Source organism: Haemaphysalis longicornis, unplaced genomic scaffold, assembly GCF_048455015.1.
Source record: "Haemaphysalis longicornis isolate Haplotype H1 unplaced genomic scaffold, Haemaphysalis longicornis Haplotype H1 scaffold_7, whole genome shotgun sequence".
NCBI classification, from domain to species: domain Eukaryota; kingdom Metazoa; phylum Arthropoda; class Arachnida; order Ixodida; family Ixodidae; genus Haemaphysalis; species Haemaphysalis longicornis.
This window is the reverse complement of record NW_027526422.1, coordinates 73,538,444-73,826,801: the sequence shown is the minus strand read 5'-3', so window position 1 is coordinate 73,826,801 and position 288,358 is coordinate 73,538,444. Positions and strand designations below refer to the sequence as shown.

Genomic DNA, 288,358 nt, shown 5'->3' with positions numbered 1-288,358 from the left:
TAATTCCATAACGCGTCGGCAGCACGTATCAATTTTCGGTACTAATCGGTTTATACGAATCTAGAAGGGCACGGCGGCGCACACAAACCCAAACGTGTCATTTCAGCAGCCGTCAAGATTTCCCTTATCGCTCTTATCGGACTGCTTCCAATCGCTGCTCAATGATGCAGGAGCTCAATAGATCGACATTTCCCGAATGATACGTTCCTAAAAGACCCGGCGCAGGGTTTCGCACTTTGCTGTGGTTGTCTTTCCGTCAATAATTTATAGACCGAATTCGTGTTTGTAAAGAGGAGATCCATTTAGTGACGTCACCTGAAAAAAAAAAACATTTTTGCAGTTACCGTGTTCTTTTTATTCTAGTTACAGGCGATACCAGCGCCACCCCATCATTTAAACACCACAGCGTGATATAGGTTGCACACGTTTCATTCCACACGAAATATAGGTTGCACGACGTATGTCATCCATGCGAAAGGCGGGTTTCGGGTGCACCAATTTTTTTTCCGTAACCCATAGAACATTCCTATTTTGTTATTGTGCTCTTCTGGATCAAGAGAGTCAGAGGGACGACAAACTGGCCCCTACACTATACCTTACTTGAGACTTTCACTGCATTGTAATAAATGGCCAAAAAGAAACCATCCATGTAACACAATGTTTTTTTGAAAGAAGGAAGTACATGTCGACTCAAGACAACTCAATGGGGGTTTAGCCTAAAAAATTAGGGAGAAACGAATAGATTCTGACAACGGAGGACAGGATAGGTAGGAAGCCCAAGGGGGGGTCTTCTCTCTGCAGTAGACATAAACAGGACAATGATGATGATAGTGCACTGCAGCAAAGCTACACGTTAATGACGGCACCAAAAATTTGCAGATCCACCGGTGCCTCTTAAAGCGCCTACGAAATGTCCGACATGCGGAAAAGTTGTGCGCGTTTCGACCAAAAAACCCCTGATGAGCGCCCTACTGCCAGTAAACCCTGCCCTTGAACATCCCGATGTGGCGGCTGGCATAGCTGAAAGGTCAGGCGCCGAAGGGGAGATCATCTTGGGGACGACGCAGAACGTGCCGACTGAAACCCGTGGCACAACTCCTGGTCCTACCCTTGTTCGGAATACAACCCCGACAATCAAGACTACAACGACAGGTAATCACTCGCTACGCTTTTTGCGCTCTTAAATTTTCACGTCAACGAGTGTCCTTATATCTGAATCAGTACGCCCTTCCTTTAAAGATTTCGATACAAACGCCGGCATAGCTGAGACGCCAGCCACCAAAGAAGTGTCGATCATTACCCCAAGGACCAAGCAGAGTGTACGGGCTAAGATCCGGGACAAAACCCTTCGTCCTTCCCTTGTTCCCGATATACCTCCAGCCACGAGGTCTACAACGACAAGTATGCAGTCGCTACACCCATTACGCTCGTATATTGTGTCAAGTATATTTTTTTCATATGTGAAGCATCTCTTCGCGGACCCTGGTGGGAGTTTTCGCACCGTTTTTTTTTTTTTAGCGTCGCTTTTTTGAAGTCGATTACAACTGGGGGGGAACCATTGGCTTGAAAAACCAGAAACAAACAAATGTTGCAACAACAGTGCACATGAACACAGTGCATGTATCGGTGCACAACCTTCCCTACTATAGCAAGTGCAAGCTTGTGCTAGTTAGTAGACTTTAAACTAAAGAAAACCAGACAGCGTCGTACCTCCCTCCTGAAACGTTTCGTATACATGAAATTACGGGAATACAATTTTTTTTCTTGCTAACACACCACCGGAATGAATAGTGGAACGTGTGTCCGTAACACATTGTAATATAGTACGCTATTACCATAAAAAAGTTTGACACTGGCTTCATCTCTGTACGACCGCCATAAACGCGACGTCATGGTCCGTACGAATTCGGTATATGCGGAGTATTCGGGATACATACCTTAAACATATAGTGGCATATTTCACGTTTATGTATACATAATACAGCCCCGCCATTCTTTTGCAGGCGCTCTTTGTCTCTCGTTGAAGGGGGCGTGGGGCACCAATGGTTCATTCGAACCGCGCAAAGCACAAGGAGCCAAGGAGCGAAGTGCATGCCTTCAATGGCTCTGACTCTCACTCTGAATGCCATAATGGCCGGGCGCCAACTTTAAGGGGGGGGGGGGGGGGGGGGGGGGGCTGAATGCAATGTTTATACTGAGCTTGCCGCCTAGTCTTCTCTTTCATTGGCTCCGTTGCAGATGGCTGCGCATGAATGGACAGGCGGGTTCCGCTATAGCCATTTACTTTAGAGTAGAATAGTTCACTTGGAGGAGTACAGCCGCCGCGCACCTTGGAATGGGCGTGCAATCAGCGGCAGACTTACAGCAAAAACATAAAATAAAATAAACGGAGGTCGCTGTGACTGCTACGAAAACCAGTAGCAACTCTCATTTCATTGCACTTTCTCTTTGGCATGAAATGTCATGGCCTGTCGGCAAGGTGGTTTTGTCAAGGTGCAAATTTCCCTTCACCTCTCTGCCTCAAAAATTTGTTTACTCGCATGCAGTTCTCAAAAGCGTGTTTCACTAGTTGGCGCCGACATTTTGTATGGGCATTCTCATTCGAAACAGCAGCGCGAGCTCGCAGGCTTCCGGAATTGAGTTACGGCTGTTCCCACCATACAGATTCACCATGTTCAAAGCAATAAAAGCATATGATTCCTCATAGGGGGCATTGAGTATCCGTGATTGAGCAAATCGATGCGTTCCATCCCTTCAGCAGCACTCAAACTCACACTGAACCTTTAAGCTAAGTGCTGGGTAACGTACAACTTGAGAATATAACTCATGGCCACCAATAAATGTTGGGAAACCAAGTTGTCAGGCAACCTCAACTAAGTTTTCCCGACCATCAGCTTAGCCTCATCATTGACGCACTGATGCGATTGGGCAGGGTGGTATACGTGCATTTAGACTATTGTACACAACGGACCTGCGATCACACTCAACCTCAGGCACATTAAGAGGTTATATCTTGCGTTCGAGTCATTTAAAACAATTCACTACATGCGTGCAAGACGCACAGCAACTGCTAAGAGCTACAAAAGGCAATTGTCTTTCAGCGGATGAATGTCGGATGGCGAAAATTTGCGACAAGTAGCTTTCCGCATCTTGCTCTCTGTATCAGAGGTTTGTGCGCAAGGTGCGAAATTTTTGTTTCCGAGTAACTTAATCCGCGGGTGACTCTTAGAAGTTAGACACTACACCACGTGTTTTTATGCCGCAGAGGCGTCGATCTTTCGGCCAATGGGAAAGCACCCGCTGTTCTGCACATTCGGGAACTTCAAGGAGGACTTCGACAAGATCGACGTGGACGGCGTCTGCGACTACGTCTTTGTGCCGTTTTACGTGCGGGGCGAGAGGGATACGTTCGCCGAGGACAGCCACCCTGTAACCAGGAAGATGCTCGCCAAGGCGGCCGGTGCTCAGCGGACATCGTACGCCATCAATGTGCCCCACAAGCAAGTGGCTCATCTGCTCGCAACTTTAAAACCAACTTCGGAAGGTCACTTATGGTTTCTCAATATATGAAGAGTGCCGTTTCCGCCGCCTTCGGGTTTTTGATTGGAGGTTATCCTAGCACGTTTGCGGTGTTGAGGAACAACTTCTCTTTTGATGGCCATTACCTACTTAATTTCTAGGAGGAACTGAGCGTGGGGTAAGACAGATATCTCCATAGAGGTATAAGAAAATTCAGGGAACAGAGTTTATACCCACAGCGTAGGCAAGGTGCGGTTGAAATCAAATGGGACAGCGTTTCTGCTGCAGTGGATATAAATTGGATCATGATGATTTCGCTTTTTTTGCTTCTGCTCTTGATCATAGTATGGACTCACCGCGTCTTATATGACGGTTTTCTTTCTGCGGAAACACCCGCCGCTTTGACTCAGTAGTAAAGGTGTTGAGCAGATCAGAACAAGGTCTTAAATGCCGGCCAGTGCAAAAAGCCAAATTTGCCATCTGTAAGACATTTAGAGGCACGTCGAGAGGGCGTAGGTACGTCTCTGGTGAGTAAAAGTCCTATTGCAGTTGGATTTCTTTGAAAAACACAGCACTGCTTTATTAAATATTATTATTCTGGCGAGTTCTTAATGGCATGTTCTGAAAGCCATCATGCGATAAAATTATACTGGTGGACCAGTTTTCAAGAAAGCCAGGATGTGGAGGTGATGTTATTTGAGGAACACGCTTGCTTCCTTGCCATAGCTGAAGTAAGTTGACGTAGGAACGCGGATTATCATAAACAGGCTGTCAGGCCCTCCCGTTTATTTAGGTAGCTGCGAACCTTACAATGATTGGGGTTTTACGCGCCGATGCTCCTCCCGGGCTATGAGACGCGCCGTGTACGGATTAATTCGCGCCAACTGGGCAACTAGAGCCTCTAGACCATACGAGAAAATTGCGAGACACCGGTGCTTCTGTTTTCCGCCTCCACAAATAAAACTGCGGAGAGTAAAACAAGCCCATAGTCCATGCGCCATCACACCGGGTAGCAGCGAAAGTTACCATTCCGGGTTACCATTATAAGAGTTCGTGAGCTGGTATCATTCCTTCGCCGTGTCACAGAAGATGCCCGCACGTGCTTGAAGACCTCCGCTCACGTGAAGGCCAGCGCAAGATGCGAGAGTACTGGACTACGAAGAGGCTCTTCCACTACGGCGTCCTCGATCTGGAAGTCAGGCCTGGAAGCAATAACATGACGGCCGCGGTGTCACAGGTCTTCGATGTGCTCAAGGTAGGTTGCCTGGAAGCAATTGGCATGTGTGTCAGAGGTGTAATATGAACGAGAATTTCAGCTCAAGCCTTGCATCAGGTGACTCAAGGCTTTTCGCCAAATTCTGAGAAAACACTTATGAAATTAAGCTAGATGCCTCCAGTGCTAACCCTCGCGAACGTTTATGAGCGTTTTTGGTGGGATAGATTTCTTGGCTAACAAACCACGCGTTAATTGCAGAAATGCCTGCTTCCTAGGTTACCGGCTCCAACTTTAGGGGGGTTTGTGTGTAGAAACAAGGCACTATTCACTGTCTGTAAACCAAGAATACTCAGTATATCGGCACAGTAATTTGGGCCTACACATGTACACTAAACGCTTTTCACCGGAAAAAGCCTCGGCACTTGAGATTTTCGCAGAGCCATGCAGGGCAAAAGGTGTGTGTACGCAGGAAACGGTATGCTGCCCCAGAATACCTTCTGGTTACCCTTGAAGTGTAACCCAGAGAGATGTTGTTTGCACTGCATCTCGCCCCAGAAACAGCGTTCTGGCTAGGGTTCGGAATTGACTGTGGTGTGTGTGTTGACTTTTGCGCGCAGACATTAACAGCGCACAACGCCACGACGCGGAATGGTACTGTTCCGCAGAGCAGCAGTAATTTGAGGCGAAGACCACTTCTAGGACTTAACCGTGCACGTCGGTAGTCTGCAGCACTCATGCGACATCGAAAATGCGGAGCGGCCACAGCCCTCCAACGCATGCACGAGGGTGCGGCGGCGGCTATTATCGGCATCTCACTCATGGCGTCTCCAACTCTGCAAGAGTGTTTTTGCTTGTGCGTGTTTCACTACTTGGCCAGCGCTTGTCTTGATCGTAATTTTGGAGAATATAAATCGGCTCTTTCTGAGGAGCCCCAGTCCGTCTTTCGCCTCCCCAGAGAACGTTTCTGTGCCAAATAGAGTTGTCATGTTTTAAGCACGCAAGTGTGCTGGCTTCTGTAGCGTCACCTTTCTCTGCCCGCCATGCATTAAACAAGTTGGATTTGGCTTCGGATGGAACGAACGAAGTTGGAACGAAGGCAACTCTTCTGCAAGCTGCTCGCCAACAATGCTACCTCGACATGACCGAGGGACGTACTCGTGTGCTTTCGTCCATGTGACACCAGTCGGTCAGCGGTAGTGGTTTGGCCTGTTGGGTAAAAATGGAAACAGAATGCTTTCAGTCAGTTGGCAGAGTGGCCAGTCTTGGTTTTCATCCAAGCAGCCAAACCGCTTCCGCTCACTTCCTCGCCAAAAATACTGTTGTGGGGGCGAGATAAAAAAAAAAAGACCTCTCCCAGTAAAAATACAAAGGCCAGTTTGAATATTGTACCGCAAATATTTTTCCACCCTGGTGTGATTGTAAGAAAAACGAGTACCTTCATTGCATTCAAAGAATTGGTCTGTCCACGTTGTAATGGCTTTTAATATTCTAGTAAATTCTTTTTTTTCTTGTGTGTGTAATAAACCTTGGTAAAACGTTGATCTGTCACTTGACGTTATTCAGTTCTAAGGGTGTCTACTGCGACTGCGCAGGCATTTAGGAGGTCGCAGCGGAAACTCCAGAGAAGACGAACATCGTCTTCGAAACCCCAGCGCGGCTTCGTCGTCTTGGGATTCCGTATGTGGCCGCGGAACATGATGGCTCTGCTGTGGGAGATCGGCAAGCGGCTCAAGTGAGTGGGTAAACGGGAGTACGCGAGGGGGATCGCTGCGCCCGCGTTAACACTCCTCCTACCATTACAGTCTCGACGAAGACTAGCTTCGCTGTTAAAAATAGCGCCTCCGATGACGTCATATGGATGTCATTAACGTGTGTAATATTTGTCCCACTCCCAATTATACTCATACACCGCTATGCTCCGTGCGGGGAATCGACTATCCTTTCTACATCTCCTTATGGCGCATACAACCTTGGCAGATTGGATTCCCAAGAAATTCGTCTTATGAACGCTTTCACTGTTTACGTCTTTCCTGGAAGCAGGTCGAAGGATTTGGGTGCGGTTCTATTAAATCCGTTAATCGCTGAAACTAAATCACTGCACCGCGCAAAATGAGCAGAGTCTGTTTCAAGTGCCTTAAAACATGCTTCAGGCGCTACTACTCGGAAATGGCTCCTTCAGTGTTCGAAACAGATTGTAAGGTTTTGCCGCGTTAATATTACGTAGGGGTGGTCAACATATACATTGACGTCGAGTATTTCTATTAACCGCCGTAACAACCGCGGGCGTAAAAATGGATGAAGCTCACACTAATACATAAGACTTGAAGGTAGCGAAACTGTATGCAACCTTCATGACCATCACGACGGTTTACGTCCACGATTGCAGCCGATTTGCTTTTTGTTCTCTGCTGCAACTAAATTCATCACATCATTGTTTTTATGGGTGTGAGCTTCTTCATTTTTTGGAAGTCATAATGATCAGACATCACCTTGGTGGGGCGTACGCCATGACGTGTTTTTCTCGTTCCGAGCAAGTATTGCCACGATTACGACGAACGGTGGAATTTTTTTTTTGCCACTTTTGGCCAATCTCCTTGCGTGGGTGTGCTTGGTTCGCAAGCGTGCGCCGGAGACGCTAGGCGGTCACCGCGAGGCACGCACACATGAGCGCTAGGTATTTTCTTGGTTTTACACTGCCGTGCGATTGCTGCAGTCTTGCCCCATCTCCCTAAGTTGGTATGCTTCGCTTAACATGCGCCGGGGACGCTGGGAGGTCGTCGCGAGGCACGCGCAACCAAGCGCTCGGCATTTTCTTTCTTTTGCTAAGTGCCGAGCGGTCGCCGCGAGGAACGCGGTAACGCGCACGCGTTCAGCAATTTCTTGGTATTTTTAACTGCGGATTCGGAAAATTACAATTTGCTAAACAGCTTCGCTGCTAATAAAGGGCCGATTTTTTTCTTGGCTTGCAAACAACGGCTTCCCTTGAATGCGCGGTAGCCTGTCTTTTATTATAAGGGGGATGTTAGGATTGCTCCGCTAATTTCTTCATGACAGATTGTGCCCTTCCTGAAGCTTATGGTCATTGGCAATTAGTGATATTATGTTTCAAATTTAGAAATTTTTACGTAAGCATTAACGGTTTTTTTCCCTTCGCCCTCAGAAATCTTGGGTAGGAACAGGCAGCGCAAGGTGAAAACTTTAAAACAGGAAGTTAAGGGAGCATCACTACGGCTAAAACCCTCATTTGCAAATTGATGGACTTTGTAGAATCCGTAGGAATTTTTGTTAATTTTTGATAGCACTGGCGGTGTCATTTAAATTTATCGTTAAAACCATTTTCCAGGTTTTCCTGTTCGAACCACTATCGCATTACCACATATACAGTCAAACCCGGCTATAACGAACCCGGATAGAGCGAATCATGCTATATATCGAACAAAAAAAAATTCAGTTACGGAAATACACGGGAAACATATTCCTTATAACGAAGTTCACATCCGATATATCGAACTCCGCGTGCCTAGAATAGCCGCGAAATGCATGGTCTCGGAGCGGCGATTGAGATGTGGATTGGCCGCGACCACGGAGCAAGAGCCGCGACTGGGACATTGCGCCTCGCACGGAGCGACGTGACGGCCGACACTTTTTGTAACTATTTCTGACGCGTGGGACTTACGACGGAACCCGCCCAGTCAGCGAGTCCTGACCAAGACAGCAGCATCGGTGAACTGTGGGAAGAGCTGGCCAACGTTGCCGATGATGTCGCGAGGGAAACCCGTTCGATGCTTATAGTGAAGCGCTTTCGGCAGTCGATGTGCTCCGCCAATGCTTCTTCGATTTTGGAGGACGCATATTTGTACTGCTGCAAACAATGTTTCGTGTAGAGAATGCTATGATAGTTGCCCCCGCCAAAACGAAAGTGAAAACAAAAATCAACGCTTTTTTTGCAAAGTAGGCAGTTAAGGCGGAAAGAAGTGTTATTAATTGCAATAAATGGCTTATTTTGAGTATGGTTAATGGCTACTTTACTGTGTTCGTTTCTGCATGCGGGGATGGTGGAGTTGAGGAGGGGGGCTACCGCGCAATGAGAACTCGTAATAATAAGCTCGTTATAGGCGGGTTCGGCTATATCGAACTATTGGATATATCGAACAAATCGCGGTGCATATTGCAGTTCGCTATAAACGGGTTTGACTGTATGCCCTTAGAGGCCGAACTGAGTGTGCAAGCTGAGTCGCGCCCCCTTTGTATAGCAAGAGGCTGTTTGTGAAAGACAATAGTCTTGGGCTACTTAAACGAGAAAATTTTGGCCGTTCCACCTATCCGGTGCGTCGGTCTGTCGGTCCTTCCGTGGGTCCGTCCGGTCCGTCCGGTCCGTCGATTCCGCCATCCGGGCACACTGCTGAGCAAAAGCAAAACCTTAGGCATATTTGCGGCAAGACCTTTTGGGAGACTGGTATTCTCAGTATTTTTGTAATGAAAAACAAGTATGTGATTCATTGACATATAAGATTAGATGCACATTGAACACAGTATTTTTACTCAATAACGCAAAAATAGCTCACGCGAGCCTGGACCTCATGGCAGTGTTCCAAGCTTAACAGGAACAAAACGTTCCTATAAATAGCGCGAGCAATGATACGCGGGAAATATAAGCTGACTTTAACAAACCTCATCCGTGCTTATTGAGAGAGGAACTAAAGGAAGGGGGAGAGCATGAAAGTGGGGAGGGAGAGAGAAGACAGGCATTTACGTGGCAGATCCGGCAGAAGATTTCGAAGTTAGTTGCCGCGATGTGAGAAGATGGACACGCGGCCGTATTTTGCTGCAGGACATTCATGGTGGACGGCCTGATCCCGCTGACGCACATATCGGACGACGAGTTCACCGCTGGCTTCCCCAAGTGCTTGATTACGGGACCGGCACCCTTCGAGGTCACGCAACGTCGTTCTGGGTTTCCACTGGTGGGCATGGTGAGTTGTTTTTGTTCTTTTCGGACGGCCGGGGTCCCAGAGTCACGAACCGGGAGCCTGTTCAGAACGTGCGCAAATGGTACATGTGTGTGGTCTGCGTTTTTTCGGCAGAGTATTAGATTCTGTCGAGGGAAAGCAATGATGAGCACTGCGAGGAAAATTACACTTTGAAAGGATCGACATTGTTCGATTTAGCTTTTTCATTCACCTGCAACGCTGTTAGAGTGCCTTCATGAAAGTGTTGGCACGTTCACAATGGGAACCTTTGTTCATTGATTATAATCAAGGCATCAGAGCTGCTGCTTCTTGTGCCCCTTTTATGGCTTCGGAGGCGCCACTGGTTGTAACAAAGTATTCCTTATAACCAATTGTTCAGCGTCTCCATTAACCTGTTCTAATAGAAGTTTGCTACCTAGCACGTGCTAACCATGTAATGTTTACCCTAAGTTCTACCTAATTGGAGAAGAACCATGTCTTTGCGATTTCTGAGGCTTGAAATATTTTGTAGAAAATAAAAAAGTGTACTGGTTAACACACTTTTAAGGTACGGCCAAGTGCGAGTTCTACTGTTCTACCTCTTTCTGCAGTTCTTATTCAATTTCTGATGTTTTTAGGTTGAGCTTCCTATACATGCGCTTGATTTTCAATGAGACAGCTCTGGAATAATTTCGTGGCAATGAGGAGTATTTCTTTTAACATGCGCTTACTTATTTCCTCCCCGCGGTTGCGATTAGACTCCGCGGTGATTCGTATAACTATATTATCGTTACAGTCAGTACCTAAGCACCCGCTTGGGACGCTGTTCTGTTTTGAGTCAGTTATTGTGTCAACATCGGATCCGATAACATTTTAATTGAAGTACTGTCATCACCAGAGTGGCCGATGTAGAGACGATATCTCCCATTCACCGACAACTTGAAGTTCTTCGCAGGTTAGGAGGAACCTGCCTGACAAAGGGTTGTCAGCTATGGCAGAGCGAAGGGTGGGTAACCTGTGGCGGAGTTGGTAAGCCGTCTGTAACGCTATGATTCTCCGAGTGATCGCCCGTAGGCTCTCACAAGAAAAAATACACGCATAACAACCGCGTGTACTCCGATGCGGTCTGCATAAATAGTTACGTACGGGGTCCGTCCTTTTAACAGCAGAGCTGTTTACGCTTGAGCTTGGTCCGGTGGCGTTAGCAAAAAATACAAAAAAACTGCGCGACCTGTAAAGGGGGCATCACCGGAGATATGGTATTGTAGCAGTGAAGTTAGCTTTCGCGCCTACTTGAGTATGAGCAGAAAGGACATATGCTTATGCGCTCCCCTTACTATACCATTCTATAGGAGCTAATCCTTCTTAGGCTACTAAACCCCAAAAATTCGCGCAGCCTGCACCGATGGTGCAAGGCTGGATGAACAGTGGAGCTGGGGGTCGACCTAGCTTCTGTCTTTGTGACCCGCTGTCAGCATGGGGAACCGACCACAACGGCCTTGTAGAATCCGGCTAAACTTTTGTTTACCCCTCCAAACTTAGCCTATTCTAACAAGAACATCGCAAACCCTGACAACCTAGGGAAACCTATAGCAAAAGTTAGCGAAACGTGAAGAAGCGAACTCGACCCCCAGCTCCGCGGCATCTTCAGCCTTGCACCAATTGTGCAATCTGCGCCAATTTTTCTTAAAATAATCCTGCACTCATATCTCGGCGCAGAATAGGGTAGAGTTAAGGTTTACATGCCACTTTTAACCATGTCACGTCCATGTTCTGCCCGCTGGCTCTGCCTTGCCCTGCACTGTGTACCAAATGGTATGGCAGTGCCAACAGCAAGTTCCTATCCCCTCATCCGAACCCAGCTTACGAGCATTTTGCGAGCCAGCTTATCAGCTCCGATTTTGGTGGTGAGGACCGGGAAGGCCAGTGAAGATACTTAGACGAGCAGGCTCCTCACCAGGCAGGCGCCCCAACACTAGCGCTTACTCTTAATAGGGATTTATTCTTTTTCTCTCCTCAGATAGCGTAGATGGGTGACCTAGTTGACTGATCATAAAAAAGTGTAAACCCCGCACCATGTTCCAGCGCCGCCGACTCAGCCAAACGGGATAAGTGAAGACATTTGTTGGCAAAATTACGACGCAAGCGTTCATAGTGCTGAGATAAATAAACTCGTCGCTTCCCCTAAGGCAGATGGCCTAAGCCCGTTCCCTCCAAAGCATGCTTGGAAAATCTGCACCGAAGAAAGTCGAGCCTGCGTCCCAGAGTGCACTAGAGTCCAATTTAAATGGAAAAATAAAGAAAATAAAAAATACTAACAAATTATAATAACTGCAGCTCGGCCGGTAGCTTCGTTTCGGTAGTAGGGGTTATAAAATTTTTGTAATACTTTCATTCCAAATACCTCAAGACGTGTTTTTGCAAAAGTCGAAGTCACGTCCAATTAAAATTTCCGTTTCGGGGCTCTGCACGCATGTGTGTGTGCTGAGTGAGTGGAACAGTTTATTAAACGAGATGCCATCAGGCCCTAAGCGGAGCAAGGATGATGGGAAAAGGGGAAGGTCACAGCTCACACAATGAACACAGTTGCAGTCTTGTGGTCATAGTCACAAAATTGACACATTTAAGTCAGTCAGTGGCATCTCTCGCCTTCCGTAGCCAGAAGGCCCAGGCCTGGTACAAAGCTTTATTCATAATCGGCCGATCCGTCTTGACGCTCAAAAACACCAGCCCATTACTATCTACCTCGATTGAGGAGTCCCACAGGGGTCCATTTTGGTCCTCTCCCCGTTAATTTGCCACGGAACCGCGTGGCCCGAACTCTTGAGCAGGACAGCACCGCTCGATTCGCGCTTTATGCAGACGATATTGTGGTACGGACAGAAGCCCAGGATTACGACTGGAAAGAAACTATGCAAACAGAGTTGCAGGAAGCAGCCCTGAGCTTGGAAAATACGCTGTCCCAGTTCCGCTACAGCTATGCACAACCAAGACAGAACTGCTCAGCCTAGATAGTAAATGTTGCACAAGTAAGAAACAAATTATCTCTCTTCAAAAACGGGGGCAGGCTAATCCCACAATGGCACCATTCGACTGTTGGGCGCTCCCTTCAGCAGCTGTAATAGCCCAAAACAGTAGATAGCCTCACTTAGGAAGGCCTGGCGTTCCACCTTACACCCGGATATCATATAAATAAGGCGGGGCGCACCCAGCTGCCCGTGCTGTGGCGCATGGGCGCTTCACCTACGGCTTCCCCGTTTATGAATTACGTCGGTCGCATGTAAGTTCTCTCGACCAAATGAATCGGCACTTTCTCTGAGCGATCAGCGGTCTCCCTCCTTCACCCAGGCCGATACTCTCCACGAAACATTTCCCTTTCCCCCTGTGACTAACCTGAGAGAAGAGGCCAAAACTATATGTATACGCCTACAATACCATCTGGACCATTCTTCACAAGAAAGACTCCAAAAATGTGACCACGTAAGTAGTAGCTCTGCCACCCCTCACCTGCCGCCAACATTCCCTCTGTGGGAACGCCCTTCCATCAAAATTCTACGTCGGCGGCCTATCCGCAAGAATAAAAGAAAAGTACGCAAACAATATGTTCACACTCGCTAATGACAAGGCAGGTGACGAAGTTGACATCTACACCCACGCAACTCTGAATGGAGCGATGGCGGCCACTTCCGGGACATGTACGGACCTGCCGGAATTGAATGGATCCAGGCACATTTCTTACACATAGGGCCTCGTAGAAGCGATGGAACTTAATTCTGGGAGCCGCACGGCAAATTTGACCATTCTGGACATCTCCCTGCGTAGAAATTTCGAATTATCGTGCATTCCTATTTTGCTGTCCGAGAGTTGAATCGTCCGTCTTCACCGAACACTGCGGCAACCAATATCCTTACCATGATAAGAGACCTACAAATTGAAGTCTCCAAAGTTCGCAATCTTTGAACTCCTGGACATACTACCCGCGCACAAGACAAGACAACGACTCTCCCAGGGAGAGGCTACAATCACCTCCAGCGGTGCCCGCCATGCCCGTCCCCCCTCTCCAAGCAGACGGCCAACTCTAGCTTCGCTACCTCAAAAAGGAAAGTAGCAAGCTCTTACGGGCAGGAGATCCGGTTGGCATCGTTGTCCCCCTCAAGCACTTCTCGCGTCCAGGGGGAGTGTTCGCCAATATGGGGTATGCGAACGCAGCTTGCACTCCCACCTTTATTCATACGTCGACAGCTATAGTAGGATTCAAATTGCACCGATGCCCCCCTGTAGTCCTAAAGGCACAACAAATCTTTACCACCTAATTTGGCTTTGTACATTATTCGGCCGTAATAGCCACCAGCTTTTAACTATGCCCCGCTCCTGCCACTAAACAGGGGCATATTAGTCGGGTACCTTACAATTCCACCACATGGAAGCAATCACCCAGTACGCCGCTGAGTCCTTAAAAATTGGTGTTATGGTCTGATCCACTTCCCCGTTCTGTCTATATTTTGAACTGCCTGCAACGTTAACGGTCTACAGTGTGAACCGGATTGCGTGTGTGCCTGTGTGCGTGTTTTTGTTGTAGACGTGGTGGCTGAATGTTCCTCTTTTTCCGGCCCCTTTCCCACCCCAGAGGAAGACGATGGCCGAGATCAGCGTCCTGACAGAATGGAACCGATTCCCTTCGTTGGCCGTATCCGTGACAATGTGCACCCGCCTCTACATGGCCCCTTCTCAGGGACACCTATACGCACCGTGCATGGACCACCGGCAGCCCCCCAGCGCCACATCCGTGGTACGTACATGGATGTGCAACAGGCTTTCATCATGTTTTTATCGCTGTTTCACCATGCATCGTGGCGACGTTTACATTTGTTGTTGCTGCCGTAATCTTCGCGGATACATCTTTCGCGGGAGCGAGGCATTCAATCAGGTCCGCGAACCGCCTAGACTATTGAACTTTAATAGAGAAAGTAGTCGATTACTTGTGCGTCTACAAAAGGATTGCACTGAATTGCGATGCCGGCCAGCCACACACCGTGGCACTTCATTATCCGGCCGTTTCGGCTATTGATCTTTCGCCGTCTGCTTCGTTTCAGTTTATTAAGATGAAAGACTGCGCTCTGTATGTTTCATTGAGTTCGTAAGGGACAAAAAATCGTCGTGAGGTACCTAAAATCCCCCCCCTCCCCCCGAAGAAAGTTGAACTTTTGCAAGCCTGGAAGTGTGAGCCGGGCATCGTGCGCCAGGAAAGACCATAAGTTGGGAAGTGTGAGCTCTGGACCGCGATCCAGGGATGATAAAAAGGAGGAGGGTAGGAGGAGGACTTTGAGAACGGGCGATGCAGCACAGAGCGGTAAAGGGAAACAGCAGCGCCGAATGAGGGTAGGCCGCTACCGCACGTGCAAGCGAGCCTCCCTGAAAGGAGAAAATAACGACAGGAGTGAAGAGGATGCTTCTGGCGCTGGCTAGCGAACGGAACGAGCTTCGGAGGGCGCTGTCCAGGAGACTCCTCAAGAGTAGGGATGGGCGAATATTCGGTGTTGTCGAATATCCGATAGGATGGTTTTCTATTGGTTATTCGCTTCGATACGAATGCAGGCATTCGTAATTTTCACATTATTCGGCACTCCGGAGTAGGCAGCCACAAGACAATCTTTTCGGTCAAGCCTTCCGAGATGTCATCCCATGTTTTTCGCAAGACCCCGGCATGGTGTACATTTCTATCATCAGTGCGACGTTGCTGCCTTGCCTAGAGGTTCGACGCGCTCTGGGCCGCCATCACGCTTTCCGTTCAAAGGCGGCATTGAAACGGTACCGCTGCCAACTTAGCGGCACCAAGCAGGTGCACTTTTAGTGCCTATTCGATGCGGAATTAGCTCAACACCGTTAAAAATGGCGGCCTCTAACTTGTGCTTTCGTTGGCTACGGCCGCGGGTACTAGTGGCTACAATACGTTTTTAGGGCATGGCCCTTTGGCGGCCGTCTCTGGGCTGAGCCGGTTGTCGGCGTAACCGAGGGAACGACAGCCTGGCTCGACCTGTGAAAGAAAAAGCGAAAGGTGAAAGAAAGCCAAGGAGAAGAGTGTCGCGAAATTGCGAGGCGAGGGCGTTTCGCCGTGGCGATGCCCGCCAGCGCTCTCCAAAAGTATGCGGGGGCGGAGGGAAGGGAGCAGTATGCTGTGCCCGCACGCTCGTCGACGCGACGCTTGGGCGAAAACGTGAGGGGGCCGGGCGCGTGACTATAATGTGCGCTCGCTTAAGACGCAGTGCGCGGTCCCTTCCTGAGACGCACTTCGCGCCGCAGCCGCAGCTAGAAGCTCACCATAGCTGCCGTCGAGAGAACCCACGAGTGAATGCTGCCTCAGCTCACTGCTGCTGCGCCTGAATATCGCATTAGGGAGTAAAGTAATCGCCAGTTTCTCTTTTAATGGTGTTTCTAGGTAGCACTAAAACCTCTGGAGCAACACACCAACCCAGAACCAAACCGCTCGCTTACCAACTAGCCCAAAATCACCGTTCTAACGCTCACTTACGCGGGACAGCTGACAGGGCGCATTGAAGCGGGCGAGAGAGAGAGATAATGTACTTTTTATTAGCAAAAAAATGTAAAGTGATGTTCTCTTTTCAGGACCCCGTTCGGGGTCTTAGCTCTGACGGCTCTTTCAAACAACCGCGGCCGGCCTTCCGGACTGGAACTGGACCGCACGCTCTCCCACTGCTCATAAGACGGACAAGGAAATATGTCTAACTTGGGTTTTTTAAATGCAGAGCATTTCAGTTACTCACGATGTCACCCGCGTTGACGTCCGTAGTCGTAGTCCGCACCCCTCCCCCTACACAATATAAAAAAAAAATACTATCCGGCGCCTGGTTTCGATCCCTCGACCCTGCGGGCGGAATGCAATGTACATGGTGCTCTACCCACTGCGCCACAAAGCCGACACAGAATGGGAGGCTACGAACGCGCCTTATATCCTTGACTCATTCAAACTACTTCAAGAAGCTGCTGATACAACGCATTCACTACCACCAACTCCCCAAACACTAAACGTTAACGCAATACACCCACCCCCTATGCGACGCATTTACTCGAGTCCCCCTCGCGGGGAGATGGGCCCAATTTTTGTGGCGCCCCCACACTATAAGATAGAGCCTGCCAGGCTCGCTATAAAGCTGACAAAGAGCAAATGACACGTGCCCATCCGAGCAATCCGGTTTGCGGCGCGGCGCCGCAAATAATCTAGCAGGTTGGATGCGGGCGGGATCGGTAGAGGCGGGCGGGTATCCGGCAGCCGAAGCGCGACTCGGGGCGGAGGCGCGTGCGGGGACGCGTGCTTTTTCGCTCATGTGTTCTACCCTTGAGCCAACAGTCTTAAACGTTCAAATCTCCCACCAACACAACGGCGATGTCATTAGTAGCGGCACCAAGCACAGCTGTGCTTGCACGCTCCCCCCCCCCCCCTTCCACCCCCAAGACGTGTACGCAAAAATCGGCAACCGGTGATGGGAGCATACCGAGGCGTGACATACACCGAGGAAAATGCCCCTCGGAAAGCCTTTCAATCTGCAAATTGCTCTTCAACCGGAAGTGATTCGCAACTACTCGTCGCAAGGAAAATTGAGACGACGCTGCTGGCGGCGGATTTCGGTTGTTTTTACACCAATTCGCGCTTTTCTTGGTTCTCCGAAATAATCTGATAACGGTGATACTGCCGTTGTCAGCCGATAGCCCCACTTGCTAAACAGACATCGGTGGTGGCGGGGGAATGGTAGGAACAAAGGCAGTGACGGGGAGGAGCCCCGGAGCTCCACCTAATAAAGCGGCTTCGCGGAAATGAAAACGGAAGGCGAGGAGGGGAGGTTAGACATATACGGCTTCGCAGTAAAACAGTATGTCGCATCTTGCGTCCTTCGCAGCCACCCAGCTATGATAATGCGCTACGCTAAGCCTTGGAGACATTTTCAAGCTATTGCCACACTCACAAATCAATCAAAATGCAGCCCACAGCATCGTCATCTTCCGTTTCAAGGTAGATAAGTGCCTTTAGGCAGGCAAAAAGGGGAAAGTTTGGCACTTTTATTCCGTCCAAGCCACAGATGACAAGTCGCGCCGGTGTACCTACATGACTCCGACACATCTCGGCCCGCTCCTCCCCTTAACTTGCCCTTATTCTTTCAACAAACAGTGAAAAAACATTACATTACCTTATTTCGTGCTGACGTACGCATCACTCTCTTGCACTGTACGGAAGCTCAGCGTGAGGAGCCCCGAAAACCGAGCCTATGCAAACGGCTAGTGCAAACACCAATGGTTTATAACGCTTCCTGCAGTACGGTCAGCAAGTTTCAGTTTGCAAAGCCGCTATTGAACGATGAAGGCGTTCGTACAGCACGGCGTTCTTTGCCCCTAACAGCTACGCATGCCTAACTCGTTTCAGTTTTGCAATGACCCGTCGCACGTGTACGCTCATCCCGTCCTGGACGCCGAGCAGCTCACCATGGTCTCAAGGCCCCCGGGAGCTAAACTCCTTTTGGCGACGTTTGAATCGTTCTTGACTATACGAAGAAAGGTGAGTCGCTTAGGGAAAACGTTAGGTTAGCAGACGCACTGGTCTTGGGAGGCGCGTAAGTTGTTTCGTGTGTCGGACGATATGTGTGTAGGGCTACGTGCACGCGACCGCCAACGAGAGGCGGTGTTTACAGAGCGCGGAACTTGCGCCACACTGGAGATGCGACCATTCCTTCTCTCGATCTCTTGCAGAGCAGACAACGCGCGTGTTCATTACATCTGAACAGTACTGACGCAAACCATTCGAACACGTGTTTAGTACTTTAGAGGTCGGCTCAGACTCAGAGTGCTGGAACAGTTTTTTTCGTAACAACTTTACGTCGATGGCGCAGAAATCCGGAAGTATACGAACAGCTGTGATTTAGACAAACGTGTAAGCCACTGTACTTTTCTGTGGGCGCATTGTCTGTGCCAGTGGCAATGCGCTGAATTCCTGCAGGCCTTTGTACGATTTTGACAGTCATATGGTGACGCAACCGACCGCCTAAACGCACCTTCACAATGTCTAACCATATATGATATTTTTCTTTTGTTTACTCGTCGCAGATATGCCTCATTATGAATGAGCATAGAGACATGGACATCGGCTTGGCCATGTTTGACATTGATTGCGAAGACTGGGATGGAGAGTGCGTCTCGGGAAGCGACTCGGCGAACGCTTCCGCCGGGAAACCCAGGGAACCCGCCGGGCACATTCGTTTCGACCGGACCGCTAAATACTTTCGTACATTAACAGCCGCTGCGCACAACGAAACCAAGCCCTGCATATGATGACCACATATCGGGTATATCGAAGCCCCCGGTTTTGTCAGCGAGAGCCGTGTTGGTGCGGTTTATTCGGGGCACTTTTGACGCCCTGAGGACTAATATAAATGCATATATTTAAATCGAATGGTTCCAATAACAAGGCAATGGTTATTTTGTATGCGGCTGGACCCACTAGCTGGCCGCCTCACGCCTAACGGGCATCTCACCTTTTAATCTTTTGAACGTAGTAGCAATTTCCCAACGTGCATTGTTAGATTTGTCACGTTTAGAATTGTTAGTTTCCATTATGCGTATGAATTGGAGCTTCCAGATATCCTTTAAAGCGTACATTGTACTTACTGTGCGGGCATGTGACCTATATGGCATGCGACCTATATGCCTATTAGAGAGGAAAAAATGAAAATTGCATGACCTGACTATTCTATACCCGCCGCAGTTTGCCGTTGTTCCAGGGTCATTACAGTTCAAGCATACCACTACATGTGCGTTAGAGTGACTCTCATATTTGACGCAAATAGACATTTATGTTGGTCATGCCTTCACTTCTTTAATTCGGAAGCACTGAATGACTATAAGCTTATTAATTGCCGTCAATAGCAGGAGCAGCGGCCGACCTTTCTTCTTTGTTTCTTGAATGACGGTTTCAAGATTTCACAGCTCCCCTTGACCCCGGTTCGCAAGCCCTTCCAAAAATAAAATTTCGTCGTAAACCTTTCTCCGCACTCTATACTTGATATCCTTTCTCTGCCTGCCCAGGTGTGGAGGGTGAACGAAGCCGAAGGGAAGCACCTAATCACGACAACAGAGACTTCCACAAAGCTCAGAGATATGCTTGGCTCTGGACTGATAAGAGCGAGCGCAGGGTTTTACATTCATTCCTTTGTAAGATTGACAGCGGTAACGCAGACGAGGACACTCGGTGCTGCGCTGTAGACGTGCCTATAGGAGTCCTCCTGGAAAAAAAAGTACGCTTTGCCAAGTAAAAACGCGAGGAGACTCTCCGTGTTCCGTACGTATATTCACGAACTGTCTGGCTAAGTCCGTTTGGATTCGAAAGCATAATTATACGATTCCAAAAGTTTTGCTAGGTGGCGTCTGTCTGTTTATTGCTAAGCCTCATCCGACCAGGCTGGATGAAGCTTAGCAATAGCATTGATTTATTGATTGTAGGGTTTAACGCGCCGATGCAAGGCAGGCGATGAGGCGCGCCGTAGTGGAGGGCTCCGGATTACTTCCGACCACCTGGGAATCTCTATCGTGCGCCGAAATCTCGTACACACGGGCGTTTTTGCTTTTCGCCTCCATCAGAAAAGTGGCCGCCGCGGCCGGAAATCGAACCCGCGACCTTGTGCTCAGCAGCGCAACACCTTAGCCACTGAGCCACCGCGGCGGGTCTCAGCAATAGGATGAGACGTCTGACGCCCTTTTAACGTCTAACGTCATAAGGACCGAGGTGCGGCTGTTAACGGTTCATGTTTCTTTCTCCTCTGCAACGAAATGACACACTGAGGCTGCGGGCCTGTGCGAATAGGCAGACGACATATTGCATTTGTTCTCTATTGAAACAATACAGACACAAAGAAGACTCCAACAACATCCATTCCACGTCATTTAAAAGGCCCTGCAACACTTTTTTTCAATTGTTTAAAAAATCTGAAAGGATTTTAGAACAGTCAACAAAAGCATACAGTACTTCGATTAGGTCAACACGCAGTTTCAACGCCGTGTTTTGCTACTACACGACCATTAGACAGCCGAGACGCTTACTGAAACCATTTTTCACTCTTTTTTGCATGGGAATTTTTCTCTTGCATAAAGGATATTATACAAGCGACGTCGTGGCTATTGGACAGCCTCCTCTTAGTCGCAGCAATACACCCATTCGGTAGTGTTTAAAACATTCGGAACAAAAGGAACACAGAAATTTCAATGAAAGCAGAACAAATAATCTTCGAAAAGCTTTTGTGAAGCGTGTTTCTTGAAACTTGATTCATGAAGCCTCTTTCATAAAACCACTCGTGTTTTACGGTTTATAACTTACCGGTGTTCTAGTTCGTGCCCGTCAGGAAAGGGCGGGGGGGGGGGCGCCACGGACATGCGACGGCCCAATTGTAGACCTAACGTCCCGCTTAGAGTAAGGATTGCCAACGCCTGCCCGCAGCTGGACGTATAACAAGTGAAATGTTGGTACGCAGGTCGCAAGATTGAACATTCACGTTGAAGTCACCGGTGACTATCACCTGAGAGTGTTTTGATGACATTTCGAAGGCATGCACACGCAGTTATCGATGTTACTTTTGGATGTGTCTGGTGATAGTATACGGGCAAGCTGAAAATTGAGTACTTCTTTCTGTACACCATATTCATCCACGCACTTTGCAGCAATATTCTCGCCACTCTAAAGTAATTAGGACTCAACTGTATGAACCGCTTCTTAGAACAGCTTATTCAAGGCTTAACGAATAAATACCTCCGAAGAGAGATCTATCCCCTCCGCCACCGTACTCTGGTACCCCAAACGCAGACCTCGACGGAGATTACCTATTTTTTTGAACTGGAAGCAGCCATGGCGGAATGTAAGAAAAGGCTTGCCCCGGGTACTGACCAAATAACCTATAAGCTGCTTCCCAGTTTATGTGCCGACGAACTTGCCGTTTTGCTTGAACACCTAAATGAATTTTGTACATCTGGCCGCCTACGTATTAAAAACCGCTGAAGTCCCTTCATTCTTAAAGCGGGCAAATCGCCGCACATAGACAATCTGCGGCCATACCTTGAAAAAGGCTGCTGCCATACCTTGAAGACACCAACCAACTTCCCAAAGCAATGTTCGGCTTTCGACAATGTTTAAGCACCCAGGATATTATGATGCGACTGAAAGAATAGGCAATTGCACTTGCCACTCACCACCCCCCTCGAGCCATTTTGGTCCTCGAACTAAAAATGGCCTTCGGCAATGTGGCGCACGCAGCGATTCTTTCCGATGCGTAAAGGTGGGCTAGTTGGTTCGAACTGTGAAACATGGTTAAGTAGCGCAGTAAGGACGGGACAAAAGTAGAGACCACACAGGACTAGCGCTAGTCCTGTGTGGTCTCTACTTTTGTCCCGTCCATACTGCGCTACTTAACCATGTTTCACGATTCTTTCCGGCCTTAATAATACTGGCTGAGGCAACCGTATTTATTACTGCTGCGTGTGTGTGTGTGTGTGAGTGTGCGTGCGTGTGCGTCCGCATGCGCGTGCGCATGCGTGTGCGTGTGCATGTTGTACGTAAATAAATTAGACTTTCGATTAATTTCTGTCAATCTATAGTACTACTGTTTTTTGTTTAGTTTAGTTGAAATAGTACCGCTTTTATGTTTCGTTCTCATTGCCTCCCAAAAAACTTGACCAAATTTGAAGGATAAGGACCTCTAAATAAAACACGAGACGTTCCCTTCTGAACGTGTTTGTGCCCATTAGCGGCATTGCAATTTTCCCCGCCTGCATATCCTGGAAACCCCACTGTCTTGAGGTCCAGTCTACGGCGTGGATTCAGTCGACCGTGATCAGCGAGTGGATCATCCTGCAGGAGAGGAAGAGAAGAAGAAGCCAGCGGTCCCTGACAGGCTTGCACAGAGTACCGGTACACGTTAATTTGGTAGGGAAGTGGTCACTACTATATGGGTGTGTGCCGACGTCCCAATCAACAGAAAGAAAGAGAGGCCTCGTATGAAATTATACCAAGCCAACATGAGATCGTCGACGCTTTCGCAAGGGAGTCCTCAGAAGGGATTTGGTTGGAGTAACAGATGGCACCGCCACGTAGGAACTCCTGGTTAACGATTTACGCCAGTTGTGCTGTCGTGATCGGTGCGTGTTGCATACGTTTCACTCATCCCACGCAATTGTCGCGTTTACTGGAGATTAGTGAAAGTGCAACGTTCACATATTTTCTTGAAAAATGTGGCGCATCGGTCACCGACAAGGCACTTGCGGGGACGCCGCAAAACCACTGTCCCGATATGCGTCGTAGCATTGGACAATTGGCGTCCAATGCTTTTCCCAGACCAACGCACTCGTTCCTTAATACCGATTTTTATCGCGGCCTGCGCGTCGAATTAATTTCTTCATAGCACTCGTCCTAGTCTTAACACGGTGCCTTTAACACTTCCGATGATTGAAATAATACGTGCAGTCATCATCATCAGCAGCAGCAGCCTATCTACGACCACTGCAGGGCAAAGGCCTCTCCCATTATTCTCCAATTGCCTCGGTCCTGTGCCAACTGTGACCAATTTATACCCGCAAACTTCTTGATCTCATCTGCCCATCTAACTTTCTGCCGCCCCCTGCAGCGCTTGCCTTCTCTAGGGATCCTCTCTGTTACCCTTAATGACCAATCTGTTACCCTTAATAAAGACAACATACGTGCAGTACCAGTATACATTTCCCGCTTGCATAGTCTGGTTATTCCGTTACTGAGCAGTCGTAAGTGCAGATACCCCTTCATCTCCTTTGGAAAAATAAACGCGATAAAAAAATACCCACCCGATCCTCCAGCGCACGTGCCTTGATATCAACCATGTACACAATTATGGTCATGGCCGAGCCATGTTAGGTTCCAAGCCGCAGCAGAACGGGAGTAAGTCTTTCCATGAGAAAGTTGCAGAGTGTAGCAAATGCTTGCCTCCCGATATAGCACACCAGGATACAAACTGACGATTAAGGGAATAAGCATACAAGTAAACAAGGAACGCAGCTGCACCCGTACAACTATACTTCGTGGGAGCGTTCACCCTGTCGATACGAAGAAGTGGTACCAAGCGGTGACAAACCGAAAAATAAGGTAAGCATTTGAGAAGAGCATTCTAGGGGCCCGAATTAATGTTAGTGCCAACGCCAGGCTGCTGCTTATGCCGGTCACTGACACCTTACCAGTCCTCCGAAACAAACAGCTTTCCCAAGCTACCGTTAACCGTTATGTGCGTCAGACGCATCTTCTGGTACTTTTCTCGTAACAGACAATGCTGAAAGACAACATATCGAAAAATAACGACTGCAATGCGTGGAAGCTAATTACACTACCGTAATGTTCAGGTTCCCCTTCACATTTCCAAGGGTTCATTTCGTTTTTAATGTTCAGTTTGGAACTTCATGCTATGCGTGACTTCGCCAAGGAAAGGCCAAGTTTTTCGTACTTTTTTCTTAGGCGAAAGCATTATATTTTCCTACTGGAAGGACGCGCGTTGTGAGGTACAGCAAATCGGTGGTACAAAAAGTATGAAAGCTTCACTGGCTTAACGTCGCGAACGCTGATGTTAACAGCGAAGCTGCCTGGCATTCCCAAATCGCAAGGCTGAGCTACCCCTGCTCGCGCCATCTAGTTGAAACTTTTGTTACTTTTGAACTTAAAACACGGCCACTAGGGGCGCTGTGAGCGTTTTGTTCTTTCATGCCGTATTTTTCTATTTGCTATCTCAAAAATCCAGCAGTCATGCGTCTTTAATTAAAGGTAGTGGTAGTAGTAGAGACTCCTTAATTGGGAACTGGTCACAATTGAAGAAAGGAAAGAACAAAGCAAATTTGACTTGTGTATTGATGGCTTGCTTCAAATATGCTTAATGTTTTCCATGGAGGAAAGAAAAGGTTAGGAGAGGCCCTGATGTCACATTTGTGAAGCCGAGTCCCGCCATGACTTGAGCTATAGTGCCTCTTGAGCCCACTGAGCCCAGCACTCTATCCCATCATCCTTTGCTATCTCCGGTTTGATTTGACTAACATGGCGTCGCCCTGCCCTCCCGCTTCGCAGCGAAAACAGCTTCGTCGCTAATTCCTCGGTGCGATGTCATGTTCTAAGCTGTTGATTTCGCCTTCAATTTGCCCATTCTAACACTCACCCAAAGTTTCAATCAAAAAAAGGCCTTCGTTTTTGAGATAGAAGGACGATTTTTCAGCTCTTAAGCCTGGCAAAGTAGCGTTTGTCGTCGTCATAGCAACAGGCTCGCGGGATGGCGAACGCAGACGAGTTAAGGCCGCCTCCGACGGCGGAGTTTTCAAACTGGCCTAATCTAAAAACGTTTGTCGTAGCGACTGTACTGGTTTGCAAGCGTTGCGAGGCAGCCACATACCAAGCGCCGTAAAAATTTGTCCGTTCTATTTGCCCAAATTTGGCCCCCGCAGTTGTAAACAAGTAAGCAACACTGTCCATGGGCTCAAGAAAAATGACGCCACTTCCTCCACACTTTTCGCAATGCATTGGGATGCTAGGGGTCTCTCCTGAGTTTCTTTCCTCCATGATGTTTTCGTTTTTCTCAAATATGTTGACAAGTATATGGATGGATGGACGCAACTTTATTTATAGCCTGCAGATCGAGGTCCTAGAGCACCGCGACGCGGGCCTCTACGTCATCCTGGTGGGGTCCTCTACTCGGCGTCGGCTTGTGCTACTCCCGCGGCTCGTCGCCCGTGAAGGCGCCTCCCCGTCGTTTTCGCTCGGCTTCTGCCTTTCGATAGCCTCCAGGACCCGCTGGACGGCCCATGATTGTTCTTCTTGGTCGTAGCTCGCCATCGCTGCTTCTAGCCTCGACGGCAGCCTTCCTGTTCTTGTTGACGCTCGCTCTGGGAACTTGACGCAGTCCCACAACACTTGCATGAAGTCCGGCCTCCCCCGCTGGCATACCTGGCATGTGTCGGTCTGGTAGGCTTATGGATATATGTGCTTCATCAGGACCGGGGTGGGTAGCGACCCTGTCTGCTGCTGTCGTAACAACACTGCCTCTGCACGGCTCAGCCCCGGGTGAGGGGGCGGGAGAGTCCTTCGAGCCAGGCAGTGGAACTTTGTTACCTCGTTATATAGTCTGTCATGCGGTCCTTGACTCCACACCATTCCAGACGGTCGGTTGCGGTGGCGCGGTTAGTTAGCGGTCGCGCCGTCGCGTGGGCCGTCTCGTTGTGGTTGTCGTTCGTTGCTGAAGCGTCTTCGCCTGCGTGTGCCGGAGGTTGAGAAGTATAAAAATTCCCACCAGACTTAGTAGTTTACAAAAGCTCTGCTTATATAGGCGTCTCCGTCAAGCATTCCTTTAACTTGCTGCTTGTGTGCTCGGCGCTTGCTCTCCTCCTCTCTAGGCAATCCCTTTCCACATCATTGCGACCGCGTTACCACATTTCGTCCCATGAAAGCCTCAACCATTAAAATGTTGGAGTGGTGGTCACAGCTGGCGCTGTCCGGGGATCGCACGCCCGGAAAGGAAAACAGTACGCTGGAGCAGACTCGGACGAGTTCTCTGAGGAAGGACGCGGTAGTGAAGGCCCGGAAATGGAAACAGAAGCGCCAAAACAGGGTAGGCTGCGGCCGCACATGCAACGACATGCCTTAAAGGTGGGGGTACCATCGGGGCTGAGCAGGAGACTCCTTCCTGGTCGTGGCTGCGAGGAGGAGGAGGAGGAGAAATGGAATGGATGACTTTATTAGGAGAAGGCCAAAAGGCCCTCTTGTGGGACATGGGAAAAGGGGTAGGGGAAGAGGGTTCATATCAATCTTTTTACTGCACTGTGAACGTTCAAGTTATGTCTGGTTACCCCCATAGGGGTACCATAGGCACAGTTGTAGAAGTGGACGCTCTAATACGGCGATCATCCGGGTGTCCAAAAAGAGCCGTTCGGGGACCACAAAGGGTGTGTTTTGGGGATCATCTAGACAGGGGTGACGATCCGCTATCATACTACTTTATAGAGACCAGTTTTTGGACCGAATTCTGTAATTTTCTGTAACATTTGGGGTTGGTTTCGGACATGTTGGACGTGTTCTTCAGAAGTCCTCGACCGTACGTGGGATGTAAGGAACTGGCCGCGGTCAGTCGAGTAGCCCAGATGAGGTGGAAAAGGTTCGATGTATTGTTGCTGCCGCAGTACAGGCGCAGAGGATTAGCAGGGTGCCTGGGCGTTGTCCATTTGGAGATGACGTCTGGAGTGTAGGCCGAGTTCAGGAGGAGGAGGAAAAACTTTATGGTGAGCCGGGTGATATGGGAGTGGTTTGTTCAGGAGGCCATAGGACGACCATGCTGTCCCAGCCCTGGACACCAGGAGTTGCTGTTCATCCAAGCCGGCGCTGGTCGTCAGGTTCTCCCACAGATTCGGAGGGGGCTTTACGGGGGGCCGATGAAGTGTTGAAGGGCGCGGCCGCAACGTTCAACAGAAAGTTGAGCCGCAGATGAAAAACTACAACTAGGCTTTTGCCATCACATTCTCAGAAAGTTCTACCCATCTACCGTAATTTTTTCCCATGCATTAAATACTGATTCTTCTCATCACCAAATGAGTGATTTACGTCCGCTTACATCGTCATTTCTGTCTCTTACATCCATAAGCAAGGTTATAGAGCCACCTAGAGGGCACTCTATTGGGTAACTAGCAGCACCTTTTTCTCTATTATTGCTCCTTCCCTTCGCCGGTGCAAGCACGCGAAGCCCTGGCGCTCATAAACAAAGCGAGCGTCAAAGGTGAAGGCGAAACTTGCCATCCTGGGGTCACGTACTTACTGCGAAAGCGACTTCGCTTAGCGAACAACAAAATCGGTGTGCCACGCACGTCACATGTGGGTGCTTCGGGCTGTGTCTACTAGGAAGCGTGACCATGACAGCCTGGATATATTCCGCGAATGTAGCCATAAAACATCTGTAGAAAAAGAAGGGCTGGTACAATCGATTTTCCCGCGTGCCGTATATGAGTCACTACATGTAGCAATCGGCTCACGTTGAGCTGCGCCTGAACGTAACACCCGACTGGGCACACGGGCTCGAGAGCCTGCGTTTGGAGATTAGGGCCGCCAGGCGATCCATTGTACCAGCCTCTGCGCGTGTAAATCTTGTAGCTAAGTTTCAATAGTTGTGGTCACTGAAGAGGCTAAAAGTAAAGAGTGAATTAACCGAAGTCTAGCAAAGTGTAAGTGAAGTTAAGAAAGCAGTTTATTATCTTGTGGGCAGTAGATGGGGCATGCCAGTAAAATTTAAGCGCCGATCCACGCCCTTTTGTTTCAGGACAAAAGAGATCACAGAAGAAAATACAGTGGAGAGAGCACAACGAAAACGGCGATGTTCCCAAGGGGACTTTATTCTAAGCGAGTTTCCAGTGGTTTTTTGTTCCTGCCCTGCAACACCTAGCCTTACCGTTGTCAGATGGGGCGGGGTTTGCCGTAGCGGCTTGCCCCAAACCAACAAAACTAATCTACCTATGATCATCCAGCTGCTAGCCTTTCATCGTCCCTTCAACTGCTAGCCCTTCAACTGCTAGCCTTCGTCGTATTTAAGAGTGTCCATTTGGCAGCGACGGTTTGAGGAAAGAAATGATTTGCACAGTAACCTGCCGACACGACCGCCTGCTCGCGCCACATTGCGGATGGGCGGTGATTAAGGCGCTCCTACCGATGCCATAGGAAATCGTTTGACGCATCAGGTGCTTTAGCTTAGCGCATTACCGTGTTACCGCACCATTTAGGGTGTATCTGACTCGCAATATGCTTTTTTTTTTTCAGATGAAAAACGGCGATTACAGGAGTGCACACATGCTCGAACGCCGTCACAGCCACCTGGGCCTCCCGTTACCCCGAGCAACGCCACCTGAATAACATTACACAGTTTTTGCTGAGCCTGCCACCGTACCATTCCCGTTGTACCGAGACCGCACTGCGCATGCACGCGCGGCCACGGCGAGGATGGCCACCCCTCACCGCAACGAATGCTCGGGCAAAATGAGGCGGGCCGCCCGTCACCGGAACGAAGTCACCTTACTGGAACGAATGAGCACATGCCCAGCCGGGTCCATGTCATCAGAATTGCCGTGAATCAACACGCTTTGCCGGCAATGATTAGCGATATAAACGCATAAAAACCTCAGTGGCGTCACACGTACTTTATTAGTATACGCAAAATGTGACGCCGACTGTCTCCTGCTTGTCCTGTTCGAACAATTCTCAACTCGTAGCATAACACCGACGCATGCATGAGGGCACTCGCATGATTGGAATATAGCAACGAGGCCAAGAGGAACGGTTGTGGTGTATCGGAACGAGGCTAGAGGGGAGTCGTTGAAATAAAAAATAAAGCAAAAAGGGTTGTGCCAAATATAATGGCACCATCATTAGTAAGTGCTGATAATCGCCAGAAATTGGATGTTTCGTAGGGTGGAGTGGTTTCGCTCGAAAGGTAGATGGTAAGAGGAAGCGTCAACAGCTTCGTTCTGAGCACGCCATTAATGGGAACTCAACTAATAACACTTTTCTGGGACTGACTACTTCATGACCCACTGCCTTAGAAGACATCGTGCACCAATAGAAATGCTTTTACGAATCTACAAAAATGTTCCTAAAGGCCTAGTTTGCTTGTTACAGAAACGCGTCCTTTCTGTACTAAAAATAAAATGTAAAACTGTTTGCTATACCGCTATCGTCGCCTAGTGCAAACTAGCTGAACTTAAATCAATTTATTGCGTATTTTTGGTTTACTACAGAAGCGAAATATTTTTCAAACAAGCAAACTAGGCCATTAGAAACTTTCTATGGATTTGTTAAGCGTTTGGTAAAGCACGATGGTTTTTAAGCCCATGTGTCATGAATTACTTATACTCCTGTTACACGGGAAATTCAACAGCCGTTAAGAAAAACGGCAGTTGGTCTTAACGGCCGTTAGGAGGAGTAACATGGCAGCGCGAGCGCCGTTGGAAACCCAAGGGCTATCGGCGCCGACGGAGCACGTCTCTCCACGTTCCGCCGCTGATTCTGTCCGTTAGGTCGGGATATAGGTCGTATTCACTGAGAAGAACTGCGAGTTGGGCGTGTTGGTGTAGGTTCATGATGGGTACAGCGCAAACAAAACTCGGACAAGAAAGGACACAGGACGGAGCAGTATTAGCAATTGACAAGTTTAATCGTGAACACTCATACATATATACATACACTCAAAGCTACCGTCATTCCATCGCGTACATTACAATCTACCATTCGGCAAGGTCGCAGGGAAGCAACAAACAAAACTCTGCATAAATCACACGACACATGCACAAAGCCAGAATAACGACAATCCACCAACCTTTTTCCAAAAAAGCCAACTCAGCATCTGATAACATGACATAGGGTTAGCTGACTCATGCATTTCCTTCTTTGTTGATGCGAAAAGCTTCAATTATCTCTGTTGTGACCCGTTTTCTGTGTTTGGGGCGAGGCAAGGATGCAGGCCCCCATGTGAGTGCGCGCCCTATTACGAATCGGTGAGCGCCGCCGTACTGTCCCGCATCACTCCTCGGCTGTGCGGCGAAGCCACTGCGAGCGCCTTTGAAATCAGGCGCCACCATGTCGGTGACAAGTTTCGACAAGCCGAGCCAAACGCTTCGCTTTCGGCGCATTTCAAAACTTCGGCGGCTGCCGGCGAGGCTCGTCTCAACGCTCTTCAAGGACACAGAGGCCCCGCGAATTCAGCGGAGTCCTCCTCTCTCCCCTCTCCCGGACTCAACGTGCGCCGAGGCTATGAACGGCCTACGAACTCTGGAAAGAGCGTTGTGTGTGACTGTGACGTTCGTGGCGTGTTGCAGCTTGTTGCGTTTTGACCGTTACCGCTTTTGGGTATAAATAGACCCCCGCAAGCGTTGTAAGCCATTCCTGTTTGAGCAGCGAATCCATGCTGTCACTCTGCTCGAGTCCTGTATTGTAACCTCGCCCGTCGGGGCATTGTTCTTTGGCTTCGGCTCACCACTCGCTATGAAGTAAACAGTTACGTTAGCCTACGGCTTCTGGACTTCTTCACGGCTGCAACAGCGGCTGGCCGCTCGCATCATACACGCTACCACTCGTATGTCGGAGGCCACGGAGTTCGGTTCGGGTGCCCCCACTCGGTCGCAACAGCCCATAGCCTCCGCGATCGGCTGCCGACGCCGCCGCGTCGCCGGCAGCCGATCGGGGAGGCCGCAGTGGTGCGCCGTTACTGGTTACGTTGGGCTCCACGGGATGGCGGTATTTCTCGGTGCGAAGCACATGATGTGTGTTGGATGTTCCAAACTCTATAGACCCCACCGAACGCAAAGTAATGCCACGATTACAATGTGAGCGTGATTAATAACGTTTCTGTTGACACCACCGTTGAGGATAGGGTTGAAACAGAGCAGACGACGCATGTCGGTGTTGTGTTTTCTGCGGCGTGCGGGCGCAGTGGCACAAGCCGCGCCATGCCCGTGGCGCTTCGGCCATGGTCATGGCCGTTTCTCGTATTGCCAAGCGAAGAAAATCAACAGCTAAACTTTTCAGTGAATACCATCTGTAGGCAAGATCGCTGCCCACAGCAACAACGTGTCCCGCTCCAGGTGACCGCGCTGCCGCAAAAATGCTTCGCGTGCACACCATTGCTGACGCATTTGTTAATTAACGTGTTGTAGGACAGTGGTGCTGCGGTGAGAACAAGGGATGGGTCGTGAAATAAGACGCTTCTTCAAGTCCAAACCCAAACAACGCAGCCATTTGTAACGCCACGCATCAGATTGTATCGGGTAAGTAAGGGTCTTCAGTACTGTTACAAAACGTTTTTGCGGAGAGTAAAAATGAAAAAAAAAGCGCACTGCCGATTACAATGCTCCCTAATTCGAAATTTGTGCGCAGCGCGAACTAAAGTCTTTTCGGTTACAGCGCGTATCGGCTGCGCCTCAGGAACTGACCTTGTGATCACCGAACGCACGGCGGCGCGCGCTGCTCTGCCGTTATCTCGCAGCGCTTCACCGCCGCCGAGCATGTTGTTGTAAATCTCCTCTTGACCTCCCCCACACATGTCATGTGGTTCGGGCGAGTTGCAAATGAGGGACAAACTCTGGCGGAAGCGTAAAGGGCACTGCGCCTCTCCGCGGCGACATATGGCAAAAGTGGGAAGGGGAGAGAGTAGAGAGTTTTAGCGCGCCGACCCTCTCCACGCGCGCATTCGTCACGGTGGGGTGCGCATCCTCGCCCTTCCCGCGCGCGCAGCCGTAGTCAGGCGGCGTCAACACGGTAACTACGTAACAAACAGATCATACGGAGTGCTAAAACTCTCTGCCGAGACATACTGAGCCATTGCGACGCGCTGGGATATGACGCCGTATCAGCGCGCGCCTTTCGCCAGACGCTGGTCCTGTTTCTTTCTGCGTGGGGCGTTTCGTTCGCTCGCTCAGTTACGCGTACATCGCTTTCGCTTCGCGCCGCCGCAAGAACCCTGTACCGGCTGCCAAGGTGCTGCGCACTATGAATTTTTCGAGTGAGCTAGGTAAAATTTTGTGAGTCATGTAATAATTCATCCAAACGGAACTGAACATGGAAAGTGCCGTGTGAGCTCATCCACTACCGCTCAGTTCTGACGACCGTTAAGCCACGTGCCCACTAGCGGCGAAATTGCCGTGCCGCCTTGCCGACGGTCGCCAGCGGTGTGGTGCCGCGCTGCCGGTGAAGGGTACACCTACTTGCCGTGGCGCCGGTCACGTGATTAACCAGTCTTGCGTGCGTGACATCGACCGAGACCGCCCCCACCTTTTCAGGCGAAATGCATCCCTGCCGAGACGGAGCGTGTGCGCGAAAGCGACGGTAGGGAATTGGATAGAGGCGGGCGCGACACGTCCCCAGCCGGCAGAACAACCGTCATCGCTCATTGGCCTGTGTACTCAGCGGCACGGCTAAAATGTGTATCGGTTCAATTCGCTCTGAGGCAAGGAAAACGCGCCATGCTCGGCGAAAAAAGGTTTCCGGCGGCTGCCGTCGTCGGGGACCGGCACGCGGCACGGCACGGTGACGCTAGTGTGCAGGTAGCTTCACGAATTTCGAGTGCCATTTGCGTTATGGCCGTTGCATGTGCCCCCGTAACAGGAGTATGAGTGGCATAAAAATGTGATCAGGTGAGTCCCCTTTAAAGGCCTAAATCTGGTGATACCTCCCAATATCGCAGTGCCAAAAATTAAGGTCTTCTCAATTCGCCACGTTGTAATGAACAGAACCATTCCATAGCAGTTCTGTATTTTGTTTACCGATAGACCACCTACTACAAAAACAGTAGATCCGGCCGCAAAATGGCAAGAACTATTCTGGACTGGAAAATCAATGAAACATGTAACCACGTGGTTTTCTTCGGGTTGTGCATACAGGTCCTCAATTTAGTAACCTAGACGGTGAAGAATAAGAAGAGGTTATACTTCGCAAATTTTCATTCATACAAGTGCTGTGAGTAGCATCTGGATCCGCAGCCAGAGGGCTAGTTTTGGATTCATACAAAAAATTTTACGTTTTTTTTTCACCCATGTCAAGAACTCTGCGGAAATAGGAAGAACATTTTAGGGGGTAACACGAAAACAAAAAATCTAACAAGAAAATGTATGCACATACAATGTCAAAATCAAATCCACTAGGAGAACAAAACAAAGGGACACACAGTTCAGAACTGTACAAGGTATAAGGGAAAAGTAGTTATAAGGAAAACATCTGTGATATAATAAAGTTTCAACTGGGTGAACTATATCTGCCAGACATTATGTAGGTTTCTATTGACTGTTCGTTTTGTGTGATACATTTTATTGTTGGTGGTAGGCCATTCCATATCTTCGTGCCAATGAGAGGAGAGACAGAGAGAGTTAGCCTTTATTGCAGCAGGAAGACAATAGGTCAAGGGGGAAAGGGATTAGAAGGTGGGGTGTGTGTGGCTTCGGACATCTTAACGTACAGTTCAAACCGAAACTATTGGAGAATTCGATGCCCATATACATTAGATATCTTCGGTAGGTTCAGGTTATTATTGTTAGCGTGCTTAGTATTTCTACTAGGAAATCTTAGGATAGATGAGTGGTACGGAGTGTTAGTACATATCACCCTCTTGGCCGGTATTGCTGTTTTGTAATCTCGAGTTTGATCGAAGTGCATGGACTTCAGCTCTTTAAAAATTATGGAAGATGGGGGAGTTTATAGTGCTGATGATATTATGCGTACGGCCCTTTTTAAATATTGATAGGTGTGCAATACCATGTGTAAGTGTAACCCCACGACTCCACGCAGTAGGTTAAATGCGAGTGAAAAATACTAAAGTAAATTAGGCGCAGTGTTGTCTCCGTAAAGTGGTTTTGTGCTTCGGTTGAACCAGGGTCAAGCACACAAAAGATAGGCTTTCGCAAATTGTTTCTATGTGGTGTGCCCGGCGCATTGGAGTGCGCAAAGTTGCACATAAATATTTATATGCATCTACATGGCGAAGTGTTCTGACATCCACGTGCAGGTTACACGCGTGGAATAATCGGTTTTGACGTGTAGAAAAAATAAGAAATTTTGTCTTTTTAATATTTAGAACTAATTTGTTGGCCTCGAACCACGGCCAACTTCTCGCGATATCTGCATTTGCCAGAGTATCAGCTTCCGCGGGCACAAAATTGCAGCTGATTAATGGCGAAGTGCATCGGCCTACAGGATTGTTTTCGCGTAAGGAAAGTCGCATAGCATTTTACAAATAAAGAAAATAAAGATACTGCAGTAGAATATGCTGTTGGGCTAGTTCGTGCGTATTTCTTCAAGAGAAAGAGCGCTATATACCACGACAGAAAAAAAACGAAGAACGACCACATATAACGCATCTATCTCGTCATTCTTCGTTTTTTCTGTGGTGGTATCTAGCGCTCTTTTTCTTGAAGGAATGAACAAAATTAGGACCCAGAATCGAGCCTTCTGGCACCCCAGATTTAACGTCTTCAAGTGTTGATTGCTTGCCAAATACATCCACAAATTGCTCACGGCTGGTTAAATAACTTTTGAAGAATGAAGTTGCCGGACTTCTAGTCCCAAAACCCTCTAGCCTATTCAGCAAAATCTCGTCGTTAACACAATCAAAGGCCTTTTCAATATCCAGAAATATGCCTTGGTGAATTATTTCGGTTGCAAAATGAACTGCGGTGCTCGTAGAAAACATTTTGCGAAAGCCATGCTGCTGGGATGCCAATATTTGGTATATATTTCAATAAATATGTCAATATTCTATCAATGTGCGAACTATCAATTTTTCAAATAGGATTTTAGTAGCTGGCAGAGTTGTAATTGTTAGATAATTTCCCAGTTTGTTGGGACCATCTCCTTTATAGATTGGAACAACTCTTCCAACTTTCAATTCGTCTCGGAAAACTCCACTCAAAAACCACTTATGAAATATTGTACGTAGTGGGTCGCTCAAGATATCGACGTTGGTCTTCAGTTACTAATAGATATCCATGATGCCCTTTGGCTTTATTTGAGGTCATTTGTTTTTTAATCAGAATAATCTCTTCTCTAGTTATTTTTTTTAAAGCAAAGCTGCTCTGTCAAGGACTGGGCAGAAGAATATACTCACTATGTCCAAGATTGGACCTAAAATTGTTGCTTATGTGAAAAAAAAGTCATTGAATATTTCTGCAAGAGCTGCCTGATTGCAATGAAAAATGCATACATAAGGCAATGCATGCCTGTGCGGTGATGATTCCGGGGCGGAATTAATAATATTCCATATACCTTCTGAGTTTCCTTTTGCTTTCAAGATGCAGTTGCCGTATTATGTCTTGTGTTTTTTTGTTTGCACATTAAGGCAAATGATAGGTTGCCTGTAACTTTGTATTGTTCTTTGTAATACAGTCGGCAGAACGCTTGTCTATAACGCTCGAGCGGCGTGCTCCGGACTGCGCGGATATGTTGCATTCAATCATCTATGTTACATTTAAAACTTTTAATGATCGGTTGCATATTCGTTACAGGTGTGTAACCGCGGCTTTGTTTTGACAACCTCCATTTTCTTATGGTAAGCGAACGTTCGTTTGCTTTAGACCCACCTTTAGATACACCGCTCCCTAAGGCGTTGCGCTGCTGAGCACGAGGTCGCGGGTTCGATTCCCGGCCGCGGCGGCCGCTTTTCTGATGGAGGCGAAAAGCAAAAACGCCCGATTTCGGCGCACGTTAAAGATCCCCAGGTGGTCTAAATTAATCCGGAGCCCTCCACTACGGCGCGCCTCATCGCCTGCGTTGCGTCGGCGCGTTAAACCCTACAATCAAATCAAATCAGATACACCGCTCCGTCGAGCGCGGGTTTCGTTTTGTGCACTTTCACTCTGCGCGCCTACCAAAGGAATAAGCACCATGCCAGGCGCGGCACACGTTGCCGCTCGTTAGCCCAGCTCACGCTTTTCCGCCGCTGACGTCACTCTGGCGGACTACGCAGGCGCTCTCTCTCGGCTCCGCCCTTTACGACAAAGAGATCCGATGGGCGTAAGCCTTCCAGTGCTTAAAAGCAGTGACAAATGCGCACACCATGTGAATTTCTATGGCGGTTCTTCAACATTCCCGGTTAGGATTGCACAGATTGTGGGCAAACATAAGAGCTGAGCCAAATTTGATAATTTTTTCCTTGACCTACGCATCACTTAAAAGGACCCTGCAACCCTTTCTACAAACGCTTTACTTTAACCCTTTACTTAGCTTCTGGAAGCACTGCTAAAGCTAGTAATCGCCAGCACGCAGCAGCAATGCGTGATTTGCTCGTCGCACCAGTAACGCCTTACATTTCTACTTTGTTTTTGTGCCTTTATTTTTAAAGTTTCTGCCGAAAAGCGTTCATTGCAGGAGCTGAAGGAAAACCGCCCAACAGCTGCTTCATGGCCTCAGTGACGTAATACGGGCCGTCGAACAACGTCAAGACCGGGAAAGAGAGAAAAATCCTTTGAGCGAGTTTCCAAGTTATCTCATGGGCATAGAGCAGTCATTTTTGACTGAGGTACTTTGCGACCCCCTAATCTAAGTATTGGGTGTGTTGGGTGACTACGTTCTAAAAACATTTAAGATTTTTAAAAAGTTGATAGAAGTGTTGCAGGGTCCATTTAAATGTCAGCAACATAAGTTTCGTGGTGACTACGAAATTCTCTTCTACGGTTTACGGTATCGTGCAGAAGAGGTGGTATTGTTTATTACACTGGGAAACACAGCTGCTTCCCTTGACTTTATGGGAAATGTAACCTCTCCAAGGGGACGTAGGAACTCAAGATCATAAGTGCGGCGCCTCTTTTCGTATTTTCGTCTGTGGGAAAAAAACGGGATCATCGGTAGGCTGTCACGGGGTCTTAGCATGACTTAACCGACTAAAGTTACCAAAGCACTCACTCACTCACTCACTCACTCACTCACTCACTCACTCACTCACTCACTCACTCACTCACTCACTCACTCACTCACTCACTCACTCACTCACTCACTCACTCACTCACTCACTCACTCACTCACTCACTCACTCACTCACTCACTCACTCACTCACTCACTCAACCAACCAAAACCTCCCTCCCTCAAGCACTAGGGAAAGATTGCATGGATAAGTCAGCAGGCCGCGTAAAAGAGATTCCAGAAAAAAGAACTTCTAACTTGAAATGCTTGCGAAAATTGAAGCGAAGGTTTCTTTGTCTCACTGATGGCGATCATGTACATCAAAACGCACTTCAGGAAAGCCAACTTTCTCTGACGATGGTGATGGTGATGATCGTGCGTGAAGTGAGAAATGCTTGAAACACGAAGGTTCCTCTAGCCGAAAGCCAGTGTCTTCAAAGTACAAAATCCAAAGCGTTACACCAATTCCAATTCTTTCCCGTGTTTGCCCCTCCGAAAACAAAACAAGTTAATGTGGGAAGCAAATACCGCACCAGCATAACTATGGGAGGATTGCAGCCAGATAACGTAAATGAACTGTATATTAAAGAAAAAGCTAACTAGTCAATTAATGAATAAAAAGAATTGATGGAAACCACAACACGAAAAGAGCGCAGGAGAAAAACACTGCACTCCTAAAAAGGTCCCAAATGCAAGACTCACGGCTTCCAGTGGCAATATCCCCATTCCAGAATGTACCTTTTTCCAGTAGCGTAGCCCTCTTGTGGCGGCCGCCTGAACCACCCTAGGGGGATTATAGAAAAACACGACCACTTTTTTTCCGCCTGCTCTGCGTAGTTCAGGAAACCATCCCAGGAGCCACGCATGGTTTTGGTTGCAGAGAAAGTTTTCAATGGCAGCCGTAGCGCCTACCTATCGGCCGCTTCCAGGGCTCAGAAAACGGAGCAGAACTTAGCTGGCTCGGCGTTCGCCACTGGCAAATCCAATATGGCGTTGTTTGGCGTGGTCCTGGAAGTGCGGGAGTTATGGGGCACATTTTTTCACATACCATTCCAGGCGCCTGGCAGAAGTGCTAGATACACAATCAAGACCAACCTCATACAGAAACCCCGTAAAAAATCCGCAATGGCTTGATCGTGGCACGTACCAGGACATCGTACACGTGGTATGGGACCACTCACAGTACCTCTCAGCCCCACGCCCCCAACTCAGACCCACCTCCCAAAGACACAGTAACAGGCAGTCCTCATTACCCACACGGAATAGGCCTTGGAATAAAGCTGAATTATTAATAGATCTGATTTACTCTGCCGGTTTACGATCACCCTAATAACAGAGTTGGCCACTAAAAATAACTTTTTTTTTTCGGCCTCAAGCCACGTTTTCGTTAAACAAAAAATAAAGAGGCTTGCGGGTATAATTTTTTCCAATTCGCATGAACCTCGCAGTATGACGAATACGATGTTGCGAGCGAAAATTACCGACCGGTGCAGAAACGGCGGTAATCAGCTCCGCAAAAAGACTAACCGAATTTTCCTACAACAGGCATAGGGAACATGGAGGGGATTCAGAGAAATGAATAGCCTTTGTGGACAGTGAATTGAGTCGGCGGTGATTGTGCCTTCACTTATTTTTTCGTTGGGACTCCCGTTTCTTTCCTCCGGACCGAAAAGGCACCTATCGCAGACCGCCGGATCCGACATTCGGGATCACATTTATTCTCTATTCCTTTATTATTCTTGTTCTTTTTAGTTTAACTCTGAGATTAGAACACTTCACCCCAAGAAGAAACGGCACCAACTCGGGCAATGTCTCCACAGACAACAGTATATGACTAGGACATGGTAGAAAAAGTAAACTGCCCGTGAAGATACTTCAGAAGCCCTAAGCGAAATCAAAATAAATAATGAAACACTTCGAGTGCAAGAGAAGAAAAAATACTGCTTCCTCTGCGGACGTATTTCGGCTGTTTTATCTGCCATTCATTCCAATCTGTCTTCTTTTTATCCCTGGTGAAGCGTAGGAAGGGTGTCAATTAAAGTTCGTTTGTTACCATTTCAAATTTCACGCTCCCTATTACGGCCTCTCCCGTCCAGCCCCTATCATGTCTCGTGGAAATGAGGTCAGCTCTCGGCCCCTTTCTCAGTACTGCCTTCCAAAACGTGATCCAGAAAGGTTGTCAGAGATGGGTCCCCAAGGCTTTCAGCCAGTACTGCCCCCTCCTCTCGCTCCCTCTTTTTTCTTTGGGGTAAGCCTGCTGCCTTATTTTTCATTTTTCTATTTGAATGGCTCAACGCTGCGGGGCAAGACAAATAAATTTACGTCTTTCGATGCTCTGCAGCTGTTTCATGTTGTGAAGACCGGGCATTCACCGCATCGAAGGAAATGGGGTAGTCTGTTAGAGTTTGTCTTCAAAGGCGACAACTCCTTTCATTTTACCGAAAGAACGTTCCTACTTGTCTGGTGCATGCCAAGACGTACCTATCAGTTAGACACATTTTCTACATAACTATTTCTGTGTGTCTATAGCCTCGCTTCGATAGAAGGGGCCTATCAGAAACACCTTTTCTTTTGTACGTGCGGCATGCTAAAATGAACATTCGCAGAAACAACAGAACTGCTGGTCTAATTCGGGAGCAAGAGGCGCGTTGCCAAAACACACTACTGTGATCGAGTTCTCCCTAACTGTTGGTTTGCACTGAAAATGTCGGCTAGCAATGAAAACTGAAATCGAAAGTATCAATAAACAAACCCACTTGTAGCCTCGGCCAACTATCCACTGGCGTTACCAAAAAGGGGAAATGGAGTTGGCTAGGTCACTACGACTACCGGGATGGAGACTTGGCAAACATAGAAGGGAAGTGGAATGGGCACGGCGCGCCGCCATGAATATACTTAGCGCGCCGCTAAGCAAATGCATTGGATCCGTGCGACACACAGTGGCTGGCATGACACAACGTTTTGAATGTTGCCAGGTGTGTTTTTGTTTACTAAAAACGGCAAAAGCGAAGGGTATTAATCTGGCAACGAGCTGCTGTTGCGTTTCCGCGTCCGGCTAACGACGCATGCCCGGATTAATTGTAACATGGCGACCCGCTGGCCAGGCGGGTTTTGTGTTGGCAGCGTCGGCAGCATTGCGTAGTTTATTTCCTGTGGGTAGGTAACCAACGTGTTTTCTGTTTTGCGTGTGACTTATAGGTAGTGAGACTATTTGAGCAAGAGGTAGCAACGTTCATACAACACTTGTGGGCAAGCTCGAATGCGACTGATCGCATGTGCGAGGACGCCAAGGAATCAGCTGATCCGCACTGGTGCACACAGAAAATGAATTTCCGTCATCATCTCCGTGAATTTTTGTGCCCTGTCGCTTTATTTTTCTTTCTGTGACATTTTGCGCGGCGCTCAATGCTTTTCAATCCAAGTGAAATGAACTGCGGCTTTACCTGGATGCTTTTTACGCACAAAATAAAAACGTTATCGCATGGGCCAACGCTGATTTTGCCGGTGAGTCTCTTTGAAGCACAGGAACAAAGGAGCACGGTCGATCGCTGGCCAACAGAGTGGCAGAATACATGCCAAGGGCAGTATGCGAAATACAGTCAGCGGCGTGTCCCGTTTTCTTTTCTCTCTGTATTCGTCAAGTTCTAGCTGCTTTCCACCACTTCCCAGGAAAAGCTTGCGGGACTGAAGGGGGGCAGTAATTTGCCACACAAACCGAGTACAGAACATTCACTTATTGTCGCTGATTAAAAAAAGAAACCGATTTTCGCTACTTATTTTTTCGTTGTACCTTCACCAAGGTTTGCGCGAACGTTCCAAGCACGGAGAGCTGTACGAAGTTCTATGAATAAAACAACTTAAATGGAACGATTATAAAAGCTGCTTTTATTTCTTTTCCAACGGCAACGATGGCTGGCTGCCGCTCCATAGCTTGTAGTGCACTTGCGGTAGTCAAGTTCAGATCGGAATCGCTGTTCCGGCGTCAGTTCAGGGGCAATAGGTAAGGTGCTTAGCGGGAAGTCACGAATGACGGCCTCGAAAGCGGCCGGAGAGGAAGTTGCTCAGCGCGCGCATCCGGCTTGCCCACGTTTGGCACGCACGCACATCTGAGGTGGAGGCTGTACGCACGCACTGCGCAAGTCAGGCGCAAGAGCTTCGCAACTTCCTAACGCACTTAAAGGAAATCAAAACCGAAACTGAACTACACATTTACTCTTGGTTGGATAATTTAGCTTAATTACACTGAATATTTTTAAAGAGATAGTAATAATTACTGAGGCAATTATATGTAACTATTGTGCTTCAGTTTTTTATTGTTTTAGTTAAATAATTACTGAACAACTATTTAGCAGGCGGAATACAATTACTTCTGCAACCATGGGAATTGTATCATGCAAGCGCCCACGATTCGTACGGTCTCGGAGCTCGCTTTAGCCCTTGCGCGCCGCGATGGCTTCATTGTTCCCAGTTCCTGTTCCTGTTCCTGTGCGGTTGCTGTGGTAACCGCCGAAAGCGCGCTCTCCGCGCGCCGGTGACACCAACGTGCGACATGTTCAGCGCCCTATCAGCTCAAAATTTTCAAGTTCCAGGATCTATCGAAGTGTCACGCTAAGGCCAAATGTTTTTAAACTCACGAACATCGAACTGCATGCGCTACGAAAGGCATACATTGTTCACTAGCATCCGAAGATGCAATAAGGTAGACACGCCTTTAAGATATTCGATGATATTGAAAAAAAAAAAAGGAGAATCACAGTAACCTTATGCGTTACCTCGCGCACAGTGAGAGCTGGGGTGGCAATGGAATTTTTGGCTCCCGAGAATTTCAGTGTTTCGTTTTCCTATTTACAAGCTATCTATTTTTTACCTTATCTCGCAGAACGCTCTACGTCGGATGCCCATCAACTGTCGTATTAATGCGATACACATTCTGGGCCAACTACACTCCCTTGGCGGTACGCCTGCCCTTTTCCAGTTTGTCACACTAAGAAATTGAACAGCCGAACAAAAAATGTTCAGCATGAGAGTCGAATACAAATATATGCGTTTAAAAAGGATGCGCTGTCGAATAATCCCCTCAGGGGAGATGCCCGAAGGGCGCTTGTGTTTAGCCTCATCCTTCCAAAGACACTGGCGTCACGACGGTTAATACTGTATGTGGTACGGGTGTGTATAACAGCGCGCATGCAGTGGTGAGCCCGTTGCGTAAGGTTCCCTCAGGGGCTCGCTCAGTGGGTAACCCGTTCTACTCTTGGGCTCGAGTTCGCTGGTTCCATCAATGCCCCGGAGGCCGCTTTTCTGGTAGATGCGAAAAAGGAAAAACCTGAATCTAGAGAGCTGGGTGCACGCCAACGCGGAGATCGCCAGGTTGGCTAAATAAATCCGCAGTACTTTACGGCTCTTCTCATTGCCCCGGTGGTAGCTGCGGCGCGCGCACCCTCCCTCCTTTGTCGATTTTGTTGATTGTTGATCCCTATTCTGAGCGTGTGTCTTTTTTCTGCCTCCCTCTCTCTTTGGACTTTCTTCCTTTTCAGCCTCTCCTAACAGAGTAGCATGAAGGCCATTTTGTACGCCGGCTAAACACTCTGTTTTCGAATAAGGAGTTTCTCTCCCTTCCTCTGTTTGTGAAACTTCTGCGGAAATTGAGGCGAGGATAGAGGTACGCTGAGTGTGCAGGAGGGGAGGAATGTAGTGAGAGACTAGTGGACGGTAGGGAAGGTGAATCCAGTTTTTTAACACGTATATTTGACACAACCGGAATCGCATTTCTGGCGGAGCCCTCACCGCTTGAATCTGAATGATGCTCCCCCCCTCCCCCCCCCCTTCCCCCCCCCCGCCCCCCACACACACACCAACCTCCGAGTATTACCGTACCTGAAGATGGTGAGTGGGCCACATACTAAGCGGGCACGTGCAATAAGTCCTGTGTGGTAGCGGCTATTTGTTACCCGTAGTTTTCATTAAAGTTATTCTCTCTCTCTCGTAGTGTCTCCCTGCATGTAGAGGGCTGGATAGCTTGAGTGAGTGAGTGAGTGAGTGAGTGAGTGAGTGAGTGAGTGAGTGAGTGAGTGAGTGAGTGAGTGAGTGAGTGAGTGAGTGAGTGAGTGAGTGAGTGAGTGAGTGAGTGAGAATGTCTGACGCCACCAAGCGCACAACACGTTGAAGACATGGGCGATTCAGCTCATGAAGCCGAGGTCAAATTCAGCGTATGAAGCCAAGCCGGCCGATGCTCAGGCTGAATTTGTCCGAATGCGGAACCGCAAATACGCCTCTGTTCTTTTCATTCCTTCAGCAACCCAAGGTTGGTACCGTGAACTGAAAAAGGAACTGAAATGTTCGGCAATCGCCGGTTTTAGAATGGGCCGCTTGTCTGGTGTCACTCTCAACAGTCGCATATGTGAAAGGGCTGCTCTGAACAACTTATCAGCGGCTTCATTTTCTCGAACACCGGCGTGGGAGGAAAGCCATTGGAAGCGAACAGTACGGCCGTTTTCTTGAGCAACTCAAGACGCAAGCGGAGCTGACGCGTTATGTATATCAGAACTCCATGGATCAAAAGTTGTAGGGCTGCTTTAGACTGTCTTAGAACTACTGCTTGCCGCACTTTAAGCGATTTAGCCTTCTTTAAGGCTGCCTCAATCGCAACACACTCGAGCGTTGTGTATGACGTCACGGGGTCGACACGAGACGATGAGCCAGGAGAGGATGCAATTCCCGGCACCCGCTTGAAGCGATATAACCATACCTGCGACCCGGTCGCTAGTATTTGAGCACTTGGACCCGACGTATAGAGACACGGTTCGTGCATTTCCAAGCGGCTCCTGCGACAGAGGACTGAGGATAAGCGTAGCTTGACTGGTCGAGTAGGTGTAACGACACAGATATCATTTTGAGCACCACGCATTGTGAATCGCATTTACGTAGACAAATAACAGCAAAATGGCGCTTAATGCATTAGTGTTTTTAAAGCAACGCTTTCTGCCTCTACCAGCCAACGGTTCTTTCTTGGCGTGCGGGACAAGAAACTCCCAACGCGGCTGCGGAGGGAAGGGCGGTTTTCACTCACGGAGCACCGTGTACCTGGCGTGGCGAATTTACCCAGCGTTCCCCGCATGCTCACGCCGGCAGGTGAATCGGCGGTACGGCTTTGTCGTCCGCTTTAGTGACGGTTGTTTTGGGCCTGTCCAGGAGCAGTTTCGCGTCCATTGCGCGCTTCCTTCGCACGGCTTGATTAACTTGTTCGACAGCACCTCCTGGGTAACCCAGACACGGTGGAATTGAGTGGTCTTATGGCAAAGAAACGGTAAAGATTGGTCTGCAGGGCGCGAAAACAAACTGTTGAGACCAGATACAGACATCTGGCCGCTAAACAAACACTACCTTTTGCGCCCTGCTTGCCACGAATGGGACTCCGCTTTCCAAATTAATGCCATTAATACCAACACCAATTCCAGATTACTACCAATTCGGTTGTGTTTTAACAGGTACTACAAAATTCGAAAGGAGAAACTGGTTCTCATGAATAGCGATTATAAGAGTTCCTTCAGCTTTCTCGCAATTCTCAAACTGAGTAAAGTAACTAGTTTAAATTTGTATAAATGGGAATCACTAAGCTCACATGCTGAATTGTGTAGGTGTCCGTGGTTGTGTCGCGCAGATGTAGCCAAGAGCTAGCACACCGCGATGGCTAGGTTCCGCTGTCTCACCCTTCGAATACGCTTCTCGCCGTTTTCTTTCTGCTGACGCACGTCCGGACTACAGCGGCGGCGGCCGCCGCTCTAGCCAGGCCGTGGACGACGCTTCTGCGTTCGGGACGCCGCCCGCCCCTCCCCCCCCCCCCCCCCGAATTCTAGGTAGCGGCAGGCAGAATCCCTGGTTTCACTCTTTGTAGGGCCCCGTGTGTGAATTCAAGTGACGTCGCATAAGGAATTGTTGTGGTCGTCGTTTACAGCTTTGCATTCCAACCACCTTCACAGCGTGGATTGGAGCCAATTTTTTTTCTTCCTTTTCAAAAAGGGCACAGAATGGCGATTGTGCTGTGATAGCACAAACTGTAACACACTCGCCGGCGCTGAAGGTATACAAAATACAGATTATTATGGCCTTATACCCGCTATAGGCGCACACAAATAGGGACGCTTAGGCCTCTTTTCGAGCATCGTTCGAGTAAGAGTTGAAGAGGAGAGCTCTTGCTGGGAACTTGAATGCACCCGCGAAAAAAAGCACGGACGGCTGAAGCGAAACTTGCGGCTTAATATGGTTCCGCAGGGAGGAGGTGCTTTTTGGAATTTTTATCTCTGCTCCGATGGCGTCAGTTATTTGTCCTTTTAGGCTCGGAAAAAGGCTGATTGCCCTATTCAGAGAAGTAAGATAAGTTCCTATTCGAACGCTGCTGTTGATAGGGATACATTTCTTAAGAGCTGCTTCTTCAAATGAGCCGAGAACAGTAAACGGGTTCTGCTGGTAAGACTGATAATACCTAATGCAAAAAAAAAACTGCAGATACGGCGTTTTATGCTCCAATCGATTATTCACGTATACTCAGATTCCTCGACACCAAAACGTGCTTCGGTTAAGCACGGACGCGAGCCGCCGCACCAAGCACAGGGTGCACCGTTAACTTTGCGAGATCAATAGACGTCGTTTTCGAGCCTTAAAGGCCTGTGCTGTGCGCCGAGCTCGTCGATAGCAATCAAGACCACGTCGCGTGCTCACTGTCGGAAACTTTCTTCGCGTACGATCAATGGGGCCGAGTCACCATGCACGCTCTCAAGCGGACGGACTCAGCGCTAGTCAATATACGCACGCCCCGACCGAATCGAACTGACTCCACAAGAACTGCGCGGAGGAACACGAAGGGTTGAATTTCTGGGAAGCTATAGCCATTAAGGCCCGTATAGTTTGTGGAAACGCTCTCACGACAACATAAGCCTTTGTTAAAAAACTTAACCACCAAAATATTACCAATCGTAAATTTACAACGCATTGAAAATTTCCGCCTTGATACAAATAGCGTTATCAATGTATAAAGATAACATTTGTGGACACCCGGACTCTTTACAAGAAACTGTTGGAATTCATTTCTGAAACTGGACTCTATAGTTTCTTGTAGTGCCCCGCATCCATGTGTTTTTTTTTCTTCCGTGTCGTACTTCTGTCCTGTTTTGTCCATTGTTTCCTTATTACTTATGCCCTGTGGCAAAATGACGCAATAATAAAAAAAATAACGGTAACTGTGTTTTTTGCATTGTTGTTACTATTCCTAAGAAAGCAGTTCGTTGCTCCCTTTGCATTTGGAACCTCCCTTTCGTATGTACTATACGAAAAAGAACAAAATACCGCTACAGAGGGTGTGTTACGACAGCACGCTATGGTGAGCGATTGTGGGCATAGCTCAAATTTACTTAGAAACTTAGCTGACGATTGATTGATTGATTGATTGATTGATTGATTGATTGATTGATTGATTGATTGATTGATTGATTGATTGATTGATTGTCTGATTGATTGATGGATTTATTTATTGTAGGGTTTAACGCGCCGAAGCAACGAAGGCGATGAGGCGCGACGTAATAGAGGGCTCCGGATTAATTTTGACCAGCTGGGGATCTTTAACGTGCGCCGAAATCTCGTGCACACGGGCGTTTTTTATTTTCGCCTCTTCTCAAAGCGGCCGCCGGGGCCAGGAATCGAACCCGCGTCCCGGTGCTCAGCAGCACAACGCTGTAGCCACTGAGCCACCGCGGCGAATGTAGCTGACAACCGATCTTCTCATTGTGACGCCGCGCCATACGACGTGCACAACGACGAAAGGGACGGTTTTTATAAAATTTTAGCTTCTTGGCCAATCTCCCATAGCCATCGAGTTTCATACTAACAATACGTACTAGAGGGACATCTGGCGCCACTGTAGACTAGCCGCGCTTCAGCAAGCTCTCTGTCATGTACCGGGCAGGTACGTTCCACTTTTCCTTGGTTTCGCTCATGAACAGTCTGAAAAGTTCGCTCTGGCTGCAAAAAAGCAACAACATTACTGTTGAAGCTTCATCAAATTTGTCCTGTTATTATAAAATTCAAGCTCCAAGAAGATATATTTGTTAGGGATCATTTAGAAGCTTCATGCAAGATGAACAGCAAAAATAGATGTTTCCCGTTTGGTTGATTTTGGCTTCGAGACAAAAAAATTACGCCCATCTCCCCTCGCGGGAACCCTGGTGTGATGCAACACATCTCATGGGGGGTTCCATTGACGTTTTCCATCGTATTGATTACGCTTATAGCAGGGATTCTCACGCGAAAGGGAGGTGGGCGTAATTTTCCATTTTCACCATGCAATGCACATGCAGTACACGTAGCTCAGGAACCGTCGCATCAAGCAATCGTCGAGTACTGCGAGAGAGTGCAAGCGTAACGCGGACGACCGTCGACTGAGACCGCCGGATTGCGGCATGCCGCTTCATATTCACAGCGCCCGAAGGAGAGGAGAGCGCGGAGAGAGAGAGAGTACTGCACATGCGCTGCGCGCGCAGCGCCGCCCACCGGCGCCTAGCAACGGAGTGAGAGCGCTCTGCGCCAACCCGCAGCTGTTTGGGAGAGAGTGTTCGCTATCGGAGAGAGGAGAGGAGAGGCGCAGCTGTGCGGACAACGCCGGACAGACGCAGGAGGGACAGAGGGGCGAGCATGAGATGCGTTGCATCTAAAAGAAGCCTTGTGGCTAGGCAAGCCAAGTAGGCGAGGATTGGATTGGAAAAACATTTATTGTGCCTGCGGTTGAAGTCCAAGTTAAGACTTCAGACTAAGTAGGCGAGGAATGTCCCTATAGCTGCAATGGCGGCGCCCACGACGGCCCACGACTGCAGCGACAGATTTCCCTCTAGTATATCTTGGCAAGAAATTTGATGCCCCTGGCAACGGAAACATCGATAAGGACGATGGCCATTGGTGACAGGTGTAATTGTGGATATTTACCTTTTTGTCCAATATCCTTCATCTCCAACAACGACTGTAGCAACTGGGTAAATTTTTAAGCGCGAGACGGCTGGGTACACCTCTCGCCATGAAATAGACCGGTGCATGGCGCCAACCGTGACCTTATGAGTGCCCAGCCAGCACGAAAGATGAGCGCGGGTATGAACGCCTGTGTATGCGCCTAACAGCTAGCCTGCTGAGCGGGAGAATCGCGAGCCGTCAGGAAAGAAGAAGGCGTCTCCGTTGCTAGGCAACGCCCGGGAAATTGCAGAACAGTTTGCCTGCTGACGGTATGAGCGCGGAGTCAGCAAAGAAATAGTAAGTTAGGTCTTTCGTACTGGCAAAAACTTTCTTCGCATCCGTGCCGCCTCGTTCGGCTCCCTCTGCTCGCGGCTGTACGCGCAGGGAATGCATAAAGCAAAAAAATATATTTCTTTCTTAATGTTGAATGTGTTTAGTAGCACAGGTGTAGAAATGAATGAAGAAGGACCATCAATAATAATTGTGCTGCGAAACACTGTGCAAAGCTCAGGTTAAATATGCATCGTTTCACGCCGCTTAACTTCAGCCATATTTATTTTCATTAATGGAATTTTTGTTTAAGTTAGGCGTCGTTAGCGTCATTTAACTTCTCATGCTAGTATACTCATGAGGAACTTCAGATAATATATGTGTAAAACCCTAACGTGGAACAACTTGTGTGCTGTGTGGATGTATTTTCAAGTCAGTATATACTCAACTAATTTTAAAGCAACTACGACATTTCTAAGCAATAAATACTCAAATTAGCACCCCGCTCACGCCATAGTCCTGAATTCACCCCGTCAAGCGAACCTGAATTTTGTTATGCCTGCCGACTGGCCGGCCGAGCGAGCCAAATAGTGACCTTCCGGTAGCGCGGGTAAACAGTTCCGCTGGAAAAATAAATTTTGCAGACCCAGTTACTCATACTAATTCGTTGTAGAGGCGAAGAAGGTCGTGCGTTAGATTATACGGCTTCAGTCAGGGCACGGTTTATTTGGTACGCGAACACGATTTGGGCGCCACACTCAGCAACTTGGACATGGTGTGACGTGGCCGCATCTCGGTTTTTTCTAGAACCGCAGCTGCACTTCTACGCTGGCTAGAATTCGGGGTGTAGGATCACCATTGGGGCCACACCGAGCTGTGCAAAAACCAAAAAAAGCAGTAATAAGGCAAGAAGGGCTGAGAAGGTGGCGGGGGGGGGGTATGGAGAAGAGGGAATAAAAGCAGAACGTGTTGTGAGAGGGTCTGCACGAATATTCGCTGCACAATCGTCATATTTGCAGTCGGGTATCGAAACGTACAACATTGCTGACCAATGAGGCCGTTGATGATGTACCCGATGTAGAAAGGTAGCGTTAACGCCTGCTGATGTCACCTATTTCGTATACATTTCATTGTCCTTTGCTTAATACTTTCACAGTTTTTTTTAAACATTTCTGATTGTATATTTCAGAATATTTCGAGGATGATGATCACGACGACGACGAAGATAGAGATGATTAGGATGGTGATGGCACCAAACCTGCTGCGTGCGGTAGGAGTGCGATTAGGACGTTGCAATTACGTGTCTCGCACTATTGGAGCTTTCCATGGAAGGCTACACAGTGAAAGCAGAATTATTTTTTGATCGCGGTTCTTGTGTATGTTGCCCTTATATGCGGATGAGGATGGAGTTTCCATGAAAAAATGTTTCTTTGTCACTCTGTGAAAAATTCTGTTCTGAAGAGATTTTACTTTTGGGGAAACTAAATCCAAGACGAATTGAACAACATTATTTTCCTCGCTGTTATGAACACTAATAAAGAACAATGCCGCTAACATGTACCGTTCTTATGGATACACTCTCGTGTTTAGGATAGCAAGGCAACGTAGTTGCGCCTGCAGCGTGGTTTCTTCTGTTAGAAGAGATCACATTATAACTCTAACAAAACTTAGTTATGCCATTCCAAATAGGATGATTAAAAGGCCATAGCTAACTCAAAAGAGAGATTTCTCCTTTCCGCATGACTTAATTCCAGTACCGGAATCAGGATGATGCTTTATTCGTCCTAATTTAGCACACATGTTTTTCCAAATACTGCCGACTGACTTCCGCACAACGATGCTATAAAAGATGTACGACGGTTGCTATACTCCCTAATGCAGTATTTTAGCTCAGCTGTTTAGCTATTTCGACTGTGCGAAATATGCTGGGGCAGAGAGTTTCAGACAGACATATATGCATGGTTACAGACCACTTCTATTCTTCACGTATTACTCCTTCTGTACTGTAGTGGCAGAAGCAGCATTTCTTTTGTCTCAAGCTGTGATCGCGTTATCAGCGGACGCATGAGGGCGCGTGCTACTTTGGCGTTATCTTGCAGCACGTCGCCACCGCCGAGCATGTGTCGCGTGGCCCCGGCATACCGCTTTCGCGCCACTTTCGCCATACTTTCCTCCTCCGTTTATCTCGTCTATCTTGGGTTTCCTTTCTGTTCGCTCGGTTACAGCGATGCCGACGGCGACGCGACACCACAGGAGCGGGCGCTCAAGAGCTGTGCTCTAAATCGAGTTACGAAATTTTATCGGCCACAAGAAAATTTTCTGGCCTATTAAGAGTTGCTTGTAACATCCGTCCCCACCGTACAAAAAGGGCCGGGCACCCGCTTGCGTCGCTGTAAACGTCGTCGAAAGACGATAATCGCATTCTGATGCTTCTGCGATGTAACTAACTACCTCTCCTGTCTCATCCGCCCACCTCACATGCTGCTCCACTCCTGCCTTGTTCCACCGATTGGAGGTCTGCCGAGTTCAATTTTGCCACCTTCACTCTGATGCTTCATCTGTTGAAACTGTGAGGACGTTGCGCTCCACCCACCAGAGCGAGGCCTGTTGTCAGCCTTATTTGTATTTCCCGGTTGAAACATTTTCGGCAGGTTTCTTTTCAATTTGTTCTTTGAAAATTGGAGCACATATCTACCTTTAATTAAAAGAACACTGCAAACACCAGTTATGTATTGGCATTCTTCCTCAAATAAGCCTGATATTATCTTGTTGATGGACTATGTGAAAAATATGGAGCATGTTTGTACATTTCTTGGATTGAAACTGTTTTGCCTATATGAAGGGGTCATTTAATAATTAAATTGAACTTTTATCCAGGCGCCTGCATCGATGTATAGGCAGACAGACAGACGGACGTAAATACAGAAAGACTGACAGACCAAAGTTTACGCATTTTTGTAGGCCGAGAAAGGCTGTCGTCCTTAAAAGCTTCCCCGTCCAAATCCCCCAACTCTGTCGCCTGTTTTCCAAAGTCTTATCTCGCGTAGACCAACTTTCCACGACAGCGCCTAAAACCAACAGTGATCAAACGAGTCTTTGCCCTCCACGCAAACTTTTCTTTTCTCCGTCAGCCTAGGAGACAAGTGGTGGATTCAAATCCTTGTTTCGGAAAAGCCCGCCACGCCCGAGCGTAAGTGGCTCGCGGAAGGAAGTGGGAGGGGGACGTCGAAGCAACTGTCTGAGGCCCACGGTCCTATAGCAACATCGATCGCGGCGACACGCTGGGCGCCCGCTTGGCGCCTACAACGTCGCGTCACTGAGGCACTTTGCCCTCGACTGACTGTCCTTGCCTTTGCGCCACTTCTTTTCCGAAAGGAAGCAGCACCCCTAAAAGCCTCGGTACAATGCCTGCCTGTTAGAGTAGGCAGTAATTAACTTCCATTAACGTGAATCCTTTCAAAAAGACAAATAAACAACCTCCACGTAATTCCGAAGCATAGCTTCACGATTTAAGCAGCGCCAGAAACTGTCATACATCTTGATCACTGTGGTGGCGTTAAAAGCTCGCAAAAACTGCAAGGCGGGAAGTGACAGGAAGCGACGTATAGATATGGCGGGAGACCGGAGCCGTCACGAGGCGCGATAAAGTAAAGGGAACCCACGGAAATGAAATTTCCGAGAAAAAGGAAGAGAGGAAGTGCCTGATGGACGGCCGCGTCGACAACTTCGCAGGCTGCCTCGATTGCTGTTTCGTTAAACTTTTGTGCCCGTTGTTATCCGTTGAACAACACACCTCCCTCCCCCTGTTCGCCCCCCCCCCCCCACCCCACACACACAAAAAGAATAAGGTCAGTGCGAGAAACGACATTGATAGCAGGCAGACACATAACACAGACGATGGAGAGTTTGGTGAGCTGGTTTTGATTCATGATGGGAAAGCCAGTGCGGCGTTGACGACGACACAGAATAGAAAACACGGGAGGACGCGCTGCTGGTTAGTATTACAACTTAATAAAACTTTGACACCCGCCAGGACGTTTTGCTGCTGAGAACGAGGATGAGGGTTCGATCTCATGTGTCTTATGCGGGCGAAAAACAAATTCACCAGTGGCATACCGGGTCGGTCACCTGTTGGTAGTCACACGTTGGTTACGCCGTACGAAATTTTCAGCATCAGCCACAAAGTCAGCAGAACTTGAACTTTCCCGAGTTGCGAGCGGGCGTTGTGGGGCTATTACACTTGTGTCCATTGTGGCAACAAGTTCGAACTCAATCTCGATTTTGAAATGCTCTTCTAAATATTAAGAAATTGGCAGGAGAATGAAAGAAAAGCGACGTCACATCCCAAAGGTGCCCGGAATGATGTGTTGTCTTGCAAACATTATTTCAAGAAAAAGAAGCGCATATCGAATAATTTTGTTTCTCTTTTTTGCCGAGACCAAAAAGATCGGAGTAAACAATAGGCGAATAGTGCTCAAGCAAGTGAAGCGGTTTCAGCGCAAAGCAACACCACAGAAAAGAAGAGACGGCAGGACAACCACCCTTGCTTGTCCAACCGTTTCTGCCCACCAGAGCGCTCATGCATACACGCTGAGCTCCCTCCCATCTCTCTCTCTGTTTTATACCCTTTCATCCCAACTACGTGGCCCAGCACTACAGTGCTTGTTTCGTGACGGCGACGGATTGGTCACCCAAGCAGGCGCGACCGTGACAGGCGTCCGCCGCGTAAGCCAGTATACGTTGACCATATCATGGTCAAGCGGCACCCGCTCCCAATCACAGTTTCAATCCTTCAAAGCAGGGTACGGGAATGCGCTGCCTTGTGCGATGCATTATTGACGGCCTACCAGTACATTCGTGTCCATACGTATTGATCGGAATTTTCCACCATTAAAGCCACGTTTGCAAATCGATAAAAGCCGCAGTGACTTGGAAAATATCTCCCGTCACCCTGGCGCCGAAGTATATAAAGTGGGATACTCGCACAACTACCCGGTCACTTCAGGGCATACAAGCACAGGCACTGGGAAGCTGTCTCGGCCTATCATGGTTTTCTTCCACAGCAGCGACCATTGACTATTGGGATTACCCTTTGTAAACTTTCGTGGCAACTGACGCACTCAGGACACATACACACACACACACACACACATATATATATATATATATATATATATATATATATATATATATATATATATATATATATATATATATATATATATATATATATATATATATATATATGTATATATATATATATATATATATATATACTACAGAAAATGGTTGAATCACGATTAAAAAAAACACAAACAGAGGTTTTCTGACAGGCGGGTGAGGGGCCTAATATGTGTCCTGAGTGCGTCAGTTGCCACGAAAGTTTACAAAGGGTCATCCCAATAGTCAATGGTCGCTGCTGTGGAAGACCACCATGATAGGCCGAGACAGCTTCCCAGTGCCTGTGCTTGTATGCCCTGAAGTGACCGAGTAGTTGTGCGTCACTCTCCGGAGTGTACAGGGGCACTGTACCACATACAGACGATGACAAATGCATTGTAGAGCTGCAAGATCCCATGTCTTGCCGCCGATGAATTTCAGCACATGGGCCATGGCAGACAGTGTCTTATTTTTGGTAGTTACGTGAGTCCTCCAAGAAAGGTCTCTGTCGATAACTATGCCAAGAAACTAGTTTCCCACACTGGATACCCTTTCGTCATCAATATACAAAATGTATGCGTACATGGGCTTTTGTGCAAACGCCAAACACTGCGAATTTGCTTCTCGATATTTCTAACCTCTGCCTATATAGGTAGGAGTTCGTCAACTGTGTAGCATATATCAGCCGTGAGCGCACAGGCCGATGGGTCACGCCATCTGCCCAAATACATATATCATTGGCGTATTGACATACCATTTTGTGTATGGTCGAACAGCATGGGGTTCAAGACGCCTCTTTGGGGGACACCATGGTGGGTATAACGTGCTGGTGTATAGTCAATAGAACACAGTGCATACACGACACCTCCCGGTCAAGGATGTCATGCGAAAAGGCCAATTTCTGCCTCTTGTTGCTCTCAGCCGCGAAATCTCGCCCCTGATTCTCAAGTACACTATCTTCGCGGTAGCGTTTGCGGGGCCATCAGTTGCAACAAGTGGTTTATAGGAATTGGGAGACGGTTTTAAAAAAAAACATTTGACTCAACGAAGTACCCGTTCTACCTTTAACGAGCACACTTGGGCACAGTGCCTTCGTAACCTCGTATCCTTTTTATTTCAGGAACACAAGTGGTTAGTTGCTGAAAAGCGGACTCCGACGCTCTCAATAGAAGTATAGGAAAAAGCACTTTAAATTAAGGATTTGTTTCACGTGGGATTCACTTGTAGTTCTTTTTGTCAGACAATAATTTTGCGGAATTTGTGCTCATGCTAACGGCATCATCGGGGATTGGGCAGTTTGTCCGACAGCAGAGCTTTTTTTTAGTGTGTGTGTGGGGGGGGGGGGGAAGAGGTTGAAGTAGACTATCACACGCTATCTATACAAATGAACCAAAAAAAGGTTGGTTGTTTATGGGGAACGAAATAAACCAGAGCATACTGGTACAGGCATCCACGCGGTAGTACGATGACTATCATGGTTTGAAGGCCTTCAAGCCATTTGCTGCAATAAAGGGAAATAAAGAGCTCCTTGGGGGTATCTCGGTAGTCGACCTTGACACAAACTAAACACGAAACCTCGCGAAATACCATAAAAGCCATTTTTAAAACGAACACCACTTTACTTCTAATTGAAAAGAAACAAGTGCAACCTCACGTCATCTAAGAAACAGCCTACACCCGCTGATCTCCTTCGTAGGCATTAATCTATAGAAAGGACAGTATGTGGTTAATATTTTACGGGGTTCACATCTACGCAGCACACATTTGATGGGATTCGAACACGCTGACTTCAAGCCGGCTGTAAGAAGCGGCCACATGATCTACACAGTATAAAGTCGACTCCAGTTAATACGAAGTCCACGGGGACCGCATAAAAGCTCGAATTAACCGAACTTCTAATTAAACAGAAGGCACATACGGCATTGTCACTAGTCCGCAACATACTTCCCTTCTCGATTTCATTCATAATATCGGCTTTTGTTGCCCATTCGAGTGTACGACACAGTTTGCAATGATAGCTCAGACTTATCATGAAATTCGAAGCCTCAAGAGTCCAGCGCGCAAACTGCTACGCGCAGCAAAGAAGGTTGAGGAGCTGAAAAGAGAGATGCGTACGCTGGCGCGGGAATCAACTGAACTGCCGCTTTATCGATTGCGCGCTGACTCAGTTGCGAAGGCGCCGACATAGTGCAGAGCGCGGCGGCATTGTAACACTTAAAATTTATGAATTTTATCGAGAACTATCGGTCATTTCCATGTTTTTACTCGAGATAACTTTCAATTAAACGATAAAATAGGTTTTAGCATCGAATTATTGATCAATTTCTTCAATTAATTAACACGAAATATTTTTAGGCAATGGTCTAACTAGTGTCCCACCAAGGCGGCCATGGGAGCAGTGATAGTTCATTTCACGCATTCTTCCGCTCACTGACTAGCCAGAGTCACTGTAATTGTTGATAGTGACGCTGGCTAGTCAGTGAGCGGAAGTGCTTTGGCCGGTTGGGGGAAAATCAAGACAGGCTGCTCCTATCCAGTACAGCAATCCTTGCTGGTGTCGTTTCGCGACGGCAAGTGATCAGTGTGCCTTGATTTTACCCAACCGAATAAACCGCTTCCGTTCACTGACTAGCGAGCGTCACTATCAATAATTAACAGCGACTCTGGCTAGTCACTGAGCGGAAGCGGTTGGTCCCGTTGGGTGAAACCAACTGTGACTGTTCCTACTGCGGCCATGATGCGACACTAATTAGACCACTGCAGTTTTATTCCCGGATACACGAAGATTTCGCTGACGTCATACCTGTCGCGGAAGTGACGCCAGTACAACGAAGCAAGCGGCCTGTAAAGGGTGCACCCCTGCATACAGTGTATTTCTGCGGGGAAGCAACCGTCCCCGCAGAAGGTTGCTTCCTCGCATCAGGGCCCTAGGATTTAAGGGTATCAGAGAGGAAGTTAACTTCAAGGCTGTCGAGGGGACGAAAAGAAGATTAGAATGCTGGTGGACGAAAAGCAGAGAGGGGAATATTGCCTAGGACAGTTACCACCTGTAACAGGGAAAAGAAAGTATTTCGGGCCTAATAAGCTTTAGTGCCTGCCCTAAGCAGCGCTAGTATTAAACCAAGAGTGTAAAACATGGTTATATTAGTCCTTTTTGGTAAGATGACATGTCATCACCCCACTTCAAAGCGGAAACCAATAGGAATCACCATCATCATCATCAGTACGTTATACTTAGGATTGTTCGTTTTCGGGTTTTATATTTTAACACGGAAGTTTGTTTATGCCGCCATACCTCAAGATTTCACTGAAGTTATATCCGTCACCGCAATTACGCCAGTACACCTTTGCCGAAGCGACCCACCAGCAGGACGTCGCTCGCCAAGCTCACCCACAATACAGCCGCCGACCTGCGGAATCATGCTCTGCTGCAGATTTCGCTGCACGTTTCACTTTCGTGTTTTATTGATTCCTATGACAGAGGAATCAACCACAGTTTCTGCATGTAAAATTGCCGGAATGAGAACATCACTTCCAATCTACCGAAAATTCCAATTAGGCGACTTCGAAATATCGAGAGTCGACTGTCGCCGTTCCCGCACAGCAATCCCCTCAAGGCCTCCACACGCACACGGCATGCTTCGCTAACGTCCTTGGGGCGCGACGCAGTTCGCGGGGCTTGTTTCAGGCGTACGAAATCCGAGCCATACCAGTACTATGTTTTTCTGTTGCTTCCTTTTCAACTCCGGATTTCAAAATTTTCCCCGCCTTTTTTCTTCGTTCGGATTGGTTAGTTTTATCCCCACTGACGAGCTAGCGCCTAATTTGTCATGTGCGCTAGCGCACAGCTGTGGTTATGGTTGTGTAAGGAAATCAATAAAGCCTGCTGTGGCGACCGGGAGGCAACCGTGATTACAGAAGCGTGCGCTGCATGCATAATGTTTCAGGCGTATACAATCTACGTAATAGCTTTTGTCCGCTGTACACAATTATTAATTTCCTTTTTCCGCAAAAGAAGTAGGCACGGATTTGCGCGTTCCCGCTCATTACGTGTTCCCTTATACTGAAACATATATAGGATGTTAGTGATTCGACTGTTGAATAAATGCAAACATAAACACGGTCGTTGACTCCATCAGTGTCAGCTGCTGATAGACATTTATATCCGTCTATTCATAGCCTCTCCGTTTAAAAAGAATGGATTTTTCCTATGTAGGGTACGTAAACCCATGGGCAATGTTCACGCTTAGGCTAAAGTAACAAAGAAAGCTGGGCGAATTAGTAAGGGTTCATGGTGAAACTAAGCGCGGAGAAACAACGCCTTCGTTCAGGGCCCAATGGAAGGGCTCTGAACACTGATAAGCTTTCATACCTATCTGCGCATTGCTTGTCGAGTCGATGCCATCCCCGGTTCAATAAAACCTCAATTTTATTTCGACACCGTGACCAAAAGATGCGCGCAATCGTGGAGGCAGCTCATATCGCGAAAATGAGTGACAGATGCATGTACGCCCTCCGTATCTGTGTCTAGCCTTGAAGTTGACTATCTAGATGTTACTTAAAAGAAAGTTTGCTTTTTCCTGGCCGGTATCTTATTTTGTGCGTTACCTCTTTTCTTCGTGCATATATTTTCGTGTTTCTTCAATAAAAGTTAGTTGATAGTAGCGCTACGTTCCGTTGTACTTGTTCGTCCTGTTTGTCGTTGTTTCTTTGCTTTCGTTTCACCTTGAACGCTTTACCTAGTTGGTTGGACAGTTGCAACGGAAATGGCTCACATGTGAGGCAACAAACGCTGCGCTAGAACTTAAGAGCGTTGTGCGTGAGGTTTCCTCTACAGACGGGTGCGCCGTTTGACCACATGTACTTCACATATACTGCAATTGCTCCGACGCATGCTAGTATACGTTCGGGACGATGACGGCGGACAGCACGCTCGACGAGACCTTTTTAAGCAGAACAAAAACAAAAAAAGGTACGTTATGGCTACGGCGTCTAGAGTGACCCTACCCGAGCCAAGCTGCAGCATCGCCGGGCATGCAGTGGTTTACGGGGAGCGCGCCAATGCTCTTGCGTCTACATAAACGTTGTGGCTGCTGGCTGATTACGTCTAGCGATATCAGCATTCACGCCATCGGTGCGCTAAATGCAAATATTCTGGGGGAAATCAACTCAAACTTTCTCAAATTATCACAACAGTCGGTTGATCACAAATAAAAAGTATTATATTATAAGGTCCGTTGAACCAGTCACAACGCTCGATTCAAGTGACGTAGTTAGCCGGACACTCCTGTCTGAGTACTGCTCCCGAACGAAAAAAGGGCCCATCTCCCCGCGAGGGGGACTCGAGTAAATGCGTCGCATAGGGGCTGGGTGTATTGCTTTAACGTTTAGTGTTTGGGGAGTTGGTGGTAGTGAATGCGTTGTATCAGCAGCTTCTTGACGTAGTTTGAATGAGTCAAGGATATAAGGCGCGTTCGTAGCCTCCCATACTGTGTCGGTTTTGTGGCGCAGTGGGTAGAGCACCATGTACCTTGCGTTCCGCCCGCAGGGTCGTGGGATCGAAACCAGGCGCCGGTAAGTATTATTTTTTTATATAGTGTAGGGGGAGGGGTGCGGACCTGTTGTTGAGAGCGAGGAGGGTAGCGTGATGCGGGAGAGGAGGAGTGGGGGAGAGGGCGCACCTGGAACGGCTGTTGTGGACGCCGAGGCACGCCGACAACGCCGGGTGACATCGTGAGTTAAAGAAATGCTCTGCATTTAAAAGAAAAAGGTACGACACGGCCCACTTGTTGGATGCAACATGTCGGACGAAAAAAGCAACAGTAGGACTCTGGTGAGACTTAGTTGTTTCATGTTCATTAAAAAAACCCAACGCGTGAACGAAACAGGACCGAGGAATAGAAACACGTAGAACAAAAACGGGCGCTGACTACCAACTGTTTATTTTTTCGAGCGTACAGGCAAATTTACACAACAAAAAACGGAACACGTTTCTAAGATAATATGGTAGTAGATAACAAAAGAAAAACATGCTCAGCAAGTTTTCGATTACACGAACCCGTCGCAGAATTCGATCTCTTTATCAAACAGCGACTAGGGTGGTGTTGTTATGCATTTGTCATTCACTTTTTTTTATGTATAGGCTTCTAATTACGTGTTTGTGTTGCTCGGTCCTGTTTCGTTGGCGCTGTTGGGTTTTTTTATGAAGACGACAGGCTTAATGGCCACAGAAAAAATTATTCCTAATGCGAAATTCGTGTGCAGCGCGAACTGGAGTCTTCTGGGTAACGGCGCATATATCTGCTGCTTGTCAGGAAGTGATCGCGTGAACTGCAAAGGTACGGCGGCGCGCGCTACTGTGTTGTCGCGCAGCGCGTCGCCTCCGGAGGCGACCATGTTCTTGCAAACCGTGTTTGAACCTCCTGCGCAAATATCTCGTGGTTCGGATGAGCCATGCACGTAGTAGTAGCATAGAGTCTATAGTAGTAGCGTCCGCCGAAAGTGTCACGGGAAGGCAGTGAGAGATGACGCCATAGCAGCGCGTGCCGTCCTCCCTTTTGCAATTTCGCCAGACGCTCACACGAGCATCTCGTGAGGGCTCGGCATACTTCCCTCCCCCGCACACTTTCCTCGCTTTTCACTCCGACGTTTTCCTCCTTCCTTCGTTCGGTCAGTTACGATGCCACCACCACCGCAGTAGCAGCTGCCAGTGTGCTCGTGCACTAAAAAGAGTCCACCGCCATCGACGCATGGTTCAACAAAAATGAGCACGCTTCATCACGATCATGAAATTGAAAACTTTGACTTATGACACTGCAGTCACCGCCTAGTGATTGCCCTATGCACGTGGATGTTCCCCGATCGCGTGCATCATAGCGTGAGGCGGTTCGGTTATAGGATATGAAATATTCGAGCAACGAAAGAAAGCGTCCGGAGATGCAAACAAAATGGATGGGCAAAAGAGGCACACGCAGGCGTTGCAGTTCGAACTATCAACTGCAACGGTGTATAGTTCATTCGAACAAGCAGCAACAGTTCATTGCGCATGTGCACATAACTGTTTCGCAATGAGTCAGAAATATTTTTTTTGTTTCCCATGTATAAAAAGAGCATCAGTGCCGCAGTTGTTTATTTTGTTTCTTTCTTATGCTGTTAAATACGCCCTCTCTCCATACTAGAAAAATAAAAAAGACTGCTGAAGTCTTCACCGTCAGCATACCGTCATCCCAGAGATTCCTTATCATAGATGAACCATAGACGGACGTCACCAATAAAGGGAGCCTTACACAAATGTTTTTTATGCGTGGAAGAGAGGAGGACGCCAGAGCACTTTTTTGTATTTGTTGGGACCAACGTTCAGTCACACTCGCTGGCTCTGCCTGAGAGAACAACCAATAGGAGTGCAGCAATGTTTTCTGCAAACCGCTATAAAGCGAGCCCCTTGCCCGCACTAAGCACATTCGTGGAAGCACCGTAGCAACAGGCAGGTACGGTGATGTTTTCAAGCTAGGAAATACCGCGCTAAGAAATGTTATTTGTATGACTGTGCGATTGTTTAACGTTTCTTTCGTTTTTTTAGTCTTAGCGCAGCCATTTTACCATGAAGTCAGTCCCGGTGATGTTGCTGGTCGCTTTCGCGGTCGGCGTCCAAGGCCAGGACCTGTCTCCACGGACGTTCGCGCTCTTCCCCAGCGGCCTTGCCGATCAACAGGGCCACCACAACGCCCACCAGCACCACCAAGGGAGCCACGCCGTCCAGGCACAGGGGCACCACAACCCCGTCCTGTCGGCCCACCAGTCGCACGTAGGGCACGTTCACCAGGTTCCCGCCAACGTCCATCCTGGCCATGTTGTTCCTGACCACCATAATGGTCACGAGCACGTGCACAAGCATCTGCCGTCTGCTGCGACGCCTGCCGTGGGCAACGCGAACACGGTTCCTGTGCTCGTCTGCCGCGTTGTCCACGTTCCAGCACCACCATCCCCTCCTGCCCCTTCGTCCACGGGTGCCGGTTCTGTTGTGCCACCCGCTGTCTTCGGCAACATCTCCAGTACGCTAGAAACCGTCGTCGGCAGGGTCGTGGACCCGGTCGTGGCCCTGCTGCACAACGCTTCGGTCTGGCTCAACCGCACCGCCCACCGCCACCCCGTTCACGGAAACCACGTGCACCAACACCAGCACCACTCCTCGGTGTCTGCGGTGGACGCCGTGCACCACAAGGTTCTGGCGCTCAAGATTCACAACCCCATTCATCCGGGCTCCGGTCACAGTCCGGTGACCCACGCCACTGCTCCAGGCGCTCCTGACCACTCTGTTACCACTACGGCCATCACCCCTTCCCGAGTTCCTGCCCAGGCCCTCACGAGCACGGTTGGCGCTCCCGCACCACGGCTCTTCACCGAGCCTTCACTTTCACCGACCCCTGAAACTACCAGTACGTGGACTGTTGCCACATTCGGAGCGTCTAATTCGTCTACTGACGGGTCAACGTTCAGCGACGTTCCTCCATCTGTCACTCCATCCGTCTCGGAAGCGACGTCGGTCAAGTCCACCCGCATCTTCGCAACCCAGCCTCCGACCACCGTTAGTTCAGCGCCCAGCTCCGCTCTGGCGGAAGCCCTGTTCGAGCTCACTCCCAGGGCGCAGAGCGCAGCTTCGACCCCAGAACTGTGCAGGCTAATCACGATACGGTGCGAACCAAGGTTCCGCCGGCGGCTTTGCCAGTTGTACGAAGAATGCTTGCTCAGCGGCGCTCGTGCAAGGCAATGTTTAAAGGCGTTGACCTCCGTAGTTTCCAGCGATGAGCGCTGCACTCGAGCGTAGGACTTCTGGTACCTTCGAAGAGTATTTACAGACGTTTTATATGTACACTCCCACAGTCTCCCAGTGGCCTTTTTTGCACTGCATGACGACCGGTGAACTTCATTCGTGGAAATAAAAGCGGGCTATTTTTATCCTAAACCCTGTCCCTATGCTCGTATTTACCTGAGGGTCTTTGCTCCTGGGATTTTTTTTCTACGTCACTGGCCTCGTCTGGGTATTGCAACCATCCGCTATTTAGAAATTCAAAATGGTTTTGGACCGCATTTTGACCCTGTGCTTTCTCTACCACTTAGCCGCAACGCTCACTGCAGGGTGCCGCGCAGCGTTTCTTGCATGCCTGCGCACATGATGAACCACGTTACAACTCTCAGTCATGGCTTTGTGGGTGCGCATGCTGAAAACACTTTTCTTCACAAGTGCCTACAGATAATCCGACTTCGCCGGTATACTTCTATACCTATCCATATTTCTTTAAGAATACTCCGATCGCAAACAGTGTAGTGGCTTGTACGAGCGCAAAAGATGCGGAAATTGCTCTTCGAAATTCCGTCGTTCCAACGGCGCACACGCAGGCCATTGTAAAGGAATACTAACAAATTGCGGAAACTAGTTCAAAAACTTGGCTATTGCTATCGGTCTTCCAAGCATCGTTCTTGGCATAAAATTACGAACGCAATAAAACTATTTGAACAAAGCAAAAAAATGGCGCTATCAGGGTTGCGTTTCAAAAAGTTGCAGACATCTACGTATGTAGCCTAAGATGTAAGGCGCGATTGCGATACGTCGACTCCAACGGAGTGTTTTCGCGGCCACTGGCTGCATTTCTGACATAGATATCGCTTCGATTGATTGTAGGGTTTAACGCCCCGACGCAACGCAGGCGATGAGGCGCGCCGTAGTGGAGGGCTCCGGATTAGTTTCGACCACCTGGGGATCTTTATCATGCGCCGAAATCTTGTACACACTGGCGTTTTTGCTTTTCGCCTCCATCAGAGAAGCGGCCGCCGCGGCCGGGAATCGAACCCGCTTTCTCGTGCTCAGCAGCACAACGCCTTAGCCACTGAGCAACCGCGGGTCCGCCCTACGCTTCACGATCGCACAGAGAATGACTACCAACGAGAGTTTTTAAATTCCCGTGGCCCAGGAAAGACGAAGGTTCTCTGCACATCCGTGGATTAAAATGTGAGCGTGTGAAGTTGCGGAGGGGAGTTGTTAAATTAAATTTCAAAATGGTTATTCTGTAATTTCTAGGCCGAGCTGCGCAATTGTGAAGTAACAATTGGTACATACTGCTTAAAAAATTAATCGGCACGAAAACAGGGACGAAGAAGAAACACGTAACACACAACACGGTGGCGAACTTGCAACTAGAATTTATTGAAAAAAGAGCTACTTATATACGCAAAACTAAAATACTAAAAATATTGTGACGTCAAAATGCATCACATTTATAAAAAAAGCCACTTCTTTATCTGTCAACGATATGGATGGAGTACTAACGCAGTTATCCCCTGCCTGTCTGATAAAAACAGCTTACAGAATTTCGCCCTCAAGCTTTCATTTTGCTTTCCGCAAAAACTTGTCCTATCTAGCAGGGGACTACACTTGCAACTTTTGCAGTGATCAGATAGATGGCCACCAGCTTTATTTGCAACTGTCCAGTTGTGCTCCCTTGCCCTCTCATTGAAGCACCTTCCAGTTTGCCCTATGTACACTTTTTTGCAGCTCAGGGCAATTTCATAAACTACACCCATGCTGCAGTCCGTGTAGCGAACAGCGTGGATTTTTGAACAGCATTCGGATTTCTTCTTCGGATTTTTGCTCATCAAAGAGCAAGCTTTTGATAGCTTTTCCGGGGCACTGAAAACGATATTTACCTCATCTTTTGTAGAAGAGCTTCACACACGCTCGAAATCAGAAAAAAAGGGAACGGGGCCCGGCTTAGCCTCAAAATCTGGTCGTGGAAACTAGCCTCTACTTTGTGAACGCACAATTTTTTCAAGGCTCCCTGAATACACGTCATCGCCACACCCCTTTTTACTAGTTTTGAGTGCGCACTATTGATTTCGATCTCGATTGAAATGATTTCGAGCGTGTGTGAAGCTCTTCTACACCGTGTTGTGTGTTACGTGTTTCTTCTTCGTCCCTGTTTTTGCGCCGATTAATTTTTTTATGCACAATTGTGCTTTTTGCGAAGAGAGACAGCGAGAAGACGGACAGACGGACGGACGGATGGAGGGAAGATATTTATTCAAGAATTGGGGTTTAGGAAAACCTGGTAGAGAGATGGCGGGCAGCCCAATGGTGGAACCTGAAGTATGGGGCACTTCATGCAGCAGCATCTTCCCTTGCCCTCACAATCATCTCGACCTGATGTTGAGGTAACAAGATGTTCCAAGCTGCCTTTCATGTTTCAAAGAAGTGGAACATGTAATGTTCAAGTTATTCTCCCCTGACCATACCTTTGGACATGGCAATGTTGCGTGCGAGAGGGTGGATATTTCCTCGCTTTTAGCAGAGTGTTAAGTTAATGTCTGATGTTCCCACCCAACACCTCAGCGCACATAGGTTCGCACATACTTGTGTTGGGTTTTCATCCACGGAGTTTTTTATTTTTAGCGTTGGGACCTCGTTGTAGCAAGGGGAAAGATCGCATTCCTAGGCATAAGATTAGGATTCGTTCTTAACGTTTTTTGAGGAGGGCAGTGTGGTAGTCGTGGTCGCAATGAAGGCGGTTTGCTAAACACGTCGTTCTCTTCCAGACCACTGTGCACGGGTGTCCAGGTGACGTTAACTTTTTTTGCGCTTTGGATGGGAATGTCTTATCGAAGTGCTATAGGTATTCTGCCTGCAGAAAACACTATAATTACCCTTCAGAGTACATAATGAAGTTTACGCTTCTTTTCGATGCTGCCGCTAATCGGATTGCCGAAACGATGTCTCCAAGTCCTGTTTGTTTTTGTTTGTAGGAGGGACATGCTGTCACAAAGATTGTAAGAGTAGTTAACTAGGACAGTTTGCGCCTTGTTCTTTCGTACATCCCGTAGTCGACGTATTTCTCATGATTCTCGAACTTTCCCCGAAAGAACTACCATATAGCCTTTTCTTGTGTAGCACTGAATCCATATTTTTGGTATTTTGGTAAACAGCTTTTATGCCGGGTTGGTGGGTTGGAGAAATGTTTGTCATGGCGTGCAGTAGTTTCTTTTCAAGGTGGGGGGTCTGGGGTGCCAGGCGTCTATACGATGGCCTCTCCCGATTTCCTTTTTGCAAACGGTTTCTTTGTGCTAGGAGGGTGGTTTATCCGATTTCTTGAAATACGTTAGGGAGACACAAGTTGAAGACATAATCATGGTCATCATCCCAAATCCTATTCAGGACGACTGTAGGGGGAAGGCCTCTCCCATTGACGTACACCCGCTCATGTCCTGTGCTTCCCGAGTCCATTCTTTGCCCCGAAAATTGTTATTTCTTCCCTCCAACGAATTAATGGCCTTCCGCTTCTTCTAGACCCGTGTACGCATGCGCATTGTGTTACCGTGGTAGTCCAACCATTGTTAGTTCGTCTCATGGTCAAAATTGCGAGGTTGAGGACTGCCTTTTATGCTGTCGTGATGATGTTGTTTCTTTCTCTTTCTTCAGTGCGGCCCAGTGCGGGTAAAGTTCCGGTAAAGACTCCGGTACAGACAGCTTTGAAAAAATCGGCTTCGTGATCCGTGGCTGCATCAGTCTTATCGTTTGTTCTTCTCTTTTTCTTGCTCTTCTCTTGGTTGGGTGTTCTATGTTGTGGACAATTGGTTAAAGATTTTCTTTTTTTCGTCGATTGTGAGTTTGCCACCACCGCATGTTTCTAGACTCTATACGCCGTCCGAGGAACTTCCGGACAGGATGCGGTAGGGTCCGTGAAGCTGTTCTCTTTTTAACGGAAATGTCCAACCCCCCCAACCCCGACTTCACCGACTATGACTCGAAAATATGTTTTCCTTGGTCAAATTGCAAGCCAGAATCGATGTAATTTATGATAGCAAACATGATAATTTGCAAGTATTCTCGAGCCTGAAGGGGCATTGCTTTGGAACAAACGCGTGCCTAATTTCCTTGTAATATTAGGGACAAAGCCCCTTAAGGGTTCGGGCTGTCGGCGTATCATGTCGTCCCGTAACCGTAGTGTCTTTAGTCACGGTACTAAAACACCGGAACACTCGTTTAGGCCTCGCGCTAGAACGCAACGCGTACTAAAAAAAAAAAAAAACACCGGGACACTCGTTTACGCCTCATGCTGGAACCATTCGTGCTTCAGAGACAAGAGACTTTTATAGCAAAGCTGTATACCACTATCCCCCGATGGTTTCATCTCCGTTGCAAAAACGTCGAGGCGACAAGAAAACACTGCTACACTGTTACTTCGCCCCTCACCAGGTTTCATGATAGTGGAGATGGCCCGGGATTTCTTTTTTTTAATCACAAATAGTGGGTACTGCCGTTCCAGGAAACAAAATATTCGAAATAAAAATTCTTATAACACTTTTATTTTCAGCGGCCTTCTCCTGCTTTCTTTCAAGCTGCCCAGTTGCTTTCGTGCGCGTGTATTTGTACTACCTACATCGACAGTACGACTTTAGAGCAGCACTTTCAGCTCAGAGAGGCCATGCGGTCGGGAAAAGGTTCCTACGCGTAGAGAACAACTGTGCAAAAATAGGGGAAAATCTGATGTAAGTTTGTTCTGGGAGAGCAAACACGTCTCATTTTGTTCAGTTGCGTTATCAAGCATGTCCAAATAGATCTTGCTTGGTGTATGTAACTTCTGCTCATCAGCCGCAGCGTTAATTTCTGATTACAAAGAGTTTGCCAACACACCTCTGGAAGTATATAATATGTGCTTGCTAAGCTTCCAATTCCGCACACAGGCATGAAAGCACGCTACAGATTTCTTTTCTTCGACCCTTTAAGTTCTTGTGCACTGTTGGCAATCAGCCATCCCCCGCCGCTCCCACCGCTGCCACCATTGTTGTTACTGGCCCTCCGGCCATGAGCCTCGGCTAAACTGGGCCCTCTCGCACGTGCGCTCGAAGTTGACAAAAAAAAGACCGATGTCTTCTCCTACCTTGTAGGGTAGCATTAGGTCACTCATTCGCAATGTAGGTCGCTTAGTCGCCGGAGACTGCACGGTGGCGCGCTGCTGTCACTCTTACGCCTAGATCGAGATGCCTCGATGTCTAGACGCTTCATGTCCAGCTCATGCTGTCGCTTTTCTCGATCGAGTAGGAGCTCATGCTCTCGTCTCTTTTCCTCCTGTTGTTCCTGCTTCTGCCTTTTGAGTTCCTGTTCTCGCTTTTTCTCCTAGCGTTCCTCACGCTCGCGCTCAGCCTCTGCCTCTGCAGCCTGACGTTTGGCGGTCTCCCTTCTACTGATCACTGATAATCTCAATGCACTCAGACAGCTCGTCATCGCCAGCCCCAGCAGCTAGTATAGCCTGTATCAGCTCTCGCTTTTTCAGCGCGTCCGAAACATCCAAGCGCAACTGTTTTGCAAGCTCCAACAACTGCGGTTTTTTCAACGCTTTCGAATTCTTGGCCGGTCTAGAGTACTGCTTTCCCACTGCTCTAAAAATGTATTGCGCGAATAACCCACGCTACAAAAGCACACGCCCTACCAGCTGTCCTCAGAAGCCTGCTAAAACTCAGTGAAGAAAAGTCCCGCACTCACCATTGACCGCCGTGAATTCTGCGAAGTTCTAAGCCGCCTCGACGTCCGTGATGTTGGATCTCTCGCGGCTGGCTCCAGGTGTTACGAAATTGCCATCCGACCTCTGCCAACCAGTTGTTTGGTATGGGAAGGCCGACTCGAGCCGAGCTCCGTCGCCTCCGACATACGTGTGGTAGCGTGGTGTGAAGCGAGCGGCCAGCCGCTGTTACAGCCGTGAAGAAGTCCAGAAGCCGTAGGCTAACGTAACTGTTTACTTCATAGCGAGAGGTGAGCAGAAGCCAAAGAACAATGCCCCGACGGGCGAGGTAACAGAGGGACAGCATTGATTGACACGGACAGAGGGACAGCATTGATTCACTGCTCAAACAGGAATAAAACTACAGCGCTTGGGCGGGGTCTATTTATACCCAAAGCGCTAACGGTCAAAACAAGCGTTACCTCTAGATTTTGCACACGCCACAAACGTCACATACACACACAACGCTCTTTCGAAAGTTCGTGAGGAGTCGGTAGTAGCGGTGCAAGCTGAGTCCGAGAGAGGGGAGAGAGGAGGACTCCGCTGCGGACGCGGAGCCTCCGTGTCCTTGGGACAGGTTTCTGCTTGTTGCGTCGGCACGCGATGGAGGCTTCGCTGCACAGACGGGGAGTGCTGCAGGAAAGTAGGGCGGTGAGCCGAATCGTAACACTCCAAAAAATGCCGCGCTCGTGTTGCTTTCGGGCGGGTTTTATATTCCCGGGAGTCCGTTGCAGCCACGAGAAGTTTGAATCGCTCCAATCAGGACTCTCGCTGGCCGAGAGAGAGAGAGAGAGATAGATAGATAGAGAGAGAAAGCTTCAATGAACACTGAAGAGGTTAGCCCCACAAGCGGCGGGGCTTGCTACTTCTGATGGGGGTGAACATTGTGAGGCGAAAAAAGAAAAGAAAAGGGGAAGAACTGCGCAGCAACAATGAATAAGAGTGAGAAGAAAATAAAATCAGTTCGGAACGTAAAAAATCTTTACAGCACTAGGAGAAAAAAATCTGAGGTTCCCAAGGTTAAAGAGCCTCGATTACTCCCGAGTCAGACAAAAAAGTTAAGAGAACCCTTGTCCCGCGCGCCGCGGCAGCGTGATTTTGCCACGCACCAAGAAAATGATGCAGCTCTAAAAAGTTTCCGCGTAACAGTCGCACAAGAGCTCTTTTCGCTGTTTCCCGATGAGTTGTTTGCTGCAGGCAGTACCAGAAGACATGCCGAAGTTTGAATCCGACGAATGTTTCCCTTTCCCCCGCCAAGAAAGGGAAGGCGACGCCGTCGTCGTTTCAGCGGCGCCGTCTCCAAGCATGTAGCGGCGTGTCTGTCGCGGGCGGTTTGGTCGAGGCGTGAATCGGCCCAGCGGTCGGGGCGTCGCCCCGTGCAGCGAATTTGCGATGGGTGCTCTGACACAACAGCACCCCCGCCGCCAGACAATGCGCCAGGAAGAGCTGTTTCCCCGTGGCTCGGATGCCGGGCGCGCTCATTCGCCAGGCTCATCCAGGTTCACATCCAGTGGTCCAGGAAAAGGGCGGTGCCACGAAGAGGTACCACTGGCCAAGTACAGATCACAGGTACATCGCCGTACTGCCCAGGTGCCTCCACCAGCTTCGCCCGGCTCTTCCGGGCTCGTTTCTCAGCACCGGTCACTCATCGTTCTGCAGAATGCAAAGAACCAACCTACAACAGGCAACACCGAGCGCAAGCAAGCACCCTCTGGCCTCCGTCAGAACACCAGACTCCAAACAACGTAATAAATTCTCCTAGCTAAGTGTCTATCCCCAATTTGGACCATCTACACCAAGAGGCCCATGCGGGACGCAAGACTCTTAAAATAATAACTCAAACTATGTCTCAAAGATAACACACGACATGGAATGATCATAACTAAGGTTGATTACTTGAAATCATGCGGTGCGGAAATAATCAACTGAGGCGGCAAATGAGGGCAATAATTTTGCTCCCATATACCTGCTCGGCTGAAAATTGTTTTCGGAGTGATGAAACCGACGACACGGGGAGGGCGAAGGCAGTATTACTTAGAACGCACGGCTTAGAGCGTCTGCCTTAGCGTTCAACTTTCCTTATAGCGAACGATAAGATTGTGCTGCTGGAGTATCATACTCCACCTTAGCAAACGACCGCTTTTAGACATGTTATTTAGCCAGATTAGCGGGCAATGGTCAGTTTCTACAACGAACTGGGAACCGGCTACATAGCACGCTAACTTCTGCACTGCCCACACGACGCAGGCACATTCCGTTTAGGGTGTACTGTAGTACGCCTCTTCCCTGCAAGTTAGCTTGCGGCTTAAGTACAAAACTGGTCGTCACCGGCCGTTCGCATCCTCTTGGCATACTACAGCGCCCATGCCACGCCAGCTCACATCGCACTGAATCACGAAACCCTTTGAAAAGTCGGGGGCCATTAGGACTGGCTCCTCGCTCAGTGCTCGTTTCACTTTTTGAAACGCGTCCTCCTTCTTTGTGTCCCATTCCATGCAGGACATTTACTGGCTCAGTATTTCTAAAACCGTCAGTTAAAGGACTAGCAAGTGTGGAGTAATATTTCACATAATCCTGGTAATATCCAGCCAAACCAAAAAAAGCTCTTATCTCGGACTTAGTGGTTGGTAGGCTGTAGTTCACGACCGTGGCTACATTGATTTCCGAAAGTCTGCGTCGGCCGCGCCCCGCTGTATACATGCCCTAGGTACGTCACTTCGGCGCAGCCTATAGATGACACTTCGACGGGTTGACTGTTAGGCCGGCTTCTTTGAGCTTGCCCAGCACGACTCGTAAGTGCTCGACATGCTCCTCCCATGTGTTGGAAAAGATGGCGACATCATCGAGGTAAGGGAGAGCGTACTCAGACAGGCCACAAAATACGTGATCCATTAGTTTCGAGAAGCAATACGGCGCGTTTTTGAGACCGAAGCTCAACAAGACGGGACGGAATGTTCTGAACGGTGCAACGAACGCAGCGTATCTACTGGCATGCTCAGAAAGGGGCTCTTGTTAATAGCCTCGCACGAGGTCTAGCGTGGAAATGTCATTCGCCTTTGATACGGTCTCTACCCTCTCCTCGAGGTTCGGAATCGGATACGTCTGGTTTCAGGTTATCGCGTTGAGGCGCCGGTAATCCACGCATGACCTGGGATCCTTTCCGGTTACTTGGGCTAGTATTAGAGGGGAGGTGCAATCGGTTTCACCCGGAACAATGACCCCAAGGTCACACATGCGCTTAACCTCGTCCGCCACAATCTCTTTCTGTGCGGTAGAACATCGCTACGGCTTGCTACGAATGGGCCCGTCCCGCGTTAACCAAATGTCATGCTTGATTGTTGTAGCCTTTCCGGACTGATCAGAGAAGGCATCTTCAAACTCGAAAATTACCTTCTCCAACTCCTCCTTTTGCGTGTCGCTTAAAAAGGGCTCTAATTTCACTTGCCCCCGCAGGAGATCCGAAGTACCTTCCTTCAGGTCCGCAGAGGTCGGAATATCTGCGCCTTCCTCTTCCTCGGCATTCAAAACTATGTTCACGTGATCACCGTAGGGTTTCATCAAATTGCTATGATAGATTTTGTTCTGCCGTTTGCCTAGTTATACTTCGTAGTTGGTGTCAGAAAGCCTCGACAATACTTTCGCTGGCCCCTCCCAACGAACTTCTAGCTTATTTTTCTTCGAAGGGCGCAGCAGCATCCCTGGGCAACCCACGTCGAACGTGCGCGTCTCACCAACTTGTCGTAGTACGCCTTTGACAATGCTTTTGCAGCCTTCATGTGGCTCTCGACAAGGTATTTAGTTTTTCCGAGCATCTGCAGTAGGTTAAGAACGTACTCGACCACGTTTGGATCTTCAATGTAACCTTCCCAAGACCCGCGCAGCATTCGCGGCGGGGTTCTGACACTGTACACCAGCTGCGCAAGGCTGAAGCCTGTACTTTCGTGTGGAGGAGACCTCAAAGCGAACATAGCGGCAGGTACGCATACTTCCCAATCGCGTTTGCGCTCAACGCAGAGGACTCTCAATATTCCTTTAACATTGAGTGCATTCGTTCCTGGAGCTGTGCACCACCTTGATACCGCGCCTTTAAAAAAAAAGTCGAGGTTAGGAAGACGCTACCGCTGTCGCACTGAATTTCAGCAGGAAATCCGACACGAGCGAATATTGAAAGGAGCGCATTAACGACTTGAGGAGAATTGAGCTTGCTTAGTGGCACTGCTTCCGAAAACTTAGTCGCGACACACAGGGCGGTTAGAATGTATCTACAGCCCTTATCGGACTCTGGAAGTGGCCCAGCAATGTCGATAACCAGCCGACGGAACGGTTCAGTTATGACTGGTACCAACTTCATAGGCGCCTTCCACTTATCTGTACTCTTGCCGACCGTTTTGCATGTGTCGCAAGAGCACAGAAAGCCTTCAATGCATTTCCAGCATTTAGGCCAGTAGTACTCTAGCGCCACTCGAGCATTCGTCTTCTTCAGTCCGAGGTGCCCTGCCCACTCGCTTTCGTGTGCGAGTTCCAGTAGCTGACGGCGATACTTCGTCGGGATCAAAAGCTGCTCGTACTTCTGTCCCCTGGCAACCATGTAACTGTGGTACTGCAAGCCGGACTTCTTATGAAATGAAACGTTCTTTTTCTTTGCGCCCAGTTTCAGGCTCTCTGGCAAAGATTTTATCGAGCTATCATCTCGCTCTTCTCGAATGAACGTCGCTATGTCCTCCTTTATTAACTCATGCCAGCTGACGGAGACTGGGGACAATGTATCGTTCGCCTCGCAAGGCGGCGCCGATTCGGTTTCTCCGCCAAAAGGTATGACGCATGGGGTGACGCAACCCGCTTCAGCCGCTGGCGGTTCGAATAACCTATCGCGAGAGTTTGCGGTCGGCTCGCAGCTCGGGCTCCATTTCTCCTCCGCCTTTACCGTTTCGTTCGCTGAGGTAGTGTCAAGTTCCTGGGAGAGCTTCCGCGCTTGCGATCTCCTGAGTGCCATGGATGCCAAGCTGGTAAACAACGATTTTCCTTGTTCTTTGTGCAGTTGCTCCGAGCTATTAGAGAAGACATAAGGAAAATGATCTGGGAGCGCTGCGGACACGGCGGCCTCGGTGTTAAGCTTACGAAAACCGCCTTCAATGACGACCCTTGCAGTCGGCAAGCAAACGCTCTGCTTTCGGCAACTTGCCTTATCCACGCACCTTCTCCTGTGCAGTCGTTCGGAGAAACTAGTGACGGGTGGACTACGTCCATAGTTGCTTCGGAGTCTCGGAGTGCTCTGCACTTCTCGCCGTTCAAGTTTATCTCCTGCATGTAGGGATCGAGCAACCGCATGTTATTTTTGGCTTTTGGGATCGTAGCGAAAGCAACCTTCTGTTTGCAGTTTGTCGCGATGTGCCCTTCCTTTTTGCCGTTGTAGCAGAATAGCTGCTTCCGCTACTCAAATGCACGGTCGGCATCCGCGCGCTGGTTGGCGTAGTTGTTCGATTTTCGTGACTCATCTATTCTTTCCCCAACATTTTATTCCGTAGGAATTGAGTCTTTTCGAAAACTGCGACGCGCTAGCTGTTTCCCTTCGTCAAGCTTAACGAAGGGAAAGACAGTGAAGACGCTTTTAGTAAGAATTCTTACTAAAAGCGTCTTTACTGTCCACATTTTCAACGCGCACCGCCTTATAATGCAACTTTCGCCGGGTGTAGTACTCCTCAGCTAACTGGATTGCCTTTTTGAGCTTTACTTCTTGAAGCTTATCCTGGAGCCACAACCTGACGTCGTGTTCGACGCAGGGGTAGAAGTGCTACAGTGCTATGCACTCTACCACGTTGTCGCAGTCGTCATAAGCTTCCTCGCCTTTGAGCCACTCAATTAGGTTAGCCTTGCGACGAAATGCAAGGGAAGGAAGGAATAGTACAGGAAAGGCAGGGAGGTTAACCAGAATACTGTCCGGTTGGCTACCCTACTCAGAAGGGAGGGGATACGGGAAATGAAAGGGAAATAAAGGACAGCGGTACATATTAAAAGAGAAAATGAGAGAAAGAAAAGTAGAAAAAACACAAGGCCTGACCAGGCAGCTAGAAAGGCGGTACAAACAACGCACGTGCACAACCAGAAAATGCACAAAACTAATACGGTCCACTGATAAAGTTGGCGAACTAAGGGCACTGCACTATAGTAATGTCCCTACAGGCCCGTGTCCTTCAAAAAGAGCAGTAAGGCTTCTATAGCCTTTTGGGCCTGTGACGGACAACGCCTATGGCACAAAATTGTCTGCGCTGTAAAGGGGTGGTCGTCGAGTCGGCGAAGTGTGGTGGAGAGTTGTTGCCTCGGCGTTATGAAGCGGTAACAATGGCACAGAAGGTGTTCAATCGTCTCGTCGGTGGCGCGCGCATCACAAGCAGGGCTGTTGGCCATTCCAATGGTGTAGGAGTAAGCACCGGTGAAGGCAACACCTAGCCACAGGCGACAAAGTAAGGTGACGTCCGAGCGTGGCACGTTATTAGGTAGGTGGCGCTGTAAACCTGGGTCGAGCGAGTAAAGACGAGCGTTGGAGAACTCAGGTGTATTCCACTTAGCGAGAGTGACTTCCCGGGCAATGGGCCGCAGTGACCTTGCTGCATCAGTGCGTGATAGAGGGATGCGGGTCAATCTTGCACTTGTGTGGGCGCCATGAGCCGCTCTATCCGCCTGTTCGTTGCCAGTAATGCCGCAGTGGCTTGGGAGCCACAGGACAACAATATCATGTCTATGCTTGACTAATGTGTCATATAAGCACCGGATTTCAGCCACAAGTTGTCCGTATGCGCCGCGGCGGAGGGCAGACTGGATGCACCGAAGACCGGACCTCGAGTCGCATAGCACAACCCATTTTTCTGGCGATTCCCGCTGGATGAATAGAAGGGCTTCCCGAATAGCTGCCAATTCAGAAGCGGTTGACGTCGTCGAGTTGGAAAGCTTAAAATGAATTTCGGTCGACTTTTGTGGTATCATAACAGCGCCGGCCGAACTGGACGTGGTGACCGACCCATCCGTGCAGACATGGACCCGGTCTCTGTATGCCTCATGTAGAAAGAGTAGGGATAGCTGTTGAAGACCGCTAGGTGGAAGGTCCGCTTTCTTTTTCATTCCCGGGATGTTTAAGCGCAGTTGTGGCTGTGACAGGCACCAAAGTGGCGACGAGGGCTGAGACGGAGGTGCATAGCTCGATGGCAAGCTCCCACTGTGAGCGGCAACCACCTTACAAAAAGATGCCTGCGGTCGTGTTGAAGGCAGGGATGCAAGGTGGTGATGGGGCAACCGGGTGAGTTGCCTAATGTGTGCCCTCAGTGTCTCCACTGTCATGTGGGGTGTGATCGGGTGATCCCTTGCAACGCAAATTGTGGCCGCAGTTGAGGCGCAACGCGGTAGACCGAGACATGTACGAAGACCCTGGGCCTGTATGGCCTGAATCGCTTGTAGGTTGGTTTTGCATGTGTTGGTTAATACAGGCAGGCTGTAACGCAAAACACCGAGAAAGAGGGCATCGTATAGGCGTAATATTGAATGCACGGAGACACCCCACGTCTTTCTGGCTAGAAACTTGAATAGCTGGACCACTGCAGTTAGCCTTTTTTTCAGATATGAAACTTGAGGTGTCCATGATAGATCCCGGTCAACGATAACTCCCAGAAAACGGTGGCTGTTGACGTAAGGAATATGTTGTCCATTTAAAGAAATCTTATACTGCGACATTTTTTTGCGGGTGAAAACAACCAGTGCACATTTCTCCGGAGATATTTCCAGGCCCTTTTTCGCTAAGCGCCACCTCTGCCGGAAAGCCTCAGGCGACGACCTGTATTTCCTCAAAAGAGCATCTGACCTCGTCGTAGCTCTCAAAGGCCTTCCTCGATAGGCACGTTATCACGTCCGATGCCGCTCCAGGAAGCAGGGCTAACAGGTTTTGTGCCCACAGAGACCATTCGATGTTGTTTCGCTCACAAACGTGCTCAAACTTGACGAGTTATTTCGCCATGTCCTCGCCAATAACGAACGGCCCAATGCTAGGCGCCGACGGACCCCGCCGGAGCTCCAACTCTAACCGCTTCAACTCAAGCTGTTCCTGCCTTTCGGCTGGCTCTCCCCGTTCCTGCCCTTCCGCCTCCTCGCGCTCACGGCGCTGTTTGATTTCAGCCCCGGCCTGATTGACTTCCTCAGCCGTTACGTTCTCCTTCCGCAAGACCTCAAGATTTGCCAGCTTCCGTTTCGCACGCCCTTAGTCAAAGCCCAGCTCCTCGCTAATTTTGACAAGTTCCTTCACTTTAAGGTCCTCCATCGTTTGCACGAGCCTCTTGCTGCTTGCCCACGTTAGAATTCCGTTGCCGTTCCTAAGCTATCGAGCTATTAGCTAAGCCACGCGCAAGTAATTCTCTACAGTGCTTTGTTTATACACTCTTGCGGCTAGCTGTGGTTTCAAAACAATCTTCCTAGGCTTGAAACACTCAAAGCTATACACAGTGCTTCACACAGCCCTTCTCTAAACTACGATAACATGTGCTGCAGAAGTCTGGTGAACTGAGAGCAAACATTGAGCGCTCACAACACTAGGTAGTAGCCGTTGCCGGTCGATCCACTGTTGGGAATCAGCCATCCCCCGCCGCTTCCACCACTGTTGCAACTGGCCATCCGAGCGCCGTCACCACTGTTGGAATTCAGCCTTACTCCGTCCGTTATCGACGCCGCGCAGTGTAGAGCGATGAAGTTCTCGAGCCGACGAAACGTTGAAGCAACATTTATATACAGTATGTACAAGGGCAACAAAAGCGTTGCATGGCTCGCAGAGAGATAACAGCACGTCTCCGGTGCCTCCGAAAAGTGCCGCGCTCGCTGTGCTTCCGGGCGGATTTTATACCCCCGCGAGTCCGTTGCAGCCGCGAGAAGTTTGAATCGCTCCAATAAGGGCTCTAGCTGGCCGAAGGTTGAATCCGACGAATGGACGCGAAGCGATTGCGTCAGCCGAGGCGCCACTTCGGAGAAAGTCAGTCAATTGGTTGATTATCTGACAGATTTAACGTGTTCACTGACTGAGAAGGCAGAGTTGATTATTCATTTTTAAAGCGTTGGTGCAGACACCTGTGGAGTATCGGCTAGGCTCTGTATGTAACCAGCTGTGCTAGGCTGCAGCAGAGCGCACAAAATCCTTAACTGCGTCTCTATAACACTCGATCACTGAAATACAGCGCGCAAGTTTATAATATAGTTGGTGATCTATTACAGCCTTCTAACAAGTGCCCCGGAACACAAGAACAACCCCGCCCTGTGAATTTGTTCAACATTTTATGCTATGCAAAATAAAAGTTCTTCCATTTACACTAGTTGCGAAACTCCGCTTCAGAATCCGGGTGGCGCAAGCCCCCATGCTTTGTGGAAGTTGAGGGGCTAGTGTACTGGCGCGGCATTTCGGGGACGAATACTGGACTTTGATTAACATCTGCTGTATCATGAAACTTAATAAAATAAAGCTCGATTTTTAAATCATAAAACATAACTCAGGTAACATTTACATTTCCTCGGTTTTTCTTTCTATTACTTGCGGCAGCAGCCGCAAGAACTTGAGCACTACCTCCACTTTCTACCGACAGACGACAGGCTTGTTAACTTGCCCTGCGCTTGCCCATGTTCGTCCCAGTGCAGGGGTGCTGACATCGGAACCCCTTTCGATACATGTGGTTCGGAACCGCGTCATGACTTTTTACTGCTCGTTAGGGGTCAAAAACATCTCTATGAGCCAGTTTTCTCTCGTTATTGGTTTGTTTCGTGGTATATCCTTGTTGATTTTGAGGAGAAAGGGATGCTGCCCTCAAATGAGATAAGTAGGTGAGAGCTTTGTAACCAGCGTACAAGCAGTTCGTATGAAGCAGTTCCTCTGCAGACACTGTTTGTGAATTATAGTTTGCAAATTCATAAATTCCGGCGTGTTTCCAGAGGCCTTTGTAGAACGCTTTATCCACCTGGTTGTTCATGATCCCCGCGAACGTCTGAATAAGCAAGCCGGATATCTACGGCTATTTGCATTTGTTTTTCTTTTAACGCTGCCATGAGGAAAACGGCGCTACGCACGTATCCTCGTTTTCTTTTTTGTGCTCTTCAAACAGCGTATACAAGGACAAGGCGGTGTAAAAGGCTTAACTTCAAGTAGTTTTTACCACGAGATGGTTACGACGGGAATGTAGCTTAGAATCATGTAGCGTAAAAGAGCGTGGGCGTGGAACGGGAAGAAGGGAAATCATCGCGAGAATTAAACTGGCAGACCGTGTCTCGCAAAAAAAGACCGAAATTGTGGTTGTGGCCTGGTGATGCAGCAACGCAAAGCGACTCTAAAAATTCTGATACGGTATTAAGAAATGCTAAGGGAGAAAATGTGGCGGCTGTACCATGTAAATATATAAGCGGTTAAAAAAAACATTGAACATTTTGGGAAGTAACAGGCTTCCTCGCTTTCTTCGACCAGGAAATAATTGAAGAAAAAATAAAACAAAACGCCATTCCGTAGAAACGACAACGACGTGGGAACGTGAAGCTTTCCAAAATCAAGTCCCACACCAAACGAACCAACACAGGAACCAGCGGCTATATAACGCCAGAGGCGCAGGTTCGATTCCGATCACGAAGGAGGAAGAGTAGAGAAAAGGCTCATATTTTTTTGAGTGGTTGGGCGGCAACTCCACCGGGGTCTTGTGCCACGTGCTACAGTTCCCGACGGAAAGCGTTTTAATTTTAAAGACGCTAGTCTTTCTTGGGCTACTTCAACGCAGAAATTTTGGTCTGTCTGTATGTCTGTTTGTCTGTGTGTCTGTGACTCGATTCAGCCACCCGGCCAAAGTGAAACGAAGTCTGCGCAATAGACTTATATACTCACAGCCAAATCTAAACGTCTAAGTCCGGTTTATATATCCATGCTTGTCAACATTGTTGAAGAAGAACAAGACAATACGCAAATGTAAGACAGAAAATTAACACACAAGAGACATTTAGAGGGCTCCTTTATAAAGAAATCCATAGACGCGTGGTTTTTGTGAAGTTAAATATTACATCTACCCCAGAAAAAATCATCACACTGTCACCTTCTGTCTCCCGCGCCACTATAGCTTCTGACGGCATTTTAAGAAATCAAGCGGCAACAGTTACGAAAGGTTCCAATAGATAGGTTCCACGTTCTGCTTGAAACGCACGTGGACTAGGGCAACGCGGTTCTATAATCGTTGAAGTAGGGAGCCTCGATTCACGCGCGTCTCCGCCGTACGCCAGCGCTGGCATCGAGGCACCCGGCCTGGAGCAGTGGAACGCGGTAAATTTAAATTGACTTGAACGAACTTTTCCGGTATTTACTTTGGGAGGAGCGCGACGCAAGAGGAACAGCATGAAAGGTGAGCAGGAAAGCGAAGGGAGGCATTTAATTGGCAAATGTCGACAAAGACTACCGGCTTTTGTCGACACTTGCAACGAAAGGAGCAGATACGCGGCCAATTTTTGTCTTCTCTTCACACAAGATCATCATCATCGTCAGAGAAAGTTGGCTTTCCTGCAGTGCGTTCTTGGTAGACTACCGACAACGTCAATGAGATGATAAAAGCTTTGCTTTAAAAAAACTATAGCTTCCTTACGCAATTCTGTGGTGATGCGACTCTCGTTAGACGTCAGGATACTCCTGTCTAGCGTGGCAGTATACAGAGACTGCAATTGAATTTGGTTGTAATAATGACTTTGGGAGACTTCGAAGACCTGGATCAGTCCACGGGGTGGCAGGGGCTTCGCTTCAACCAACCCTTGATTCCATCGCCGGCCACGTACTGAAAATTGCCCCTTTTTCTTCTACATGCGAAAGAAATTGGCCTCTGTTTCGAAACTTAGATTGCAAGCTTCGCAATAGGCTGGCGTCGGATTGCGTCCAAACCTTGTGTGCGTGCTATCCAACCTCAATGTTCGTAAGGCCTTGTAAGATGCGCAACTAAGCCTCGACGGGTCAAGCGAGAATTAATTGACATGAATTGGTATAAATGCTAGCTTTGACAATTTGCTGTGAAATCAATGCCTTGCCGTGAAAGCATGCTGAGATTTTGCAAGCGAAAACTCTCTTGGGACTTTTGTGTTGCAGTTATGTAATAAATATATCCTTTTTACTGTTAAAAACAAGAATGTATGGTGTTTTCTTCGAACCTTCCTGTACGAAAGAGAAAGAAGCGGCTTTTTTTCTATGCCCTCAAAATTTTATGAAATTTTACGTCTCTAGTTTCATGCCGTCAAGAAAACCGCCATAACAGTTTAGTGCTTTAAGGCGAAGACTTATCGCCTTAAAAGTGGCCCGTTGTGCCAAACCCGGCGTCGTCGTTGTTGTTGTTGTTGTTGTTTTCCTGTACAGAAAATTGCCTCCGCTTCAAAGAGTGAATAAAAACACATTTGAGTTCACATGGAATTTGAACCGGGGTCGCCCGATTTGGAGCTAAGTGGGTTATTACTCTTAACAACACATCGCAACAGAAACAAAGACTGAAGCTGAAGCACACAGGACGAGCGCTGTGGCCTGTTTCTAGTACATCGGGCTCTTTTCATTGTGTAACCTTACATCCGACTATGTTAGTAACACAGCGCTCGTCCTGTGTGCCTCAGCTTAAGTCTTTGTTTTTGTTGCACTCTATTGTTAAGATGAATCACCAACTAGCCCAATACTACACTCTGCGGGCACGGAGCAAGAATAAAATTCTTGCTCCTTGTTCTGCGGGTTATCACTGCTCGTTGTTACTGCTATCTCCACCCGTTGCTAGCGGAAAAGTTGGCCTACTTCTCCCTGCGTTACAGGTAAACGTAATGCCACGTGTGTAGAACAGGGACCCCCTAACCACGCAAAACTGTGAATCTGCTTAACATGTGGTGGGAAGTGTCATTGGCATACTGCCTTTTGAAGAAGTTTGCGTCAAAAGACGGCGGGAAGAAACCGAAGAAAGAGAGTTAAATATGACGAGAAAAACAAGTACTTGATAAGTATCTCCAGCATTTTGCACACTCATGCGCCCCCAGAAATTTTATTCATACTGGCCCTGAGTCTCGACATGGATTCTTCGGCTTAGTAAGGACAAATCCACCAGTGCAAGCAACCTTTTTGTTTTTTCGTCCGGCACAAAGCTTCTTGAAGCTTCTTGACAGAAAAGTATTTTATTAGCGACAATTTCGCGTTTATACAGAGACGTTAAATTGCGTTTTCCAGCAACACTATGTTTTTTGTAGTCACAGGCAACATTCGAGCTTGAAATAATTCCCGCCTATACACTGGCGCCAAACTGATTTCAAGGGTATATCAAAAAGGAACACTGAATGAAGGAAAACAATGGCGGTTTTAAAGGAAACGTAATAAATTGATACTTTCAGTGACAACTCAAAACTTCCAATCCCCCCATTGATCGGACTCCTCGCGTGGTGTTCAAGTTTAATTGGTGACAATCTGGCAGGGCCATCGGGAAGAACGTTTACTTTCGATGCATTTAAATCGGCTGAATGCAGAGATTTGCCGAGTTGTTTACCGTTGTCAATGAGTATGGCGGAAAGGTACAAAAGTGCCAGGCGAAACGTGATAAATGGACACTTTCAGTGACAGCTCACGACCGCGAAAATGAGCTGTTTCTTCGCCAGGTGTTGCAGTTGAATTGTCAATCTGGTAGGCTCATTTTACTGAAAAACGTCATTTCGATCCATTTAAATTAGCTAAATAGAGAAATATTCTGAATCGATTCGTTTGAGATTAGAAATCCAATGTGTGCAAAACAAGCCAGCATAATGTTGCAGGGTAGAAAATTTGGTTTTTTGAGTACGCAATAATTTGCTGTTTGGGGCATTCAAAATACGCTTTATCTAGTGCCGCTGTAGGGGATTGAGAGCCATATTCACGACATGTTTTCGTTCAAAAAGGACTGGTAGGGAGTGATCGTTTGTCTTGTTTTCTTTCTACGCCAGGACCCTCGCGCAGCGCTGCTGTGTGTTTGTAATGGAAGTGCGCGAAGCAGCCAAAATTCTGGGACGGCTCCTATTCACTTTCTAAAGTTTCGAGGATGTGTGTAATCGCTCGTAGGCATCAACCAGCTTACGAAGCGAAGAACCAGTCAAATAGCCTTCCCCTGCTCCGTAATAGTAGCGTGGGGGAAGAGAATTGCAGTAGGGCCCAACGTGAAAACTCATGTCGTACGTGCACTTTATAGCAACACTTATTGATATAGCCATTCGCGCAAATGTGAAATGCGTTGTATGCGAATGGCTCCGTACCCGCAATTTCCAGGTAGTTAAAACTGCAAAGAGGTACGTATGTCATATTAGTTCATTTCTCACTCCATCTTTTCCGTAAAACTTCTAACCATGCTCAAGTGTCTTAAATGTATTTTAGCAAGCTCTGCTGACAGTTGTGCAGGAAACACGAGCTCCAGAGATTAAAAGATTCAGCAGATTCTCCGCCTTTATTCAGTAGCTTCCTTTACGTAGCAAGCATAGAAAAATTTGTGTTCTCGCCCCCGCAGGATACGAAGAATTTGGTGCCTTCTGTCCATGATGGTGGTTTCGATCGAATTATGTGAACGTTGAACATGCACACTTTACTCAGCTCGTGTTGCGTCTGCTAATATTTTTTTCTGTTTTTTGCGTACTCCCGTGTTGCAATCCTTTTGCCACCATAGGTAGGAAGCGAATCTACCTGCTAGACTTACGTTTCTGTTTCACTTTTCTCGCTGTCTCTCAGAACTTGAAGTCGGGCTATCCAAATACCAGTGACGGAGCGAAGTGTGTGAGCCCAGGCAGACGCGCTGGGAACACTAGGGATATGGTAGATTTCGGGAATATGTCAACAAAAAAATACTGTACTCAGTCAGAGCTTCAAGACAGAGCAGGTATGGATACAGACAGAGGATAGAGACAGCGCTTGGGTAGTGTCGAAAATGCGCTATCTTTTGTGACAAGAACGTTTGTCTGAAGAGGCGGCTCGCAAGCTTTCTCAGGTATCAAGGGGGCGTTTGTTGGTGGTAACTGGCCCGCACGCGCGCACTGGCTGTATACACCGTACACGGTTGCACGCCCGGCTGGGGTCCTTGGCTACGGCCGGAGAAGACGACCACAATCCACCTATCACGACAGCGTTCGCACGCGCGGAACGCCACGCTAACCGCCGTTATTCTCCCTCGCTCTCCCTCTCGCCCCCCTCACGCCCAGGCTGGCTGTGGTGCCTTTCTTCTTCGCGGCCAGCCCTCTCATTCCTCATGGCTGCAACACCTCCCAGTAACGAGGCCACGGTGACCTGTCAGTACCACAGGAGCAACGTCCGACATCAACGCGTTCGAAATGCCTGTGCGAATAAACGTTGTCAATAAAAGAGCATCGGCGAGCTATTTGGCTCGATGATGGGGGCACGGAGTGCGGGGGAAGCCGGCACGGCTTTTCGGCCTGGTGCTGTTTGGGGACCAGATCGATTCAACGCCGCCGCTGCCGCCGGCGGCGTCGCCGGCCTGTCCGACCGGGCGAACCAGAAAGGAGAGCTGGGGTTAGAGCGAGGGCGCGGAGAAGGGAACGGAATTGAGGCGGTCTAGGACGGTGGTGCGAGTCCGCCGCCGCACGCTTGCCCTACTAGAGTGCGCAGCAGCCGGAGGCGCTAGGTCGCTAGCGCGCGCGCGCTGGGCGTGAGCGTCACTGGCGCCGCAGACGCCGCCGACGTTGGCAGAGCGGCTCGAGGGAGAGTGTACCGCGCGCCCGCGGCCATGCGCGCGTGCCGGTGTCGTCGCGTTGTTCCGCATGTCCGACTGTTTGGTCGCTAGCACCGTCCTCGAACATATCGTGTCTTCGGTGTGTGCCCGTCCTATTTGTGCCCGCAGTGACGGGGAGAAGAGTGAAATCGCTTTCAGGTTGCCCGACACGAGGACTGACTTTTCCTCCTTCCCGCTGCCACGGTAAGAGTTGAGTCTCTGGCATGCGAGGTCCGTGACAAAGTTCGTAGGGCTGAGTCAAATGAATGAATGAATGAATCGGGTAAGATCATGCCCGGCTGTTGTGCGTTCGAGGAAAATGGGCGATGTGAAACGACACAGGAATAGACCTTGTCCAATGCTCGAATTACGCTGCCGCTGGGATTATTTGGCCTCCTGCAGCTATCACCGCTGCTGCGGTCCACAACACGCGCCGCTGATGCAGCAGAACATCTAATCTTTACTGTGAATCGGAGAAAACATATATCACGTACTACTTGTACCTAATCTTTCTGAGCGAAATATTCTTTGCTGGTTTTGTGACACACCGATGACCATTTCACTCCTTTCATTCAACTGAAGATAGACAGCTCACTATGCGCCAGTTACGACGAAGTGAAAAAGCTTTTACGATCGTAACCAACATTAAAGTGCGTCTGATCAGACATGAGACGCCTGAACAATGCGAGCGCGTGTCGAATTTTCCATCAGCGTTGTGATAACCGGGGCTAAGGTTAAACGTGGCTGCGAAACTCCAGCAAAATATTACCGAGGTCGGCTTTTTCATGTTTACATTGTGCCGTAGCGCTGACATCTCTTCAGAGCCGTTGCGTACAATATTGCCCGAAAAGAGTTCAGTAACATCCCATCAATGTTTTTGTTTCCCATAAAAAGCAGGTAAAACCCCGCAGAAGTTTAGATGGTTTTTCATGGATAATCTCAGTGCTAATGATTTGTATTCTAATTTTCTGCTTTAAAGCGCCCATGGCTAGATAGCTTTGTATTATGAACGCTGACTTGCTTCTGGGAGAACCACTGTCTGCTGAAGGGTTCCACTTTCGCATAATTCTGCTTCTGCAGGGTGCTCTATCCCGTAGAGTGAGAGAACGAACAAATGTTTCTGCTTTTTAGAAGCTTACATAAAGGCAGTTGACATACGAGTGCCTCTAGCAGTTGCAGGATGGATGAAAGAACTTCTGGCAACCATGCGTGGACTTGTCTGTCTGTATTCAACTTCAAAGTGCAACTAACCTCGCTTTTGGCCGGTCGTACAAAAACATGAAATATATTTCCTGTGTAAACTGAGCGCTCAGTATACAGTTCAATGAAACTTCAACTGTTGGTGGTTGCAATAAAGCGATAAAATCAGTGCTGTGTTTTCCCACAGCAAAATTTACTCCATGATTGCTTATCCCAAAAGCCGACTGACAATTGAAGCCAAGAAACAGTGCTATTTTGAGCAGAGTTGGTTGTACACAGGGTGCCGATACTTTGCTTGCGGGGAACTTTCTCGATTACCTTCAGTGCACTGAGCTTTATACAGTATCGTATTGATACCCTTCGTTTGAGTTGTTCTCAGAGCGACTGTTAGCACAGCGACTTTAAGTTTTGTTTAATGACTATGCATGCTTCATTGGTTTTCTCTAAAATGTATTGTGGGTTTTATCATCACCCCAAAACAACCACCTGCCCATGACTAAAAAGAGCTCGGCGCTACGCCACACCAGTACAAAATGATGCATACAATGGGTTTGTTTGTAAATGCTGAAGAGAACGGAATCGTGGTTGATGCGAAAGGAAACAAGGAATGTGGGGCACTCGTTTGCTGGCTGGTTTGCGTAAAACTTTACGGGGAACTTACGTCGCGAATTGGGCTCCTATACCTTGAAATCAAGAAAACTGATTACACCAGAATTTGCGGTCAACAAATGGTCAATATTCTTTGTGTTGGTATGCCAATTTAACTGACTAAATGCCTAAAATAATTTCTCGGAACGAATGTATCCAACTGCAAGATGCAATTTGCAGGGATAACACAAGGAAAGAAGACTGACATAGTGAATATCCGTTTTATTGCAAATTCATGCGGCAGAAGCATTTCGCTTACCCTGCTCTCAAAACTCGCGTCCCATATTTTGGAACCAATCGAGAGATAGAGAAGGCTCTTTATGGAAGAAGCAGAAAGTTTTCCCGGAGTTTGCACTCGCCTACATGCTTCTCTGCTAGAGGTCGGGGATGTAGGCACAACAGGCGCTAGAAAGACGTGGACAGAAAAAAAAAAAAAAACACTGGTGTGGCTTGACGTGCTTGACGGACTATTTTGTAGATTTTGTCACAGACTTCACAATTTTGAAATGTGACAAATGTCCTCCAAAAAAGGAAACAAACTTTTTAGAGCCTTCCCTTTGAGGGCCAAGCCCATTGTCCTAGGATAGTCTTCAAAGTTACTGGCTCTTCATCTAGGCGTTCAATATCTTAAAAAATGGGATCTTGGTGTCAAGTAGGCCACACATTCTAATAAAATATGTTCAATGGTTTCTAGAGGAGAACAGTTATCGCAGTACGGGTTGGTCGTCAGTCCGAGGCGAAAAAGGTAACGGTTGGTGTAAGCCGAGTTCAGTCGTAGTCGATGATATAATGTCTCTAGCCTGTGAGGGAGCTGTATTGGAAGTCTTGATTTCAATTCAGGGCTCGTTGCACCATAGCCGGTTTCTTTCAGTTACTGCAAAGCGATGTGCCATGAGAGAATCCTCTGTTTTTGTAAAGAACACTTTACGGTATTGCCTATGATTAAGGCCCATACGGGGCGCTTCATCGGCTTTTTTTTATTTCCAATTATACCACAGTGGCGAGGTATACATTACCAGGTGATGCAGTGTCCAGCAATGCAAGCAAGGTCATCGAAGGCTGCGGTATGGTGGGTGGAGACCTGCTCCACCTTCACAAAACTTGCAGAGCTATCGAAGTGGCCGGGTGTGCGAATTCGGGGAATGACTAGGACCAGCGTTCTGTTTGGCTGAAAAAGGGCGTCTGGGTTGAGACATTGCGCAATGCGAAACCTCATGCGCGCTTGGATGTTGCCCCTGCGCACATCTATTTTGTGCTCGAATCCTTTAGATTAATCATTTGGAGGTCTCAGGTGAAGACGACCTACGATGACTTCTAATAAGATTCTATATGAAAATAACGCAAACCCTTTCTTTTCTCTTCCATCGATCTTTCAGACGAACACCTCGAAACGTTATAAGCACATTGTTGTAAGCACATACAAATTAAAGTTTGCTTCTGTTTTGGAATGTGTATTTTAAATCAACTGGCTTTAAAATGGGGTCACCTCCGCTTCATTGCGTACCTCATCTATTTCAGAGATGAACCTAAACCAAACTTTAGGCATGCCATTGACGAGCTCAACCAATTACAGATAAGAATGTTCGGGACCTTGATATGGGCAAACCAGTCCGCAGGGTAAATGGACGGGGACAGATCTAGCTGGAAACACACCAACCTCTTTTTTCGATAAGCAGAGGTGCAAAAAAGAAGAGCTTTTGACAATTCGAGAGCAGGAATCCCGTAATTAGGTGCGGTCACGGAAAGATTCAAACCCTTTACTTTCTGAATGATGTTTAAGCGTCCGAAGATCGCACTTGCTGTTTCATGAAGTTTATTCAGTCAATAAATATTGAATCCTAACCACTCTGTACAAACCTCACAAGTTGGAAAGTTTGCGCGTGATGACAGAATGCGTGTTAGGATTTCACCACAACCGTGGAGGATTTAGACTACACGTAGACATTGATTGACACTTGTCACTGAGCATGGTAATGCACCTTTTCAATTGCAACTACACGCTTCACGCTGCGCACGGAGGTGGTTTACGTTTAGCCTTATGACTAGTTTCCCGTGGCGTATAAAATGATGGCACGGTATACTGACGTGAGAGATATCGCTTTGGATTCCAATTGTATACACGTCTAAGAAAACGAAAGTGACTGTGTAACGGCTGCAGTCGACATTTAGGGTCATTAGACAGTCTCTCCCATTGTAGAAGACGACGATGACGATGAACGGTTTGGCTATTGATTGTCCACGCGTTAACGAACATAACGGTGGCAACTGATAAATGGCTGTTATCCCCTGAACAAGTACACTTTGTTAACACAGCCGATGGCTGCAAGGGTGACGATTGGTTGGGGCCTCACTGACCAACCGAGCGAGCTACACCACAACATCTGAAGAATGCCGCTTCCGCAGCTATACTAAATATTTTGAGCAGGCACTTATCCTGGTACTTAGCCTTGGGGTAATGGGGGGTGCTCGAACCATCCCCTTTCCTCTTTCCGATTAGTTTTCCGGGAGCGCGTAAGCGAGTGCTTGTGTTTCTTTCGGAAAATGTGCTCGCATAACTCGATATCGATGAGCCTTTAAGGGTTGCTGTTTGCTCGAGGGAAGCTGGCCGAACACAATGCACAGTAACCTCAGGGCGGATGACCATGTTGGGCTTAACATGACTTTTTTTAGCTCTCCGGCTCTACCTTTACGACCATATGAAAAGTGCTGTGCCAATGAGTAAACCAACTGCACGAGAAGATTCAAGATGTGAGGAACAGACAGCTCATTGTTTCAAAACATTATTTTATTGCATGCTAAAGTTTGCTGTTCAAAATATTACTTAAACCAGAGTCCTTCAATGCAATAAATCACTATTGTTAAACTTTTGTTTAATCACATTCAAATGTTACTGTTTTAGTTCAATATATAAGTGTATATTTTAAATCTTTGGTGCAGGTTAGCTTGCTGGTTAATGATTGACCCGTATGTACGATGAAACTACGAGAAGAATCAGAGAGCTGCGGAGGAGGAGAAAGAGGAGGAAGTCAAGGAGAATCTTTTTATTGAGAAAAAACGGGTGAACATAAGAGGATCATTGGCCTCGGTCGGTATTTTCATAAGCTTGAAAGCTTTAAATCTGAGTCGGGGATATGAGGGCGCAACGACAGAGTCAAAGGAAAATTTTGCCTGCGGCCAAGAAGTGCTTCCGCCTTTAATGCCATGCATGCACTAGCTATGGCGGTGGTTTCATACGCAAAAACTTAAAGTTAACCATTTCGCTACCTTGTTAGTGCCCTGTACATCTTGGGACGGGCTCGAGAATTGATGAAACACACTGCACTGCGTTAGCTCCGATCCATTCCCAAAACAATTTATTCTTACAACGCCCTCCGCCCACGCACGAATGAACGCGGACGTACACGGGTGTGGTCCCGTCCGCCTTTGTGTAGGAGCTCCGCAGTCTTATCGATGAAGCGCCCGTCCCTGCACGCCAACAAGCCGTCGGTTCCTTGTAGCACAGTGGGTCGCTGATCCACTTCCCCGTGAAGAGATGGCGTCCCTGAGGCGCCGAAGCCCGCCTGACGAGACGTAAAAAAGGGTTCGCCGCGCTTGCTTGACAAAGGCTGCTGGACCATCTTTCTCCCGTGACTTACACACCACATTGTCCACGAAACAACAACCCGTGGTTTATAGGATGTTTATCGATTGCCTTCCTGATGACTTCCAAAATTTCGGATGCCATGCCGTCCGCATGATCGCAAATGCGGTCATTTCGTAGGGTTTACCAGTCATGTGACGCCGAACACCTGTTTCAAGTACTTAGAGCGCATACTTGATTTTCACAAGAGCCAATAGGAGAATGTTACATCTCAAAACAGATGTCACTTGCTGACAGGTTTCATGAAACCTCGCTTTGTAACTTTTTTGTACCTGTCCAGAAAGGGTGACTTAAAGTCACAATCCGCCGTACCACTATCATCTCTGTTGCTCCGGACATAGATAATATTTCTCACGGATTAATCCCTTCGAATAGCTCAGTATATCTATTCGGGTACCTGTCTCCTATTACGTTCTTTTATCACAGGCAATGGAGTTGTGCTCAAGTGTACGTTACCCACCAAACAACCAAGCAAGATCGACCTTTATTGGTGCAACGCTTTGACGATACGCAACTGAGCAAGTGGCCACAAATCACGTTCACAACTTTGTATCCTGGTGTCTTATAGAGGGGAGAGAATGGGAAGAAAGAAAATAGCTTAATTTACACAATGCATCACAATAATAATCATCATCAGGCCAGTTATGCTTCCTGCACGACGAAAGTCATGCGCATAGCCTTCAAGCAACTCCCATCCGCGCAACTCAAATTTGTTGCTCACACCCGAACTCTTATCTCATACCTACATCAAACATTCTGCCTTCATTTACTTCTAGCGCTGTCTATGCTCAACTCCGCCGATTTCTCTTACTTTGAGTAAGGATGGCTCTCACCGGAGCTTGTTTCCTAGACGCTCGCCTTTTATCCATAAAGATACTCCTAACACCCTAAAGCTCGATGTTGGCCTAGTTTGGCGCCCACGAGTGGTTCAAGAACACCGCACGGGCTAGACCAGAGCTCGAGTAACTCGAGTGTGACGTGCCTGCTGTGTACGGTGTTTAGTTTGACATCGGGGTGGCGGCATAGGTAAAAGTGATAACTGGCATCCTTTCCGTCTTGGCTGACGTTATCGCAATCGGCAGTACTCGGAACCGCTATCGAAACACTGAACAAAAGGGAGGAGTTTTGCGCCGCTCGCTGTCTGGCATGCGTAATCATGCGAACGGCAATTAAACTTCGCAGATCAATATTTGGGAGTACGGATGCGCTAGTAGAATTCCGCCAAATGAAACTGCGCACAAACACGATTGCGTCTAACTTTTCAATGCAAACATGCCTGCTTACTGCAGCCACTAAAATGTTAATACATTTTAGTTAATTAAGCCACCGACACCAATAGTTACCACCTTATTTTATGCCCCCCTGGGCGCATAAGCTCACTGTAGAGGTGATCTTTAAGTATATCAAAGCACAAGAAGCTGCCGACTTAACTTTGATCACTCTGTAGATTTTTACTTAGCATGAAGCCGAGCTAATTTTCGCTTTACCATTAATACATGTCCGCGTTCATTACAATTTCTGTCATTTACGGAAGAATGTATTTATCACCGTTCTGCTAAAATTTCGCGCTTAAATAACTCATTGTGGTGTAGATTGACTGAGACTGCGTCCTATTACAATGTTGATGTAATATTTCGAATTAAAGCCGTCACATTTTTCTCCACTTTTATTAAAGGGGCCATGAGGCCAAAATCAACTTTCGGTTCATTCAAAAGATTGTCTCGTTAGAATAACACTGACAGCACTTTTAAAGCAAACTTTCCCGAAATAAGGTATATAATTAGGGAAAAGGAGAATGGCCATGTGACGCCTTAGCTCATTCTTCGCACTAGCTGTGCGATTCGCTGAGGCCGGAAAAATCAAACGCGAGTTACACCAGGCCCATCAGCTCGCAGAACAAGATCTTCGCGTTTAAACTCAGTTCATATTCGTTTTGTAGCAGCAAGATTGGTGGGGTGAACAATGAAAGATACGAAAGGAGTAGACCGGCGCTTTGGGCTTGTCTCACACGACACTGGCAAATTGGCATAAGCGAAATTGTCTTCTGTGACTTCATTTGTCGAGCGTTCCCAATTTTAACTAAACGATTACTATCAACCGTACGAAAAAAAAACCAGGTGTGAATATGATAAAAAAAAATAAACGAATGCGGTCAGCGAGCGTGAGCTGTATTGTAGCGCTGTACAGAACACCGGCAGTAAACGAAACAACGAAAGATGTTTTATCATCTACTGCAGCCCTAGTCCACATGCTAAACTTTCGCTTCAAGTACCTTACTGGATACGTCATCGCTGATGTCACAAAACACACAATTTAGCGAGAGAATTGAAATTTCGGATTAAACTGTGTAATTTTTAAGTGAATAAAGTATCGCTTGCTACCGGACAAGAGCTTTGGGCACTATAAAACACTGTTGAATAAAATCAACCTGCATTTTGTCTTCATTGCCTCTTTAAGGTGAATACTTAGTGAAAAATTCCGGAAATCTAAATCACATATATTACTCCGACATGGCTTGGGTGTCGAAGCCCACTGTAAAACATGCAGGTGACCACATGGATAGTTCTCGTTTATACAAGCCGAACAACAGCCGGACTTACCTGTGCGCCGGACTTCAGTAAAGCGCAGTTTATTTGAAAGGGCACCAGTGCGCATTTTGCTTACGTGTATGAGTGTTGAATTTGAATAGTTCTTTTATTCGTGAAGGAGTGCTCGTCCTGCTTATTTAGGACTCCCGCTCTGCCGTGCTTCGCGCTGTTTTCTATCACGAACTGCTACAAATTAGCCCTACAAGACTCTTACGGTGACAACAGGACTGCTCTCTTTTAAGTGGCTTGGACTGCTGTTTTATGGCCCGAGTGGAGTCACAGGCTTCCGTTCAGAGGCAGAAATAAGTGGACATGAAGTTTAAACAACTTTGAAGCCGGTGACACCAGTAGTTCCGCGTTTATGGTTTTACCGGGTCGTTCCATTTCACGGGAAACGTGATGTCCTCAAAAAGCCCACATACGTATACTTCTGCGTGTTGTTTGGCGTTTAAGACGTGGGGCATGAAAAGTATATACTGTTGACACTAGGCGCCCAGGTTGACGCTATAACTATATTTCTTGTTTACAAAAGTTGGCATGCAGTCATAAACGGCATTAGTGACAGTGATAACAAACTATGCCGGGAAGAAAGCCAGAACTCGGGCAAAGGGCGAGAAAGGGAAGAGCGCTTCAGGCTGGACGGCGCGAGGAAGGCTTTTAATTAAGACGCTCAGAACAAAAGGCTCGACACGTCTCACGCACAGGTCGTTCCGCGCCGCCGCTTGCGTGCTCGTGCAGCTTCGGTTTACGACGGGAGGTCTCACGCAAGCTGGAGCGAGAGCGCGGACCAACCCCAAGCACGCATGCGGCGTGCGTGCAAGCCGTTTTGGCAATCCGTCTCTGTAGAAGCCAACGCCAACAGATGAGAAAGCCTATCTACGACATAGTCATGCGCTTAAGTAGCCACGTGGCAATTATTGAGCTATGGCAAAGTCATCGGAACATCAGCAGGGACGGTGCGTACAAACCACTAATTTGATTGCTAAATATTCGGAGAAATGAGGGGCTCACAAGCTTTCTTACTTAGTGTTGCCAAAGCACCCTTGTTACAGCGGGCCTGCTGTTTTGTTGCTTCTGCTCTGCCGGTGCGTGCGGTACTCTTTCAGGCGGACCTTCCTGCCCAGTGCTGGCCTTTGTCGCGACGCGCTGCGTGCCGCTGCCTTCCGCGTTGGCTATGAAAGGGGCGGCGGCAAGGGATAACAAGCACCCCGAAGCCTTGCAGTTGCGAGCTCGCCAGTTTTTCTTTTTGATAGTGAGGTGACAATTAGATTGCCTGCCTCTTCCTTCCAGCTGCCAGCAACAGACCTGGCGACTGGCTGTCGCAGTGTGGGTGGACCCTGCGCCTGGAGGCGGCTAGAAGTCCTGGTGCCACATGGTGCCCTCACGTCCTCGGCCGTCTTGGACGTATGAAAGCGGAACTCCTGGCCGGATGCAGTTTTTGCTGACCCTGCGAAAGACGGGATGAGGCGAACGAATGGTGAGTTGCTCTGCGAGGGGCATGGAGAAAGATCCCGGCCGCGTGTTTCCAATCGCTTCAAGAAAATTTATTAATCGCCGATACAAAGACCCGCTGTGCTAAATACTACACGGGTCGCCTAAACCATACACACTGCATGTATCACTTTACTCACTACACCACTCACTACACACACAGTTCACTCCACAGTTCTCCATAGTTCACTAGTACACACACTATTACAAGCACAATTACTTTGAATCATCACTGGAGATCACATCATCGAAAGCTCACGACAATACGTCACGATCAATACAACAGTCAATAGGGTAGAATAGACACTTGTATTTGTTTGTTTACCACACGGATAAGCCGAGTGAACCACCATTGAAGGAACTGCTCTCCCCCAGCGCGGCGAGCTCAGCCTCCAGGTGATCGAATAGACGCGAGCGCATTTTTCGAAGCATTGGAAACATGCACTTTTGTGGCCGCGCTCTGAGAGCCGCAAAGCCGCGCCTTTTCCAGATGATCTGGGCACCAAGGCACAGTAAAAACAGAACAAGTGCATCGCGCGACTTTGTGCGTGCGTAGAATTTGTGTCCAAACATCCGAGATAACAATTTCCAGTAGGTCTTTGCAACCTGGCAATCGAACATCGCATGCCGCAGGGTTTTACGCTGCCCACACTGTGGGCACCTGTTGGAGGGTGCCACACCCCATTTTACGATGCTGCACAGAGCACCCACGTGACATGCGTGATGCCACTGCGCGCGCTATTCTTCTGAGCGCCTGCTAGAAGGAGCTCGGACCTGTGGCATCAATGTAGAATACTGAGTACTGGCGCTGACGGCTTGCGTTCTAGCTCCAGCAGGTCTAGCTCTTGGGTTTTTTCATTGCGTGACTCTTTTTTTTTTATTTTTTTCCAAACCAAAATGTATCTGTTGTGATTGTTAGTAATAGCGATTTGGTCTGTATTAGGTAGCTTTGGGTTTGGGGCGCAGCCAATGACGACGTTTAACTGCCGTTCTGCACCGCGCGAACAGATATGTCACGTGGGTGCTCTGTGCAGCGAAGCGTTTGGAAATACGCGTCCCGGCACGTATTGATTCCTCCAGCAAGCTTTGTGGCTATTCATTGATACCTACAGTTGTAAGATAGTCACTTTTCGCTGGGCCCAATCTGCTTCCCATATGTTGAAAGCTTGTATTGTGTCAAAACAAATCTAAAATCGGTTCAAGAAAGTTGCAACCGCGTAAGCTGCAAAAAAAAATAAATCATGCACCCCTTTGTTAACGACGACGATAGTTGAACGCAAAGATTTATATTGATGGATTCCTGGGTTACACAATCCCACACTAGGAGTATGTGCAACTCTGGAGGTACGCATCACTTTTCTAGAATGCACACAGCAACTCTCGGGCGTGCACTCCATAGGCCTAACGTTTGGCTTTGGGATGTACGGCGCGAATCGGTACCTGCTGCTTGGCGTTCGCTTGGAAATGGAGCAATCGGATGGACGGCGGCTTTATAAAGCGAGGGATCCAGATTCTATACCGGCCACGGGAAGCGTTTTTCTCTGTTTCCCTTCACGCGCGATCATTCATCATGATCGTCAGAGAACGTTGGCTTTCCTGGAGGCTCGTATTGGCGTACAACGGCATCAGTGAGGACATAAAAGCTGCGCTTTAATATTTACAATTGCTGTGTATGCGGCTACAAGCACTTCGTTTGCAAATAGGAGGTGAAAGATCTAGTATAACCAAAAAGTGTTTTTTTTTTATTATTCAATTACCACACTATATGCCAAACAGTATTTTTTGTTTTTTTGCTGAAGAGAGAAGGAGGTGTAAGGTTTCCTGTTGGGGACAAGGCAGGGTAAATGAGGTTGCACGAATTTTTCTTGTGTGTTTATGTATTTACGAAAGACATCATTAAGGGGCACTCACCTGTTGACACTCCCATGGAATTCAGTACTTGATGACCCACGGGCTTAAGAACCATCGTGCACCTATGCGAAAGGTTTTGAAGATCCACGGAAATGCTCCGAACGGGCTAGTTTGCCTATCTTGGAAATATGGCGCTTGTGTTTGAAAACTAGATCAGCCGAAATGTTTCTTGCTTACTTTTTGTTCCTGAAAGGAGATCATATATTTCGAAGCGAAGCAAACTTGGATTCTGGGAACATTTTCATGTATCTGTAATGTTTTTTTGGTATCCGTACACTATGCATTTTGAAGCTCGTGGGTCATGAATCATTAAGTCCCATATGTATGTTTTCAGGCGAGTCCCCCTTAAAGGACTATTTTGCGGCATATTGTCTTGTCTTGCGGACAAATGGAATGTATTCTCGGAATTACAGAAAAAAAAAACAATTACATTATGCCATCAAGTTTCTGCGGGGTGTTTAAACGCTGCCTTGGTGTGCGGTATTCAATTATTTTTTAAGTAATTACCTTATATAGTTAATGCGGGCGTGTGTTTTAGTTGAAAGCTCTGGGTAGCTATTGTTCTAGTTATAGCTGAATATGCAGTGTGTAAAAAATTTTTAACTGAGCACCTCCCACATGTATTCTTCAAAATAACTTTTTACAATGTGGTCGCTTTTCGCGATTTCCTGAAGTTTTCCCAGTGATCTTAATTCTTTGACCAGTTTATCAGCCACTGCCAGCATGTTGGGTTGTTTCTGTTTCGTGTAAGTGCGTGATTTTATTTAAGCCCACACCATTTTATTTGACATAACCAACGCAGTTTTTCAAAAAAGCATCATACTGGGCCGCTTGCAAAAACGCATCTATAAGAGCTGTTGTTCCGAAATACGAACGACATCTAGAGGATGTAATAACAACGCAAATCAACACCTTCTTTCTTCATATGGCCAATGTGATATCCCCATGTAAAGTGGATGTACTCTCTATGGCGGACATTATGCTTGATTTTTGCGACATGGCCTATTATGCTTAAGGTAATAGTAAGCATACATAATTATAGCATATATTGCGTTCGCTTCAGCTGAATAAGGAAGAAAAAAATAAGCAACTTCAAAATAACCAAGACACAAGTTTATGCCCCTGCAAAGAAATATGAGATGTTTTACGCTGAAGGATAGGGGAGCGTACCATGAATCAGAGAAGCAAACTACCGTTTAATTGAGGGCTTGGAAGTGTAATCACGAAGAATACTGAGTGCCTTCTAAGACAATCCGGTGGTTTAGATTCGCCCCAGTGCATTTTACTCACCAAATACATTCAGCCAATAAAAAATTTTTTGTCAATGACAAGGTCGAGTAAATTTTCTGTCACAAATGTATCTGCGCTTGGCGCCACGCAACAAATCACGGCGTCCTGCATTGCGTAGCGCCACAGCGCAGATCGGATTTTGAGTCAAATGATACAGACGGTGTTGTAATTCGTTGAATTCGCTCTGTTGGCGGCGTAGACATATCTCACGAGGGCGTAGTGGTGAAGCTGAACTATATAATTGCCTTCTCAGGCGGTGTAATGTCTAGTGTGACTAGCATACAGAAGGAAGGGAGCACCAGAAATAGGGTCCAGAGGGCGAGACGAAAAAGTGAGAGAAAGCAGAATTAAAGCTAGAAAAGGGCAAGTTCAATTGGGCGCTAAGGACTGGACAAGGTTCGAGGGGTATTGAGCAGGTAGAAATCACCGGGAGGTGTGTTCTTTGAATTGCACAATAACGGCAGATAATACCGATGCCACTTGTGCCGTGCATAACGAGCACTATTTTTCATACGCACATCCCGAGACTGGAATGACCAACCTGCTGCAGTTGCTACCATCATTGACCAATCTCGTTTCAAGCACGCCATTGAAGAAGTGCCGCCATAACTAGTGTACCCATTCTGTTGCTGTCGGTACGTTGTTGTAACCCTCCTTTCTAGTACTGTATCATATCCACCCCTTATATAGAAGTGCCGCCATAATTACTGTACATCGTCTGTTGCCGTTACCATGTTGTTACCCTTTTTTCAAGTGCCGTGTCATGCCCACCCCTCATGTAATGTCCCAATGGGACCTTTGAGGAATCAATAAATCAAACTATTATTTAACTTCAATAGCGCGCTTGGTTATCGCAATTACAGAAGAATCTAAGTTGTTGTACAGGCGATAGCTGACGCACATGGATTGAGCTATTTGCCATGAGTATTTCTGTCCGCTGCTGATTGAAAAATGGTGTGGTATTTGCAGCGCATGTGTGCAAAGTTGCTTTTGTAGAAACAGGGACGTTTCTTCCCTTCTTCTCCCTAACTCCTGCAACTCCGTGAAGTACTCTGATGGTGCTATAACGTTTGCCAAAAGCACTGAACCCTTACGTGGTTCAATGAATTTCATGATTTTTTTTGTCTTTTGATAGAGGCTTAGACAAACTGTTTGTTTGTGTGCAAGTAGGGTAAACATCCGAAAAACAGCCACCGCGGAGTCTTAAACACAGCAATGCGCAAAAATTTGCAAAGGTCTGTTATAGTTGCCAAAAAAAATTCGCGGAAGGGGTTTCAGAAAAAAAAAAAAAACATTGACCTCCCGGGCTACAGAGAACTTAGTTTCTATTTGGGAGAACTGCAAACTATTTCGCACCGATGTCAGTGTACGATCTGCAGGTGCGTCGGTATCGAGCATTACATAACTTTATTTTAGTGGTTAAAACGGCTTGTTTAGTGCTTAAAACGTAAGCTTGTTTCCTTACTGACATGAAAAATTTCTGCACGTATAGGCCAGACACCAATTTTTTGGCATCTTTGGCATAGCTAGCCAAATTGTCTTCAGTTGTGCTCCACAGGGACGCCAAGTGGTTAGCTGGTCTGTTTAGTAGAAGAGGAGCTGGCGTACGCACTAAATTCTGCTTCGCGTGTTCATGGAGCCAATTGTTCCCTGGAATATCCGAGGCTGTTCGGTATACCTAGTTTACTGCATGGAGTTATCGACGGTCTTCAACGCCAATGCCTATGCTTCTGCAAAGCTCTTAGTTTCGCATTGAAGCAAAATTAGGCGTTGACTTGAAGTGGTCGCACCACGCATTTGCTTGGGTTGCGCGCAGTGACTAATGATGCGCGCGGTGCTTCTTCAGTGAAACTCATGCCTGTTTGCTTTTGTTGTTTTTAAAAAATTCAATACTTTTATCCTGGTGATGTGGGAGTGGTGCCTCCTTCTACGAGACTGTTCCTAGTGAGCAAAGCTGAATGTACCTTCCGATCTGTTTCAGAAAACAAGATGTGCCGTGACTCCTCAACAAAAAGAAGAAATTTCCGGCAGATCGACAAATTATTGCAATCGACAATGATAATGCCGGTCCACGGGCAATAAAGATTAATTTGGCTCAGCCTAACATGACTTAGCATGAGTCAGCCACCACTACAAAAGGGTCCCAGACCGACAGCGGTGAGTAAGGATGATGATCACTTGGCTTTCTGTAAGGGACAGCAAAAAAAAAAGAGAGATGGAAAATAGTTCTCCCTGTAACCTTCAATTTGACATCCCCATGGGTAAACTTTCAACGCGTGGAATAAACTTAGTTCGGGATAGTAATAGTGTACCATATGGGCAGAATCGGAAGTATCAATCGTACCCGTACTAAAAGTAAAATTAGTATGAATAAGAGACAAGTAATTGACGGCAACAATATTTAGAGACAGAATGCGAACGCGGGATGGTCTTATTAAGTACCACATTTGCTTAGAATACCCGTAAGCTACCACTAGCCTCGCTATAAGAACTCAGAGAAATCATCGTGCTTCTGACAAGACTCCCTGCCTACTGGCACGAAACAGAGAACAGTAAACAAGTGAGCTGGTGTTTTCATTATTAACATGGACATCTAAGTAATACCATGTTGAAAGAGTTAACTGTTATTATAGTACGAGCGGGGTCTCGCCGTTTGCTTGTACTAACGAACGAGATAGATAGATAGAGAGATAGAGAGAGAGAGAGAGAGAGAGAGAGAGAGAGAGAGAGAGAGAGAGAGAGAGAGAGAGAGAGAGAGAGAGAGAGAGAGAGAGAGGGGGGAATTTAATAACAGTTGAAGCCAGCATTTTCGTTGTCAGGGCCTTCAGCCTGAAACTCCGCTGGTGCAGCCGACTGTCTTTACCCTTTCCCGTAGCAGTAACTGCGGTTCATAACACGAGCTGGCCAGCGTACTGTCCCGCTGTTCACGTAAGTGGTTGGGTGGTGAAGATCTGGGTTTTGTTGGCATTCCCTGACAGTATGGTACAGTGTGCCTGGGGATTGGCATTGAGTGCAGAGGGAATCATAGAGAGTAGTATGCATGACGTGTAGGCGTGTTGGGTGTGGGTATGTGTTCCTGTGCAGTATCCGGATGACTTACTGTACTATCGTGAACCGATCATTGATTAGCCGGATCAATTAAAATGATAGCATATCAAGAGTGAATGTTTTTGAGCCGCATCGTCATATCTTTGGTCGACAATCGTCCGTTTCTTGCTCACCCTTTCGTGAGCAAAGAATAAAAGGCACACTCACAAAGACGTTTTTTTTATTCGAAGTGAAAGCGTGTGTCAACACGCTGCGGTGGCTCACAGGCTAAGGCGTTGTGCTGCTGAGAACGACGACGCGTGTTCGATTCCCGGCCGTAGCAGCCGCTTTTCTGATGGAGGCAAAAAGCAAAAACGCCCATGTGTGCGAGATTTCGGCGTACGTAAAGGTCCCCAGGGGGTCAAAATTAAATCCCGAGCAGTCCACTACTGCGCGTCTCATCGCCTGCGTGCATTGGTGGGTTAAACCCCACAATCAAATCAATCAAAGCGTGTGTCATGTACATACGAGTAATTTCTTTAACCGGTTTGTTAAAAACATTTCGTTCTGGAAAATCTGCATTGCATTTTAAATGAGCAGGGTTCTGTATTTGGCATCGCATGACTTTCTCTAATCTTTTCAGGTATCCGCGAAGTCCGTGCGCAAGAAGAGCACTGCCCTTGTAGTCATCGGGACGGTCGGCGTAGCTTCTCTCTTTTTCTTCTGTTCACGACAAGACGACTCCTTCTGGCTGAAGCCGGTCATCATAGCTAAAGAGTTCGTCCATCGACATCCTGGGTATATAGTCCATACTAAAGGCTGCAAAATCCCTGCTTTTGACCCGTTCCACTGGACGGTTGCTGGAATGTACCACAAGCAGACCCTGTACGTGTGTCCAGGAAAGCCCAGCTTCATACGCTTCGCCGGAAACGTGCCTTCTATAAATGACAGGGTCCTCTGGGAATATTTTAAGCGCCTGCCTCGAGACGTGCTCTGCCAGTACCAGACCATAACGCGCGACGAAAATAGGACAGACCCTGATGTGGCCGTAGTGTACCACTCTAGCACAAGGCTCGTCTTCGGACGGCCCCTGTCCAGTGATTTCATCTTCGTAACGTGTTTCGCGTATGGTGTGAAGTTTCACGAGGAGTTTATCATGGTGCCGGTACTCAAGAAAAGTGTAGAAGAACGGTGCAAGCTCACCGAAGCGGCAACGAGGTCACAGCTCAATGCCACCAAGGAACGGCTGAACATTGTGATCGTGGGGTTGGACTCCGTCTCCAGGCTCAACTCCCTCCGACATCTAAAGAGAACTCGTGCTTTCCTCTTAGAGGAAATGAATGCCATCGAATTTTATGGTTACAATAAGGTGGGAGACAACTCTTTTCCGAACCAGGTCCCGCTGCTTACGGGAAAGTCGGCGGAGGAAGCCATGGCGCTGAGCCCTGACAAGTACTTTGATAACCAGGATTTTATTTGGGACAAGTATGCCGGCCTTGGCTACCGCACATTCTTCCTCGAGGAAAGCCCCAGATATGGATTGTTCAATTATCTTCTCAAAGGATTCCGAGCTGCTCCGACGGACTACTACTGCCGTCCCATGATTTTCGCGATCGACCACTCGAGGTTCAAAAAATTTATAGGGGACGGTAAAGGCTGTGTAGGTTCGAACGTCCAGACAGCCATGTACCTCGACTACTTCACTTCTCTAGTCACGTTTTTGGGTAACCGCAGCTACTTCACGTACACCTGGATCTCAGACGTAACGCACGACAACCTCAATTCCGCCGGCTTCGCCGATGAACCCTTTCTTCGCACTTTCCAAAGACTCAACAAAAGTGGCGTCATGGACAAGTCTCTGGTCGTATTCCTCAGCGACCACGGCATGCGCTACGGTCCCATCCGCCAAACACTCATAGGCAAGTACGAAGACCGCATGCCGTTCATGTTCCTAATCCTGCCACCAGAGTTTCGCCAAAAATACCCGGAGGCTGTCAAGAATCTCAGATTGAACCAGCATCGCCTAACCACTCACTACGACCTACACGCCACACTTATGGAACTTGCCGACTTCCCCAACGATATGCCGTCCTTCCAGACAGAGCACGGGCTCAGTCTCCTTAGAGAGGTTCCCGAGAACCGGACATGCAGAGAAGCGTTCATCGCTCCTCACTGGTGTTGTTGCCACGAAACCGGCCAGTTTCCCCTCAGCAACCCTCTGTCGAAGAAAATGGCTAATTTTGTCTTACGGACCATCAACGGTTGGCTCCAGAACGGTGCTCCGGGCAAGTGCGTTCGTCTGCAGCTTCGGAAGGTCGTAGACGTGTACGAAGTTACGGTGGACACAAGTGGTGATACCCGCTACTTCTGGGTCACAGTGAAATTCTTTCCTGGCGAGGGTCTCCTAGAGTCAACGGTGGCCGTCAACGGCACTGGGGCCATGAACGCAGAACGCGTGAGTCGTCTTGACTGGCACGGCGCCCAGTCGGCCTGCGTTAAAGATCACCATCTGGAACTGTACTGTGTTTGCAAACACCAGTGACATTTATTGCTGTGATGTGTGTTCAACATGCAAAGGCACCGACACTTCTATCAATCAGACGCCATCTTAGAGAAGCTTTTAATTTTGGCATTCCGGAAGCTGTCAACTATGCGCGTTTAAAGGGACGGACAACCGATTTTTGTCGCGTATATGTTCTCTAGCTCACATGAAAGCCGGCGTTTTATTTAGCCCAGTAACCGCAAGCAATTTCTAAACAAATTGACGCAAATAATTCTAATTTGGCAGCAAACTTCCTGAAATCAGAAGGGTGGCCGTTCGTAGTGTCGAAACTTGACACTACACTATGTGTCCCTGTCACGTGACCTGCAAACCTAGCAGCTACTGTAACTGTTGAAACGTTTATTTACGTATTGAAAACCTTTTAACACAAGTATTTGTACAAGGTTAAATTGTATATGTATTTTTAAGCATTATTTTGAAAATTTTAAAGACACGCCGCCCGCCTTCGCTGTGTTGCTCTCAGTGTGGCTAACTGAGCCTTCATGCCCAGAATCAATGGCAGCGTTCAGTAAACAGACCCCGTGAAGGAGCTTTGACGATTCTGCCTGAGTCAGGGGCGTTTGTTCTGCCAAAATATTTGATTTCAGTTTCCAAATACGCCAACGGCAGCTTAAAAAAAAACAAAAAAAAAACGTCGCGCCCGGGGAGAATCGAACTTCCCACCTCCACAACGTGAAGCCAGATTCTACCTATCGTCTGTCCCAACAGATGGCGCATTCGTGCAAAATAGACTGTTGAATTCGAACAAACACATAAAGGAATAATAAAGCCTGCGATTCGCAATTTTTTGTAGCTGGAAACAAGTTTTTAAATACCGGTTTTCATTTCGCATACAGACAAAACTATGTTGCCGAGCTACTCTCATGGTTGCTAGCATTATTTTTGGGAGGGACACATGCGGCTCGTAGATCTAAAAATTTTGATTTAAAAAGTTCTAGGGCGTTATCAGCAAAACCGTTTCTCGTCAGGGTGCTTTAAGTAATGCCCTTTCATTCGGGATAGATAATATACTCGACAAAAATCGGTTGACTGTCCCTTTAAGCTTTCTACGCCAAGTGCCTCAATGTTCATATGAAGTAGCATGCTTAAGTCATCAAAGTACAGATTTCGGTTTGAGAAATCCAAGCTGCGGAAAAGAAACTCCAGGCAGTTCTATATATTTGAAAATGTTTTGCAGGTTTTTTAATCTCGTAGGTATATTCAACAATTTAGATTCACAAGGACGTCATAGATCCATGCCCAGTTTCGTTAACAGAGCTATATTTCTTGTGCAAGATGCGAACTTCTGTTTATAGATGCTTATCAAGTGTCGGTATGAATGCGTATATGCAGTTTGATGCAACGGTTTTGTAAAAGTCCACTATAGCAGCCCCGTGACGCTTATAACGACAAACTGCTGCTTTTCATACAAATATTGTTGGATACTAATTCTATAGATGCAGACTGCACTTTTCAGATCGTATTTTAGGTCACTTCTTTGCGGCTCAACTTTTTTGCCGTAAGTCGCTCTCAGTGTGACTGAGCGCAAATGGTAAACACGTCGTGTGACGTGCTGCCCGTCCAGACGCATAGTTTACTTAAGGAAAGAAAGATCTTATACTGATGTCATACTTTCGCGTTTGATGCGCATCGGGTTAGAGAGCTATACGATTATCAGGATGCCATGCCGTTTCTTTAAGGTGCGCCGAAACTTCACAGCCCTCAGTCGTTGCAGTTTAGCACCTCCGTTAAAGCCAAATAGGGCATGTTGACACCGACAAACACCCCACATCTTTTTATGCACGAAATTATGAAATAAATCCGGATTTGTAACACGCCGTGGCTTCACGACTCTGTCACAAACGAGTTTAACGCATGCGTAGCAAATACAGTCTCTACTTTACATTCTGTCACACATCTGCTTCTCCTGGCAATGCGATGTTAATCTTGGCAAATTTAGTGCCATGGGTAAAGGACGTGTTGAAGTTGCAGGCTCTCTAAACGTATTTCGGCGTATACATGCCCCTCTATAGCTATTAAGCAGACTGAAAGCGGAAATTTTATATAGCCGTCACCTCATATTTTAGTGTATTTACTTGATTTCACATCGCACAGCAAAATGCTAAAGTATGAAATAACAAAAACTGTATGAGGGTTTTACAGAAGCAAAAAAAAAGTTGGCCGACGAATACGATACTCCCTAATGCGATATTTGGGCGCAGCAGCAATGCGCTGAGGCAGCACTCACTCGTGGGTTCTCTCGACGGCAGCAATGATGAGCCTCTGCGTCGGCGGCGCCAAGTGCGTCTGAGGAAGGGACCGTGAAGTGCGTCTTAAGCGAACGCACGTCATAGTCACGCACAGGCCCCCCTAACTTTATCGCCAAGCGTCGCGCCCTCGAGCGCCTCGTGTGGGCACAGCATAATGCTCTCCCCTCCCCCACCGCGCACTTTCGGAGAGCGCTGGCTACCACCGCCACGGCGAGCCGCCCTCCCCTCCCAATTTCGCGGCACTCTCCTCCTTTGATTTCTTTCATCGTTCGCTTTTTCTTTCTCTCGTCGGTCCAGGCCATCGTTCCCTCCGTTACGCTGACAACCTGCTCAGCACAGAGACGGCCGCCAAAGAGGTACGCCCTAAAACAGCCATGCGAATTCTTTTTTAAGAGAGAACGCTTTGAAGTGACATTAAGAGAAACAGCCGGCATCGATGGCGGATCTTAATGTCTGGAACTCGTTTCATAGGGCCAGCCTGTGTGTTACAAATTTTTAAAAATCTTTTCAGCCATTTCACTGTGTCAAGGTGGAGGGCCAGCGAAACTTTTGTAGCAGAACTGTCGGATCTAAAACTTCACCACAGGCGACACACAGACACCGTTCGGCACTGTCGGCTCGAACGCCCAGTAAATGCGAAGAGGGCGGAATGAAGCCGAATATTCTTTCAGTTTCGCTTCTTCCAGTGACTGAAGCGCGGTTTGTGGCGCCACCTTCGGCACCGCGAATCTGCTCGATCGGTGAGCGAAGCGTGGTCGGTGGTGCGTTCGTCGGCGTGGCGAAACCGTACGAGGTGTTTTCTTGGCGTTGGCTGAGATTAAAGGTCATACGAACGCTACCAATCGTTTCCTGTGTTCGTGCCTCGAGAATTCAGCTTCGCTTAACTAAAAAAACCACTGACGATTAATGTAATCCCTAATGCGAAATTGTGCGCAGCTCTAAGTGCAATCTTCTCGACCACGGTGCATATTTATTTATTTATTGTCTCAAGAAGTGTTCGCGTGATGAATGCATGGTGGTGCGTGCTACTCTGCATATATCTCGCACGGTGTCGCTGCCGCCGATAATGTTTTGTAAATCGCATTTGAACCCCCCGACAAAATGTCACGTGGTTCAGGTGACCACGCAACGAGGACGGCGACGAAGGACCCGAAGGACTGATGAACGGGCTGAACCCAGAACAGGGCGCTTTCTTGGATGGATGCCTCGTTTTGCGTTTGCTTTCTCGGGTGCCACGAGACGTCGAGGGCGGCTTTCACACGCGTGCCGACGTGGGCTCGGCAACTGCACTCCCCCTCACACTGTCTGAGGAGCGTCTCGCGCCGCCTAGGCAAACCGCCGTCCACCTGACAAGTTTGCGACACTCCTCCTGCGTTTTCTTTCTGTGTTCTTTCTCCCATCGTTCACTCGGTTTCAACGCCGCCGCCAAACATCATTAGCGGCCGTCACTAAAACGCAAGCACGTGCTTGTGTTGCTTATGCAGCGCCTGGAGCTTCTTGGGAGGATTTCAGCGGCGGTAGCGGCCTCCCTTTGTCACCCGCTGAAGGCGACACACAACTGCAGTGCTATGCTTGGTTGTCCCCGCTGCTGCACCGCGGACGAAGTACAGGGGCGTACGAGAGCAGCAAAAGTAGGGAAGAGTGAACGTTCCTTGTGGCGAAAAACTTGAAAGAGCATTCGGCTGCGTGTAAACGGAAATTAAACTTGTGGCATTCAGAACTCCCTGCAAGTTTTTAGCTGTTCTCATATTTCTAGATTCTGTCTTGCCGGTGGCAAATAGAAGTAGTCTGATTGCCGAGGTTTTGTTAGCTGACCGTTTGGGAAAGATCGCACCAGTGACAATATCGCCAGTGGAGCTGGAGGTCACGTCAACAGCCTGTCCATTGTCTGTCGGTCATTATTATTAGTATTATAACTCTTAAATCACGAAAGAAGTCATGCAGACAAAATGCAAGTTTTGTTGATTTGAAAGATTGCCTCGTTAGAATAACACTGACACCACTTGTAACGCTAACTTCACTCAAATAAGTTCTATAACTTGAGGAGTTGGCAAGCGATATCCTAACTACTTTCCGCGGCGAACTGATTACGTGATATGGGCAGTTCGTTGCGATCGGGTGATGCCAAAATATCCAGCGCAAATTTGGCAGCAATTATAAGCATTCAGAGCGAGCTATTCGCGCTTCAATTCAGTTGGCATTATTTTTATAAGAGTACAAATGGTGGGGTCAGCAATGGAATTTATGGACTAAGACGTAAACACAGAAACACAGGTGCGTACGGCGCGCACTACGCCGGTTGGCGCTGCACAGCCGTCGGGCGCGTTAGGCTTGTCTGTCACGACGCTTGTCAACTGACGTAAATGCGACTGCCACTTACATGATGCTTCCTGTCGAGCCAGACCTAAATACTTCACGGCACGATTACTATCGACCGTAGGAATGAGCAGGTAAAAGACCTGTCATAAAAAGAAACCGTTGGCGGACTATGCTACTTGAGCTGTATTCCACCGCATTCTATGAAGGTAGACGGTTACCAGACTAACAAAAATTTTGTTTCTGCCACTTACGGTTGCGTTTGTCAACATGCTAACGTATGTTTAAAGTACCCGCCCTGGATGAGCCAATGTAGACGTCACGAATCACACAATGTAGCGGGAAAATTGCAATTTCGCTTAACTAGTTAGATTTCTGAGTGAGTAAAGCTACCTGTGCTGCCGGGCAAAGGCTGAGGGCAATATAAAACACCAAATCTTTGGATTAAATACAATCGCGCACTTTGACTTCATGACCCCTTTATTAAGATACCCTGCTACGCTTTCTCACTCGATTATGCAGCGTGCAGTGGTAGTTGTGGCCCTACGTATATAGCATATGTTCCTTTTGAAGTGCTAACGGGACTGATAACAAATTTTCGTGTAGGCTTTGTCTTCTAGCTAAAAGCAAAGCCAGGTTTTATATAGTAGGGTAGCCACAATGAATTTCTAAAAAAATTGCGGAAACAATTTTAATTTGGCACCAAACGCTTATAAAATCTCCAAGGAGGCGCGATGAAGTGTCTACACGTGACACTATCGCACGTACATAACCAACAACGTCAATTCCGAGGCGTTATTAAAAAAATTACTTCCACCTCCCCTCGCGGGAACCCCTGTGTAGATGCGACGCATAGGGGGTTCCGTTGTTGTTTCCGTTAGGTTGATTCTCCCATTGCGTGAAACGTGCCGTGAAAAAGCCAAGCCAAGCCAATCCAATCGAATCCAATCCAATGACCTTCGCGAGAGAGTGTTCGCTATCGGAGAGGAGAAGGGGGTGAGCGGCGGAGAGCGCAGCTCGCGCGGCGAGGAGAATGGGGGAGGGGTGTGGTCGGACAACAACAACGTCGTATGGAGGGACAAGGCGAGTGAATGAGATGCAGTCGCATCTAAAAAAGCATAAACTAATAGGAAAGGCTGCATGATTATTACTTTAACTGAAGACATGTTTTCAATACCTTGGTTAATCCACGTTCCACTACAACAAGTACGCAGCTGCGCCGCGGGTCATTGTCATGGTTATCAGAATTCGTTTTAGCAGCATACTCAACCCTGTTCAATCTAAAAATTTCGCTTTCGAACGTTCTAGGGCCCTATAAGGAGAACCGTTTCCGTTTGAGGTGTTTCAATTGATTTTCCTTTCAGGTGGAATACAGATCGTATACTCCACAAAAATCTATTTTCTGTACCTTAGTCTACACAGCTACACTACGCCCGGCTGACTCACAGTTTTTAATGTGGCCGTGATACTGATTAACGAAAGCGTGTTTGCCATGGAAGATCCCATTTCTTTCCGCTAACGTTACAGCGAAATCTTGTGTTGTGTTTTGTATATAGCTGACAGGGTATCACATAAGGGAGAACGAGGCATGAGGGAACGTTGGCAAAGAAAGAGACAGAATATGCCAGTTAGTAATGAGAAAAAAGTACTAGCCTTTCACAATAACACGTTTGCTAATGCTAGACACCGAATAGTTTTCAACGCCTTCCTCGGACTCCATAACGACGCGGATATCTCCTGACATTCGTTTGCGAGTTTTGAGACTCACAGCTTTTTTTAAAGAAGTCGTACAATTAAAGAGGTGCGGGCTTCAGCCCGCTTGGCTCGGGTTAACAACTTCAGGGAGGCTCCAGGTGTTCCAGTCCTGCCGTGACCGATGCAGCTGCGTTTGCGGCGCCGCCCCGGTGAATCCCAGGTAACGGCTGGCAGAGTCTCTGAATTCACTCTTTGTAGAGCCACGTGTGTGAATTCTACTGACGCCGCATGGCTAATCATAGTGGGTGCCGTTTACAGCTTCGTACTTCAACCACCTTCACAGCGTAGATTGAGCCAATTTTTTTCCTGCGTTTTTTGACGCGTTCAACAAGGGTGGCCGGGTGGACGTCAATCAGTGGTGGCACCGGGTTTGCGGGAAGCGAATGGAGCGCAGACTTTTGCGCGCTAGCCATCGCGTGGCAACCTCGTTTCGAAGGCTGCCCACGTGTCCTGGCATCCATTCGATGCATACCTAGACGTTATGTTGTTTTTACAGCGCTCCGAATTCCTTCTTAATGAGGTGGCACACTGAACCATAGATTCTTGGTCCTCGGAGTCGTTTGATGGCTTCTGGTTTGTCGTACATTATGGTGATTTTTGTCGCGTGGTCCAAAGTTAGTACGCCACCTCCGTGCGTACCACAATTGTTGCCAGTCAGAAGGAATGTAGCAGTAGTTGTGTGGACGTAGCTCGTGATACTTGTAGGCCTGTCAGCCTCTGTACAACCCAAAGGGTGTGACCACGGCAAGGGTGTTCCTCCGTGCCTCCGCGTTCCAAGCGGCGTCTGTGTAAACAGTAGTTGCCTGAAGCTTGGAGTCATTGGTGCTGCGTGCACAAGCGTTCGTTTATGTCGTGTGGCGCTCCTTTGTTGCACATTATTGCGAGGCACCATATCATGGCTTATTCATCGTGGTCCCTATGTTCACGCTGTTTAATATTGTGTAAAGTTTTCAATGTTTTGTAATTCGGATGCATCCCTGCACCCTTGTGAAGGCCTTCAGGGACCTCAACTGCTGGGCTGTTGTAAGCTGGGCTAGTTGGTACTGTTCCTTCATGGCTAACAGAGCAAACACTGGGGGAAGACACAAAAGCAGAGGACACAAATAAGCGCTGTTCTAACTCTCAAATACTTATGCACTGCTCTTTATAGCCTGCTCACCGAACACACCTTCCGGTAAAACAACGCATTGGTCCCCTTCATTCGACAGGAGGAGGAGCAGGAATAAATGTTTATTCCACGAGCGCTGGTGCTGCTGTTAGGGCACCCGCCCGGTGGGGGGCCTCCCTAGTCCGGGATGCCCTGGCCTTGGCTGGCAGTCCAGGCCCTCTTCACCAGTATACGCTGGCTCACAGGGTCTGGACTTTTCAGGCAGGCCACCCACTGCTCGCAAGATGGGGAAGGGTTGGGGGGTAGGCCTGGGGTTTGTCCGCACACCCATACTTGGTGGTATAGCGTGCCCCGCAAGGGACAGAAATTGCAGGTGGCCGGGTATATGGTGGGGTAGATCGCGTGAAGAAGGGTGCGATGGGGATAGGAGTTTGTTTGTATCCTTCTCAGGCTGGTGGCTTCTTGTCTCGATAACTGGGGATCTGGAGCCGGGAATATTCTTCGGCCTTGGCGATAGTTGGCCAGAATGTCTCGATATTTGACAAGACGTTCTGTTTTGGGAGCAGCAGGCGATGTTTGCCCCTCGTAGATAATGGCCCGGTGTACGTGCGCGCGGGCAGCAGCATGGGCCGCCTCATTACCGGCGAGGGATGTGTGTCCGGGTACCCAGACGATTTCTATTTCAGGTAGCTGACCCTTGGTTTTGAGGATACGGAGGGCTGTTTTAGAGATGCGTCCCCGTAGATAGCTGCGGCACGCTGCTTGCGAATCCGTAAGCACTGTGATTGCGTCCTCGCTAGTCGTTGCGGCTAGAGCAATAGCCACTTCCTCTGCGCTTTCCGTCTGCGTTGTACGGTCGGTGAGGCAGGTCACTTCTTGCCCTGTTGAATTGGTGACGCATACCGCGTGCGCTGGTCGCTGCAGATAAGGAGACGCGTCAGTGTAGCTTGTGGTCGGGTTTCGCCCATACTTTATGTCCATGGCCCTGGCTTGTGCGATTCTGCGAGCTTGATTGTAAATTGGGTGCAAGTGGCGTGGTAGTGGCCTTACCCTGATATTCTGTCGAATAAGTAGGGGAATCCTAACCTTGTGGTCTTCTATTGGCGGCGTTTTATAGTGGAATCTTCTTAGGGTAGCGCGTCCTGTTGGCGTTAATTTGAGGCGTTCTATCTGAGAGGTATGATGGGCTTCCTCTATCTCTTCCCAGGTATTGTGTAATCCAAGTTGAAGCAATTTCTTTGTCGATGTCTTGCAGGGCAATCCTATGGCTGTCTTATATGCTTGGCGGATAAAGATATTCAATCTTGCCTTCTCATTCTTTTTGAGAGCCAAGTACGGCGCACCGTACGCCATCCGGCTGACTAGTATTGCCTGCACCATGGGCAAGGTGTCCGACTCTTGCAATCCAAATCGGCGATTTGATACGCGGTGTATTAAGTGAGCCAATTGACTGAGCGTCCTTTGTAGTGGGGCTATAGTGTGGAGGCCTGATCCATTTTGAGGGATTGTAAGTCCCAAAATGCGCAGATGGGATACCTTTGGGACTGGTTTTCCTGCGATGTGTATTTTCGGATCCGGAATGCACCGCTTCTTTGGTTGAGCCGTCCCACTACTGAGAGCAAGGAGTGCTGACTTTTCTGGTGCGTATTCGAGACCTCTAGCTCGCAGATAAAGATGCGCCTCTTCTATGGCTGTTTGCATAGCATCTTGCTGCTCACCTATAGATCCTGTGGGGGTCCAGAGGGTGAGGTCATCTGCGTACAGTGCGTGCCGGAGATGCGGGATGTCTTCCAGAAGAGGGGGAAGGTCCTTCATCGCTATGTTGAAAAGAAGCGGCAATATCAAGATCCTTGAGGGGTGCCCCTGGGTATTGTCCTGAATGTCGTCGAGCGAAGGGGACCGATTCCTATTGTTGCTGTGCGCCCAGTCAGGAAGTCTGCGACGCAGTCGTACATTCGTTGCTCACAGTTGATAGAAATCAGTCCTTGAAGGATGGCTTGGTGGCTGATATTATCAAAGGCGCCGTTGATGTCCATGATCGTGATGCACCTCTTGTGTGTATTAGAAAGCCGGTCAATGATCTCTTCCTTCAACTGCAAAAGGATGTCTTGTGTGGACAAGTGGGGGCGGAACCCGTACATGGTGTTGGGGAAGTGCCCATTATCTTCAATGTAGGGGGAGAGGCGATTTTGAACCATATGTTCTAGTACCTTTCCAACACAAGAAGTGAGGGAAATAGGTCGCAGGTTAGCAGGGGTTAGCGGTTTTCCAGGTTTCGGTATCAAGGTAATATCTGCATGCTTCCACTGAGGAGGGATATTGCCGGTTCCCCAATGTTCATTAATGTAGTCTAGAAGGGTCTCTAACGCTTCGGCATCCAGATTTCGAAGCAACTTGTTTGGAATCTTGTCTTTCCCGGGCATAGTATTTCTCGTTAAACCTCGTACCGCTGCTTCAATTTCCACTAGGGTGAAAGGGCTGTCCATTTCAGAGTTTGGAGCACCGGTGTATGGCTGAAGAGGGGACGGGGTCGGATTAGTTACGTCTTGCCATGGTTTCTTGATTTCCTCGAGGAGATCTTCTTCCGTGCCGTCGTAGTTGTGGATACGACGTTTTAGTTGGTGGGCTGTGACTGATTTACTTTCCTTAGTTCCCATTAGGCATCTAAGGAGATGCCACGTGCGTCGGGTGCCGAGTGTGCCTTGCAGTTTCGTGCAGAAATCAGACCAATTTTCTTGGCTGAGTTTACATGCATAGTCTGCAGCTTCTTGCGTTAGTCGAGCTATTCTGAGCCGTAATTTTCGATTTGTTCGTCGAGTTTTCCATCGTTTTGTTAGCCCTCGTCGGGCCTCCCAAAGGTGCAGTAGGTGGGCATCTACGGCGGGACAATCCTGGGTGAGCGGCAGTTCTTTAGTTTGCTTTTTTGCAGCTTCCAACATTTCTTCAGTCCACTTTTCAATGTCATCAAGGAGGTTCGTTGGAGCTGTTTCTCGGAATTTTCGCCAATCGGTGACGCGGGCAGTTCCTATTCTCTGTGGTGGGGTTTTGTGATGCGGAAGTTGCAGTTGAATGACATAATGGTCACTTCCGAGTGTTTCTTCTAGGCATTCCCAGATGGTATCTTTAATGCCGTATGTTAGAGCAAGGTCAGGGGAAGTGTCTCTGAAGACACTATTCTCTATTCTCGTAGGAGTGTCGCTTGCATTGCATAAATGCAGATTATTGTTCTGGATGGTGTCATGGAGTTGCCGGCCCTTTTTGTTATCACGCTGATAGCCCCAAGTGGTGTGATGGGCATCGAAATCACCGACAATAATCAAAGCGCGTTCTTTCGTGCGTTGCTTCGCGATTTCAAAGACGCGATGGATGTCTCCGAGTGATGATGATGGCTTCCTGTAAATGTTGAGAATAAACAGGCTGTTTTGCGTCTTCTTGTTCGGAATTAGCTCACCAAATGTGTAGTCCATTGTAGTGGGGAGGGTGTGTGCCTGCGCTGTTTCACTTGCACGTACTAGGGTTGCCGTCTTCAAATTTGTCTCTGCAGAGTAGGTGTTGTATCCCATCAGCGTTACTTTTTCGGTGCCTGTTTCTTGGAGAGCGATTACTGTGGGCGTATGTAGTGATGAAAAATGAGATAAGGAATTTCGCTTGCTTCTATACGGTCGGCAATTCCACTGCCAAATCACTGTTGGTTTTATAGGGGAGCTTTTAGAGTTCCCGGCTTTCACACGGTTCGAAATCATCGTCGGATGGTATTGTGCTAGGCGGGTTGCTGGGGCCTGGGGTCTTTTGTTTCCTACGATTGTTCCTCCTCACAGTTTCATTAGCTTCCTGTAGTTGTTCTATAGCAGTTATGCGACTTTCCAGTTGTTGTCCAATCTCTCGAATAAGTTTTGCTAGCCTTCCGATATCCGACGGTGTGGGTGGCACGCAAGGTTACTGCATTACTGCTGAAGCAGGCGTAACTTGTGATGTGCATCCGACAAAAGCAATTTGAGGTCATTGTTCACCAGGTAACCCACCATACATTTCCAGTTGAAGCTTTTTTGGGCCTAACTGTAGACCGCAAGACGGCATCAATGCACTCACCGATGCAGTGCTGCTTGTCACCCTCCAGAACATGACGAATGATGTAACGGGACCAACTACCTTTTTCCACTTTTGACAAATGGGTTTCAAAGGCTAACTTTGGGCCTAACTGCAGAACTTGGCGATGGGGCTCCGAAAGCGGCATGTCACCCAACGCGACCATATGTCCTTGCGTTGGAGTGGATTTTTCCCTGGTTACGAGAGTAGGCCGGAGGATGTTCCAAAGCGCTTCCGCTACTTGGCCAGCGGAAACTATAGGTACATCTGGTAAAACGCTTGTCTGTAACACAGCTTTGCTACTTTCAGCCTTATCCTGCCTCGCCCGAGCGGGGTTTGAAGAAAACTACTGCGGCGTTCTGAAGTTTTGGCCCATCCCTTTCCTCTCCAAAATTGTTTGTAAAGAGTAATTTCGGCAGCTTTTAGGTGTAGCTGGTTGAAGTTAAAATCGCTGTTATAGACAAGTATTTTACCGACTGTACATGAAAAGCGTATTAGCAGATCAAGCATTTTTTTCAATGCGAATTTTTCGCCTCATTGTGAGAAGATACGGGTGTGTGCGCGCGTGCTTGTGTAGGCATTTGATGTTATCAAATAAGATGGCGGTCGGGCAGGCTCTCTACTACCCAAAGAAGTCGTCAGCCCTGCCAAGCGAGTGCCCGCTTATTAGTAAACTACCTGTCTCCCCACCTTACTGCCAACAAGAAGATTCCGGCGAGGATGCGTGATTGGAGATGACGGGCAGCCAGTCACCATCCACCTAGGGGCGGGGGGACGCAATTATGAAACACGGCGAGAATAGATGGTACTGTGACGACTCCATCGCCATCGTCCCCATCAGCACCACGATCCTCATCAGTGGACTTGACTTGCAACTGAGCAGTTACACGTGAGACAGATGGAGAGAGAGAGAGAGAAATGACCTTTATTAATTCGTCCTGCGAGAAAGGTGCGGGTCAGGCCACGCAGGGCTTCGCCGCACCTCGTCTAACTACCTGCGCTAGGTAGCGGGCGGAGCCCGAGGCGTCGTGCCCGGCCGGCCGCGCGGGTTACTCGGATCGCCCGCGCCGTCGCCGTCCGCTCGACCCCCGCGGGGGCCGGGAGGCGAGGGGCGCTGGCTTTCCTTTCGCCGTTGCAGCGCCAGAACTGCCTCGAGCCGCTGGACGGCCCTGAGCTGGTTGCCGTGCTCCGGGGAGCCGATCAACTCGCGAATGTCCGGCGGGAGGCGGTCGCCTCCGTCGCGCGTACACTGTTCGTCGCACATCTACTCAACAGCTGGGCGGCCGCTCGTTCTGGCGGGGCCTACGCAACCTAAATAAATTTAGGAAGTCTCATCAGCACACCAACGGACTCTGCTTCCTACAGTACCAAAAAGCGATGGTGGATGGTCGCCTGCTTTGTGGACAGACGGGGTAATGGGTAGCCTGGAGGGAAGGTGCCTATTGCCAGAGCTTCAGGCGAGGAAGCCACAAGGGGGGAGACGGAGATGGTGTCAGCGGCACCGGGGCGCTGCCCATTGGCCAGGAGGCTGCAGGTCTGCTGGCCAGAAGACTGCGACGAGGATGCATTATTTGAAGACGAGGTGGTCGGTGAGTGGAGGGGAACAGAAGGCGGTACCGCGGCGGTTCCGTAGAGTCATGTTCTAGAGCGAAGCTCTTAGGCACCCGCTGCTCTCGTTTTGCATAGTCCCTCAGGGTCAGCCTCGGCAGGGGGAGGGCGGTATGCAGAAGCCACGCGAGCCATGCTCCCCGGTGGTACGCGCTACGAGATAGCGCCAGAATATAGTGCGAGCCATCGTGCGTTCGCTGATGGCGCGATCACTTCCTGTGACGCAGGAGCTGTGCGCCGTCGCCGAGAAGACAGCAGTTCGTGCTTCGCTCAACTTTCACCTTAGAGAGCGTCGTATTCGCCAGTAAATTTATTTTGTGTTTATGAAACTGCGGGTTTATGAGCCAAGAATAACATCACACCGAAATATATGAGTGACCTAAACTAAATTAATAAAGAGGAACTTGCGGCCATAAAGAGTAATTATTTCACATTTGCACATAAGCAGCCTTAAGTCTCCTTGTGATGCCTTTACATCGCTTCCGTCAATGTTTTAATCGTTGGCCTCCCGTGGAAAACATTTTGCAGTGGATTGTACAGTTAAAGGAAGTCTGCAAAACTTCTGGTAAACGCTTTCACTCTTTCCTTCGCCACTGGAAGCGTGGAGAAAGCTCTAGCTATCGCAGCACGGAACGTCATGGCCTGCTTTGCTCATCGCTGCAGATACGCGTTCCGTTTCTGAATTGCTTTTGTGGCTGTCTTTGAACAGCGGAGCTGTTTAATCTTGAGCTTGGTCTAGTGGCGTTAGCAAAAAAATACCAAGAAGAAAACCTGCCCTGCCTGTAAATGGTGTACCACCGCAGAAAATGTGTTATAGCAGTGAAGCTGGCTTTCGCGCCTGCTTGAGTGTGAGCGCAAGGGGCATATGCGTATGCGCACCCTTTACTATACCATTTTAACGGTGACAGCCTTTTTTAAGTGCGATGCACTTTATAAGCGACCCTGAATCCGCCGTCCGCATTGCTCCTCCTCCTCTCCCCTAGCAACGGCGCGAGGAGCGGAGAGGAGCGTCTGTAGCAACGGCGCAGCGACGTCACACCCCAAGTGACCCGCGCGCGCTCCGCCTCCCGCGCCGTGGTTGCGCGCGCCCGCGCCGGCTCCCACACCGCTCCTCGCGCCGTGACGTCACACTCCCACGTGACCGCGCGCTGGCGCCTTTGCGTCTGCTCCCCCTCTCCTCGCGCCGTGACGTCACATGCTCTGCAGCTAACGCGCCTCTCCCCCCGTTAGGTTTGCACTCACCCTCGGCGCGCGCCTCTCCCCTCGCCTGACAGCTCCCCCTCGCCGGTACTGCGCCTCTCAAGGCGATGGCAGAATTAATACGCCGTGTACTCTCGGCGCAAGAAATGCATTCGCACTTCCTCACGATTCCCTTCGGGGAGGTGGGGGCAATTTTTTGGCTACTGAACAGGAAAAACAAATTGGCGCAGCTATAAATAGTGGTGCAAGGCTGGAGAAACAGTACGGATGAGGGTCGCCCAAGCTTTTTTCCCCTGGGATCCGCTTTCGGTGTTTAAACCGGACCGACCGGAAGGGCCCTGTAAAATTTGACCTCACCCCTCAACACTTAGCCTAGCCTAGCAAGAACATCGTGAAACCTAAAAAACTTAGCGAAGACCAGCAAAACTTGTGTTGACGCCACCTAAGTTAACCCTCAGCTGCGCTGTTTTTCCAGCCTTGTGCCACTAGTCCAAGCTGCACCATTTTTAAAAGCGGACCTGTTGTTGCTGCCCGTAATGTGTGCGGCGTTATCAGAAAACCCTGGGCGCCCCCCGCGCCCCACGTGGAGCGCCCGGCGTCGTCCAAGCTTGCGCGTAGCGCTCGAAAAAAAAAATACAAAAAAACAGTTCACGTGCGTCCGTGCCTCAAGGGGTCAGTTGCACAAGACAGCTCACGATACAGACGGCCAGCTCGCCAAGCCGGTTGCCGCCGGTTCTAGCCCGTGCTGAAGCCTTTCACCACCACCACCACCACCACCATCACCACCACCACCACCACCACCACCACCATCATCATCATCATCATCATCATCATCATCATCCTATCTACGCCCACTGCAGGGCAAAGGCCTCTTCCATTATTCTCTAATTATCCCGGTCTTGCGCTAACTGCGACCAATTTATCCCCGCAAACTTCTTGATCTGCTCTGCCCATCTAACTTTCTACTGCCCCCTGCCAGGCTTGCCTTCTCTAGGGATCCACTCTGCTACCTTTAATGACCAACGGTTATCTTGCTTTCGCATTACATGTCCATCCCCTGTCCATTTCTTCTTTTTTATTTCTACAACTTTATTCTAACACTTGAAGCCTTCCACTGTAGGAAAAATCTGAAAGACTGCGGAGAAAACGATCCGGGCCCGCCAGTCATGAATGAGGAAGACGAGGATATAGATAGATATGACGATGAATACTACTACCACAGTGAAATGCGGCGACTGACCATGCAAATAAATAATTTCAAACCAATTCAAACAATTTCAATGCGTGGCGGTGTGCCCTTCAGTACTTACATAGAAAGAGATCCTCCAGCTTAGCTGTGGTTCAAACCTTATATAGAGCAAGCACCTTATATAGAGCAAGTATCTTAAGTAGTGCAAGCATTTTTAAGTGGCTATCGAATGCTTTCATTGCTGCAGCCGAAGGAAAGCCGGCCAACAGCCACTCCCCCGCTGAAATGACGTAATTCCGGCTCTCTATGAAGGGAAAGAGCGAAAACTTTTTTGAGAAAGTTTCTAAGTTACCTGATTGGCATAGAGCAGTAATGTTTGGCTGAGGTGCTTTGCGATCCTCTAATCTATGTACTGGATGTGTTGATTGACTACGTTCTGGTACCATTTAAGATTTTTATAAAGTTGAAAAAAGGGTTGCACGATCTTATTGATTTGCCCAAATGAGAAAATTTGCACAAAGAATCCACAATATGAATTTGTTTTTATACCAACGTTACATTGAAAAGAAAACGCAGCACTAAAAAATTATGCACAAAAACACTTCTGCTTTGTTTTCTCCGAACCCGCTTGAACCCGCTTGAACCGGTTAGCACCTGGTTCGAAGCAGAACGTAATGGGGCTCCGGAACCGAACCCGGAACTGAACCCGAAAGGCTTGAACCCGAACCTCAACCGAGCCCGAAAAAAATCCGTTTCGACAGCCTGATCCAAACATCGAAATTCTTCTTGCGGTTTACCGGCAATATTTACATTGAAACCGTTTTTAACGTCTCGGTTTATAGCAAGATGATTTGCTACTTTTCATCACACATATAAGCAACCTGGAAGCAGATTCAAAGAATTTAGATCCCTGTCTGTAGCCGCGTTATTGATGAACCTTACTTATGCGTAACGTTTGCCTTCTGACATTTTGCGGCGCCTTAACGCGGTTCTAGAACGAAACTTACGATGGAAGGGTGCCCTTTCGGGAACTTTTCGGCCGGAAAAGTAATCTCCGTTGAAGGGAGGCGTAAATAAAATTTTCAAACTTTTACACCTGTTCAGGTCTGTATCGCATAGTCCAGCTTAAAAACATACTTCTCATCGTTTACCTGTCCTCTAAAACGGTATTTTGTTTATAAAACCGCAAGAAACAAAAACACCGTGTGACGTCCACGGCATCCGCTACTAGAGCAATGACGTGAAATTGCACGCGATGATTTTGCAATGCAATTTGACGATATACAAGGTGTTTTTTTTTTCTTCAATTCACGCATGTGCACATGCATTTGCGTCAATGTTATTCTTTTATTTAAGGAAGAACTGTCGTTATTTTGCAACAGGCATATGTGCCGAGTGTAGTTCGATGCGCTACTACTGGTGGCGAGGAGTAGAAGAAATTTCGTTGCTGTTGTTGCTTTCTCCCTGGCACATACCCTCTTTGGGAATTGACCCCGAATCGGAAGCTGTGAGCGGCTCACGTGCTGGCTTCACAGAACTCTCGGAAATGTGAATTGGAAACACAATATGAGAACGGCGCGTGCCGCCTTAAATCTGAACGCGATGACACGTGAGTATAGAACAAATGAACAGGTGCTCGCCAGCCGCGCAGCACCTCGATTCTATGCATTCAGTGGAGTGCGTCGGTCTGCTCGCTGGCGAAAGCGACGAAAGAGACGCATACACCGTTTATCGGAAAAGAGGCTGGATGAAGTAATTATCGCTGGATCGAAGAAAGAGACTCAGCTACGTTGTTGCAGCAAAGAAGTTGTTGACGTGTATCACCGTCAAAGCACGCGGGCAGATTCAAGTTATCCGAGGAATTTTTTAAGAGTTGTCCACATCATCTTTGGTTTCGGTTACCTGCAACAACATGCTTGGTTTCCGAAGTTGTCTTTACAGAAGCATGCTGGCTACTTTGCGGATTGGCTTAGCATGCTTCTGCGTTGTTGTCGGCTGCAACATTGGCCGGGAAAGGCTGCGAGCTCAGACCACGACACTCAGGGCGAGCAAGTGTCGTACAACCCTTCCGTGCCAAAGGACTAGCCTCACAATGCCTCAACGCTTCCATGTCATCGGAACGCGCAACTCAGCTAACTGAAAATGTGTCAATAAAAAAGGTGTCAGTTTTTTATTAAACGGTCGTGTGGCTTTTATATGACACTGTTTAGTTCTTCACATGGGTTGCATTACTCAACCACGTCTAGGGACTTTGCTTTGTGGCTGCGTATTTTCTTACCCTAAATTTCCCGTAGATGAGTTGCACCTCTGGTTCTTTTACGAAAGTAGTCCAGAAAAAAAATACCACTTTGGGCGTTGTTTCGGAGCTACCTTGAATTTTCTACAAGTTCCTCTCCAATTAGGAATAATGTGGAGTTTTGTTGGGTGCTATGGTCTCACCTATATACCGGCTGTTGCCAAAAGGTGGTTCATGAGCCCGCCGGACCGCACTTCCTAGTAGGGGTTGTAAGGAGCGCTGGCCATCAGGGCAAGTGGAGTACACAGCGGCGGATCGTCTGCAAATGATTCCGAATTGGCGCAGTATGACCAAGTAGGTCCGAATGGTCCACGATGATACCGTAATAATCCCAGCCAAAGCCTATGGCTTTCTCTTGTGCACGGGGTGATAGAAATGTCGCCGTCTGTCTTGGCTGAAATATGGGAGTCGCTTCTTGCCAAATTGGTCACGCAACATTCGTCTGCGTCCTAAGCGACGCAAAAATGGGGCCCATTGTAACGCTAGGCATACGTGAGGCTGTGCAGAACCTAAGAAGCGTTCGCACTAGGCTGAATGCGGTAGCAGTTTTAAATCCTCCGCTTGATAATCACTTGAAGGTTCTCATCTTTAATCGTGCGGGAGGACTTCAACGAGATTAGAGGGGGGAAGAGCACGCGAATCGCGTTGTGCAAAATATGCGCAGTCGTAGTGGCATTGAGACACCACGTGCGCGCGGAGAGTCTTAAATTTATGAACCGGGCTCACCAAAAATATCCATGACCTGGCTCACACAAAAAAAAAAAGGAGAGTTTCACTCAACCGCCTTGACAACGCTGTTATCGCCTCCATTACACAGTTTCTATAGATAAAGCAATCAGAAAAAAGCCGAGAAAGTCTGGCCCGTAAATAATGGAAGGCATATTTTATAAAGTTGACACGACCTGACAGCGTTTGCGACAGCGCGCAACTCGTTCTCACGTCACGCCTTTCCGAAGACCGTAAGCGTCTTCCTGTTTAGCGCGCGCGTGCAAAACAGGAAGACACTTCCGTGTCTTGTGTACGTGTGCTGCGTGGTTCTTCCTAATAAAATTTGTTGACAGTAAGTGCCTGTCCCCCCTGTTGTTTTGTCACTCTGTTCGCAGTGTTGTGTTGTTGTTCGATTGTTAACAAAAGCGCTCAGCATCGCGTCGTACTCCTAGCATAACCACGTCCCATAGAAACTGTGAATGAAAGGTTTACGGTAATTCGCTTTTTATTTTCCAATACGCCTACGCAATGAAAAAAGCAGCACACTCGTTCCGGTATAGGCACTGGATCGCTTCCTTCTGTGCACGGGGCAAAGAATTTTCTTATCTCTTCCCTTTAGGGTAGTAAAAGAAGCGGAATTGACAGGAACATCTCATAACATTCTGATAAGACTACTCTTGAACGTTGGTTCCACCCTCTACTTTACCTGGGTGACGCCATTTTGTTAAGTCGGCTTTGCGTGTACACGATGACAACGGATGCTCCTAAATAACTTACGTAACAGTACCGTAAATGACGCTTTGATGGCTGTAAAGCACAACAGCTCACTGTTTATTGATCTCCAGAAACCAGAGCCCGTTTCTTAGAAGAATACATCGCAGTGCCCACAGAGCGGGGAATAGTTTGCACAATGTGCAGTGTAGACTGTTCTCTTGTTAAAGGAGTACTGACACAAACTTTTGAAGGCGAGGTAACTTGGGAGATGATTGGTGTGAACACATATTAACGTCATCTGCAACATATCAGCGGGAAATACAGCATAGAACATATTTAAAATCAATTTTAAAGCGTACTAACGCTACCGAGCAGCCAGCCGAGGTCCTCGCGAAATCGACGTCTACTTGGATGGGGAGTAAATAAAGAACATCCAAATACGTCACCAGTTAGTGTTCACCACTTCTGCACTGCCGGCGTTCCTCGTTGGCTCGCCGCTCCGAAGGTCGGAGCTTTTGCTCTTCGAGTTACAAACGATCCGATCATTGACGGCGGAGGCGCCGGGATTTCGTTGGCTCACCGGGCACCTGGCCGCGACCTAACTTCGACAGCGACTCCGGGAACTTTATTTTTATTGCTTTTTATTACACTAGACTCGAAAACGCGCCGGGCACACGACAGGCGCACTGAGAGAGCCGCATGTACCACCGTATATACCACGGTCGCTGTGCGGGCGGCGGCCACGGCTGCGAAGTGGCGCAGGCCGGCGCAAGTACCTCGAGTGAGCTTGTTACCGATCAACTAAATGGTACTCATGGCGCAAAAAAGGCTAGAGATACGAGGAAGAAGGTAATGATGCGATGACAAATTGCATTAAAAATTGCCATCTGCACCGCTTACGAGAGCGGCAATCGAATATGAGCCGCAGTGTTAAGCCTGACATGTGTAGGCGGATTTGTAGGTAGAGGCTGCTCCCAGCGCGCGTTTCCGTACCCACTGCCTCGAGCGTCACGCGTTCTTCTCTAGCCGCAGCACCAATTCGCACTCGCAGCTCCTGCATCACGTCCACGGTAGCGTTTTAATTAAGCGGCTGACGAGGTCAGTACGTACACTCTTAGGCAAAAAGGACTAAAATAGGGACTAAAATACAGCCGTTAGTCTTCGCGGGCGACCGTTCATCTTCAAGGGGAGTATCTGCGGCACAGTACGTGCCGTGTGCATAAATTTGGACTAACTGTTCGTCCCCGCCGATCTAAAAGGAGTAACGGGAAGACGAAACGCATGCAGTTAGTCTCTTTGCTGCGTCGTTAATCCCCTAATGGCGTCGTCGTTGCCCTTTCGCGCATATGTCTGCGAACTGTTTTATATTTCCAAAACACAAGGCATTGCAGTCACTGGGTGCTTTAGATGTGCCACGGGAGAAAATATTGATGTTCGTTATAAGAAAATCGCCCAGGGTTAGTAGAGCGGCGGGTAATGGCAAGGAGCGGCGAAGCGCGATTGTCATACGCTTCTCGGCGAGGTTATGTTGATACGCTGTGTTGCATACGATTCGTGCGAGATAATAACGACCAATGAAAGCTTTCAAGCGCCTTAACAGTAACTCTAAAATTAGTGACAATAGCAAAAGTTGATTCCTGAGCGTAATGAATATGTATATGCTTAACAGACTAGAAAAAACGCATGTTGCTGATGGCAACTGCAAAACGAAAATGCTCGCTACAGGTAAGCGTCTGGAAGTTATCTTTTACTCTCGGTACATAATTGCCTTAGGCACCAAAGCTATGACAATGCTGCAACTGCTGTAAAACCCGCTTGCATTTCACAGCCGCAATCGTCTAGCGACGCGAATTTGAAGAATTCAGGCTAAGCAACACCGAATTCGCTTTCGCCGATGCAGGAAAATATGGCATGTTTCCTTATTCTGACACTCACACAGACGACACCTTTCACATACGTTACATAGAGCACTTAACATATGTATCGAACACTAAGAAAGCACTTAGCTTGCGCTAAGTTGTGCGGAAACAAATGAGTCGTCCGATCGCCCAGCTACCTATCTCAGCTAGGCGACGACGAGTTGATTGTTATTTACGAAAAAACTATGGTTGTGAGGCTCTACTTCGAATCGAACTGAGAAATAGTCCATAAACCTAGCGAAGCGCTAAGCGCAAGGCGCAAAACGCGGTCACGTTCGCTTGCACAGATAGGAATTCGGGCACCAGTTGCAATGGATCTGTTGCGTTATGCACAGAACTACACGCTGTACACTGAAATATTATGTGCCGCACGAACCACCTGGCGGCGTGGTCTAGCGGATAGCGCGTCGGGTTCCTTGTGTATGATTCCGGGCGTCAGGGGTTCGATCCCTGCCGGTGCTGGAGTTTTTTTCTTTTTTCTGCCTCTACGCAGTTCGTCCTTGGGGAGTATCGGAACGGACCATCCGGGTGGGGGACTAACCGTTCGTCCCCTCGCAGTTAGTCCGCAAAGGGACTAATGATTGTGGCAGAGGCCGTTAGTCCCCGAAAGGACGAACTTTTAGTCCTTTTTGCCTAAGAGTGTACGGGTATCAGCAGAAACTGCCGCCGACGCGGGATCGACAGTCCTATACGGCAGCTCTTCTCAGTGCACCATTCCGGTAGTCCCATGGACAGCTTTGTTTATACAAAATGCACCCTTTCACGGCACCCGCTGAAACCGAAACTGTGACTGGCCGCATTGAAAACGGCTGTAAATAACCACCCTCGCGCACTGAAGCAAATGAGGTTTCAACCGTGATAAATAGGTCATTAGCTCCTTACGGCAACTAAAAAACAAAGCAAAATGCAAAATGTTTGCGTCAGTGACCCTTTATGGGTGAACCTGGTGCTCAAAAGATCCTTCTAGGTGGGATTAAATGAACGATATGACGCGTGATTTCCACCTCATCCCCATTCGGGCGGGATATTTTCGCCTCCCAAAGATCAAGTCATAAATCGCGCCAAAGACAGTAGAGAATGGAGTGCAGTTTTTACCCTTTCGAAGAAAAAAACCCCCTTGATATCCGCACCTGAACTTGCAGACAATACAGGCAAAACAAGCGGAAAGATGCACGGAACGGATGCTGTCCCCTCATCCCTTTTCGTTGTTTCGCTTACTTTAACGCTGCTTTATTTTCGGACGTGAAAACTTGCTGACTAGGCTGACTAGTGATTTTGCAACTATTGCCGTTCAGGAGTGCGCGTATCTTCAAAGCACAGCCGTCTCCTGCTGCAAGTAGAACACACATATTTTTTATACTTATTGTAGCACAGTATTTCGAAAGCTTCCGAATTTCAGTGAAAGGCGAGATGGCAGGTGTTAGGCAAAGGGAGAGTTATATGCACACGCACTTCTCGTCGGCAGTGGTTGTCAAAGTACGCGGTACTGGCCGCGGCTATGGCTATGGCTTGGGACTACGGCTATCAAAACAAAAGTACCCGTTAGTGATCGTGGTCTCAATGCAGTGGGTGCGCCTTAAATAGAACATATTTTTAATACAATAACGGATTACAGTCTGTAGTGAGCGGTACTCTATATATAGCCGAACAAGTAGTAGAGTAGCTAGGCAGTGTTCGCGCAGTTGCCGAAATCATTTATTTCTTCTTGCGCAACCAATTGGTTTCAAAAATTAAAGCAGTTCCACCCAGCGCCAAAGCGGTCGGACGTGCAGAGAAGTGACTAATCCGCCAGACGGGCTGCAGTGCTGTTGTCCGCTCATTGCTACCGCCTCTCACGACCTTCCCCTCTGCGTCTCACTCCTCTCTTGTTGAATAAAACAGATGTTTTCCCCAATGCAATTCAAATTTACAGCCTTCGAAGTGCTGGCGCGCTCTCTGCCATGAACAGCACGAGCGGGAGTTCTGTTTTTTTAAAGACGATCGTCTTTCTTGGGCTACTCAAACCCAGAAATTTTGGTCTGTCTGTATGTCTGTCTGTCTCTCCGTCTGTCTGTCTGCAACTCGACTCAGCCACCCGGCCGAAGTGAAATGCTTACTGCGCAATAGTCTTATATACTCACAGCCAAATATAAACGTCTAAGCCCGGTTTATATGTTCAAACTTGTCAACTTTGTTCAACAAGAACAAGACATTACGCAAATATAAGACAGGAAAGTAGTACACAAGGGATATTTACAGTGTTTCTTTATTAAAACATTCCTGGATGCTTGGTTTTTCGAAAGCAAATGATATTCTACATCCACTGCAGAACAACGCGTCCACCTGCTGTTGCCCGCGCCCCCTCCTGGTGGCTTATGAGAAATCACGCGGCTGCACCTCATTCACTCGCCTTGTCCCTCCAACGGCGTTGTTGTCCGTCCACACCCCTTCCCCTACACTATAAAAAGAAATAATAGTTAGCGGCGCCCGGTTTCGATCCCACGACCCTGTCGGCGGAACGCGAGGTACATGGTGCTCTTCCCACTGCGCCACAAAACCGAGACAGAATCAAATGCTACGAACGCACCTTATATCCTTGACTCATTCATACTACGTAAAGATGCTTCTGATACAACGAATGATGGGGCAATGATTAACACTTTAAATAAAAGAAAACAAGCTCCCACTTACAGCAACAATGATGGAGTAACGGTCGTGGCGACAGCGAAGCCCCAAGCATACCATTTAGAGAGATTGACCAAGATAGGCCAATAAAACATAATAATAATCATAAAACATAATAATCATACGCGTTCCCGACACATTTCACGTGATTTCAGAATCAATCCAACGGAAGCACCAAATGAACCCCACGATGCGTCGCATCTACACAGGGTTCCCCTCGCGGGGAGGTGGGCGCCATTTTTTGTGCTTGCTTTCATCTCGCACGTGCGGGAGCCTTACAGCGCAGTTTTGAACGCATCGTTTTTGGCGGCCACTATTTTTAAGTGCGAATGCACTTCTTAAGCGAGCCTGAATCGTCCGCCGCCGTCGTCCGCATAGCAACAGCTGCGGGTGCGCGCGCTCCTCGTCTTCCTCCTGGTCTTCCCTAGCAACGGTGGGAGATGGGCGCGCGCTACTCTCCTCCTCCTCTCTCCGCTCAGTGACTGCGGGTGTTGGGCGCCTCCTCTCCACTTCGGGCGGGTGAGCTCTCGCTCGCGTAGCGGGCGCTCCGCATTCCGACGCGTGAGGGCGGTCGTGTAGCCCTCGCCGTAACGGCGGGCGCTACTCTCCTCCTCCTCTCTCCGCTCAGTGACTGCGGGTGTTGGGCGCCTCCTCTCCACTCCAAGATCACGATATCCACCGTAAAGCGCAATCAACAACCGTGCATTCGCACTTACACACTCTCCCCCTCGGGGAAGTGCGAGGGAATTTTTGCTTGCTTCGGCAAAAACCAACCAAACGAGCGTTCCTAAATAAATGTACGCGGGGGTAGCCGGTTATTTACACAGGTTCTGCCTCAAAGTACCTGCAGTTTTCTTTGCGCTAAACAAGGGTGAGATGTATGACAAGCGCCAGCGGTTCCAGAGCTTAGAACGGTTATGACTATCAAGCGTTTGTTTTTAGAAGTCCCGGTTTGGGTCCGTTACACCGCACGCTACGCCATGGGGCCCTGCGTGGGTCCGTTACGTCCCTACGCCGCCTGATTGCGGGGGTGGCTCGACAGCATGACAGCGTTCGAGCAACGACGACAAGGCGGGACCCTACAGTGCTCTGCACTTAAAATCATTCACAGATAATAATCCACGATGCCTCGTTTTATGGACAGATGAGGGATCGGGTTTTGAGGCTTAGCTCCAGCGGTTTCATGACCGGCGCAATGCACGATTCTTTTAGGGGCGAAGCTCCTTAGGGCGTGGGTCTGTCCATCCTCGACGTATGTATGTAGCCACCTCTAGTTTAGTTCTTGGATTCTTTACTAGATGGCGTGGCTACCTCTAGTTTAGTTCTTGGATTGTTTACTAGATGGCGGTACTTGTATATGATGAAAAGATGCGCTTGGATTGTTTACTAGATGGCGTGGCTACCTCTAGTTTAGTTCTTGGATTGTTTACTAGATGGCGGGGAGCGTTGTAATAAAATCCGTTCGCTGTTGGCGCGCGCTCGGAGTCGCCCGATGGATAAGGCTGCAGATGTGCGAGCCCGCGAGGCAGAAGCGCTCCGTTAAGCTGCGCGACGCCGCCGCCAAGATCCTGCCGTACGAGAGCGGGAGGCCGAAGCGTGTCGTCTGGCTGCGCGACGACGCCGCCAAGATCCCAGCGTTCGAGAACGAGAGGCCCAAGCGTCACGGCAACGGCGCGAGGACCCTGCCGTACGCGAAGCGGCACGGCTGCGGCGCGAAGAGGATCTCCAAAACGTCAGAGAACGGGAAGCGGCGAGAAAGCGCGCGTATCGGCAGGCAGACCCCGATGCAGTGAGAGCTCGTGAGGCGTCTGCAAAACGCATCAGGCGAGCTCAGCCCCAAGGTGCCGACGCGCGGTTTAAGCGAGACTTTCTAGACGTTACGTTCGGACACAGATGTAGTGGGCGAACTTTCACTGAAGAGTCACGGTTTTACCGATGATTTCCCCTCAGGAGCTTCGCCCACTCATCTTCATTCACCCCGTGGATATGCTGTGAATTTTTTTTCAACCGACATACAGACAAACAGACGGAATAACTTTATTTGGCCACAGCCGGGCCGATTAGGCCGGTGACGTCTTCACCGTAATACGTCGGGCAGCAGTGCCCCTTTTGGGCAGGGGTCCGGTGCCATCGGCGAAGGGGGACCGGTCTTTTTGAAAGTGGGGGTTTGGGTCACACAGGTCGGCCTTCCAGAGCTCCTCGGTGGTGGTGGTAAGGATAATGGGGTGGGATCGGTGCCTGGATAGTAGGATGCCATCACAGGCCCATATGATGTGAGATAGCGATGCGTGACGGGCAGAACATTATCATGCATCTATGTAAATTCCGGGAAATATCGCAGACATGAAGGGAGCGGTGGGGAAGGAGCGGGTCTGGAGCTGGCGATAGATGACCGCCAAGGATAGGAATAGAGATGGGTGAGGAGGTGGGAAAATGGTAGGCCCCAAACGGTAATAGACGATGATGTCCCCGCATGGGTGCAGCCTGTCCCTTAGAGTGAATGTTTCACTATCATTGGCTGCGCCATCGAGCCCTCGGAAAACCAAAGCTCGAGCAGCTTCGGGGGCGCTAAGTTTCCAGGTAGCGCGGCATGAGCGGGGGCCAAGACGATAGTGAAGGAGCGGAATCAGATGTTCTGTGCCTTCAAAACGACAGATGAAGTTGCTGGGAAAACTCTTGCGTAAAGAAAACGTAGGATGTCCGATTTAAAGTCCCTGATAAGAGTTGTTTTAAGGTGGGGACTGTGGGTCATAGCCAACGAGATGGCGATCTCTTCTCCAACTGTGGGGGATGTCGTAAGTAAGGAGGCAGAAGCGAGCGGGGCTTGTGTCGAGTCAACCACCGTGGCCACAGCAGCCGCTCTTGTAGGGTAGGTTGCTTCATCGGTGTTGTAGTGTGGAGAAGCCTGGAGGGTACGAATTTTCAATTGCGTTCGCGCTAGCCAATCTGCGATCCTCATTGTGTACGGGGTGCATGTTTCGCGGAAGAGGTTTGATTCGGAGCGTCTAGCGCATGGACGGGGAATGTGTACCAATTGCTGATAGTTGGAGGTGGGTGGAACAAGGCCTAAGGAAGTAAGCAAGTGCCAAACCGTGTGACTCTTAGTCTTTTTAATTTGGTGGTGCGTTGAGCATCCACTATCGCGGCAAGATAGTTATGGGCACCCAGAGCAAGGAGGCTGTCCTTCGATGTTTTTGGAGGGCATCTGACGGCTACCCTGAAACATTTACGTATCATGCCGTCAGTTTTGCTTCGTTCAGTTAGTTTCATGACTAGAAAGGGGGTCGAGTGTGCTATTCGGGACAGGACAAATGCTTGTATGAGCCGAATGAGGTTGCCCTCCTTGACACCCTTATGCTTCGAAGTTATTCGAGATATTATTCTGGTACTTTCGTACACACCACGTTCGAGTTTTCGGACAATGTTCAGGTTGTGTCGCTACAGGCGCAAGCCAAGTACCCTGATGGTGTCGACGGTAGGTATAATGCTGCCTAATTAGGTGGTAATCAAGATTTTGTGGTGATCATGTGTGTTGGGTGGAAATAGGAAAATCTCGAACTTTTGTGGGAGCAGGAGAGACCGCGCTAGATGTGTATGTTTCATTTATTTGAGTAGCTGTTTGAAGGGTGTCCCGAATGTGTCCGTCCGCATCCTTGGAGATCCAAAGAGTGATGTAATCAGCATAAAGGGAATGGTGGAGGTCCCGTAGGGTCGATAATAAAGGAGGAAGGTTTTTCATGGCGATATTAAAAAGAAAGGGTGATAACTTCGAGCCGTGTGGAGTGCAAGTGCCTCCCAAACTGATAGGAGACGTTTTAATGGGACCCAAGCGCAGAGTAAGCGTTCTATCCGTAGAAAAGAATAAATACATTCGTAAGTGCGCTCTCCCAAATGGGAGTTGGTTATGCCCATGAGAAGTGCTGAATGGGAGATGGTGTCAAATGCTCGTGTAAGGTGGAATCGGAGTATATCCTTGGTTGTCCGCACAAGAGAAAAATTCGGGTCAATAATATGATGGTGGGGTTAAACCTGATTAAACAAGTTAACGCAAAAGCGAAAAATGTAGGGTGGAAAGAGATGTGTACGTTAGGCAAAAGTAGTCAGTGGGGAAAGGATAACATGTCCGAAGAGTTTACCCAAACATGACGTCAGGGAGATTGGACCAAGGTGATCTACGTGTGGACGTTTGCCGGGTTTAGAAATTAGGATCGTTTTGACAGTGTGGGATCCGTCGACCCCCAAGGACGAGACTCGAGCGTCAAGGGGGGAGAGAAGCGACCATGGAGGTCTGTCTTTAATGGAATGTCGAAGGGAACTAAGTGAAGAGGAAGAAACAGTGCGTGCGCTCATGTGGCCCGAGACATGACGATGATGCCAACACAGGGAGATTGACCTCTGTCCCTTCAAGACAATGGCTGGCCACACCAGGCCTATGGCGGTCGATGACGATGCGGCTGTAACCCCTTCAAAGAGATTCTACATCTTCCCGCCCGCCAAGGACGTGGATCCAACGTGCTTCTAAAGGGTAGATACGTTGAGCGGTCAGCCTGGTTCAATCGAGTAATGTTCACCGAATTCGAAGTCGATAGCTCAAAGGTGAAGTTCTGTGCACTAGCCTCCTCCGCTGTTTTCTCCGGCAGCATTCGAGGACTCTTTGGTTCCAGGAGCTCCCGATGCGAACAGATCCATGCAGGTTCTTCCCACCACGCCGGGGACTGTAGCAGCGACTGGGCTGCAATTTGTTTTGTTAGGGTATCAGTCAGGTTATCGCTTCCTGAGCAACACTGCCCCTTATCTGGGATCTTAACCAACTGGTCACGTCTTCGCTCTTCTACATCGAAGTTATCGGATAGGTCGATGTCCTGCTTCCGAGGAAGAGCGGGGTCGTATCTTGAGTCTACAAACCGTGTCTCGTTCATTGCGTGCACTGATACATGATCGTTTGTCAAAACATGTACCGGATCTTTACTGACTGTGGCCTCCGATTCTCCAAATCGTTCGAAGGTGGAAGGTGCACCAGGCAGGCTCGCGTGTAGAACCACGACGTTCTTACAGTGGACTGTTTTCGGTGTAGTCTGTACACGTCCTTGAACTGTCCAGCCCAGTCGTGTTTCTACAGCTTTCACGCTAGGCTCAACTGTTTTTACGTTCCCTGTCACTATGTCCCAGTAGAAGTCGGAACCAATCAAAATCGATATGCCCTTGTCCTTTCCTGATCCGTACAGTAGAGCTGTCGTGTCGATACAGTGCGACTTTAAAGCATTTATGATGTTCTGGTCGGGAACAGGAATCATCTGGTTGCAGATGGACGAAACCTCCAATGCTTCCACGCAGAGTGTCGTTAATCCCGTTGGGTCTTGCAGGTGTACTCTAACCTTCCTTAGGGTTTCATTTGTCTTTTTCCCTCCGAAGATTCCCAGGGTCAGGACCTCCTGACCGATGAACTCGCACCCTAGCTTCCGGGAGAATTTGGTAGTGATGAACGTTCGCTGACTACCTCCGTCTAAAAGCACTCTGCACCTTTCAGCGCTACGGGAACCAGAAGCCTGGACGGTCAGTGTCTGAAGGAGAACAACACATTCTGCTTGTCCGGAGGGAATTTCCACGGCGGCGGAAGACACTTGTCCATTTCGAAGACTTTCTAGGTGTTTGTTGCACATTGACGGAACGTGCCGTCGTTTGCAAAGCGGGCAAACGATCTTCCTCCTACAATACCGCGCGAGGTGTCCTGGCGTCAGGCAAAGGAAACAGCGTCCGCATGTTGTGAGAAGGAACTTCTTTTGTTCCAATGTGATGTTCTTATCTGAGCAAGATCCTGTATCATGAGTTCCGCAACAAAAAAGGCATTTTTGCGTTTCCGTAGTTGTGGAATACAGGGCTGCTGCAGAATGTAGATGTCTGAAAGTTCCTGTTCGACACTGTTCCTCTGGTTCGTCATTCGCCTTAAACTTCGTTCTCGGAGGCGAGTTCAGTATAGCTGTTTCCAGACACTCAAGTTCGTCTCCAAAAAAGTTAATTAAATCGTCGAACTGTTTCCTGTGGTCTGTTGGTTGGTGCTGACGCTCCACTCCGGTTGACGTTAACGCAGTAGACAACGTTTTCGAATGCCGGTAGTATCTGAGGACCATGTCTCGAGGGAGTGCCCTAAGAAGGATCTCGCGTAGCATGGCACAATAAGTATCTGGGCTCGTACCAAGTGCATTCAAGCTTCTGCAGTGTATCTGCACGTCGTCGTGGAGCTTCCGTAATTGAGTTACGTCAGTTGAGGACGATACAGGTGTTATGTCAAGCAGTGCCCACAGGTGGTATCGCGCAATAAGAGTCTGGTCGCCGAATCGCTTCTGAAGTATCTCGATCGCGTAGTTATAGCCTTGTTCGGTCACGGGCAGTCCAGACACCACTGTAGCCGCCGAGCTGGTCAGCAGGCTAGTCAAGTAATAAAATTTCTCCGTCGCCCGCAGTTCAGAATTGTTGTGTACTGCGGACTCAAAGAGGCTCCAAAATCTGGTCCAGTTCCGACGGTCTCCATCAAACTTAGTCAATTCTATTGTTGGAAGCTTCGTTCTAGTGGTTGCGGTTTCGCTAGGCGGCGGTCTCGTTAGAGAAGGCGAAACGAGAGACTCACCAGCCTGTAGGCTTCGAGATCTGTGTTGAAGCTCCGTTCTAATCTTCACCACCTTGTCGTTGTAGGACGTCGTGTTGGAAGTCTCTTCAGTGACCATTTCGTCCGTGATGTCCCCCAAAATGTCCTCGTCAAGCTTCAGGATGGGTCGATACATGGCCTCGATCCTCTCCAAGGATACCGCTGCGTCCATCGCCGTGGTCAGGATGCCACTTCGGAGGTCTTCTTCTATCTCGGACAAGGCGGCTGAAAGCTTGTCCCGAAGGGCGGTTCGTCGCAGCAGCTTCCGCTCGATCGAAGTCATCCTTGGTCCTTGGAGGTAGGTCCGCCGGTCAGTCAAGCAGAAGCCGTCGAAGAAAGGCTATCGGTCCTGCTTGTCGGTGTCGGTCTGGCAGACACGAGTCCCGGGTCGTTTCGGCACCAAGTTGTGGGATCCGTCGACCCCCAAGGACGAGACTCGAGCGTCAAGGGGGGAGAGAAGCGACCATGGAGGTCTGTCTTTAATGGAATGTCGAAGGGAACTAAGTGAAGAGGAAGAAACAGTGCGTGCGCTCATGTGGCCCGAGACATGACGATGATGCCAACACAGGGAGATTGACCTCTGTCCCTTCAAGACAATGGCTGGCCACACCAGGCCTATGGCGGTCGATGACGATGCGGCTGTAACCCCTTCAAAGAGATTCTACAGACAGTACTCTCCCGTTCTAGAATAGAATCAGACTCCCAGCACTCGCTGAAGGGTAGCGTGACTTCCTTCTGTGATAATTCGTCCAGGTTATATAAAATTTTATTGGTTACGAGATCTTGTCCAGGGGCCGATCTGGTGTTCAGCCTCTGTATGGCCGCCCTTACCTCGATCTCAGTTATGGGGGCATCCAATTCGTCGTTTGAGTTTCCCGTGCATGAGCGGTGCTGAATAGGTGGGCTCGGTTGCACATAATTCTTAGTAATGTAGTTCAGAAGGTCTTGCTCCGATCCTTCAAAGTTGTGAATAAGGAGTGCTATGGATTGTAAGTGAGCTGTTTTGGTGGTACTGGGGTCAATTAGATGGCGGGAGATGTCCACGTTTTCTTTTTTAAATTGAAAAATTAATAGTCTCGGGTGTGGCCTCCCAATTTTGAGCCGAAAGTTTTAAAAAATAATTTTGTAGTTCTCGATTGAGGCGAGCGATTGTTCTTGGGAGGTTCCGGTTGTGTATTTGTTGTGAGAGGCATTTTTGTATGCTAGTTTTAGCTTGCCACAGATGAGCGAGGCGTGAATGTGGCTGGGGGAGATTCGCATCCATTTATAATTCAAGTGTAGCCGATTTAATGGGATTGAGCAGACCGTGCTCCCACTCAGAAAGGGTGTCCCTAGTGAGACAAGGAGATTGTGAGGTATGTCTAAAGGCTTCCCAATCGACGATACGATGGTGGCAGATTTAACTTGCCGGGACATGTGTTTAAGGGGGACTGTGACGTGAAGCATTTTGTGGTCACTGCGTAGACCCTGTTGGGTGTTTACCCAAAGGGGTTGGGGGTTGACTTATCTGCTCAAGGTAAGCGGGGTAGTGCCGAGGCTAACTCTGTTGCCCAGCCTGCTTGGGTACGCCGGGCCCGTGAAGAGGGTAATTCGTTCCTGTTGTGCTGCTTCCCATAATGATCTGCGACAGTGAAAACGACGCCTATGAGAGCGATGGCTGCTGTAAACATTGAGAATGAAGACACTGAAAGCGTCTTTTCTGGACGGAAGATTTCCACAAAAACATGGTCTATCTGGCTTTCGAGAGTGTGTTGTACTACAGGGATATCGCGTTAAACCAAAATAGTCGTTTCTGTAGGATTGGGTTGTGAGTGGGGGAGGATTTATATAGCGATAGTTTGGCAACGACACCTGTCTCCTGAAGGCACACGACATCTAGGGGAGGACCTAGAATTTCATTATCGATGGTTTGTTGTAGGTGACCGCGGTTACATCGGTACCCACGACAATTTCATTCCCAACTGGTATAATTAGGAGTTACCATGATATGTGGTTTGGGATGTGGACGGCCTGTCGTAAGGCTTGTAAGCTTTTTTGGTTGTAGGCCGTGACTCTACTTTCAATAACCGCTCTTCTAATGCATCTACCTCGAAGCTCAGTTTCGTCACGAGATTGATAAATGGTTCATAATAGTGTTGAGGTAGGATGGAGCGGATAGTTTCTGTGATGTTTTGAATACTATGCTCTACTTCTTGCTTGGTGATGTAGGGTGTAGAAAAACTACTTGGGGGAGGGTTAATGCGGGTTATGACTGTCCACGACTGCTGAGTTATCGGATTCATGGGGTGGTGGAGGAGATGTTTTGAATTGTCTGATTTCGTATTTAGGTTTCTCATTTTCTTCGAGAACCTTATTGAGTAACTGCATTAACTCAACTAATTCATTTGATGGCGAAGATGACCTGGAGGCTGCCGCTGCTGCCCAGTTTATCGACTTGGATGGTCGGGAATGCCTTTTACTTCTCTTGAGCGGTATCCCCTGGTGTGGCTGCTGAAGAGCCTGCAGAGGGACGTCGCTCTTAGGAGGCACGTGGAGGCTGTTAATGGGAAGCAGGTGGAGTCTGAGTGGTGGCTTTTGGCAATGATGACAGTGCATCGCTATCTTCTCGCCATTGTTTGCGGAGACTGGTGGTCTTTCTACGGAGAGGTGTCGCCCTAAAGCGTTGATCGTATAAATTATATCCCAGAGGATATGCCCCGCCGCACAGGGTGCATCTTGGTTCACACGTGGAGGTGGGTAGTTTTCGACGAGATGGTCCTCACATCGTCTGCAGCGCGCAGGGTTGGAACGTGGGCAAACATCGGCGTGATGCCCTTTATCACAACAGGTGTGGCGTGCCTCCATCTTCTGACGATGGATGTAGCATCGGTATTCGGCACCATGGTAATGAATGTATGGAAGTACCTTGTAGCCGTCGAAGACGATTATGGCGGTGCTGGTTGAGCCTATGCGGTGCGCCTGGAGGGTTTTGGGGTTGGTTGGTGTGACGAGACTAGCTGTCATCGCTTCCGGCCTATCGCAGGCGGGTATGCCATGTACGTCTCCTTTGGAGGTACCTTCGGGGGTGGCAACATAAGGAGAAATCCCGCGAGTCGATTTGAATCGCCGTGGTAGCATTGTATTGGCCTGCCCTGGTTATATTGGGCGTACTGAACACGAGAATGCTCTCCTCGGAGTCAAGGCGGAAGATGTCTGCCGATGCTTGGGCCATTGAGATATTAACAGCGCTAAGATTAACGTCTCGGAGGTTGGCGGAGCCCGTTGCAACGTTCATGCCACCGTAGGGCCGAAAAATAATCTTGATGTGCAATAATCTCTCGTGCAAAATAATCTCTCGTGCAAGAGCAGGCAGGCGTGGTAGTGTGCGTGATAGAGGGCGACTAGAAGGCGTCTTGACCTGGTGGTTACTTGCGCGGCATCTCCACGAAAGGATTGCAGGGTCCGATTGCCGTGGTGCCGGGAGCACTCCAGCCAGCTCTTTTCGGGAGCAATGCCTCTAGGCGCGATGTCCTCACCTTTCTCTGCGACGGTGTCCATGGCTATCGAGAGGAACCGGGCCTTGGTTGCCCCGACAAGCTGACAGTGTCGCGGGGGGAAGTCGGTGAAATCGAACAGGTGGTAGGCTTAGCCGAGGCGCAGGGTCGATATAAACATTGGAGCGCTCCCAAGGTGCAACCGCTGGGGTGACGTAGTGGAGGCTTGATAGATCGTCGACGGGGAGTGCTATGAGATTTCACACATGGAAATTTAGGTGTAGAAGCTAAATACGCCACCAAGAAAGAATTTGGTGTGAAGCCCATGCGAGGCACGACTTACTCCCAGTGGCCCCCTGGAGGCCGATTCCATTTCAACCGAGAATGGAACGCAATAAAAATCCCGGGCGATCTCCACTAAGGTTAAACCTGAAGAGTGGCGAAGCATGCAGTGTATCATTCTATTCAAAGATTGTAAGTCTCTCTTTCCACACGGAGCGCGCTGACGCGCCGGAGAAGCGCCAGTGGGAGGAGGAATCACGCGCTTGCTGAGGCGGTGGCGCCCTCTCTTGCGTTGAACGGGATTCAAGCAATTTGGATGCCCCATCTTCCCCAGTTTAAGAGAGTGACAGGGGTCAACGCGAGCGCAGTGCAATGCCCGCCCTGGAGGCTCGTCCTCGGTGATCAACGATGCACCCCGACTCTCGGAGTGTCAGTGGCCTGGCGCCGCGGCCGCTGCCTGCACGCATCAGCAGGGACGCCCGCTGCCTGCTGCTTCGCATGCTGCTCGATGGCTACAATGTGGCGAAGCGCCTTCAACGACACGGGCGCGAGGACTCCCCTACATGTGCGGCCTGTTCGGATCCGGATACTCTGGAGCACCTAATTTGCTTCTGCCCTCACCACGTGGCGCCGAGAGCAGAACTCCATGAGCGCTGTAGCGTCGAGGCCTTTCCAGCGCCGGCGTGGAGGACCTTCTGTTTCATAAGGGGCCTGCGGCAACCCAACGGGATGTCTTCGCCCATCTGCTCCATTACCTGGAGACGACCGGCCTCACGCAGCGGCTGTAGCCCGGACTGGCAGCCGTATCTCTTATTCTTTATCCTCTGTCAATACCTTTCTCTCTCATTCTCTCTCTGTTTTATCCCTCTATTTCCCTTCCCCCGCACCGGGTTATATGCACGCGAGCTCCCTACCGATCTCAAAAATGCCCCAGTGCGCTTCCTTTCCTTTTCCTTTTCCGCAATCCACAACCACCCGAAAAGAGAATTTATGAAAAGTAGTTACAGCTATGACTCGCTGTAGTTAGCTACTACATGGGTTGACAGGGCGCAGGATATACGCAATTTGCTACAGAGGAAACGAAGTAAACATCACACAAGTTCACAAAAAACAGGGTCCACCGCACCGGAGGATCTTTACAATAATGTCCACTGCACGAGGTCCAGGCACCAGAGTTCACGCGTGGGAGTCAACATAAAAGCCCTAACAGTTCACACACATCAGTTCAAATCTGTACTCATGTCTATGTCCTTACATAGAGGCATGCTCAGCCAGGCTGCCTAAACTGCGCCTTGGCCTCTAAACATACCACTCCCTTCCCTAGACAGCACGCAAGTGTTACATTTTATTAATAAGGCACGATACACCATTGCACGGTTTTATTTACGACCTTGATGAAGCGGGTCGACCAACAAATGAAGAAAGATTCTTCCCCCAACGCCACCAGTTCATGCTGCAGGTGGTATATTGCCATATTACGAACGAACCACAACAGGGGATATATGGCACGCTGCGGTCGTCCCTGCAAGGTGGTTACACTTCGCTGGCACCACACAACAAAGCCATCCACACACAGCAGAAAGCCTGCGAATGCATCTTTCGATTTCGTGTGGGCTACGAGCCTAAGCTCAAACATTCTGCGGAGTAAAACCGAGCATGTGGCGGCCACACAACATTTAAAGAAGCATGCTCCAGAGTCTCAGTGCGTCCGCGCGTTGCCGGGACCGAGCAGAGCGAACCACACCAAATGCTGCAAAGCGGTCACACGTCAGCGGGGATCTCCAGCCACGCAGCCACCCGAAATTACGAACGTCTGCAGGAAGCACCGCTGACGTTAACTTTTCCCAGCGGGCCCCGCGAAACTTTTCTTTTTGACGATCATCCACTCGCCCAATAGCCAATTTCTCGCATATATCAGTCGCGTATGAGGCTCTGCTTTCCAAATCCGCGTGGCCCGACTGAAAGCCACTGTTTTCCAACGCAACTATAAAAAGCTGCACGGCTGTAGGTCCGGTAACGGGCACATGAGCTGCACGGCTGTAAATCCGGTAACGGTAACATTGATCGGGAAATGACATATTATGTACTTCAAGGAGCAGATACGCGTCAAATTTTAACGAGGCGCGCACTCCCAAGCGCCTGCTTGAGGGCTCATTCCCTCCTCGCCACTTTTTATCAGACTTCGTGGCCTAGAATTTTCTCTTTTTCCACTTCTCTGCGTGGAGTTTTCTGTTACCGTTCCCAACTGCCAGAGCTCAAGTTTAATAGATCCGTTGTTAAAAGCAACCATTTGTCGATCTTTCTTGTCTGCAGAAATGTACAAGCTATACTCGCTGCGCCTTGATTAAAAAAAAGGCTGCGGCTTCGCTCAGCTAACTATGGATACGTAAAGCAAAAGCTTAACTTAGCCCGGGGAAGTTTCGGTTTCACTTCGTTAACCTTTGATTTAGCTGTAATTATAATGCTATTCGTCCGAAGCGTATACCTTTGTCTACGGTTCTGGGTCGGCTTCCGGCATTTTCCGACCCGAACAGCTCGTCGGGCGATATCCCCGGTATGGTGAGACATCGCCTGCCGACGACATCTCAAAGCCCCCAACTTCCGCGCAACCCTCTGAAAAAAAAAACGGCCCGGCCTCGCTCTCTTCATGGCTAAGCTCGCAAGCACGCGGAAAGTCACGTGGTCAGGTGGGAACCAACTGCGGAGAGCCCATGAACCAACCGGCATGCGGCGGAGCGAACACGGCCGTTTTTTAACACGACAGTGTTTTATGCCCGGGTACCCCAAGATCTCACCCGTGTCATATCCGTCATGGAAATGACATCGCTAGAAAAAGTTCCATTAACGCGGCTGCGCCCGGATTCGAGCCACGAACTCTCTCGTCGCAACAAGAGGTACGCAGCGCTATGCCAAAAGCGCTATGAATTCAAGCGCAAGGAGGTCAACGAACGAGCTTTATATAAATGAGCGCTCCACCGCGATTGTAGAACCGCTCAACGAGATTTGCAAAGCATTGCTTTAAAAGAAAAGAAACTGCACATTGCTTGCTGAGCTCTATCTCCTCATCCACAGAAACAGGCGGTTTGCTCCAAGGTCATAGCTATAGGCTGCAACGTTCGTTCCTGACCTATTTGACTATAAATCATTTGTGCCTTCACATAGTTGCAATCTGCCAGGGATTTTAAACACTCTCATGAAATTCCATGATAAATCATAATCCCTACTTTTACTCCGTCCCATGGCTTGTATAAGGTCCACTTACGAGATTAGCGGCCAGGCGCCCGGGCTGCGCGTGAGAACGCGCCGCTCTGTCTGGCGACGTAGCACTGCCGACACTGCGCTGCAACCACCGCTAATTCGTCGCGGCGTGCGCGGGAGACGGATTGTCTGGCCCACCGCATTCCTCAAGGATAATCCCCCATTGAGAAGGCAGACTGCGGCGCCGGATTCTAGGAATGTCTACTTGACGCGCAGAGGTGGTGGGATTACCGGCGTCCGGACAAGCGCCGCACGAGTCCCTATTGTTAACACGTCCCGGTCAGCATGACGCACAGTCGCGTCTTTCGCGCTCATCCCTCGGGGTCGTGCGCGTTTTCTGGCCCGCGGGTGGTCCGTTGACCTGAGATAGCGGCGCCTCATTGAATATTCCGTGACGTGCTGAGTGACAGCTGTCTACGTGAATTCAGGCACTCCCATACGCGTGTACGAACGCTACAGGGGCGTTCCCGAGAGAGGGTGATCTCGAGGTTTTAAAAGGTCGAACTTGGCCGTTGGAAATGGTTCTTGTCTGAGCGCTGAGCTGGCAGTTCCCGGCGAGACAAGGAGTCTCGACCGTTAACGCTAGGTTGGGATTTGTGAGCCCCCTTGTCGAGGTTAAGATCGCGTCGGAGGTTTAGGGTGCAGCGCCGCACCGGGCAACTAGACGGATCTTGCGGCGAGACAGAGTCTCGGCCGTGGTTTCTTGAGCGGTTTGTGTACGCTCCGAGAGTAGGCGAGTTAGACGAAGTTGAGAAGCTCGAGTGATTTGTGCGCACTCGGATCTAGCGTCTAGCCGAAGTTTGAAGTTGATTGTTAGAGGTATACACGTAGCATCTCCTTGTGGGAAGCGGCAAGGGCACTTCGATGCAGAAGACACCAATGTCCCTGGTCGCCGCTATTCATTTCCTGTGTCTCCTTGCCTTGATTAATGGATCAATTGATTGATTTACATTGTATCCCCTTTATATAGTGGTGATGACGTGCGTCACTGTAGCAAAAAAGCTAATCGTTATACTATTCTGAAAATTTTTTGCTACTCTCCATGGCAGGCTCAACTTAAATTTGACCGATTAAAATTTACCGATTAAATTTTACCGGTGGTAGATGTAGTACGTTATATTCCGCTGTCTGGTTTTCCTACAGCAGCGTTCCATCCTTCCTTTAGTTAGTTATCTGCTTCCTTGCTGTTTAGTTTCTCTGTATTAAACGCCGCAATTCTATTTTTCTTCAGCAGTTGGTATAATATTATTCTTCTGGAACGAGATCGCCCACCGGTTCTACAATCACGAATGGTTCGCAAACCGTTGCGCTATCTTTCCTGTCGAGCCAGGACGCAACAGGGACGAAATGCAACCGCCCGAGCCCGAACCACACTCGCCCGAGCCCGAACCCCCGCCCCCCCACTCCAAAGAGCGATGAGAGATCCTTCGGTCAAGCCCCTCTAGTAACGTCCACGCGGACCTAGCGGACCGTGGGCAGGAAGTGCTGGCCAAGATTGGGGCCTGCGAATAAGGCCCCACTCCATCGACGGTACTACAAGGCCACTCTTCTCTCAAAAAACTTATTACTACTACTACTAGACTTTTTTACAAGTATACTAGTGCTACGTAAACTGCGTAACCGAGTTGTGGCAATCAGACTGCCACTCGAGTGGATGTCGGCAGCTTAACACAATTTCAATTATTGAGCACTTTATTAGCAAATAACGACCTGCACTTCAGAAGTTCGCCTTGAGCATCTCCATCACATAGTCGCAAGTCACCCTGCGTTCTTTGCATTTCGCCGCCCCGGATGTAGTACCTTTCGCCGCCGTAAAGCAGTATCCCGTACCGCGATGCTACGCCATGATGCCTCTTTCGCCGTAAGTCTCGCCGCACCCTGTCAGGTGGCTCCGCCGCTGCACTCTTTTGTCGTAACCAAGCTCCAGTCGTGTCGTGACACTGCTGCGTACACGTTCAGGCATAGCGCGATGAACCCCGCTTCGATACTCGCAGGTGACCCACTTTCCTTGTTTTTCTGCCTGTCACTTCAACGTCAGAGCCTCCCCCCTCCTTTCTCTGACAACGCAGGTCGTCTGAAATCCGTTGACGCCGGCTCGTCTCTTTGTCTGCAGGGGCACCCCGCGGTAAAGAAGGCCCAGTCTGGACGATTAGTCTGGCATGCACGGGTTGGGGAAGACCGCAGTGCGGGGGCTCTTCGTTGCCTCCTCTACCGCCGTCTTAAACTGGTGACAGTTGGTCAACAGGCTACACAAAGGAGCCAGCCTCGGACGAGACCCGAAAATTTCAAGCATTTGAGCGCGTACGCAGCGAACACGCAAAAGGTAAACCTCCAGCAGATGCTGGCGAAGCTAATAACCCGTATTACCGAAGCCCCCACCTAAGATAAAACGGCTACTTGAATTCGTTCAGGTTTATGGAAGCGCAATGGCCTTTTTTTTAATTATTGAACATAAAGAGACTCGCTGCACCCCTGACATGAGGTAATCGCAGCTGGCTCGCGTAAACGATCATTTCATTCCGGTGTTGGCTGCTTCAGATGTCCGTGTCGGTTTGCTAGTATATTACAATACTGAGATGACCGTAGAGAACTCGAATCTCTAAGTGAATTTACAGTACCTTGGGAAATTGTAGTTTTGTGTTGTGCTTGCTCAAGTTTAAATTTGTTAGAACTCGCTTCATTATTCTCCGAGAATTGTTACCGAAGGTGGGATGGTTGCGCCGTAAATTGCCAACGCACTTTGACCAAACAAAGGAGCTATAATCTCTCGTCACTCACGGTATACCTCACCTGCTGTAAAAAATATTGGCTGGTGATTACGGCACTCCCTAATGCGATATTTGGGCGCAGCAGCGGTGCGCTCAAGCAGCCCTCACTCGCGGGTTCCCTCGACGGCACGATGACGAGCGTTTGCGTCGGCGGCGTGAAGTGCGTCTCAGAAGGGACCGCGAAAGGCATCTAAAGCGAACGCACATGATAGTCACGCGCACACCCCTCACGTTTTCGCCAAGCCTCCCCCCCCCCCCTTCCGCTCCCCCACCGCACACTTTCGGAGAGCGCTGGCTCGCACCGCCACGACGAACCGCCCTCCCCTCCCAATTTCGCGACACTGTTTTCCTTCGCTTTATTTCATCTTTCGATTTTTCTTTCACTCGTCCGTCTTGCCATCGTTCACTCGGTTACGCCGACAGCGTGGCTCAGCCCAGTGACGGCCGCCAAAGGGCTGTGGCCTAAAAAATTTAAAGCCGGAGCTTTAACATACTTTGTCGTACGCCCCATAATGTGGCGAAGAATTTTGTCATTACTCAAGCTGATAAAGCTGAGGACTGGCCCGTTCGATGTGGGATGATATTCCAGGAGAGTTGCAAAGAGACGCAAAGTACCTTTTTATTCTCTAGTGGCTAGCCCCGACAATATTAACAGCGTAGCTGTCTTAGGGCTGGCCTTGACATCCTTTGCTGGTATCGTGCCCGTTCTCTCTGGAGTAGACTTCTATGCCGCGTAAAAACCAATTCGTAATAGGAAATTCGCAATAGAAAAATTCTTAAGAATTAAGAAGTTTCTGGGGTCTTCATGTTTTACCCGCCAAGGTGGCTCAGTGGCTAAGGCGCTGCGATGCTGAGCACGAGGTCGCGGGTTCGATTCCACGGCCGTGGCGGCTGCTTTTCTGATGGAGGCGAAAAGCAAAAAACGGTGCATCTCGGCGAAGAATGAGCAGCGTTCCGTGTTTATGCTACTCGTGAACTTTCCTTTGTCGACCGCACGCAAGAAGAAATGGGGTTCGGTCGGCACCAGAATCCCGGGACGCCCGCCGCCGAGTCTGTACAGAAAGCAGCCGCGTCGGCGGATTGCCTCGAAAGCGCGTCATCCCTATTTCATATTTGCCGCGCTTTCGAGGCGCTTTATCAAAGACAGTGCTACGAGTTGTGCCGCGCCTCCGCCAGATGGCGCCACGGGTCCCGCGACCGAGAGAAGACGCAGTGAAACATCCCCCTCTCGAGGGGCGCGATCAAATTCAGAGCATTTCCGGGGGCGCACGACGTTAAGTAGTTTGCGCTACGTTAATGTTGTTGCACTTGTGGCAACTGCTGACGAGAGAGCGCTCGTCAGCAGTAATTTGAATGAGTCAACGATATAAGGCGTGTTCGTAGCGTCCCATTCTGTGCCGGCTTTGTGGCGCAGTGGGTAGAGCACCATGTACATTGCGTTCCGCCCGCAGGGTCGAGGGATCGAAACCGGGCGCCGGATAGTATTTTTTTTTTTATATAGTAGGGAGGGGTGCGGTGCGGACTACGGACGTCAACGCGGGTGACATCGTGAGTTACTGAAATGCTCTGCATTTAAAACGCCTGTGCGTACAAGATTTCGTCGCACGTTAAAGATCCCCAAGTGGTCAAAATTAACCCGGAGCCCTTCACTACGGTGCACCTCATCGCCTACGTTGCGTCGGCGCGTTAAACCCTACAATCAATTCTTCATGTTATAATACCAGACGGCTTATAGTACCCCTAGAACAACGTCTAGCAATCCATCTATGTTTGCAGGTGAAGCCAACTTTAGGGAATTGATGTGGGTTTGTTTTTTGTAAGCTAGCTTTTCCACATTGCATGTTGCGCAGTGAAGTATGACCATCTGCGAAGAGAGTACGGCTAGAGAAAACAGCTGTAACATCTGTATTATCGTAAGTATCCCGATACAAATTATACGAAAATTAGCGGATAAGAGTACTCTACTATTACGCCGAGTTTTACTTACTTCTCTTTATTAGTTAGTGCACAGTAAAGTAGTAAACGTTATGACAATACTGCCTGCCGTCAATACTTGGCTGTTTACGGACGGAGTATGGTTACAGAAAACGGCTGTAACTGTGGTTTGACAAGAATTATCCCGAAACAAATCATGTGACAATTAGCCGCTAAGATGACCCTAACATTAAACACCAAACTTAGTTGGTCATAACTCTTGACAGAGTGGAAGGACGCTGACGTTTTCAAAACAAGCAACCAGTTGCTTACTGACCCAAAAACTCCACTGTTGTGACGCAACCAAAAAGGTTCTATATAAGTGTATTGAAAGGTCCCTACGCGCCTAATCTTAGTGAACACCTGGAATAACTAGCTTTGACAAGTGATGAGTCTGTGTTGCGCTTGTCGTCAAAGCTATAGGGGGAGGGGGGGGGGGGGGTAACGGCCTTGAAGTAAACCAGAGAACGGTAGGACGTTTGGTCTTAGGCGCGCATGGAAAAACAACTAACGAAGCAGTTCAGGGAGATATGGGCTGGGCGTCGTTTGAAGTTAGAGAAGCTCAGAGTAAAATATGCTTTGAGATGAGGTTGAGGGCAATGGATCAACGAAGGTGGGCAGCTAAGGTTTTTAGGTACCTATACTTGAAAAGCGTGGACACGCAGTGGTTAAGAAAGACTAGAAGGCTAACGATGAAATACGGAAAGAACAGTGGGGAATCCAAAACAGCCAAGGTAACCAAAAAAGAGGCAAGGCAGATTGAAACGAATAAATGGAGGGAAAAAATGGAAGATAAAACGTCGTTAGAGATGTACAGGGCTGAGAAGATGAACATCAGAAAGGAAAATTTCTACGGTAATTCCCAGGGCAGTGCTTTGCTTTTTGAGGCTAGAGCAGGTTGCCTGCGAACTAAGAGTTTTGTGGGGAAGTATTCACAAAATGATGGGGTATGCGTGGTCTGCGGAAAAGAAACAGAAACTATGCGGCACATCGTGTTAGAATGTGAGGGTATCCATCCAAATCTACTTGAAGGGAATATTGGGCTTTCAGAAGCCCTAGGATTTAAGGGTATCACAGAGGAAGTTACGTTCAAGGCTGTCGAGGGGACGAAAAGAAGATTAGAATGCTGGTGGACGAAAAGCAGAGAGGGGAATATTGCCTAGGACAGTTACCACCTGTAACAGAAAAAAAAAAAGTATTTTGTGCCTAATAAGCTTTTTGTGCCTGCCCTAAGCAGCGCTAATATTGAACCAAAAGTGTAAAACATATGTATATTAGTCCTTTTTGGTAAGTAGTAGTAGTAGTATAAACGTTTATTTGCCATAAATGGTAAAGGAGCGGAGGATGATCTCCTGCGTTGGTCTTGAGGTGATCGCCCCCTTTGGTTGGCGTCCCTAGTCCGGGATGCCATGGCCTGCTGCAGCAAAGATGACATGTCATCACCCCGATACAAAGGGGAAACCAATAGAAATCATCATCATCATCAGAGTGTAACCACAAGTGGTGTTACACCGTTTTCCTTCAGGCAGGCCACTGATTGAGGTGAAAGAGTGCTACGCGATAACGCCTCGCGGCTAACGGAGCTGATCGGGGAAAGCCCGTTGGGCACATTGCGTTTCGTTATACGCCGATTCCTAACAAGCCTTCTGATCAAGTGTAAGGAAAAAGTATCCCGAAACAAATAATCACGGAATTTATGGTCCCGGAACAAAGGGTAGGAAAAGAATTGGCCTTTATCAAATGGTCCAAGGGTAAACATTGGTTAACAATGAATGGGGCCTGGGGCCCTGTCAAGCTGACTTCTCGTAGCTTTTTCCGCAGGTCTCCTGCATTATGCAAATGATGTGAAACAAAGTTCTATTCTATTGTAAACAAAAATGTGAACCCCTGGACACGAGTCTCTTGGCGGAATTGAGGCGGCACATGACCCTTCCCGGGTATACAGTCAAACCCGTTTATAGCGAATTGCAATATGCACCGCGATTAGTTCGATATATCCAATAGTTCGATATAGCCGAACCCGCCTATAACGAACTTATCGTTCCAAGTTCGCAATCCGCGGGAGCCCCCCTCCCCTTCCCGAACTCCACCATATCCGCTTGCAGAAACGAACACAGTAAAGTAGCCGTTACCATACCCAAAATAATCCATTTATTGCAAGTAATAAAGCCACTTCCGGCTGAACTGCCTACTTTGCAAAGAAAAAAGCGGTGATTTTTGTTTTCACTTTCGTTTTGGCGGCTTCAACTAGCATAGCATTCTCTACACGAAACACTATTTGCAGCAGTCCGAGTCCGCGTCCTCCGAAATCCAAGAAGCATTGGCGGAGCACATTGACTGCCGAAAGCGCTTCATTATAAGCGTCGGACGGCTTTCACTCGCGACATCGTCGGGAATGTGGGGGAGCTCTTCCCACAGTTCACTGATGCTGCTGTCTTGGTCCGGACTCGCTGAGTGCGCGGGTTCCGTCGTGAGTCGCGCGCGTCGGAAATAGTTACGGAAAGTGTCGGGCGTCATGTCGCTCCGTGCAAGGCGCAATGTCTAAGTCGCAACGCTTGCTCCGTGGTCGCGGCCAATCCACATCTCAATCGCCGCACCGAGACCATGCATTTCGGCGGCCATTCTAGGCGCGCACAGTTCGATATATCGGATGTGAACTTCGTCATAAGGAATATGTTTCCCATGTATTTCCGTAACTGAATTATTTTTGTTCGATATATAGCATAATTCGCTCTGTCCGGGTTCGTTATAACCGGGTTTGACTGTAAACCCTCCGGGCCATCTCCGAAGAGAGAAAAGACCAGGTGAAGATACCCAACACACTCGATGGCTACGCGGACATCCTCTCGCACATTTAGCTGACACGAGCGTCAACGGTCCCCCCTGCCCCCCCCCCCCCCCCCTTCAACCTTTCCCGGGCCGAAGCGACCACACCTCGCCGACTCCAGACCAACTCGTATCCCTCATTCATCTCCCCCCCCCCCATCTCATCCCCCCCCCCCCACGTATCCCCACCAACACCACCTGATGATCCCCACTCATCCCTCCTCCACCATACGTACCGCACGTAATAATACAGCACCCGCAACTTTCACACCCCCCCCCCCCCCCCAAGGCACCCTGTACCATCTGGTCTGGGGCTGCCAACAATCCCCATCCCTCACCCCATATCCCCGTCCCACGTACCTGCAGGGGCCAGTGAGTGGACAGGCTGTCGATATTGGACCTCTCGACGAAGGGCGTGCTGATAGAGAGTGCACAAGCAGCCCTCAAGGACCAGGGCACCCCGGACTGGAGGATGCCCCCCACAGGGCCGGTGATCTCTGCATCCTGCACCCCTGAGCTCACAATTAAAATATTTGTTCCCTCCCTCCCCTCCCCCTCCCCCCTCTTCTCTCTCGGTGAAACCTTTCAACATGGTCCCTTTCTTTAATGTGGCTGAGCTTGCTGTAGCAGCGCTGTCTACTGTGGAAAATAAATACCTATTAAGTGATCTATTCACTTTAGTTGGTTTTTTATAAGAACAAAGTACACTCTTCTAAATAAGGCGCTTATGTCGTCCTACAATATTTTAATGTCTTTACGAGACGGGCAAAGCAATATTTGCGAAATCACGTTAAACCTGATTTCCCCCCTCTCGGTTTGACATTGACGAAATGTTTCTTCCGACGCAATTTTGTTCTTCGTTGGAGTTGGGACCATTTGTTCTGGGACTATTAGTTCCGGGATCATTGGTTGCGAAGCCATTTGCTGGGGAACCATTTGTTCCCGAATATTTGTTCCCGAACCATTTTTTCGTACACTTCGTTTGGTCACATAGCATCCTTTGTCTTATGTATTTCAGCGCGTAGAAAGTTTGCCGGACAGACATTAAGACAAATTTAAAGATTTTCTTGAATATCCGGGACATATGCGTCATTGACATGCAGCAGCCGTTATCCTACGCCTCTCACATTCCGCTACATTGCGCTGTCATGTCTGATATCTGCGTACAAAAGTTTCCAATAGCCGCAGCTTCAGCAGCCTTATTAACGTGGACGCCTTGAAATAAACAGAGCGGTGCTGCTCATGATTAAAGTTCGTAAAATGTGGCTAATATGGATTGCTGCGTTTACGCCTTCACTGCTATTTGCTGCTGGTCGGCTCGAATTGATGCTGTATCGATTCATTAGCATTGGGTGAATGTGTAGTCTTACTGATCGTGAGAAACCAAAGCGCCAGCTGTCTTGGCATTTATTACTTTAATCGGGAAGGTCACACTGAAAAATTATTTCTCATTTTTCCAACACCAAGGTTTGTCGCGCTATCTAAAATTCAATAACGATTTCAGGTTCGAATCACGCCACAATCCCTGACAACTTTCGTTGACACTAAGCTTTTTTCAGGCCATAATGATCTGTAGAAACAGATAACATAGTAATTCATGTTTTAATCGTACCACGTGACTTGTCTTCTGGGATTCATTTCAACTGAGTAAAGGCCATACCATATTCTTCCACCTTCGTGCGCGGTTGTAGGACACAAAAGCCGGTGAGAATTATATAGAGAAGGGGGCGATCTCTCCCGGAGCGTCTTCTTTTTCATACCAGCCAAACTTTTTGCTATTCCTCACTTGCTTTCCAACATCCTCTCCCTCGTGAAATTACACGCCATTGTACGGGTGCAAAAAACAAAAACAAATAATAATAAAAACACGCCACAATTTTCTGCGAGGAATGACCGGCGTTACGAAACCATCTCATACCGAATGTTCACCTGTTACGAGCCGGCAGACTGCCAATTGGCCAACGTGGACGTCTGGGCCTGTTAGTCCATGATTACTTGAATAAATAAAGCAGGGGAAGAACGCTCCAGGGAGAAGGTAAACGGAGAATCCAGTGACTGTGCTTGTGTTTTCTGTTTCTTCTCTGTGTGAGGCGCCCTTCCACTGGCCTGTTGATTCATGTCAATTGGCCCATCACAACACAGCAAGTGATGAACGGGCCGCGAACACCTCTTCATAAATGAAAACTATCCCGAGCGACAATACAGACAGCTGTAGAAGGATGTAGTGTGGGCCCAGGCGGGAAGGGGTTTCTCCGGAACAGTAACAACAAAAAAATGAAGGAAGTTCACACTAACACGTAAGACTTACAGGTAGCAAGCTGCACGCAACGTTCGCGACCATCACGACGGTTTAAAGGGACACTGAAGTGATATGTAAACATTGCGGGATTACTAGCGCAAATTGTAGTCCGGAGTCCCCAGGCCATGTTTCGACCAGTCTGGGCGCGTTTACGCGATTTTATTTAGTAGAAAAATTAATTCGAAAATGCTGTCCTCCTCTCTTTACGCTCGCCCATTTTCTGTGGCGTTTTCGTGTGACGTCGAGAGGAGCCGAGCTCGCAATTGGCTGCGCTACTGCACGGCTCCCCGGCCTTCAGGCAGAGTCAGTCGGCCCAGCGTTTCGTCCGCCGGCCGCCGACGGGACGTCGCAATTCGTTCGCTCAGTTGAAACGAAGCCAGGACACGCTTGTGAATGGAAGAATCTGCCTTTCTTTACTTGGTTAGTTTGTACACTGCTTCTAGCTCCAAGTCAAGGTCGCTTCACACAAGCGCTGCACAAGCGCACATGCGACGCTAGCTTCGTTGACTGGTACGCCAGTAGGAAAATATAATGCCTCTTGAAGGCGGGAGAAGAGTCAGCGAAGTCAATATAAATACTAAGGAAATAAAATCAACTGATATTTTTACCGTACAGCGTAAAACTAGGGCGCGGGAAGCACTTTTTTGCGCTGGGCGAACAAGCACAGCGGTCAGCAGCACGACTACGCATCTGCGAACGCTTTTCCGTCTACGAAATGTAATTGCTAGACGTGAGCTATTGTGGAAACTCGGGAGACACTTACTGCACGAGCGCAATACGACAAATAGTCACCTAAGCTGCTTGAAATGCCAAAACTAAATAAAAAATGTAAACTGGTTGTACAATATATACCCTATATTAGCAAGGCCAGCTGTTCCGGCCCCGTGGCCGAGTCGGCTGAGGCGTTATGTTTTCACCGCCAATGTGACTTTGCAAGTCACGAGTTCGAATCCCCGTGCGTACGTGCTTCTTTTTTTTGTAAGTTAACTTTTTCGTTTTTCGCTGATGTTTTCTATATTGACTTCACCTTTTTTTGGGCCGCAACGTTCATGGCTCCACGAACTAGTTCACAGAACGCGCGCAGGCTGGCACTGGCGCGCTAGCGAGTTCTCGTTGGCGTGCTGTTGCCATAAGCACCGACTGCTTGCAGGCAGTGGGCACAGGCCAGAATGAACAGACCCTTGGCCTGGTGCGAATACGCTTTTTGCGATACAGGCATGAGGGAGGCAAGCTCCAAATATGGGGGAAAAGCGCATGACATTTGGGCGTCTACGGGTACGCGGAGGGCGTTCATGCACTGCGTAGGTCTCGGCTAGTGAAAGCTACGATTCCAAGCCGTCCTGGGAGGCTTATCTTTATGCATTTTTACAGCTGACAACACGGCGGAAGCGCGGTACGATGATTACTGCGTTATTGAGAATGCCCATCCAACAACACCACCGGTTGTATTTTACAGAACCGAAACCGAAACTTGTTTGGTTGCTCACCTTGGGCACCGTCCAATCACAGTGCCCGCTCCTCCTAACGTCACAGCTTTAGTTGGTGCGGCCGCCGCAAACCGCGCATGGCAGTTTTTCTTCTTTCGCGCTTTGTAAAATAATTACCGATTTGTCAACCGGATAAACGATGAAAAGTGTGCTAAGTTGAGCCAGTCTACGCAGTGCAAGCAAAAACGGGAGCTTGACAAATTCACTTCAGTGTCCGTTTAAATTGCAGCCCATTTCCTTCTTCGCTGCCGCAACGACCTTTACTTAATCCATCATCGTGCATTCGTTGCTATCAGTGTGAGCTTCCTTTTGGATGCGACTGCATCTCATTCACTCGCCTTGTCCCTGCATCCGGCGTCGGGGTTGTTGTCGGCGTCCGCCCCTCCCCCATTCTCCTCGCCGCGTGAGCTGCGCTCTCCGCAACGCCACCTAGAGAAGGTTTCATTTGCTCTCCGCTGCTCACCCCTTCGCCTCTCCGATAGCGAACACTCTCTCGCGAGGGGCATTGGATTGGATTGGATTCGATTGGATTGGCTTGGATGGGCTTGGCTTGGCTTGGCTTGGATTGGATTTGGATTGGGTTGGATTTGATTAAAGTGGATTGTGTTGGATTGTGTTGCGTCATAGCCGCGGCAGACGCACTGGCGTCGGCGCGTCCCCTCACCGTTATGCGCGCTATAAAACGCGGTGCCTGCGCCGTTCCGCTCCATCGTTCCAGGGCCGTTCCTCCGCTGTCCAACGCTGCAACGTGAACACCCTATGCGTCGCATCTACACAGGGGTTCCCGCGAGGGGAGGTGGGAGTTTTTATTTATTTATTTTTTTTTTTGAAGTGATAATCACTGGAGGGCCGTACGCTATGACGTGTCTTTCTCGTTCCGAGCAACTGTTGCCAAGATTACGGTGAACGCTGTAGTCTTTCTCGTTCCAAGCAACTGTTGCCACGATTACGGCGAACGCTGGAGCTTTTTTGTTTTTTTTTTAAGGGGGCGGGGACACTGGGCCGTCGCCGCGAGGAACGCACACACGAGCGCTCGGCATTTCCTTGCTTTGTTTTACGCTGACGCAAAGAACGCGCTCAGAGTTTCTTTTTCGTATTTTTAATTGCGGACAGGCATAATCGCGACTTTCACGAACACCTTCCCTGTTAAAATATTACGCAGATACGGGTGCGGGTCATTACGAAGGTAGGGGGCAAGGCACGACTAACGAACACCACGCGCAAACTGATTCGAACCGCTGTGTTGAACAGGTAGATCTTCCTTATTCTCATGTGCTAATTTTCCCCCAGCTGTGCGCTGAGGTCGGTAGGGTTATCCCAACCGTTGTCAAACCGATCTTTCATTGACCGTAGGTAGTTCTCCTGCTAGGTCCCTGCTCTCGTCACCAGCAAAAGCTGGCGTTAACCCTTCGCCGGTTACCAGCCCTCTTAAGCACTCGTACCGATTTAAGCTTCTCTTCCGACATCACAATTGTATTTCAACGAAATAATTTCACACTAATACTTACTAGAGGGAAATCTGTCGCTGCAGTTGCCTGCCGTCATGGGGGCCGGCACTGCAGCCAGCGACGTTTCTCGCCTGGTCGATTTTTAGCCACATGGCTTCTTTTTGATCTTCAAGCCAAAATCAACAACGAATGTAACCTTTTTTTTTCTTGTTCGTTCGCCATAAATATTCCTTGTAAATATTCTTTGTGAAATAAATCTTGTTGGAACTCCGCTTTTATAACTAGTCACTACATTTAACTTCACTACATATAACTATTCACTACATTTAATACAATTCTGGCTTTCTCAAAGTCACAGACAACTTTTCAGCCTGTTAATGAGCCATGCCAAGGACAAGTGGGACGTGCCTCTCTGGAACATGACGGAAGGCTTGCTGAAACGCGGCTCGCATAGGTGCTGGCGCCGGATGTCCCTCTAGTGTAGCATAATGTATGAAACAATATGATTTCAACTCACGTTTGCTTCTCAACATCTAATTAGTATGCACACGGAGAGCGAGAAGGAAAGATATTTATCAAGAAGAAATTTTCTCGAGTAAGGAAACCAGACTCACAATTGCAATTTTTGATATAGATGAACGGAGAGAAATAAAAACACTCTTGGTAACACTGATCAACCCTATTTCTTTCTGGTAAGTAATTTGTGACTAGAACATTCATTTTTGTGCTTACACTCCAGTGTCGGCGCGGTATTAAAGGGGGCGTTTTCGGGGGCCGTGCGGAATTGAAAGATTTTTTAGAGAACCGCCGTTAAGGCAAGAAGGGCACAATCATTGCAGGCTTAAGGCTGAAGACCCCGCCCTTGTATTCACTCCTGCCTATAGACAGCTGGGCCTAGGAAAGAAATGAAGACACGGAAACGCGTCAATAACAGAAGGAGACGAGATGGGAGTCGCGAGTGAAATGCAAAAAAGAAAAGACGTAGGTGGGGCAAGAAAATAATTTATTCACCGCGTATCCTAAAAAGTTATCTATTTCCTCTTTCCGCCAGTCAAATACTCCCTTCGAACATTTCTAACTTGTTGTTTTGCCTTTTCTTTTCTTTCTTTTTCAATGGCAGGCTCGTTGTTGGAGCGTTGCCAAGAGCGGTCTGGAGAATTCCGTGGCATTCTCGCTCGCAAAACGGAGGACAAGCGTCGCGAACACCGCCAGTGCCTTGCGAGTGATGTTCTCCCGCTACAAAGGATACCAGGGGTCTCCTCCTGATCATCAACAAAGCTCCCTGTCGGACACAGCAGCGTCCTTGAACCTTGCCCCTTCGTCCCCAACCCAGCTGCATCTCTGCGGTTGTGTCACTACGGTGTCCGCTTCGAAGGGGTGCCTTGACGCGTCCTCTCCAAGCGCACGCGGGTAACGCAAGGCAATTGTCGCGGAGCCGCGCTTTATCCAGCCACGACTCCAGAAGATAAGAAGCGGGTGCGTGTCCACTCCGCGTTACATAAACAGCGTGGCGGAGAGTTCTTAACGGCCCCTTGTCAGACGAACAGCGTAATACGCACTGGGCGAAAGAGCATTGCCCTCGGCGGCAGCAGCAGCCAGGCGCCCTTCTCGGGCTACCACGGAGTCAGGTTTTGTCAATGTCAGCCGGCATTTCCAACCGCAAGCTCTGTATCCGCAAGAAGGTCCTGAAGCTTTGCGTCACTTTCAACCTTTACTCGCCTAGGCTCTAATCGTTTTATATCTTCTCGGAATCTATGAGCGTGGAAAAGCAGTGCGGGGTTGTTATTTTTTTTTTAACCGGAGTAGTGCGACAATAATCAGCCTTCAAATGTGTGGACGGCCTCGCTCGCTGGCAGTTTGCGTCTGCTCCCAGTAACGTCGCGTCCAATAATAAGTTTACTGTTGTTCCCGACTGGATTGCGGATGGAACCTGGCGGCGAGAGCCGTTTGCTATAGCTGGGAGGGGTGAAAAGACGAGAAGGTGCCGACGACGGCAGCGGCGAATGTTTCACCGAAGAGCAGCGGGGTCCACGGGCGGCGTCAGCCCGTGGCCCGCGCCGGAGCAGCCGCAGCAGCAGTCGTCGTCGCCGACGTCGCGAGTGCTGAGCGCAGCGATGGGCGTCCTGCTAACGAAACACGTGCTCGCTGTGCTCGTGGCGTGTTTCGCCACCCACGTTTGGATCCAGGGCTCGTCGGCCATCGACAGCGTCGACCCGGACATCTCGAGAAATGTGGTGAGAAGCTCGAACACCTCTGTATGAGATTTTTTTGTCAGGTTTTTACACTGCAGATATGTTTATTTTGGACAAGCTTGTATGGCAAGGACTGGGTGTATTATTTAGTGTCTGCGAACAAAAACTCCGGAGGCTCCGCGCGTCCTTGAAGCGCGAGGCGCTCAATAGTGCGAAAAGTTAGAAACCGTACATCGAGTGGCACGTGCTTCCTTATGTTCCGAACGACCTACAATTTCGATGGTGGCCGTGCAGTTATAGGAAGCACCGCGACGTTCGTTTTCTTCACTAAAGGAGCTCAGAACTTGAGATTAAGCGTGGCACGCGCACCGAACTCTCCGAGAAACCATTTTAAAGACGATAGTCTTTCTTGGGCAATTCAAACGCAAAAATTATGCTTTGTCTGTCTGTCTGTCTGTCTGTCTGTCTGTCTGTCTGTCTGTCTGTCTGTCTGTCTGTCTGTCTGTCTGTCTGTCTGTCTGTCTGTCTGTCTGTCTGTCTGTCTGTCTGTCTGTCTGTCTGTCTGTCTGTCACTCGATTCAGCCATCCGGCCAGAAGTTGAAGCAATTCGCCAAACAAACGTATACAGGGAGAATATTCGAAACACCTGAAACTGGTGTCATTGGTAAAACATGCCATGATTGTTTAGCGCAAAGAATACGTCAGGCACATTTCAACAAAATGCAAGCACGCAGCGCACTCATTCCAGCGGTATTTTAGTATACAGTACACGATGTGTTGGTTGATACGCGTGCAAGTAAAAAAAATAAAACAAAAGAACAACGCTGTCAAAACGGTGCCGGAAGGCTCCAGCTCGTCCGAGATGAAAACAGGCACAAAAAAGAACAGAACTCTTGCTCGTGCTGTTCCAGACAGAACAAAACACAAAAGGTAAAGGACAGCTGATTGGTTGATTTGATTCATTGATTGTAGGGTTTAACGCACCGACGCAACGCAGACGATGAGGCTCGCCGTAGTGGAGAGCTCCGCGTTAATTTTGACCACCTTGGAATCTTTAACGTGCGCAAAAATCTCGTACACACGGGCATTTTTGCGTTTAGCCTCCATCAGAAAAGCGGCCGACGCGGCCGCCAATCGAACCCGAGACCTCGTGCCCCTCTACGCAGCGCCTTAGCCATTGAGCCACCGCGACAGGTCAAGTTAAAGGAAAGCACGCGCGCTGTAACAGATGGCGCGCGGGCACTACGAAAGCGGTTAATTTGAACTGCATTGAACAAACTTCTATTCAATTAATCCATAGAGGTGGAGAAAAGCGCGATTGGTGGAAGAGTGGGGGGCGGAAATGGAGCCACGCGGAAAGGGCGGGAGACGTCTATCGTCTTTCGACGGCATTTGCAGTGAAGCAGGCAGATTCGTAGCCGATTTTATTTCATGGATGCTACTTTTAAAGATGCCACGAAGACGAAAAACAAGCTTGGTTCATTAAATAGACTGTTTTATCTTGAAGCAATGATACCAATTGTACCTCAAACATTTAAAAACTAATATAGCTATTAAAAAGACATATCATGCCGTGGTGACTCGTCCACCACTCCTGGGCAATTTGTCTGTGACGTCACAGAATCTTGTCTGTGCGATTGGCGGCCGCCAAGTGAAGCCACGATAAACATCACTGAGTGATTGTAGTGGGGCCCCTTGTCCCACTTGGTCGCATCTATTGAATGCCTACGTACAGTTCTCGCACAGGTGACTGCGCTTTTAGTGATGGCCCATATTACGTCATGTGTACCAATATTGCGTCACTGTAGCACGAAATTCGAAAGTTTTGCTATATTTCTTGCGTATTTTAGGCTGACGAACGTATTTTGTGGCTAGAATTGAGCAGGGCGAGGTAGAAAAGGCTAGTTCTTTTATATTGAGTAAAGTTGTGCTTTGTTTTTATCAGGATGTCGAACCGGAACCGAACCGAACCGAAAACCGGAACTGAACCGGTATTTTTGCCGGAACTGAACCCGAACCCGAACCGTTATTTTTTGAGCGCGCTGAACCCGAAGCGTGACTGAACCGTAAAAAGAAGTAACGGTTACCGGTTTATGGCGAAACGGTTCGACCCTTTGTTGTGGATATTGCAGTCAATGCAATTCAGGCCTTTTTTTCTTTCACGTACCATCAACTTCGTACCTGCTCGTGCACTTTCCCCTCAAGACAATTGAACACTATCACGCTCTATGTAACAACAGGGGAAATGAATGAGCACCAATGTAGCAATGGTTTGTTGCTGCTGGAAGCGCGAGCGTAGTGCAAGCTGACAAAACGAAATGTCATTCTCGGCATCTTGCAGGGGATATAAAACGACTCTGCCCTTCCCTAGCTGCGACTTTATCGGAGCAATCAGGCTGCAGGAGTGCTCCACTGCGCAACAGCGAAAGCCCACACCCGATGTGTGCAAACTTTTTGCATTTCATGATTTTTTTAAAAGGTCCGACACCTGAAAATTGTTAATACTTGAAAAGTGTGACCGCAGGAGCTGCTCAGTGGCTAAGCCGTTTGGTGCTCACCACTAGTGGCCTCGATCTCCCTTCCCCACAACCGTTTTTCTGAAGTAGATGGACATCGAGAGCGTCCGTGTATCGAGATTTTGATCCACGTTGAATATCACCAGCTGGTTAAAATAAGTCTGCCGGCCTGCAAGATAAGCTGCACCTCGGAGCAGAGATATGGCACGGGGCATCCACTGCGCCAGTTTTTTTTTTTTTTAAATGTGTTTACACGGAAAACAACAGAAAAGAAAAGGAGAATCACGTTGTTTTAAAATATTACGCAAAAAGTAAGTAAAACCGAATAATTAAAAAAAAGAACCAAAACGTGGATATTGCTCTATACTTTTCTTTGCCCTGCCTTTCACAACCAAACGTGTCATCAATGCGAAGGAAGTGAGTTCCGTGGTCAGTTTTTGATGACAGTACAGTGGACAAGTTTCGTTTTTTTACAGATACAAATAACAACAGATATGTCAGGGAAAACTGTTAAAGTGCGCACTTAATCCTTTGGTAAGAAACTGCAGCCCTCGACCTTGTCTTGGAAGCAGAAACAGTAATAAAGCAGATGACACGTGCAGAAAGACTCACACTGGTACCTCACACTGTCCCATTCGCCCAGCGATCATCTTTTCTGCTTGGTCTGCAGTTTTGCCTCTTTCAAATCTGCTTTTTTTCGAAGGTGCACTTTGACTACCCAACTCAATACATTACTTCTACTGCTACTCGTTCCGGAGGGGAGTACTGCTGTGGACGAATTAAAGAACGTCTACCCAAAAAAGTGCCATCTCATGCTCCGCGCGTCAAATTTCCCTTTCATTTGTTAGCAGCATAATCTGTTATAAAATTCGTCAATGTAGCACACGGAACGATGTCCGGGGGTCAGGTGGTATGATAACTTGCGTATTTTAACGCGCACGTCCGGTATGTCTATCGCAGAAGGAATTCCAGTGGTCAGAGCAATAATGCAGTGACTGAGCGTTAACTAAAACTTACTTTTAACAAAAGTGTGGCTAACACATTCGATAAGGTGACAGCTAACAAATTAGTCAGTGTGACCAAATAATTTGATTCATTGGTAGTATTTATGTGCCTGTTGTAGGCTTTTTCTGGTTTGTTACAAATATAAAACATGTGCGCCATTAATATTAAGCGCTGGTATTTGAACACGCCAGTACGCAGTCCCAAATTTAAGGCTTTAAGGTTACCGTGATGGGCGATTTCATAGCGACGATTACGATTTCAACAAAAAAAGGAAAGGGCAGAAAATATATCCCACCGTCATATCTTTTGGCGGTGGCTTTATGAATACTCGCTAGGACAACATAAAGTCTGGGCAAGAAAGTAGGTGGTAAATCGTCGCCACTTCATCTGTTTTTCGAATATCTCACTATTGTTTCAAGTTTGCTTTGAAATTGCGCCACTGCCCTTAGGGAACAGCAGCATTTTGAATTTTTTTTGTATTTTGATTTGGCTCTCGTTTTAAACTACGAAATATTTTTTTTCTAATTTCAGTGATAATTCAACTCAACGAACCGGTTCGCGAACCGTTTCAAGCTCCGGAACCGGTTCGCGAACCGGTTCGGTACGTGATTTTGTCGAACCGGGACTAAACCAGAACGAAATGATTTCGCCTGAACCAGAACCGTAACCGAACCGGTATTTTTTTCGGTTCGACACACTGGTTTTTATGGCACCTTTAACATGAAGTATGAAGTGATCCGAATGCGGGATGAACGAAGGCTAGCATTCCGTGCATTTTTGTACTGCGTCTCGACAAACGCCTTCGGGGAAAGCGAAGTTAATCGCGAAAGCTCTGAAGGAAACGGTTGCACGTGCATGTGCCTTTTTTTGGAGGTGAGCGCCCTCAACGCTCAAGGAAAATAAAAGTTGCAGATACCTCTTACCCAGATTCTGTGCCACCTTCATGTCGTGTGCATAAAAGCTTCGCTGGTCATCCATCTTCGAAAAGTGGAATGGCTCATGAATTTTTCTTTCTAGAACGGGCATTCAAAAATCATGGATGTGGGGGAAGTGATTAGATATTAAAGAATACGGTTCGAAATATTGTATCTGATTGGCAAGGGGCAGATTGTAATATGGTAAGGCCTACATCATGTTCTACAGCTTTTGAAAGAACGTTCTGAACTGCACAGCTCGTATCCATATTTTAGCTCTAAAAAGCAAGAGCAGAGAGTATTTTTTGTTTCTTAGCTATACCTGGACGCAATAAAAAACCTCAACTTGTGAACAAACTCTTCGGGTCGGAACGTTGGCTGACGAGGGTGGTATTAATGAAGCCGCTGTTGATTCGCTCACCTTGTGGTCTCAAAAGGGGATTGCTGTGGTCACCAATAACAAAAAAAAACACGGTTTGCGTCCAATGAACTCTAATAACGAACGATTTCAGGCGGTACATAACAGGGGTGTAGATTCGAACCTCATTACGGACGTTTTTTAACCACGATTTCCCGCACCTTCCCGTCGGTCCACGCTATACCGAATACGCGGAAGCAATTAGATCTGAGATTATGTTTTAATTGCAGAGTTTGTAATTGTTGACAGCATGTTTGGAATTGTAAACCGTTACATTACCCCCTCCCCCCCCCCCCCCTTGCGAAAAAAAAAAATTACCATCTCTTATAATGGAAGTTGAGAGAAGCGCAATAGCTAAAAGTGCGTCCAACCTACCCTGAAGTATGTCGGATCGATCGTCAACCCTTCACAGACCAAAATCGCAAACAAAGAACTAACCCATGCCACCAGTTTTCGCGCTTTCTTAATGTTCGAAAACTTGTCTTCGAACGTATCTAAGAATGCATCTCCGAACAATCTAAATGTGCAGCTATACGCGGCTTATGAGATAAAGCTATACTATTTTTGTATTCCTTCATGGTCGATGCACGTACAGCCTCCCAAATTTTTAATAATATAGCGGTAGCCACTACCGATCGGGATGTCAGCGCCTTATGACGGTGTTCTCCGGCGATAGGCGAGGGTACGCGCTCGCGCATAGAACTATCTGTTGAGGACGAAGATGCGGTCACTGTACGGGTTCCGAAACGTCTCTGTGTTTCCACCTTGACTTGGTCAGTGACCGCATCTTCGTCCTCATCATGATAACTGACCAGACGAACTTTCGTCGAACTCTTGACTACAGAACTATCTGTTGTGATAGCGTCGTCTGCTCCGCTTCTCTTCTCAGGGCAACACACCCCCTGTTTTTCTTATCTTGCAAGGCCGTTTCGCTACCGCCAAAGTTAGGTAAGCAGCGTGGGGCACAAAGTCACTCAGATGCAGTGGCAGGGGGTGTACCACTCTGAAGAAAACAGCGTAGCAGACGACACCCATGCAGCACATAGCCCTATGCGCGAGCGCCTTCTCTCGACTATTTCGCTGCTGAACACCGTGATAAAGCGCTAACATGCCGATCGGTCGTCGCTCCCGCTATATTATTAAAAACTGGGGAGGCTGTACTATCCTTTATATAAAAGAGTTCCTTTGTCGCGATTTTCAAGTAGCCGTTTTGCCACAATGTAAGCCTGGTTTCAGGCACGCGTCGCGTTTCCAGAGGTATTATCACAGCTTTCCGGTTAACCAAACGGTCAATAGAGAAATGCACTAGTTTTTGACAGGACGCCATCAGTCCTACTAAAAAAGCTTTCGCTTTAAAAAAGTTGCAGATCTATTGCACTCACGGAATGAATTCCAACTAAATGTCTTCTTCCCTAGGCTGCGGCAAATGGTAATCGTCCTACTCAAGAGGATAAAGCTCCCGATAAACTTACAGCAGTTTAATCTAGTCAGTGTAAGGACTATCAGAGGTAATGCGAACCCTAGAGGGGTGGCCGGGCCGAGCTCTACAACGTGCCGCTGTGCCTGCCGTAACTGGAAGGAACCGACCACGCAAGCACGGTAGTGGAAAAAGACAGTCGTGGGTGAAATAGTCCCACTTCTATAGAAAAAAAAAATGGTCCCAAGGCATGTGGTTTGGGAATTATCATGGCAAAAAAAAGGGGGGGATGGGCAGCTTTGCAGTAGTGGCGAAGCTGGCGGCCCCACCCAATTTATTATTGGTTTGTCCAAGTTTATGCGCGGTTATGCTTGGAAACCCGGCCACGTTTTCTCTGTGGTTATGCTTCGAGAATCGGACATTTTCTGCGTGCTGTCGTCATCAGCCCCAAAAGAAAAATAAACACTCTGTCATTCAAGTATGTACAATGTGTTCTTTTTTCGTACCAGTCGTTTGTTTTGGGATTGGACCGAAGTCGTCGCATCCGCTCTCGAGTAACGGCGCGGAGGTTTTCGCGCACCACTTCCTCTTCTTCGGGGGTGGCACTCTTCTGCTGTCGCCCCATCTCTATCTTCCTCGGAGACCCGTCTGTTGCACCCCACAGGCATTTCCGAACTTGCCGCTGAAAGTTCTCCATCACTGGTAGGCCCGGATCGCTTTGTCCGCAGGCGTTCACGCCTCTCTGAAAGTGGACCGCGCTAGCACGTGCTGGAACAGGCGGAAATTAGCTTCGCGAACTCGGCGTCCGTAGCGCGAGCTATTCTGTGCTTCCACTTGAGGCCCGAACGCCCGTGACCTGGCGAGAAGAAGAGCACGCGACAGATCACGCCACGAACGCGGGACAGAGTGTTCTCGGAGGTGGAGCGGTACCGGCGCGCGCGATGTCGTGATCGCTCGGCGAGGTTTTCATGCGCACGTTCGCCGGCCCAACACCAGCTTAAACCGCATCGCGTTTAAAGGGGACATAAATAGACTTCCCAAAGTCCCGATTTCAAACGCGTTATCACCAGATTACGAGTTCGCGACCACTTATACCAAATATTACACCTTTGCGTAAATCAAATACCGCACAAACATGCAAAAAAGACCTTCGTTTCTTTCATTTTTACCCTTCCATAGTTGTCCCAATGCTCACACACTCTCACGTAAATTTGCCACTGGTGCAGCCCCTATGACGCAGCTCACTCGGAAGTCTACGACGCTGCTATTGGCGGGTTCCCTTAAATGCTGCAGCCAATCAGCGTTTCCCGCTGTGGGAGAAACGCGGGTGCACGTTTAGGCGGTTCCGACGAGCGGCACTCCGTCAAGGCGTATTTTTGGAGATATGAATGTCGATCATCGCCGTCCATTACGAGCTTAGTTGAGTTTGTAGACATATCGCGTCGTTTGCAAGGTATATATAACGGTGAAGAAACGGAGTGTCCCTGCAGGCGAAAACACCGTTGCACGCCCAACCGCGGCATCTGCCTCTGCTGTCGACAGAGGAATGGGGAGTATGCACGATACGGCATACACCGCAGCAGCTCAAACTTATCACCGCCCACAAGAGCGGGACTATTGCTGAAAATCAGCCTATAAATGCGTTAAAGGGGGTGATAGTGCGCTGAAAATTTGCGCTGGTGATCGTTGTTAGTGCGACTTCGTAATCTCGTGGCTGAATAACTGCGGCGAGGCTAAGCCTTTTCTGAGCGTCTGGGCCCCGGAGGGACCTGTTCGCCGCGACAGAGCCGCATATATACGGAAACGCTAGCGGGCACGCCAGCCGCCTGTCGAATCTTCCATTACTGTCGTGAGTGAGCATGTAGAGTTTCGGGTCCCCCAATCTGGCCTAGAAACGCTCGTTTCTCCTATTCTAAAACTGACAGGCCGACGCAAGGCGGCCGACGGCAGAAGTCCGGCCGCCAAGCAGTGCGAGCGGGCCGTCCGCCTACCGGCTCAGCTCGGCAGTACTAGGCGGAGCATGCGCGTCGGCTGCTGAGAAAAGCGTGACGTACCGCCGAGCGGAGCTGCGCGTATCTCGAAGCCGCAAAGGCATTGTCATGTTTCCCCTAGTGGTCTTGCGCCGGGGTGTTGACGCGATAGCTTCCACATTGCTTTGGAGGCTTGAGGAGTGGGTGAAAACTCCAGGCCTTATTTCTGGCCCTTTTTAATGAGCGATAACTCGGCTAATATTTAGCACTTTCAAATCACTTTTGCGGCACAACGTTCCTTGGATAGTACTCTAAAATTGCGCACGTAAAATGGCAACCTTTGAAACCTTGTCTACGGTCTCTTTAAAACGTCCACTTAGACCGTTCAACGTGCTCCTTTTCTTGTTCTTTTCCTTTTCGCCGTGCTTGCTGCGCGAATAAATTGCTCATAAAGCGATCCGTCCATATTAGTCGACGTTTTAAGGGGAAATAGTGCCGTTCTCTTAACCAAGGTGTGTTCTTGCGTGTTTATATTGACACGCAATATTACAAATCGTAGGAGATGGGCGAAAGAATATTTGCAAAAATCGCGTTAACCCTAATTTCGAGGGAAAAAATGGCCGCATGCAGAAATAAACTCTTTTGGCAAGATTAACCTCCCCTTGAGGCATAACTCTTACCAGTATTTCTCAGAACGGAGACAGAAAACGTAACCACAGTGAGCCATTTGACCCGTCACGCACCCGCTGAGCCCAAGGGCGCGCGCGGTACGGTCCCGGCAGCAGCGACCCCTTTTCTGGTGGAGGAGAAAGACGCACTCCCGTGCGGCGGTATGGGCGTTCCTAGAACCACTAGATGAGGTTTCAGAGTATTGGCACTCTTTTCTGTCATTGTTCTATGCCGCCGACAGCAGCCATTGGTCGAACCGCGGCACGTGACATTTTTTCACCTCGGAAGACCCATGGGCGCTGACATTTTGGTGCCTCTGTGTTTCCGCGTGCGCGCTCTTCTATAGGTCGCGATTTGCGGAGCGCAGTGCGGCTGTATGACACGCTGGGAAGGAGTTTTGAAGCCCCCAGACAGAGTAGCGATGCCGTGCTGCCCTGCACTGGGTTATTTCAACGGGCGGGTAGGTGGAAAACGCCTGCATCGCTTCCCGCTGGGAAAGAACGACAGTGGCCTAACGCAACTTATAGCCACTTAAAAAGCGAGCTTAATTAGTGGCTCTAGCGTAACCTAGAGCCACTAAATGAGTTACGCTAGCGTAACCGAGCCTGACCCCATCGCAGCGGCGCGCTGTTTCTAAATCTTCGAAAAGTAAACACAGTTGCCATGGTTTCCAAGCGGTGCCCGGTCCAATCCCGCCCGTCAACGTCAGCCACAATAGGGCGCATAAAGCTGGCCACCCTGGCGTCAGGCATCAAAATGGCTGCCGCCGTTAGTAAGTGTCGTTACTCTTAAGCGTAGCTTATTTAGTAGTTCTAGGCGTTCCCAGGCGGTCGACATCAATCCGGAACCCTTCACTACGGCGCTCCTCACAGCTCAGGTTATGATTCACCACGTAAACCCCTCAAAAAGGTTGTATGTTCCAGCACCATTTTTTCCTGACCGCGCATGCGCACAGCGGCGTCGGCAAACCATTAATACCTCTGAATCCCTTACTCTAACCATGGTGGCGAGCATATTTCGCTGCATGCTGGTCACAGAGATCACGCTAAGAGCAGCCACACTTCTGGCATGGTCCTCCACACGTTTCAAACACACGCGAACAGTAAAAGGATTTGCGCTATCAGCGGTATCTGAAGTGGAACATCTCTCCTGTCCGAGTTTTCAGAGCCAACGAGATTTTCCGAGTCTTCACAGATGCTGAAAGCTTCAAGCTTCCAGTTTTAGATGCGGTTACGTTGCGCTGTTAGTGTCCTCAAGTTGCGCACACCCTATACCACTACTCAACTTTGCACATTGCACTTCATCACAGTGGCAAATCATGCATAGGGCTGCCGTTTAACCATTATTTCGGTATGGTTTTGGATTTGTTTGGCGCTGGTCTGCTTGATACGTGTAAACGGAATATATGCTAACCATGCGAGCGGTTGGTGACGCCCTGCCAGACTAAGCACGTTAACAATAGACGAAGCCTGCACTTACTAGCTAATAGTTAACCTGGCTCTGTTACGATACTGGAAAGAATACTCGTTATTTGTGTCCATCCAAGTTTGTGTCCATCCATCGATGAGTATACGACGAATAAATACATGCATTAAAGCAGTGAAGAATAGTAACAGCCCTATTTTTAAAGCAAACAAGCACTTTTTTTTTCAATTTCGGTCCTAAGAGATTTCAAGAGCATCTGTACGTGTACAAAAGTTTAGTCGGGAAATGAGCTCTACAGACAAACGTGCCTGAAAAATCATGACATTGTGCGGCAAGAATTACAGTTCGTTTCCTGCAAGAACAGTAAATTGTCGGTAACAATGCACTTTGACTTAGACACACACTCACGTCGATATGTCTGAGTCAGGGCAAATGACATCCCCACATTATTAAATTATCATTGAATGTCAGCCGAGTATCTTGTAGATAAAATAATGAAAAAGAAAAATCGCCTCCATCTTTTTCGCTCAATAAGCTTAGAGTTGAGAAACATAGAAAACCAATAAAGAAAATTGATAGTTCGCATAAAGCAAGGAATTGATTCTGGTTTAAAAATTTTAAGAATACTTTGCAAACCTCTGAACAGGTTTTTTTCTAGTTCGTTGTCAAAAGTGATAGTCCACAGATTTAACCATCAAAGTTTCCATAGCTTTGGAAACTGACGGATGAAGTGCTAAACTTGAGACTGCGCACAAAGCAAGAATTCTTCTTATGTATTAACTGGTTGAAACTACTTAGCATTACACTGAATAACTCCAGACTAATCATCCCTGAGGAAACTGCCTTGAGCTGGAGAGCTGTACCTACCTGCTTCCCGCATACCCCGGCACCATTTCGAGAGCACTTGAAGTGTGTTTCCAATCAGCGCGATCACTGTCCCCGACTACTCACTGAGATGCAACTTACAGTTCTTGGAGCCACTGTAACAAAATGGGTCAAGGGGTAAGATGAGCTATCGACGCCGGCATTCGCGCACGTGCTATCTGCACCTCCATTTTACCGTCGACGCAGCTACGAGGGACTGCGACATGGCTCAGCCACATAGGCCCGTGTTGAGTAACTTCTTACCTGTACCACCTGATTTAAAGCAGATGGTGGTTGACGTCACACCGTGGTCGAAGCCACACCACTGACGAATCAAAAACGGTTGTGGCGCGAAATCCTGTCGGCGTACCCAGACTCCTAAACTAGATAACTTATTGACCCTACAAAAATTCCTAAACCCGTTCGAGAGGCTCAGACATACCCCATAATCTCTGAAACACGGCTGGCATGCTTTGGTTGGTTAACTTCTGGGCTGCCTTGGTTCTCCTGGGTATTTCGTACGTGTCGACGCCGGAGTCATTCGAAGTCAACCTTGCAATGTGGCGTATAAAGCTTTCGCCTTATAAATGCTTGGAGAGAGAGAGAGAGATAGAGAGAGAGAGAGAGAGAGAGAGAGAGAGAGAGAGAGAGAGAGAGAGAGAGAGAGAGAGAGAGAGAGAGAGAGAAGTGCTACTTGTTTGTTCCCATTTTACGATATGGCGATAGGAGAGGGAGAGTCTAGTTAACGTACAGGTATCAGTTGCGCACCTCCGGCAACACTGGGTAAAGATTACCGCCTTGTGTGAGCGCCCACGACCAATCCATTCATCTGTTGATGTGTCTGTGCGTCTGTATGTTCGTATGTGTGTGCGCGTGCGCTTGTGTGCATACGGATGGGCGTGTTTGTGCGTGTGTGTTTTGTGCAAGTGCGTGGTGTGTGCGTGTGTGCTTGTGTGTTGTAGCCAAGAATGGCCCTCAAATAATCCTCGAGACACCAGCCGGGCACTCAGTCAGATGCCGACGATGTAATGCGCACTATGAGTTTAGTAACTGTGGCACGCTGTTTCAGTGTTTGGGCGGTATACGTTTCCCGTGACCTTCTTCGGGCGCCTAATTTATCTTGTTAGGGCACGTGGAAACGTGGTCCGAGGCAACGAACTCTTCGCTTGAGTCACCACGTCGCTCTTGTATCAGTGTAAAGCAGCCACGCAAGATTATCTGCACGGAAGTCGCTGCAAGCAGACCGAGGAGAAGCGGCGCCCGCGAGTGTCTGCGGGGACGAATAATCCACGGCTGCCTAACTGCGCCGTTACGCCACGGTGGCACAGTGGCTAAGGCGTTGCGCTGCTGAGCACGACACCGCGGGTTCGAATCCCGGCCGCGATAGCCGCTCTTCTGATGGAGGCGAAAAGGGAAAACGCCTGTGTGTACAAGATTTCGGCACGCGTTAAAGTTACCCGTGACCTTCTTCTGGCGCCTAATTTATCTTAGTCCGGAAATTTAGTCCGGAAAATTAGTCCGGAGTCCTACACTACGGCGCGCCTCATCGCCTGCGTTCCGTCGGCGCGTTAAATAGTACCATCAATCAAACTGCACCGTTCAAGGCACAACACTAAGTTTGAAGCCAGGCTTGGAAAAGAAAGGCTGTTTTTTTTATAACGATGAAATTTTGATGTGCAGGTGGCGAGCAACGTAAGAGTTAGGTAGGAGAAGTAGAAGCAAAGAAATGCGCTTACCCTGTAAGCCATGGGAAATGAAAAGATTACATTTTATTTCTCCCAGGCTTTTCGCTCCGGAGTTCAAATATGGATGAGTGATAGAAAGTACACCGAAAGACGTGAAGCGGATGAAAGTGTGCAAAGGCGGATGATGGCATCAACTAGGAGGCAGCCGAAGAACAACAAAAATAACCAAATAATGGAATTAAGAGCATTCGGTGGACTATTAAAGTCTTCAGAACTACGATATTTAAAAAGAATAGAATGCGGCTACAGGCATTTAAAAAAATGTGGGGGAATAGCCGTGGAAAGGCAATCGACGAAAGGAGGTACTTGGGAAGGGAGACGCTATGTCATCTTGACGGGCAGGGATGATTGAAAGGTGTACAGCCCGGAACATGTTGCTGCCCGACTTTCAGTGCACTGAAAGTTGGGCGAGTGGGTAAATCATCTTGGGAAAAATACAATGGCCAAACGGATGGGACAAAAAAAAAAAAAAAAAAAGAGGCACAAACCACAAAAGGTGTACAGGGAGACCGGATATGAGTTTCCATCCCGTTAAGACTGGAGCATAAGCGGCTTAGCACCGGCACTCATTCTTGCTTTATTTCGCTTCCAAGAGCAAAAAAATAACAATACTACCCCCCAAAACGACAAAGCGCAACAAGAGTTGAAAGAAACCAGAAAAAGGGAAGTGCACAGATGAGTGCCATAGTTTGAAAACGTAAGCGTTGGTAATCTTCTTTGTTGACTGTTTCATTTACTAACTTTGTTCTACTTATCCAGTTCTTCTTTCTTACAATGAAAGTATAACCAGTGTCCAACGTAAGCACTACAAGAAAAGTTCAGCGGGAAGATGAAACCAAACGAACGAACGAACGAACGAATGAATGAATGAATGAATGAATGAATGAATGAATGAATGAATGAATGAATGAATGAATGAATGAACTGGGTAAAGGTAGGGATGGCTTGTGACACAAGGACGGGAGGAAAAGGGGAGTGTGCGACGGGAGAAAGGGTACATATGGGGCTACATTGCTTTAGTTTGCGAAGCCCACATCTGATGTGGGTGGTGGGAGCGGAAACCGAGGTCGGTGGGTTGGTCTATAGGTAAGAATGTCCTTGGTGTGTGTGAATACTGATTGGAGCCCTTCGCAGTTCCGTGCTATCTGAACTCCGGTCACGGCCTACTCAAGCCGGTTGTGTCGGCGTGCTGTTACTAAGGGTACCCTTTTTTACATGCAGTCGGAGATCATCATCGACAAGGGCTACCCTGTCGAAGAACACGAAGTGGAGACGTCTGACGGCTTCGTGCTCTCCGTGCAACGGCTACCCTGGGGCCGTAAGAGACACTCGAACAAGCGAGACGACGTCCGAAAGAAGAAGCCTGTCTTCCTCTTGCACTATCTACTCGGGTCGTCCGCCGACTGGGTCATCAACTTCCCCGAACAAAGCCTGCGTACGTAAGGGCTACAACGTTTCACGCACAGCTACGATCATCAACCGGAAATATGCGGGAAAATACTCCTCCCTATTCTTCCGTATTGGAAGTTTGCCTGCAATCGCAGTGCACCTAAACTTCCACCGAAGGGGAATGTATGCATTCTGTATTCAATGGGCAAGAGACACTGACCTTGACAGTGATCCTTACACTGACACGGAGACACTGACCACACTCTGAGTGTTACCAGAAAACTAAGTGCAGAGCACTTTATGGGCTTGCTTTCTCGTCTTAGCTTGCTAACGGTCGATGCGACTGCCGGAATCAGGCAGCGCAGCAGCAGCGAGATAACGGACCCAAGTAGAGCATGATGTACTGTGTTCCGAGAGTGACGCTGAGGCTTCGAAAACCACGCGGTTTAAGTAGACATAACCGTTCAAACCTTGTGAACCGCTGGCGCTTGTCATACATCTCCCCGTTACTTAGCGCGAAGAAACCTGCAGGTGCATTTCAGGCAAAATCTGTAGATATAACCTGCAGCCCCCGCGTTCATTTAGTTAGGAACGCTCGTTGGGTTGCATGTTTTTACGATAGTAAGCGAGAATAGCGGCCGCGCAATAAAGAAACGGCGCGTTCGAAATGACGCAGAAAGGCTCCAGCCGCGCAAGACAAAAATTACGCGTTCGAAATGACGGAAAACAGGCTCCAGCATACGAAATTAAAAAATGCGCAAAAATAGGAGAACTCCCGCTGGCGCAGTTTCAGGCAGGGAGCGCGCGAGCACTGCGAAGGCGGGAAATTTGAAACGCAGCAGTGAGCGGATAACGGCGCTGCAGCCGAGTATGGCGGATCACCACTCTGTACTTCCGACAGCTTTTACATTGAATGGAACGGCTTTAATTTTTGCACATATTTCTTCCCAAGAAGCGTGCGTTAAAAAGTGCTGTTTTTCTTTCATCCTGCTTCTTACCGTTTAGGCGACTAGCGACTTGGGTGAGCGGAAACTTTTCGCTTTACTACACAACTGGACAGCAAGCTTAGGTAGGCCCAAAGGGCCATGGCACGAAGAATGATCGGTGAAAGTAACACTCAGGGACAGGAAGCCAGCTTGCTGGATCAGGGAACAACTGGAGTAGAAGATGTCATAGTTGAAATAAACAAAAATAAATGGGCTTGGGCTGGCCATGTGGTTAGACAAAATGACAGCCGGTGGACCACCAGGTTCACGGAGTGGATACTGAATTACGGCAACTAGAAGAATGGGAAGGCCAATAACTCGATAGAGGGACGGAACAAGAAAATGTCGGGGAAAAGAATGGACTCGAGCAGCGCAGGGCAGGAGCGGTTGGAGGTCAATGGGAGAGGTCTTTGTCCTGCATGCAGTGCACCTAAGGCTATTGATGATGATGATGATGATGATGATGATGATGATGACACATCGGCAAGGTTGAAAGGCCTTATCTTACGAATTTCAGGTGTGTTTATCCCGCATAAACTGTTCCCGGGCGCTCAAAAAGTCCATGTTAGCATGAGTAAATAAGTACCGATATTTGATAGCTTAAATTTTATTGCAAACCAGTGTAACTGTAGCTCGTGAACTGCGGCACCGGGTGTTGGCGTTTTCTCTGTTCCGAGCTCTGAAAGGACAGCAACGCTTTTCGGATAAATAAAACGAGCTGACCGGTCATATGAGCTGGTCTCAGTTAATAGGCTACAAGGTTTACCTCGGCGTTATTTTAGCGCCCTCAAATGACACTTCCGTATCACGACATTATCCTGCGTCTGCAGTGTATTTTATGATTATTTGTTTTGACAGCGTTCGTCTTGCGTGTTTCTACCCTGTGTCCCGTCTTTCATCACTCACAGAATGTCTTCATTAGAAAGTTTTGACAACCAATCCCTGCAGTCCGCGAATGACTGGCGGGCTTCATAAAGGGGCGACAACATCCAAGGAACAGTAGTGCAAGCGCACTTGTCCAAATCCGACATGGTTGGAATATATGCCACTTGTGGAATGCTAAATCGGGTCACACGTTGCGCTTGCGTTGTGATGACTTCCGTAGATGAAGAAATATTTGGTCAAAATCCTGCCGTCAACGCAACTCCTGCGAAGGAGTCTGAACATGCAACAAAAGTTGCAGTTACAAGGGTTATTTGTACCCTGTTCCGTAGTAGAGCAGACTCTTATCCGCAACATGGCTGTGAAAGTGAGAAAGTACAGTGATTTTCATGTTATAGTTGGAAACGAGGTACTCACCGGCAGTATTTGCCAACAGGTTTGCACAGTTTTAAATGCAGAGCATTTCAGTAACTCACGATGCCACCCGCGTTGACGCCCGTAGTCGTAGTCCGCACCCCTCCCCCTACACTATATAAAAAAAATACTATCCGGCGCCTGGTTTCGATCCGTCGACCCTGCGGGCGGAACGCAATGTACATGGTGCTCTACCCACTGCGCCACAAAGCCGACACAGAATGGGAGGCTACGAACGCGCCTTATATCCTTGACTCATTCAAACTACGTCAAGAAGCTGCTGAATCAGCGCATTCACTACCACCAACTCCCCAAACACTAAACGTTAACGCAATACACCCACCCCCTATGTGACGCATTTACTCGCAAATATATAGCGCAGAAGACGAGAGACACAGACAAGTAGACACACACGGCGCTAACTTCCAACACCTTTATTGAAAACGATAACACACATATATAGCAAGAATCCCGTGACGTCACACACATGCGTACATCAGCACGAACGCAAGTAGGCAATCTCTTTTTCTGATAATTTGATAGAAGTCGAACTTACACAAGAGCTTCCTAACCTGGTTATCTTTTCCGCCTCAATAATTTCACGTGTACACTTGTCCTTACTCTTGCCAATAATAACACATTTATCAAGGAATGGTTTGCAATCTGTACATCCGTTACAGTGCATAACTAGTAGTCCATCGTGTTCATTTTTCTTTTTTACATTGCGATTGTGCTCACGAAGGCGATCATTTAGACAACGACCGGTTTGACCAACCGGTTTTACTCGAGTCCCCCTCGCGGGGAGATAGGCCCAATTTTTTAACCCCCCAAGATTGACCGTAGCCACCATCGATGCCAGCGCCCCCAAATCTGTGAAATTGCGCTCGTAAGTTTATAACTCTCAAAAAGAAAAAAACTTCTAATGCAAGCATTTATTTTAAGATTTAGCTAAAGACGACGAAAACATACGCTTAGTCCGTGACTAAGAAATGGTGTGCGGGGGCGCTTATTTTTTAACGCTACATTTTCTTCAATGACGCAGCTTACATATTGGCTGACGCTGGATACGACGTCTGGCTTGGAAACGTCAGGGGGAACACCTACTCCCGACATCTGCGCTACAGCAGGCACGAAAAGGAGTTTTGGGACTTCAGGTGAGGCGAGTTTAACTCTATACTTCATCAATTAAGGAACTCGTCCCTGAGCACCCACTCATTTTTGGTATACGGTACTTAGTTTTTACTTTATTCTAGAAGCTTTAACCCAAGTTAACGGGCTCGTGGGCTCATTTTTAATAGGTTCAGACGTGTTGTAACGATTGCACTGGAAAAATAGTATTCATGGGAGATTTCAAAGTTTATAATCCGTCGTTGAACAGTTTAAATTGTTTGCTTTAATTTTCAATCTCATAAAGAGCTCGTTTTGTACGCTCACAAACTTGCGCTCGCATTTGCATGAACGAACGCAAAGCCCCGATGTCGCGGTTGTTTGCAAATAATCACTAGAATAATTGTTGTCTCAAGGGCTGCACAGATTATTAAGGTTGTATTAGAAGATTTCGTTGTTATGGAGCCGAATAAAGCGAGGCCTTGGCCATTTGTAAGGAAACGGCTGCGTCAATATTAAGGGTGTAACGTTTGTAATGATGCTTAGAAATTGGCGTTGGGTGTATAACACTTTTCTTTTAGAGGTAACTGTACGGGCTTCACCCCTTCACTCACTCACTCACTCACTCACTCACTCACTCACTCACTCACTCACTCACTCACTCACTCACTCACTCACTCACTCACTCACTCACTCACTCACACGGGAAGGATAGCAAAGTGGTGTTCCGGTTTGAGGCAAACAAAATAATAGTGTTAATTTTGACGCTCGTGTGATCTGCCATTGAGCACGTGATCTCTTTATATGTTTAGATATATCCGGCGACTGTTTTATAAGCTGAAAAGGCTCAGCAAAGGGGATTACGTATTTCGTTAGAAGCGTCGGTTGCCGTCTCCCTAATCTGGGAGTTTTACTCCGCGGCGTTGGTGCCATCAAAAATAGCTACTTAGCGGGCTGCTTAGTTGCAGAAAAAACCGTCTGCATAAAATACCAGCTATTATTTCGTCTTATGGATGGAGCCGGGCGAAGCGCACGCTTTAAGGCTGTAGAAAATCGCCTCACGTTATTTCGTAACAAGAAAAGGGAAGCTGAAGCTCGTAATCTTTCTTTCTGCCTCGAGGGAAGCTTCGACGAAATGATCGCGTATGACCTGCCGGCCATGCTGGATCACGTGCTCAACGAGACGGGACGCGAAAGGCTCTTGTACGTCGGACACTCCCAGGGGACCCTCATTCTGTTTGGCTTGCTGGCGGAAAGACCCGAGTACAACGACAAGGTACAGTAAATTAGCGTCACAATTCTCTGTCCTCCCGCCTTGTAAGGAACATTGAAATTTAATTTTGGGCTGCGTCTAATCTCACGGTTACCGTGAGAATTCCCCTAAATTCGCTGAATAATATTACTTCCCAACGTAACCTAACAAAATCTAACCTACCGTAGCCAAACCTAACCTGTCATAACCTACCCAAATCCAGCAAAACTGCAAAAATCCTAGCCTAAACCAGCTCAGCGACACAGAATACAATCTATATTTAACCTAATCCAACCTTTTCTAGAAGTCCTGTGCGTGGATCTTCTGATATGTTATTAACCAGGATAAAAAAGCACAATCACTATGAGCGAAAACTTCAAAAATTTCGAAAGCTTAAAAAAAACAAATTCGGCCATGCCGGACTCGTTTAAAATCAAGTGGTATAACACAGCGCTACCTCAGCATCCGTAGGAACGAGGTTTTAGGAAATATTTGTCCCATAAAATCTCCGGGGGGTGTGCTTAGCCAATCAGAGGCGGCTGCCGTGAGAAATGTCTGACGGTAATTCTCACGGTTGCCGGGATAATAGACACTACCATTATTTCATAACGCCTGCTGAAGTTTATTGTTGGGCTAGAAAATGGTACCGGGTCAAGATCGCCCCTAGCCGATGCTTCTTTGTTGAGGACGCAATGTTTGTACGAACAACTTGGTGGACAATAGTCTTGCATGCCGTCGCATGCGAAATCCGAAGAGTTTGGGCCGAAACCGGATAAAGTCCTAGAAGTAGAACACTTGCTCGATGAATACTAAATCACCTTTCTGAAAGCAACAGCTGAGTGGGCCCATGCTCGGGCCCACGATTCTTCCTGAATATAGACTCTATTCTTATTATTAACAGGCCGTTTAAAAAAACGATGGAGAGAAAACATAAGTTTGGTAGATTCGGAAGATTTCCATGTAAGAATGACAGTCACGTAGGTTTTCACGCAAACTTCACTGAAGTAATCAAGATAACCAGAAAAACAGCTAATTAAGTTACTTATCACGAGCAACTTTCCGGATCTCCTTTAATGGTGTAAGAGGTTGTTGTGGTTTGTGTGATTGGCGGAAAACAAAAGACAAAATCTACCCACAAAAAACAGTATAGCGCGATTGCGGTGTTGTGTCGGGTTCCGTTTCGTCAAGCCGCTTTAAGAATAGCGTGCGATGAACACGTTTATTACGCATTTCTAATACCTCGTCAGCGACCTCTCCGCTGACATTGCGTAGGTGTAAATTCGCAACTTTCCCAATATGGCTGAACTTTCTTCGGTGAAAACATTTTTCGAGCCCCGAATGAAGATGAGTGAGTCATCAAAGGCTAGCTCTATCCAATGAACTAAAAATTCGCGCTGTTTTCATGGTTTATTTAAAGGCCTTTCTAGATGTGGCCTACGACCACCACGTCATACTCTCTTTGATTTACTTTCTACAGATCGAGCTGTTCGCTGCAATGGGACCGGTGACCACAGTGACCTACATGAGAACGCCCATACGATACCTGGCTCCGTTTGTTGAAAACGCTGCGGTACGCATGTGTAGGTGCAAACAAATACAACAACGCCATACCACTGTTGCATTCGACTTGTATGTATTTGAACTCTTAGAGAGAAGAGAAACAATGACTTGATAAGCTGCTTATTCATGAAGGTGCAATAATTCAAAGGGGAAAACAAGAAGCTGAACAAAATATTGACTGCGTATCTGCCCGTCCTTGAAAGTGTCGTCGAATGACCATAGTCCTCTGCAGCCTCTGCCACGTAATTGCTTCTTTTTGTAGCGGAAGCTCCACTACGCTACCTCGGTTAGTCTTCACGGGGTAACCAGTTTTGACCTTGAGCGCTAGAGGTCAAACCACATCCGATTCCTTAAGCACCCGGCCCGTAGCGGCGGCTCGATGGCGGGGGGAGATTGGCGGGAGGGGAGAGATTGGCTTATTCTTGGATTGATACAACTCTCACGTTGATGCAACTTGTGTTCCACATTATTTGCCTTTGTTTAAGTTCGCCCTGGTTTCATCCAAAAGTATGTCTTTCCAACTAGTCCAGCTTGCAACCCTTCTGCCGAGAGATAGGCGAGCGGGAACGGGGACGTGCGCGGGACCCGTGTCGCCACCGGGCGGAGCACCGGGCACGCAGCAGCGGATCGATGGCGGGAGAGATAAGCGGCAGGAGAGAGATACTAGTAGCGGAGGGAACGGAGACATGCGCGGAACCCATGTCTCCACCTGGCGGAAGAAGGCGAGGAGGCCGCCGTCTCAGCGATAAGCGTGCACCACAAAGGAAGGCCAGAAGGCTACCCGGCGCAGAATCGTGTGCGACGGAGGAGGATTGACATCCAGCTGTGGTCGCTCGTACAGCGGCGAGGATTAAACAACGCCGTGAGGCGAAAAAATATGATGAATAAGCAGTGTATTCATTGCAAACATGTTTGTATACCACTGTGAAACCACACATCGACAATGGGCCTAGCCAGGGCATCGAAGCTTTCGCTATCAACTAGGGTTAACCAAAGCGAAACCATAGGAATTTTTTTCTCCCCAACCAAATTTTTCGCTCCTCCGCCCCCCTTCCCCGCCAACCGTCTGACTCCTCCTATGATATACCCTGTGGAGTATGGCTGAAATCATTTCGGGTTCGGATGGAGTGCAGTGACGAGGTCGCGTTTTGAGTGTGAACCGTTTTTGTATCTTTTGGTCAGCACATGTACTTTTGAAGCGTTTTTATTTGTTATCGCTGCAGTTAGGCCTGCGTCTATTTTATTTAAAAAAAAGCTGATAATACCACATTTGTATCAATGTTTTCGCCTCAAGTATGTCCAATATTTTCTTTTTGCTGAACCGTGTGAACAAGTGTGAAGTATGCTACCGAAATTCATTGTTCTGAAGGGCTTTGCCTATGTAAAAGCCACATTCAAGGATTTTTTAAACTTTTGACTGTTTGGCCCAATAAAAGTGCAGATAGACTAACGGGCAGACATAGAGACAGACGGAGAAGCCAAAAGTTTCTCGTTTCATAGACGAAAACTGACTATCGCAGTTAAACATTAGACACGTCTGTTCAATTTTTGTCTGCTCTTGGCTGCTCAAGCTGCCCGCCCATAAGCGTACACGCAGAAGAGATATTATCCTCCTTGCCATTCTACTCCTTGTGACTCTGTACCTTGTCCCATTAATGCGACCTGTTAAAGATTGCATTACCGATGAAAACGGCGATATGGCATTCATGAATGGTTGTGGAATCACAGTTGTGGCGTTCTTGGAGCTGCTGAGCTTTTTCCTTGGCAGTGCTGTGGTATGTTTCCAAGGCATGGCTTACGTACAGAGGTGGGGTGTATGCATTCGGCACTGTCGTCAGTAATTGTTTTTTATTTTCAGGAAGGTCGACTGTGATGTGCAGCATTACTTGCAAGGGTCTTTCGGTATCTCGACGATTTCTTGGTGTTATTGCGCAGTGATACGAGGGATTCTTTTACAAGTGGTGCTCTGGATGCCTTTAAGTTGTATTCCCACGTCTTCTGGCCAGACGTGCATGGGCCAACCCGGCCTATAATAATGTGTGCCTAACAGATCACCGGTCATCCCTAAGAGGAAGATCTTTTACACCCCTAGCTTCACGCTGCGCTGACTGCGGGTCTGAACCGTGTTTTCTCAGAAACGGATGGGCCTTCAATCACAACGAACGCGCTACGCGGAGTTACCCGAGTGCATCATTAAGAATAAAGGGCTCCCAGTGCCTCAGTGAATGCCTTAGCCACTTACGCTCAGTTGCTAAGGCGTCGTGCTGCTGAGCCCAAGGACGCAGGTTTGATTCCCCGCCGCGCCGGCCGCTTTTCTGATGGAAGCGGGAACGCTCGTGCGTTCGAGATTTCGGCGCACGTTAAAGATCCCAAGGTGGTGAAAATTAATCCAGAGTCCGCCACTACGGCGCGAAATAGCCTGTGTAGTTTCGGCGCTTTAAACCCCACAATCAATCAATCAATCAATCAATCAATCAATCAATCAATCAATCAATCAATCAATCAATCAATCAATCAATCAATCAATCAATCAATCAATCAGTCATGCTCTATTAAGCATCACCGATAAAAAACTGTTGCCGCTTGAAGAGAGATGTTAGAAAAGACAAAAATGCCCGAGGGCGAGGTGTGTGTGGTGCCCTGTGGCAGCAGCTAGGTTCAGTGTGCATGGGTGTATTTGGGTCACCTCCATGGCTCCTGTATGATTGGAACCCGAGCCTGCTAGCAGGTCATGTAATGGTATTTATATGTTTCCCAAGAAAAAAAAAAAACCTCGCGCTTTGGTTTCCAAGTATCTATCTACCCCAAAGAGTCCGTCGCTCCATTTTCTACGGGTCAAAAAACTTCCTAGCGCCCTCGATGAGTAGGCAAAGCGAACCAGTAAGGCGTGGGCTGACACCTGGCGTAGAAATGGAAACCACCCGTAGCAACATTACTAGATTGGGTTACTGGATTAGAGCAGCAACGTTAAACCAAACACCTTAACGTCCCACACTCAGTGCGATTATGGGATCGGCTTCATCGGCGAAACAGCGGACCACTTACGAACTTCGTGAATGTAAACGCGATTGCAATCCGCAGCGGCGGGTAACCAGTAAAAGAGAAGGTCGATCAGGCCCGAGAGGTTGCCCGTGCGACGGGCCCGACAGGAGTACGGGTGCCGCGGATCGGAGAGAGAGAGCGAGAGATGAAACGTTTATTGAGCTGTAAAAGCAGGAGTGGACACTCAGTTCAGGAAGGCCTGTGTAGACCGCGCCGTCGTAGCCCGGGTTACAAGGAGTGCTTGGTCCTCCAGGCGACCGCTATTCAACAGTGGAAAATGCCGCGGCGAAGAGGCGAAGACACACCGCCAGTTGGTTGGACGAGGACAAGAGTGTGTATGCGAAAATTCAGAGGGACTTCGTGAACAGATATTTGGAATTGAGTTGTGCGATGTACGACAGATTTTGGTTCTAGAACGCTTTTGTGGGAATTGGTATAACGTTCGTGATGTCGCGAGCTATGACTGTGCAAGAGACGAGTATTGCGTACCTTTTCTGAAAAGGCTGATGTGACAATATTCGTAGTGTGTAGGACGTTCGGGAATGATTTTTTTTTTTTTTTTGCGTGGCGCTAAGTCGCGGCTCTCTACGACAAAAGGATATGTGCGATACCCACTAAGCTGCACCTTAGTATGGCGGAATGGCCTCGCATTTTTTTGCTAAACCTTCTCCAAACACATGTGATTTAGAGGTTGTGGAACGGAAATAATAAACAAAAGCAATCCATGCATTGCAAAATTTTCATTTGGTTTCATGAGAAAAAAAAATGAAAGAATTGCCCTCTGCTACGCAAAAAAATGAACTGAAAAACACTGAAATGTAAGGAAAAAAGTGTTACCGGAGAGTAAGCCAGAGAATTTTGCTCACACAAAGTAGTACGTATTTCCGTAGTTAACGAACGCACACAGCACTTGTCAATTTATCGTAGTCGCCTTACTCATGTGTGTAGCTAGCATGTCTTCTCTTCTTGCTCCAGCATTCCTCTGACTGCTATAGTAACATGATCATTTCTTGATCCTCGAATTTAGCTAGTTTTTAATTTAACAATATTCTGAATATGAGGCAAGTTATGTTCTAACCTGAAAATTATGCCGGAATAAATGCTAATTTGAGTGTGAAAATAAGGACTCGCCGAAGTCCTGTCTGTCTCGTGTATCTTTCGAACCAGTAACGCTGTCATTTCATGTACAAATGTCTTGCCTACGCGTGCCTGACGCACATTTCGGTCCCTGCCCAGGACCTCTTCGCATTGTTCGGCGAGTACGACTTCCTGCCGAGCAGTGCGCTGATGAAGCTAATCGCGGGAACGGTGTGTCAGTTTGAGGAGTCGCGCAGCCTTTGCGAGAGCGTCATCTTCTTCATTTGCGGACCCGAAGGACAACAGCTCAACAAGGTGCCGTACATCAATCAATCAATCAATCAATCAATCAATCAATCAATCAATCAATCAATCAATCAATCAATCAATCAATCAATCAATCAATCAATCAATCAATCAATCAATCAATCAATCAATCAATCTTACCCAAAACTTTTACTCTCGGAAAAAAAAGGTTTTACTCTCAAAAGTAGAGCACCAGGCCCCCTACGTTTTTAAATCCCTTCTTTGTAAACGTTAAACGATCAATGGGCAGCAACCTTCTGCGATAATCCTGGGGTGCATAAACGTCTCGCAGATTATAAAAGCGTACATTTTTTCCGTGGTGAACTTGCTAACACTGCTCCTACAAGAGCGCCTAAACATATTTTTCAAATTTGTTTGCTTGTTCCGTGTCTCCGTGCATAGTTGCATCCATTTCTTTTTTGTAGTAGAAGATGTAGACGCGCAAGATACCACCTCCCACACAAAACACTACGTCGAAAACCTTTGTACAGCTTCACTTCGATGGAAGGGAACGTTTATCGTACCGACTGAATGTATTCATTCGCTTGGCTCACCTGTGACAGCAATGGGACAACTTCGACGAAATAAACCGATGAACATGCCTCTGCAATAAATCAGTTAGCGCGTGTACACACTACTCACGGAGACGCACGCTAATTTACTATCGCTGCATGCTTCCGCACCGCTGATTGCCTGGAGTGTCTTTGCAGACCCGCCTTCCAGTGCTCGTGAGCCACACGCCGGCGGGCACGTCCGTCAGGAACATGGTCCATTTCGCGCAGGTAAGAACGAGCCTCCCGAGTGTTTGCGTTGCCTGTAACGCCGCTCCGCGCGGTGCTGCCAGCCACTTGCGTCAGGACGAGTATGCACCTCAGGGTGTTACGGCAATCACTGGCAAAAGCATTACGCCCGATAGTACCGCCAGGCATTGATGTGTAAACAGGGCCAAAGTGCGGAAAACAGTCTCGTATGGAATGGATGTACAGAAGGGCTACGCAAGCACCAGATGAGAAGTAGAATCGCAGAGAATACTGCGTGGAAGGAGGAGATGACAAGATTGGATTCGGCGAGGGATGGGTCCTGATGGCGCAGTGTTAGGAGCTACGCCACAGAGATACAGCTAAGCCGTCGGCAACGTGAGCGGTTGCGGTGAAAATGGCTGCAGCTTGGAAACTAAAGACATTCCGGAAGCGAAGGCTAGCTTTGCAGTTGCTTTCTTTAAACTTATGGTACGCTGCAAGGATGCATCATGTATCGCGCCTCCCTTGTCGTTGCATTATCTCTTTTTTTTTTTCGAAGTGCCCTTATTTGAGTAATGTTTTGTTTTCCCTTGTCTGTTTTCTTTTTAGTTGGTCCTGAGTGAGCGGTTTCAAAAGTTTGATTTCGGCAAGACAAGGAATCAGATCCTCTACGGGCAGGTGAGAACCTCCTGTGACATTTGTATGGATGTAAAAAACAAAAACGCTTCGTGCGAGAAGTACTAATGTACAGCCGGTAAAAGGCTTGTCTATAACACAGCGTTCGTACTCTCAGCCCTATCCTGCCCCGCCGGAGCGGGATTTGAATAAAACTACTGCGGAATTCTGAAGTCTTAGCCCTTCGCTTTTGCCTCCGACATGTTTGGAACGAGTATGTTTCGGCAGTTTTCGGATGTAGCTGGTTGAAGTTGAAATCGCTGTTATAGACAAGCGTTTTACCGGCTGTACTGTTCACCGCAGGTCGCAAGGTCGTACGTCACGAATAATGTTCCTAAGAGAGGGCAGCAGCCTGATCGGCCATGCTTGCACCGAAACAACGTCTTTCTTCTTAAATTTGTTATGTTCATTCTGTTTGAGTAGTTCGCGTAACTGTTCGGTCCTCCAAGTGCGGACACCCAATCTAACAACACTAATTACCTGCTAGCATATGTAATTTACATTTTTTTCTCTTGTGTTTCTCCATTTATATATGAGCAGAATTTAGATCTTATAAGCAGCATGTTTCACTTCCCCGACAATTAACTGACATTACGTGTGGTCGCGACAGCGCTCTCATCACCTATTTCCCTTTTTTAACAGCAGAACTGTATAAGCTTTTGGTTCCGCCGTCGAGCGTTACCAGAAAATTAGCACAGCGGAACGCCCGTGTGCCTGTCCTTCGTAAAGAGCGCCCGCCGTCATCCAGGTTTGCGCGTGGGCTTGCGCCACGTGCGGAGCTTGTAAAAATACCAAGAAAAAATACCGAGCGGACGTGAGTGTGTGCCTTGTGAGGAGCGCCTGGCGTCATCTATCTCGACCTTCGCGAACAATCTGCCCAGTGGTCGTGGCGTGACCTCTAGCTTGCTGTTATCCTCGTTAGTTCACATGCGTTGGCGAAGTGGAGTGCCCAGACTATGAGTTCGCGCTACAGACGCCGTGTTTAGGGAGGCCTTGGGAATCGAACGCGGGACCTTTACGACTTGAAACCGGCTACCTAACCACTAGGGCACTCCAAAGGCCCGAGAGGGGTTAGCGGCGGCGGGGAACAATAACATGTGCAGCCAATTGGGAAGAAAAGAAAAACGCTTACCGTAGTCGGGATGAAACCTGGGTCCCTCGCTTTAAGAAACCGGCGTCTATCCGATTGAGCTATCATCGCATTCCAGGCGCACAGTATGTTCTTTGGGTTCGTGGCGCGGGCTCTGGCTTTGGACTTAGCGACGGTTTCTAGCGCTTGCGAACGCGGTCCACTTTCGGAGGGATGTGAAAGCCTGCTGACAAAACGATCCGGGCCTGCCAGTCATGAAGAAACTTTAAGCGGCAAGTTCGAAAATCCACGCGAGCTGCGACAGCCGGGTCTCCGACGAAGGGAGAGGGACCGCCGTTCTGCTGTTTCTCCAGCATCGCACCACTAGTGCTAGGTGCGCAAATTTTTTCTTGCCAACCACTTTATTTTCCTCTTCACTGCCCGCATGTCATCACTTTCATAGCCTTTAACAAACTAACGCTTCAGAAGGGCATATCTCGCTCTCATCTAAGGCCGTATGCCTGACTCGGCGTTACGCGGCAGTGTGCGGACTTGCCCCTGGCTGTCTGCATAGTGCACCGGTATCTCCATGTTGAACATTGGTTCATGTAGGTTCTTGTTCTGACGTCGCCAGCAGAGGCATACGAAGGCAATTCGCTACTTTTTGTGTATTAATGACTTATTTGCCTTTTTTTTTTGTTTGCGGTATTGGAAGCCAAGCTCTCCAATGATTTCTCCAAAGCTCTCCAATGAATGACTCCAATGATTTCCTTTTCTTGCCCGACAAACGTTCTCTGCATTTTTCCATCCTTGGGAGTGGGCGTTTGCATAAGCGGTTTTTTCTTATTTCCTCGGGGGCCATCCGCAGAGAGGGAGAACGTTGGGATATTCGGAACGGCAAGGGCCCCATGACGAAACGTGACGAAGATTGCGACCGTATAATCTGTTCCTTCAACCACTTCCAGTTTGGGCACGGATGCAACTTCACAAGAACGTCAATTGCTTTTTACTTTTAAATTTTCTGCCGATTGTAATGGTTGTGGGGTCGGCAGTATCTGCTAAGTTTTGCTGTATCTGAGTGGTGAGCACTTCACTAATGCCTACCGATGCCTCGGGTTTGAAGACTACCGCGAAGACGCAATGAGCAGGATCAATTCCTGGCATGCCGCTGCCACTTGGAGTCCACTAGCTTTTTTTTTCAGATTAACTGCGAGTGTAGGATCCAGGCGATGGCGTATGTCGGCACGCATGTGAACTTACGCCATCGCCTCCCGCGAGGTATGGTGGTTGTCTGTTTTTATAAGCGGGAATGACATGTGTTTGGTGTGTATAAGGCTTTGAGTAAGGTAGGTTTAGAGCATGCCAGTGGCGCTGGGTGCAGTATTTGTGGTGACTGTTCTGCGCTTCACTCCCTTCTCTGCACGGAGATTGTAGGCTACAGCTGTGTACAGGTAGCTGCTCGGTATTCATTAGGTTCATCATCCACAGGTCATGAAATTGTTGGTGGACATATTTCAGCAGGGATTATGCCGAGCAGAATAGGCGCACTTTGATATTAGGGGGCAATATCATGGGTGGTGGTCTGCGGGGACTTCAAGCCGTAAGTTGATTGATTGATTGATTGATTGATTGATTGATTGATTGATTGATTGTAGGGTTTAACGCGCCGACGGAACCCAGGCGGTGAGGCGCGCTGGAGTGGAGGGCTTCGGATTAAATTCTGCCACCTGGGGATCTTTAACGTGCTCCGAAATCTCGTACACACGGGCGTTTTTGCTTTTCGCCTCCATCAAAAAAGCGACCGCCACGGCCGGGAATCGAACCCGCGACCTCGTGCTCAGCAGCGCAACGCCTTAGCCACTGAGCCACCGCGGCGGGTCAAGCCGTAGGTTACTGCTTTATGGAGCCCGTCTTCCAGGCGTCTTGGGAAAATTCAAGCAATAAGTTACTCTTGCAGAACGAGGCAGCTGGTTAATTTGTGTCTGGTCCCTCAGCTCACGGAGTCACCCTTAATGGGGACCTTCAACTCAGATCGCTTTTGTTTGTCCGCTGTGAAGAGAGTGAGGAGGCCACTGTCATTACTTGATGAAAATTATAACACAACAATTATTTTATCCAAACTACCCACTTTCTCAACACGGCCATATTTTTATCTCGTCGGGCAAACATTGATTCATTTTTAGTGTAGTAACCATCTGAGTGGAATCCGCATGACAACTGCCTCGACGTTATCTGCGTTCCTCCTCCCCCTCCCCATTCTGCTGCTATAGATGGTATTCATTCGAAAGTTTAGCTGTCAATATCTTTACTTGGCATCACTGGAAGCGGCCACGGGCATGGCGCCCGCCCGCCGCAGAAAAAAAATTCCCTCGCACTTCCCCGAGGGAGAGAGTGTGTAAGTGCGAAGGCACGGTTGTTGATTGCGCGATTACGGTGGATATCGTGATCTTGGAGTGGAGAGGAGGCGCCCAACACCCGCAGTCACTGAGCGGAGAGAGGAGGAGGAGAGTAGCGCCCGCCGTTACGGCGAGGGCTACACGAGCGCCCTCACGCGTCGGAATGCGGAGCGCCCGCTACGCGAGCGAGAGCTCTCCCGCCCGAAGTGGAGAGGAGGCGCCCAACACCCGCAGTCACTGAGCGGAGAGAGGAGGAGGAGAGTAGCGCGCGCCCATCTCCCCCCGTTGCTAGGGAAGACGAGGAGGAAGACGAGGAGCGCGCGCACCCGCAGCTGTTGCTATGCGGACGACGGCGGCGGGCAATTCAGGCTCGCTTAAGAAGTGCATTCGCACTTAAAAAAAAACACCGGAGTGCGCTGTCTGCTCCTTTCAACCCGATTCTCAACGGTGGTGTCAACAGAGATGTTATTAATCATGAAGACATAGAAGTCTATGCATTAATTTGCCTTCATTGGGGTAGAGTTTGGAAGGTGCAATACAAATCATGCGCTTAGCACGGAGAAGTACCGCCATCCCGCGGAACCCGACGAAACCAGTAACAGCGCACTCACATGGTTGCCTGCACGCGTGCTTCGCAAATGAATACAACCTATACTCCTGAGTCGAGTCCTTTGTTTCCAAGTTTCCGTTCATGCAGAAGCTCAACGTCAGTCTTACAGGAACGCTCTTACACAGGTGCATCTTTCCGGCTCACCGCAGTTCTCTCAGAAGTGATCACTCTGAACTTATTATGCCTAGTGCCACAAATTTTGTCGCACGTAATTTTGAGGGCAAAATCCTGGTGTGTGAAAGTTTCAAAATAAGAACATTGGTATACCAGGTTCCATAGCCATTAAAATTATTACACTAAAATGCATGGCAGTAACTTTCCACAACGAATTACACGAAACGTTTTTGTAGCTCAATACATTTTTACAGTTTTTAAATGTTCAAGTCGACTCCTTGCTCTGCGCGAAATATCATGTTTCTTCTGGGCTTTACTGGGCTCCCGAGCGGTTGCGTCTTGAGCGGGAAAGCCGAGGATGGGCTTTTCACCGTCTCGTGGATGGGTAGACTGAGAGAACCAGATGAAACGTTGAGCTTGGCATGCATCACAGCCAACTGCGTGCGAGAATTTGCCTCCAATCCACGATGTGAACGTCGTTGGGAATCAAAGCTTTAAACGACACCCACAACAATTGCCCATGCGGCGTCAATTAAATTCACACACGTGACTCTACAAAGAGGGAAACCAGAGATTCTGCCAGCCGTTATCTGGAATTGAGGGGGGGGGGGAGGGGATGGGGGGGGGGGAGGTGTCCCGAATGCAGCAGCAGCGTCGGCCACTGCCAGGCTAGAGCGGCAGACAGCCGCTGCTGTAGCCCTGCCGTGAGTCGGGAGTAAGATAATGGAGAGGAGTGTCTTTCGAAGGCTGAGACAGCGGAACCTAGCCATCCTAATGTGCTAGCTTGGGGCTACACCACCGCTCGACATAAGCGCAGACACCGACATAATTCTGCATGCGAGCTTAGTGATTCCCATTTATACCAATTTAAACTAGTTTAGTGAATTTCAAATTACAAGAAAGCCGAGGGAACTTCTATAATCGCTATTAATCAGAACCAGTTGCCACTTTCGCCTTTTGTAATACCTCTTTAAGCACAACCGAAATGGTATTCACCAATTTAGAAATGGGAGTCCCATTCGTCGCAAGCCGGGCGCAAAAGGTAGCGTTTCTCTAGCGGGCAGATGTCTGTATGTTGTTTGTAGATTTTTTTCCCGGCTTGCAAACCAATCCTTAACGTATGCTTGCCGTACGACCACTTAATTACGTCGGATTCAGGTTACCCTGGAGGTGCTGTCCAACAAATTAATCAAGCCATGCGAAGGCACCGCGAAATGGACGCGAAGCTGCACCAAAACAGGCCCAAAACAGCCGTAGCTAAAGCAGACAACAAAACTGCACCGGCGACGCCGCCGCCGTGGGCGAGCAGGCACTTCCGCACTGGGAACTCTGCGTAAATTCGCTGCGCAATATCTAGTGTGCTCCCTGAGTGAAAACCTCGGCCCCGCACTCCCCCCGCCGTTGCCTCCACCGCGCTGGAAGTTTCTTGCCTCGCACGCCACGAAAGAACCGTTGGCTGGTAGAGCTAAAAAGCTTTGCTTTAAAGCGCGAACTTACCTTGCAGGAAACGGCTCCAGTGTACGACTTGACCCGAGTGACCGCGCCAGTAGCGCTGTACTGGAGCGAAGGAGACTGGCTGGCGGACCCGCGGGACGTGTCTCAGCTGCGCGATCAGCTGCCGCGCCTGGTGCTCGACTTCCGCATCCACGACCCAAAGTTCACGCACCTAGACTTCACCCTGGGCATGGGGGCACGTCGACTCGTCTACGAGCCCCTCATGAAAGCCCTGTCTAGAGCCCGGGCACTGCTACACTACTTCCACGGGGAGCCGGCGTGACCGCATTCGAGCCGCTAGTGTCCTGACGGCCCACCGATCTCAACTGCACACCAGGAGCACGCAAGAGATGGGGAGTTCTATTACCCGCTGAAGGGCTTGCTGGGATGCTTACAGAAATATGAATCAAGTCGTTCGAAATAAAATGAGAGGAAGAGATTGGCCGCGTATCTGGCTGCTTCGCAGGAAATGTTGTAGGGAGGCGGTGGCCCCTGCCACGTAACGCTTCCTACCTTCTACGCTCTCCTTTTCACCGTACGCTATCCTCCTCTTCGTTTCTCCTCCTTTCATTCCACCGGCATCGCCAATTTTCAGGCGACAGCCTTAGGTGTCCCATCAAACGCGATGAGATATCGTAGTCGTCTCCCTCTTCCCCGTCATCGCGAATGGTACCAAAAGGATCACCACTGTAAAGAGAAAATAAATAGGGTTCGCGCGGGATTGGAGCTCGGGTTGCCAGAGCATCATCCAAATACGCAGACCACAGCGGTAACCCGGCATCCTGCCAGAATAGAACGAGAACTACACTCCCGTATTCAGAAAGCATACTTAAAGGGAAGGTGAAGCGGTTTTAGAATTAAAAGAAAAGTTGACTAGCAGCAAGTACACATTGAATAGTTCATGTGTACGAAATATTTTCGCAATACATGCAATAGAAGCGGCGCAATGAGCAAACAAAAGTGGCCCGATGCCCCGCCCCCATCTCGCCGCGCGATGCCGGAAGACCGAAGAGCGCGGGCGAAAACCGGCTGAAAAACGTCATACCTGGACTTCCGGCCGGATCGGCCGCCTCGGCCATGCTCTTTTCGCCGTGTTTCCTTGTGAATGATACTTGTTGTTGTTGTGGTGGATAGCACTCATTTTTACAATGTTCGTGTTCAAAAAGTATGCACGAACGCCAAACGAGGCATACGTTATCATGCCGTATTCCTAAGCAGCATAATGCCACGCCGGGATGCTTGATAACATACGGAAGCGACAGCCGAGGTGGCTGTGCTTGATGAGAGAGAATATACTACACTACGTTAAATACTTTGTAAACCGCTCCAATGCGTTTTTTTTTTTTATGCGACGGACGTGAATGTTCACATTAAATTCTAGATTTAGGAAGGATGGGGAATACTGCTGTACTTTGGCCAGGGATGTTTCATTCCATTCCAGAAACCAAGTCACATTTGTTCAGGAAATACTTGTTTCGTTAAACGCGTCGGTTTTCTTTCCCTATGAGCTCAGGACAGTGTTAAAAAAAACAATTGTTTGGCGAAACTAAAACAAGGGGCCAATCCTGATAGAAGTTATCTCCCGACTAAGAGGTAAACAGTATTCCTACAAAGTAAAAGAACCAAGACAACCAGATTACTTATTTTGCAAGTATACATGTCACGATAAGGTGATGTTTGGAATTAAAAAAAAACACCACTCCGAACCACCACCGTGCCATAATTTGTGTTGACTGCGGGGGCCTAATTTTTTGCCAAAGATTCCGTGTGGCTGCATATTATAACCTGGCAAGCACTTGTCACTGAACCTCAAGTGTGCTCCAGTGATAGTCGGTGATATATATAATGATGATACTCAAAAATTTAATAGCGAAGAGTAAATATACGGCCTCTGTCCGACTAGCGCGGTAAATGCTTAAATCTAGAAATGCTGAAACAGGCCAACGATTCATTATCACAATCGTTTGGTGATTGTTACCTAAAGTAACGTAACTACAACGTAACTGCCTTGTCCGACTGGTCTGTTAATTATAACGAGGTGGCCGTAATATTGTAGCAGAATGCGCAACGCACAAGTGAAAATCAAGCCCTACTACAGCCAATAATGCTGAGCAGGCACTAGTATGCTGCAGTGTTTTCAGAATAAATGCATGTCAAGCAGTAAGACGCCACTCATCGAAGTGCAGCTAGCGATCGCGGAGGCGCCGTAGCGCCGCTGCCGAAATGGCGCGCGCGTGTGGGTCTGTGTACGGGGATGAGTAACGGGGCTGGGGTGGGCGACAACGAACAAAGGAAATGCGGAAGCAGAGTCTGCTTGTTGGTTTATGCGTGTACCGGCAAGATGTGTCTCGCATTTACGTTTACAGCGCATGAACGCTATTTTTTCGCGCAGTGCACGTACGCGCTTTTCGCTGGTAGATTGTTTATAAAACGCCCATTAATCTTCGGCATAAATGGTTTTGTGTATAATAAGAAACAGTTAAGGCAGTACCTAATATTAACATAAGGTATAAAATCCCCCTATGCTGGTTGCCTAATTCAAAAATATTTTGATGGAACCCACTAGTCGACGTCACAGTCACTGCTTTGGGGTTCTCTGTCGTGTAAAGCAAATTTAAGCTCCAAGATAATTGAACCAACAGCACGGGAAATTATAAAACAAACTTCCTGTCATTTGCGAAAATCAAACTGCAAGCTAAATTGCCCCAAAGGCAACCGTGCGATCGTTCACAATGCTTCCGACAACCCGCGCGGCTGAAGGGTGTCCTCCTTTGACGTCATGACGGGCGCAACCAATCAGGGGCGTCAAAAGACGAAAAGCGCGCTTCATTCAAACGGGTCCGCGCTTTTTGCAAGATAAATGCCACTTGGACTCATGTACGATAAATTTCAATGTGATATTCGGAATCAGCGCGCAAGAAACTATATAACTGTTAATCTAACTCAATTTTTTTGGAAAGCGCTTCAGCTTCCCTTTAACTTATGTCATGAGGACGCCTTTCGTAAGTGTCGAAAAAGAACCAGAATAAGAAAAGGCCGCCGCGTGTTTCAGAAGCCGTCCTTAGGCGACCTTATCAGAGGCATCCTTTTCGAAGCAAGTTGAGCTCCTGAAAACGAGTTTAGCGCGTGACGCGCCAATCCGCGAACGGCGTGTGGGAGGGACTTGACTCTTGCGCCAACAGGGTAGGACGCTCCTATGACGCCAGCTTCGAAACGCTCGGATCGGCCAACTCCCTCCGTGGCCTGTCTCGGAGAGAACGGTAGTCTTAAAGGAGCACTGACACCAATTTTCGGCGTTAATATTATTGCACAGTTCGCTTCCTTCACTCAACAGAATACCCTGGGTGAAATATGAGCGGCCTGCGACACGAAGAACATAGTTTAATTGGATCTCATTTATCGCGCCGACGGAGCAACGCGCGGAGCGGCACTCAGCAAATGGACATCAGCGTGACATCATCCAGGGAGAGCCGAAAGAAGTGACGCGGCAGCGCTCGTCAGAAGCTCGTGACGTCACTTCATGTGCGCGGCCCCACGAGCAGCGAGCGGGCGCAACACCCTCTCAAGCGGGCGCTGGTGACGTCCGCACAAAGCGGTGAGGTCAGGCAGGGAGTCTGTCATATGCGCCGTTCGGGATGAAATCGCGGGAATTTGAAACAAACGATTTTCAGGCCATTCAATGTAATTAACTATCGCGCGCTGAAGTATTTGAAGTGCTGTTTCAGGTACGTCAGGCCACTAAGCTTCGATAAAAGCAATAAAAGTGTAACAAAATTTTCGAATCAGTGCTCCTTTAAAGCATGGAGGAAAGAAAAGGTTAGGAGAGGCCCTGACATCACATTTATAAAGCCGAGTCCCGCCATGACTTCAGCCCACTGAGCCCAGCACTCTATCCCATCATCATTTGCTGTCTCCGGTTTGATTTCACTAACATGGCATCGCCCTGCCCTCCCGTTTCGAAGTGAAAACAGCTTCGTCGCTAATTCCTCGGTGCGATGTCATGTTCTAAGCTGTTCATTTCGCCTTCAATTTGCCCTTTCTAACCCTCACCCAAAGTTTCAATCGAAAAACGGCCTTCGTTTTTGAGATAGAAGGACGATTTTTCAGCTCTTAAGCTTGGCAAAGTAGCGTTTGTCGTCGTCATAGCAACAAGCTCGCGGGATGGCGAACGCAGACGACGGGATTATTGTTTTGGGTCGTACAGCACTGCGGCCTTTGCGCGCTACGTCCCAGCAGCGATAAATTTCACTTCACTTCACAACGAAGAAACACAAAGTGAGCAAAGAACGAACTGTGGTTCTCGCCAACGCTGAGCGAAGGGGCTTTTCCCGGTAGGTCGCCGGCGGCGGCAGCAGCTAGTATAGAAGGCTCTGGCCAACGTTCTGCTCTGGCTCCGCCGATCTTGACGCGACGTAGTGCCGCTGCGGCCGGGGTACGAGTTAAGGCCGCCTCCGACGGCGGAGTTTTCAAACTGGCCTAATCTAAAAACGTTTGTTGTAGCGACTGCGCTGCTTTGCAAGCGTAGCGAGGCGGCCACATACCAAGCGCCTTAAAAATTTGTCCGTTCTATTCGCCCAGATTTGGCCGCTGCAGTTGTAAACAAGTAAGCAACATTGTTTATGGGCTCAAGAAAAATGACGTCACTTCTTCCACACTTTTCGCAATGCATTGGGATACTAGGGGCCTCAAATGAGTATTCTTTCCTCCACATCTTAAAGGAACCTTGCAACACTTTCTATAGGGTGTATTCACAGGGCCTTGCATGGGGGCCTTGGACCACGCGGCGGCGCTACCTGCGGGGCGGCGGCGACGCCATATTTAAGGTTGCACTCCGCCGCGAGGGCAGAGCGTTTCCCGACGCGAAAAGTTGTTTGCGGCGTGGTGCTGGCAAGAGTTCGCGTGGACGGTGTTTTTCTCGGCGTAATTCCTGTGTTTGAGAATGCCTGGTCGTAACGAGTAGCCAGCATTGTTTTCGCTGCGAAATTCCAGGAGCGCTGTTCACGTCTACAACCGCAGACCCGAAGCAGGCCGAACGAAGAGAGCAAGCGCGCCGGTTTTTTTTTTGTTGTTGTTGTTTCGAAGCGAAGGCCAGGGCAGTGCTTGAAGACGGTATGATTTCGTGCGACGAATGCAACTGTCCGATGGTTTGACAGGCGCGGCCAGCGGCGTGCATAACCCGATCCGTTTTGGCGATTTCGCGCAATCTCGGTGTCATCCCCGTGCGCCGATTTTATTATTTCCTCCGTTGCTTGAAGCGACCGTGGCGCGAGTTGAGAAAATTTCTTCACCCAAGTCTGCGAGGATATTTGATATGGTGGTGGCGTGTGAGAGAGGAGCTGGTTTTACCGTGCCACGCAGGCATGTTGCGCGCTTCTTGAGGAGTATGAGAGACGGTGAGGTGCTCCGGCGACAGTGTTCTGTGCGTTGAACGCACGAAGGTCGTTCATTTGAGCTATAATGAATCGCACCAATTACGCACAGGGTCTGGGTGGAAACCGTCGCGAGGTAAGTACGTGATAAAATTAGGTATGGTGGCGACGACAAAAATCCCACCGATGATTTTCAAGTCTTTTACTTTCGGTAAAGACGAAGCGGAAATTATAAGCAGAACAAGATTAGGGAACACGTGCGCTTTGGCTACTTCAAAAGCAGCGCAGAGACAAGTGACAAGGTTGCTCTAGTTTGTCCCTGCATACGTTAACGTTTTAGTCTCTGCGCTGTTTTTGAAGTAGTCAAACTGTGTACTGTTACGAATCGGCCAGTGCCGCAGTACTTCCCCGCATCACTCCTCGGCTGTGCGGCGAAGCCACTCGTGCGCCTTCGAAAACAGGCGCAATCATGTCGGTGACAAGTGGCGACAAGCCGCGTCAGACGCTTCGCTTTGAGCGCATTTCCAAAACTTCGGCGGCTCCCTGCGAGGCTCGTCTCCACGCTCTTCAAGGACACAGAGACCCCGTGGATCGCAACGGAGTCCTCCTCTCTCCCCTCTCTCGGACTCAACGTGCGCGGAGGCTACCGACGACTAACGAACACTGGAAAGAGCGTTGCGTGTGTCTGTGACGTTTGTGCGTGTTCCCACTTGTTGGCGTTTGACCGTTATCGCTTTTGGGTATAAATAGAGCTGCCCAAGCGTTGTAACTCATTCCTGTTAGAGCAGCGAATCGATGTAGTCGCTCTGCTCGAGTCCTGTATTGTAACCTCGCCCGTCGGGGCATTGTTCTTTGGCTTCGGAGCCTTCGGCTTCTGGACTTCTTCACGGCTGCAACAGCGGCTGGCCATTCGCATCATACACGCTACCACTCGTATGTCGGAGGCCACGGAGCTCGGATCGGGTGCCCCCGCCCGGTCGCAACAGTACCCAGCGTCAAGCTTTAGTGTCTCATCACGTAACACGCTTGGTCATTAGAGAATAGTCGATGGCGACGAAGAAGAATTGGATCAATTTGGATGCCCGCAATTACCTGGGAAGCGATATTGCATGTACGCGTGCGCTCACCACAACATTCGAAGTAGCCCATGTTGAGGCTGGGAGGCCGGTATGGCTCGTCTCATCGATAAAGTACACTGGCTACCTTCATTTGCGAACATTTCAAGCTTGCGAATGTTTCAAACATGTGACGAGGTGTGAGGTGAAAGCTCCGACGCCCATCGGCCCGGGGCCCACCTGGATGAAACGGGTTCCAACAGATTCGATACTGATTAGCCATATTATCGATAACTTCTTTGGGAATTCGTCAAATGAAGACAGGCAGCCTTCAAGCACTGCCCTAGCCGTCGCTTCGAAACAGCAAAAGGAAAAAAAAATACACGGCGCGCTTTTTTTATTTTGTCGTGTGGCCTGCTTCGGGTCTGCGGTTGTAGGAGACCAGTGCGGTCAGGGTTTTCGAAGCGAGAACAATGCTAGCTAGTCGGTATGATGAGGCATTCGCAAACCCACGAATCACGCAGAAAAAACTGTCCACACGAACGTTCTTGCCTGCAGCACGCTGCAAACCACGTTTCGCGTCGGAAAACACGCTGCCCGCGCGGCGGAGTGCGACCTCAAATATGACGTCGTCGCTGCCGCGCGGCCCAAAGCCTTGTGAATACACCCAATAGGCGCTTTCACTCTTTCCTTAGCGTCTGAAACCACTGCGAAAGCTATAGTTATTGCCAGTACGGAGCGGCACTGCGTGATTGGCTCGTCGCACCAGATACGCCTTCCAGTTCTGGTTTTCTTTAGGGCCGAAGTACCGTCAAGTTACACGACTGCGGTCACACTGTCTTCCCCGTTGTGGTGCCTGGCAACCCCCGAGATTCGTCTACATGTTCCGGGCATTGGAAAGAAGGCCGACTTACCACCGCTGGCTCTCAGACAGTTTTCTATGCAGTTACTGCATGAACAGCACAATGACCGACGGTTCTGTGACGTCGTCGAGCTCTGCAGGTGCGGTGGTTATACCATCAGAATCAACCAAGATTCGATTCCGTGTCGCCCATATGACGAGCTCGACGGCTATTGAACTTGCAGCCATCCGTGAAGCTCTTCAATACATCATGGAAGCTTCTCCCCAAAAATGGCCCATTTTTACCGATTCCAAAGGCGCCCTGCAAAGCTTCCTAGCAGCCCTACGCTACGGTCCTTTGCACCAACTGGTGACAGACATTCGAGAATTATTTCACCAGGCTGTCATAAAGGGCCATAATATTGTATTTCAGTGGTTGCCAAGTCACTGTGGAATCACCGGCAATGTTTCGGCTGATGCAGCTGCCCGTACAGGCCATGACATTGAAAGGACCATCTTGCTTCCGCTTGCAAGGACTGATGCCGCTAGGCTGCTTCGTCAGTTCGCGCGGAGGGCCTCCATTACTGAATGGAATACACCGGACTGTGCATTCAAGCCTCCATAACCAGGACCCTGTACTCCAGCGCCGTCTTCCCTGTGGGCGGTCTCGATCACAGTATACTTTATTTTGTAGACTGTGGTTGGAAGTGGCTTTCACAAAAGCCTACTCCTTCCTCATCGGGATGGCCAGTAGTACCCAGTGCGACGCCTGCGAGGTTGAAGAGTGAATCGAACATGTACTTTGTCGTTGCCCGCAGTATTCATCAGAAAGACGTGTTTTGACCGCCGAGCTCAACCGATTGGACAATCAACCATTCACAATAGAGACTATTCTAGGACACCGACCCCTAGAATCGACTTCGCAGAAGGCAACAAAAGCCCTTTTGCGTTTTATGAAGAAAACAGTCTTAGCCGAAAGACTATAGTGCCCGCAAAGGGACTGAAGTGTGTGAGCGGCCCTTCTCCTTTCCCCTCTCCTTTGCTTGCTTTCTCTTTTATACACATCCCTTCCCCAGTGTCGAGTAGCAATCCGGGCTCTAAGCGTGGATAACCTCTCGGCCTTTCTGTTTGCTTTTCCCCTCTCTCTTTCTTTGGTTTTCTGGTTTCGTGGTGCTCTCAAAAGGCGTTAATTGTTGCAATTGAAAGAAAACCGCCCAACAGCCGCTCCATGGCCTTAGTGACGTAATTGGAGCCGTCGAACAATTACCGTCAAGACCGGGAAAGAGAAAAAAATATCTTCAGCGCGATTACAAGTGATCTGATAGGCATAGAGCAGTAATTTTCGGCTGAGGTACTTGCGACCCCCTAATCTAAGTACTTGCTGTGTTCGGTGACTACGTTCTGCAAGCATTTAAGATTTTTAAAAAAGTTGAAAAAATTGTTCAGGGCCCCTTTAACATCCCGGCCAAATCTTGATCCCCGCTTGCGCTACTACCCCGCATGACTATCTATTTCGTAAATTTTCCCCGCAGTATCATCCCCTTTCTCGCTTGCGTAACTTGGTTTGCCCGATTGGTCGCATTAGCTGGCAAGCGGCGACAAACTCGCTGCACCCGCCGGCGTCGTTCTATGCGCGGAGGCTGCGCCATAGTGCCGGCGCTGGCTGCATCGCGAGTCGGCCGGGCAGGGGGGGGAAGCCGGTATTTGCACAGCCGTGTCAAGGCGGCAGGCATGTGCGTGGAAAGTTTTTTATCGCAGAAACGCTTCATGTTTTACAGCTTTATCAATTTCTCGGCAACGACGTGCGAATTGTCACCTTATCTAAGCTTTCATCGTAGTCTGTAATGGTGGTCCGAAAACGGTGCATTAAGGTAAGTCAGGAGCTACCTTAAGTAGCTCTTACTTTTTGCCCGAAGAGTTCGCGAAAATGCGGCATTTCAGCAGAAGCTTGGTTTTTGAAACAAATCAAGGCGCCGACAAATATCCAGAGGGAGAGGGGTCATGCAGACAAAATACAAGTTTGTTTCATTCGAAAGGTTCAGTGTTTTCTTGTGCACCTAGCGCTTTTCCGGCAGCAAATGTGGTCCCGTATTAACTCAGAAATTAATTTATGTTAAAATTTTTATTCTCCCGCCAAATCATGTGTCTTCGTGACGTCAGCAATGAAGTCATAAGTGCGCGTGTTCAAACGAACTTTCGCTGCGTCATTCGGCTCTTCAGCCTTGCTTGCCGTCAGTTCTCCCAGATGGTGCCTACATAACTACCATAAAAAGCGAGGAGTGGCTAAGATTAACTACATAAACATGCTCGAGGGCCGATCGCGGAAAAAATGGTTAGATGTTCACAGCCAACTAGAAAGAAGAAAAAAACTGAAGTATATGTCTTTACAGAAACGTTTCTTCGAGATTATAAGAGCCCCCAGTAATGCATGAATATATATGGCAAGGCTGTAACAGAACCATAGACACAAGGAAAGGGGGGGGGGGGGTCGGCATGCTTATTCAACAGGGGACCAATTGGCCCAGAGTAAACGAAAACTCCGAAGAACCTATGTGGGTTTTGGGCACGCTGGCGGGAAGAGAAACGCTGTTGGGAGACACCTATCTGTGGTCAGGGGATGATAGTGAGGCTAGAAAAAAAAAAGAAAAAACTGGTAAGGTGTATTAAGCGGGACCTTGATCAGTTAAGGCGATAAGGAGAGGTGATTCTAGTGGGAGACATGAATGCCTACATTAAGGACCTGGACGAATACACAGACCGCAATGGTAAACTCGTACTAGATATGTGGAAGAACATAATCTTATTGTAGTAGGCAGCAAGAATGAATGTGACGGACGAATTACTTGGAAACGAGGGGGGCAGCAGTCCAGTAAATACGACAGCCCCCTAACGGAAGGAGCGTATGAAAGGTTGACTATAATGAAAATAGACGAAATAAGAGCCTACAGCTTAGAAAGTGACCATAAGCGGATAACTTTGACTTTTGGGAAAATGAAAAGCCGAAACCCGAAAACACTGGCTGACGACTTGAAATTAAACGACCAGCAACTGGCTAATATTGCCAATAGCCTGGAGGCGGAAATCGAGAAACAGCCTACGAAAGATTGCGGATACAGCAAACTGATTGATTTCATTTAAGGAAACATAAGGAACGCACCCTTTTCCACTTATGCTACACCCTTTTCGGCTAAAAGGGTGTAAAAAAGTTTAGTGTGTATGACGTGTCTTTCTCGTTCCGTGCCACGATTACTGCCAACGCTGGAGTTACTTTTTGGCCAATTTTGGCCAATCTCCCTTTCGAGAAGGGCTCGGTGGCTAAGGTTGCTTTCAGAGTTATGCAGACCTGTGAGATCTTTCAGCACTACTTATGTTGCTTTCCTGCTCACCATGGGCTGATTAAAAGAGCCCCACTGAATCTCTCCGAGTCTGCTCAGGAGGCAGCGCTGGATCTTACCCTCCGCTCTGCCCCGCGCCACGGCATGACAGTACTACCCGAGAACAGAGACTCCCCTTTAACATACAATGAGGTAACTAAGTACTCTCTTCTTAACCGCAGGATTTACGGTTTGCCGCATCCTAAACTAAACAGGGCTCAGGCACTTACATTTTGCTTACTGCAGACTGGCGCCTATCCTTGCCCGCGGCGGGTCAACATGTTTTATCCTGAGACGTATACGGAGCCTTATTGCATGGATTGTGGTGATTTAGCCACACTGGAGCACATGCTCTGGTCTTGCGATCGAATTGACGACCCGGTTATCAAGGACGCGTCCTGGCGGGAGGCGGAACTTCGCAGTCCGGACCTAGACGATCAATTCTGGGCTGTACAGCAGGCTCACGACGTGGCTGTGAGGCTTGGCCTTCCGGTCCCGGAGCGGCCCGCTTAGTGGTTAATTATCACTACTTGCAGGACCATATAAAGCTTTCCATCCATCCATCCCTAGTGGGTATGCTTGGCTTGACGAACGGGCACTCTAGGCGCGCTGCGACCGCTGGAGCATACTTTCTTAGGGAGATGGGCATCTCCGTAAGTGGGTACTTAGCTTGGCGAACGTGCCCTCAAGGCACGTATGCACGAGCGCTCGGCCTTTTCTTGGTGTTTTAAACTGATTGATTGATTGATTGATTGATTGATTGATTGATTGATTGATTGATTGATTGATTGATTGATTGATTGATTGATTGATTGTAGGGTTTAACGCGCCGACGCAACGCAGGCGATGAGGCGCGCCGTAGTGGAGGGCTCCGGATTAATTTTGACCACCTGGGGATCTTTAACGTGCGCCGAAATCTCGTACACACGGGCGTTTTTGCTTTTCGCCTCCATCAGAAAAGCGGCCGCCGCGGCCGGGAATCGAACCCGCGACCTCGTGCTCAGCAGCGCAACGCCTTAGCCAGCTTAGCTTAGTTTTAAACTGAGGAAACCATATCACAAACGATTTGTTCAACAGCTTCGCTGACAAAATGTGAAGGCTGCTTGAGAATCTGGACAGCAGGGACAGTGCGATGGTTGTCCGACGAGTGTAACAAGAATGCATGCGTATTGCACAGCGGGCAAAGCCAAAACGTTCGACTGTAAGGACTGTGCTGGGGGCCCAGTCTGTACGATGGCGGTGATTTCTAAGCCCCAGAGGTCTCCTCAAGGTGGGAATGACGTGCGGTCCAACAGAACCGAAATTACGCCGCCCCGGCTCGACGATGGCGGTGGTGAATTCTGGGCCCCGAAGCTTCTCGGAGGTGAACAGTGCGCGGTACGAGCTAACGCCGATTGCGGCGCTGAACAACTCTATCCCACAAGAGGCAGCCGGCGGCCTGGCGCTTCTTCTGGATAGGATCTTGACAGCTGGCGTTAGTTCCTTCTGCCCTTAATCGTAGAATGGTCGTGTTAGTACATATTTGAAATATATCAGCGCAAAAAGAAGACAGGAACTAGTACCAGATCATCGCAATCCTTGCCGTTTTGGCTCCGCCCCTGTCGCCTCCTTAGTTCATGTCGCGACTCTGATTGCTAATATTCTTTATCAGTGCTGCAATTCTAAACGAAAAGTGTTATGCCGGAACCGTTCGTGTACTCGTGGTATAGCTTTTTATTCGGATTTTCGGGTGCAATTCTGACAGTCGGACAGTTCTTGGTCATGTACCACGTTCCCCACCCATCTCTTATCATAGCCTCGTTCTTGGGACTGTGTCTAGGATAATTGGTTTTGCCCCAGAGCTGTTTAAGCTATTTGTTACGCACTCCATGAAGTGCTTAATATTCCTATGAACACCTCTACGGCCCGTCTTTTACAACTGGGCCGGCACAACACGGTGCCTGAACTTATTGAAGGCCATTTATCTAGTCAACGTCTCCGTCTCACCCAAACTCCTGCGGGCTTAGCCCATCTGAAAAGTCTTCACGTCACATGCCAATCCACTGCCTCTCAGCCCCTCCCTCATAACTGGAGAAGCGGTATCCGGGTTCGCCCCTTGCCAAAAAATATGTACCCGCACCTACAACCCGGCCGTCGAAAAGCGCGAAGTCAAGTGCACGAGACCATCTATGGAAAGCGTGCAGATGTCACTTACACGGACGCTAGCACCTACCCCCACGGACAACATCAAGTAGCCGTAGTCACCGCCAAGACCACTTTCGTAGCTTCTGCAACAATCGAGACGGCGTCAACATCGATTGCCGAAGAGTTCGCCATCATTATTAGCCCAAATTCAAACGAAGAACCCTGTCGTCATCACAGATTGTCAAGCAGCCTGCAGAAGCCTTCTAGCAGGAAGGGTGGACCGCTTAGCTTTGAAACTACTGTCGAAGCATCAACCCTGCCGGAAAGTCACGCTCATTTGGGCTCCTAGCCGTTCCTCACTGACGAACAATAACTTTGCTCACCAGCAAGCCTGCACCCTGTCCCTCAAGGCTACCATCCATCCCTCTACTTACTTTTCAAGATATCACTTAATATTACCGGTTCGAACGACAGCCCTACCCTCCTCCACATCCTAAACTCCCAAAAGAAGAAGAATCCCTACTTCGCCGACTGCAGAACAATACCTTCCCTCACCCAGTCCGCCTCCATCGCATGTTTCCAAACGCAATTTCCGGCCGAATGCACGTTCTGCTTTCAACCCGGTACTCTTCCTCACATCATACTAAAGTGCCAGCACAACCCCAACCTCCTCCCTCTTCAATCCCCCCTTCCCACCCCATAGCTGTTGGAGAACCTGGTGACCAACAGCGATTTTGACGCCCAGACACTTGTGGCCTCCAGAGCAAAGGCTGCCCGCTCATCACATGGCTTCCTGGAATAAGGAACCACTCCCACTTCACCGGCTCAATAAAATGTTTTTCACTCACTCACTCCATGAACATAAATACCGGGCGCACGGGAGTGTGTGTCTCGTGAGGCGCGTCCGGCGTCGTCCAGGCTGGCCCGTGGACTTGCGCCACGTGAGAGGTTCGCAAAAATAAAATAAAAAAAAAATTCTCGCGCCTTCCCGCGAGGGAACACGCGTAAATGCAGAGCATTGGGGGTCGTTAACGCCGCGTAAAGTCGCGTTAGGGTGGGTAGTTGGGTCGTAGTTGCGTTGGTGTTGGTTTGGGGTTGAGAGAGGAGAGTAAAGTCGCGTTAGGGTGGAGCGAGCGTCCACCGAGGAAGGAAGGAGCAACGCAGTGACTGAAGCACGAGCAACCGCTAGCCGCTTTATATTTGCAGCGCGCGCAGTAGAGAGAGAGAGCAGTACGGGGGGGAGAGCGCGCATGCGCAAGCAGCGCGCGCCCTTCCACGCCCCACCGCGCTGCTATTACGCACCTGTTACGCCGATACCGCGACGGAGCGAACGGGCTGACTACGACGCATGCGCGCGCCAGCTGCTGTTGAGAGAGGAGGGAAGGAGGAGAGGCGCACCTTCTGCGGACGCGGAGCTGTGGACGCCGTCCGACGCAGGAAGAGGCGAGGCTAAGAAATGATCTGCATTTAAAAATTGGCGAAGCTTGCACTAAGTCGCGCAAGGCTTGAACAGTAGCGAAGCTGGAGGATTTCTATCTATGTATACACACTCAAGGACACATCATGACGCATGGCAGTAGGTTAGAAATTGTTTATTTACATGTTCCGTCGTCCCTTTTCGTCATATTCGTCTATATCGTCGCCTTCCTCATGCATGACTGGCGGGCCCGGATCGTTTTGTCCGCAGACTTTCGCAGTTCTCCCAAAGTGGAACGCGTCAGCACGCGCTAGAACCGGGGGCAACGGGCTTCGCGAACTGGGGGTCTGTAGCGCTAGCTGTTTTGTGCTGCCCCCTTGAGGTGCGTATGCAAGTTAACTCTTTCTGGGTATTTTTTGCGAGTGCCACGCCCAAGCCCGGACGACGCCGGGCGATTCTCGTGAGGCACGTGCTCACGTGCGCAGTAAGCAGCGGGAGTAGCTATGATCTGGTTTTCCGATGACAGCGCGCACCACACACATTACGGCCAGCAACAACAGCTTCGCTGTTGAAAATACCAAGCGCACGTGAGCGGGCGCCTCGAGAGGAGCGCCAGGCATCGTCCAACTCCACCTTCAAGAACACTCTGCCCATGTTAGTGGCGCGATATCTCGCGTGCGCTTCTCTTCGCCAGTTCATGCGCAGTTCGCAGAGCCGGTTGCCGTAAGTTCTTGTGCTTGCTAACGCGGTCCACTTTGGGAGAGATGTGAACACCTGCGGACAAAACGATCCGGGCCGGCCAATAATGGAGTCCTTTCAGCGGAAAGTACGGATGTCCATGTCATGTGCCCCAGCCTGGTCTCCGACGAAGGGAGAGGGGCCGCAGTTCTGCTGTTTCCCCAGCCTTGCACCACTAGTGCAAGCTGCGCCACTTCTTCATTTTCATGGTTGTTGGTGTCTCCTTTCATCATCATCGTCGTCGTCGTAATCGTCGTTCGTCTCATGTAGTCACGGTACTAAAACAGCGGGAAACTCGCTTACGCCTTGCGCTAAGAAGGTAACGCGTGCTAAAGAAAAAAAAAAAAAAACACCGGGACTCTCGTTTACGCCTTGCGTTAGAGAGCTTCGTGCTTCAAAGACAAGAGACTGACAGCAAAGCTGTGTACCTCTGTCCTCCAACGGTTTCGTCTCCGTTGGCAAATACCGTAAGGCGCCAAGTTTACACTTATAAACTGCATGTTTCGCCCCTCCGCAGGTTTCACGTCAGTGAAGATGGCCCGGGATTTTTTATTTTTCGCTGCCACCTCTGACCACTGATGGGTGTCGACCGATGACAGATGCATGCACAGTGGCCGTAGCTATACTTACCCTGTGTGTGTTGTTTCTGTGTGTTTTGTTACACTGAATGCGCCTCACCTTGTTGCGGCAATCCTGCGTCTCGGCTCATGCCCTCGGCTCGGCTCAAGGATCTATTTTGGGCCCTCTGTTCTTTAACGTATTTATTAATGATATTAAATGCTGTGTCGAAAAGTCCCACACCCTTTTGTAGGCAGATGATACCAAATTGTTTCGAGAAATTAGCACGCATGATGACTGCGTCCTACTTCAGTCTGACATCTGAAATATAGTTAATTGGTGTGCTGAAAATAAGCTTTTGATTAATTTCACCAAAACTTATGTATTGACTGTCACTAAAAAAAGTCTTGCTCTGCTACATGATTACAAACTAAATGGAACAGTGCTCAAACGGTTAACGTGATCTCGGCATTGTTGTAGATTCAGAAACTGCATTTTCGTTCGCATGTTGATTCTGTTGTGAACAAGGCCTACAGCCTCTCGGGAATTGTGTCGCGAATTACGAGACCATTTTCTAATCCTTTGTGTTTAGTTCGATTATTCTTAACTATGGTGATCCCAAAACTTCATGTTGTGTCTGTTGTTTGGAACTGGTTGGGCATAAGAAGTAGCGCTAAGCTTGAAAATGTGCAAAGACGTTTTATTACAATCGTATACGACAGGCATTTCAATCGCAGAGTTTACTATCAGTATGAAACTATGTTGAAGAAATTGCAATTGGCTAAATTGTCTAAAAAGAGGCTTGACGCGGATTTGCTTTTTTTGTTTAAGTCTTTACACAGCATCATTGATTCTGGAGACCTTACGTCATCAATTGAGATTAAAGTTCCCTGTAAGTCTACTCGTCAATTTCTTTTATTTCGAATCAGTTCTACTTGTTCTCCTATGCAAAGATTGTTTAGACTGTACAATGAAAAGGTAAGTTACCTTGATGTTTTTAACAATAATTTGCATTTTTAAGCTTGCTTTGACTGAAGTACACTGATCGCATTTTTTTCTTTCTTTCTCCTTCTTTTATTTACTTTTCCTCGTTTCAGGCTACATATTTAAATTGTTTGTGTTTGCATCAAATTTTGCGTTTCATCCTGTGCACCAGAGCTTAAGACCATTGGCTGTAGGTGAGCACGTAGAAATAAAGATGATGATGATGATGATGATGATGATGCCTCCTGCTACTGGCTCATCAGGCGTGGGTGGGCGTATGCCCGGTTAGCGCGTCCGTATCACGTTTTCTGATCCGTACGCAGAGGAAGGGGATTTGTTTGTCAGCTGTAACGTCCCCGTCTTCGGCCTCGGATAGTGTTGTAGCCGGTTACAGAGGCCTTAATTGTATTCATTCATGTGGTTTTCACTTTCCATTAGCAACCACAACACCACTTTCTTTGACATGAATTCAAATATCTTCAGTTGTGTCTACATTGTTGTAACACAAATAATTAGGATATTACTTTTTATTGCAGTGAACAAATACTGTGCAATTTGTTTAGGAAATACTCGTTAAGCCGGATCTCGTTGCCCTTTTTAGAACTCAGTGTGGCGACAGCAACGGCTACGGGAGCGGTGTCACCGTAAAGGTTGATTAAAATATGATGTTCTATATGGGAAGATGAATACCAGCTCTATGATACCGACAACGCGCTATCTGTTGTGAATAGCTGTCAATTTGTTTAACTTCAGCCCCCGCCTGTTCTCACAGTCAGGTTACGGTCACCGTAAAGTAACTAAGTCGTAACAAGGCTCTGGTGCGATTTAGCTGGTTCATGATCTAGAAACTTCAACAGCGCGAACTGACAGGACGAAAGACGAGAGACACAAACGATGTTGACGGGTGCTGACTTCCAACTGTTTATTTAAGAGCGTCCAAGCATGCTTATATCTAAAAAAAAAAAACACATACGAAACTTAAAACCATGAAGAAGTAAAAAGTACATTTGATAGCGGAGGGAACTCGTTAAAGGACACCTTGTAAAAATTTTATCTCTTTATCGTACAGTGACAATGATGGTGTGCTAATACATTTTTTACCCGCTTTGTTTATGTAAAAGGCTCGGATAATCTCTCTCTCTCTGTTTTATCAGAGGCTCGTTTGAGGAACTTGGTTTTATCTAGTTGTGGCTCACGCCCACATCTTTTACAATGGTCGCTCGTGTGACCACCTAGATTGCTACGTACAGCAAATGGGTGCTCACCTGCCCTATCATTAAAGCATCGGCCTGTCTGTCCGATATATGAAAAACCGCAGCGCAGTCGTATCTCGTACACAACGTTGCGCACGCAATCAGTGTAACGTTTTTCATGTTTCTTTGTGCAAGTCGATAAAGGGGCTAATTAAGTCGGTAAACCTATCAGCAATAACCTGCTTTGCCACTCAAGCCAATATATAAGCAATCTAGAAGGATATGCATATCCGGTACTAAAAAAATCAGAAACCTCTTTTCTCGCCCCTACAACAGAGATTGTCATTGAAATGACGAACTTGAAGAGATACGCGCGCGATACGGCACTTATTCGAAGAAGATAACAGATAGCGCACTCAAAAGACAGCCAATTCAAAGCTCAACTCTCGCACGACGCATTTGCCGTGCCAGTCTACGACGCGTGCAATCGAAAGGGCTACCGGCGAACGTCTCTGCTTCCACCTCGTCGGCGACGGCCGCTAGCAAAAGAAAGAAAACAGCCGTGTAGAGCACAAACAGGAAGATTCACTTCATGAGCCCTGACCGATAAGCAACGGGATACTGCTGGCGAGTCAACAATTGAAAAATACCGTCTCTTCTGTCCGCACGCCGACTCTCATATGAAGGCACGAAGAAGTGATACCGGACCGCTCCAGCGCATTGTGCCACGCCCGCACGCCCGACCGACACACGGCACTCCGAACGGGCGCGGAAGGTTGGCCCAAGCGGCTACGTTACAACACGCCATGAAAACTGCTCCTCCGCCACGAGTAATATGCATGTTAACTGCTGTCGCACTGCTGCCAGTCACGCTGTTGGTGTGGCCACCACCCGAGGACAACGTGGATCCAGACGCCACCAGGAATGTCGTAAGCATAACGTTGCTGCTTTACTGTTGTTGGTATTTTTCCATCAAGCTGCATACCGGGTGCTCGTAAGGCTCGCTCTGTAAACTTACTGCGACATCGGTAAAGTCTCGCGTCCATAATTTGTGGGAGAAAAATACTGTCATATTGAACCCGCAGCCGCCACGGCTTATGGGCGGATACATCGCGGTTATAACCGACTTTGGCATGCCAGAACTACTTCAGAGGCCACAGATCTTCCCCCTCTTTCACGTTTCTAGAAACGTTCCCGGTTTTGAATATTGTACGGACCCTTTTTCCTCTCAGGAAGTCGGGCGCCGCACACCGCAGCACCCACCATCATTTTCCGGGCAGTCCCGTCGCGGGTAGATGACTCGGCCATGCTCCCTCTCACACAACCAGTTCGTCTTTGCTGCGCTTAAATTCTATTCAACCACCCACTCAGACACGCCCGCCATCCTCCCCCTCTCCCGTATCTAAGCGCTCACGGCACCCGCCTTTGGCGCCGACTCCAAACCCAGACTTACCGCACAGACCCCCTTTCATACCACATCCCTCCCACCAAATATTACTTCAACTGCTCTCGTGTTTGACTCCCTACGCCACGTACGATCTCGCATGAAAATGCTCCTACCACCCAACGTTGGAGTCGGAGTCCCCATCGTCGCAGTACTTTCGTGGTGCCCCATCAGATGCAGTAGTACAACTGGTCTGGAGGTCAAGAACAACTTATCTCACGGGCCCCAGCATCGGCAAGAGCTCACGGCTTTTGTTTTCTGTGGAAAGGCCACCCTCCTTTCTTTTTTTAATAAACGTGCATATCTGAAAATGGTGACAGCTGCTTAGCCCAGCTAACCTTGGATTTGCAAAGATAAAGCTTAGTTTAGCCTGTTAAGTCTTGGTTTCATATGGTTAACCTTTGATTAAGCTGTAATTATACTTAGGTACAGACTCATCGTTAAGCCAGGTATGACTATTGTGTCTGGGTCGGTGACTGGACACGAGTGTGAGTTGGCTTCGGTAGACACGCTCCAGAGTAGCAGCTCGCCGGGGGGACGATATCCACGAGGTGCTCAGACGCCACTTCCCTACGGCGGCCCAAAGCCTTCCACGCAACGCTTTGAGAGGGCGGCCCGGCTTTGCTTTTATTCATGGCCAAACTCGTAACGACTACGAGCGCGGCGAGTCACGAGGCCAGATGGTGACTTAGCTGCAGAGAGCGCATGCGCCAAGCCGGCGGCGGCAGAGCTCGGCGTGGCGAGTCTACGGCGAAAGTGCGGTCAAATGAAGGTCAAATATCTGGCGACTCCGAAACTCTCCTCGACTAGGTTAGCTATGCTTTGCATAAAAATACGTTCGCCGTCGATTGATTCCTGGAGTGACAGAAACACAGAATAAAAGACGGCGTGGCTGCCGAAGCGCTGCCGTCGTACCACTGATGACGTCTGTCGAGAGACGTAAATTTAAGTGCAGCTCACCGCACGCCTTTGATGACGTGCACGCCGTCTATATAAACCCTGGGACTCCCTTCACCGTTTGCACGCGTTGTGCAGGGAAGTGTGCAGCTATTGCAGGACGGCAGTATAGGGAGGAATGAGAGTGACGGGGACGAAATGCCGATAGTGGTGTACAACCGAAAGAGCGACAGGCAGCAAATGCCAATGCCAAGGCTAGCAACTTGACCACTTAGGCAGTTAGAGCGCAAAGCATGGTTGGGACGATGTGCGAGGGGAGTGCGAGAAACGCCAAGTTGGGAACTCTGAAAGCTGGAGCAAAGTGTGCTCATCCGGCCTACCCTCAAGTTCGCGAAGGAGAGCGGCGTTGGGTTCAGGAATTCTTAAATATCCACCAATAAATCATAAATCATTTTTCTCAGAATTTCTGAGCAGCTTCATGCCACTTTCACTCACTCACTCATTCACCCACCTGGCCAGTGGGTGTTTACTTCGCAGGAAAGGGATGCTGAAGTTTTATCTAGTGGGTCCAATATGACCAAGATTATAGCGCGGAAAAATACATCAAGTACGACTACTTTGACAGTGTGCCGATCTTTCCCTCTTCTTACCCTGCCTAAAAAAATTCTTCGAGACACTTAATGGGGACCCTGCAACACTTTTTTCGACTATTTTTTTGAAATCTTACATGCTGCAGTACGTAGTCACCCAACACATCCAGTACTTAGATTAGGGGGTCTCAAAGTACCTCAGCCAAAAATTACTGCTCCATTTCATCAGATACCTTGTAAACTCGCGCGAACGATGTTTTCTCTCTTTTCCGATCTTGACGTTCTTCAACGGATCGAATTACGTCACTAAGGCCATGTAGTGGCTGTGCCCCGGTTTTCCTTCGGTTGCAGCAATGAATGCTTTTAATAGAAACTTTAAAAATAAAGCCTAAAAAAAAAGCAGAAACGGAAGGCGCGTCTGGCCTTCTGGTGCGACGAGCAAATCACGCAGTGCTGCTCCGTGCTGGCGATAACTATAGCTTTCGCGGTGGTTCCAGACGCGAAGGAAAGAGTGAAAGCGCTTATCTAGAGTGTCGCAGGGTCCCTTTAACGGAAATATATAAAAAAAGTAGTGTACAACCAATGCGTGCTGCCGGTGATGACGCATTGAGCGCAAATTTGGCGCCTTACTAAACAACATGAAAGCAAACTTTTGTCGGCACGTCTGACACTGGAGCGAATAATGATAGGAGTAACCATGAGGGACAGGAAACGAGAATCCTGGATAAGGGAACGATCTCGGGTGGAAGATATCACATTTCAAATGAAGAAAAATAAATGGACTTAAATGGACTTAAGAACCAATAACAGGTGGACCAGGAGGGTGGCTGAATGGATACCGGGAGACGGCACTAGAAAAATGGGAAGACCATTAACTCGATGACGAGACGAAAAAAATTGGCCGCGTATCTGCTTCTTTCGTTGCAAATGTCGTCAATAGACGATAGTTTTATCGACTTTTGAAAAGTAAATGCCTCCCTTCGCTTTCCCGCTCACCTCTCATGTTGTTCCTCTTGCGTCGCGCTCCTCCCAAGGTAAAGACGCCAAAGGTTTGCCTAAATCATTTTAAATTTCCCGCGTTCCACTGCTCCAAACCGGGTGTCTCGATGCGAACGCTTCCGTACGGCGAAGACGCGCGTGAATCGAGGCGCCCTACTTCAACGTTTATAGAACCGCGTTTCCCTGCTCCACGTGCGTTGCAAGCAGAACTTGGAACCTATCTAGTGGAACCTTTCGTAACTGTTGCCGGTTGATTTCTTAAAATGGCGCCAGAAGCTGTAGTGGCGCAGGCGACAGCAGGCGACGGAGGAGTGAATTTTTTTTCTGCAGTTGATGAAGTATTTAATTTCGCAAAAGTCAAGCATGTATGGTTGTTTATAAAGGAACACTGGAAATATAATTTCTGTATTAATTTGTTGTCTTATATTTGCGTAATGTTTTGTTCTTCTTCAACAATGTTGACAAGTATGAACATTACACCGGACTTAGACGGGTACATTTAGCGGTGACTATATAGGAACATTGCGGAGGCATTGTTTTACTTTGGCCGGGTGCATGAATCGAGTCACAGACAGACAGACAGACAGACAGACATACAGACAGACCAAAATTTCTGGGTTTAAGTAGCCCAAGAAAGACTATCGTCTTTAATAAAATCGGAAGCAAAGAATGAACTCGGGCCGCGCAAAACGGGAGCGGGTGGAGGTCAATGGGAGAGGCCTTCATCCTGCAGTGGACCCAGCATAGGCTGCCGCTGTTGTTGTTGTTGATGATGATGATGATGATGACGATGATGATCGTACGCATGACGATTCCTTCGTCCCTGGTGTGTTGAGAAAGTTCTAGTTTTCTGTCGGGCGAGGACCTATCAATATGCTTTGTCTTAGCTAGGTGCCTGAATCATATTTGCTATACAGAGTGCTGTTTTCAGCCCTGCCACTGTAGACAGAACTCGTAAAGGAGAAGTTGTCTTGAATTGACCAAAACCCTCGTGTGCTTCTTTTTGCCACCCCAACTGCGACCCAGTCGGAGATCATCCGCGACAAAGGCTATCCTGTGGAGGAGTACGAAGTGACCACACGCGACGGATTCGTACTTGCCCTCCAACGCATTCCTCACGGCAGAGAAGGTGACTTCGCCCAGCGGCCGCAGTACTGTTCTTCGGGCAGAAGGCCTCCCGTTCTTATCCTGCACGCGCTGCTTTCGTCATCAGCCGTGTGGGTGGTCAACAGACCGGACCAGAGTCTGCGTGAGTCGATGAGCCATCGGCCATAGGGAAGCAAAGCATGTGGAGGCATATGCTTCCCTATGGAAGCATAGGGAAGCAAAGGCCTTGTACATTTATAAAGCTAGCTGACCAGTGGTGGTCTAGCTTGGCATTTTGACATTCTTGAGGCAGAACGCACTTGGCACAGGACGACAGAGTAGGTGTGTCATGTGTGTCATGCGTCAGGTGCACTTGGCCCCAAGTATTTATTACGTCAAATTAACTTCTGAATGTTTTCGCCTAAGAATACTTCACCATATCTCTCCCTTAGAAGTTAGGATGTGCTTTACTGGAATCCTACAACTTGTGAAGCAGCGCTCTTCCTTTTTAGTTGTTTGGTCTTTTTTATGCACGGCACGTCCAACGTGTCGGCACCTTAGAGTTGCGGAAATAGAGTGCTTACAAAGCTTTTTTTCGTTCGAGTAAGTTTTTTTTTCAAGTTTAGGGCTTGCATTCTGCAATGCTAGTGTTTACGAAAAAGAAGATCTCCGGGGAAAGCGCGTTGTTGTTAGCACGTTTACAAGCAGTAGTTTCTTTCGACAACAAGAACGTGACTACAGTACGGGAAAATACAAATTCCTACCATCCGCGCAAAAATAGGCTGACAGAGAGGTTCAGTAACACATTTGACGATATTCTGTTCGTGTACAGCCGGCGTCAAAAGATTCCGGGCGCGATTTCGAAAACGAAAGGCCATTTCCCTACTACCCGGCAAATAAGTTCCTGGTGCGCGTATATGGAAATGATGTTCCGAAATGAGAAATGTCGCTTGAGGAGACAAATGAAGTGCTGAGCCATCAGACAGAAGAGAAATTGTCTTCAATTTTTGAAATAGCGTCCCAGAAATGTTTGATCCCGGGTGTACATCCCATCGGACCGCTCACACCGTGACATCGTTTTTAACTTTAATCACTACGTGTATGCTATCGGATAGTAAGACACGAAAAGGTGCTTTTGAACAATTTATCGTATTCATGCCATCAACCTGGTAATGTATAAATAAGCTGAATGAAAAAAACCTCTTTATAGGGCATTTATAGATTGCGAAAAAAAAACTTTTTCTTGGTACAACATCCTGCAGTGATGAAAGCCTTGAGAGGGCGGGAAGTGTACTTTCGAAAGTTCCTTCAGGCGCCTGCATCATGAAGCCACTCTGATTTATTGCTTTTTCGCTACACCACGTTCGCTACTCGGTGCCGGATGGTAACGAAAAGAGATCAATAATGATGTATATAAACTGAAACTCATGAGCCGACGTGCAGTGGATAATTGTATACGCAAGCTAAACGTGCCGTAAATAGAGAAGATGAATTGACATTGTTCAGAATAAAGACCCATTAAATTTCAACAATTAAATGACCACTTATTAGCAGTTAGGAATTTATTTTATTAAAAAAAAAAAAGAACTGGAACGAGGCTGCAGATGCCACACGTCGTATGTTATGTTCATCTGTTGCGCGCAAGGTATGTCACGATGAGATGAACTGCTGTATGGCAAGTTACGTTTTTTAGGCCCACTTTACTTTTCATCGCAGCGTACGTTCTGGCTGACGCCGGCTTCGACGTGTGGCTGGGTAACGTCAGAGGAAACACTCAGTCCAAGCATGTCCGCTACACCAGGGTCGACAAAGAGTTCTGGGACTTCAGGTGAGATGGTCACCGTGCGTTACATCAATTGAAGGTCCCAGGTGTAGCCTGGGAACGCATGCTTTGATAGCCACCTAGCGGATTGCTGCAGCGGCTACGCCATTGCAGCGGTTATTGAACCAGTTTTTTTTTTAAATTACAATGAAGTGAGTGACGAACATGGTCTAATTAAGTTACAAAGTTAGAGTCCAATCGTGTAGAGTATGTTTCCCCTTTTTTGGCCTATTTACAAGCGTTTTAAAAAAGAAAAGGGTGCTCCAAAGTTTCATTTTCCTCGCACCATACTCCCCGTCGACTAGCGTATCTATGAGGAGACGAGAGAGCAAAATTAAGCGTAGTATGGGTATGTTTCCCTGCAAAACCGTGCGTGAACAAATGAAATGTCGATGTCGCCTACGACTCGGGCGAAAACCGACATGTTGAAGGCTGGGGTAGTAGGAGAACCTAGGGCAGAATAGTGTGATCTCATCTCAGTAGTGGGACGTCATCGCAGTTACTCCACTGACGTCAGCCGCGTGGAGTATTCTCGGCCATTACAGATAAACGAAAACTCTTTTCTTCAGCTAAAAGTAAAGAAAATAGATCAAATAAATTAAACTGCACAATGCGCCCTCAAATAGCACCTGGACAAACGATCTTCAGGTTCCTTTATGGAGGAAGAGCCTCTTTTGCGGCGCAAGTGGTCGCAGGCTCTGTTATTGCCCGTGGAGAGTTTACTACTGATGGAGATAAAATTAACAAGTCCCTGTACACGCAACATTAAAGAGCGCGTTAAAAAGCATTGGATACACATTAATCTCAAGTGCTGACCGAGGCGCGCTAACTGCCGCGGTGTAAATACTCGAGGAGGAAATAGCGAATTTAAATTTGGTTCCGTAATCGGTCACGTGTCCATTTAAAGCTTCTCATCATTGTGTAGTCTCAGACGTTATACGCCTTTGATGACTGCTAGGCACGACTGACTCAAGGTCGCAGATAGGTGTGTCCGTGCTGACGGGGATAATCGCGGTATACTGGGTGTCCCAACTATCATGCACCAAGATTATAAAAAAGAGTAATGGCGTAAGTAGAAGCAAACCTAGTGCATAATGTTTGCAGTACTGTGGAGAAGCAGGCAGCGTTTTTTCGTTAATGAAGCTTGAATAATTATTTGTAATTAATATTCCAACTCGAGAAGTACTGCCCTAATGACTAAAGTGTCAATGAGGCACTTGTAGGTACCTACGAGGGGCATCTAACTTCGGTATTTTCAGGGACGATATATTTGCGTACACGTTTATTCTGACTGATGAAGAAAACCCGCGAAAAATGAAAAATACCACGTGACGGCGCCTCCACGCGCATCGTAAAGCAATGCCCTCAAACAGGCTGCCTCTGAGTTAGCCAGAATTAAATAAACAAAAGAAAGAAAGAAGAAATCGCGACAGAGTTTGTGCCTTATCTGCACACGCGCCCCGGGAATCTTGCTGTTGCTGCTCCTTGCATGCATGCCATTAACAAGGTGATGCGCTGCCTCTTCGGGCGGGTGACAGACGAAGCAGTTGCTTTCAATCAGCTTATTTGGGGACGCTGCTTTACAATGCGCGCGGAAGCGCCGTCACGTGGTATTTTTCATATTTCGCGGGTTTTCTTTATCAGTCAGAATAAACGTGTACGCAAACAGTTCGTCGCTGAAAATACCGCAGTTAGATGCCCTTCGTGGGTACCTACAAGTGCCTCATTAACCCCTTAGTGATTAGGACAGTACTTCGCGAGTTAGATTATTAATTACAATTAATTAGTCAAGCCTCATTAAAGAAAAACATGCTGCCCAATTCTCCACAGTACTGCAAACATTATGCACTAAGTTTTCTCCAACTTACGCCATTAGTCTTTTTTTTTTAATATTGGTGCATGATAGATGGGACATGCGGTATACATTCGCTTTCCGATTTTTCGTACGCCCTATTATCCGTACTTGCCTGAACAACCGGACTATGCCTTGTACCGTCATGCGCTCCATCGAGCCAATGTATAACGCCGAGAAGAATTTCGGATGTTTGAAAGCCTTCTTGTTTGATCTTCCGGACTTTTTCTTCCGATGACGAGGGAAAAGCTACAACAACGCTAAGAACATCGCTGCCATTTTTTTTTTCTGCAACCTCGAACCCATGGTGAATGCGTATCATCTGCTGATCTCGCATACAGCCTCGGTAGAAGGCACCTCTTGCAGCTCCGTCAGCAGTCAGTAGTATTATATCCATGGTCCCGCTAGCCGCATGAAGGAAAGAAGTCAGTCCTCAGTCGCCAGTGCCACGGTGGCTGTGTAATCTAATATGAGGTCCTATTCTCGACTGCATCAATTCACAGTGAATTCGGTGTTTTTTTTAGTAAGAACAACGTAAGGAATCAGTGACGTGATGCACGTATATCTATTACGACATGTAGTGTAATATTACGCTTCACTCCTAAAGATCATAACCAATGTATCATAGGTTGCACAAAAAAGAAATAAAAATACTTTCATGTATTATAAAAATTAGGGCGGCAGCTGATGCTGGCAAGGGAAACACATTTCTTCGTGGTAAATTTGGCTTCCACTCCACAAGGATATCAAATAAAGTTGGTACAAAAGCGAGCTTTTTTTTTTTAAGGCAAGCGGTGACCTAAAGAACATCGCACAATCTTTGTTACCGTATCTATTTCTTTCTTTCAATCGCTTTTAGTAACATAGTTGAGCTCTCTGCTTCAATGCAAGCTTCGTTGCGTTATCACCTTCCCGGCCGTCACCGCGCCAAGCTATCGTCTGCTGCATTTTTACAAGTTTATCGCGTGATCACAAAAAAAGACGGCCGTGAGCATCGGTTGTTCGACGGGGTGAGGGCAGCGAAACGCGACGCCTGATATAGGCGGAGCGAAGTGACGCCACCGATTGACAAGCTCGACCTCAATCAGCGCAGTAACGAATAAAACAGTCAGTTTTCTTTATTTTTTCTTGAAGTTGATCATGTGACCCACCAGTATACTAGGAGCATAGAGTCTCTATGACTAAGAGGAGTGTTGAGAAATGCCATGCACTGGGTTCTTTGTAATGAAGAGGCTTGTAGTAAGCCTCTTTGTAATAAAAGAGGCTTGTAATGAAGAGGCTTGTATGCCTTCTTATGTTACTGTTACTGCAAACAAATATATTTCTATTTTATTGCCAAACATTAAAATAAAATACGGGACGTTATTTTTATGTGCCATTATTACTGACTTGGACACAGCCAAAAGGAATATTTCTTTCTCTAGAAAACAGCATGCAGCCGCCATTTCCAAGCTGTTACGTAGCATACGTCACTTTTGCGCAAGCTGAAGTTGCCAGTGTGTGACGTAAGCTTTCCCGCCAACTGTTTATATTACGTCATGCCTTCTCAGCCAATCACAGAGAGGGTGTCATATACAAGCCAAATTGTTGGTAAATAGCAAAGAAAGGCCTACGTTGTCATTTCCGCTGCATTTCGTCTAGTTTTTCATGGCCGAACAAAAATTATGCGTTTTCAGTAGAGAGAAATAAGCCAAACTTTAGAACTGGTGCCAGTAAACATCATGAAACGTCAAAATTACGCAAGCACACAAAACCGCTTTTTAAACCGGAAGCACGTGTAAAAATTGAACGCCAATTAGAAAAGACTTCCGGAAAATTCACAGTTCATGTTGAATTTTGTGAGTCGAGAATAGGGCCCATGGACTGTTGTGCTGTTTTCATCGCCGCCCTCGCCGACGTGCAAGCTGGCTGGCAGCGTATCGCCCCGCAGAAACACATGAACGGGTTTTTCAATACTCTCGGTAAATAAAGTAACTGAATGGCGTGAATTCATTTTTTCGGACTGCCCGATTTGCCGGAGCCTACCTCGGCCCCTTGAGCCTTCGAAAAATCGGTTCGCGACTGTATTACCTGGACAGAATAAAAAAAGAGATAAAGGCAATGCAAGCGCAGCAACACTATTGAAGCATGTGCAATGCGTGGCGGCCTACGTTGTAAGACAAGGAGAAACAATGGCAGGTCATTAGGGTGCGAAAGTATGACAAACGCGATGATATATTTTAATTCGCGCGTTACAACTGACAAAAGTGCGCCCAAAAATAAAATAAGATATAACGGCAAACAGGGTGGCGTTACAAGTCAGGTCTAATTTCTTGGCAACTCATACGAATAGCGTGCCGTTAGGGTGTCAACCCTGTAAAAATGAATAATAATGTGGTGCATTTGAGCACGCGTGGTGCTTCCTCCAAAAATTTCGAGATTGTCTAGGCACAGCTCAACTTGACACAGGATACAAAAAAGTGTTGCGTACACGGCACCGTGTCCGCGTTCACAGATCGCAAGAAAACTCTGGAGCCTCTGTGTGTTTTTTAGCTTTCAGGAAACCATACAGTACGACCTGCCAGATACCATTGATTTGGTGCTCAACACAACCGGCCACAGGAAACTGTTCTTCATTGGTCACTCCTTGGGAGCCGCAGTACTTTTCGGACTCCTCTCAGAGAAGCCGCACTACAATGAAAAGGTGCGCTCATATAAAACAATTCCCCCGGGAACAAAACTTCGCCGTACGCTTGAGAACGAAAAAACACCTTCGAATAGGGTCTGCAGCTATCGAAAAATTCTGTAGTGCGTATATTATTTTGGCCAATAACGTCTCTCTCTCTCTCTCTCTCGCGCACGCACGCACGCACGCACACGCACACGCACACGCGCACGCACACACACACACACACACACACACACACACACACACACACACACACACACACACACACACACACACACACACACACACACACACACACACACACACACACGCGCGCGCGCGCGCGCACGCACGCACGCACGCACACGCACGCACGCGCACGCGCACGCACGCAAATTGGCAATAGGGCAGTCTTTTGAACTCTATGGAGGAAAGAAATTTCTTCACGCGCCTGTCTACATTGTGTATAAATATGCCTAGTTTTTAGGCACAAAAAATGAACAGAGTTTGCAACGCTTGGTTAGACAAACCAAGTTTTTTGCACAGAATGTCACGCTCTTCTTTTCGCCTTAAATACTCAGCATGTTTTTGTACCCCTGGTTCTGGCTTTGTTCGTTTGTCTATTTCTTTCTGTAAGTAATTAACCCTGTTCGTATTTTTACCCATCCTGCATATGTAATGCATTTGTTGTATCTGCCCACTCCTTATGTAATACCTTCTGAACGGGCTCTTTAAGGTAATAAAGTGGTGTGAGGTGAAGTGTTGTTCCCCTTACTATGCAAGATTATATGTAATGTGTGTCTTGGCGTGTAAAGTTTTTAGCAGAGGGCAGATAGCGATACTTGTATCAGTGAATAGTAATGTTCAGGGATAAGTGCTGATGATAATGGAAGACCGAACAAAGTTTTGAGTATGCTCAGAAATTTCACTTCTGCGCATACTTCCAGAGACGACGTAAAGTACATTTCATTATTGTTTCTTGGCCTCCCTCATTCTTAACTAAAATGTTCAGGTTGTTTTTAAAAAGGTACATGTTTTCTTAATTTATAGGTCCCCGAAATCGAAAAATTGTTGAATATAATGTTCAGTGAAGGTGGCTTATTTTGAAAAATATGTTTCAGATTCTGCTCTTTAGTGCAATGGCTCCGGCTGTGAAATACCAAAATATGAAGTCAATCATTCGACACATCTTCCCATCTTTTCCTCTGCTGGCTGTAAGTGTATGAACGAATCGTTGAAATTTTCTCCATTTATTTGTGACAATAAGCTCACATAATCACCTTGTGTGTACGACAACTTCACCAAACTGGCGCAGGCATTTGCTGGAATCTTCGGGAGGTACGACTTCCTGCAATACAGTGGAATATATAAGTATACGTCCGGCACGTTATGTCGTAGGTGGCCAATTAGGCCCATCTGCGAGAAGATCATTACTGGCATTTCTGGAGAACCTAGTCACGCCTACAATGCGGTAAGTTAATGGGACGAACAGCCAGTTCAGTTAGGCCACTCGATAATTCTATAAATTATGGAATAATTAAATTGGTTAGTTTGTTTTTTCAGATAATTGAAATTGTTGTATGATTTTGATTCATTCATGGAAGCTATTGATCAGAGTAGCGGTTGGCAACACCTGTTCTTTTGCCTTTATTATTACCCTATTGGTACGATGAGCTTGAGAAGCCGGTACGCTGGTAGTGCATATTATGAGCAGCTTGGCCAACTGGTGGAGCACGAGCACGACGTTTATTCCCCGGCGCAGTCGTCTGAGAACGCCGGTTCAAGAAGTGATGTTTATGACACTCACGAGAAGAGGGTGCGTACATGTTGATGAGGATGATCACCATACGCAAAAGATGAAATTCCGCAGAATGCCCGTAACGTAGGAGAAGTCTTCTCTTGTCCTGTCTTCTCTTCCTTGTGTCGTCGTGTTTATGCGCTGTCAACCCTTTATGTAGGAGTAGGTTCCTGTAAGTAGCTGCTGATTTGCGGTGCATCGTGGCATCTCATAAATGCTCGCAATGTACAAATAATCCAGACGCCAGCTGTGCACGACTATACTATGCCGTTAGCGCCGCTAATGCTGGTGCGCTACAATTTGTGTGCTACAGTTGACTATGTTATTACATCACTGCGGCACACATTTTACCCTTGTCTTGACAAACCAGGTCAAGCGCCTTGCATGTGCCGACATCATCAGCTCAGTAGCCAATTTTTTTCTCTCTTTCTACATCGTTTACATTTGCCGCATGGTATGGCCTCGGCTTATCTCGGCTTTGGCGTGACGTCTATTCTTTCTTGGCCACCTGATAAACACGCCATTTAATAGGTAAATTCAGTGAACTCCAGGTAAGACGGAGTCGGTTAAGACGAGTTGTCGCTTATGTCAAACAACGTGGGAACGTTTGTTTAGTTTTCCACAGACCCAATAAAAAAAACGCGTAAGACGAACAACAGCCTTGCACGTACTCTTCGGTTAAACGAACGACTTTCGCGGTTCCCGCCACTGCTGGCGATTCTGGGTAGCGAACATGGCAGTCTTTGCAGGGTGCTGCGAGCATTCACGCGAGCAGAGGGAAGGAAAAATAAAATAAAACCAGAGCGCGAAGTGGATTCGCTCCAGGAAGGCAGGGAGGGAGCTAGAAAAGAAAGGCACACGGACAAGAGAGAGAGAGAGAGAGAGAAATTTTATTGACACGAAAAAAACACAGAAAGGTCGGCCTGATGGTAGTATATCTGGTCAGCTATTCTGCGCGTGGGAAGGGAAAGGGGAGGAAAGAGCGTGGATAGAGGACGACAGAGGGGAAGATGGCGGAGAAATGAATAAATGGCTATGTACAGAAGATACCTATACTTATACTGTGCATGTATTAAAGTTCAGCCGTACGGGCCTCAACTACAATATCGCTGAGAGGCCGCTGTTGCGCAGAAATGTCAGCACAGCGTTAAAAGCCTTGTGGGAACGCTGCGCGTGTGGCCAAGGTCCTAGCAGTACTTCCTCCGTCCCCACACGACAGTACAAACGGGGCTATGATCTCGCTAATTGTTCTCGAGGATGCGCATAGCGTGGACAGTGGCAGAGAACATGCGAAATAGTCTCTGGTACATGGCATGTTTCACAGTCGGGGTCACTCATACCGCCAAGGAGGTGCTTGTAGCGACGGGTAGAGGCTATGCCAAGCCGTAGTCGGTGAAACAGCGTGGCGTGGTTTCGCTGAATACCAGGGGGTAACCGAAACTTGTAGTCGGGGTGCAGACGGTGCAGTCTTCTATGACGATTGTCAGGGTGGGACTAGTGACTCGCCGAGGCGTGGCGGAGATTGGTAGACAGAAGGGCGGTCGTGTCCGTCCTTGCGAAGGGCAGAAGTACATCTGCATTTGAAGAAACCTTCTTTGCCTATTGATCAGCCCAATCGTTACCAGCTAGCCCGCAATGGCCTGGTACCCACTGAATTGTGAGGACATGTCCTTGTTGCAGCGCCAATGAGCGTAATGGGAGAGAGAGAGAGAGACAACCTTTAATAGAAAAGGATGACCACTGGTCACGATGGGGGAAAGGAATGGGGAGGGAGGGTAAGAGAAAATAAACAAATAAATGCTGGTCGTTCTCAGTACTTCCGCAGCAAGTGCACAATAAGGTCCTTGCCTAACAAAGCTACAACTTCCCCTACCCTTCAACTTCAAGTTCAGGTTTCTTTTCCCCCAGGTTCATGTATAATTTCCCCCATTGCAATTCTACTTAATTCACCGTCTTGAAGGAAAAATATTTGCATGCACCTGTGCGTGTTGCTGATTCTTTTTTTGGGAGGGTTTTCCTATAAGACGACCTTCTGATAAGACGAACAAATTACCATGGTCCCTTCGAGTTCGCCTTAACATGAGTTCATTGTATATCTATGTTTTGTAATGTTACCACTTCGGATTACTTCTGTAAAAACACACATCCCCTTGCGACATACCCCTTTTTTATACATCGATCTTGCTGTTGCTGTACTACAGCAAGGAGCCGTATTCATACGGCATCCAAGCTCCTTCCTCCTACCAGAGAATAGCGACGAGGCCGACAATGATTATGACAAGATATTAAACGTAATGATGGACTACCACGGTGATGATCAGGATGAGAATGCGTCGTTAAGTACGTAAGTATAGCCTTTGTCAGAATTTTCTCGGCCAAGCCAAAGATTTCAGGCCACAAAGAAATCAAAGCTGAAACTGCACCTTTAACTCTGAACAAATTATTTTGTAACAGTTAAAAAGAAAGGTGTCTTCTCTTCCTTCTTGGCCTAAAATGTTTCTCCCCCCCCCCACCCACACACGAAAGGTAATCTTCTACTTTGATGTTTTTGTGGCCTATGCACTTTTGGATGGCCTAGAAAATTTCGACAATGACTGTACATACATCCGGGCCCATCGTCATCGTCTTCATTGTGGTTACCATATTGTATTTGTTGTAAATGGTGCTCATGGTGACGCTGATAGCGGTGATTCCGGGTTCACGCGCGGACGTGCATATTTCTCTTGAAGCCACGCGAATACATCATATTCTGTGATAGAAAGGGCTTTGTGAATGGGGATTCACTGCTGCCTCTTCTCGGCACCAAAGCACGTGCGCTGCCCACTTCACAATACAAGGTTTGATTGTCATGGAGCGGGACCCCGTGCTGCTGTCGAAGCAGAATGTGTTCTAATTAGTGAAAAGGTTAGATATGGCCATTAGAACTTTTGACACGCAGAACAAGTAAGCCACGATGACCTCGATGGTAACGATGATTGCAGTGAGGCCGATGGGCGATGACTTCATCCGTATAACCAAATGTTACATTACTTCAGAGGTGACCTTCCTCTCGGGTAAAGCAGCCGCTATGCGACGGCACCACGCCAGGGTATAATCATTGCTGCGAGATTACATGTAAATTCACAAGTATATGGTCAGATAACTCTTAACCTCCAGGAGAAGAAACAATACAAAGAGATAAAGTGTGCGCCAGTCAGTTCATTCATTTTCAGTTATACACAATCAGTGCTTAAAACCCGTCTGCGGCGGCATTAGGAAGCTTCTGTCCATTCTTGCTTCTTAAAGAGGAAAGCTATCGCGCCGAGTTAAATAAACTACTATGACATTATTACCTGGTGGCAAATTAGCACTGGCTTTTCTTTGTTGCAGACACGTCTTCCAGTATATCTAAGCGACCCGCCTTCGGGAACATCCTTCAAAAATATGATTCACATGGGTCAGGTGAGACCACGGAACAATCGTTCCGGTGAAGCTCTCCCAATTATCTTCAGCACCGGCTGGCCTGCTTCAGAGCCGCGCTAGGGGATTACCCATATTTTAGATTGACAGAGCAAAGTGCGCGCCCAGAGAGATCCACCATCTGTTTTATACCATAAACGTCGGGGTGGCGCTGTCAGAGTGAGTAGTGCGAGCATAGCGCTTCGCATAGCGCTTCGCATAGCGCTTCGCATTGCGCTAGCTAACAGCCCAGAACCGATTTTGGGGTAAAATCGGAGAATTACTAGAGAATATCTAGAATGGGTCCACAGATACCATCATTCTGCATAAGGAGAGCAGTAAAATACCTATAAAGAAGGGCGTCAGACAAGGAGACACAATCTCTCCAATGTTATTCACAGCATGTTTACAAGAAGTATTCAGAACGTTGGATTGGGAACAGGTGGGAGTAAGGGTTAACGAAGAATACCTCAGTAACCTCAGATTTGCTGATGACGTTGCCTTGCTAAGTAACTCGGGGGACGAATTGCAAAGCATGCTTTCTGCACTGGACGAACAGAGTAGAACCGTGGGCCTGAAAATTAATATGCAGAAAACCAACGTAATGATCAATAACCTCGGGACAGCACAGCAGTTTGGGATAGGGGGCGAGGCAGTGGAAGTGGTAAGCTAATAAATCTACTTAGGCCAAGTTGTTACCCCAGATCCCAACCACGAGGCAGAGATAATTAGAAGGATCAGAATGGGATAGAGTGCATGCAGCAGACATTATCAGATAATGAATAGCACCTTACCATTGTCGCTGAAGAAGAAAGTGTTTGACAGCTGCATCTTACTGGTACTCACCTACGGGGCAGAAACTTGGAGGCTCACTAAGAGGGTTCAACTTAAATTGAGAACGACTCAGCGGGCAATGGAGCGGAAAATGATAGGTGTAACATTACGGGACAAGAAGAGAGCGGAGTGGGTCAGGGAACAAACGCGTGCTAAGGACATATTAGTAGAGATTAAGAAGAAGAAATGGACGTGGGCAGGACATGTAATGCGAAGGCAAGATAACCGTTGGTCATTCAGAGTAACAGAGTGGATCCCTAGAGAAGGCAAACGTTGCAGGGGGCGACAGAAAGTTAGATGGGCAGATGAGATCAAGAAGTTTGCGGGGATAAATTGGTCACAGATGGCACAGGACCGGGGTAATAGGAGAATAATGGGAGAGGCCTATGTCCTGCAGTGGCCGTAGATAGGCTGGTGATGATTATGATGATGATTATGATGATTATGAGCCGTCGAACTCGTTCTCCGGTCGATTGGCTACAATAGACGTAGCGATTTATCAGTGAGTGACATTGCACAAATGTCACACAAACGGGATATTTCTAAAGTGTACACTGAAAATGGGGTGGTGTTTTGGGCATCAAGGCAATCAAAACCACGGACTGATCGTAAATGGGGCCATACAGCTCCTCTCGCGAGAAGCAATCCTTGCCTTTATTTTTGTTCGCAAACGACGCCATACAATTGTCTAAACCAACAGACTTTGCCTTTTTTTTTCAGGTGCTCCAGACTGGGAAGTTTCGCAAGTTCGACCTTGGAACCCGGCGTAACCATATCGTTTATGGGCAGGTGAAGTCAGCACCCACAGCTCAAAGTACTTATAATGAAGCGCTGAAAGTACATGTAACAATCCGTCTATTCTGGTTTTAGACGTTTTCACTCAGTTGATTATGCCCAATTAAATGGCGCCTTGCACTAAGGTTTCTTCTTACCCTTGAGCTGCATCCGCAGACGTAAAAAAAGAAAAGCACAAAAGGCATACAGAACGTTCAGTGAAACATCGATTAAGCCCTACACAGTTCATGCTGAACCCATGTAACATTTTATTCTTGTCTTTGGTCTTGCATGGGTGTTACAGCCCGAATGGAGTACTCCCGATGTAAGCGCGTTGCTTACAGAATACAGAAACAAGTATTTCATTACCGTGGTGAAACCGATCTCCACAGAGGTCCGATGAGACCGGAGCATGGGAGTTAAAGGGTCGTGGAGAAGAAAAGAGGGGCAGCGGAGAACGAGTTCGTGTGCATAAGACTGTTGGTTCACGCAGTGGAACGTTTAGGGTTTGAGTAGATTGTTGAGTCTGGTGTCTCCTAGAAGGGGCAAGACAGGTAAAAAGGGTCATAGTAGAGCAATACTGGTCCTTCCGGATAGTGAATGGAGTCCGGGAGGACTGCGGACAAGGGTAGGCGTCTTGGACCAGGGATGGGGGCAACCGTTTTGTTGCGTATGCTTGAGGGGAATACAGAAGGTGTCTCTACATTCAGGAACAAGCAAAACATTAGGGGCACTCAAATCAGGAAACAAACTGCGCATAAACAAAACGCCAAAATACAATAGAATGGGCCCTCAATTATCAACGCAGTGACTTGTGATGTACACCCACGCGCGGTATGGACAGGAATATGTAGGAATATAGAACTTGAAACAAAATTTTCGCATAAATGAAAAAGGAAGTTCCGGATATTTTCAAGAATTGTTGCAAAGGAGGTAGTCGTAACTTTAGCAGTGCATTTCACACTCCCTCCAATGTGACACGTTCGGCTAGACGGCATGCTCGGGCAAACACGAACCATCTGACTAATACATCCTCATGCTGTAACTGCATATACTGGAAAATGTGTATTTTAAGGCACCGTTATTGTGACTTATGTTTCATTCTCATGTAACGACCTTGTGACACTTTGTGGGCGGAAACACCCGTCCGAGGCGCGATCTATCTACGATGTTCTCTACGGCATGCGAAAGTTAAAATAAATTTCACCAAAGGTGAATATGTGGCAGAAACCAGTGGTGACGCAGTTATGCCTCAGACGTGCTAAGTATGTGCTTTATCTTATTACGTTGTTGAGTCCTGAGTTAATGAAGTACTTTTGTTTTAAGGGCGAAGCCCCTTAGGGGCTCGGGCTGTTGGCGTCGCATGTCGTCGTCATAACCGTCGTCTCATGTAGTCACGTTACTAAAACTCAGGGACACTCGTTTACGCCTCGCGCTACAACGCTTCGTGCTTCAAAGAAAAGAGACTTTTACAGCAAAGCTGTATACCTCCACCTCCCAACGGTTTCCTCTCCGTTGTAAAAAACGCCAAGGCGCCGCGAATACACTTACACTGCATGCTTCGCCCCTCCCCAGGTTTCACGTTAGTGGAGCTGGCCCGGGATTTTTTCTCTTGACTTCCTTAGCTTAACGGCTCATTAACGAGGGCAATCATTGCCGTATCTACTGCATGATTGGATTCAGCCTGTCGCTTCCGCAGAAGAGCATGCCTAAACGGCCCAGTCGGTGAGCCATCAGTGGCGAGACTCAGTGATAAAGCCCCGGCGAAGCAGCCCTTAAAGACTTCCCTGGTCACGTGGACCGCAGGGGCCCGGCTCCGAGCGAGGACAGCTGCGCTGCCTCTAAGCAACCGATCACGTTGGGCAACGTCAAACAAGCCACACCGCCGCTTTGGCGGCTCAAAGTAATTGCGACGTGATGAACGACCTTGGTACACATGGTAGTATAGCTTTCCCTCCAAAATACGCGTTTTTGTTCGCAGGAGTCGCCACCGGAGTACGACCTGCAGCGTGTGTCGGCGCCCGTGGCCCTGTTCTGGAGTGAAGCGGACGCTCTGATTACAGCTGAGGACGTGGCCTTATTACGCAAAGACGTCCCGAATGTCGTTCTCGACTTCCGGGTTGCCGACGTCCGCTTCTGCCACCAGGAGTTCGCCACTGGCGTCACCGCCAAAGAAGCCGTGTACGACCACATAGTCGATATAATGCGGCGTTACTCCCAACGTGACGAGAAATGAAAACCTGAATGGCGAACACCACACCAATGGTTTTTGTTCCCCCGCTCAATGGCGCTGGCATCAAGTTGTGCAGGGATTCTCAACCGGTGTTTTACGCGCATCGAGAAATTCAAATAGCTGCTGTAGTATACACGCTAGCTCTTATTGCTTGTATTCAGTGGCAAGGCGCGCATGCAGGCAACAGTGTGAGTGCGCCGCCACTCGTTAGGTCGGGCTCCGCGGGATGGCGCTACTTGTCCGTGCTAAGCACATGACTGTGTTGCACGTTAACAAACTCTACCTCAACGAACGCAAAGTATTGCTTCGAGTCCAATGTAAGTGCGATATTTTTTTAATTCGAAAGTTTGCCCTGCGGCATAATAGATGTAGGCGCTTACAGAAACACGAACAAGTTAGTTTCGTGTATAAAGTTCAGGAGTTGTCGGTGACACGGTCCATGCACCCAGCGTTGCAGGTCAGGAGGGTGACCAGGGTGGAGACCGGTTGCACGAAGGTGCCGCAGGCGAACTTGATGCAATCCCAGGCAGGCCCAGAGCAGGTGCTGCACATTCACGTACCCAATGCCAGTGGCGCGGAAAAGTCAGGTGGATCCGTATGGGCCGCGGTATTGCGATGGCCAGGCGGCAGTCACTGACGGCGTGAGGGCCACCCCAACGCGTAGTCTCCGCAGCGCAACCTCCTCTCGGCGAGTTAAGGCGCCAGGGAGGTTTGAACCACACGGTGGTATGCGTGCTCGTGTGGTGCACCGAAGATTTTCCTTTTTTCGTTCAATAACGTCTATGTTGACACCACCCTTGAGAATCGGGTTGAAACGGAGCAGACGACGCTCGCCGGTGTTTTTTTCTTCGGCGTGCGGGCACATTGGGCCAAGCCGCGCCATGTCCTCGGCGCATCGGCCATGTCCGTGGTAATTTCCAGTGTTACCAAGCGAAGAAATTGACAGCTAATCCTTTTAACGAATACCACCTATAGGCTGTACAGTATGACTAGTAGCACTGTACCTGCGTGGGCATCCCGAGCCGTTATCGGGAGAGAGAAGGAGGAAGCATTGTCTCCGCGTGTTCTTCCAAATCCTGGCCAATACCGGGCAGCTCAGGTAACATGAGATGAAGGACAACATGGGGACCTTCAGTTTAACAAAAAGATTACCAAGGAATGGGAAAGACAATGAGTTTGATGGAGGTATATAATATGAAAATTCGGAGGCAAACAATAAACCCGACGAACCCACGATTGGGGTGGCTAGTAGTTTTCGGGAGAGGCCTTGATTCTATAGTGGGCACAAGCATGACAATGATGATGATGGTTATGATGATGATGATGACGGTTATGACGACGAGACTATTATTATGTCGGGATCATGAGAGCAGCCGGCATAAAACCCTGCTGCCCCGTGACACGCCGACGTCGTCACGGCTTTCGTTTGCTTTTTAAAATATGGGCGCGAAAGCGTGCCCTAACAGTCACGAGCTGCATGGCGTGGTGAGTATCGGGGTCGAGTCGAGCTGCCAGTCCGTGTTGCAACTGCCGTTTCACCGGAGTCATCAACTGTGTCGTGTCGCAGTACACAAGAGAAGTACCTCAAGCAGGTCGTGTCCTACAAACAAGACGTCGAGCAGACGCCTCTAGAAATTGTTTAATGAAATGTGGGCATGTTTTGTGGCTGGCTTCTCGCTGGAACGTTGGGAAGTGTCATTCAGACGTATAAATGTTAACTAAGAAAATAAATGCATCTCTGCGGAACTGACTAAAAAAGAAATGTTTATCCTATTATGCAGTTGCGAGCTCATTTCTTGTGCTACGTGTGCCCCTGCTCTTTCCCGCCTTTCTGCGTTCAGCATGTTTATAATTGAGACGTTCCTCTCGAGTTTTTCTCCGTGTTGAGACATTTAGCGCCTATCCATCGTAATACAGCTGTTAGCGAATCCGACGAGCTCGTTCGAAAAGAAACAGCTTTACGAGGATGGGTATTTCATTTGTAGTTACTGCGTCGGATGCATTGAGGCAAAATCATAGTTTGCACTACAGAGGAGTCAACAGCGATGTTTAAATAACCACAACGCTTTAGGGAGCATGGCTGGGAACTAACGTACTAAGGAGCAAGTGTCCGACAGACGTGAATATTTACAAATATTGCTGCCAGTCACCGGAACTGGAATGCGTGGGTGCAGAAGGAGAAGGTAGTAGGCAAAGTATGGCACTTACACAGTCCGTGGCTGTAGGATAAAAAAATAGATGGGTATTGACAGAAAAGACCTAAGGAACCAGCACTGCCTAAGACCTCCGCAAAGATACAGTTTATGCACTTTTACGCATGCAATCTATTTATGTTGGCTAGTAGCCATCGATCACAAAAGTGAACGTACTTTCGCCAAGGTTTCCGAGAGCGGTGATTAGAACACGCTCACCAAGAACTGAAGTATTGAACTAATTAATCCCCCTACAACGCACCGTACAAAGCACTTCATACAAGCGAAGTTGTACATCACTTAAAGTGGTCCTGAAATACCATCCGCGGATGCATGGATGTACATGTAACCAAATAAAGCAATGTATTAGTAATCTCCTCCCGCAAAAATTTTGTTAAAGCGATGAGTATTACCTGAGAAATCGTAAATCAAAAACCGCGTATTATCGTCGCGCTGCATTTCCTCCTCCTTTCAAGTTTTTCTCCGCTGATGACGGCGCGCTAGCCTTCCCTCCCATGATGCTGCGCTCCTCAGCGGTGACGTACTTCCGCTATTGCGCTCCTCAGACTGCCGTCTGCTACGGGCAAGCTCTTTTGGCTTTTTCAAATTTGTTGACACCATGGATCTCGCACTCCGCTCAAGGATGAAAAAGCGAACGAAAAACCTGGCCGCATGTGTGCGGCCTGGCCTTGTCCTTTCGCGGTGTACGTTGCTGCAGTTGCTATCGGCGGCACGTGACTTTTTATCAGCGGCGAACTCGCAGCCGCACGGGGAGGATCGTGCGCTCGTTCCCTTTGATGCACCGCGCACTCTTTATCCAAAAAGCCTTCTCAGATGTGGCCCCGCTGGTGCGGGATCTTATTTTGGGGCGGTGGTAATTCCTACCGGTGGCATGTGAAAAAGACATTTTAAACTGATACAGAAATCGTCCACAAAACGCACCGGTTCGGATTGCTTTATCAGTGGCGATGAACGGGAAGGCGCAGAGCAAACCAGCGCCGCACTCGAGCAGCGTGCACCCGTGTTCTGACAAGATGCACCCATATCTTGTGAACAGTACTAATAGAGAGTTTTAGAATAACGTACGCAGCTGTACGCAAACAGTTAACGAGCGCTATATTTTGCATCGTTCGCAGTGCGCATGCGCCGTACGTTAAGACGCTTCTGCGTTTAGCAGACGGAAGAATAGCGGAGGCTATTTCAGCAAAATAGCGTGCGTACGTGAGGCCGCTTGCGTTTCTAACATGGAGGCAAGTAGCGCGACAACCAACCACGGTTGCGCTCTTCTGTGGACAGTAATTTGCTTCCAATGAACCAAGTTCTTTGCCCCTGTGTTTTTAAATACGTTGAGTGGTTAGCACGTTGCCCTCATGCATATCTGTATCGTCGTAACATCGCTGACTGTCCGAACGAAGCTTGCAGCTAAGCCAAGACAGCAACCGAAGCTGTGTGTGTGTGTGCATCGCGTCCTGTATTTTTACAATGCGAAACGCATCAGCCCGGACCGGCCAACCAAGCCACTCTCCCCCAATCGGTAGCCTTCCCAGCGCTTCAATCATGTGACCAGTTCGGCTTGGGGCGACGCGTGTTGGAGAGCGGCAACGTTGGCAAAACATGCTCCGCTGCGGCTCTGAGCTTTCTCGTGCTGGCGCGAGCGCCATTTCTTTGACAATCTCAAACATCGGTTGCCTTGTCAAGAAGGCACAAACCGCTCTCGAAGTCAGTTACGTTTGCGTGATCCCGGTTCAGCTCGGGGCCCCACCTCGCGACATGTGGGCACTGAAGGCGTGCCGCTCACTCCCATTGGGAAGGGCGCGATGGGTTTGCCATTGTAAAAATACAGAAGGCGATGGTGTGTGTGTGTTGTGGACGCGTTTGTTTCGCGATGAAATGGGACGTTGCGCTTCCGCGGATGGATAGTGCTTCCAATGGTCTGTATTATCTTTCTCGAGCGACGTACGACTCAACCTAGCATGGGGTATGTGCAGTGTGCGTGGCTAAAATCCATCTCGGCTTGCGCGTCAATGTGTGACTGTTCGTCTCCGCAAACAGCGCGCGAGGTGAGTGCCGAATTTACGACGGGCAGGATGAGGCAACCGATCATCTGTCAATCGTGGTTCAGACTTGCAACGCAGTTGTGACGTTGTGTTCGTTTGAAACGTATCTCTGGGTTGTTTTGAAGTTGAATGAAATGTATGCGTCAAAGCCGGGCATTCGGCTCTGGGCGTTGTTTGCGATTGCACGAAAGAAGTGCCACGCCGCTTCAACGCTTTCTTCATAGAACGTACTCAGGTAAGAGAATGTCCATGTCGTGTTATGGCCGTGTTGCATTCAATAAAAACGATTAAGCGTTTGTTTACACTTGTTTTGATAGTCGTAAAATGTCCAAGCACTCCGGCACTCTGCTGGCAGATCAGCCGGCGAGCCGACGCTGTGCAGACGACACATCTCTTTGCCGGAAATGTGGGAAAAATCCGCCCAATAGCAGGATGTCTACCTCATGACGTATACCTAGGAATCGATGACGTAGACATGTGAAGATGGCGGCGTCCAAAAACGCGCAGGGAAGGGTTAGAAAAGAACGACAAACTTTGCAACAAAAGCGTGAGCTTTCCGCTGCGCGCAAAAGAGTAATACTTGGCACAGATGACGTTGACGACCCAGTCTAACGATTGCGCTAGTTCATTTAGTGTGCTCAAAACGCTTTTCAGGGCCCCTTTAATGATGCATACCAAACGAAACACCCAAGGAAAAGTTAATCTGACCTTAGGGGGAATTTCCATCCCACAAAGAGCGTAAATTAGGTCTTGGGGCTTCGCATCCAGAAAGACGGCAGGTCATATACATCAACTCAACAACTTCTGAAGCAAGGCAATCAGATCATTCACACGATGAAAAGAATCACCAACCGTACTATTGGATTGAAGAAGGAAGCCCTGAGACTGAGGGATGCCTTGATAATTTCGAGGTTTAAATATCACCTCCCGTACCTAACCCCATCACAAACACAAAAACGTAAGCTAGAGGCGTTCATGAGAAAGGCTACCAAGGTAGCCTTAGGAGTACCAATGTCGACTAGCAACGTGGCCCTATTCAGGACAGGTACTTACAATACGATTGATGAGATCGTTTCAGTTCATTTAGCAAACCAAGTTAAAGACTTCGGTCAACACAGCAAGGCAGGAATATACTCAGCAGCATCAATTTTGATCCCACGCCTCGAAATGAGCCACAGGAAGTCAAGGGCCCATTTCTCGACAGCAAAACTCCAGACCTACTCAAAGTCGCCCCTTTACCCAGGAATATGGATCCCGAAAGAAATGCGGACAGAAGAGGGCAAAGAGTTCATTTTTTTACAAAAACTTGTGAAAAGATCTCCAATAAGCCAAGCAATATTATATGTAGATATTAGTTCCAGCAGCGGCAAGCACAGCATCGTAGTGCTGAACACATACCTTCATCCGGCAGTAGCCTGCGTTTTCAAAAGTGGTGCCAACATCAACACAGCAGGCATTGAACTCCACGGCATCCCAAGAGCCATTAGATACCACGACACCTTCGCACCGCATAGTCCGCATGGTACAGAACTCCCGGTGATCATTTTCGCAGATTCTCAAGAAGCATGCAGGCAAATTATACTGAACGACATGAATAAAGATACAGCAGATTTATTAAATAGTCACTGCCATCATCACTACACCTGGCCACGCGGAGATTTTTGGCAACGTTCGGCAGACACACTCGCCCGTGAGTTAAGAATCCGGGCACCGAACATCTCCCTGGAGAGGTCCAATTGTCATGGCACTAGGAGCAATACACTAAAAGACCTTAAACTGTACAGAAGAGAATTACCTCCACCTCTCCGTAAACTAGACAGGCAGTAATCAGTATTACTGAGAGAAGCACAGACTAACACGACATGCGCCCCAGCTAGACGATATCCTTTCTCTAAAGGGAGAGCACAAGAACCACCAGCCTGCAAACACTGTGGTGCATATCCTAATCAGCAACATGTCCTATGGGAATGTCCTTACACTATTCCTAGCATTCCTCATTTACACACACCGACGCAGCTGCCATATCCCATTGACCCAACCTGGCTGACTCTCGCCTTCACTTTCGAGGAGCAGCTAGATCTAGTGCAATACATAAAAAACGCACTAGAGCTGAGTTCAGCATTCCCTGAAGACGACCTCTAATGGGGTTGTCTGAACTGTCTTTGGGTTTAGATAAAGTTCCCCCCCTCTCTCTCTCTTCTCTCTCTCTCTCTCTCTCTCTCTCTCTCTCTCTCTCTCTCTCTCTCTCTCTCTCTCTCTCTATCTCTCTCTCTCTCTCTCTCTCTCTCTCTCTCTCTCCCTCTCTCTCTCTCTCTCTCTCTCTCTCTCTCGCTGCCCGCACTTGCTCGGTTCGGTGGGTTCGCCGTTATTCGCTTGTATCCATGCTTGCCTCCGCTCTGTCGAAGACGCCGAGGTCTCCGTACCGCTTCCGAGCACGAGCGAAGCCTTCGCTGCCGTGGCCCTGCTACGGCGATACTCCAGTGCCATTGGGGGCAGTGGTATTGTGCTTGTAGACTGCTTAGATACCGTGGAGCAAGCAGTCTTCAGCAACGCGTTGCGCTCCAAGGAGCAGACTACACTCACGCATTTCTTACGCCCCAATAAATGATTGCTTTTTTTCCGAGAAAGTGGCGTATCAGTAGTGAACTGCAGGGTGGTAAGAGCTCAGCGTTAGCTCGTGGCTTCGTCGGCAAGATTGTTCTCATGTAAGTTTTTTTTTGCTTCACTTTCTATATCCAATTTTCGCCATATCGAACTATTTTACAATCCTCGCGCTGTTAGATATAAGCGGGCTTTACTGTAGTGCTATCCGCTGCGAAGTTCGTATTTGCGAAAAAATTCCATTTAGCTCGCTAGCACGTGCTCCCCAAGAAGCTTTACAGTGTAATGAAGGGCAGGCACTGGGAATTGAGAATAGCGAGGATTCGACGGCAGGAGTGGAAACATGAACACATTTATTCAGGTGAACAGATTTATTCAGCGTGGAAATCTTTCCGTTAATGAACTAGTGGTTCTCCCGGCATGCGGTCAGGGCAGCACGAAGAGCGGTCTTAGTCTCCTCCTGGAAATACAAGAAGACGCCATTTTAGTATGTATGTAAGGAGGCTCTCTAGGGTGCTTTTCTTGAGCAGTTATTTCCGACAAGCGCTGCAGTTCTCGAAAGAATTCCAGCTGCCGATTTGGTAGCTAAGGACGTCGCATAATCAACTGCCGACCTAGGGTGTTTTTTAAGGTGTCGGGAAAAAAACCCATGATAGGGGCTTCTCGCTGTGCGTTGAAAGTCTCTAGAAGGGCTAAAGTACCGCTTGGCCATTTTCCACGGGGCGTCGCATAGCGTGGGCGCGATTTCAGCTTTGACAGGGTACATGACAATTTGAGGTGGTCCTGGAAATTACAATCGCATAAGGACAGGTTATGTGCGTTCCCTACGCAAGGCCTGTCAGCAAAACGGAGAATTGACACGCTGTGTTAATGCCACACAGCGGGCAGATTTATCTTGCATTGTTAACTGCACGAAGATACACAACCATGTACCCAGGAAAGTTATTTTCTTTAATACCGATGGCTTTAATGAGGCCCTCCAATCCCTTACCCCGCGTCTCTCAGCGTTTATTAACTAAATCAACAAACTAGGCCAGCTGACTGCTTTCCTGAGAAAACTATACCAATTTCCTTTAAAAGGCGTAAATTTGTGCTATTGCGATGCTGTGTGCCTAAACGCGGTGAGACTAAGTTGTTTATTCCAGTAATAAGCCATTCACGAGCACTTGCTGCACATGGTCAAGCACGGGGGACTAGAAATATATCGCACGCGCTAAAATGCTGCCTGGCCAATCAGCGAAACAAAGGTTAGAAACATCACGAGCGAAGTGGCCAGTCACCTTTAATGGTTTGCTAGTGAATATAGAGAAGCGCTTTTCACTAAACTACACTTGCGCAATTTGGCGAAACAAGAGCCCCCCCCCCCCCCCCCCCCCCTCCCCCCTCCTTGTGGAAATAAATAAACTGGTTCAGGCCATTAGAACGTCACCCTTGAGCGCAGCTGTTCTGAACCTTGTGATCGATTACAACGACAAGGAGTGGAAACGGGGGTCAAGAACGCAACAAAAAAAGAAACGAGCCAGTTGTAGATTGTGAACCCTTTAACCCCTACGGGTGTCTTCACGTCAACAGTGCTGTACTTCTGCCGCGCTAGTAATTTCTGAACTGACCGTACCCCTCAGAGAAACTGTTATTGACAAAATTCCGTGTGGGTTATATATATTTTATGATATTGGGCCTAACTAAGGCGAGCCTTTAGCAGTCACCCAATGTACTTTGAAAAGAATATCAGAGCCTTTTGTGATTTATTTACATTGAATCTTTCGGCTCACGTAAGCTGTGTCTGCAAAGTTTCCAGTAGTTTGCCCTTCACAACCAAGGTGCGCATTTGCTCACAGTCGTCTATCGTACACATTGCAGGATGGATTGCACTTCTTCAACGCGTCATCATCAAGTCCGCTTGTTCGTATTCTACACATACTGTGTAGCCATAGCGGCAATTTTCGCGTGCGCCCAACAGATGGCCGTCTTGAAAGTGAAACTGTACACTGTACGCTCAGCTCACTTTGACTGAGAGTGCAAGAACTTCGTGAGACGAACTTACCGAGAAGAAGTCGGCATGCTGCGCCTGCGAATAGAAATAGAAAAAAAAAAGATATCGATCAGTTGGCACCACAGCTAGCGAGCTTCAAGCGATAGGAACACGAGGGCGACGGCTGTTTCTCGTTTTTTCTTTTTTTTGTATACTATTAGAGAAATGTCGAATACTTTGTCTCACTATTTTCAGCAGTTTCGCGCAGTATTGTCTCATACAAACATTTTTTGCTCTTTTTCGGACGATTTTAAAAGTGCGCTATCAGCATGGGCGCTGAAACAGATGAAACTGCCAGTTCAAACAGTTCAGAACACACACACATAAAGTGAACGACTTAAGAACTTGTTGACAGTTCCTCCTGTGTCCAGCGGTGGTGGTATTTGTATGGCAGTAGGAGCGCTAGAGCAGAGAAGGAAGAAGTATGAACCCAGTTCCACCCAGTGCGAAGCCTGGTGAAGCAGCGAAGTGCGTGCTGTCTCTTTACGACGATTCCCTTTAGATTCGGCTTCTTTCTGGTGCTTAGTGTTCGAGTCGTCTTGGCGGCGAATTCTCATGTAGTTTGTATCCGGGCAGTTCCGGTAAAACAACAGTTAGAGCCGTTTTCTGTAATACGGCCATCTTTTGGCAGAAGACAGTAATTTCGTGTTTGCAGCTTCCCTTTGAACAAGTAAATGAAAAGAAGCAAATGAAACTCGACATGATGGTAGAGTCGTCTTAGAGGATATTGTCTATAATTTTCTATTGTATACAATTGTCTATAGGCAATATATTGTCAATAAATTGTCTTATGATTTGTTTCGTGATACTTTCGATAACACAATAGTTAGAGCAATTTTCTGTCGTCCCAGCGGCGAATTGTATTATAATTTCTGTAGAGTTCCTTCTGAGAACACAAGAGTTAGAGCGACTTTCTGTAATCACACTCGATCCTTCCGTAAAAGGCCACGCTTCACTGTGCAACTTCCAATGTAGAAAGGCCAGCTTAGAAGGACCAAGCTTACACCGATTCCCTTAAAGTAGGCTTCACCTCTTAAAAATGCATTGCTGGAAAAAGATTTTGTTCAGGGGCAATATAAGCCGTCCTCAGTAAAAAATAGAACGCCCTCGTAGCTTTTTTTATTTTTATGTTTTTTTTTACGGGGAATCGGTTTTTTGCGCGACGGATGAACCTGCTCCACAGAGACTGATACAGAATACCAGCAGAGGCTATCGTCAAGACCAGCCCTAGAACACCTTCAGTGGTGTAAAAAAAATCACCCAGAAGATTTGTCCTGGCTCTCCGAGAGAGCGCACGCTCAAGCAACGCGCTGCGGTAATGAAACACGCGTGACACGCCAGAAGAAACATGTAAACGCGGAAATGCATGCTCGGCACGCCAGGAACCACACTCACGTGCGTGTCGTGGCTCAGCTCGCAGACCTTCGTGAAAACGCAGTCCAGGTCTTCACATTGGAGTCGGCTCTTGACCTCGTCGAACTTTCCGCGAGTCTGGCATGGTGATTGAGGGAAGGGGAGTCACGTTTAGTCCACAGAAGATGTAGCGCCTACATCGATACCATGGCCCAAATGACATTAAGATCTGAATTCAAGGTATTGACGCAGTGAAGCAGCAAATCTGACATTGCATATCTAACGACCCGCTTTTAAATTGCGGCTGCTTATATTCACTTCTCTTCTTAATTTCAGGGATCCTTGAACCTTAAAGGAACACTGAAGACAAAATACAAGTAGCCGTAGATGGAAAGATTAGCCCATCGAGAACCGAATATACCACTATTACGCGTAGCTTTTCTAAAATGAGGTAAAACATTTCGAAACCGTGCCGACAGGTATCCCCGCCTCTGTGTGTACCACGCAACTTATACCGGAAGTGGCTAAAATTGCTTGACGCCTCCAGAAGTTTAAAAAACTCCACTGGAAGTTTTCGTAGTGTCATGTTGGAACGTTGAGCAACAAAAAACAAAGCTGGCAAACATGCTATGGGACCCCAACCGATCGATGCGGCGGCGAACCCCAGCGCCAACAAGTTCGTTGGCTGCCACTGGATAGCGCCGTTCGTCCACACTTGCCGCGGCACTGAGAGGCTTCCAGGGCTGCGCAAGCACGGTTGAAGGTTCGTCTCCAACAATCACCTTAAAGGTGCAACATGCTTTTCTTCAACGAAGTGTCAATACTGATCACGGCTAGCATGAAGGAACATTTTGCTTGCTGGTCCGGAGCAGCAAAAGACGTGGGAGTTCGGGAAAGCATGACTAATGTGACCGAAACTGACGAAACAGCTTCGTGCATCGTAGCGTTGTATTCGGTCCCTGTTTATCGTGACGCTAAGAAAGGAAAATCTGTTGTATGATTAGAAATTTATCAGCAATTAAAGCATATTTTGACACTGAATCACCGCTAAAATGGTTATGGGAAGGTCAGACTTTCGTTTCGAACCAACTTGCTGATTGCATTCAGTGTCCCTTCAAAGTAACGAACATTTTCCAGTGCATTCCAGCCTAAAACTGTCAGCAATATTGGGGCAATATCTAGCGTCTATTCTGCATTACTGAAATTCTCGTCTCCGTGGCATTGATAGAGAGCACGCGCATCTTGGGACTACATGGAGCATGGCCATTTGGTTCAATCGCTAGTTTTAACAATATTTTGTGGCCCTTTTGAAGCGCGCAGTTCGTGGTATCTTTTGGATGGTGGCAGAGATAATAGGCACCAACGACGTGCATTCACCTTTCACGCCGGTTCTATCTAAAATCATAGGCTGACGGCAAACGCCTAATGTGAGGACACAAAGATTGGTCTACATGGACCAATAGGGCTACACGAAGAATGGGCTACAACGTTGCTAGCTATTCTAATAACGTTTGGCGCCGACACATATCACAGTGGCGGGGGACAGAAGTAGAAGGGGAACATACAATGCAGAAGACACAGGTTCAACCTGTCTATTTCTGCAGGTCATCTCGGGGTTCTATAAGAAGTACCGCACAAGTGATGATGGTCGTCGTCATAATTGTAACCATCGACGGTCATCCATGGCCCCTGCAGCGTTGATTCCGCCCAACACGCTATCCATGCCCTATACGAATATATTTCCTCCGTAAAATTTTCTAAAGAGCACCTGTCATTCAGGTAGCTGTGTGATCGCACCAAAAACTCTTAAATTGGTACAGCTTGTCAGCGGGCCCGTATTCACGGGCGATATAAAAGTATTAAGCGAACAAGGAGAGAAAGATGAAGCTCCCAATCAAAGCAACCCAGCCGCTTGCAGAGGATATTCGTAACCAAGGGGTTAAGGGTTGATGGATCTTTCCAAAATGGGCCTCAATTCCCCGCCAAACGTGGTTGAGCAGCGGTGTATGGACTGGCGCGCCGCATGAGCCGTTTAACCCTACTGCTCGCCTGGACGCATTGAGGACAACGCAGCGGCCTCCTTGCCACACGGCACGGCCCGTGCAATACAGACACTGGTTTGAGAAAAAGAAGCCCGTTAAAATGGTGTAATGCGTGCTTTTGTAGCTCCATTACTTGCTTGTGACCATTCATACAGGAATATGGCGGAAACGGGGTCGCAAATAAATTTTCAAAACAAGCGAGCCATTTGTTCACCTATACTCGCACAGCTGCCAATGTGTTTTCTGGGTCAGAACGCCGCTGAATGACCAATGAGTGCGATCAAGGGAGCGAATAAAGCATGATGACGTCAAGAATGTGGCTCGGAATGGTCTTTGCGCTAGAATATTAACCACCGAAAGCACAGAGCTTTGCACTGCGCAGTGCGGCAGCGCAGGTCATAGGTTTGAGTCGTCTATGCCTTGTTGTTCGCCAAAATTTCAACCTTGGATGCCGTGACTGATTATTGGGGTGAATTGTAGCATTTTCCCCGCAAATGGGCATTTTCGCTAAAAAAACAAAAATTGGTATTTGCTGAATGAGCCTGACTTTTTTTTCTGAGCGTGATGCTTGCTGTATATACGAATCTATGGTATTTTTACCATCTTGAAGTCCCGCACTCCCCAACGGACAAAAAAGGAAAAACAGAACCCACGACGGCGTGGTTTGTCTATTTACTTCTTTTTTTTGGCCGTGCCAGAGGGCGCTACTTCAAGATGTTAAAGGTCCACTACCAAGTAGCCCAGTTGAGGGTTATTCTATAGTACTTGGAGTTCTGTTTTGTCCTCACAGGCGTGCTATTCGGTATTACCGTTGAGGGAACAGCTATTGAATTGGCGATGTTGTCTCATGTAAATAACAAAATAGGCGCCATTAACTTGCAAATACCGCTGTGGACTCACCTCCTCGCTCACGTGCGTCTTCAGGCAATCCACAACCGCGTGCCTGGATTCGGCTGGGAGGCCTGAAACAGGAAGGCGTATGTTTTGACTCAAATCTGCCAGGATATGTTGCATTTATGGCGCATAGAGTCACGTCATTAAACTTTCCAATAAATCAGCTCCTCGCATTCGTCTTATCCAAATAAAGTCTATCTTAGATATTGCAATTTTTCATAGCAGCGAAGCTGCCATCAGAAAGTTGTAACTTTACGAAAACTCGTTGTCAAACCGAAACCGCTCCTGGAAGAAGTATTTGGCCAAATATTATCATTGCTTTTGGAACGCTTTACGAAAAACTGAGGTCGTGAGCATTCACTATGTATATTCCAAGTTCCCATATGCCGTAAATAGTGCATGGCTGAACTGAGGTATTCTTTTCAACAAACACCTAATAATGCGTAACACTGTATCAAGTACCAGTGCGCCTGTGTAAGCAGTAATATACTACAGTAATTGTGCTCAATTTTTTTTCCAGCATTAATAGCTTCTCTCTAACTATGAGACTACTATGTATGCTAAGCTAATTAGCAGGAAGCAGGTATGAACAAGCAGACAAATATATTTGCACTGAAACTGCCATTTCGTAATGAACGTTGATGTGAACAAAATTACCGTGAGCTTTTTGGTGACAACCAGCGATAAATTTATACTAGATTGGTTGTTTCGATAGAAGCGATTAAGAGCACCGCACACATCTCAACAAACTTTCACGAATAACGTGAGATAACTGCAATGAGGAAAAAGCCTTCCACTTTGAGCTTGAGTGTTTTCGTTTCAGTAGTTTCAATGGCGTATACCTGATTGAGGATTCGGCTTAATTAGTGTTACAACCATTCAAAGAAAATATATTGCGAGCCTTTCGGTTTTAATTTTTTTCCAAGACTTTTGTTTTCTTGTTGCCTACTAATCCTTCCAATAATGCGCCTCGATAAGATTAATAAACTGGATCCTTTAATCCCTTAGAATCGCTTGTTCTAGCTAGTGACGTACCTAACGACACTCGGAAGACATACCCGCTCCCAGACTCCGCGCGAATGCAATAAGTAACCCGAACTGACACCCTGTGCGGGCCTTTGTGCGGACAATTGTGCGGGCCTTGCTGTCACATGAGGGAAGGCGATACGTGTAACTCGCCGCCTAGGGACTTTCGCGGCCGACTTTTACGTACGGAGTCATCCGAACTGCAGCTTCCGTAAAGTGGGCCGAGCATGCATGTGCCCCGGTAGAGAAGCTCACGGAGCCAATTAGTAACGCAGTTGTCCCATAGCAAGGGCAATAGATTGGCGCGGGGCACTCACTGCAGATGCCGTCTTGAGCATAGGCAAGGCCGACGACGGCGAAGAAGGCGAGGGCGAGGACAGCCTTCATGGTGACCGGGGATGGTGCGGGGCGGAGGGCGGAAGGTGAGAAAGAAACTGTGCAGTGGGTTCGAAAGCCGGCGTTCTTATAAAGCATCTTTCTCCCCTGGCAAGTTGTACTCGATACTGCAAATCGCGCTGCGCTGGCTCAATCCGTGATAAGCGTGTCCTTCCAGACCCGTCGTAAGCACAAAGACAAGTGGGATTAGGGCGATCCATGCCCTCCTTGAGCTCGCGCGTCCCTTTTCTCTCGCGTATGCAAAACAGCTGGAGCACAAAACTTGTTTTTCCCCGCCCTCAGATTTCCGTGCCTTTTTCTCCGAAAACTGACGACAGCCGGCGAGATAAACGTGCTTTCTCGTTTTTTTGCAACGCGGCAGTTACCACCCCTGGATGAACTTAGTTTCCCCCCCCCCAAAAAAAACGCGAGGAAGTGCTTAACACTGCTTACTCGTGGCAGTCCATATTGTTTAAATTAAAAACAAAAGTGTGAGCTTTCCGCTGCACGTAAAAGAGTAATACTTGGCACAGAGGACGTTGACGAGCCAATCTAACGATTGCGCTAGTTAATTTAGTGTGCACAAAGCGCCTTTCAGGGCCCCTTTAAGCAAAACACAACGAAGTTGACGCCTATGGCACCTACTGGATGAAAATACGCACTGACGTCTGAATTCACGGCTATCGCAGTGGCTTTTCATAAGGCGGCTTTATGCTTGAGGCAAAAAAACTTGACTGCATCAATTAAAATAAATGTATTTTGAAGCAAACGTCTACATTTAATGTTATCACAAAGGCACGGCCAGTGGATCGAGCCTTCCGTTCATGCCAGACCACATGAGTCCACTTCCACATGTAGGATGTACCAAACGGAAAAATGCAACCCCTACATGCGAGGGTTCCGGCTACGACAGAGGGTTAACCTATTTCACTGTATACACGTTCGTCCTTGCTATTTTCAGGTTGGATAATTAGCTGCGACGTTGCGACATCGGCAACGTACGTATAGTCAAAGCACAGAGCTACAAGTTGGGCTGAGCGCAGAGTGAAAATAGGTCAGGTGGATAAAGTGTGATCGCTTGTGTAGACACCACGGTTTCTAGGATGCACTGCACACTGGTGAATGAGCCCGTAGTTTGAAATCACTTAAAGTGCAGTGCTGGCGCATACAGCGACGTTTCTAGGTGATCATGCCCGTCGTGGGTTGCTGCGAGAGCCACCGTTGTAAGAACGCACTACGTGCCAAGGTATGAGTGCGCAATTCGGTTGGATGGAACTTGACTGGATCGGAGTTGCAGGTGCATGGCTTCACGAGGACACTGGGCGTTACTACTGTTTAAACCGTATTTGCTGTAGTGATTGGTGTGCATTGCGGATGTACGCATGTAACACATTTGTCTATCGTGAATACGCCTTGGTTTTGGTTTATTTTTTTCCCTATCCGGCCCTGAACCGCACACGATGATCCACCAACTGTCCGAAAAAGGATACCTTACGAGTTCCATAGTCAGAAGTAACAAGCATCTTAAACTGCAGCGTATAGTACACACAGGCGCGAGAGAAAGAAGACCGTTCAAGACACCGTTCAAAATGCTTTTAACCAGTACCAACTCGTCCAAATGTCGATAGGTTTACAAATGTTAGATAGTTTTCCAAATGTCGACAGTGTTCCCCAATGGAACCCGCGAAAAACAAAGCACACGGCAAGCAGAACGACAGCCGAGTACAGGCTTTTGAGCCCATTGGTAACTTTTGAGTCCTGCATATCACGTATGTATCATGTCTTTTGTCGGCTGCTGTCCAAAGACGCCGATACTCGCATTGTTTCTTCTATTCTGTCTTAGCACATTACTCAAAAGAGCAAATCGAGGGAAATATGTGACTTGGGGCCATGTTTTAAATGAGACAAAATGCTTCTGAGGCGGATGTCGCCCTGTTAAACACGCTGATTTCAGTATTTGTGCGGAATTAAGGAAGGACTGATTTTCGATAAATGTAACCGTTTCTCACCCCTTAAAACACATTTCAAATATTTAGGAGAATGTGGGATTAATCGGATCGTATGTGACTCTTTGTACACCTGTTTAAGTTGTTTGCAATACGTTCAGTTTTTAAAGAAGCAGAACTGGATTGTTTACCGCGATAATTGTTTACCATAAGAACCGTAGCCTCTTATGGGTGCCCTACCTCAGCAAAGAATACACTTGCGCGTTTGAGTTACGGGGGCACACCGGTAGAAAATGTGTGTTTGGCGCTGGCGCACGGTTTCATTCTATTAGCATCTGTTTAAATACGCCGTTCCCTTGCGGGCTACTGGATCGAGCTGCCAAAAAGAAGTTCACTGCAGGCAGTACTCATCAATCCAGTGTTGTTAACAGGCCATCGCACATGATAAACGTCACAACCGTAGCCACGTCCCGCCCTTCCTTTTGGTCAGGGTCTCTGATTGCTGCTAGCCTACACAGCGACCAACGACTGTGCAATATACCTTGACGCGGAATTTCGATCATTCTGTGTGAAGGCCTGTGTGAAGGAAGCGCTCGTGACTGACATCGTACTTTTTGGAAGGATTGCATTTCAATCAAAGAACTTCCCCCGCGTGCAGTTCATCTCTTTCTTAATGCTGGCGCTGACAAACATACAGCACTCGCGCCATCGCTTCATGGCTCCACAAAAGCCAGCCGTTACAGAAATAGCGCAGAAAGCCATTCCCCGAGTGCGCGCTGGCCTTTCGTCGTTCAGTGCACGCGAAAGAGCAATCATTGAAGCAGTCAGACATGCCGGTTGGCTGGGCAGAACGGCATAAGTGAAGTTTTTCGTGACCGCTCGGCCTTCGATTCCCCGGACGTTCTTTCGTAGTGACGTGTCAATTTCGCGTTTCAGTATCGGATCGGAGTATGTGCACACAGGTGCTGAGAACCGTCAACCCTATTAATCCTATCACATGGTATTGTAAGCGCTTGTGGTATCGCTATACAATTATTTTACTCGTACAAGCTGTTGTCGTGAGCGGAGGATTCCATTCGATAGGAAGATGACTGAGCATGAACTTGTGGAGATCACCTCTGACAGCATGTGCTAAGGTAGACAGTCACGTTGCACTAACTGGGCTATGAAGAACGAACTGCTGCTCTTGCAGATTATCTGTATATAAACGTCTGCATGAGAAGAAGGTCTGTCGTACTTCCTTTGCACCCCATTCCTTGTTTGTTTAGTCGGATTTATTATGCTGACCGTCATTGTCTTTACGCTTGGTACGCGAATAACTAAAAACCCTTCTATTTTTAAGTAAGTTAGCAAGCTTATGTGCCACATGTGCTGCTTTTAAATTATGCCGCGACAATTTCTGGGCTATCCGGAGATGCTTACTTGTTTAAAGGAAACTTTATATTAATATTTCCATTTCTACGATGCGGTCGTTTCGATATCTGCGAGATTTCGCTGTGGAAATTTATATCCTTTCGCATATATTTTAGCACGAAAAATAATACTCACGACGGCAGGTAAACGTATAAGACGTTGCGTTACTGAGCATGGAAAAACACCCGCCTAAGTCTGTCTTTCCGACTGTGGTTTTTAATCCTTCTTTCTCACGATTTTCTTTTTGAGGAAGGAAAACAACAACAACGACCTTTAGTTCGACATAAGGACGCTCGTTTGAAATTACCGAACAGGCTGAATTGCTGCCTCATCTACGGCTCCACAAAAGCCAATTGCAACGCTTTGTGCGAAAGAAAAAAGGATGCATGGTTGGAGCAACGAGAGTGGGCGAAATGACAACTAGGATTGCAAACGCGTTTTGGGCTTGTCGTTGCACGCCGCCAAGCAAGGAGGCTGTTCTGGCACTTTATTCCAATGGGCGCCACTCCACGCATGATTGACATGCATACCAACTTTGCCTTGCCTTCTCTTGTGATTCCTTAATAAGGCACAGCGCACTAGTTACAGAACAAAGAAGAGAGATGAACACAGCGTTGTTAAATGCGTTACATGTTATACTCTTGTAACTGTGTACACCCGACAGCAGAAGCCTCTTTGCCGAGTATATACGTGGATTTTGTGAGCTCGGCGAAATGCAGTGCCTCCGAGAACCCGTTCCCATTGCTACCGAAAGAGCAGAATTCCAAACGCAAGGACAAAACGGCAGCGTGCGGAGCTACAGGTTGCATCGAAACACTGCGTTCCCAGAACGCCACAATGCCTTTAGGAAGGCCTGTCTGCTCACGTACTGGTTGCGCTTGTTTCAGCTGCATACGACCGTTCCGCAGCGAAGTTTAACGCGCGACAGCGCTCTCTAGGGCGGCCTTCAAGACATGAGGCGCCTGGGGTTCCCCGCGCAAGCGGCAGGTGGCGACTGTCCAACGACACAATCGAATCGTTCACAGGAAAAACTTGGCTTTTTGGCTATTTCGCTACCTTCGCTCCAGGAAATCTTCCCTCGTAACTAGGTTTGGCGCGGATCTGCTCTTTCCCTCTCTCACTAGCTCTCCCCTAGGCAATTTCTTTTTTTGGGCGACGCTTTAACGCAAATGGGACCGCCAAGCGACTCACCAAAGACCGTGATGCGTCATCAGCGACAATCTATTTCCTCCTTTCTCGGACTCTCGGATGGCAGGGCAGTTCTGTAAGCCATGTGAATAATCCCTGTTCTGTAGGTAACGCCACCCGCCTGACTCATCCTTGGCGGTGGCGCGCACGATGAGCTCGGAATTTACCTCGGGCTTACATCGAAGCAGACGTAAGTAGTTCGTAATTTTCTTGAAAAATGCTTATTTTGTATACTGCCAGTGGCGAAGGAGGAGTACATTCATCAGTTATCTAACGCTTAATTTCTGGGCGCCTTTAGTTATTTTGTACTATGCGATTAAGGTGTCTAAAATATTCATGCACTCTAAATCAGGCCTTACCCGGGTCTTGCCACTGGTCGTTTTTAAAGACAATGGCCTTCCTTTGTCTAGTTATAATAAACGCGAAAATTTAGTTCAGTCTGTATGTCTGCCTCACCCTCGATTCAGTCGCCTAGCCTAAAGTTAAAAGAATTTTTGAACAAAACGTTTATTTAGGCAAAACACATCTCAACTAATGAATCTGGTGGCAATGATCATACTTGTACTCATTGTTGACCAAAAAGAAAACATTAACCATATTTGAGGCGGAACATCAATACAAAAGTTATATTCGCAGTGTCTTTTTAAATAAATTACATGGCTGCGTGATCTTCACGATAACAAATAAAAAATTGCGCCTTGAAAACAGTTTGCTACGAAACTGCGAAATGCATTCTAGAAGTCCAGCATAGAAGTAAAGTACCAGCAGATGGCGCGCCAGCAGTCCAACAAGCTAATTTGGATTGACTGGAGGAAACCTCCACCGTGTTTCTCGTGTGTTGTGGCGAGCTGGTGCTGCTGAGCCCAAGGACGCGGGTTCGATTAACAGGCCTAAAGACTAACGCGTAAGACTCGAAGGTATACCGAAGCTGTACGCAACCTTCACGACCATCACGACGGTTCAAGTTCACGACTGCAGCCGATTTGCTTCTTCTTCGCTGCCGTAACAATATTTACTCCATGATTGTAGCTATGACTGTGAGCTTCCTCCATTTTTTTTTTTTTTGGAAGTGATAATCATTGGACGTCACCTTGGAGGGGCGCACTCTCCGACGAGCCTTTCTCGTTCCGAGCAAGTGTTTTTCTTTCTTCTTGCCAATCTTGACCAAAGTAGTCGTCCAGCCGCACGTGGGTTCAGGGCGGCTAGCAGCAGTTGCCGTTTTTTTTAACAATGCACTTGAGGCCTGCGTGCACGGCACAACTTTGAACTCTTGGAGGCAAGGAAAGTTGTGTCACGCTCTTTTTAAAAACAAGGTTCCTACTTAACCAACAAGTGAGAACTTGTAAAACACTTGCACTCAAGCAACAGTTGATAGTTGCTGTGAAAAGCCACAGTATTGAATATGAGCTTCGCAGCTTTCATTTACAACAGTGTGGAGAAGCGTGTTCCTCTCCTCGAGTTATTGTTTCTCCGTGTTAAAATAACTTTAGCTTCACATGCCCTTTTCGTGTAAGCTTGAAAGCTATTGCGAAGCTTGCTGGCTGTGCGCAATTAGAACATGTGGCATGCTCAGGGTAATGCAAACGCTGCTGATTAGGCAACTTTGTATGCTCCAAGGCTATGTAAAGCCCGCAGTCTCCGCGCCCGTAGTAATCTAGAAACACTGAGTTTAAAACTTACAGGAACCCCGAAGAGAGAGAGAGAGAGAGAGAGAGAGAGAGAGAGAGAGAGAGAGAGAGAGAGAGAGAGAGAGAGAGAGAGAGAGAGAGAGAGAGAGAGAGAGAGAGAGAGGGAGAGAGAGAGAGAGGGAGAGAGAGAATCCAAGGCGTCGGCCAACAGCCCTTAGGCTCTAGCAGCGTCGTCGGCCAGCTGGATGGCCCAGACTTCATCCCATGCGTCGGAGCTGAGCTCCCATTACTCCCATTACTCCGTCTGAGTGATTCTGCGTGCCGGTGTAGCCGCTTGCGGGCAAGCCCATAGAATGTGTGCTAGGTCTGCCCTTTCCTTAAATTGGTGACATTTGTCTGAATGTTGCCTGGGTAGCAGTAGCCGTACGTAACTGGGCTTGGATACGAATTCGTCTCAAGTAGTCGCCATACGACAGATCGTTTCTTATTGAGTGACAAATGTGCGGGGGGGGGGGGGGGGGGGCGAGGGGGGGGGGCGTTTTAGTCGGTGGTGATTTGTTATGTCCCTGAAACTCTGAATCCTGAAACCGAACGATTTCGTTGCTCTACGGACCATTGGACAAAAGTGTTTTGCAACTGAGGGGGCAAATATGTGGGTGTAAGTCATGACGTGCAACATCGCAATTAAAATAAAACATAGTATACGAAGCCTATTCGGACAGAGCCCGTCGAGTTTCGGGTGTCGTTTTTAAAGCTGGTTTCTGTCCACAGTGATGCTTGTAAATGACAGGCAGTGCACACTGGCTACCGATCTCCCGAAATACTAAATCGTGCGTATAGTAGATTCACGCCAAAATATTTTGACGCAAACCAAACCCTGGGCACATTTGAGGCAGGCTGAAGTGGGTAACATATCTCAGCCACCTACTGTTAATTAAAATGAAAGTTACAATTGAAATGCCATGTTTAGTCATGAATGCAATTAGCTGGCGAACGCGCACTTCAGTTCGTTGTTCCAAACTCTATTCAGTCGCTCCCGCGTCTATCATGTGGCGCGGTGGGCATCCCGAGGGCGCCACTTTTAAATCTCGAGAAGCAATCGTTTATAGGCTCTTTCTAAGCTCAGGGCGGGGAAAACAAGGCTCAAAACTTTAACGCCATTCCACCCTGCGAATGTGAATGACCAGCACAGCCGAAGAAATATTTTCACAAGGCAACGATGGTCACAATGACTTTGTTTCCACTATTACGTACACAGACCAGCAAAACTGATTCTCACTGTTCACACTATTACTTACGCAGATCACAGAAGTGCTCTCACATTTTTCGGTGATGCCAAATCGATGCAGTTATACGCGGTTGAATAGTCGGCTGGTCGGATCGGTGTGGCATTAAAGACAAATACCCTCGAAACTAAATGCGTAAATTACTTACTCTTCGGTTCAGACGCATCCACATTTAAAATCTTATTACCACCACAGTGTTAGTCTCATCGCAACTAACCCACGGTTCGAGGACACTTAACCGTTTATTAAGCGTTCTGAATGCGCTCAACGCTTGAGAAGCTTTGCTCCTACATGTGCCGCATTGTCCAAAAGGCCTTGAGCCGATCCGCTTGACCGATTCGCTTGGCGATACCAGAGACGGACTCTGGCGATGCGGTTCTGCCTTACACTTTCGAGTGCTCTCGATCTGGCTCCTACGCGTCGATCCGCTGCCCCTTTCCTATCGCTTGAATCCTGTGTTGTGGAATGCCTCACGCTATAGAATGCCTAGAGCTTGAAAGGCACTTTGTGTCTGGGGAGTTTTATACGCCTATAAACAAGCAAGCACGCACGCACGCACGTACGCACGCGAACAAACATACAAGGAAGTAAGCAAACAAAGAAACACAAGCGCACCAACAAGAACGTCCCACGTTATGCAACCCGCGGAAACGCGCGAATAAAGTTGGCTTTGTCGCAAGGAGTGTTCTTTGAGGGGATCGAGAAATGTTTGAAAACTTTCGCTAATACCGCCTCGCTGTAATGATGAGGCTCGAAGACAATCCAGTACTTAGACACTCTTGCGACTCAGTAAAAGTTCAGCTTAAGGCAATACCGTACTTGTGAATGCGTTGCTGCAGACGGTGGCCTTGCAGCTGCAAATATCCCAGTAAAGAGTGCGGTGACAAGTGCGCGTAGACATGCAGACCTAATTAAGATCCCTAGGTCATAAACGCCTTTAGTAGTCGCAGTTAGGAAAACACGTGTGCAATTGTGTTGGGTACCGTTGTAACCTAAGAGGCTAGGGTTTGTGAGTCTCCAGGCTCATTAGACCCGTCTTATTTGTGTAGCGTTCGGCTGAACGTCAGGCCACCACATGCGTGCTTTCGCGTCGTCATTCGCCACCTGTAGAGACAGCGGCGTGCGATCACGTGGTTTCGGTGGATGTAGCATGATGGCGACACAGTTGGACGCCAAGCAGAGAATGCAATTATGGGGAACCCAATTTGATACTCGCGTATGTACTTTACACGCCTGCGAACAAAATCTCTCGAGGCTGGGAGTGTGTATGAAGCGCGAGGAATTTCATAGCGCGAGTTGTAAAGGAATTTCCCTGTGTGAGTTCCCTTTTCGTTGAAACGGCGTGTAGTTTTTAGAGGTCGGACGTTCAGGCATTAAAAATGCCGTTTTAGGCGTCCAAAATAGGCAGAAAAAGCAACGCCCTATGCCCCCACAGTCGTAAATATGAGAGCCATAAATATTTGCACAACTGCAGATAATTTCAAAGACATGAGCGACCTGTATCTACGACAGGAAAACCAAAAATGTTATTGTTACAATGACACAAAGGTGCCAACAGGGGAACCTAGCCGTCCAATTGCACATAAAAGTGCTGAACTATTGGCGATGCATTCGTTTATTCATGAAGCGCACCGCTCACATTCACGTTCAACGACCACAGTCGCTTGCTCGCACATTGCGTATAGTAAAACAGGCATGAGAAAGAATACTTTAGAACCGGGAGTATTGATTAAAAGAAGCGCTACTTTCTCTGCCTGGTGCAATGTAATATTATACAGCAAAAACAGACACAAAAAAATTTGAGAGACGACGATTTCTCAAGAAATTAACATGCTCTTTCATAAGGACTTTTAGCTACAACTTTAACCATTTTCTCATGTATAATAATACCATCCGAATCGTTCTTGCATAATTTCCCAACACTGCCAAATACACGTTCACACATTTGAAGAGCATTTTTTAAAAGGTGACTAGCAGCCGAACAGATTTACGATTGAAATACCGGTTTCAGAGCGCGTCGGCAGTGTTAATTTCCAGGCGTAAGGAAATGTAGCTCCCCAGCGGGGTTTAGCCGTTAACTTTTCAATATAGAAATGCTCTGCTGACAAAGATCTGTCCGATACTCAACGGTTGTGTTGAAAATAGAGTTGGATTTGAAGATGCTTCTTTAAAAGAAGACGCGACTTCACAAGTTTGGAGAAATCTGTTTGCAGCGCAGAATCACTGTGAAAATTGTAAAAACAATAGCAAAATCCTTCAATCTCCAGATTTTTTTATTCAGAATTGTGCCTCTTGTCACTAACAATGAGCGTCACATTTCACTGCTGCTACCGGTTGTTTTCAAGGGGTTGGCTGAACTAGACGACAAGGTTCAACCCAATAGAGTTCCGGACAGTCAATGCCAGCTGCCCGGTAACACGAATACTGATCTCAAACCGCACGAGAAAGCGAAAGTTGAGGCTATGTAGCGTTCATATAGACGCCTATTCGGAGAATAGGCACTTATTGGAAGTAAAGCGCGAACGTCAAAATAGGCATTTATAGGCACTATAAAAACACCATAAAAGAACTCCTTAGCCTCTAGTTCATGCTCATATATAAATGTAGGGCGATGGGAGCGCAAGAAACAAAATGGGCATTTTCCTATAATCCGGTCTCTAGTCATTTCCACGGTGGCCGCACAGTTAAAAGAACACACCGGTACTTTTGTTTGTACTCACGAAGGGAATTCGGGACGTGAGCCGGAGGGCGGCACACGCCCCGACTCTTGGCGAGAAAACATTTCTGTAATTAGTGGTACTTAAAACACAGGTATGAAGTGGTCACGAAGTGAAGGGTAACAGTGGATCCCTAGAGAAGGCAAGCGTTGCAGGGGGCGGCAGAAAGTTAGATGGGTAGATGAGATCAAGAAATTTGCGGGGATAAATTGGCCGCAGTTAGCACAGGACCGGGGTAATTGGAGATTAATGGGAGAGGCCTTTGCCCTGCAGTGGGCGTAGATAGGCTGCTGCTGCTGCTGCTGCTGCTGCTGCTGATGATGATGAAGTGGTACGAGTGTACGACGGAGATAGGCTCCAAGCATCATTGTTCTGCGTCGGTGAAAGCCCGTTGCGGCAAAACCAGCTGTCCCCCGAGTGTTCAGCACAAAACGGCTGCAACTCTGCTTTCCTTTGGTCCAACCACCATCAAAGCACCAAAAAACTAAAATTTGCTTATAACTTTCTCCTAAATTTTGTGTCAGCTCTATGCCGTGTGCTACGGAGTTTTGCTGGTCATACTCCTGTTCACAGAGCGGAATTGGTACTTTTTAATCAGTATAAATAGCATGCTCAAAGTACTCATGTAAGCGTAAGTACCCGTCTTCCAAACACGTCGCACGGCCACAAAGGGTTCACTAGATACATTTTCAGTCAGCTGGGGACATGAAGCAGTCGTTGCAGCTGGGTTTCTTGCACGTCTCAGACGCTATAGGTTCGGTTTCAACGCAAACCAAAATTTATCTAGTTTTGTTTCAACTCATTTGCTTTCTTTCTGTTGTTCATAAGCCGTTGGCCATTTTGTCGTGAGTCATCTGTTGGTCCCAACGCCGGACTATCAATTCAAAGAGTCAACCTATCCTCTCGCAGTACTAGATAAATCAAGAACGTGGCAATGAAATGAAGGTGTCCTTGCCAAGGTCGTTGACCACACGAAACGATCTTTATCGAACACAGAAAAATGTATAGGAAACAAATGTGACATCGAGGGCCAAGGTACAAATCCAAACATTTTCGGTGAAGAAAGAAGGGATATCGCAATCTGTTATTGTCAATGCGAAGCCGTTACATACCGCGCCTACCATGGCCATCGTCAATATCTGCGTCTGATAACGCCTACCGTTGTGTAGCCGGCCCAACCACATGCTCTACCTCCGATTAAAGAAGAAAAAAAAGAGGGTGAAAAAAGTTTTTCACCTGCAGCTGTTGAGAACGCGGGTATGCGGCGCTACAGGTATACCGGGGAAAAATAACCACATCGTCTCCCGGGCGGGTCAACAGCTTGCGACTGCCGTCCTTTCTCTTTTCGCGTGACTTCTCGTCTGTACAGAGGCGAAACAGGCGCGCTCAGCCGGTAAGACGAATCGCCGGTTCGCCATCGCATCCTGCCGCTGCATCGCGCTCGTTTGCCCCGAGCAGTTGCGGTGTAGCTCGGCCTTCACTTGCAGATCATGAAGGCCCCCGTTGTGCCCGGAGGAAAATACACGCTCGCCGCTGTCGCGGTGTTGCTGGCCTCACTAGTCTCGGTGCGGCTACCCGTCAAGGACGGCGTCGATCCGGACGCCGGCAGAAATGTTGTAAGTAGAAAGCGTCGGTCTCTTCTGCATGCGCGCGCGTATTGTGCCATTGTGTGACGCATGCTCCCACCACTTGTGTAAATAGCAGTGTACCGTGTTTACTTCATTTGGAGGTGGCCAAATTCTAGATTCATTTTTTGCGTGTTGGGAGGGACTTAAACTTTTTGCGCCGAAAATAAATGTATGATTAGGCCGATACGTTGAAGATATCTTGTGCGCTGAGTTTTTGGCGCACTTTCGTCCAGTACACAATCCATTACAATTGTTGTTTGGGCACCCTGAAGGTTCCCTTTGTCGACAGAAAATGTGCCTGCCGCTGAGCCAGACAGTCCTAACGACAAAGATTGTTGACAAGCTTCGCGTTCTAACCACCTTTGTCGTTATGCGACGGCGCTTTCATTTTTCTTTTCACATTTTAAACCTTGTGATCATGCTGACCCGCCACCGCTATACCTTCCCACGACATTATTTGAAAATTGACCGGTTGTGCAATTATGCAGGTTGGGTACGTGACTGAATCATCTACGGAGAGGCGTAATATTTGGCTTCTGAGAATTTACATGGCAACATTCCGGCACGGTAGCAAACGACCCATGTCAAGTGCTGTCCCCTCTCCAAAAAGAAGAAGGGTGTAGGGAGTGTAGGACGTCTTCTGTAGCAAATATCCCTTTACATTTCTTGAAACCCAGCGCACAGTGTACCTACACCGGTGGGCCGCGCAGTAATGCGACAAAAAGCCGAGTTATCCTGTAAGCGCGCGTCGTTGCCACGAGTTAATTCTGTCCCAAAGCTGTCCTCGAATGTTTCGGAGGAGTGGAAGTTTACCTCTTCAATCGCTCACAGCGCTCTATCTAATGTGGAAAAAAAAAAACTGGCTGCGTATCTGCTCCTCTCGTTTCAAATTGCGACGAAACACGATAGTCGGCTGGCGCCCCTGCCAAGTAAATGCTTCCCTTCTCTTTCCCGCTCACCGCTCATGCTGTTGCTCTTCCGTCCCGTTGCTCCCAAGATACACGCCAGAGGTTTGCTCAAGTCAATTTAAATTTACCGCGTTCGATCCACTGCTCCAAGTCGGGTGCCTCGAGCTAGCGCTGCCGTACTGCGGAGACGCGCGGGAATCCAGGCGCCCTACTCCAACGTTTATAGAACCACGTTGCCTATACTCCACGAGCACGCCAACTTCCAAGCGGAGCGTGGAACCTATCTATTGAAACCTTTCATTGCTGTTGCCGTTTGATTTTTAAATGCCGACAGAAGCTCTAGTAGCGCAGGCACCAGAAGGCGACGGTTTTCTGCAGTTGATGTAGCATTTCATTTGCTATCGCAAAAACCAAGTTCCCCATGAATTTTTGAATAAAGTAACACTGCAAACATCACTTATGTATTGATTTTACACATTATATTTGCGTAATGCCTTGTTCTTGTTCGATAGTGTTGACAAGTAGAAACATTGACACCGGACCCGGACCTTCAGATTTGGCTGTGGGTATATAAGACTATTGCGCCGCTTCTGTTTCACTTTGGCCGGGTGACTGAATCGAGTCACAGACAGACAGACAGAGAGATAGACAGACAGACAGACCAAATTTCTGCGTTTAAGTAGCCCAAGAGAGACTACCGTCTTTAAAAATGCAGTCCCCTTCGACTCCGTGAAAATGTTTGCAGAAAATAAATAGAATTATTTACTAATACGTAGCATTCTTATTCTGCTTGTCTTGAGTGTGAGTTTTTTCCAGCTAATATTTTCGTTTTTCTAAATATTTTCCGACCAATTATCTCCATTTACGCTATTATAACGATTACATTTGGAAATTTCGCGAAATCTGAATTATTGTGGAAATGCAGGGCTTTAAACAGTTCGCCATTTTTCGTAATTATTTTACATTGTTACTTTTATTTAGTTTTTCGAAATTTCTTTCGACCAATTATCTTATTTACGCTATTATAACGATTAAAGGGGGAACTTCCGCGATATCTGCATTTTTGTGGAAATGCAGGACGTTACATGGTCCTGGCTGTGGAGGCACTCGGCAAATAATGCGACGCATTAAAAGGAGGACGAGTGAAGCTGGGCGCCGTCCAATGTTGTTGACGCTGCTCCGCCCGCATCAGGGCGGAGCAGCGTCCGCCCTGCCCGCCGTCGTCGCTCGAGCTGGGCTCAAATCTCAAATTTACTCATATTTTACTCAAATCTTCCGATTACCGTCCCCCCTATGGCTGAATTACACTGGGATACCCTGCACATTTCCTTTCAGGTGCTTCTGAAAGGCCATATCGCTACAAGTTCCGTAAAGCACCACCGGCTACTATTCGCATAGAGTGTGGCAAGTTCCGAAATGCTCCATCTATTCAGCTGGTCTTTCACGGGCGCACATGGGCGTTGACGTAGTTGGTGTCGTCACCTTTGAAAGGCTTCTCTTTTTAAGGAAAAAAAAAGAGAGAGACCCAACTAGTCGAAACCAATTATCAATACCGATGAATTCAAAGAAAGGGCCGTGGGATAACACTGATGGCAGAGGACAGGTGATGACTGTTGCCCCGCAACGATGTCAAGAAGAAGACCGTGAGGTCGGGTGATGAGCCTTGTTTACTAGATATACAGGGTGTCCCAGCTATCATGCACCTAGATTTAAAAGAATAGCAATGGATTACTCGAAGCAAATCTAGTGGATAATCTTTTCAGTACTGTGGAGAAGCGGACCGTAATTTTTTTGCCACGAGAGGTATCTAACTGTGGTATTTTCAGCAGCGAACTAATTGCGTACACATTTATTCTTACTGATAAATAAAACCAGCGAAATATGAAAAATACCACGCGACGGCGCTCCCGTGCGAATCGTAACGCAGCGCCCCAAAATAAGTTGACCGAAAGCAACTGCTTCGCTTGTCACCCGCCCGCAGAGACAGCGCATCACCTTGATAATGGCATGCATGGAAGCAGCAGTAACAGCAAGTTTTGCGGGGCGCGTGCGGCAGATAAGGCACAAAGTCGGTAGCGATTTCTGCTTTCTTTCTTTTGTTTATTTTATGCAGCTAACTCAAGGCAGCCTTCTTGATGGCAATGCTTTACGATGCGCGTAAAAGCGCCGTCACGTGGCATTTTTTATATTTCGCGGGTTTTCTTTATCAGTCAGAATAAATGACTCCCCAATTAGTTCGTCGCTGAAATTACCGCAGTTAGATGCCCCTCTTGTGTACCTACAAGTGCCTCATTGAGAGTTTAATGAGTAGGAAAGTACTTCTTGACTTAGGTAATTAAATACAATTAATTAAGTAAATGTCCTTAACGAGAAAACTACTGTCCGCTTCTCCACTGCACTGGAAACATTATACACTAGTTTTTTTTGAGTAACGCCATTACTTTTTTTTTAATTTTGGGGCATGATAGTTGGGACACGTGTCCCAACTATCATGCCCCAAAATAAATCCTTACTAAATACATAAAGGGTACCCTTTATGTATTTAGTAAGGATTTATTCGTGAGCTTTATTAAGTATGATTACTACTTTGCCTTCTTCTGTCGCCGTTTTGAAAGAGTACAGGCCAAGAGTGCGTGGTTTATTCATATAGGCGCACCAAGTGTCACGACACGCATATCCCGCGCACGTATTCAGGCCTACATCTACACTGAACGCACCCCGAAGCAGCCATGAGGAAAAGATGCAATGAAATGCGTCCACGAATCACAAAACAAAGTACGCGTTACCCTGTATTAGAAAGCACGCCAAGAGTTTCGACTGCCGAGGCACCGTAACGTCCTTGGGACATGTACTTTGGTTAGAGCCCTTGACAACCCGCACCTGGCCGGTCTGAAGATTACCGACGGGAAATTAAGCAAGCTGACAGAAGAAGAGGAAAATTTTCAATAACAATCAACCAGGAGTTGCTTGCGATATTGCCGGCCATATTGCCGCAATCGCATTTCACGCATGGCATGAGGCATCGTTAGTGGTGCTCGTTACAGGTAAATAGAGCCGTTGCGGTGTGCGATCATTTATTTGCTCCAGTCTCCTTTTCTGCACAGCTGCCGGGCATAAATCGGGTTCCGAATACTCCACGGTTTACTACTGCAGGCGTTTGCTCTCTCTAACAGCAACCCAAGAAATTTGGAAGGGGAGGTGAATTGAATTTCGCACGCTTACGGAAAATTTCAGGCGGGAAGTCGTGATGCTTGAGAGAATAAGTGTACTCGAGCGAGCTGATGTTGCGACTATTTGCCGCAATCGTCTGCAGATTTTTTACTTACATTGCTTCTTTATTATGGTATGGTGACATCTGTGAATCGTTTCTAATATATATATATATATATATATATAAATATATATATATATATATATATATATATATGGAGAGAGAGAGAGAGAGAGAGAGAGAGAGAGAGAGAGAGAGAGAGAGAGAGAGAGAGAGAGAGAGAGAGAGAGAGAGAGAGAGAGAGAGAGAGAGAGAGAGAGAGAGAGAGAGATTGAACCACCTTATTCAGGGGTCAGGGGTGGCGGGAGACGACCTTGTGGGCGGTGGAGACGAGGGTGGTCTAGGTCTCTAAAGTCGAGCTCCGCAGGGCATGTTCCTAGTGGGTAGGTGCAGGGAAAGGGGCAAGGGGGGGGGGAAGCGCCGTTTCTCTACTCGCGTCTGTCACATTGCGACCATCGTCAGACGGTATCAATGCGGATGCGCAGCCCAGCACGCATTTGAAAAACAAAATAGTCTTGTTAGTCCAAAAGTTCTAAAGATCGAATCCAGGCCGGCCTGGCTCCCGCATAGGGTATCATCATAAACACTCGGCAAGGCTGCTCGCCGATAAGCTATAACTCTGAGGTTTCTATTATGTTTCGATGCCTCTTCTAGGGCAAGTTAAGCGGAGATAAGGATCATAATGGTGCGTACATTTCGCCACAACTGCAAACAAAAAACACCGACAGCCAAATCTTGTGCTGTTGCTGCTGTAGACACGCATGCGAACGCATGTTGGACAAATCAGAATTGTCAAAAGAGGAGTTCTGGTTAACTCAACGACCACCGTGGACTCTCGCTACTTGTACCTTGCTAAAATCTAGCCGAGTTATGTTTACAACTCAGGTAATGAAGTCAAAGTTTGTAGCATTATACCTTAGCGGGCCGTCTTAACTTGGTTGATTTAAGTGGTAAAATAGAAATGGCGAAAGGCAAATTAACGAGACTGCACTACGCGCCGGGTCAACTGCCCGGGACCAATAACGCTTAAGGCATAAGCAAAAAAGCCGACATCTGGCGTCCAGCGGCGTCTGGCGTCTGTGTCCATCTTCCTTACCTTTCTGAAGAGCGGGTGACGCGGCACTGTTACTCTAATTCACTTCACAATCTGTGCGCAGCTAGAACAGTGGATGCTACGTTGTTCTCAACAATCCGCCCACTGAGCATGTCTAAACCGCCGTGAAGAAGAGCGACAGTAGGCGTTCCTCTCAGTTCCACCTGCCGATCGGGGGATGAAGCTATACTTCCAAGGCCACAGCGCCTACTCTCCTTTGTTCACGGTGAGGTAGACGTGCTCAGTGAGCGGATTTTGAGAACAACGTAGCATTGTGCTATTTGCCCGCAGCTTATGAAAAGAACTACAGAGTAGATTGTTTATGGTTGCTGATTTCAAGATGAGGGGACGAATGCGTCAGTGAGAATCGGGAGGGCCGTGTTTGGGTGCCGGTGCAGATGACGCAAACCAATGTGGCAGGTTCTGCGCAGAATGTGCATGGTGTTGTGAAAAGTGCGCGGGTTGGACTTTAATGGTTTCACATTCACAACTACTAAGCGCTTAGGTGTCCTCGAACTTTATTTTTTGGTTGCAGCCCAGCATAGTCTACACGTCAGATTCTACTTTAAAACAACCTTCGCGTGTACCGGATTGACATGTGGGAATATATTCTCCATTTGTCTTCATCACATGAGCACTGTCTCCACGCAGTCGGAGGTCATTGCCGACAAAGGCTACCCGGTGGAAGAGCACGAGGTGACCACCCGCGACGGCTACGTCCTCTCCCTGCAGCGGATTCCCCGCGGCAGGGAAGAGAATGCCACTGCGCATGTGCAGCGCGCTAGTCCTCGGCGGACGCCCGTCCTCATCGAACACGCACTCTTCTTCTCGTCCTTTGACTGGGTGCTCAACAGGCCCGACCAGAGTCTGCGTGAGTGGCGGATGCACGGGGAGGGGCAGAGATTGCCCTGCATGCGGCGATGACTAGAGGGGAGTGGCATTATGGTGTAGGTAAGGGGTAGTGACCTCAGCACTTTCCTAAAGCGTCGCAGATAATAGCGCCACCAAGTCTACTCTGAGTGGCATGCAGCCCATAGGACCAGGCGGTCGGATGTCCACCCTACCACGCTGCATCCCCATCCCACACTCCCTCATGAATAACATGATAAACCTTGAGAAGGAATGATACAGTTAACATTAAGGGGAAGGGTCCGGCCCTTTTGCTCGAAACTTGACATTGGTAAGGTGTTTCTGTGTATTGTGTTCTGATTTTTTGGCCATAATTCGCTGCCTGAAACGTAATAATCGGCAGCAATAATAACAATTACGGTGTCGAGAACATATATCACTTCTCCATGCCAGATTATTACGTCCATAGTAATGAAGTCATCCATTCCTCAAGTTTATCACAACGCAAGCTTCGGTCACAGTTAGTGTTGCCTGTCTATTAAGGAGCCTGCAATGTCTTCTATGTGTTCGCTGCTCTCGTACCCGCCCGTGCAGCATGGGCGGTTACGACCGCGAAATTACCCTGCCCGGATAACTTCAAAAACGGCTTGAATACAACTGTTATGACATGCTTAGCTATGTGGAGATATACACTTTATTAAGTTGCCTATTTTCTGACCATGAGAGTATCAGGTATAAGTAAAAAAAAAAGAGTTTAGGAATAAATTATGGCACCTCGTGCTGCGTGCGCCAATAAACTGTGGTCGCCTGTTGCGATGAAAGGTGAAGAGGCACAGAGGGGATGTACAGATAGAAGAGTTGGTACAAAAAAAAAAACAAATAAAAAACCCATGCAGCCTACCTCCTTTGCGGTATCCATCTCAATACAATTAGCATTGTACGTGTAATGGCAGGGATATAATGGTGACCTTGCGCCTTCTTAACAACTGAAGGTAGCCACCTCTCTACATCCTGCGAACAAGTAGCGGTAACACAGAGCTTTTACTACATCGGAGCTATTGCGCATGCGCACATAGCATGTGCTGGCTTCTTGATGCGTGGCGATTTTGAGACCATCCTTCCTACTGATGTGGCGACACACGCGGTCGCCGCGCGCTTCCGGGTGTGCTTAAGATTTCTGTTGAACTGAATTCCTTTCACCCACCCTTCCACCTCCCACACCACGGCCCCTCCGCCCCCTTGCAACTCTCGTTTCCTTTCCTGCCCTCTCTCTCCTAGTACTCCTCCCCTCTGTCATCCTGCGCACTCTCATAGAGGCTTCACGCCCATGGCTCGTCGTGAGAAGAGCGACAAGGACATACCGCCGAGTGGCCAGGATAGGCCCATTCATCTGAGGACATTAACATTGGCATAACTGATAAATTATTTCAGATTTCAAAATATTATTTCTTGAAGAGGCGGGAACATTTGAAGCCTTCCCGCGGAACATGAATGTCGTCACTGGAATTTAAGCGTGGTTTGTGTGCTGCTCACAGTATGTCGGTGGCCCTTCTTTGTGCAATAAGTAATACCTCAGGGATCTTTTACTTTCTTGCTCTCTAAATTTCAGCCTACATTCTGGCCGACGCCGGGTTCGATGTGTGGCTTGGAAACGTGAGAGGAAATACCCTGTCCAGGCATCTGCGCTACACGCGTGCAGACAAAGAGTTCTGGGATTATAGGTAAGACGGCAAAGCCCATCTCATCATCAGGCCGCGCAGTGACTCTGCATCCTGTGCCTGTAAACGGTGTGCCCAGAATGTATCATTTCAGCCCGGATTCAGTATCAAACAGAGGGTGGTCACGCCTCTCTTCAAAGTGGGCACTCCTGCCTCCTACCGTTGCACAAATATGAGTAATTGCTAGTTCAAAAACAGTGTCGAATTCTTCAAGCTTGCGAAATTGTGGATGTGTTTCTATCTCTTATTAACAGCAATAGAGAGACATACACATTTAACAATTAAACGCTGATTAGCCTTTAATAAAAACATCGTCATTATACATAATGCTTAGGCAATGATAAAATTCTTCTTTTCTGGAAGTTGTATGCTTTTCCTAAACAGGTTAATACGAGCGAAGCCCTTCCCGTGCACCCAAGGTGCCTAAGCTTGATCTATTAGAAACTTGTTCACCAGAATAACATGTCAACCGTTTGCTTTGGTTTTGGCGTTAACCACTGCGCAGCCATGAAGAGGTCAATTGTAGCGGAGGAAAATTGCGGAGCAGAATATGGACCCTACATACCTACTTACATATTGGACATATTCTTCGCTCATGAGGAGCAGGATTTGGTGACCTACATAGTAGAACAAATTGTTCGCTGGAGCTAGGCATTCGTAGCGTTTTGCGATAAAAATGGCTACTCGATCACACGTTTACAGAGTGCGACCAAACTGTCTGCACGTTACAAGCGTCGAGACTGACATGGGCACGCAACCTGTTCTGTTCATCGCGTTCAAGACGGGGACAAAATCACGCCTTCTCACTCGGTTACTGCGATGAACTAATCGCTAAAGTAAATCTTCGCAATGTAGCAGAGAACAAGTCTTCAGTAAGCATCCCAAGCCCGTGATACTCCGAAAAATTTTAACACCAGAGCTTTTTAGCCCGAGCTTCGTCCATCCACCGCACCAAAAAACCTCGAAGCCTCCAATAAGAAAGTGAGTTCAGGGAGGCCCCGGGAATCGAACCCGGAACCGTCACGACGTGAAACCGGCTACCTAACCACTAGGCCACTCCAAAGGCCCATGGACGGTTAGCGGCGGCGAGGAACAATAAGATGTGCAGCCAATTGGAAAGAAAAGAAAACCGCTTCCCGCGGTCCCAATCAAACCTGGTCCCTCGCTTTAAGAAACAGGCGTGTACCCAATTTAGCTGCCATCGCATTCCAGGCGCACAGTATGTTGTTTGGCTTCGTGGCGCGGACGCTGTCTTTGGACTTCGCCGCGGGTTCTAGCGCGTGCTAACGCGGTACACTTTGGGAGAGATGTGAAAACCTGCAGACGAAGCGATCCGGGCCTGAGAGTCGTGAAGAACTTTCAGCGGCATGTTCGAAAATAAATGTGAGTTGCAACTGCCCGGTGTCTGACGAAGGGAGAGGAGCCGCTAGCTCTGCTGCTTCTCCAGCCTTGCAACACAAGCTGCGCCATTTTTTTTCTGAACATGCCATGCTGCCACCAAATTGCACACTAAGGCAAGTTCATCTAAATGTAACGTGGCTGAGAAAACGATGTTAGGAGCGACCTTAATTTGCTACACGTTGTCAGCGCGTTCGCCGTTTCACCGCGGCAATGCACCAGCCCGGTTTTCCTACCTGTACACACCATCGGTGGCTGAGGCGTTGAGCCCAAGGGCGGGAGTTTGATCCCGGCCGCGGTGGATGCTTTTCAGATGGAGCCAGAAAGCGAAAGCGACCGTGTGTCGAGATTTCAGCGCACGTGAAAAATCCCCAGGTGGCCAAGAAATAAATGCGGAACGCTTCAATACAGCTCGCGTTACAGCGCAGGTGTAGCTGTGGTGTGTAAACCCCATAATTTTCGTCTTTTGCCAGCTGTACTGGCCGTTGAAAATTTTCAAAATTGTGCCCTTTTCAGTGTTCCGAAGTTCCAAATACTAAAATGCTTCAATGCTTCTCGCATTTATCGCTAAATGTTGAAGAATTCCTTCTTTAGTGGAAGCCAATTCTTCAGAGAGTCAAGAAAGCAGTGTTCAACTCTAATTTTAAGCACATCGCGCTGATGCTTGCATGCTTGCTGCCCAAACACTAGCGCCATTTCTCATTTCATGGTGGTTAAGGGCATCATTTATTTTGCGATATTTGCCATGCTCACAACTACCTCTGTTCGTAACATTCAATTTACACGAGCGTCGCCGCCCTGTCTGAGATACCAGCATCCATGATAATCACGGGTGAAGTAACGGGCTCCCACACAGGGAAGGCTCTTGGTAATGTCCCTCCAAAAGCCAAGACGAAGGAATAGTTCTAGCGGCGCAAGTGACAAGACGTCAGTCGCTGATATTGTAGCCGACCAATCAGGTTGTAGGTAATGCAAAAGGCAACCAGGAATCGCTGCATTCATCACGGCTTTCTTTCTTGACGCCTCGTCTCAGTGTCAGCCCCGAATACCATAGGCACGGCACCCTGCAGGCAGTGGGTGATAACAAGCCGAGAAACCACCACTCCTTTGTAGATGCCCTAGCGTGCGCTACAGGCAATTTTATTAGGAAAGGGGCTGCGCGCACAGTGGCCTGTCTGGCGCACGGTGCCTATATTAACATCCAAGCCGTTCAGCAAATAGTAATTTTTCGTGACCGGAGACACATTCCAACTTCGAGAGATTGGCTAAGACTGGCCGAAAAACACCTCCTGCTTTCGCCGTAATCGTCGCAACACTTGCTCCGAACAAGAAAGAGAAATCATACGTACACCCCTCCAATTTGAAGCCCAATGATTATCACTCCCAAAAAATTAAATAAGGTTACACTTATAGCAACAATGATGGAGTAAAGGTCGTTGCTGCAGTGAAGAGAAGGAAAATCGGCTGCTATTGTGGACGTAAACCTTCGTGATGGTCGTGAAAGTTGCATACAGCTTCACTACCTTCAAGTCTGACGCCTTAGTGTGAGCTTGCTTCATTTTTTATGACTTACACGGTGCAGCCGATGACAAGCATCCAGAGCGCCTATATTTTGGGCATGCAAGAATAACGAAATGTTTTCAGGATACCACGAAGCCTGGCTAGGAGAGCTTTCGTGCATATTTAGTGCTTATTATTTCGAATATTAGGATTACGCTAAGTATGCCAAGTTAACCACTGACCGCTTATAGTACAGTAAAAGCTCGTTAATTCGAACCCCATTAATTCAGAAATTCGGATAATCCGGCACTCCTACTTCTTCCCTTCTGAAATGAACCCTAGGACCGCGTACCTTCGTTATTTCTTTGCAAACCAAACCGGGCACCGCTTAAGTCGGACCATCGCCTTCCCGATACGCTAGCCGCAACTCGCCGTCCTCCACCTACCCGCACTTTCCCCCTGCGTACATCGCGGACGGTAAATAGCCGGTGATGCTCGCTGTTTACTCAATAAAAGCTGCGGATACACTCTCGCTGCTCTGGAAGAAATCTGCTACGCTTCTCCATCCAATACTCTCGCGCTGCACGAATTTTCACACGTAAAAAAGCTTGTACTTTCCACCCAGCTATCTGCCAAAAGGCAAACAAGCATCACTGTCTTCTTAGCAAAGTAAATGTATGCATAAACGAATCTAAATGTGCTGTTTTTGGCGTTTATTGCATAATTCGATGTTAAAATAATTCGTACATTTTTTTACACCCTGGAGTTCCGAATTAACGAGATTCCCTGTACTACTTTGTGCAGCTAGCACTATCGCGCGAGCGTCCGCCGATCGGCCCGTCAGCTTCTTATCGAGGTGTGAAACGGATAAATCGTGGTCATTATCTACCATACAGAAAGCGTACAGCCAGACAGTGGCCGTACGGCCGCCAAATATCTCCGCACTTGCTTACTATCGCTGATTTCGCCTCTTCAAGCCTTGATCGGGGCTGACGTATCCGCCGGGTGACTGTCGCGCGATACGGTTGGAATACCGGGCTGTTGTACATTTTATATCACTTTGCTATGCGCTTGTCGAACTTGATAAATATTTTTCATCAAGTATTACTTCACAGAAAAAGAACCTTTTTTCGCACCTCTTTGTTTCTAGTTTCCAGGAGATAACAGAGTACGATCTTCCGGATACAATTGACTTCGTGCTGAACAAAACCGGCCAAAGCAAACTCTTCTACGTGGGTCACTCCATTGGAGCAGGAGCGCTTTTTGGACTCCTCTCCGAAAAGCCACACTACAATGAAAAGGTACGTCCAGCGCAAAACCTGGAAGTTCCGAACCAGCTAACGAACATTTTTCCCCATTCATCAAATATGTCTACCTGGTTTATTTCGTTATGGGAAAGGTTAATCAGGAAGTCTTTAGGATGAAACGTTTAGATAAATCGTCAAAAAATGCACTACAACTCCGGCAAGTATCCAAACCGACAGTAACTAACACCCTGCGAAGGCGCTAGCAGAGTCCTGTACTCTGCCTCAAGTTTTATTAGTAAAAAGGCGCTCGACTTGAAAGAAATCAAGAAGTATAGGATAAAAACTTCACACTAGCAGAAAAGGGCTTCAACGCAATCGTCTTTTTTTTGTTTCTGCTGGTCCAACCAAGATTATAAACAGGTGTTACCACATAGCTATTTAAAAATATCTATCCTAGTTGATGATAAGCAAGCAAATTCATGGAGCGCCGTACGTGTTGCTGTGCACACTCTCTTTTCTGTTTAAGGGAGTTAAATTGGACACTTGAAAGACCAAGGTCAACAAAACTTGACCACTCTTGCCCGTAAAATAAAATCTCACTAAAGAATTGGTCGCGTATCTGCTCACTTTCCTGCGAATGTCGTCGGAAGACCGTGTAGTCTTCCGCCAGCTTTGTCACGTAAATGCCTCTTTCTCTCTCACGCCCACCTCTTACGCTCTCCCCTCACACAGTCCTTCCTCCCTTCTGCCAGGAAAAACACACTGAAAGTTTGCTCAAGCCAATTCAATTTTCCCGCTTTTCAGTGATCGCGCCATCTATTGGAACCTTCTGTTAACGTCAAATTTGGAACACTGCCACGCGATCAAGGCTCGTGTGAGCTTGTTTTGTATTTGGGGTCAGAATATTGTTTCCAGCGGGTATTTTTTATTTGCTGTCGCAAATATCAAGTACACATTTTGAAAAATCAAAATTACACTGCGGTTACTAGATGTACATTGATGGTTTGCCTGAAATTTGCTGAATGTTTTTCTTTTGCTCAACAATGTTGACAAGTATGTTTAAGTTTAGTGGATGGGAAAGGTTTTGGGTATATAAACTCGTTCAAGCATTCTCCTACTTTTGGCGCGGATGGCTGAGTCGACAGACAGACAGACAGACAGACAGACAGACAGACAGACAGACAGACAGACAGACAGACAGACAGACAGACAGACAGACAGACAGACAGACAGACAGACAGACAGACAGACAGAGATCTACAAACATACATAGATGCAGTCATCCAGACCGACAGTCCTGCCAAAATTTTCAGGTTTACTTAGCCCAACAAAGACTATTGTTAAAAAACAAGTGCAGTGGTAACAGCTTAACGTACCTATTGTTAAAAAACAAGTGCAGTGGTAACAGCTTAACGTACCTATAAAAACAAGTCAATCTCATTTCAAGTTTCTTTTGCTGTTTGCTGCTACATTATCAAAGTCGTATTTTTATTAGGCTTGAGGCCAGCTCAATGCATTTTCAAAGTATAAAATACATACCACCGTTTTTTCGCCATCAAAGCGAAGCGTGTTCCCTTCTGTTTGAGCTTCAACAAGCAGCTAGACTTCCTTTCTGCAACGGGGAGGTTTGGAAACGGGCTAAGGCTTGGGGCGATCGTTTTCACGTTCGAGTCACTTTTAAGTAACAGATATTTTACAGTTGGCGACAAAATTTGCAATTATAACGTTTTGTTCCCTCGAGGTCAGAGCACTCGATGCGTATATCAGCGTCTGAACCCTGCAAATCGGAAAACGGTAGTTTTCTTAGCCAGGGACTGATTTTTCCCATCAAATTTTGTGCCGTTCTTCCATCACACCATACTTTGGAGGCGGCGGTGCTAGTAGACATCGATGCCCTGCATGTTTGCATTTTAGTGGAAGCATATCTTTGTGTAGTAGAAAAGGTTTATTTTGACGTCAGACATGAGACGTTTGCGTCTTGTGTTGCGTTTATACCAAAGCAAACTGATATTCAAACGTCTTTCTGGCCAACAGTTAGTTAGTGCCGTTCAATTGCGCCAGTACTTATGAATACGTGTCACGATATTGCAACTTCAACGTCTTTAATTTATGTTTTAAACAGATGATGCCTTTACTTGTAGACGTTGCATTACTTCTTCAATGTGAAGAAAAAGAAATGGCCTGGTGTACTACTTGTAAACCTAGTTATTACGAGAGAAAGCTGAAGCGCACGCACACACGACCCCGCCGAATGGTCATCCATGGCGAGACTGAGCAACCAAGCGCTGGCGAAACAGCCGTTAGACCGTCCTCTAGTTGGGCTTCGAGTGAGGTCAGTTGTGAAGCAAGACCTGCCACAGGTGTGCGCCGGCGGCTCAAGGTCATTGTGACGCGATGAATGACCTTGCGAGACATGAACTAGTAGAGCTTTCGCTCTAATAAATTAGGCTCATCTCATCGCAGTTAACGCGTCTTGAGTGCACAGATGTATGAGGAGGCTTCGGCGTCAGGCAGTTGTCAGTATGGGGTAGTCGTGCTTGAACCGTGGAACGGGGACCCTCATCGAAATAAAAAATAGCGGTTCGCATGGCCGAAGATAATGGCCGCAATGATGGTTCCCCTGCACCTACTTCAAGCATTCATTGCGGCTTGCCGCTACACTCATCCGTGCGCGTTAAAATCTTTATTAGGCTCACTGCATTAGAACTGACTTTAGTCGCAGTTTGAAAACAACGTTACGTTTCGTGTGGAACAGTTGACTGGAGCCGGGAAGTTATTTGGTCACGCTCAAACTCAAAATCGTGCACGAGAGGCTGTCACATTTATATTGACAACCGCTAATTACACCCTAGTAAAACCAGTAATACCGGTAACAGCGAAGCGAGGGGAACTATGCGGTCACTAAAAACCTATATTATTTACGCTATTTCAACAACAAGCTTCAGCATACACCAAGCTTCCGAAGGTCAAACTATCTTCAATAAGTCGTCATTAAAACCAGCCTCATCTTTTCTACATTAAAAAATGCAGCATCGGTGTCGCACTTGTAATATTCTTCCAGTATTGTGCCTGGCTTTTCGCAATGGAATCTATTGATGGTTAGACTACGCTTCCTTTATCTATTGGCACTTAAACGACATTGAAAGATGTATTTAAAAGTGTTCCCATCAAGCAATAGAACTAAAGAAAGAAGCTGTGGGCTTATGCCTGTCAGCGTGTGTTCTTCGCTTAAATTTGTTTTTATGCTAGGTGACTGATTTTCTGGGTCGTCTCAGTCATACGATTTAAAAGTGTCACCTGTTCAGCAGAAGGAATCCGCAAGAAGCGAATGCATTAAAAAGCTACTGGGCGATTTCAGTATTTGCTATAAGTTCTTGCGGCAGTGTCCGAATGCCGACGCAGCCTCTGTTTTTCTTCATCTTTTTAAAAAGAAGCTTTCTATACCTCACTGCTGGCGACCGCCTCATCACCAAACTCACTGCAGGAAAGCCTCCCTATACACTTGGTTTCCCAAAACGATATTGATAATAAGCGAAGGCACATCAAGTGCCTCAAGAAAAAAAAGACGTTTCCTGTGGTCGGAATCGAACCACGGTCCCTCACGTTATGAATCGGACATCTATCCGACAGCACCATCTTTTTTCCTTTACTGCATGGAAAACTTTCAATTATTATGCAATTCAAAAGTTATCAGTCGTCCGAGAAGATACACATCACTGCAGCAGAAATAAGGCGTCCGTCAAACCTCCGGCAAGCAGACACACACGTCGTACAGATGCAGCCACTTTCTGGTAGGTCACTACTTAGTGCCGCATAAATGCTCCGCACCAACGAAGCCTGCTCCCCAAAAATGGACTTCGTTGGGAGAGGGGGCTTTGCATGCCGGTGAGTCATGCGGCACTTCCACAAGCTATACAATCCCATCACAACAAATATATCATGGGGCACTAAAGTAAAATCTCGAAAAAGCAAGAACCGAATTGTATAAGGGGTAATGTCCACGTCTTTTTTTACAGTTCGTTGCAAAACATCCGAGAAAAACAGTGCATTCCGGCGCAAAACGAAGCAATGATGAATTGTTTCAAGTTACATAAGTGGCAATTGGCGGACCAACGAATAGACATTCCTTTTTCTCGCAACCATCGTTTCCCTCGGAGTGTTGGGGTACGCAGCTTAAAGAAAAACGTTTTTACATTTGGCGAAGGACACGCACGCATGACCCGCTTTAGCACACTGTCCTTATAGTGGCCAATGTAGGGCTGGCCCTGGGAAGAGGCTTTCTAATAAAGTGTTCGTGAAAGCCTTCTTAGAAAGGGTAAGTAGATATTGCAGGAACAACTTCGCTGTAAGAAAGGGAAAAGTGGCAACCATCTTCATTAAAAGCCCCATGGCCGCTTCGTACTAACTTCAACCGTGGAGACAAGCAGAAAAGGTAAATGAACTTATTCGATATTCAGTAACGTTTAGTAGAAGTGGGTGATGCGTCAATATATACAAGAAAAAAAGAGACACCTGTTGGTGTACAAACAAATGAGTTGGCCCACCACCTCCAGACACTAATTGAAGATACAAATTGTTCCTGCGCATAAATTCCCATTGATACCCCCGCACAAAAGTCGCAGAAATTCAATGTATTGCTCGGACTTTAGAACGCGTGCAATGAAAGCTTTGTGACAAGGAAGGCATTACAGACCTGCGCACGTGAAAACAGAACGTTCTCGCCATATACATGATTCCGAGACTCGCTTGACATTTTTGAGTGCAAATGACCAATGGGGCCCGGTGTTTCGTGTTTGGTACGACGGCACACATAGGAATTGAAGTCGTCATTATCCCAAGTAATTCCAGCAAATCGGGAGGGTTTCGTTCCTAGTTTCCCAAACCAAAATCCCCTTTTTTTTTGTATTCACAGCCGCTCCAGATGCGTCATAAAACTGCCTGGTCAGTTTCAAGGCTTCCTGAACGCTTCTTTTATCAACACGAAAACACGCAATGTCATCCACTTAAACAAAGACTTAAACTTCGCAGGATAACCAGTGAAAATCCCGTATTCTTTGAGTATGTAAATACTAGGGAACAGAGGTTCGAGGTGGAAAGCAAACAACACGGGTGAAAGGGGCAGCCTTGTCTAACAGACGACTTTTTCGCAACTTTGTTAGACAGAACGCGGTTAACGACAAGTCGTGTGGTGCACTGTTTGAAGAAACCAAAATGCCTTCATACAATATATTACCTAAATTTACTGCTGCCAGTAGTGCCAATAGAAAATCCGTAAAATTCGATCAAATGCCTTTGAAAGATCGATTTGGATAGGTGCCACCTGCTGTACCGAATTAAACACGCAGTCCACCACTGGACGAGCAATGAGTACATTTGTTGGAATGCTCCTACCCCGAGCACTGCCGGTTTGGTGAGTTCCCACTTAACTAGTGATGACAACTTGAAGGCGTCTAGATAAAATTTTCGCGAAAATATTATAATCTACATTGCAGAGAGATATTAACGAATAGACTTCGAAAACTTTCAATTTTTGTTCATCTTGAATTTTCGGAATTAACACTGTGTCTCCTAAATAAAAGGTTAACTGGAAAACGTGATGATCGTATGCTGCTTTAATATGTCTAACAGAATTCGAGCACGGATCTCACAGAACCTTTGATAAAACTCTCCACTCAGACCACCTGGCCCTGGGGTATCGCTAGTCTTAAGGTCAGAGATGACTGTTTTAACTTCTGCAAGTGTTATAGGCCCAGACACAAAAGCGCCCTCATCGTCTAATAGCTTAGGAAGTAGGTCAACAAGGAAACTCATTTTGTGCCCGCGAGCCAAGTGACTTGACCCCTCTAATTGTGTGCTGTAATGGTCATAAAAAGCACTAGTAATTTCAGCTGCTTCGGTTTACCTAATACCTTTATTCCTTTATGCTGAACTTCAATTACTTACCCTGCAAGTGCTGCTTCTCTCTTATCGCTAAGCAAATGGCGACTGGGGTAGCTGTCAAACAACCTGCCAGTTCTTTACACGTTCGAAGCAGTTTGGATTTGGGACTTTGGCTTTAACTTTGGCTTAGAATGAATAGGAGAAAGCTTCGTGTTTTAATCATCTTTCTCTTAAAAAAGGGACTTTGATTTTTGATGCCTTGTCTGCGCAGTTGAAGCCCGTGGTAAATATGCGCCCGTAAAATTCGACGGGATGCGACTACGCCCACTACAGGTTTGTATGGGCTTGGAGATACACAGCAGATAACATCAGAGAATGTCTTCCAAGCAGCTTGAAGACAGTCGGGTGAAGTTGCCGGCTATCAGTACGATTACTCTCTTAAACGGAGTACTTGACACTTAAACTTTCCAAAGCACATGAACTCCGTGGAACCTCTGAACATGTGTCAAAGCTGAAATCGCCATCGCGGTTGCCTGTGTGGAATTGCGCTTAGATAGAGACATATATCTACAGACAACTTTCCTTCCGGTGTTTCGTATCTGGATGGAAGCAAGGAGGCTCACGCGTATTATTTTGAACTTGACCTAAACCTTAAGAACTTGTTATCCAACACTTGTGGTGTAAGGAAAATATTCAGATTTTTTTCCCACTGAACTATAGTGAATGCATGTCTTACACAATTTTTTTTTTGCGCTGCTGTATTTCAGATACTGCTATTTTCTGCAATGGCTCCAGCAGTCGTGTACAAAAATATGAAATCTGGCATTCGTCACCTCTTTACGCCTATAGACCAAATAGCAGTGAGTGGATTGCAAGCGATGCTTTAAACCGCTTTTTATATCATTTACTAATGATAAAATGTCATTTTAAGTTGTTTGACCACTCCCCTTGTCTCACGCTCGCAGGCACTGGCCGGGCTTTTTGGAAGCTATGACTTCATGTCCCGCGGCGGATTTGTGTCGTTCTTGGGCAACACTATATGCCGGAGCTCGGCAATCAGGCCGGTGTGTAAAATGGTTATAAACAGCATCTGTGGCCAACCGAGTCACGATTTCAACGAGGTGAGAGATTGTAGGTAGAAGGAACGCTGCATTTCGACAAACCATCAGACAAAATTAACCGCGCATTTGCTCACTTCGCTGCAAATGTCGAAATGCGATAGCCTTCTGCCGCCCCTGCCATGTAAATGCCTCTATTCTTTTTCTGTTCCACCCCTCACGATCTTCTCTCCCATTCTCCCTCCTCCCGCGATAAACACGGTGAAGGTTTTGCGCAACTTGATTCATGGCGCGCCTCCAACTGCTCGTGTGCAATCTACTGGAACCTTCCTTTACGGCTGGACTTCTTGGAATGCCGCCATGAAGTATAGGATGGGGCGCGAGTGCTTTTTGTATTTTTCTTCAGAACATTGTTTTCAACGCGTATTGCTTTGTCTGCTATCGCAAAAATTATGCAGTCGTGTGTTGTAATTTTTCTATTTTCTGTACATTGTTGACACGCATGGAATTTGGTTCAAGATTTAGCGGTTTGTACAGAATTTTGACGTTTATAAACTTCTCGTTGAAAAAATTATTCTTAATTTATGACCGGTTGGCTAAATCGCAAAACGGACGGACGGACGAACGGACGGATGGACGGACAGACAGACAGACAGACAGACAGACAGACAGACAGACAGACAGACAGACAGACAGACAGACAGACAGACAGACAGACAGACAGACAGACTCGAATTTCCTCGTTTAAGTAGCCCGAAATACGACTATCGTCTTCAAAATTCTTCAGGTTTCTTCAAGGCTCGGATCATTACATCTGGTGATTGATTCCGTGTGCGTGCCTACCGACTCCTGTGCGTATGAGCTTACGTTCCGGTATGGGGCCCACATTGCTCTTTTAGGAAATTCGTAGTAAGCACACTTCTCTCAGATAAGTGCACATGGTTCTGGTGTCTAAGCAGCAAAGCAGTATGCATACACGTACTGGGATTCCCGATGTGAGTGCGTGTGTGTTACGGTGGGTGGTTATTTCTGCGCTGAACGGCAACTGCTAACTTTTACGAGAGAGCGTTAGTTGCCGAAATCGATGAAAACCCTCATTGTTGTCTCGTCAAGGAAATAGCCTCCGCTGTAAAGGGTAAATAAACAAGAAAACGTATCTATGATCGGATGGGATTTCAATCCCAGGTCTCAACGGTAGCGGCCCTATGCGCTAGCACTCTACTTTTGCCGCACTTTTTTTATTACATGAAAAACTACCCGTCAAAGATACAAAACAACAGGCCATATATAACAGCAGCGCAATCATTTAACTACTTCAAAATGCGATAATGGTTCATTGGCACATATTTTAAAAGTCAGGCGGGCGCACGCACGCCTCAAGAAGATGCAACCAGTCCGGCGGTGTGTAATTTTGCCGCATAAAATCTATGCACTAGCCCACATTGCGTAAAATTGAAGTTGTCCCTCGAGGTTCCTCCACATATCGGTAAATCATGCGGCACTTCCAGACATTGATTATTCCAATCAACAGAAAAAGTTCGTAGGGCACAGAACAGCTTTTTGTTACTGAAAAGAATCGAATGCTATATGGGGGGATGTTTATATCTTTTTTAAGAGTCCGCTGGAGAAGGTCAAAAAAAAAAAAGCACAGCATCCAGAAACTAAAGCAATTGTCTCAGGCTGGTTGCACAAGCGGCAGTTTAACAGACCAAGGTACAATTATTTCTTTACTATTAAGCCACGTTTTTACAGGCAACGTAGATGTATGCAGCTTTAAAAAAGTTCTTGCAGCAGCCTGAATGCACATGTTCTGCACAGGCTGCAACAGACCACGGTCTAAAACGTTTATGCATCGTTTCTGGTAAATGGGCGTAGGGAATAAACTTTGAAGTACTACGCGCGTCAACTCATTCTTGGAGAGTTTGTACGGGTATACTCTAGTGAAAAATTCAGTGAGAAACTTGAAAGGGTCAGCCATGCGCAAATAAGAAGGGTAAATGAGCACTCACGTGTTATTGAAGAAATAACCTTACAAACGAGTGAACAGCAGTTTTAAAGATGTAGAAACCGGAGGCAAGCTGGTGGACAAGCAATTGCACCAGACGAATGCCACCAGACTTAAACTGGCGGACAAATTTACCCCACGCATTGGCTGCCAGCTGTACTACACGCAGTAGTACCCTACACTCTATGAAGCGCTTGTATCTTATTTCATGCACAGCTAAGGACCTGCATGACATAATTATTTTTTGACACCAAAATAGATTAGAGATTTCAGCGCGCACAAATATCGTGAGCTCGGGCCTCATCCATGCCTGCGTTTTGCGCTTTACAATTTCAAGCGCCGCAGACCAATAAGGCCCACTGTAGCGGTGCTGATGCAGAGGAACCTCAAAGTACTGTATGAATTCTGAACCCCATGCTATGCCCCTAAAGTGTCGCGGCGGCGAACCCCACCAGCCTATCCAAAACCCTCTTGACTTTTCAAATTTTCCTGATCCAGATGCATTACGAATGCGCTGTTAGCGTCAGGACCTGCGAAACACCTTTTTTGTCCAAAGAGCAAAATTCACAGTAATCCGCATAGGCTAAAAAATCTAATTTCATTACTTGAAAAAGAATAGCCACAAATTGTTTCGATTGACGACAGACCACGGGTGGGTGACACGGCAAGACTGTTGTTTATTGGTGCGTGCTCCTTTTTATACCGACCGGTCTGGCCAGAGTTGCCAGACCACATAACGATACATCATCCCTCCTTAGGGTAAACGGCTGTAGTAAACAAGGCAGAAATTGCAAGAAATGCGAACAACAACAAAAAAAGGAATCTACACAATTTGTTTAAAGTCCGTTGTGTATGAAAGCTTCGTTGGCTGGCGTTTGATGCGAGTAGATTTCCGAATCTGCTGTCCCGTGTCATTGCTCGTCCCAGATGCTCCGTCGTTCGTCTGGTCTGCATCTTGCTCGGGTGTTTGGGTTTGCCTCACTCTCGGCCGCTGAACAGTAGTTGCTGTCGGAGCATTGTCGCCAGGTGGTTCCGGCTCTGGATGGTCGGCCCCGCTTGCTGTGGCTGAGTCTGGCTGGTGGACGGTGCTTGGCGGAGGACACTCTTGCGCTGACTGCGGATGCCCTGCCGGAGCAACCTCCCGCGCATTGGCTTCATACTCCTCATCCATGTCTTGCAGCCTGAAGGTTTCCTTTGTTTTGAGGATGTGTTGCCTGTTTCTTCTTAGGCTGCGTCCCTCTTCAGTCTTGAGTAAGTAAGAACGCGGTTCGAGTTGGTCCTGAATGGTGGCTTTGGTCGTCCACCCGAAGTCATCTCGAATGCGCACGGTGTCTCCCTTGGCCAAGACTGGAAGGGAGGTGTAGTCCTTGGGCTTCTGTACATGCTTCTTTACTTGTGCCGAAGGTTGAACAGCAAAGTCCGGTAGGCGTCCTCGTAGCCGCCTCCCCATTAGCAGTTCAGCCGGGCTTTGGCCGCCCTCCAGAGGAGACAGACGATAATTCAGGAGAGCCACCCAGAACGGCTCCCTGGCGTGCTTAGTTTTCTTCAGGAGACGTTTGACGACCTGTACTCCTTTTTCTGCCAGACCATTCGCTCTTGGGAACCTGGGACTGGAAATCACATGTGAGAAGTCGCATAGCCGCGTAAAGTTCCGAAACGCACTGGAGGTGAACTGCGGACCCCCATCAGTGTGTACCTCCAGCGGAATGCCATGCCTTGCAAACATCATTTCAAGTTTTTTTATGACGCTTTCACTCGACGTCTGTGATAGGAGCTCCACTTATGGATAGTTTGAATATGCATCGTACGCTACCAGAAACGAGACCCCCGAGTATTCACAGAGATCTATTCCAACTCTTTCCCAAGGAAAGTCTGGAGGAGGGCTGGTGATGACAGGCTCAGCAGGTTGACGATAAGCAAACTGGCAACACGTGCTGCACTTCCCACTTAACTCTTCAATCTCTTTCTGCATGCCTGGCCAGTACATTAGCACCCGTGCTCTCGCTTTCGCTTTATTGAGCCCGAGATGTCCCTCATGCAAGCGTTGCAACATTTCCTTCCGAAGTTGCCTTGGAACAACCACTTTGCACCCCTGCATTAGTATTCCATCAACACATGACAACTCTGATTTCACTGCGGCGAGTGGACCCGCTATTTCGCCCTGTTCAAGGTTTGTTATGGCTTTCCATAGCTCTTCGTCTTGTTGCGTCGCTGTCTGCAGCTTTCGTTTCATTTTTTCACTTACGAGGCTTGCCAGGACTTGAGCAGCATGCACGCTAACGTCCTCATCCTCGTTTGGCCGAGTATTGTCTTGAGATGGAATTCGGGATAGCGCATCGGCTAGTAGTAGTTGCTTTCCAGGAACGAACTGCAAAGTAATTTCAAAACGCATCAGACGTAAGAAAAATCGCTGCAGCCGAGGAGGCATTTCACCGAGTTCTTTTTTCGCTATCGCCAACAGAGGCTGATGATCAGTTTCTACTGCAGTCTTGGTACCAATAATGAATTCGCCGAACTTTTCGCACCCGAACGTGATTCCAAGCGCTTCCTTTTCTATCTGCGCGTATCGGCTTTCGGTTTCCGTAAGCGCACGCGACGCATAGGCTACTGGCCGCCAGCCGTTATCATGAAACTGCAGCAGCGCGGCTCCTAGCGCATTCCTCGAAGCATCAGTGCTAATCTTGATTTGCTTTTGTGGGTCAAAGACTGTCAAGAGGGGTGCTGACGTTAGCCAAGTGCGAATACCTTCCCATTCTTTCTCGTGAATGTTGCTCCACTCAAAACACGCACTTTCCCGCATTAAACTGCGCAGTGCCGCAGTTTTTTCAGACAAGCAAGGAATGTACTTTCCGAAATAATTTACTGCTCCTAGCATTCTCTTTACTTCCTGCTTTGACGTTGGGGTTGGCATGTTAGCGATACACTGCACGAGTTGTTCGTCCGGCTTGATTCCTTCACTTGAGATTACGTCTCCAAGAAATTTGATTTCTTGCGAGCCAAATATACACTTTTCTGCGTTAAGCGTGAAACCAGCTCTACGTATCGCTGTCAGTGCTGCCCTTAAGCGCTCGTCATGCTCTGTTTTCGTCCTCCCCCACACCAGCACATCGTCTATGTATACTCGCACGCCAGGGGTCCTGTCCAATGCTTCACTTATTTCTCTCTGAAATATTTCGGAGGCAGAACTCAGGCCAAATGGTAGTCTCAGGAATCTATAACGTCCGTACGGGGTGCTGAACGTACAAATTCTTGATGATGCGTCGTCCAACGGTATTTGATAGAACCCCCGATTTGCGTCAAGCTTGCTGAACCACCTGGCCCCAGCTAGCTCTGCCTCGATGTCTTCCCTTCTTGGAAGCTCGTATCGTTCCCGTTTGATGTTTTCGTTTATGTGCCGCGGATCCATGCAAATTCTTATTCCTCCTCCCTTCTTTTCAACAATGACCAGTGGACTCACCCACTCTGCTGGTTCCTCCATCTTCACGATGATTCCCTCAGACTCCATACGCTCCAGTTCCTCGCGCAAAGGGGCCTGTCTCGCGTGTGGCACACGTCGTGCTGGCACTGCTACCGGCTTGGCTCCGTCCTTCATGGTGATCCTGTAAGGACGCTTCACGCAGCCGAGCCCTTTGAACAACTCCGGAAATTCTGCCGTCACCTGTTCTCTCAGACTTGACTGCCTTGAAATGGCGTGGGCGCGTCTGACCAGGCCAAAACACTCGCAGGTTGAAAGTCCCAATAACGCTTGCTTGCCCTTCTTGACTATAAAGAAGGTGACCTGCTGCTCCTTGTTACCCAGACGTAGTGGCAATGAGGCCGTGCCGCAATGCTCAATGACGTTTCCTTCGTAGCTTGTGAGCGTTGTCTTGCTTGGACAAACTTTCGCAGCTACTTTGAGCTTTGCGAAAAGAGACCGGGGCAGCAGGTTCGCTTGCGCACCCGTGTCGACCTTGAATGCCACGACTTCTGTGCCCACTGCTGCATTAATTGTCCAGTCACGACCCGCCGTGCTGGCCACCCCACTGATTTGCACAGCCAGGATTTGGAAGTCATGCGCGGAGTCTTCGCATTCTTCGCTTGCTTCAATGTCTACTTCATTCACCTTTTTCGCTCTGCAGCAAACGGCAAAATGGTTCTGCTTACCGCAGCTTGTGCACGCCTTTTTCCATGCAGGGCACTTCCTGGGTGGGTGGAACCTGTTGCAATAGCTGCATCGTTGGGGGGACGTTTTCCGAGCTTCGTCTCGAGCGCGTTTCTCTACGACGCAGGCCTTCGCTGTTTGTTCGTTGTCCCAAACTTGGTTTTGATTGGCTGCAAGCTCAGCTGCTTTGCAAAAGTCGACGGCTTTGGAGAGGCTCAAATCTTTTTCCTTTAGGAGGCGGGATCTGAGCTTCTTATCTTTCGTCCCACAAACGTGTTGGTCACGCACCATTGAATCTCTCAGGTCTCCAAAGTTGCACGTCTGCGCCGCTATCTGCACGTCCCTCAGGAATTGTTCAAATGTTTCATCTTGCTGCTGCAGGCGGGAGCGGAACACATACCTTTCGTAAGTTTCATTACGCTGAGGCGTGCAGTACTCTTCGAATTTTCCAACGATGACGTCGTAGTCCTCTTGTTCCGCTGGGGCGAGCTGGAATGTGTTGTACACGTCAATGGCCTCCTGGCCCGCGACGTGCAGGAATACAGCAGCTTTTTCCGCACTCGTCTTGCTGTCCTTGCCCGTCGCCTTGAAGTAGAGTTGCATGCGCTGCTTGAACTTCTTCCAATTTTCGGCTGCGTAATCTGAGAGGACGAGTCGGTCGGGGGGCGGAAGCGTTTCCATCTTGTCTTTGCCCTCGCGAAACTGGACGACGAGCACACTGCGCACGCGCCGCTTATCTGCGGCGAGCCACTTCTGGCACCATGTTTCGATTGACGACAGACCACGGGTGGGTGACACGGCAAGACTGTTGTTTATTGGTGCGTGCTCCTTTTTATACCGACCGGTCTGGCCAGAGTTGCCAGACCACACAACGATACACAAATGACGCTCCTTTGTAGCATGCTAATACACAGCGGCTCGAAGTACAAACCAAACAAAACATTGGCCGCGTATCTGCTCCTTTCGTTGCAAATGTCGACAAAAGACGATAGTCTTTGTTGACATTTGCAAGTAAATGCCTCCCTTCGCTTTCCCGCTTACCTCTCATGTTGTTCCTCTTGCGTTGCGCTCATCCCAAGGTAAAGACGCCAAAGGTTTGCTTAAATCCTTAAATCATTTTAAATTTACCGCGTTCAACTGCTCCAGGACGGGTGTCTCGATGCCAACGCTGCCGTACGGCGGAGACGCGCGTGAATCGAGGTGCCCTACTTCAAGGTTTATAGAGCTGCGTTTCCTTACCCCATGTGGTGTCCAAGCAGAACGTGAAACCTACCAGGTAGAACCTTTCGTAACTGTTCCCGGTTGATTTCTTAAAATGGCGTCAAAAGGTATGGTGGCGCGGGCGACAGCAGGCGACGGCGGTGTGAACTTTTTTCTGCAGTTGATAAATTGTTTAATTTCGCAAAAACAAACATGCATAATTTTTTATAAAGGAACACTGCAAATATCACTTCTGTATTAATTTGTTGTCTTATAGTTGCGTAATGTGTTGTTCTTTTTCAACAATGTTGACAAGTATGAACATTACACCGGACGTAGACAGGTAGATATAGCTTTCACTGTATAAGACTATTGCGCAGGCCTTGTTTTACTTTGTCCGGGTGGCTGAATCGAGTCACTGACAGACAGACAGACAGACAGACAGACAGACAGACAGACCAAAATTTTTGGGTTTAAGTAGCCTAAGAAAGACTATCGTCTTTAAAAGGGTGATAACTGGCAACCATGCCGTACCGTAGATTTAATAGGAATAGGACAAAAGAACTCGCGGTTTACGATTAGCCTATCAATAGAGCTTCGGTAGCATAACGATATACCTTTGTATAAAGCGTCCGGAATCCCAGCGGCCTCTAAAACAGCAAAATCATAAAGGGTGGCAAACACTGTCAAATGCTTTTGCCAAGTAAATTTGAAGTGCAACCTGCCCAGCCCAGTCTGTTACAGATTCTAGTACTGAGCGAGCAACACAAATGTTCGTCTGAATACTCCCATCCCGAATCAGACTTGCAATCATGTGCTGCAATTGTGTGCCAGGACTTTCGCGAATATTTGCTAATTAGCATTACACAATGATATCGGTCTGTTGCCACCCACGGTATTGAATGTTTCTGCATTTTTGCTTTTCGGAAGTAAAACAGTAAAACCTATATACAGTTTAGCGGGCATAGCATCGAGTTCATTTGCCATCCTAATTATATTACGTAGGGCGGGTGCTAGAGTATCCGAGAATCTGTGATAAAATTAAGAAGTAAGGCCGTCAGGCCGAGGGGATTTGTGGGTTTTCAGTGCTGAAATGGCCGCCTGAAATCGGTAACACCACCGCTACCAGGGTTTCCACTGAAAAGTTGTTCGTGATGAGAACGAAATTCAACAATGGTGGGGCTAAATGAATAGCACCTGCCACCATACTCTATCTGTACAATAATATTTTTAAGTTCTCATTGCCTTTAATCACCGAATGCACGTCGTGTTGGATGTTCCTGAAGAAATCTGCGTGTTCTGGAACGAATTTGCGCTATCCCAATACTTTTCAGTCATATTTTGCTGCAACTGCAGAGCTTTAATGTTGCGTATTTCTTCGAAAGATTCCTCAGGCTCAACTCTTTCAGTCTGATGCAATTTTATAAATGAAATTCTGACCTCACGTGCGTGAAGTTGCTGCAAAAATGCTGCCCGAGCTGAAGTTTCTACTATTAAATGTCTAATCTCTTGTTGAAAAAGATTTTTGGAAAACAGCGAAACCTGAAAGAGCGAATGTATCTTTTAAGCAAACAGCTGCACTGTGCTGGAAATGTTTATCAGAGAGTACACTGTTGTTAAGTTTTCACACTTTTTAAGGAAGGGGGGGGAGCACGCCAGCCCAGCTGCCCAATCCGAGCATAGACCATGCCGTGACCACTAAATAATAATGTCCTCACAGGATAGTCCCACAGAAGAGGCCACTTTCGTGCATAAATGTTCATTCGGTCCAGGCGGGCACTACAAAAGGGATGAAAGTGTGTACGAGTATAGTGAACAGTGCTTCCTTATGGGGTTCCTACATCAACTAGCCCGTGCTCGCTAACGAGGTCATTGAGTGCCGCAGAGCTAATTAAAGCGTTGATTACCACCAGACCAGTCATTCTCATGTGCACTGTACGGGCAATTAACATCCCCCACCAGTTATACCGCCCTTTAAGTGCGCAGAAAATGAGCCAAACGGAACAAGAAAATCCTCATCTTACTTGTCCTGTTAGGGGCGTACAGACAAATAATGCGCCAAGCAACATCTGAAACGTCAGCACCTCAGCAGACAACACTCTCCGCGTCATTCAGTTTACAAGCATAAATGGTCGCATTAAGGTTTTTACTGGTAAACATGTGCCTACCAGGCAGGCCAACAGAATGACTGACGCAAACACTCTGTTCGAGTAAAAATGGATTGACAGCCACCTGCCTATCCTCATCTGTACTTAGCTTGGTCTCTTGAATGACTGCAATGGTTATAGAATCCGTCTGAAAAAACTGTACGGCCGGAGTCTTTCTTTTTAACCTCTCACATTAATAGAGGCGATTTATATTACTGCAAAGTTGACCATGGTGCTCAGGTGGCTCACAAAACGCTCCCCTCACTGAAAGAAGGGGTCACCCTGCGGACAGTAGTTGTGTTCTACGTTGCCAGCGGTGGAACAAAAGTTATTGTTATTCCTTTCTTCGTGGCACATAGAAACTTCATTTATCGACACTTAATATCCCGAAGGCATCACATAACCGGGATTAGCCGGGAATCAGGAGCTTTGAATGGTTCATCTTCCAGCTTCACAAAATTTACAAAACTGTGAAGGAAAAAGTTGTAGGATAGCGCCTGCTTCGTAACACCTAAACTTAATGGTGAGTGAGTAGTATAGGTACACCCCAGCCGGGCAGAACCCTGATTCTGAGGATGCTTTAGCCTGTGCCAGTAATTTGCGTTGTAATACAAAGAAACGAAAGCGAAGAAAGCGACGCAAACACGGTGTAGGATAAAATACAGCGGCCGAAGATTCTCACCAAAGGCCGACGAACAACAGCGTACGAATAGATGTGAATGCGATGTAGCAGTAAAAAAGTGTTTAACAAGCGTCTCCAGGCGTTCACCGCCCAAACACATAAGCAGACGTAAGTGTTACCAAGACTTTTCTTTCGTTTTTACGAAGGCAGTGTAACGCAAGCAAATTAAAGTAGATGTCCTCCTAAACTAAGCCTAGCAGCAACGGCTGCGAAACGAAACTGCCACAGGCCGTACTGAAACGAGAGGGCCAGCAAAAGCACTCTCAAAAGGGTTAGCACTAGAATCGATTGCGGCCCTGTGATAGGTAAAGTTGAAATTGCGACACTCATTGTACAACAGCCGCCAATCTCCCAAGGAGAGTGGTACAGTGGGGAGTTCGTTATGCCAACCACACGTCATGGGGGTCTTGATTATGTGAGCCTTCATCTCAATAGCTTATGCTAGAACGCAACGGCCAGCACGAGCCACGGCGGACATCTCCCTCACAACTTTTCATGATTTGTGCAGTACATATTAAGGAAAGTACCAAACGATCGTTTCTTCCAAATTGATAGATGGGCAATTGAACAGATGACTGTAGCTACATCTTCTGCGTGCCTTTAAACTGCAGATACTTATTTTTCACTTTTCTCACAGACACGCCTGGACGTATTCTTAAGCCACACGCCAGCGGGAACTTCATACAAAAATATGATTCACATCGGCCAGGTAAGCGCTTATACAGCAACAAAGTTACAAATTGACAAGGCTGGTGTCGTATTCTACTGCCCCATTCTGGTTCAAGTAATCTCTTCTTGGACGCATATTGCAGAGAGCACCTGTCGCTCGATATGAAGATCTTGTTACCACAAAAATCTGTGTGCTGTCCATTTCAGGTACTCAAATCGGGAAGGTTTCGGAAGTATGATTTTGGAGCCCAGCGCAACTTCGCCGTTTATGGACAGGTGAGGACTTGTCAGACCATGGCGCTTTTGTTGTCTTTCGATGAATCATATGCCATGCGACGTCAAAGCAACTACGTAAACTCTCGTATATGATAGTGTACTTAACTTGGGTACTTAAACTACTGACATTTCGTTTTCAAATAGAGATGCTCTTAAAGCAATGAGAATGCAGTTCATTCGTTGGCTTCTTATGCAGGAGTTGAGTTGGCTCGCTGTTGTGTTTTCTATCAGATTGCTTTGAGGCGATTGAGGCAATTCGTGTGAGTCAATTGGCTTATGGTTGAGGCGATGCAAAAAGGGAACTTAACGCTAGTACTAAATTAGTGCAATGCGCTTGTCAACGCGGAATCCTCCAAAATATTTAATTGAAAAAAAAAACCCTCAATTGTTTTTGGGACACTCTAAAGAACGTGTGAAGAATTCGATTTCTTGATGGGCCTAAAAATACTAATGGTTGCTTTCAGAAGAACACGTTTAAGGTTTTTATATACCTGTATTGGTGGAATAGGCATAACTGCCGCATTTTTAATTCTCTCGCAGCCAAAAATGTGGTATACAAGTTTTGAGCTGAAAACTCATTTGTTTTAGGTGCACAATTATTCGGGGAAGTCCCGAGCAATTAATTTAGCCCTTTTTAGTGTTACGCACCATCCTATGGAGATGTATTAATTACACACCCATGACCACTACGAAAGAAGAGCCACAATACTCGCCATACCCATCGACGACAGACACAAGCACTTTTCATGTCTAATTCACAGTCAACAGAAGCAACCATCTACACAGATGGAGCTTTAGGTGAAAATCACCTCCTCATAGCGCCTACTGCCACAAAGTTCAGCCAAACGAGCGCGCAGGGTTTCCCTGAAAACCTACTCATTTGCACTAATGAACAAGAACTGCAAGCCATCCTCCTGGGCGCTCATATGAACGCAGACATTAGAGCTCCCAATACCATCCAGACTTTCCTCCTCACGGACAACCTAGAGGCCATCAAAGCTGTACACAGCCCTCCACGACGACACACTATGCCTTATAAAGAAAAAATAATCGTAAATGTGGAAAACAGAAAATACACACTCGGTATTTTCTTAGATATTCAAAAGGCATTTGATTCAATACATTTTGATGTGCTGTTAAAAATTATCTAGCTGTGCTATTCGTGGGATCGCATTAAAAATTCTGGAGAACTACTTGCATGATCGATATCAAATAGTTGGCATCAAGACATATCTGCTAAAATGAAATTGAAACAAGGTGTCCCGCAAGGACCCCTACTTTGCCCGTTATTATTTCTTGTGTACATAAATGATATTGTTTATATACCAGGTTCTTCTGATATTATTATTATGCAGATGACACGCATATTTTTTCTCATCAAACAGTTTAACATTTCTGGAATCTATTGTGAACGAATATCTGGTGCATCTTTTAAACTGGTTACAACAAAAAAAGCTGCAACTAAATGCCACAAAGACAACCTATATAATTTTCCGCCCAATCAATAAGCCTTTAAATGAAGATATAAATATCAAATACTGTCACGAAGCCAAAGACGACGCAGCTGTCTTGAAGAAACAACAAGTTCATTGGAGCGAACTTGTGCTCCCCTAACAACTCAAAAGAATACAGCGGTGGCGAAGCAGCGGTCAACAAAGTGACTCGCGCAGGCGAGTGTCGTCGAATGGAATGCCGTGGCGTCTGCTCTGCAGGCTTTTATCTTTTGGCGCAAGTGTTTCTCGAACCGTCGTACGGCATAAACATAAATAATGGAAGACGCGCTTCGCTCTAGACAGACATAACAGAGCCGGGCGTGGCCGGGCAGTAAAACAAACAATAAATAAACAAACCCATACATGGTTCGCGGCAATACGAAGGTCATGTTACTGCACCGGTACATTACCAAAAGTTCCTTGGCGTTTGGTCCCAAGACCAGGTAAACTGGTCAGTAGACGTAAATCATTTAGTTACGGCTCTGGCAAGAACAGTTGGAGGCCTTTATAAAATATCCCACTTAATACCGCTATGGTAAAAAGAAACATGTGTTACTCTCTATTCTATTCAAAACAGACGTACAGGATCTTGGTGTGGGGAACAACCTCACAAAATAATTACAAAAAGTTTGTTGCCCTCCAAAAAAGATATTACGGTGTTTTGAAAATTTTCAAGGGGAATTCCATGACCTGCCAACTTCACATTTGTGTACAAAACACTCAATACATAGAGCTGACCAGCTGCATTACTTTAGACTTGCCCAAATGGTACACAAAAGGAAGTTATACGTAGATGGCGACGCAGAAAACCATCACTACTGTGTACGGCGACCAATAAGACGTACATCTAAAACTAGGACAAATTACGGCAAACAATTGGCCACTTATCAAGTACCCCATGTCTTGAACATCCTAGCGGATAATTTAAAATTTAACACTAGTGCAACCGTATTTACGACTGAAACCAAGGTGATGTTTATTGAAAAGGAAGTGAGATATGACGACCACTAGGCGTGTCTCATTCTCAGAAATTTAAACTGTATTGTGTGTAGACGTGATTTTTATAGACATAATGGACAATCCGTCAACAAATGTGCCGTGTTTTATTGTATCTGCTAGTAACAAGTATTGCAGAAAAAAGTTTTCATATATTGTATAACTTGTGATTCTCATTATTGGAAATGTACGATTTTTGGTATTTTTTTAATTCACGTATTTTTTTCCCTCTGTATTGGTGGATGTTATTGCTAAGCACGCATATTTGATTGAAACGTGCCCTCTCTTGTGAACTCCTCTGTTGTGAACTCCAGAGGGTCAGGAGCCCTTGTCAGGCACTCAATGCCTTTAGCTCCTGCCCCGCCAGCAGGCAATGTAACACCGTCTGCTGAAAAATAAAGTTTTCTTCTTTTTCTTCTTCTTATCAAATGAAAGAGCTCTGCAAAAACATTCAGCACGACCATAACATAAATATCCGAGTGCAGGGGATACCTAGCCACAACAGTAACTCCGGAAATGAGGAGGTCCATAGGCTCGCGAGCGAGACAATACTGAACTACCCCTCGGAATCTTCAGAGCCCTCTCTTCCACATAACCATTCAAAAGAAGTCCACAGGAAGACACTGCAAAAACAAAGCAAGAAAGAGGTCAGGTGAACACTCCCCCAACTTCTGCACCCGATACCCCGCAGCATTGCACGAGCTGCACAAGTACGTTTTTCCAAAGCCCGCACTGGTTACGCCCTCACAGAAGACATCTTCACTGGCTGGGGACCCTACCGACAACATCAGAATACTCAGGTTTCACCCCACCGGCTTCTGTGCTGCCTGTGCCAGCAAGATCGACCGACAGTCAGCCACTTACTGTGGCTTCTAAGGTCCCCGGTGGGAACCGCATCTGACATAAGCCCCCTTGCGTCACACCTCTACAGGACAGGTTACACACGAATAATTATGCCTGAAGAACGTGCTGCGTGGATTGTGGTCCTTCGTGAATATGGCTCACCTGGTCAACCCGTAACCGCTAACTCCCGTCCCTATCTCGCCAGCGGGTCACAGTGCTATCCTTGTATATAAATTAATTCATTCATCCATTTATAAATCATAAAATTAATTTTAGGCTTTATTATGCGTAGTGTTTGAGAGCAAATACTGATGCGGTAAAGCTGTGGGTGTAAGAGATATTCCACGTTTTGATGAAAAACGTCTAACTTTGATGGCCTTGTTAGCAAAAGAATTTGTCAGCAAATCCAGACTTTTATGCATATTGGTTTAGTACTCGCCACATGACAAACTCTTCTCGATACCATTACGGTCCTAAAAGGCACTGACGGTTTACACCAAACGTGTTTCTCCTTTCTAAACGTCTTAATTATTCTTTAAAGTTCCCAGGGACACATTCTGAGACATTTTCATGAATCTTTTGCAGGAACCAAAATCTATTTCATAATTTTATATGAATCAGATACACTAAGTGATTTCTAGAAAAAACTAAAGCCCTTTTAACCTCGGAGCGAGTATAATTCGTAAAATCGTTTACTTTTAACAACATCGCCAAGAGTAATACTTACATTGAAAAAAAAAAAAACAGGTTCCGTAATTTATGGCGTCCAAACACTACACGAATTTGTGAGAACTCGTTCAAGCCAGGTGCCGCATATCTAACTTCGTCAGTTGTAAAATTTCTTACAATATACAACAGTTTCGTGGTACCCAGTCGAATAGAGGCGCACAAAATATAATACAGCTTTATTGAACAACAAGATGCTACCGGAGTTATAAAACCGTCAAGTAGGAGCTACAGTTTTTAGTTTGGTTACGGAAAAATTTCTACTCCCGGGATATTTCTTCTGACTCATTCGTATCGGCATGCTGTAGACGTGGCGGGGCGAACTATGTTTTCGCTGACTTGGTGCTCCGTGGAAGCAATCCCGCGGTCGTAATTCTTCCTCACTCTGTCACCCGAACAAAGACCTAAGTCCTTCTAGGGCTGGTCCGGCCCGGCCTGCTTTCTGGAAAGAATGAACAGTTTCTTTCCGCTTACTTGATCGTTGAAATATTCCTGCGCCCTTCTTCATTCCTTTTTACCCAACGGCTGCCCCGCGTCTTCCGAAACGAAAGAACCCATCCGAAACTTTTAGCAGCGCGAGAGGTATTTACGAAGCTGTAAAAATGCGTTCAGACCAGTCCGATATAAGTGCTCATCCAGACACACTGAATAAAAATCCCCGTAGTTCTGACGCTTAATTTTCAGCGTTTGTATGAGTTTCTTTTCGTGTCAAAGCCAAAACAATTTCGTTGTATTACGGCCTAGATTATATTACACCGTACAAAAACACACTAAGAGAGATGCCCGCGTGTTCTCTCATCTCCTTCACCCGAAAAGTAGCATGTCGTTGAACCTCTCCTCGTTTTCATATTTAAGAAAGAGCCCCCTCCGCTTTCTTTCTCCCTCCCTGCCTCCCTCCTTCCCTCCGTCGTATACTTGCTTACTTGTCGGCGTCCTTGCTGGGTCGCTCTTTTGGAATCGTAATTTTCACACTTCGTGCATTCGACCAGTTTCTAAGGCAAGGTCAATGGCAAATTTCTACCTGCTGAGGTGGCTCGGTGGCTGAGGCGTTGTGCTGCTGAGCCCAAGGATGCGGGTTCGATTCCCTGCCACGGCGATCGCTGTCCTGTGGGAGGCGGAAAGCGAAAACGCCCACACGTAGAGATTTCGGGGCACGCTAAAGATACCCTGGTGGTCAAAAATTAATCCGGAGCCCTCCACTGTGGTGTGCGTCATAACCCCGCAGCTGTAGCTTCGGCGCGTAAAACCCCACAATCACAATGGCCAACTCCGTAAGCTCAGGTTTCAGGTGATGTGACAGAAAATGCTTCGAAACTGTGTTCTTAAAAGTGATATGCACTCGTACACACGCTGATCACTATGCTGCGAAGGGAATGAAAGTTCGAATGCGCGAACAATGTTACCTATATCCACTGTGCACAAAAATCCGCGCCGGTTGAAACGTACGCTCTTGCCGCAGGAGTCACCTCCGGACTACGACCTGCGGCAAGTGTCGGCACCCGTAGCGTTGTTCTGGAGCGAAGCGGACACCCTGGTTCCTGCCGAGGACGTAGCCTTGTTGCGCAAGGAAATTCCGAACGTGGTGTTGGACTTCCGGGTCGCCGACATTCGCTTCAGCCACCAGGAGTTCGCCATTGGCATTACCGCCAAGGAAGCCCTCTACAACACCTTAGTGGATACTTTGATACGCTTCTCGCCGCAATAAGCAGACGGAGTGCTTGCTTTTAAACGTACGAGCCACATTTCTTCTCCCACCTTGAGCGGGGCTTAGCTGGGTGTCTGGAAGATCTTCAAAGCGATACTTCCACGCAACCTTGTGATTTTCTTATAAGGATCGTGGCTGAGAGCGAAAAGACTATATTGGTACTTACTCAGCACGAGTTGATACTGTTCGTGCATAGCATACCAAATTCGTTGTGCAGTAGCCTTAGTAACTACGTAGTACCTAACTACATCACGTGTTTCCCAATCCGAAACAATCTTGACGTTTTCGTCGTGCCTGTTCGTGGTTTCGCATTTTGACCTGCTTTGTACTTGCCAAAGACTAGACGATTTTTGCGCCTTTGCTTGCAACTAACGGCCCACGGTAACTTCTTTTTTTATTCATTTTTGTGCATTCTTAAAAAACCGCGCCAATTAAAATGCTGCAGCAACATTAACGACATGGGCATTCATCGTAGCCCGTTAGAATCGCTGTGATAGGTTATTGACTTGCAACAGGGTGGTACAGAGTTTCTACGGCATTCTTTATGGTGGCAGGCGGTCAAGGTGCTGCTTTTGTTACTCCGTTGCTCTTTTTGTTCTGTCTTTTCCTTCCTTCGTGGATAGCATTAGCACTCAATGATGATTGTTGGGAGGAGATGATAATTTAATTGTTAGCATAAACCGTTCACGTTATTTATACTTCTACATGCCGATCTCGACTTTACAGTTTGTTTCAGTTACTTGTATTGTGCCTACGTCGGTAGGATGGGGTCGTCCTTTTGACCACATAAATATTTCGTTAACTACTAATTATATGACTCCAGTCTCAGCGTACCGACAGTGCGGTAACACGCTTGATAGAACGCCTTGTGGACCTTTCGCGGCATGTAATTCGTGGCCTCACACCGAGTCAATTCTTCGAAGTGTTGGAACTGTGACAGGTTTCAAACAGTTTCTCTGAGCAACTGAATAGATGGACGAGCGCACATTTAACGATGTTGCGTAAAAAAAGAACATTTATTCTCCAAGGAACATTATCGTATATTTGAAAATAAAGAGCCGCCAAAACAACTTGCCACTGGTGTGATTGCTCTACAAAGTGTGCACCTGTCTTGGCGCTAGTGATGACACCATGCTGACGGGCACCCAGACACGTTACAGCGCTCCATGCACGGCTAAATTCTTCACCCGTGATTTCGATTTTTCAATTTGGGTGCAGAAGTACATCGAAGTAGGCATGTTGTGAACGTTGGTTTTGAATCTCGGCTGAAGAGCGCAGCCAGTGCTTTGATTTTGGTGTTTGTCAGGTGAGCGTGCTCCATTTCAGCGATGTAATTTGTGTCCGTGCTGGACAACGTCTTTTTATTCGGGGTATGTTCGGGGTAA

The 288,358-nt window shown here is 47.9% G+C and overlaps 8 protein-coding genes across 10 annotated transcripts; 6 read left to right on the top strand and 2 right to left on the bottom strand.

The window, feature by feature from the left end:
• Positions 1-3,108: 3,108 nt before the first annotated feature.
• On the top strand, positions 3,109-19,435 carry LOC144146352 (uncharacterized). The gene is made up of 8 exons (XM_077678308.1): positions 3,109-3,181; positions 3,266-3,515; positions 4,606-4,774; positions 6,328-6,467; positions 9,567-9,708; positions 14,312-14,473; positions 18,119-18,250; positions 18,796-19,435. Exons 1-8 carry the CDS (start codon positions 3,109-3,111, stop codon positions 19,018-19,020), a joined length of 1,293 nt encoding a protein of 430 aa, XP_077534434.1. The 3' UTR covers positions 19,021-19,435.
• A 41,494-nt stretch (positions 19,436-60,929) lies between these two features.
• LOC144145952 (uncharacterized) lies at positions 60,930-62,470 on the top strand. The gene is made up of 2 exons (XM_077677824.1): positions 60,930-61,051; positions 61,144-62,470. Exon 2 carries the CDS (start codon positions 61,165-61,167, stop codon positions 62,386-62,388), a length of 1,224 nt encoding a protein of 407 aa, XP_077533950.1. The 5' UTR covers positions 60,930-61,051; positions 61,144-61,164; the 3' UTR covers positions 62,389-62,470.
• A 21,249-nt stretch (positions 62,471-83,719) lies between these two features.
• On the top strand, positions 83,720-105,205 carry LOC144145951 (uncharacterized). Its single transcript, XM_077677823.1, has 4 exons — positions 83,720-84,051; positions 93,214-93,400; positions 98,597-98,772; positions 100,286-105,205. The coding sequence occupies exons 3-4, from the start codon at positions 98,731-98,733 to the stop codon at positions 102,182-102,184; spliced, it is 1,941 nt and encodes a 646-aa protein (XP_077533949.1). The 5' UTR covers positions 83,720-84,051; positions 93,214-93,400; positions 98,597-98,730; the 3' UTR covers positions 102,185-105,205.
• A 48,569-nt stretch (positions 105,206-153,774) lies between these two features.
• On the top strand, positions 153,775-187,162 carry LOC144145950 (lysosomal acid lipase/cholesteryl ester hydrolase-like). The gene is made up of 9 exons (XM_077677822.1): positions 153,775-154,709; positions 168,832-169,045; positions 172,324-172,435; positions 173,514-173,664; positions 175,118-175,210; positions 179,479-179,634; positions 180,336-180,407; positions 180,975-181,043; positions 186,734-187,162. The coding sequence occupies exons 1-9, from the start codon at positions 154,479-154,481 to the stop codon at positions 187,004-187,006; spliced, it is 1,371 nt and encodes a 456-aa protein (XP_077533948.1). The 5' UTR covers positions 153,775-154,478; the 3' UTR covers positions 187,007-187,162.
• Positions 187,163-204,822: 17,660 nt separating this feature from the next.
• Positions 204,823-224,814, top strand: LOC144145949 (lipase member N-like). Of its 2 annotated transcripts, XM_077677820.1 has the most exons (9): positions 204,825-205,305; positions 209,333-209,555; positions 211,109-211,220; positions 215,599-215,749; positions 216,835-216,927; positions 217,029-217,184; positions 220,881-220,952; positions 222,504-222,572; positions 224,539-224,814. In XM_077677820.1, the coding sequence occupies exons 1-9, from the start codon at positions 205,057-205,059 to the stop codon at positions 224,791-224,793; spliced, it is 1,380 nt and encodes a 459-aa protein (XP_077533946.1). In that variant the 5' UTR covers positions 204,825-205,056; the 3' UTR covers positions 224,794-224,814. The 2 variants fall into 2 exon arrangements, with proteins under 2 accessions (XP_077533947.1, XP_077533946.1); XM_077677821.1 differs by lacking the exon at positions 217,029-217,184 and having other exon boundaries at positions 204,823-205,305.
• A 7,162-nt stretch (positions 224,815-231,976) lies between these two features.
• LOC144145948 (uncharacterized) lies at positions 231,977-239,463 on the bottom strand. The gene is made up of 5 exons (XM_077677819.1): positions 239,305-239,463; positions 237,968-238,029; positions 235,068-235,163; positions 233,685-233,708; positions 231,977-232,100 (listed from the first exon to the last, which is right to left on the bottom strand). The coding sequence occupies exons 1-5, from the start codon at positions 239,459-239,461 to the stop codon at positions 232,044-232,046; spliced, it is 396 nt and encodes a 131-aa protein (XP_077533945.1). The 5' UTR covers positions 239,462-239,463; the 3' UTR covers positions 231,977-232,043.
• Positions 239,464-243,931: 4,468 nt separating this feature from the next.
• On the top strand, positions 243,932-288,043 carry LOC144145946 (gastric triacylglycerol lipase-like). Of its 2 annotated transcripts, none has more exons than XM_077677815.1 (10): positions 243,932-244,099; positions 251,028-251,156; positions 257,092-257,311; positions 258,899-259,010; positions 263,056-263,206; positions 269,800-269,892; positions 269,998-270,153; positions 280,903-280,974; positions 281,142-281,210; positions 286,728-288,043. In XM_077677815.1, exons 2-10 carry the CDS (start codon positions 251,031-251,033, stop codon positions 286,971-286,973), a joined length of 1,245 nt encoding a protein of 414 aa, XP_077533941.1. In that variant the 5' UTR covers positions 243,932-244,099; positions 251,028-251,030; the 3' UTR covers positions 286,974-288,043. The 2 variants fall into 2 exon arrangements, with proteins under 2 accessions (XP_077533941.1, XP_077533942.1); XM_077677816.1 differs by lacking the exon at positions 243,932-244,099 and adding an exon at positions 250,789-250,933.
• On the bottom strand, positions 272,764-276,494 carry LOC144145947 (uncharacterized). Its single transcript, XM_077677818.1, has 3 exons — positions 275,553-276,494; positions 274,341-274,463; positions 272,764-273,705 (listed from the first exon to the last, which is right to left on the bottom strand). The coding sequence occupies exons 2-3, from the start codon at positions 274,430-274,432 to the stop codon at positions 272,919-272,921; spliced, it is 879 nt and encodes a 292-aa protein (XP_077533944.1). The 5' UTR covers positions 274,433-274,463; positions 275,553-276,494; the 3' UTR covers positions 272,764-272,918.
• Positions 288,044-288,358: the final 315 nt, after the last annotated feature.

Bases quoted from the DNA above. Each gene is read 5' to 3' on its own strand.
- LOC144146352 (XM_077678308.1), top strand. From the start codon at position 3,109: ATGTCGGATGGCGAAAATTTGCGACAAGTAGCTTTCCGCATCTTGCTC. The intron at 9,709-14,311 runs GTGAGTTGTTTT...TTCCCACCCCAG, and splicing joins GGTTTCCACTGGTGGGCATG to AGGAAGACGATGGCCGAGAT. The intron at 18,251-18,795 runs GTGAGTCGCTTA...TACTCGTCGCAG, and splicing joins TCTTGACTATACGAAGAAAG to ATATGCCTCATTATGAATGA.
- LOC144145946 (XM_077677815.1), top strand. From the start codon at position 251,031: ATGAAGGCCCCCGTTGTGCCCGGAGGAAAATACACGCTCGCCGCTGTC. The intron at 259,011-263,055 runs GTAAGACGGCAA...CTTTGTTTCTAG, and splicing joins AAAGAGTTCTGGGATTATAG to TTTCCAGGAGATAACAGAGT. The intron at 281,211-286,727 runs GTGAGGACTTGT...CTCTTGCCGCAG, and splicing joins ACTTCGCCGTTTATGGACAG to GAGTCACCTCCGGACTACGA.
- LOC144145950 (XM_077677822.1), top strand. From the start codon at position 154,479: ATGTTTCACCGAAGAGCAGCGGGGTCCACGGGCGGCGTCAGCCCGTGG. The intron at 169,046-172,323 runs GTACGTAAGGGC...TCAATGACGCAG, and splicing joins CTTCCCCGAACAAAGCCTGC to CTTACATATTGGCTGACGCT. The intron at 180,408-180,974 runs GTAAGAACGAGC...TTTTCTTTTTAG, and splicing joins ACATGGTCCATTTCGCGCAG to TTGGTCCTGAGTGAGCGGTT.
- LOC144145949 (XM_077677820.1), top strand. From the start codon at position 205,057: ATGAAGGCACGAAGAAGTGATACCGGACCGCTCCAGCGCATTGTGCCA. The intron at 205,306-209,332 runs GTAAGCATAACG...ACTGCGACCCAG, and splicing joins CAGACGCCACCAGGAATGTC to TCGGAGATCATCCGCGACAA. The intron at 215,750-216,834 runs GTGCGCTCATAT...AATATGTTTCAG, and splicing joins AGCCGCACTACAATGAAAAG to ATTCTGCTCTTTAGTGCAAT.
- LOC144145947 (XM_077677818.1), bottom strand. From the start codon at position 274,432: ATGCGCTATCCCGAATTCCATCTCAAGACAATACTCGGCCAAACGAGG. The intron at 273,706-274,340 runs GTAAGTGAAAAA...TGTGATTTCCAG, and splicing joins CTCAAGTCCTGGCAAGCCTC to TCCCAGGTTCCCAAGAGCGA.
- LOC144145948 (XM_077677819.1), bottom strand. From the start codon at position 239,461: ATGCTTTATAAGAACGCCGGCTTTCGAACCCACTGCACAGTTTCTTTC. The intron at 233,709-235,067 runs GTGAGTGTGGTT...TTCTATTCGCAG, and splicing joins AGCTGAGCCACGACACGCAC to GCGCAGCATGCCGACTTCTT. The intron at 232,101-233,684 runs GTAAGTTCGTCT...TTGTATTTCCAG, and splicing joins AGCATGCCGACTTCTTCTCG to GAGGAGACTAAGACCGCTCT.
- LOC144145952 (XM_077677824.1), top strand. From the start codon at position 61,165: ATGAAGTCAGTCCCGGTGATGTTGCTGGTCGCTTTCGCGGTCGGCGTC.
- LOC144145951 (XM_077677823.1), top strand. From the start codon at position 98,731: ATGAGTCAGCCACCACTACAAAAGGGTCCCAGACCGACAGCG. The intron at 98,773-100,285 runs GTGAGTAAGGAT...TAATCTTTTCAG, and splicing joins AGGGTCCCAGACCGACAGCG to GTATCCGCGAAGTCCGTGCG.